At 42.4% G+C, this 288,358-nt stretch overlaps 2 protein-coding genes across 5 annotated transcripts; one reads left to right on the forward strand and one right to left on the reverse strand.

The window, feature by feature from the left end:
* Window positions 1-2,699: 2,699 nt before the first annotated feature.
* On the reverse strand, window positions 2,700-130,010 carry METTL25 (methyltransferase like 25). Of its 4 annotated transcripts, XM_030548616.1 has the most exons (12): window positions 129,622-130,010; window positions 96,033-96,197; window positions 87,780-87,880; window positions 82,709-83,350; window positions 79,901-80,045; window positions 33,500-33,594; window positions 30,370-30,399; window positions 27,897-27,970; window positions 23,457-23,550; window positions 6,092-6,166; window positions 5,418-5,489; window positions 2,701-3,246 (listed from the first exon to the last, which is right to left on the reverse strand). In XM_030548616.1, the coding sequence occupies exons 1-12, from the start codon at window positions 129,884-129,886 to the stop codon at window positions 3,160-3,162; spliced, it is 1,845 nt and encodes a 614-aa protein (XP_030404476.1). In that variant the 5' UTR covers window positions 129,887-130,010; the 3' UTR covers window positions 2,701-3,159. The 4 variants fall into 4 exon arrangements, with proteins under 4 accessions (XP_030404477.1, XP_030404476.1, XP_030404478.1 ...); XM_030548617.1 differs by lacking the exon at window positions 96,033-96,197 and having other exon boundaries at window positions 2,700-3,246; window positions 129,622-129,941; XM_030548618.1 differs by lacking the exons at window positions 2,701-3,246; window positions 5,418-5,489; window positions 6,092-6,166 and adding an exon at window positions 20,412-21,891 and having other exon boundaries at window positions 129,622-129,941.
* Window positions 130,011-130,027: 17 nt separating this feature from the next.
* Window positions 130,028-148,739, forward strand: CCDC59 (coiled-coil domain containing 59). The gene is made up of 4 exons (XM_030548620.1): window positions 130,028-130,215; window positions 132,331-132,553; window positions 141,050-141,149; window positions 147,309-148,739. Exons 1-4 carry the CDS (start codon window positions 130,086-130,088, stop codon window positions 147,468-147,470), a joined length of 615 nt encoding a protein of 204 aa, XP_030404480.1. The 5' UTR covers window positions 130,028-130,085; the 3' UTR covers window positions 147,471-148,739.
* Window positions 148,740-288,358: the final 139,619 nt, after the last annotated feature.

Raw genomic sequence — 288,358 nt, forward strand, 5'->3', positions numbered from 1 at the left:
CATTGACATGAGATTGTAACCAACAGGGTAAAACCCTGCTGGAAGCGTTTGAAGGATTGGAAAGCCATGTGGAAGATGGATGACATCTGGTAAATTTAGCATGCGTGCAGACTGTGTACTGTTTTGTGATATGTTTTCTCTGTAATGCTTTTGTCCTAAAAATAAATGTACTGTGCTCTGAAAGCTCGCTCGTCACCCTGTCTTTGTTCCCGAGACAACTCAAAACATACACAGGTGCTGGATTCAGGTCAGTGCTGCTGGGGTAAACACAATGAATTGCAGAACTGCAAGACTAACTTTCTAGTCTGGAGGAAGTGCGACGAGAGTTCTGCCTACACAGAGGCAGTGGTTGACACCTGAGACCTAAAGGCGTGCCCCTGAGTACACCAGAGAGGGGGCAGAGGTGCAGTTAACTCCAGAACTGCAACGCATTTATCATTACATTTATATAATACCCTTAATTCTGAAGGTTCCTAGAACATTTTGGCCTGTCTAGTATATTAAGGTGCAGCTGGTTCTGGGTTGGAATGTAGCAGCCATGTTGTATTAGCAACAATACAAAAGAGCATGCAGAAGAAATGGCCTTAATAGTATGCACTGTCCCAATGGCTCCAAAGCATCATTAATCTACAAATTACAAGAATGTATCACATGTTGCCCACTTAATAGCTTGTTTGACCTTTTTAAATATTTTATTGAAATTATGAATAGAAAGTAAAAACAACATTAAAATACTATATTAAACAGTGTAAAAATCTACAATTACCAAAGCAAAGTAAGGAAATTTTACCTTCAATTTTAGCATAGATTCATCTAATTGAAACTGATATTCCCTCCACACCCAACCATGAAATATTAGTCCCACAGAAGTCGATGGTAAAACTTCTGTTGGATTTACAAAAGCTTAGATTTCACTGACTGATATGAGTTAACAAGAGTTATCAAGACATAAAATGAGATTAAACTAGCTAAGCGAGACATAAAGGGTAAAAAGAAAACATTCTACAAATGCATTAAAAGCAAGAGGAACACCAAGGACAGGGTAGGCCCATTTCTCAATGTAGGGGGGGGAACAATAACAGAAAATGTGGAAATAGTAGAAGAACTAAATGGCAATTTTGTTTCAGTTTTCACCAAAAAGGTTAGTAGCAATTGGATGTCTAACATAGTAAATGCCAGTGAAAGTGAGGTAAGATCAGAGGCTAAAAGAGGGAAAGAACAAGTTAAAAATTACTAAGACAAGTTAGATGTTTCAAGTTACCAGGGTCTGATGAAATACATCCTAGAATACTCAAGGAGCTGGCTGAGGAGATATCTGAGCCATTAGCAATTATCTTTGAAAAGTCATGGAAAATGAGAGATTCCAGAGGATTGGAAAAGGACAAATATAGTGCCCATCTATAAAGAGGAAAATAAGGACAACCCAGGGAATGACAGACCAGTGAACTTAACTTCAGTACCTGGAAAGATAATGGAGCAAATTAAGCAATCAATTTGCAAAACCTAGAAGATAAATCAATAAGTAACAGTCAGCATGAATTTGTCAAGAACAAATCGTGTCAAACCAACCTAATAGCTTTCTTTGACAGGGTAACAAGCCTTGTGGATAGTGGAAGAGGAAGTGGTAGATGTGGTATCTTGACTTTGTAAGGCTTTTGGTATTGTCTCGTATGACCTCATAAGTAAACTAGGGAAATAAAACCTAGATGAAGCTACTATACGGTGGATACATGGCTGGTTGGAAAACTGTTCCCAGAGAGTAGTTATCAGTGGTTCACAGTCAAGCTGGAAGGGCATGTCAGGTGGGGTCCCACAGGGATCAGTTCTGGTCTGGTTCTGTTCAATATCTTCATCAATGATTTAGGTAATGGCACAGAGAGTTATAAAGTTTGTGGATGATACCAAGCTGGGAGGGGCTGCAAGTGCTTTGGAGGATAGTATTAAAATTCAAAATGATCCTGACAAACCAGAAAAATGGTCTGAAGTAAATAGGATGAAATTCAATAAGGATGACAAATACAAAGTACCCCTTTTACAAGGAACCAGTTGCACAACTACAAAATGGGAAATGACTGCCTAGGAAGGAGTACTGCAGAAAGGGATCTGGAGGTCACAGCGGATCACAAGCTAAATGAGCCAGTAGTGTAATACCATTGAAAAAAAAGTAAACATCATTCTGGGAAGTATTAGCAAGACTGTTGTAAGCAAGATACAAGAAGTGATTCTTCCACTGTACTCTGTGCTGATTAGGCCTCAACTGGAGTATTGTATCCAGTTTTGGGCTCCACATTTCAGGAAAGATGTGGACAAATTGGAGAGAGTCCAGAGAAGAGCAACAAAAATGATTAAAGGTCTAAAAAACATGACTTATGAGGGAAGATTGAAAAAACTGGGTTTGTTTAGTCTGAAGAAGAGAAGACTAAGAGGGGACATGTAACAGTCTTCAAGTACATAAAAGGCGTTTACAAGGAGGAGGGAGAAAAATTGTTCTCTTTAACCTCTGAGGATAGGACAGGAAGCAACGGGCTTAAATTGCAGTAAGGGTGATTTAGGTAGGACATTAGGAAAAACTTCCTGTCATGGTGGTTAAGCACTGGAATAAACTGACTACGGAGGTTGTGGAATCTCCATCACTGGAGATTTTTAAAAACAGGTTAGACAAGTACCTATCAGGGATGGTCTAGATAATACTTAGTCCTGCAATGAGTGCAGGGGACTGGACTAGAAGATCTATCGAGGTCCCTTCCAGTTCTATGATTATAAGAGAATGGGCATTTCCTCATAAGTCTGAACTATACTATTCCATCAGTTTTTAAGCTATTACCATCAATAGAGTTCTGCTTTAAAAATAATCACACAATATGGGCCTCTGATTTTTTCTGGGAAAATCAGATGATTAACATTACTTTAATAAATTAGACCAGGACATGTTGAAATATACAACGAGTTCAATTTTACTTCAGATATATTTCTCATGATTCACACTTATTAAATGCTTTATTTTTCAAGTAAAAGCAAGACGGTTACATAACATATAATTGGAGTACTTAGATAACAACTTAAAATAATAACAAAATAAACGTGGGTGTCAAAGGTAACAACAGTATCAGACATAGAGTTGTGAACTATCTAGCAATGTGCTTCAACTTGAACACACTTCTATTTCTTCAGAGCAACAACTGCATAACATCTGGGGGATTTCACAGGATCAAATAACTTCACCAGTCCAGACCAGGCAATATTGTCCTGTAAAATGATATATGATTAAAGCACATAAAAATGCATTTGACTTAAAAGCAAAGATATGGGAATGGGTCCATATTTTTAAATACAAAACTGCAAAAAAAGAAAACTCTAACTTTTATGCAACACATGAAACAGTTGTGAACTCACAAAATAATGCTTATGAAAAGTAAAACAGTCTGTGGTTTAAAGTCTTTAAATTATTTCTTACATATTGTCATGTGAGTCTACCACTCACTATACAGATCTCTTCTGTTATGAATTACGAGCAATGAAATTAAAGACAAAACCCTACTAACTTTACTCATTCAAATAGTCCCATTGAAGTTAATGAGATTTCTCACATGAGTAAATTGACTTGGATATGGCCCTGACACTTTGTACAGTTTCCATAATTTCTATTTCACCTTGTCTAAAAAAATACAATTTGTGAGTCAACCAGTTACTCCTGAGGGAATTCTGCACAAAAAAATTAAAAAGTATGCACCAAATATATATATATAAAATTCAGCAAATTTTATTCATCAATAAAGAAATGTGGAGGTTCCTGCATGGCAGTGGGGAGCACACGCCACTGGCTGCATGGAGGTAGGAGATCACCCTGTAGCTCCCCTGAGCCAGGTACTTGGTGGTGAGGTTGCACCCGACGCTGACCCTGAAACACCCTGGGGCCCTTCCCTCTGCAACAGGTGTACCAGGTGTGGGCAGGCAGGCTCAGCCCAGCAGGATCCAAGCATGGGGATTCAGGTGTCAGGAAGCCAAACAGCACACTCCCTCACTCAGTAGCTCTGTGCTCACAGAAATAGGGGGAGCAGTGGACCATGACTCCACAATGCCCCCCCAAACTATTCCCATGGGCATCCCCAGCCCCAGGGTGATTTACCTCTCCACTGGCTGCTCTGGGCACTGGAACTGACATGCTTGTACTGCTGGGGAGAAGTGCGTGACAGCTTTTGTATCTTCCCTTTGCTTCCCTAGCATTTTCTGTGGGGAAGCAAAGAAATCTACAGGGAACATGAATTCTGCACGCATGTAGTGGCGCACAATTCCTTCGGAAGTAACCAGTACAAAATTAAATCTATAGGTACATTAAATTTAAAGAAGGTAAATCAGTGCTATCTGCAGAAGGTCTGATCTCCCAGTTTTGCAAATATACAGATCTCTTCATGATTTATAGCTAGTTGGCATTTGGGAAAATACATCATTAGATATTTCAGAAACGCCTCTCTCTGTAAGTTAGAACAAAACCAAACATTTATTACAACTCATTTGCTCCAGGTGTACTGTAGAAGAGAATAAAACAAACTTTCCTTATGATAAAATGGAGCTATTAAAATGAAAATTTATAGTGGAAAAAAGAGCTGCTCACACAAATGGGCTTAGTATGAAAAGGTCACAAAACTTTATTTTGACTATAGCCCACAGTAGAAGCTTCAAAGACACCACCATAACCTTCTAACAAATTACCTTTGGATGGAAAATATGTTATTGGAACAGCATAAGTATGATCATTACTTCTGAGTTAATTAGGACAAGCTGAGACTTAGTGGTGTAATTCAATGGAAATCTGTGTAGTTCCACCAGGTCTATATTTGCCCAGTTCAGATGGGCTGTATGTTACTCAGGTGCAACTCAATTGATTAGATAACTGAAAAAAAACCACTTTCCCCCCTTCTACTACATATCTTAACTAAGTAAGTATAAAAATAATCCACGTGCATTTTGGACATGATCCAAAGCCCACTGAAGTCCACAGAAAAACTGCCATTGAGATCAGTGGGCAGCAGATCAGTCCTTACAGTATCATTAGTTGAAAGCTTTAGTATACACAGGACAATGTTTGTTTAGTACTTCCAGTGTTAATTTTAATGATTAATATACTAATACTTGATATGGAATAAGATTTGAAAGGGTTTTAAACATTTTTTTTACTGTCGTCTGACTAGTAATTACCATACAATTAAAAGAACATAAACTTTACTGTTGCAGCTTTGCTTAAAATAATAATAAAAAAACATCTGCTGGGCATATGTTTAGACAAAGATGGAATGAATACTTACATTTTTGCAACTATGATGAGAATAGCAAGTCTGCAACAGGGGCTCTTTGGTACTCAATAAATAATTTGGTTAAAATAAACAGACTTAAGGTAACAAAATATAAAGTAAACACACCTTCTCTTTGAGGTAGCAAAGACGATCCAGAAGTAATAAAACTTCTATACAGGGAGCCAAAACAACTTTCAACTGAAAGAAACGTTAGACACAATCATGGCTTTAGGAAAGGAAGCCAACATACTACTAAAAAGACAGCGCTGCCCCCCAGAAACACTTCTAGGAAGGTGAATCATTTTCTTGAGGAAAAACCTTTACAAGTGCCACCTTGCCAGTTCTTCCCTATCTGACATTTTCAGAAAAATCTACTAAAGATCAAAAGTCCATGGAATGTTATAAGCAGGGCAAGTATTATACTTGGCTGGCTCTGAGGCATAATCTAATATGCAAATCATACTATAAGTGGCAGAAAGCTTTTGAAGAGGGAAATAATTTTTAGAAGACTTATTTTTATGAAATAACTTCATGGAGACCAATCCGGTTTCAAAAGGAGTCTGACATTTCTTTCTTCACAGTCATAATCCCCCTTGAAAAACAACCTTCCATGTGTTCTCTTTATTATTTTACAGACACCTGATATAGCTGTGGAATCGGATATCCTCGAAGTGAAGTGTTTTTCTGTAGACAGTATATATCACAATATAAGCTGGTCCACCACCACATAAAATTTGACAGGGCTCTATTCTAGACTAGCACATATATACAAGGTAATGTTTTTAATCCTTTGATTTTACCATATTAAATGCTTCCAGCTCGTTCATTCTATGCTTGTATTTTTCATAGTAATCCATTATATCGCTGTCTGGGAGCTGCAAAAAGGGAAAAAAAATGGATGACAACAATTAAAGCCATTCCTATTACCTAGCCCAGAAAATTTCTGAAACATTATTCTTTCTAATTAAAAGTGATAATGTCAAATGAACTTTAGTTTTGTTTTTTATGAGTACTTTTCTAAGGCTTATAATGAGCCATTTTTCTGTTCTCAATTACCTGAATTCTTCAATTAACTTTTCACTAACGTGAAATATTCAGATATATTTATTACTCAGAAGCATGAAACCATTCTTAAATGAGCATTATACACTGAAGTGGCGGTAACATTCCTATTTCTTACAGTGAACATCTCACATCAATTTTTACCAAGAAGTACAAAAGGGCTCACTTATAGAGCTAAGGCGGGAGTACGATATGTCATAGTCAAAGGAGTAGGAGTTAGGACTCGAGGGTTTTATTCCTGGTTCTGCCACTTACTCGTTGTCAGGCCCTGGAGAAGTCACACACTTTCTCTGTGCTCCAGGTTAGCCCTCTGTGAAATAACTATAATACTTCCATATTACTTTTCCTCACTTCTCTGCAGTTTCCCTCTCCTTCACCAGACTGCCTGGTGTGGTATTGCCAATGCCTGTAATATTGCAGGTGCTGCAGTTTGGGGCTGGTTTTGCTAAGAAGACACAGGCAGCTATGAAATTTTGCCTGAGCCATATGCAGCTTTCCCCTTTGGCTATTAGAAGCCATTATGCTGCCTGTGTTACAGGCACAGGGCCGGCTCCAGGCACCAGCGAAGGAAGCAGGTGCTTGGGGACGCCAATACAAAGGGGTGTTACTCCATTCGTTACTGGGACGGCACATCTGGGTCTTTAGTGGCAATTCAGCGGTTGGTTCTTCAGTCCCCCTCTTTGTCTTCGGCGGCAGCTCAATCTTTTTTTTTTTTTTTAACTTTGCTGCTTGGCGCAGCAAAAAAGCTGGAGCCGGCCCTGTACAGGCAGCAGCCATAGGGAAGCTGTGGCACAACAGAGCTGGCCCCTACTCCAAGTTTGGCAGTACAGTAATGGCTTAATACCTCCCACGGTGCAGGAAGAGTGAGTTAATGAAGGGTAAGTCTTCACTACCCGCCGTATCGGTGGGTAGCAATCGATTGCTCGGGGACCGATATATCACATCTCATCTAGACGCGATATATCGATCCCTGAATGTGCTTACATCAATTCGTAACTCCACCAACCCGAATGGAGTTGCGGAATCAACAGGGAGAGCCGTGGACATCGATCTCGCGCCGTGACGACGGTAATTCGATCTTAGATACTTCGACTTCAGCTACGTTATTCACGTAGCTGAAGTTGCGTATCTAAGATTGATTTTCCCCCATAGTGTAGATCAGCCCGAAGATAAGAGCTCTGGGGAAGCCGTCTCACTGAAGACTGGAGATAAGGGGACAGCTGCTGAAGAATACCATGGGATTAGGAGAAGAAAAGCAGGTGGCTGCAGGATCCTGCAGAGGAGGAGTGGGACTGGGGGCTGCAGGATCCTACCTAGGGGATCCTCCCAGGATGGAGCAGGGCTGCCTGCCAGCTGGGACCAAGGAGAGCTCTGGGCAGTGAGAGGGGAGGAGTTTGGTCATCCTGGTCCAAATTCTCAAAGGATGCTCAACACAGCAGCCACAGTTAAACATGAGCAAGTTATCATGTGCATTTTTCACATGCAAAGTGTCTGATTTACATATGCACATCAAACGGTATTTCTAACTACTTGATTTATGCACACCACTGTATTTATTCTACACACAGTTATCAGAGTTGCAAGTGTAAAAATTTGTGTGCTCAAAATGTGAAAAATATTATATGAATGTATAGGCCATATTATTCTGTGAAAGTTGGACATTATGCTTTGAATGCAAATCACCAAAGGAAACAAAGGCCTTGTCTACATTTCAGGGGGAAATTTGATCTAAGCTGTGCAATTTGAGTTCCATGAATAGCGTAACTCAAATCAACGTAGCTTAGACCTACTTATCACACAAGATGCAATGTTGATGGGAGACGTTCTCCTGTCAACTCCCTCTACTCTTCTCAATCCGGTAGAGTACAGGAGTCGACAGGAGAGCGATCTGTGGAAGACCCGCTAAATCAACCGCTGATGCATAGATCGCCGCTCGTCAATCCCCTGGTTAGTGTAGACAAGCTCAAAGAGTATGCCTGCTGCACTTGCCAATTCTTCCTAAGGCCTCCAATTCTGCAGTGAAAGAAGTGGAGTGTGCTCTTAACATTCTCAGGCAATACAGAACTGTGGCCAGAGTCTCTTCCCTCCTCTCCCTCCACAAATTCACACATTTTAGTTGGTTTGGGATATATTCAAGTTACTTTAAGTTTTAATGCACTATTGGAAATAATGTGATTTTGTACATGGGGTTCTTGCACCCTTCCTCTGAAAAAAAGAAAGTCACAGATCATGATTTTTCCTTTAATTTCCCCTTAGACTGTCAACACCATTATGTCAAGTATCAGAGGGTAGCTGTGTTAGTCTGGATCTGTAAAAGCAGCAAAGAATCCTGTGGCACCTTATAGACTAACAGACGTTTTGGAGCATGAGCTTTCGTGGGTGAATACCCACTTCCTCAGATGCATGTGGCCATTATGTAATCCTCCATCATTTTCCTGGAACAGCTGTTGCCAAGGAGACACATCCAGTACTGCTCTGTGGTGGGAGAATGAGCAGGGGATTTTAGATAAACAGAGATGTGCTTTCTTATTTTACTGGCCAAAATACAAAGCCTTAATTCTCAAGTGAGAGAACTATCCACTGTGCACAAATAGCTGTACCAAAACCATGATCCCCTTTTCTTTTCCTCTTAAGATAGCATGACACAGTGTAACATCATGTGCCATTTATTACTACGAGATATTTTCTTATGTGAATACTGAGAAGCTCTAATAGGGACATGGCCCCACTGCACCAGCTACTGTACAAATGTCTATGAAGAAACAATCCTGATTCTGAAGATAAGTGACACAGAACAATGATACAATCCTACGTATATTCCATATATATATATATATGTATTTATTCCCAAATCTTATGGTTATAGGTGGCCAAATTGCCAATTAACCTCATCTTTATTCCACTCAGTCTAGCTATTGGATGATTTCTTATCAGCACTGTGGTCTTGAGGAGAGAGTTAAAGGAATGGGTATCAGCATTACAGATTAGCTCAAAGTGAGCGTTTCATATGTAAGGGACATTGTGGAAGGCAGTATGAAGATGTTTGTGTGAGAAAATGAAAAACAGGCTGATGACACTCATGTTGTTCGCAGAATGGAGGACATACATTAATAATAATCTCATACTCTCCAAATGTTTTTAAACCATGGACCACATTTTAATAGAAGTCATGAACCCTTCCTCTTACAGTGAGTGTGGTCCACCTTCCCTCCCATTCACAATCATGTAGCAACTACAGCCATTACTTACTCATAAATGTAGTAGTAGGAAAGTAGTTGTTATACGTTTAGATTCTTTTAATGCAATTTAGCAGCTGGAAACAAGGAGAACAGCTCTCCATGCACCACGAGCAAGTGCTCAGCAACCACCATTGGTCTAATCTGATTAACCCACTACTCTGCACTACATCTTCTTAAAGTGAAACAATCCAATATGAAAACAAATACCCTACAGCTAAATTCCAAGCCCAGTGATGCTTGTAAACCAATGCATGACAATTGACAACATTCTGGCATAAGTCAGTGGATAGCGAAGTCTGTTTTCGCTTTCTTTAAAAATGTAAGGCAGCGATCAATTTCCCAGACTCCATCATCACTAGAATCTAATTTGGGGAAACACAAACAAAGGACAGGGGCAGGTGCTGAAATGGTAGTAGTTTAAAGTGAGAGTGGGGAAGCAGAAAAGTAGTAGTAGTCAGGTTTTTAACAGCATCCAAAATCATCCAAAGCCCAAGATTTGGTGGTGATGGGGGACTTCAACTATCCAGATATATGTTGGGAAAATAACACCGCGGGGCACAGACTATCCAATAAGTTCCTGGACTGCATTGCAGACAACTTTTTATTTCAGAAAGTTGAAAAAGCTACTAGGGGGGAAGCTGTTCTAGACTTGATTTTAACAAATAGGGAGGAACTTGTTGAGAATTTGAAAGTAGAAGGAAGCTTGGGTGAAAGTGATCATGAAATCATAGAGTTTGCAATTCTAAGGAAGGGTAGAAGGGAGTACAGCAAAATAGAGACAATGGATTTCAGGAAGGCGGATTTTGGTAAGCTCAGAGAGCTGATAGGTAAGGTCCCATAGGAATCAAGACTGAGGGGAAAAACAACTGAGGAGAGTTGACAGTTTTTCAAAGGGATGCTATTAAGGGCCCAAAAGCTATTCCGATGGTTAGGAAAGATAGAAAATGTGGCAAAAGACCACCTTGGCTTAACCACGAGATCTTGTGTGACCTACAAAATAAAAAGGCGTCATATAAAAAATGAAAACTAGGTCAGATTACAAAGGACGAATATAGGCAAATAACACAGGAATGCAGAGGCAAGATTAGAAAGGCAAAGGCACAAAATGAGCTCAAACTAGCTATGGGAATAAAGGGAAACAAGAAGACTTTTTATCAATACATTCGAAGCAAGAGGAAGACCAAGGACAGGGTAGGTCCACTGCTCAGTAAGGAGGGGGAAACAGTAACGGGAGACTTGGAAATGGCAGAGATGCTTAATGACTTCTTTGTTTCGGTCTTCACTGAGAAGTCTGAAGGAATGTCTAATATAGTGAATGCTTACGGGAAGAGGGTAGGTTTAGAAGATAAAATAAAAAAAGAGCAAGTAAAAAATCACTTAGAAAAGTTAGATGCCTGCAAGTCACCAGGGCCTGATGAAATGCATCCTAGAATACTCAAGGAGTTAATAGAGGAGGTATCTGAGCCTCTAGCTATTAACTTTGGGAAATCATGGGAGATGGGGGAGATTCCAGAAGACTGGAAGGGGGCAAATATAGTGCCCATCTATAAAAAGGGAAATAAAAACAACCCAAGAAACCACAGACCAGTTAGTTTAACTTCTGTTCCAGGGAAGATAATGGAGCAGGTAATTAAAGAAATCATCTGCAAACACTTGGAAGGTGGTAAGGTGATAGGGAATAGCCAGCATGGATTTGTAAAGAACAAATCGTGTCAAACTAATCTGATAGCATTCTTTGATAGGATAACGAGCTTTGTGGATAAGGGAGAAGCGGTGCATGTGATATACCTAGACTTTAGTAAGGCATTTGATACGGTCTCGCATGATATTCTTATAGATAAACTAGGAAAGTACAGTTTAGATGGGGCTACTATAAGGTGGGTGCATAACTGGCTGGATAACCGTACTCAGAGAGTAGTTCTTAATGGCTCCCAATCCTGCTGGAAAGGTATAACAAGTGGGGTTCCGCAGGGGTCTGTTTTGGGACCGGCTCTGTTCAATATCTTCATCAACGATTTAGATGTTGGCATAGAAAGTATGCTTATTAAGTTTGCGGACGATACCAAACTGGGAGGGATTGCAACTGCTTTGGAGGATAGGGTCAAAATTCAAAATGATCTGGACAAATTGGAGAAATGGTCTGAGGTAAATGGGATGAAGTTCAATAAAGATAAATGCAAAGTGCTCCACTTAGGAAGGAACAATCAGTTTCACACATATAGAATGGGAAGAGACTATCTAGAAAGGAGTATGGCAGAAAGAGATCTAGGGGTCATAGTGGACCACAAGCTTAATATGAGTCAACAGTGTGATACTGTTGCAAAAAAAGCAAACGTGATTCTGGGATGCATTAACAGGTATGTTGTAAACAAGACACGAGAAGTCATTCTTCCGCTTTACTCTGCGCTGGTTAGGCCTCAACTGGAGTATTGTGTCCAGTTCTGGGCACCGCATTTCAAGAAAGATGTGGAGAAATTGGAGAGGGTCCAGAGAAGAGCAACAAGAATGATTAAAGGTCTTGAGAACATGACCTATGAAGGAAGGCTGAAGGAATTGGGTTTGTTTAGTTTGGAAAAGAGAAGACTGAGAGGGGACATGATAGCAGTTTTCAGGTATCTAAAAGGGTGTCATCAGGAGGAGGGAGAAAACTTGTTCACCTTAGCCTCCAATGATAGAACAAGAAACAATGGGCTTAAACTGCAGCAAGGGAGATTTAGGTTGGACATTAGGAAAAAGTTCATAACTGTCAGAGTAGTTAAACACTGGAATAGATTGCCTAGGGAAGTTGTGGAATCTCCATCTCTGGAGATATTTAAGAGTAGGTTAGATAAATGTCTATAGGGATGGTCTAGACAGTATTTGGTCCTGCCATGAGGGCAGGGGACTGGACTCGATGACCTCTCAAGGTCCCTTCCAGTCCTAGAGTCTATGAGTCTATGAGCATCTCAGGACACATAAGACTAGGTTAGATATAAGGTTGATGAACTTATGTTGCATTACGAAAAGAAAGTAACAGCATTAGAAAAGAAAATCACAAGATGTTACATATTTGTATTTCAAAGTACAAAAAAATCGTATGTTATACTACTTGAGAAATAATATGCAATCATGTAATTAAAGATTACCATATACTTATACACAAGGAGAGGGAGAGTAAAGTGTACAGTTGTTATTTTGGAATTTTCTCCCTTGACTGTTTAATTGCATAGGTCATAATGTTCTCAACATAGTTTTTGTCTGGAATTTCCTAGTTTGTTTTAACATTAAAAACAGCCACCCACAAAATTAAGGCATTTAAATTCCAGATTTTTGAAGCTATGTTGATTCTACAAAAAAATTGGTATCTAAATTACCTAATGAGGAACTTTTTGGACAGACACTATCAGAACACCCAATCCTAAGCATTTTAGGAGATCTATAGGACAGAATCTCTTTCCCATGAAACTTCGTGCAAATCATTCAGCAGCCCTTCACAACTCCTGGGTCCTGACAAGCTCCATAGAGCCTGAGGGTTTCTGCCTTTTCCCATGCACATCTTCAGTATGTATTTCACTGTGCAGCTAAGTTTGTCATCAATGCATGTGTAGCTCATCTTGCCTTAGCTACACTCTTTACAAGTTTAGTGAAAAATTGCATACAAAATATCTCACTGCCAGTGTGCAACATGCAATTTTGAAAGGGTCATATTTGAGTTAAATTAACAGTAAAGGTCATTTGAAACATTCAAACCATTGCTCTCCAGTGAGTGAAAAATCAGCAGAGAGGACCTTCCAATATGCTGATCTCCTCCTCCCCATGCAGAAGAGATAAGAGGTCAACTGCCTGTATAGCACCATCCCTCTCATTCTCCTGTTATGCTCTCCATAGGTCCAAAGAACCATGTATGGGAAAGGAGCAGGCCAGAAAGAAAGAGTGACAGATTGTTAGGGGGCAGGGGAGGGAGAGGAGTGTACACATTGTCACTCTGGGGCAACTAGTGGAAATGCCATATGGAAATTAATGTAGCCAATGACCTTAGAGATTAACATAAGAACATAAGAATGGCCATACCGGGTCAGACCAAAGGTCCATCTAGCCCAGTATCCTGTCTACCAACAGTGGCCAATGCCAGGTGCCCCAGAGGGAGTGAACCTAACAGGCAATGATCAAGTGATCTCTTTCCTGCCATCCATCTCCATCCTCTGACAAACAGGCTAGGGACACCATTCCTTACCCATCCTGGCTAATAGCCATTTATGGACTTAACCACCATGAATTTATTCAGTTCCCTTTTAAATGCTGTTATAGTCCTAGCCTTCACAACCTCCTCAGGTAAGGAGTTCCACAAGTTGACTGTGCACTGCGTGAAGAAGAACTTCCTTTTATTTGTTTTAAACCTGCTGCTATTAATTTCATTTGGTGACCCCAAGTTCTTGTATTATGGGAATAAGTAAATAACTTTTCCTCATCCACATTCTCCACATCACTCATGATTTTATATACCTCTATCATATCCCCCCTTAGTCTCCTCTTTTCCAAGCTGAAGAGTCCTAGCCTCTTTAATCTTTTCTCATATGGGCCCCTCTCCAAACCCCTAATCATTTTACTTGCCCTTTTATGAACCTTTTCAGAATGATTATTTAACATTAGATTAATATTGGTATATGGCTGGAGCACCTGCAAGACACAGCTCAGCATAGAATAATGGAGACAGAGGGCCTCCATCTGGATGCTCCCCACTGGACTCCAAGGTCCACAGGATGTCAAAGGATCTATTGGGTGTGTGTGCTGGACCCAGTTTCTTCTACAAGGGGACAAACCATGTATGAATTCAGAGGGAAGTCCACGAAGAGAACATCACATAGTTTCCCAGCCCCTATGCAGGCATTTCCACATAGAGACATTATCTGGCCTAGTAAATTTAAGGCTGGGATTTTTAAAAGAGCTTGATGGGATTTGGGCACCCAACTCCCTTAGGCTTCTTCAAAATTTCCAGCCTTAAATACTTGGTCTTACAATGGCCTTAACATGTAAATCTGTACTTAATACTATAGGAAATGGAATACACTAAAATGAAACTATTTCTTCCTTTTGACACTAATTTAGAAAGGAACATAATTTCCACAGAAACAAATGCATGAAACCACAGTATCAATTATTATAAACAGTATGCTAATAACTGATGCAGGACTGAAGCCAGTATCTTTTGAAATATAGACTTAGCTGACATGGATCATTGGCTCATGTTAATAAAGTATGAGACTGTTATATCTGGGGTGTAGGTGGCCAGGCCAGTAATGTCTGCTGGGTTGGAACTGAAGGCAGGATTTGAGACAAGTTACCAACCCAAGTCAGGAGATGGGTACTAGGGTCAAGCTGGGCCAGCGTCAAAGGCAGGAATCAGGACTAGATACCAAACTGAGTAAGAAGACAGGTACCAAAGTCAAGCTTGGCTGGAGTTTAAGACAGGAGTCAGGAGAAAGATGGAGCAAAAGATCTCGTCTGTAGCAGTAGGAAGTCAGAGTTTCTACTATTGCTCAGACAGTTCCCTGGGGCAACTTTCTGGTTTAAAGAGCTTGTGTGGACCAATCAGGTGATTGCAGGGCTCTATCACTCTGGCCTCTTCAGATGGTACGTCCTGCGGTGCCTGACAGTCCAGTAATTGTTGGACGCTGCATCATGTGGTGCTGTGGAGGGGTCCATTACTCAGGACTGCATAACCCTGGGTTCTAGACCCATAGATCCTTCTAGAGACAACAGCTATATACACTGCACCTTCAAAGAAGGCTGATAAGACTTTAATATCTGTAACTATTTCTTTTTGGTAGTCATACCTTTTGAAAAATTGTGATTAAGTATAATGAGAAAATTGTAATATGAAATAATGATCCGCATAGACTCATAGACTTTAAGGCCAGAAGGGACCATCATGATCGTCTACCCTCTGGCACATTGCAGGCCACAGAACATCACCCACTCACTCCTATAATAGACCCATAACCTCTGACTGAGTTAATGAAGTCCTCAAATCATGATGTAAACACTTCAAGTTACAGAGAATACACCATTTACACTAGTTTAAGCCTGCAAGTGACCTGTGCCTGATGTTGCAGAGGAAGACAAAAAATGCCCCAGGATCTTTGCCAAATTTATGGAGGACCCCGAGGAGCTGCTGGGACATCTGCCAGTTGACTGCCCGGAAGAGCTGCCGGGACTGCCACCAGTCGAGTATTCTGAGGAGCTGCTGGGACTGCTGCCAGTCGAATACCCTGAGGGGCTGGTGGGACTGCCAGCTGCTGAGTACTCAGAGGAGACTGAGGGTCCATGAGCAATGAGGTCCCACCAACAGGTACAGGTAGGAAGTAGCCCACGGAAAACCAGACTTTAGTTTGGTTGTGTTGCTAAAGTTGCAGTCAGCAATGGGACCACATGCCATTGGATGGGCCCTGGGCTGGGATCTGGTGGAGTAGGATGGGCTTGGGTCCCTCTATCTTTCCCCCTTCACTGCCAACCCCATAGCTGGAGATTGGCTGCATGCTCACTTTAGGCCCTCAGGCCTGTAGACTGTTTGCCCTAGCGAGGAGGTTGTGGCTATAGACTATTTGTTGCTCTTCCCCACTCTGAGGGCTAGAGACTATACACTGTTCATTATTGTCTGCCCCAGCCAAGAGACTATAGACTGTGTGTCGCTCTGGTGATGCTGGTACTAACAAGACACGTATCAATTGTTGAAAAATATGTTCAAGGAAATGACAAAAATTGCTTTGGATACATTTTTGTAAGGATAATGATAATGAATTTTAATTAACAGAATGATCTGCATATTCTCTACACGGTATCAGTCATAATCTAGTTAGTTTTACCACTGAAAAATGAAATATTCTGGAATTCTCAAAGGCACAATCTTAATGTAGCAAAATTGAAATAAACAGTATTTTTAATGAAGACTAAATAGCTTAAAAGTTCACTGCAAGACCAATGAACATCAAGTCCCCTTGAAAATACCCATATCCTGACTCAAATTAATGATCACAAAGGAAATGTACCAGGTAAATTATTACAGTATAAGCATTCTTTAAAAATGAATGGCATCCTATTCCTTCAAAGAATCTTAATAAAAACAATAAGCTTGTTTTATTGTACAGATTAAAACTACTACTGCTCTATATACTGCACAAATGAAGGGTTGTACCAATAAAAAGCATCTCATATCATAGGAATAATAAAAGACAGCAGTTTATGTGATGATAAACATTTCTCTTTATGTGCTGCATAAAAAAGCTACATCAGGAGATTAAAATATTTTTTCGTTCTGACTTCTAGATGCAAAATGACAAATATCAGAGCTGTTTAAATTATTTTTAAAGAGAAGAAAATGTCTCTGCTACAGGGTTATTGTTTTCATGTATGCAATTTAGTGCTGTGCCATTAATTTAAACACCACTAACATTATATTGCGTAAAACCGAAAATGAAAAATTTTAAGCACGGCCAACTTTTTGGATGCATCACTATGGGTTTAGAAAATCAATCAAATTTACAGCAACCTATACAAACGCACACACTCTTAAGGTAAACTGTGGAATTGCTAATGTATCTTTGTTGCGTGCCTGGATGCTCTGCAAGGACGAGGCCCACACACACACGGTGAATTAATTGGCTTTAATGAAGGTTAAGCGACACACCTGCAACGGGGACTCCAAGCATTGCTGTCATTGGGATGGGGAACCCAGCGCATGAAAAAGCTCGGCCTGGTACGGAGTCCAACTACGCAACCGATGGCCCGCAGCAATTATAACATCATGCTAATCCTATGCAAAGCAGCACATACATATGCAACTTGGGGCATTCCATCAGCAATGGCTGCCCCCCCTTGGCCTAGGGCCAGGGGCTTTCTGCAATTCCTCATAAACACCAGGGCTTCCCACACAAGGCAGTTCTAACCGGCTAGAAGCAGCATCTGCTGGCATACTATGTCCTATAATAACCTATCTGTGAGAAAGCGCAAAGCCCTAGCTAGGCTGTGACAAAGTCTTCTGGGGTCCCCTACAATCTCCATAGCACTTACTTAACTGGATGCTTCTGGAAGAGTTCTTAAATTGCATATGAAATATTTTGACTACAAGACAAAATAACCATCATTAGTGAAAAAGTAAGCTATAACTAATACAGTAGCTTGTATACTTGGATGTGATGACAAGATGGATTCAAGGTGATTATTTAATATCTTTTCTCTGTATGTGGAATATCAATTGACAAAGCTATCTCTACATAGAATTTATACTTGAATGAATTAACCCCTTCATGAGGTCAGGCTGCCCTTCAGATGCCCTGAAAAGTATAAAAAATAACAATGGTGCTAAGACATTGGGTGCAAAAAAGGTTGAAAAATGGATTTAAATAAAATTTAATTTCTTTGCATTAATTAGTGTTACTGTATTGAAATAAAACAATTAAAGAACATATATATTTTCCATTGTTTTCTATAAATAACATGGGAGGTAACTACCATTACATAATTACCGAGAGGTTCCAAATTTTCATATTTAGATGTCCATCTAGGATAGAAATATTAGAAACTGAGCTTGTTACTTTCTTTAAACATATAAACTGGGACAACTTAGTGGTAAACGTGGAGTATATATATCAGCACTGAACTTGGCCCATTATGTTTTAATAATATGATGGATATGACATATGCACATTAAAACATAGGCTATCATAAGGGAGCTTTAAAAATACTTGATACATAATGACAAATTCATAAAAACTAAATTATAAGAAGATCTTGAGAGTTCTGCCATAGCAAGTTTTATTATACTTGAAGCCATTTGCTGTATTCCTGTATATTGGGCTGGGGTGAATATGCTACCTATTTAGGGTGGGAATAGTTTAGATTAAATAGATTATGAATCATTAAAAGTAAAAGTAACAATTAAATGTAGTTGCAAAATACCTAATTTTTAATTTACCTGAGAATGTCTGAGTCCTGTTTCAGGTTTTCTGAGGCATGTACGAACACTTTACTCCTGAGGGAATTCTTTGTCACTGTGCGTGTGTAGAATCCATGTCCCTTACAGATTTGCTTCCCTGCTGAAAAATTACTTATGATGGGAAAGCAAAGGGAAGCTGCAAGAACTGTCATGTGCCCGTCCCCGGCAGCACAGGCAGGTTAGCTTGAGTGCCCGGAGCAGCTGGTAGAGACATAAATCAGGAGAGATGGGAGAGGGGCTGAGCAGTTGTGCAAGTGAGAAAGCGAAAGCGAGAAAGAGACTCTCTCCCTTGCTATTGCAGCATGCTCAGCACGGAGGAGCAGGGCTTCAAGGTGTTTCTGAGGAGGTAGGCATGGGGCAGGCTCTGTCCATTCTGGCAGAGCAGAATGTAGTAGTCTGCCTGCTTAGTGAATTGTTCCCATTGGCTTTGTGAGTTCCTTCAGGAGTATAAAACAGGTGTAAAAGTTTTAAGGCTCCTTCACATTGCCAGAGGGATGTTGTCAAGGTTTTTTCCTCCACTTTGAACTTTAGGGTACAAAAAGTGGGGACCTGCATGAACACTTTTAAGCTTAATTACTAGCTTAAATCTGGTACACTGGCACCAGCCAGAATTTAGTGTCTGGCACACTTTCTGTTACCCCAAAACCTTCCCTGGGGAACCCAAACCCAAACCTCTTGGGTCTTAAAACAAGGAGAAATTAACCATCCCCTTCCTTTCCCCCCCCAGACTTTCCCCTCCCTGGGTTGCCTTGCGAGGCTTCACACCGATCCAAACTCCTTGGATCTTAAAACAAGGAGGAATTAACCATTCCTCCTCCTTTCCCCCCCCCCATCAATCCCTGGTGAGTTCAGACTCAATCCCTTGGATTTTAAAACAAGGAAAAATCAATCAGGTTCTTAAAAAGAAAGCTTTTAATTAAAGAAAGAAAAGGTAAAAATTTCTCTGTAAAATCAGGATGGAAAATGCTTTACCAGGTACTCAGATTCATATAGACTAGAGGGACACCCCCACCCCAGTCTTAGATTCAAAGTTACAGCAAACAGAGGTAAAAATCCTTCCAGCAAAAAGACACATTTACAAGTTAAGAAAACAAACATAAGACTAATCCGCCTTGCCTGGCTATTACTTACAATTTTGAAACATGAAAGACTGATTCAGAAAGATAGGGAAAGCCTAGGTGTACGTCCAATCCCTCTTAGCCCCAAGAGCGAACAACGAACCAAAAAAAAGCACAAAGACTTCCCTCCACCAAGATTTGAAAGTATCTTGTCCCCCATTGGTCCTCTGGTCAGGTGTCAGCCAAGTTTACTGAGCTTCTTAACCCTTTACAGGTAAAAGAAACATTAACCCTTAACCATCTGTTTATGACAGATGTAAAGGACAATATGGCCTTATAAATGCTCATGGTGTTTTCATGATTAGAACTGGTCTAAATTTTTGGACTGAAAAAATTTCCTATCAAAATGTGCCCCATGAACTGTTTGCTACTGACCTTTCTGGAGATGGTCAGTAGCCATATAAATTGTGAGTTTGATTCCCCCACCCTCACTTGCTCTTCAGCTGTCTATGATGTAACATGGAGCATACGGCTGCATATATTTGTTGACTAATAACTAGAAATAAAGGGTCAAACCTAGCTACATTACTATTAGACAGAGGGGGCTTGGGGATTGCCTCCAATGTACCCCACTCCCATTGTCCATCCACAGTACTGTAGTGTAAATAAATTACCAAAATAATTAAAACCAGAGTGATTATATTGTGTTATTTTGACAAATAAAATATGCAGAATTTTGCAGAATTTTAAAATATTGTGCACAACATTTTTAATTTTGAGAGGTAACATTTTTAATTCTTTGGCACAGAATTCCCCCAGGAGTAACACTTGTATCTTTGACTGACCTACTGAGGTGGAAGGTCAGTTTGGTAGGCAAAAAATCCATATCCATGCATTCTCAGGAGTAGCAAAGCACCTGCGAATGAGCTGTATTCCTTCCCTTTTTCAAGTAGCCCTACTCCCTACCCTGCTTCCCGCTGAGGCTGCAGAGGGAACTGGAATATTTTCTACTAGACAGTGGTAGCAAAACTGGAAAGAGAGAAAAAGAGACACTCTTCTGGAGGAAGGAGTTGGTATGACCCCCTGCATCAATCACCCAAGGTATCTATGTTCTGCATAAATGTGAAAGTAAGAAGGGCTCCCTCATATGATCACAGGTGACAAAGGGTATTTGGTGAATTAGAAAGTAAGAAATCTTCTGCCAGATAAGGGCTTCCTCTCCTCTTTCTACCTGACTGCCGGTGCTTTCTTCTTACAAAATTGTGTGTACTTATGTGAATGTGAGTAGAACCAGTAAACGTGCAAGGGCAAAGAAAATATCTTTGAGAAAAATACCATCCTCACTCCTCCACACCCTCCCTCGCTCCACTACTGTCTTTTCCCCAGGTCCTATCCATCATTCTATCAGAACTGCACAAAAAGTTAAGCAAATGTAGTGCCTCCACTGGGGTTATTTTTTAGCCCCAGGGAAGTGGGAGGCTTGACTGTCCACCAAAGCATGAAATGGATCTGATGTAACAACATTCAAGGCACAAACAACCATTTAGAAACTTTACAGACCAATCTGGAGCACCTTTTTATCCTAAACTGTACATCACATAAAAGCAGGAATTTATAATGAATTTTTTTTAGCAGATTCCACACTATATAGCCATACAGATGACATTACTAATGTGAGAAAATGATAAAATATTCATGGTCCTCTTTTAGAAGTGACTTCTAGGGATTTGCCATTTTTGATCATCTTCTACTTGGACTCTAGCCACATATAAATCTCTCATATGTAGCTCTCTTCCTGCTTTGGAATGATAATGATTAATACGAAAATGTTCTCTCTTACTCCACATCTCTCACAGTAATTTCTTAGGACTGAGAATCAATCCAGAAGCATACTAGATTAGCTAAACACTTCACTTGTTTACACAGTTTTGAAGATTAACAGATGGTCCTTATAGAATCAGAAACATATATATATATATACTTGTTTTCCATGCACAGATTTGCTTAAATATAAGTTTGTAAATGTAATATAACATAGATTTAATCTAAAACTGTATACTTTGTGCGTTATTTAATATCCTCTTTAGATCTTTTTATTGTTTCCCTCCATTGTTCGAACTTTTTACACAAACATAATCTGGTTATATAATGAATTAAAGTACAGACAGAACTGGATCTACTCCTCTGGTCTTCTACAGCTGTGGAGAGCACAATATTGAGAGCAGTATGGTAGCACAATTCAGAGCAGAAGTTTAGGTCTATGTGGGAAGCTGAAAATGATAAGAGGTTAATTTATTAAGCAAAAGCCACTTATTCTGTTATCTCTGCTGCACTATTCAGCTTTTCTGATATACCTAGATTTAAATAATAAAGGTGAAATATCTCCATATTTGTGCAGAATAGTGGTTCATTTGGATCTATAATGAAGACACAGGAGACGTGCTTATCATACATGCAGATTAAATAAGAAAGTTATGACAGGCTGACCAGCATAGTTTCAGCACAGGAAAAAGAATCCACATCCTTGATCTGAAACTCAAGAATGTGGGAGGTGTGTTTATTTACTTTGGATGACAGTGTGTGTAAAATGGATATAATGTAAGGAGGCATCAAGTTACTATGGTCATGGAGGCCATACTGAGTATCTACATAGAAAGTGGGAAGCAAAGGCTTGATTTATACCAAGTCATCTAAGACCTTAGTCAACATGGCTACAGGGAAAGCAAGGGAATTACTCTGGTTTTCCTATTGACACTGCCATTCAACTTACTACCCATCTGGCACTGGTCACTGTCAGAAGACAGGATACTGGTCTTGATGGACCATTGGTCTTACCCAGTATGGCCATAATTATGTTCTTACCCACTGTTCTATATCCACCTCCTTCACAGAATCAGACTAATCCACCTATCTTCCCTGGATTACAAAGGCATCTAGATGCTTTAACCCTATCTCGGCCAAACCCTGTACTGAGTCTTTTCATGTTATCAGAGCATGGTAAGATTGGAAGGAAAACTGAATGAACCAGGAAGAGTTATATGCCCATATGAGCAGGGGCGGCTCCAGGCCCCAGCACGCCAAGCGCGTGCTTGGGGCGGCAAGCCGCGGGTGGCACTCTGCTGGTGCTGCGAGGGCGGCAGGCAGGCTGCCCTCCACGGCTTGCCTGTTGAGGGCCTGCTGGTGTTGCGGCTTCGGCGGACCTCCCGCAGGCAAGCCGCAGAAGGCAGCCTGCCTGCTGTGCTTGGGCAGCAAAATTCCTAGAGCCACCTCTGCATATGAGTAAAGGTCTCAGCTAAACCTTGTTCCTGGCTTTGATGCTTTATCTACAGTCTAGTACTCATTTTATGATTTTAGGCCACAAAGAGGATGCAAGAGTTATGTGGTGGGGTACCCATCTCCACCACACATGTCTTGGAGGACAAAGGAGAAAAAAAAGGATATTGTAAATGTATCTGGATAAATAGAGATGCTCATTAATTATAAACACTTAGGCTTCAGAGTGTATTTTCTGAGGGGTTTCAAAAACATTATTTAGACTATTAGTAATCATACAAAAATAAAAATAAAAAGGCATCTCACAAGTCATAAGTTCTAAAATGAAAGTATTTTAAAGAAAATAAAAGTGGAAGTTAATCCTCAAACTGAATATACAAACTGAAATAAGTTGTCTTGGATAAATATTGTTTAATTCACAAAGAGCTGAATATGTGGATGTATATTCTAGTAATAATAGCTGCTCACATAATATATACAAACAGCTCCATCGAAATGCTGGCCACTTCTTGGAGTTTACATTTTTATGCGAATTGTACGCAATATGAAATCAGCTGCTTACCTTTGACTCATCTAGTTCAAGCTTCTTCAGAGACTTTCTGACATAATCCACGAAAGAGGAAGACTTGGAGAAAATTTTACCAACATGCCGATCACTGCAAATGTAGTATTGAGGTTATTCTTTTAATTTCCTTACCACACGGAAGTTCCATATTATTGTTTCATAAATCTCAGATCCATTAAAAACATATACAATAGGATATTCTGTGAAGTTAGAATAATAATTTATTTCAATTTTACTTTTTCTTTTATCTAAAAATACATCAAAGCAAGCTAACCAATACCCAAAGACCTTTTTAGACAAAAAATATTATTACTTGCGAATACCTGAAATTATGAATGAGGTGAAGGCGATATTTTTTATTTCTATTCCTCTCCTAACACTGTTTTTATTGTATTGGATGTATCACACAGTGTCCATTTGCAGTGCCTCACGTGACAATATTAGCAAGAATTCAATGTTTATGAAAGCAGAACTTCTTCAATGCTAACTGTCAATCCAGGGATCACGTAGTAAGTTAAGTGATTCTGATCTTATTTATGCCTTGCAGATTTCTCTCCTAGATGCATGTGTAGCATGTGATTCTCATTTCAAATAGGCAATGTCTGAATTTTCCAGATTTACAATTTGGGGTGCCTCTTCAGAAACTTGCCCAATATTTGAACTGGTTGAGGCAAAGTGGTAAAGCAATGCACAAAAAGTACCAGAAGGCAAACAGAAGATGCACTCACATTAGCAAATTACATGTAATCTCTGTTTGAAATACCTTAGGAAAAAAATGTATAAATATGTTTTGTCAGCCCTCAGTCTGAATTAAGTTTCATAGCCATCACCTACACACACAGCTCCAGGTCTCACTGACCTTGGTAGTCTTCTACTGTAAGAATCATATTTCCAAAGACATTAGCTATTCACATTCTCTACAATGTATTATTTATGCACAAACAGATTTTCCATAAAATATTAGTTAGGTATTATAACACTAGCAAACCAGGTGCCAATTCATGCCAAGATCCCTATGCCTTACTTTCATACTACCAAACACATAGCTGGAAATAATCTGGCTCACCTGTGTGTCAGTACTGTTAAAATAAGTATTAGCATCATAAAAGTGTGCTTAGTATTTATACTTTATTGAATGCTTTTAAGTTGCTGTATGCATTAATCTCCCTTATAACATCTGTATCACATATCTTAAGATAGTATTTGAGTATTTGAATTGTATATCTCTGCAATTGTGTAAATCACCAGACAGGAAAGGGACCTGAATAAGGGCTTGTCTACACTGGCCCTTTACAGTGCTGCAACTTTCTCTCTCAGGGGTGTGAAAAAACACCCTCCTAAGCGCTGCAAGTTTCAGCGCTGTAATGTGCCAGCATAGACAGTGCACTGGTGCTGGGAGCCGCACTCCCAGAACTGGTAGCTATGCCCCTCTTGGAGACAGTTTTTTTTTTAGAGCTCTCCCAGGGCTGTGCCGTGACTACACAAGCCAGTGAAGAGTGCCCTTAGTGTGAAATGCTGGCTTCCAAAAGAAGGCGTTAGGTCCTGCCCAACACAGAAGACTGCTTGACATCAGATGAACTCTTGTGGAACATCAGAGGACAAAAGACTTGGTTAATTGCTCTCCCTGTCTCCCAATCCCTACCACGAAGAGGAGATGTGCAAACAAATTCCTCCCATCGGCTGAGCTGGCAGTTCAGAAGAGAAAGGTGAATAAAAATCCCTGATAAGGAGACACTGTATCTCTGTCCTGCTTGGACTCTCAAGGGCAAGGTTTTCTCAGCATAAGCAAGAGGTCCCCACTGTTTAGCCTGGGTTACCTCAAGGAACAAATAGAGCTTGTTTAGTATAGACGCTTCTATTATCTTTTGAAACTTAAGATTGTAACTTCTTTGTGTATGTATGTTTACCTGGTTTAACCTTGTAAATAACTCTATTTCCTTTTCCTAATTAACAAATCTTTAGATAGTTTATTATAGAGCTTATTACAGAGCATTGTCTTTGGTGTGAGATCTAAGGTGCAACTGAGTTCAGGTAGGTGACCGGTCCTTTGGGACAGGGAGCAACCTGAACATTATTGTGATTTTTGCTGTAGAGACCATCTATCACAAAAGCAAGCTTGCTTAGATGACAAGGTAGATTGGAGTGCCCAAGGGGACTGTCTGTGTCTCCCTGGTTAAACTAATACTTGCAGAGTTTGCCCTTGATGCTCAGTTGGTGAAATCTAAGTATAGAACATAAAACTAATTTGGGGTTTGTGCCCTGCCTCTTAACAGTCTGTCCTGAGGTTGGTACTCATGCTCGTGAGTCACTGTAGGACACCTTGACAGGTATATTGTCTTAAAAACTATTTTACTGGAAACTCATAGAAAGCCTATTCTTTTCAACTGTAGGCCTATTCAAAGCCTATTGAAGTTGACAGAAAGACCCTTGATATCACTGGGCTTTGGGTCAGGCTCCAAGTTCTTTGTGTCAGTCAACTTTCAATTTTATTTTATTTTATTTTTAGGGAAATAGGAAATTCCTGTGACTGTATTTTTTATTATTCTAATGCAGTAAAACCTTTGGGCCAATGCAGTCCGAAGACTACTTAATGGCTATGCATTTAAAAGATTCTTTGGAAAAAAATATGCATTTAGTGTATCTGTCCTACAAATCAGAAGCAGCATAGTTGTAACAAGAAAGATATATACTGAATAAATGAAGCTCTAAAAAGTCAGAATGGGCACTTAATGACTCAAGGCATCATAATTCATTCTTTTAATTGTCTTAAATTGCTTTTTAAGTGTTATTGGATAAGGAACCTGACATCTTAAAAACTGCTGAACTGGTCCCACAAGGCTTCACCGAGACAGAGAAAATTCCAGCTACTTCATCAAAACTGGAGACATCTAACATTAGCAAGCTTAAAACTGGGCCTAAAACTCTTTTAATTTCAAAACTGTAATCTTTATTACTTCCCTCATGTTACCTTTACTTTAATAGATAACATATACTGGTCTAGCCCATACTTTCAGTTTTTACAACCTAGTTCTCATGGTTTGTTCTGCTAAATCTTCTGTGTAGTTTTATTATACATAATGTCAAGCAAAGGAAGAAATTCTTCTGTTTGGATGTTGCCCATCGACAGAAAAAGCTATGCTCCCAACCCAAATGCCAAAGACAATTTGCCATTGGCCCTGTGTGTCCACACTGGCTCTTAGACTCCCTGCTGCTCAACTAAATATGCACTGACAGGCCTTAAATCAGTAGCTGACTATGAGATCTATGATGAAGAAGCACTCTCAGATGCTGTCTGTATAGCTCAAAGCTGTAGTGGTGTGCTCACCACATGGAAGAAGGCAAGAATACATGGTGAGGGTTTAACCAGGCCTCAACTTTACTAGTCAAATTATGTTCAAGGTTACCACTGAGATAAAGCCCAGTGCATTGTTCCTTTGCTAGTTCTTGGGGGTGCTCTCACCGCAAGGGGAGTCAATCGTCACACTAGGAGGTTTTCTGGGCACCTCCATCCACCCATAAGCATCCCTCTCACTTTGGGAGCTAAGGCAAGAGGCGATCTTAACGCCCACCCTGCTTCAAGATCCCCCCAGGGTAGCGTTCTAGCCCCTGGTTTGCATTTCTCCCCAAGGGATTAGACATGTTGCTTCCATCTCGTAAGGAGATGTTGTTGCGATGCTCATTATGTTACCATTGTTTTTTAAATATGGAGCCTAAATCAGCTAGTTCCTGCACTGGGGTACCTGTCAAAAGTTGCAACAACTAAATAACTCTCACATAGGTCCCAACTGTGCCCTCTGTGTGGGAGAACCCCAGCCCTCCGGTTGTACAAAAACCCTAACCCCTAGGTTTCACTGTCAGGAAGGTGAAAAACCTAACCAGCCTCAGTCAATCTGGTGGTTTGGGAAAAACTCCTTCCCAGCCCCAAAGCAGCAACCTACATAAGGGAGAGAGGGTGAGTCGACCGCTGGACAGATTGGAAAACAGGAAGTGACCCTGAGCACAGGGCTATTTTTATGGCTACAGATTTTATGTCAAATCCAGCAAGACCTCCAGCCCATCTTGGAAGTCCCATGGGGGGCCATAAATCTTGCAGGATCTGATCCACCCTGTCCTGTATGCTCCCTCCCATAATGGGAGCCACCAAACTCACCCCTCACTAGGCTTTTTAGTGAATTTGCCACAGTTGCCTACATGTCCAGTGCCAAGGACAGGGCTAATGCCTCTGCAACGCTGGAAGGGCAAGAGCTCTGCATGGATGATATCCTCTGCATATGGATTCAGAGCAAATGAAAGAGCCTTGTATTATTTATTGACTGCATTCATAGTACAAACAGATACAGACAGAATATAGGGCCTCATTCTGCAACTCTTATGCTAATAGTTACAACTTGCAGAGTAAGGGAGGCAGAATTAGGCCTTAGTCTCCGAATCTCATACCTTTTGATGACACCGTAACATTCCTCTATAATAACCTGTAGAACAGCTCGATAAAACAATGATTCTGTAGGCAGCTGGAAAAAAGAAAGCAAAGAACAGCAGGAATACAAAGTTGGCATCAAAATCAAGACCAGCGTAACTAGAATGGTGTTGGCTGCCTTACCTAATTGCTGGTTTGTATTCTTTCAAACCAGTCTTATTAACCTGGTTGAGAGGACAATTTACTAATTTTCCTGTTTGCAAGTTAAAATGACTCAGACAATATCATAACCATAATTGTGAGAAAAAACAAACACAGCAAACTGCAGAGTTTGATAGGAAGTGGGTGGAGGGATAGGGATTATAGAAAAAGAAAGGAAGATGGGCCAAATTCTGATCTTCCTTTGTAAACCCAGGGAACTCTATTGCAGTTAATGGAGTTATTCCAAAATTGCACAATCAAACTTCAGAGCAGAGTCTGGTTCAATGAATAAAATAAGAAGCAAAAGGAAAACATACTACCTGTGTCATAACATTTTCTTATTTATAGCTACTTTATCTTGGTTCCCTGAAACACTGATATCCATGCAGAAAGTACTGTGCTTATAAAAACAGTGCAATGCATTTAAAACTTCATGCCTTTAGGTATGAAAGATGTGTTTACTTAAGAAAAGTTAATGCTTGTCAGTTAAAAATGTAGTGCCAAATGCATCTCCTGTGTAAAACCACTGCAGTCAACGGGCTTACAATGGGGATAAGTTGGCCTGTAAATCTAGTCTATTAAATACTTGTACAGTTAGTGTGCATACACAAAAAAAATGATAAATTACACAATCATGATTTAAAGTACTCAGAGAACAGAATTTAGACAGGGATTTAAAAAACGAGACAAGTGCTATATTCCCGCCAGAAGCAAGCTGCTGCAATAAATCATACAGAAATTCTCATCACAGTACCTTTCTATCTCCTACAACAGTAGTACTAAGTGAAAAAGTTACTGGTCACTACCCTGCAAGATTAGGAAGACATCTGGGATTTGCCTTTTGTATTTGTGGTTACATGATGGTAGATTACTTATACTATAGTGAAAAATATTACATAGCTTCTGCTTTTACGTTATCCAATATCTGTCCATAAATTATAGCCAAATAAAAATGCAGTTACAAATAAATATTTTTCAGTGAAAAAACTACTAAAAATTCACACTCATCCTAGTCTTCACATTTCAATTTTCAAACAGCTTATGAGCATGCAATTTAAAGTAAAATATTATGTTAATTTGATCTCAGGCTTTTGGAGGTCTCAGGCTAGCAGTCTGATCCACACCAATCATGCTCCTGTGCTGACTTTGTATCTGCTTCTTGAGCAAATATGGACCCAATGGTGAATTCTGGGATGATAAGAGGTTTAGGAGTTTTGTCTGCAGTGTGCTGTACCAGATTTAGGAATACAACCAAGTACCAGGCTTCTGGTGGGGCAAAACACGGTTAAATGTCTCTAGTTACTAACCAAATTTTAACCATGGAATGTGATTCCAGAAAGCCAGGTATGTCAGTAACTGTTTGTTAACCTAATTAAAAGTTGTGTGTTCAAGGCCTTTTACATGTTTTTAGGAGCTTTCATAATTGACTTGCTATATAAATAATAAAACATTCTTAAAATACATGAGGCTATCTTCCACTGTCATTTTTGTTTCAATAACAGAAATTAGTTTACTACTGTTCAACTTGTTTTAAAAGTTAGATGTACCTGAAGTTCTGCTCTGCGTCCTTTATTAAAATAAAAACAACTTTTCTCACTGTTCCCATAGTATTTTATGAACAATATTTTTGCAGTTTCATATTATTTCCTTGTGGACATGTTTTTGCCTCAAAAACACCACAAGTGGCATTATTGTTGGAAATCTCTGCAGAAATTACCAAAATTTAATGTGTTGGGAAGAGCCTGAACTAACTCCTTACTCCTAGTGACCACGTTGCTAGACCCAAAAACATTGTGGTTCTTCAGAATAAAGGAGTCAGTCCATTCTCTAAAGATGATCTGCACTGGGCCCGGAGCCTCTGTTGGATCAGTCTGTGTAAGAAAGCACCCAGAGTTTGGAAAGGTAATTTTATACGTTAATTTGTTAAAGAAGCACTTTTGGATTAAGTGAAGAATATTAACCAGCATGATTAAGCATAAAATAGTTTACTATTAAAATAAGGTATTTTCAACTATATTAAAACTGTACTTTCTATAAAATATATGTTAGCTGACTTTTAATTGTCTGAAGAAAATAGATACTTTAGCATCACTATGTGCAGACAAGGCAATAAAAATGCAATTCTGTGGTGCTGAAACATGATATCACTTTGACTTTGATTTATATTCTGTTAATTGTAGTGTTTTAGAACCCACTAAGTCACAAGTTCAGGAGAAGGTCATGTATGAAAAGTATTCAGAAAGAGAAAACAGTTTTGTCATTAGAAGGGTTAAAATAAACAACATTACTTACCACTTGGCTGACCGCAACTCGTTCCAAAGCCTTTAAAAGTGAAGAAATTAAACTGCTATGTTTATTCTTTATTGGGGCATTTTATAATCACATTGTATAAAGCCTGGTGGAAATGACATTTTACAAGATTAATTATGTGATATAACATGAGCTTGTACACTTAAGAGTGTTAAAACCATTAGAGGTTGTTAATCAGTTCACTTCTGTTATTTAGGGTTTATTTATAGGACAAGCAATGATAACAGAATGAGTGTCTATATTTATATATCTCCTCTTCAATTTTTGAGAGCACTAAGGAAAAAAGAAATTTATTTTTTCTTAGCTATATTCCTATACAAGTATAAGCATAAAAACTCTCACTTTAGATATTATAATGTAAAGTTTAAATAATCCTTTAATTTAATGCACAAAACATTAAAATATCTTTTTAAGTCTCTAGTGACTACACAAATGTTCATTTTCCACTTCCAGTACTTAAACAAAATAAAAACTTTAGAGAGACTGCAGTTAAAAATGTCATGTAGATCCTTTAAAAAAGATTTTTCAGCCCATAAATCCTGATGATGTGAGAGTATTTGATTTTTATGATCTAAGGTGACAAAGAATTAAGAAAATATATGAAATGGATGGAAGATTTTTCTACAGTTGGAAAGATATAGTACTTATAGGAATTACAACCGAAGAGTAAAATGCTCTGTGCAACCAAAGATAAACATGCAGTGAACACCTTCTGTGGCACTGCCACAATATAATAAATAAATACCTCACAGAGTACTCCTCATACCATCCCTATACCCCAAATCCCCAGCATAGTTCCTCTCTCTATCACCCACTCCACTCCCTTGTCCCAGAGCTCACCTATCTGCCAACCTGCACCCAGGACTTCCCTTCAGCTGCACTCCAAGTAGCTGCAGTTCTCCCTTCCCCAGCTTTTATAGAGTAGCAGGTGCGATTTACACTACACAAAAGCTATTTCCCTTCTTTACTTCCAATGAATAATTGGCTATGGCAGGTATGCCTTGTGGTCACTGCTGACCTTTGCCCTACTTCTAGCTGCAGAGTAGTGACCCTCCACAACCCACAAGTCTCTGTGTCACCATCAGAGGTGAATGAGTAACCCAGCTAGAAAGGAGGGCAGTGTTACTACTATCCAAGCTGGAAATTTTCCTGCTGCTGCATGATTCCCCTGGTAAGATACTGTTGGCTACTCCTGTAATTCACTATTACTCACAGCATGCTAGTGAATACCAATGACTAACATCAGCCAGAGAGAGGCCGCTCTTCATGCAAATATGCCAATGGAGGCCACAACAGAATCAAGTGATGCTGAGGCACAGCTCAGTTAAAGCCAGCTGTTTAGCATGCTAGCACAGACCAATGAGTGCTCTGGATGTGGATATGAGTTCTCAGGCAGGACTCTAAACCAGTCCCTGTGGCGTCTTTGGTCTCCTGTAGTTCAACAAATGGGAACTGCTATGCAAGTATCAACAATGGGATAGTTAATAGTGCACTACAAGCTCCCAGGGAACCCTAGCTGGGTCACTCCCTACAGAGGGAATAGTGCTCTAACTGCACTGCTCTGCCTGCTTATTCCCTTGGCCTATGGGATGAAATGATAAGCCCTCACCACGCATGTTCTTGAGAGAATCTCTGGCACAGTAATAGCAGCTATGGGCAGAGGAGAACTTCCTGGTATTCACCTTTCCAATAATTTAAAGGAGAAAGTTTGGAAAAGGAAACATGCTGATCTTTTTTCTGGTAAGTTAAGTGCACTGGGTGCAAAAAATAAATTGCTCTGTGTGACCACAGGCATCTCCAGCTGCTTGTTTGCCTCTGAAATAGATTATTCTATCCTTGTCAAAAGGCAGCCTGAGCTTACTTCGTCTCTCACTAATAAGGCCTAATCTACACAAGAAAATTTAGGTATGTTTAACTACATCAGTCAGGGGTGTGAAAAATCCACATCCCCTGAGCGGAGTAAAGACAACCTAAGTCCCTGTGTAGACAATTCTACGTCAGCCTAGCTACTGCTTCTCAGGGAGGTTGATTACTTACACCAATGGGAGAATCCCTAAGAAAGAGTGGGAAATGGAAATTCTGTACGGAAAGGAATGGGCCAATATGACAATTGATCTAGGGTATAATGGATATATTACTGGGCCAACAGAAGATGGCAAAAACATTTTGGGTGGGCTTACTGAAGGGTTTTAGGGTAACATACTGAGGTTCTAGAATTTACATTTTGGTCCATATCTTTAAGCACTTGAAATGTTTCATGCAGTTTGTTGAGGATGTCACAGTTAGGGGTGAAAGCATCCTGTATAATTGTCCTGACATGTTTCAGTCTTAAGATCTCTAATGTTAGCTCTGATCTCTTTAACCTTGACATATGGGCCTGCGTTGATTTTTGGCAGGTATCTGTGTGAGTGAGCAGCTGAAATTGAGGCTAACAGCATCAGTTGTGGTGCATTCTGGGAAAAGGGATTAAAAATAAACAGAGACTAGAGATAAGAGTTTTCCTAATGCTGCAGTAGTTGAAGATTTAGGGTCATGCCCTTATCCTCAGATTAAGCATCAATCCATCATCCTGTGCTGATGTAAAATGAGCACATAGGAGCACTCTGTCTCTTGGTGCAATGTGAGATGATTTCCTGGTGTAAAGGCTTGTATAAGTGTGTAGGCCTACTCTAGTTTTGGGGTTAGAAAGGCCTGTTTATGGTCTTGTACAGTTAGGACATTGAGTGTTATGAACAATGAACCTTTTTGGGAGTCAGTGATGGTAGAAGTAATACTATCCCTTTTAAATCACTGCCATGACCTATTGCCCTGAAAGATTATTTTGTTTAAATTCAATTCAAAATTGTGGCCTTTTTGGTCATTTTAAAAATATTTTTTGTCTACCTTCATTGTTTCCTGCCCTCAGCAAATATAAAATGTATGAAGTTGGAAGGTTAATAAATTTTTTTTTTACCTATAATTTATCATGCATACAACATTAATGATGTTATTCTGTACAGTCTGGTATTTAAGTCATAGCTCTAGGATTACAAGCCAAAAACAATGAATTCTATAACATCTGGATAAAACTTCCAGTAGGGAAAAAAAGAATAAAAAGAAAAAAGAACCATACTAAGCACGCTGACATTCTGGCATTGCGACCACAGCACCAGCCCTCTTCCTTTAAATACCGGCACATGGGAAATCCCCACAATCCCAGAGAGCAATCTGCAGATGAGAGAAAAATAGTGTGTTACTTTATTAAATTGTTCTTCTCTTAAAGTAAATCATCTATTGAGAAAGACAAACAGTAGTTGGAGAATAAGAGCAGAGCTGTGTAACTGTTATTCCTATCCAATAACAGAAAGCATACTAGTGTTATGAAAAAAGGTATTTTCTCAACAACAGATGTTTTTGCTTTAGGCTCTATTTTTGAAATCTTCACATTTTCCAAAACTATTCTTCTAAGATCTACCCAAGTGAATAAGTAAATTCTCTGCAGTTTCTTTCTTTCTTTCTTTCTTTCTTTCTTTCTTTCTTTCTTTCTTTCTTTCTTTCTTTCTTTCTTTCTTCAGAGATGACAAAAGTGTTTGTAATTCATTCTGGCAACCCACACATTGACAATCATCCCAAGATGCTGAGTTAGGCAGCCCGTCAATGTAGCAGGACATATGTATCACTTACTGCTGGGCTTTTCTTCTACAGTAAACAATTTTAAACAATATTTTGGCAAGTCATTACAGAATGTGTGCTTGTTTACTAAAGTCCTGACGGCCTGTTTTATTGTTAGCCATTATGCTTGTTTTCCAGAAAGAACCAGCTGCAAATGCTTTTGCTGCTTCTTCAAAACACCAGAGCATTTACATCACTGACTGCGACTGAGTTTGGTTCAATCTTATTAATGTTTCAAGAGACAACAATGCTCCTAAATTAATGCTTAATCCTAATGCAACACGGGGACACCTAAACTGGCAACATTATGAATACTACCCGTGTGCATGAAAAATTCTGCTACGTTTTCTTTAAAAAACACTTTGATGTCAACTGACTGTTTAAATCATTCTGAATGTGATTTTAATACTTAAAAATGAAAACAAGTGGGATAGGATCTTGGCATTTCAACTTAGAAAGATGGCTTTGAAATATTTTAAGATTAATTAAGCAGAAGAGGTTAAAAAGAGGGCAGTGGAAATACAAAAGTCTTCAGATTTATTATAAAAAGTTACATGCATTCAAAGAATGGGTTACAAACTTTCATGCACAACTCTTTTCAAAGACCTAGCAGACAGAAAAAGGAGACCAAAATTGATAAAGGATAAAAAGATCCCAGACCAACAGACTAACAGTGGAAGCTCTAAGAATTAGAGAATGCAGCTAGTGAAGGGCAACCAGGGGATTAAAAAGAGGAGCTCCCTAAAATATTAAGATGATATTTGGAGAAAAAAGACCAACGGAAGCCTTTGCCTTACCAGGGTGTGTCTACATTGCATCTGGGAAGTATGATTCCCAGCATGGGGAGACAGACTTATGCCAGCCCTGCTGGAGCTAGCATGCTAAAAATAGCAGTGTAGACATTGTGGCACTGGTGGCAGCTCAGGCTAAGACGGGGTCTGCAACCTCTGCCACACAGCTCCCCAGGGTAAGCACCCCAGCAGGTTTGGCCGATTGCGGCTCCAACTGTCTGCACTTCGCCGTCCCAGGCCAATGGGGGTGGCAAGAAGCTGCGGCCAGCACATCACTCGCCCGCGCCACTTCCCGCCACCCCCATTGGCTTGGGATAGCAAACCGCAGCCAGTGGGAGCTGCAGTTGGCCAAACCTGCCAATTCGGCAGGTAAACAAACTGGCCCAGCCTGCCAGAGTGCTTACCCTGGCAAGCTGCATGCCAGAAGTTGCCAACCCCTGGGCTAAGATGTCAGGTGGGCTTGGACTCATGGCTAGCTTGAGCCCCCAGTGATGCTGCAATGTTCACAGTTATTTTTAGCATGCTAGCTCAAGCAGCGCTGGCACTAGTCTGTTTACTTGGGTTGGGAATCACACCTCGTAACTGGAGTGTTGATATACCCAATGGAGTCTTATGTACAGGGAGAGAATAGTAGGGCTATGTTTAAGATAATTTATCTGATCTCTAGTCATAATCTTTGTTTGCAGTCCCGGTCATAGTGCTCCTAATCTCAGAATAACAGCAAAGGTGTAATCTGTTGTGACATATATTTCCATATATTTTTGTCACTACTGAGCGCAGAATGTATCCTATCGTTCCTCACCCAAATTCTGCTTTTTGTGAATTACTTTAAGTGAAGGGGACTGTAAATGTGTGGTTTTATATGAAGGAAAAATTCAGATGTGATTTTATGAATGTATTAACTTTAAAATTAGTCACTATCTCCAATATCCTAATTAGCTTTACAGAAACATGGTCTAGCGATTAAAGTATCTAACTCTGAATCAGGAGATCAAGGCTCCACTCCCCGCTATGTCACGAAACAGACTGAACGGCAAACTTAACAAGATTTGAGGACTGTGGTGGATAATCAGCTGAACATGAGCTTCCAGTGTGATGTTGTGGCTGAAAGGGCTAATGCAATCTTTGGCTGCATAAACAGGGGAATCTCGAGGAGGAGTAGAGAGGTTATTTTATGTCTGTATTTGGCATGTGCAACCACTGCTGAAAGAGTGTCCAGGTCTGGCATCCACAATTCAAGAAAGATGTGGATAAACTGGAAACGGTTCAGAGGAGAGTCATCAGAATGATATGAGGATTAGAAAACCTGTCATATTGTAGATTCAAAGAGCTCAATCTATTTAGCATAACAAAAGAGAAAGTTAAGGGGTGATAGATTATAGTCTGTAAGTATTTTTATGGGGAACAAATATTTAATAATGGGCTCTTCAGTCTAGCAGAGAATGGTAGAACACAATCCAATAGCTGTAAATTAAAATTCAGATTGGAAATAAGGAGTATATTTTTTAACAGTGAGAGTAATTAACTATTGGAACAATTTATCATGAGCTGTGGTGGATTCTTCATCACTGACAATTTTAAAAACGGGTGGATGTTTTTCTGAAAGATCTGCTCTAAGAATTATTTTGGGGAAGTTCTATGACCGATGTTATACAGTTGGTCAGACTAGATTATCACAATAGTCCCTTCAGGCCTTGGAATATATGATTCTATAACACAGAAATAGGTTAATAATATTACTATCACACAAAAGTGCTCTGAGACTTAATTCATTAATGTGCATAACGTGCTTTGAAACTGTCTGATGGATTATGTCATAAAAATATGAAGAATGACTACCATAACATGAAAATCTATAAACACAGTGGTGGGTTTCTTAGATAGATATTTAGTTAGGCTCCAGAATAGAATGGATCTGCATGCTATTTATGTGGGTAAAATTGGGAATTATCCTGAAGTTCAGTACCCTGTGGAAAGGTTTGTTTGGTTACTGGACTAACTGAATTTACCATGACAAAATGAAGGTTCATGTCTGAGACTATGTCTTTAGGATCCCAGAAAGTATTCACAAAAACAGTTTCAAGATAATATTGTATATAAAATCATTCAGGTCAGTGTAATCACTGCTGTAACTATTGGCTGCATCAGAGAAAAAATTGGCAGATTATTTATGCTAAAGTGGTAGTTAAGATTCTGTCAAATACATTTTTGCAAAGAAAACAATAACTGTTACAGTTTTATTGTTTGGTATGCAATAATGAGACTCTCTATATGAATGTTTATAAATATTTCAAACAAAAATTGGCAAGCTCTGAAAAGAAATAGTGGGTTTTAATCACGGAATTTTCATTTTCTTGTCTACTCTGTGAGTGTCTTCTCATTATCCCACTCTGGGACACACATCACTCATACAAGTTAAAAATGATACAACCTGGCTAGTCTAACATTTATGTACTGCACCACTGATAAATTAATCTAAAACATTTTTATTTTCTGTGAACAAAATAATTAGTAAAAGTGCTGTCATCCACTCTTGATACTGAAATGAGCAGTGAGGAAAAATAATGCTCTAATACTGAACTTTCTTCTAGATCTCCCAATAAGATTTATTTTGCAAGTGTATTTAAAATGTAAGCTCCTTGGGGCAGGTTTTAAGTATCTTCTCCCGTCCTGTACACTCTCAAGCTTACTGTGGGTGTTTAAAACAATTCAGCAGATAGATAAGCCTGTATTAAGCATCTATTTATATGATCATTTTCAAAACCTGGACACCCTTTTTGTGCCTGCCATTATTTGTAGGCACTAGTAACATTACACAATGTCTAATTACCTGATTGTTCACAGGTGAGATCTCTAACCAGCATTATTTTTACCCTCAAAACTGCAGGAAGTAGAAGGGAGACTGAGTTGATTCAGATTTAAAAGTCATGTTTACAGTTATTTTAAAAGTTATATGAGGTTTCTTTTAAATGAGGGGTCGACAACCTTCAGAAGTGGTGTGCTGAGTCTTCATTTATTCACTCTAATTTAAGGTTTCGCGTGCCAGTAATACATTTTAACCTTTTTAGAAGGTCTCTTTCTATAAGTCTTTAATATATAACTAAACTACTGTTGTATATAAAGTAAATAAGGTTTTTAAAATGTTTAAGAAGCTTCATTTAAAATTAAATTAAAATGCAGATCCCCCCGGACTGATGGCCAGGACCCGGGCAGTGTGAGTGCCACTGAAAATCAGCTTGTGTACCGCCTTCGGCACCCATGCCATAGGTTGCCTACCCATTTTAAATTATTTTGCAGTGAAATGTCCTTTAAAAACAAGGATAATTATAGTTTGAATGAGCAGGTCTGGTCTCTAAGAAAAAGCAAGTTTGGATCTCAGAAACCACTCCAACAGAATCCTGAATTGGAAGTTCAATAAATATTGATATATAAATCCTGAAAACATTCAGGAATACTTTATGGATACATTATGAAAGATTGTATAGCAAATCATTGTACAGAATATAATTATAAAAGAGCCAGTCTATTGTATAGGAAGCAACTAACAAGACATCTTACAATTCATTAAAGGGATGTCGATCAGGCAGAACTCTTCTCTCTATACAACTTCACATAAAGTGAGTAATTCTAGGTAATGGGATGAAGCACTGAATAAAAGCTGAAGTGGAGTGTAACCCCATTCACTGTTAATGAAGCAGATATATCCTGACGTGTAGGCTAACAATTTACAAAGATCCCACAGCACATACGTAGCAGAGGGAATAGCCAGAAAGAGCATACCGAAAGGAGCTGCTGTCAAAAGAGCTAACGTTTCACATTCAGCTCAATTCTATTCTATTGAGGTTTATCGGCTCTTCATAGGCCACTGTGCATTTCTAATACCACTCAATATACAGAGGAAGGGCTCCTTGAGGTATAACAGAACTGAAGCATGCCATCCCACAACATGAGCACAAGGCCCCCAGTTCTGTAAGGTACCTGAGCACATGCTTTAAGTCCCACTGATTTTAATGGTCCCTACATATGTACCTAATACTGAATAGAACAATTTGGTAAATCATGACCTAAGCAAATAAAATTAAGGGATGTTCGACCGGTTCCAAGATGCATGTCACTATTCTCCATGTGTTACAGACTATGCATTGCGCAAAAGACACATATCAGATGTAAATTAGCGAACATCCAGATCAATGGTCCAACAACACAAATCAAGGCATTGATTATGCAAAAATGCACAATGTCAGGGCAGGTAAAGCATTCTGATGTACTGTGATGAAAACAACCCTTTCTTATTGCCAAAAAGCATAAGTCCTACTTCTAAATGCAGATAAAATGGAGGTAACATTGGTGTGTTTATGGAGTACTTTTTAAAAGCAATTATTGGAATTAGCTAATTCTCCATTCTGTTTATTTCTATGGGCTAGCTAGTAACCACCCACAAGGGGAAAAACTATTATTAACTGAACACGGAAAAAAGTCTTTAAGAGTTTTGTAAGAATGAATTTGTTCAAAGTACATTGAATTATGTCCTCCCATCTCTTCTGAGAAACCAACTAGTAGTTACGTACATTAATATTATTGCATCTGGATTATTTCATAATGCATTAATTTTCTCATGAAGGTTGTGTGTTTACTGTTATCTGATCTTGATTTTGTAATTCTGGTTTTATGGTCTTCTAGAGGCTGACAATCTGTTTTCAACTACTATTCTGTAAGCTTTTGCAGAGAGATTTTAACTCCAGCTACTCTGCCTACAGTTTTTGTAGCATTGCACCTACCTTAGCACTTACATTTGGAATGTCCATTTTATATTCTCTGTCAGCTTCATTTGTAGTTGATGGAATTCTTTTCCTTTACTTAACTGCTCCCAGTAGGGAAAAAGGAAGATGCAAGTGGATGTTGGACTTATATAAAATGTCACTGATGATTCGATTAAGCAAGAAGTATTATCCAGAAAAAATATATATTTTTGGATTTTTGTCAACTACCCCCACCCTCATAAGAAGTTTTAATTCTTTCAGCATGTTGTAATGGGGGAAAAGAGCTTAACACTCACCCTTGTCAAAACTCTCCATTCCACTGCATAGGTCCCTCATGCTGATTTGTTTGGTCAGCATTTCATGGCTAAACTAGAATTGTACAACTAACCAGAACAAATATGTGTGAATAGAAAATAGTGCAACTTATTTCACGTGGCCATGGTATGGAACACTAAACATACCCTATTTACTGCTTCTTTTGGTGCTTATGGAAAAAAAAATATTTGGCAATGCATGTAAGAGCAAAGGATTTTTTTAGTTTGGGAAGTCCTCAGTAGCCTTTTCTTGTATTTGTTATTCCATTCATATATGTGGAATAGGCCACAGAAAAACGTTTAAAGAGGATGGGTACTAATGTTGTCAATTTTACCCAGTTCAGTGTATTGTTTGGATCAATGTATAGGAAAACAGTGGGCCTCACTCTTCTGTGTTCTGTGCTATACCTTGTATAGAATTTTATACTGTGCAGAGTGAGTGTAAAATACCACCCTTCTAGTCTGGTAACATTTTAAATTAACTTTGCACACGCATAAATGACTCCGAAAACTGCAAAGCAGTGAAGGATCAAGGCCTCTATATTTTATTCCTTTAGCCGAGAAAGTTCCACAGTGTATTATAGTTTCTTGTTTATTTCCTGACCCTAGGGTGACCAGATAGCAAGTGCAAAATATCGGGATGGGAGTGGAGGGTAATAGGACTCTATATAAGAAAAAGCCCCAAATATCAGGACTGTCTCTATAAAATTGGGACATCTGGTCACCCTACCTGACCCAGTGTGTTTGAAGATTCATTTGCATTTATTAAAATGTTTTCTTTCTTTTTAGTTCCCAGTGATTCTCAAGTGTTATGCATAGAAACATATTCACAAGTTTTCCTTTGCAACTTCTGAAACAGAATGGTTTATTACTACGCAAATAGTCCCTAATGAAGTCAATTTTTTTTTACAAAACTTTTCTTACAGACTCATTCTAATTTGTTTAACACTAAATACTACTCACTATAGCAAACACAATTCATACTGGGTGGCAAGACAATGACTATCCAAATCACCAATGGTTTATTTTAAAGAGTACAAATCCGATTTTTGGTTTTACTGTTTTCAATAACATGCAGATAATTTATAAATTCTGGTTTGGAACACTATTCTTTTTCTTCATATCTCTGACAGATAGTCAACACAAATCAGTTATTACACTATGCAACGTACTATAAACATAGAGGATACTTGTTTCATTCAAATTGCTGATGGCCTTTTTCTTCTCATCCTATTTTTAAGGCATTAAGCTACTCCAATACATACATAACTAAAAATGGATGGAGGTGAACTGTGATTTATTTTCTAGTGACTGAGTCCATCAGTTTGTATATAGTATGTGACAAACAGAAGGCAGAAATAACCTTTTAATGTACAGACCGAACTGCCAACTCTACTCAGGATTGCATTTTGTTTCAGAAATTATACTCTCCAAAGGAAAACAACTGTCATTTATATCATTTTTAACCTTTACCTTGGCTGAGGCAATTTGTTACTGAAGTGTTGTGAAATATCAGTCTCTTAAAGTGTTTTGGCATGAGTACAACTTGAAGAGAAAGAAAGCTCATTCTAATTTAGCACTGACATAACTATAATATTACTAAACCCAGAGATTGTATAGTCTGGAAGCATTTTAAGTGACACTGACACTTTAAACTTGGCTATCTTACCAAGATTGCCATTGAAAATAATAAAATAAAAATCTGATTCCAAATTGGATTTATCTTTCTCCATTTTTGCCACTTGGTTTTATACTGGTCTTGCTATAAATAGAATTAGTGTTGTTGATTCCTCTTGGTACTATCTAGTTCACATGGACCAACACAGTGACCTCATCTAGTGTGTTCTATATGCTTATAGCACCTTTCCCCTTCCATTGCTTAAGAAACAGCATTTGGTGAAACTGATTGACTCCTGTAACTTTATAAATGTACAATGCAACAAATATTGACCAATGTGCAATGCTACTTCTATGTAATATTGTTTAACATATGTTGTGTGCATTGTTATTCCTGAAAGGTGGCATTTTTAAAAATATTTTGATGTTATATATACACATTACAAAACCCACACCTCATGCCCATTTTTTCTTTTGATATTCAAGCTCCAGAGCTCCTGTCCATTTCCTTCCAATGTCTCAGTTTTCACCAATTCCTTCCACCCCAAATTCTGCATTTGTGCTTCCCAATGTATTTATTGAGTCTAAATTCCCAACTTACTCTTCTTCTTCAGTCTAGGACACAGTGTAGAAACTGGAAACATAAAAACTCTTGGACCAGATTCTTTATGTTCATGGAAAAAACAGTTTCCCACCTTTTTGTAACAGTTGTTCTTTGAGATGCGTTGCTCATGTCCATTCCATTGTAGGTGAGGGTGTGCCCACGTGTATGGCCATCAGAGACTTTTGCCTTAGCAGTACCAGTAGGGCTGGCTGTGGCACCCTCTCAGTTCCTTCTTGCTGACAACTCCGACAGTGGAGCAGGAGGGTGGGTAATGCAATGGACATGAGCAACACATCTCGAAGAACAAGTTACAAAAAGGTCGGTAACCGTTTTTCTTCTTTGAGCGCTTGCTCATGTCTATTCCATTGTAGCTAACTCACAAGCAGAATCCACTCTCTATGTAGAAGGCAAGTGCCTGCCTGACGTCCATGGTATGCAGCCTGTGTTTCTCATCTGTAGTATGAGGCTTTGGGCAGAAGACCGGAAGATATATGTCCTGACCAGTATGGAACTGGGAAACGATCTTGGGCAGAAAGGCCAGGTGCAGACGCAGCTGTACCTTGTCTTAATAGAAGACCACATAAGGGGACCCTGATCTAGGAAACCCTGTGGGCCAAGGTTATAATGACCAAAAAAGAGAGAAGCAGGAGAGAAGCAGAAGGGAACAGGAAGCCAGGGTCTCAAAGGGTGGGCCACGTGAGCCTGGACTGCACAAGGTTCAGGTCCCAAGGAGGGACCGGGTCCTGGACATGTGGGTAAAGGTGCTTCAGACCTTTCAGGAACCATGCTGTCATGGAATGGGCGAAGATCGACCTGCCGTGAAATGAGATGGAAAGCCAAGATGGCCACCAGGTGTAATTTGACAGAGGACAGCAATGAGGCGAGATGAGAAGATGCTGCTGACGTGATCCACCAGGATGTTCTTGGCTCCGGGCAGGTGGGAGGCCACCAAATGAATGGCACGTCGCATACAAAAGTCCCAGAGGCTGAGAGCTTCCCAACAAAGAGCTGAAGACCTGGAGCTGCCCTGCCTGTTGATGTAGTACATTGCGGCAGTATTGTCCGTTGGGACCTGAACCACCTTGCCTTTCGGGGGGGGAAGAAAGCCTGGCATGCCCGGAAAACTACTCTGAGCTCCCTGACATTGATATGAAGGGCCAGGCCGTGTTGCAGCCAATGACCCTGGGTGTTGAGCTCGTTCAGATGGGCTCCCCAGCCCAGGTCTGATGTGTCCGAGACCAAGGTGAGCAAGGGCAAGGGAGTTGCGAAAGGGACTCCCTGAAGCACCAACCTGGTATCCTGCCACCAGTCTAGAGACGAGAGGACATGGCTCAGCACCGTGACCACTCGGTCCAAGGGGTGCCTGCTGGGAATGTAGACCGAAGTCAGTCGCACTTGTAGGGGCCTCAGAGAAAGCTGGGCATGGCTTACTATGTAGGTGCACAAGGGTATGTGGCCCAATAGTCGCAGGCACCTGTGGGTCATGATGAGTGGTTGGTTCTGTATGTGGCCGACCAAGTCCGACATGGCTTGAAAGCTTGCTTCTGGCAGGAAGGCCCTGGGTCTCATGGAGTCGAAAACTGCGCCAATGAACTCTATGCATTGAACCGGCGTTAACGTGGACTTTTCCATGTTTATTAGGAGACCCAGATTGCTGCAGGTGGACCGCACCAGACTGAGGCTCCTCTGGACCTGCTCCAGAGACTTGCCCTTGATGAGCCAATCATTGAGATATGGGAAGATCTGGACCCCCTCGAGATAAACCCCTACCGGCGCCATGCAGTTTGTGAATGCCCTGGGGGGTAGAGAACAGGCCAAAGGGCAGCGCTGTAAACTGAAAGTGGTTCTCTGCCATTATAAAGCGCAAGAAACGTCTTTGTCCCAGGAAGATAGAGACATGAAAGTAAGCGTCTTTTAAGTTGAGAGTGGTGTCCCAGTCCCCCAGATCCAGAGAAGGGCTGATGGAGGCCAATGATACCATGCAGAACTTCGACTTCATGAGAGACTTGTTGAGGCCCCGCAGGTCCAGGATAGGTCTGAGCATCACTTTTGCCTTTGGGATTAGGAAGGAGCAGGAGTAGAATCCTCTTCCTTGCATATCCCAAGGAACCTCCTTCATGGCCCCCAGACTGAGAAGGTTCTCAACTTCCTGAACAAGGAGCTGCTCGGGAAAAGGGTCCTTGAAGAGGGACAGGGAAAGGGGTGGGTGGGAAGGGGGCCTCAAAAATTGCAGGGTCTAGCCCTGAGCCACTATGTTCAGGACCCAATGCTCCAAGATAACCCGTGACCAGGCTGAGCGGTAAGGGAAAAAGCGGTCGAGGAAAGAGTGAGAGTGAGACTGGGCAGTTGGCTAGTTTGTTGCTCTGAACGCACCCTCAAAATGAGTGCTTCTGGCCTCCCTGATGTTTCACTGGGTCAGGCTGCGCAGGAGATCAGAACAACGAAGGGTGGTGGCGGTTGAACCCAGTGTCCCTTTTCCTCGTAGGCCCCTGTCAAGGCTGCCACTGCCTACGTGGCAGAAGAGACTGGAATGGCTGCCTGGATGACTGAGGTGTGTGTATCCCCAGGGAGTGGAGGGTCGCCCTAGTGTCCTTTTGGCCGTGCAGACACGCATCCATTTCATTGGAGAACGGGCCAACCCCATCAAATGGAATGTCCTGGATGGAGGCCTGTATCTCTTGGGCCGGCGGTTTGAAGCCAGAAACTGTGCCTCATGACCACTACCAAGTCGATCACTTGGGCAGCTGAATCAGCCGAGTCTCAAGCCATCTGGAGGGAGGACTGGGCCGCTGTGGTTCCTTCATCCACCATGGTCGTGGACTCCTGGGCCACCTTCTGGGACACAGAGTCCTTCAACTTGTGGCGAGAGTCCCAAAAGTAAAAATTGTAGCAGCCCAGAAGGGCCTGATGGTTCACCACCCGAAACTAGAGGCTGGATATAACATAAATCTTTCAGCTGAACAAATCCAGTTGCTTCACCTCTTTGTTCTTAGGGGTAGCAGTGGTGAGCCCGTCTGTCCCATTCATTGGCTGCCGACACAACCAATAATCCCAGTGGTGGATGAGTGGATAAGTACTCGAGCCCTTTCATGGGAATTAAGTATTTCTTTTCTGCCCTTTTTTAGGTGTGTGTGGGGGATTGGAGGACGGGGTTTGCCAGATGGTTTTGGCAATATTCAAGACTCCTTTGTGTACCAGGAGCATGACCCAAGTTAGCTGCCACCTTGCGGAGCAGTGCCTGATGCTCATGGAAATCGTCCGGTGGGCTAGCCCTAGAAGGCCCTTCCACTGCCTCGTCCAGGGAGGTGTAGGATGATTAGACGACTGAGGGAGGTCCGGAGGTGTCCTCACCTGCCAGGGATGGGTACCGGCTCCTCACCCAAGGCAGTCGCTAGGACATCCTGCACCAAGGCCAGTGCTGCACTACTGGGGGCACCGCCTGCGGTCTGTCTCATGCAGCAACCAAGGACTCGCGGGAGTGGGTTACCGACATGTTAGGAATGCCCCATGCATTTAAACATGGCCATTGGGTCAGCCACTGGCTCTGCTGCCAAGCCGGTGCTGATGCTGCTGACGTGCCCTTTGGAACCCAATCACGTTGTCTGGGCAAGGGGCTGAACTGTGCCTCCGAGCTCAAGAAGTCATCTCCCTCTGGCTATCGGGGTGGGGCTGTAGATTCTTGGCAACAGCGACTGACAGTGGGATGAAGACTGGTTCTGGGAGATCAATGATGCCTAAGTGAGCTTCAGGATCGGGAGCACGGTGCTGACAGCTTGTAACAACGGGCCAGAGACTTTGGTCGGCATGGAGACTAAGAACATGGTGACCTAGGGCTCTGGCTTGGCTCCAGAGACCATTGGTGCTCACCTATCTTGTGTGAGGCCTTGCCGGTGGGCTTGCCCTCATGGGGAGCCACAGTTGATTCCTTTGCCAAACGTGGTATTGGATGCAGAGGAGATGCTTTCAGTTCTTCTGGTGCTGGGCCCTCGGAGGAGGTCAGCTATACCATCGGCCAAAGCCCTTTACTGCTCCCTGGAGTTGGTGGTGCGTCTTTACGGGGAGAGAAACTCCCCATGCCCGAGCCCTTAAGCAGTTCCGGAGTGGGCATGAGGACCGAGCAGGGTCCTTTGCCCAGAGCCCCTTGGTTGGGCTTGGCCGGTGCCACCATCTTCTTAGTCTTTTTCTTCGACATCAGTGCTGGGGATCAGTGCTGGAAGGACCCTGATGCCAGAGATGTGTTACGCACCGAAGCTGAAGTGCTGGGTTCCGATTCGGGCCGCACTGCCTCCAAAGCTGGGTGCAACGCAGCCTTCATTGATTTAGTTGGGGATTGGTCCTGCTTTGAGCAGGGGGTTGGACTAGATGACCTCCTGAGGATCTTTCCCACCCTGACATTCTACAATTCTACGATCAGGAGGGCCTTGAGACATATGTTGCTCTCTCTTTGTGGAAAGTGAGGCATGCCCCACCGGGGGCAAAGTCCCCACTGGGACACTATCTAAACACTTAATGGGTACTTAACAACTATCTAACAATGATTAAGACTATTTACAGGTAGGTAAAGCACAAGGCTAAACTAGACGAGAAACCACCAACCACTTGCGAAGCAAGGGACAGAGGTGCTCCAATAGACCACCGTGGGCAGTAAGATGGAACTGAAGGTGCAGGACCAGCAGCGCCTGATATACTGTGCCATGAGAGCGGCACTCCAGAGGATGCCACAGCTAGCTCTACGAGTACCACTAAGGCAAAAGTCTCCGACAGCCACACACATGGGCGTGTGCACATCCACAATGGAATTGACATGAGCAAGCACTTGAAGAAGAACTATACAAACTGACATCAGCTGAGTTTCTAGCACCTTAGTAGTTATTTGTAACAATGTTGGGTATATGGTTTTCAGATAGAATGTGATTTTTTGGGGTTAACAATGTCCCTTTAAACAACAAGAATCCAAATAGAACTCTAATTATTAGCCAGTGTCTCCTCCACCATCCACATTAACACACACACAGTCTGTCTAAACCTCTGGCCTTATTTATATAGCTAAAAAGTCACAGTGAAATAATAAATTAAGTTATGGTATGAAATTCTGATCAAAATCACCATGTAGACCTGTGCTGCTTTATAAGTAAATACTAATAATCACAAATGCGCTGCAGATATTGACAAAGAAAATTGCTATTGAACTTGTTGACCAAACTATATGCTGGGTCTGGATAATAAAAGAGAAAGTCCTACCCAAAGATAATTAGGTATTGTTTTGCTTTTGTCAAAAGTCAGTGAAGACTGACTTAGAGTTGGAGTCATCTTGCAAGACAGAGCTCTCTACCATCATTTATATATTATTTTATTTGGGACAAATGGTGGTGGTGGTGGATTGGGAAGGAGGGGAGATATCTTTCAAGGGATTCCTTGAAACGGATGTTTTCATTTCCTCACGTTCAAAGTGTACAGAACCTTGAGATCAGTTACTTATTCATTTTGTTTACACTTCAATTACATTTTTCTACTACACAAATCCAATGTACATGAGCATTTACAATCTCTTTCTTTGGCCACAAAAATAATGAAGTGCAAATAAAACCAAAAAAAAAAAAAAGCAGCAGCAGCAGCAGCAGCAAGAATATTTTAAGACTCCATTTCTAACCACTTCTGGTCAGCTATAAAATACTCCAAGACAAAAATAAAATAAGTTGAAAGCCTGCAGAAAACACACAACTGACTGAAGATCAGATACAGCTGTCAATGTGAGGTAATTGTACAAGGACTGCCAAGCACGTCAAAAAAGCTCCGTATTAATCACGTACTTATTGGCAGGGATGGCTTTGGGATTCTGGCCAAAGTCACATACTGAAGAGTAACATGATATAGCACCTAACGCTTGTACACAGCTGAATCCACAAAGCTGGCACTAAGATCTGCTCATCAGCTATTTAATTACAAAGACCAATACCTGGGAGGTAACCACCATAAAAATCATTTTCAAGCTTGGGTGGTTCATGATATATTAGTGGTTAAGATAAAACCAGCCATAACAGAAGGGGTAAAAATAAACAAATCTATTCCCTGATTCCTATTTTAATTTTTAAAGTTGTTAGAAAAACAGCAAAAGTGTACAGCAAACGACCAATTTCATTTCTATCATATAACAAAACTGCATGATTTAAAGAGTCTTGAGAGTGTTTCCTTCTGTGTAACCTGAGGTTTGCTTTCTTTGAAGAAATATGGTGAGCATTCCTAGAAGTATAGATTAAAATACCCTACAGAAACAACAGCAGCATGAGTCATATGACAATTGTACATAGTATTCTTTTGTTTCCCTTTCTCCTCCCTCACTTTTTCTTTCCTTCTGTCTTGTTCTTGCTACTTATAGATAAAAACACTAAAGAAAGCGCTAAGTGAAGGTGTGCTAACACCAAATCATCAGTTTTTATTATATAGATGTTACAGTAAGGTCTACAGGCCCAATTAATATTGGGACCCTGTTGCCCTAGGCTCTGTACAAACACATTATGAAATATAGCCCCTGACTCAGGAGTTTACAATCCAAATATACAAGATAGAAAAGAGGTGGGAGGGGAAACAAAGCCAATGAAAGATGAAGTGACCTGCCCAGGGTCATACAGAGGTCAATGACACCTGGGGCGGGGGAAGGGGGGACAGGACAAAGGGGGTCTAGAAACCTGGTCTTCAGAGTTATGAGGTTTTGGTTCTAATCTTCTCTCTGCCACAGGCTTTATGTGTAATGTTAGGCAAGTTATAACTTTTCTCCATGGACACAGCATGATGTGCTGCGAGGTTAACTCATTACCATATGTAAATATTTTCAGAAGAAAATCACTAATTAAAAATATTTTTCAGAAACATTTTATTACACTGTAATGAGGTCATATAAAATATTATGTAGCATACTCAAACTTTTATATATTTTTAAGACAGTTTCTGGTTTTGTATTCTTTATTTCCAATTTATTTTGCAGTTAAGAAACGTACTCTGTTCCTTCTTTCTGAGAATGGGGATTTGGCACAATATGTAGTTGGTGTCCAGCTTTTTCTCTTTCTCTCTCTCTTTTTTTTTTAAAGTAGGGAAAATCTTTGTGTCATTGACTCTTGTTGAAGCTACTGAATTGTTTGTCTCTGACTATTCTCTCTTTACTTTTTACTGCCTGATTTGCAATTTCAGGTTTCAGAGTATAATGCTGTCTTTACTAGTGAATGTTTTTGCATTAAAGACATTTGTAAATAATCTAGCATTTAATACATCTTCATAAGAGTGAGGCTTTTTTAATACTTGGTATATTGTGGCTATGTCAGAACTAATAGTTGTAGGTGTTTCTAGTTAATGTTAAGAAAGAGTACAGTTGTTGGAGTTTTAACAGTGCACCAGGATTAGGAGGTGTTGGTATTAGGTAATAATTCCCTAAGATTAAGTCACAGTTCTAAAAGAATTTTTTTAATATAATTTTAGCAAAGATTTGAGTTCTCATCTTATTAATCTTTCTTATTATAAATATTTAATCCCTTTTCCTTTTGGTAACAACTCCCATATTTGTTCATTGGTTGATGACTTTGATTTATTACACTGCTTGGTTTGAAGATTAAAGCAATGAGTGAGTGTTGTCTCTGTTCACCTCTGCACCTGGAGAACTGGAATATGCAGTGTAGTAAAAATCATTCATTTCTACAGTGTTGCATATGCGAGACACAAATCAAATTTCTTCTCCAGTAATATTGCATGATAAATAGAGATTTAAGAATGCTTGTTGACTGATGCAATGCTTGCTGGTGAGGTAGCATGTTTCGTTGGTTAGGGCACTGGAATGGGAGTCAGAATCTATTTTTCTAAGGCCACGTCCACACTATAGAGTAAAATCGAAATTAATAAAATCGATTTTATAAAACAGGTTTTATAAAATCGATTTTACGCATCCACACTAGGGCACATTACTTCGGTGGTGTGCGTCCATGGTCCCAGGCGTCCATCGATTTCCGGAGCGTTGCACTGTGGGTACCTATCCCATAGTTCCTGCAGTGTTCCCTGACCCTTGGAATTATGGGTTACTACCCCAGTGCCTGATGGGGCAAAAATCACTGTCGTGGGTGGTTCTGGGTACAGCCTCACTCCCTCCCTTCCTGAAAGCAGCAGACAGCCATTTCGCGCGTTTTTTACTGGGTGAAGTGAGCAAACGCCATAGCACAGCAAGCATGGACCCTGCTCTGACCAGTACCGTGATCGTGGACGTTGTAAACAGTTCATGCATTCTCGTGCTGTCTATGCTGAACCATGAACTGCAAACGCAGGAGAGGAGGCGGCAGCTACTGCAGCGCGGCGACGAGAGTGATGAGGACCTGGAGACTGATTTCTCCGAAACCACGGGCCCTCGCGCTTTGGAGCTCCTGATGGTAATGGGGGAGGTTCTACCCATTGCTCGCCAATTTTGGGCCCAGGAAACAAGCACAGACTGGTGGGACCGCATAGTTTTGCAGGTGTGGGACGATTCGCAGTGGCTGCAGAACTTTCGCATGCGTAAGAGCACTTTCTTTGAACTTTCTGACTTGCTTTCCCCTGTCCTGAAACGCCATAATACCAGGATGAGAGCAGCCCTCACAGTGGAGAAGCGAGTGGCAATAGCCCTCTGGAAGCTTGCAACGCCAGACAGCTACCGGTCAGTCGGGAATCAATTTGGAGTGGGAAAATCTACTGTGGGGGCTGCTGTGTTGCAAGTAGCCAAAGCAATCATTACGCTGCTGCTACGAAAGGTTGTGACTCTGGGAAACGTGCAGGTCATAGTGGATGGCTTTGCTGCCATGGGATTCCCTAACTGTGGGGGGGCCATAGATGGAACCCATATCCCTATCTTGGCACCGGAGCACCAGGGCACCCAGTATATAAACCGCAAGGGGTACTTTTCAATGGTGCTGCAAGCACTGGTGGATCACAAGGGACGTTTCACCAACATCCACGTGGGATGGCCAGGAAGGGTTCATGACGCTCGTGTCTTCAGAAGCACTACTCTGTTTAAACGGCTGCAGCAAGGGACTTACTTCCCAGACCAGAAAATAACAGTTGGGGATGTTGAAATGCCTGTAGTTATCCTGGGGGACCCAGCCTACCCCTTGATGCCATGGCTCATGAAGCCATACACAGGCAGCCTGGACAGTGGTCAGGAGCTGTTTAACTACAGGCTGAGCAAGTGCACAATGGTGGTAGAATGTGCCTTTGGCCGTCTAAAAGGTCGCTGGAGAACTTTACTTACTTGCTCAGACCTCAGCCAAACCAATGTCCCCTTTGTTATTGCTGCTTGCTGTGTGCTCCACAATCTCTGTGAGAGTAAGGGGGAGACATTTATGGCGGGGTGGGAGGCTGAGGCAAATCACCTGGCCGCTGATTACGCGCAGCCAGACACCAGGGCGATTAGAAGATCACACCAGGAAGAGGTGCGCATCAGAGAAGCCTTGAAAACGAGTTTCATCATGGGCCAGGGTACGGTGTGACTGCTGTGTTTCTTTCCCCTTCATGAACCTCCCCCCCTGTATTGACTCCTGCTGCAAGCAATCTACCCTCCACCCTTCCATAACAGCTTGCTTATGGAAATCAAGTCATTCCCTGTAACCAACCCACCCTCCCACTTGCTTTGAATAGCATGTAATTATAAGAAGAGTAAGAGAAATAAAAAGGTACCCCGGGAGTGGTTTGGGAGGAGTATAGGAGGGAAGAAAAAGGCCATTAAGGACATTTCAATGGAATGACAGCCTTTTGGTTGGACTGTCCACGGGGATGGAGTGGGCAGGTGCAGAAAGCCTTCCCCCACGCGTTCTTACACGTCTGGGTGTGGAAGATATGGAACATAGTGAGTACTTAGGGAGGTTAAACATGGGCTGGACTGGCACTCTGTGACCCCGCAGCTCTTCCACCAGACTTCGGAGGATGTCAGTTTCATCGCGCAGCAGCTCCAGCGTTGCATCCCGCCACCGGTGATCTACCTGCCTACACCTCTGATCTTCCTGCCGCCACATCTCATCTCGAGCGTCCCTCTTGTCCTCACGTTGGTCCCTCCTGTCCTCACGTTCACTGGCATCTTTCCTGTACTTTGCTACCACGTCTTTCCACTCCCCCAGATGAGCTCTTTCATTGCGGGTTACTGCCATGATTTCTGTGAACATCTCATCCCGTGTCCTCTTCTTCCTCCTCATTATCTGAGCTAGCCTTCGGACTGGAGTAGGGAGGCTTGAAAAACGTGCAGCTGCATGAGTGGGGGAAAAGAGTGATAGAAGGATCATAAGAGATACATTTCACAGAACAATGGTTATACTCTTTCACAGTGAACTACACTATTCACCGTACGTAGCACATGTCACTTCACTACAAGGTCGCCTTTGGATTCTTTTAGTATTTAGTGCCTGCGGCTGTGGTGTAACAGATCAACACAGACGCAGGTCCGGGGATTACAATTAAGCTTGCAGGCGGACATGGTAAGGCCTACATCTAATGGCAGATCACCCTACAACCTCCCCCTTTCCCCCCACCCCGGCTATTAGCAGGTAAAATTCATGCTGGGCAGCCAAACTGCTAAAAAGCACATCTTTTGCTTTTTTTCTTATGCCATCAGAAAGGTTAAGCACTAGAGGAAATTGTGAATTGTTTCCCCCCCCACTCTGCATGTCTGCTGTAATGGCAGGTCACTGAAACCTTACCCCCTCCCCCTTTCCCCCCCTCCCTTGGCAATTAGCAGCGAAAATTCCTGCTGCTCAAATGCTAAAAAGCTCAGCGCCATTAGAGACACCTCCCCGTAGGAATGGGTAGCTTTTTCCCTTCCCCCTGCATGGCTAACTGCAAGGGAAGGATTTCTTTTAAGCCGCAGGAAAGCATCACCATAGGAATGGTCATCTCTGTCCCCTTAATAAAATACATTAATTTTTACCAGGTGACCATGAATGATATCACTCTCCTGAGGATTACAGAGAAAAAGAAATTATGCTTCTTGAATGCCAGCAATCCCCGGGACCATATGCAGCTAGGCTTTGTCATGCAATGATACCTGATTACGTGCTCCAGGCATGGCGTGGTAAAGTTTCGTACCATGGTGGACGGAATAAGGCTGCCCTGCCCAGAAACCTTCTGAAAAGGCTTTTGGGGTACCTTCAGGAGTGCTTCATAGAGATGTCCCTGGAGGATTTCCGCTCCATCCCCAGACATGTTAACAGACTTTTCCAGTAACTTTAATGCCAGCTAATGCATGCAAGCCCTCACGGCAAATCAATCATTAAAAAACGCTTGCTTTTAAACTATGTTTTATATTTACAAAGGTACACTCACCAGAGGTTGCTTCCATGGCTTCATTGTCTGGGCTAGTGGCTTGGGACGGCTGGGAGTTTAATTCTGTCTGGGTCACGAAAAGCTCCTGGCTGTTGGGGAGAATGGAATGCTGTGTGCTTTCAGCAAGGTCTTCTTCCTCTTCCTCCTCGTAATCTTCCCCCTCTGCTGAATCCTCAGCCATGGGTGAGATTACTACCCCCACCTCGGAATCCACATACAAGGGGGGGCTTGTTGTGGCGCAGCCCCCTAAAATTGCATGCAGCTCCGCGTAGAAGGGCATGTTTTTGGCCCAGATCCGGATCTGCCATTTGCTGCTTTGGTTTTTTGGTACGCTTGTCTGAGCTTCTTCACTTTAACTCTGCACTGCACTGAGTCCCTGGTATGGCCTCTCTGCCTCATGGCATTAGAAATTTTTTCAAAAGTTTTTTCATTTCGTCTACTGGAACGCAGTTCTGATAGCACAGAATCTTCTCCCCATACAGCGATCAGATCCAATAACTCCTGTGTGGTCCACGCTGGAGCTCTTTTCCTATTCTCAGGAGACTGCATTGTTACCTGTGCTGCTGAGAGCTCCACGCTGGCCAAACAGGAAATGCAATTCAAAAGTTCCCGGGGCTTTTCCTGTATACCTGGTTAGTGCAGTAGAGTTCATTTACCAGTCCAGAGCGGCCACTGGTGCACTGTGGGATACCTCCCGGAGGCCATTAACTTCGATTTCCGTCCACACTAACCCTAAATCGATTTAGTAATATCGATTTTAGGGTTACTCCTTTCGTTCAGCTGGAGTACAGAAATCGATTTTAAGACCCCTTAAAATCGATTTTAAGTGCCTTGTAGTGTGGACGAGTACAGCGTTAAATCGATTTAACGCTGTTTAAATCGATTTAACGCTGTAGTGTGGACCAGGCCTGAGCTATCTGTTGATATATCTATCAAGCCCCAGTAACTGAAGGTTTCTAGGTAACAGTCCTGTGCTTCAGCTGTAGACTAGCTCCATTACAACAATATTTTTTTTGATAAATCTCTACAACTGGTTAAAATGTAAAGTAATTTATTAAAACATTTAATTTCAATCCAAATATATATTTTTTAATCTGCAATATTATGATTTGAAGAAAACATTTACAATCAATCATTTGAATATACAGTTATCCAACAGGCAGAATACCATTTAACTCAACTATTTCCCCTTAATTTTAACAAAAGAGCATTGTCACATTACCTTGGCCTGTAGTTCAATTTCTGTAACAAGCCATTTGTTTTGTCTGTAAAGACAAGCTCAGCACTTTCAGCTAGATTTAGGATTCTTCTTCACTTACTTCCTAAGCACTTACATAATGCAGCTGTGTTGCCGTTACCCAGAGGTGCTTCCAAACCAGAGAAGGATGAATTTCAAGTTCAGAAGTGACTCCTGTACACTAGGACAAATCCTGCTGTTTTTATTGTGACAGAACTCCTACTGAAGATGACAGTTACTTTTTTTCTGGGCATGTAGAGTTGGGGGTGGGGGGTAATACGTTTCTGGGAGCGCTCACAATTGGCTGGGTGCTATACAAATAAAGAACGTATGGTCCCTGTCTGAAAAACATACACTGAAACAGACAAACATATGAAAGATAGGAGAAAGAGTTACAACACAAGTAGTGTTCAGTGTAATGAATGACCATATTTATAAAAACACTTTTTCTCATAAATAATATTAGATGTATATATTATCTCCAGTTTCTCATCAATTTTGCTATTATTAGTTGGTAAATTTCCCATCTCTATCATGGTAAAATAGATCTTCAGAAACAAATAGGAGATTTTTTTTAGATTTAGTGTTAATATGAAAGCTACAAATATTTTGTTTGTTTTTCCCTGGTCAAATATGACAACCTATTTATTTGGCTGGTTTGGGATAATAAGAATGTAAAATAATAGGGAGAAAAACTGAATTTAAGACATTCAGACAACTAAAATCTGTTTTAAAAACTGGAAGACAATAATTTGATTAAACATTTTTCTTATTTCCAAAATATAGTATATTAGCACTGACCTACTGTAAAAAATTCTATGTTGAGCATGTGCACTTAATCATTTTTATAATATTTAAGGTTTCCACGAAGATTCATGTTATAATTCTTTACTACTGCTAGAAAAACAGGCATTAGTTCAAAAATCATATACCCTGTGCTTTTGATAAACTCAACGGCTATCAGAGTGCACATGTTCTGTTTCTTAGGTAGGTCCAGTGAGGATTTACAAACACTTGTGTGTAATAAAAAGATATAGTGACAGTTTGTCTGAACAATATTTTGTAAAATACTACTCTCAAGACAGAAAAATGACCTTGATCCTAAAATGATCTCTGTAACCTTCTTGTCCCATATATATTTCACTACAACTGACCTCAAAACCAGCTGTTATTTTAATATATACGTTGAGTGTTTTTCTTCTGTGCTGTGTAATTTTTGTTTCTTCTGAATATTTTGACTACTAATTTAGAATCTTTTAAATTGTTTGCTTGATTTTCAGTCAGCATTCTCAGACTGAACAGTTATGACTCTTCCAATATCTGTTTCATTCCAGAGAATGGATTGTTAAAGAATTCTTTTGAGGTTCTTTCAGGAGAGCACAAACTGTTTGTCTGACATTGCTGGATGTGCTTAGCAGAGAACACTGGGTTGTGAACAGATAACGTTCTTAGGTTATTAGCTGAACCGGTGTAGAAGAATGGGGCATGATAGATGGTGATCCATTTTTATTTCTGTACATATCTAAGGCCTGGTCTATGCTACGCATTTAAACCGATTTTAGCAGCGTTAAATCAATTTAATGGCACACCTATCCATACTACGAGGCCCTTTATATCGATATAAAGGGCTCTTTAAACCGATTTCTGTACTCCTCCCCAACGAGAGGAGTAGCGCTAAAATCGGTATTACCATATCGGATTAGGGTTAATATGGCCGCAAATCAACGGTATTGGCCTCCGGGCGATATCCCACAGTGCACCACTGTGACAGCTCTGGACAGCAATCTGAACTCGGATGCAGTGGCCAGGTGAACAGAAAAAGCCCCGCGAACTTTTGAATTACATTTCCTGTTTGCCCAGCGTGGAGCTCTGATCAGCACAGGTGACAATGAAGTCCCAAATCCAAAAAGAGCTCCAGCATGGACCGTACGGGAGATACTGGATCTGATTGCTGTATGAGGAGACAAATCTGTTCTATCAGAGCTCCGTTACAGAAGACGAAATGCCAAAGCGTTTGAAAAAAATCTCCAGGCTACATAATGCTGCGTGACAAGCGTAACGGAAAGCCAAAGAATCAAATGGACGCTCATGGAGGAAGGGAGGGGGTACTGAGGACTCCAGCTATCCCACAGTCCACAGCAGTCTCCGAAAAGTATTTGCATTCTTGGCTGAGCTCTCAGTGCCTGTAGGTTCAAACACATTGTCCGGCGTGGTTCAGGGTATAGCTCGTCAATTTACTCCCTCCCCCCACCATGTGAAAGAAAAGGGAAAGAAATCGTTTCTTGACCTTTTTCAATGTCACCCTATGTCTACTGAATGCTGGTGGTAGACGCGATGCTGCAGCACTGAAGAGCAGTATCCACTCTTCTCCCCTCCTCGGTGGCAGACGGTACAATATGACTGCTATCCGTCGTCACCATCAGCCCATGAGTGCTCCTGGCTCCCCTCAGGTGAGGCCAGCCGGGGACACCTGGGTAAAAATAGGAATGATTCCTGGTCATTCCCAGTAGATGGGACAGAACGGCTGGTAACCATCCTCATCATAGCAACTGGGGGCTGAGCTCCATCAGCCCCCTCCCTTTCATGTGTAAAGAAAAGATTCTGTATTGCCTGGACTAGCATAGCAGCGGGATGCTGGGCTCCTCTCCCCCGCACAGCTTAATGTCCTGCCTGGACTGTCATAGCAGCGGGAGGCTGCCTCCCCCTCATTTAATCTCACTAACAAGTCACTGTTTCTTATTCCTGCATTCTTTATAACTTCATGACACAAATGGGGGGACACTGCCACCGTAGCCCAGGAAGGTTGGGGGAGGAGGGAAGCAACGGGTGGGGTTCTTGCAGGGGCACCCCCCCATGAATGGCATGCAGCTCATCATTTCTGCGGGGATCTGACACGGAGCAGCTGTGCTCTCTGATACACTGGTTCTCTAGTACACTTGCCTCATATTCTAGGCAGGACTGACTCTATTTTTAGAGTCATAAAAATAAAGGAGGGATTGACTCGGGGAGTCATTCCCAGTTTTGGCTTTGTGCCCCCGGCCGACCTCAGCCAGGGGCACCCATGATAGCAGCAGACAGTACAGAACGACAGATAACCGTCATCTTATTGCCAATTAACAATGGCAGCAGACAGTACAGAATGACTGATAACCGTCTCTGCTATCATGCAAAAGCAAATGAATGCTGCTGTGTAGTGCTGCAGTACGTCTCTGTCAGCGGCATCCAGTACACATACAGTGACAGCAAAAAAAAAGCTGAACGGGCTCCATGGTTGCCGTGCTATGGCGTCTGCCAGGGCAATCCAGGGAAAAAGGGCGCGAAATGATTGTTTGCCATTGTTTTCCCGGAGAAAGGAATGAGTGATGACATTTACCCAGGACCACCCGCAACAATGATTTTTGCCCTATCAGGCACTGGGATCTCAACCCAGAATTCCAAGGGGGCGGAGGAGACTGCGGGAACTATGGGATAGCTATGGAATAGCTACCCACAGTGCAACGCTCTGGAAATTGATGCTAGCCTCGGACCATGGACACACACCGCCAAATTAATATGCTTCGTGTGGTCGCGTGCACTTGACTTTATACAATCTGCTTTACAAAACCAGTTTATGTAAAATCAGACTAATCCCGTAGTGTAGACGTACCCTAAGTCTGTAACCTTTTTGGTCCTTCAGTATTTTTCTTTGGTAATGATCTGCACAGGTCTACATTTTTCTTTCAGTATGATCTGAAATCTTTTCTAACTCTTGTAGATGTGTGAGAATGCTGACCTATACATTATTTGTCTGAAATTTGGTTGATGTAGCATAGTTTCTCCGTGTGCTTTGTGTACATCCTTCACTAAATGTCCCTACCCTTGAGCACACTTACAGGTCATCTTGATATACAAATGACTTGATACTGATGAAGCATAAAAAGAGACTGGTGTACAAGTATACAAAAAATATACTTGAAACTGACTGAGGCAAAATAAAGAATGGTAGCAATACTTTACTGTACCTGTGAAGGAGATAAAGAAAGTTTTGAATGCAATGAAATTAGCTGTTTCAGGTAGTATAAAGCCCTGTGAATCCAGACTACCTTAATACAGAATTTTAGTCTAATGTATCTCAATGTGATTTATTATTATTACGTGTATCACCACAGTGTCTAGGAACTGCAATCATGGTCCATGTGTTTGCTTGGCATTATACAAACACAGAATGATGATCCCTTCTCCAAAGAGCTTACAATCTAGCTATAAGACAAGAGAAAACAGATGGATACAGACAGACAGATGGCGGGGGGAGGGGCAAATACAAGGAAACAATGAGACAATATAGGTCAGCACAAAAGGATGTGGTCTCAGCACACCAGCAGCCTAACTATCATCACATTTTTCATAGGCAATACAGCAAAGGAGAGTTTTGAGGGGGGATCTGAAGGAGGATAATGAGGCAGCTATGAGCAGGGCTGACAAGATACGGGGGAAGCTGGTACAAATTACCGGGGCCCAAAGGTCTGGAAGGGGGCTTCGTCGGCCCTGTTTAGCTGGTCTGCCCTTGCTAGGTGACTCGAAAATTTTTTTTCACCGGGGCCCGAATCCGCTCTCGGCGGCTCTAGCAGTGGGTGTTTATGGCAAGCCTTCCCAAGCATCAGGAGCAGCATGGGAGAAAGCAAAAAGGTATACGTTTGAAAATTTACTAAGTGGGCAGTGGAGGCTGGCATTGGAGCATACCTTTAGATACTAAATGAGAAATAATTGGTAAGGTGGGTATACATTATGACTGCCCTTGAAAGTGTTGGATGGGTACAGCTTGCTCAGGAAGGATAGACAGGGGAAAAAGGGAGGAGGTGTTGCCTTGTATATTAAAAATGTTCACACTTGGACTGAAGTGGAGATGGACATAGGAGATGGAAGTGTTGAGAGTTTCTGGGTTAGGCTAAAAGGGGTAAAAAGCAAGGGTGCTGTCATGCTGCGGGTCTACTACAGGCCACCTAACTAGGTGGAAGAGGTGGATGAGGCTTTTTTTAAACAATTAACAAAATCATCCAAAGTCTAAGTTCTGGTGGTGATAGGGGACTTCACCTATGTTTCCCTATGTTGGGAAAATAACACAGCGGGGCACAGACTATCCAATAAGTTCTTGGACTGCATTGCAGACAACTTTTTATTTCAGAAGGTTGAAAAAGCTACTGGGGGGAAGCGGTTCTAGATTTGATTTTAACAAATAGGGAGGAACTCGTCGAGAATTTGAAAGTGGAAGGTAGTTTGCGTGAAAGTGATCATGAAATCACAGAGTTTGCAATTCTAAGGAAGGGTAGAAGGGAGTACAGCAAAATAGAGACAATGGATTTCAAGAAGGCAGATTTTGGTAAGCTCAGAGAGCTAATAGGTAAGGTCCCATGGGAATCAAGACTGCGGGGAAAAACGACTGAGGAGAGTTGGCAGTTTTTCAAAGGGACACTATTAAGGGCCCAAAAGCAAGCTATTCCGCTGGGTAGGAAAGATAGAAAATGTGGCAAAAGACCACCTTGGCTTAACCACAAGATCTTTCATGATCTAAAAAATAAAAAGGAGTCATATAAAAAATGGAAATTAGGAGAAATTACAAAGGATGAATACAGGCAAACAGTACAGGAATGCAGGGGCAAGATTAGAAAGGAAAATGAGCTCAAACTAGCTATGGGAATAAAGGGAAACAAGACTTTTTATCAATACATTAGAAGCAAAAGGAAAACCAAAGACAGGGTAGGCCCACTGTTCAGTGAGGCGGGAGAAACAGTAACAGGAAACTTGGAAATGGAAGAGATGCTTAATAACGTCTTTGTTTTGGTCTTCACCAAAAAGTCTGAAGGAATGCCTAACATAGTGAATGCTAATGGGAAGGGGGTAGGTTTAGAAGAGAAAATTAAAAAAAGAACAAGTTAAAAATCTCTTAGAAAAGTTAGATGCCTGCAAGTCACCAGGGCCTGATGAAATGCATCCTAGAATACTCAAGGAGCTAACAGAGGAGGTATCTGAGCCTCTAGCTATTGTCTTTGGAAAATCATGGGAGACAGGATGAAGTTTAATAATGACAAATGCAAAGTGCTCCACTTAGGAAGGAACAATCAATTTCATACTTACAGAATGGGAAGAGACTGTCTAGTGAGGAGTATGGCAGAAAGAGATCTAGGGGTTATAGTGGACCACAAGCTAAATATGAGTCAACAGTGTGATGCTGTTGCAAAAAAAGCAAATGTGATTCTGTGATGCATTAACAGGTGTGTTGTGAGCAAGATACGAGAAGTCATTCTTCCGCTTTACTCTGCGCTGTTTAGGCCTCAGCTGGAGTATTGTGTCCAGTTCTGGGCACCACATTTCAAGAAAGATGTGGAGAAATTGGAGTGGGTCCAGAGAAGAGCAACAAGAATGATTAAAGTTTTAGAGAACATGACCTGTGAAGGAAGGCTGAAAGAATTGGGTTTGTTTAGTTTGGAAAAGAGAAGACTGAGAGGGGACATGATAGCAGTTTTCAGGTATCTAAAAGGGTGTCATCAGGAGGAGGGAGAAAACTTGTTCATCTTAGCCTCTAAGGACAGAACAAGAAGCAACAGGCTTAAACTGCAGCAAGGGAGGTTTAGGTTGGACAGTAGGAAAAAGTTCCTGTCAGAGTGATTAAACATTGGAATAAACTGCCTAGGGAGGTTGTGGAATCTCCATCTCTGGAGATATTTAAGAGTTGGTTAGATAAATGTCTATCAGGGATGGTCTAGACAGTATTTGGTCCTTCCATGAGGGCAGGGGACTGGATTTGATGACCTCTCGAGGTCTCTTCCATTCCTAGAGTCATGAATCTATGAAGATAAGTTGCTTGTAGAGGGATACAAAAACGGGTGTCATGGTCAAAGTGTTGGGCTGGGAAAATGAGCTTTGCAGCAGCACTCTGAATGGATCTGCATTTGTTAAGGCCAGAGAAAAGGATATTGCTTTCATTGAGACATGAGTTGAAAGACTAGACAAGGATTTTAGCTGTGTGGATGGATAGGAAAGGTTATATCTTAGAGAGGTTATGCAAAAAGAAATGGCAAGATTTACATATAGCCTGGATGTGAGGACCTGTTTTTTTATTTAGAGTTGAAGATGACACCAAGGTTCCAGGTCTGAGTGACAAGCAGGATACTGGTGTTGTCCACAGGAAGGAGATAGGAAAGAGGGCTTGGAAGATTAAGAGCTCTGTTTAGTTATGTCGATCTTGAGCTTATGGCTAGACATCCACCAGGAAATGTCAGAGAGACAGGTCAAGATTTTAGTTTCTACAGAAGTAGGCAGGTCTAGAGTAGTGAGGTATATATGTGAATCATCAGCATACAGGTAATAGTTGAATTTGAAGATGGTATAGAATGGCATTGGAGAGGAACTACAGACAGCAATTGTAAACACTACATTAAATGAGTTTACAGCTAAAAGGGAGAAGGGGCAGTAATTGAAGAGGCAAGAGGGGTCAAGGGTGGGGGTTTTAAAAAAGGGAGAGTCTAGAGTATGCTTGTATTGGGGGAAGAAGGGGGAGAAAGCCAGAGGACAGTAAGAGGTTAATGATAAAACTATGGGAAGGGTCAGAGTGGATGAGAGGGAGATCAGGAGTTGAGATGGCATGGGGTCACTGGGATATGTGGAGAGGTTTGAAGAGGAGAGCAGATGAGAAACTTCTGAGCTAAGGAGAGAGTTGGTTGTGGGGAGAGAAAAAGGAAAGGCCAGATGAGGAGAGGAGGAAGGTCATGTTGTATTTTGTCAGTTATATCTCCTTTGCTGATGAGATTAACCAGATTCATATTAGATTGACTGCTTTTTTGATAGCAGATCCATGTCAGAGTAGGCACAAATGCACCAACTTCTCTGGTAGCATTTTGGTCATTGTCACTCTCTGATGTTCTATACGTGTTGGGGGAGCTTTAGGTTGGTAAAATCTATTAGGGGATACATAGTCCATTATTGATGCAGATTATCAACTCATCTCTTTGGAAGGGGAAAGTACCACAATCTTTCAAATAACACAAGAAACCAACTCTTCACATTGAAGGTCTTGCCAATTTCTGCCCTGCCCCTCACACTGTATGCTGGGAAGACTATTGAGAAGGTTGTGGAAAGACAGATCTGCCATTATTTTAAATGCAAAGAAAGCAGCAAAAACTTTGTGGAGGATCTATTTTGGGAAGCATTGGTGTGAGTCTTGTTTATGCATCTGACACCTAGATACTGGGGTGAATTGCACTACATTGGAAACACAAGCAGACAGACAAGATAAGGAGCAAAAATTTCAAAAGTGCGCCACTGACTTAAGAGCCCCACTATGATCTCTGGGCACTGAAAAGTCTAAGTCCCATTGACTTCCAATGAGACTTAGACTCTCAAGAGAAAATGAAACTTAGGTTTCTAAGTCATTTGGGAACTTCTGAAAATTTTACCCAAGATGCTGACATGACAAATAATTTATATGACCACATTGTTTAGTTATGTCGTTGGAACTATGCTAGTCTTGTTGGTCAAAAATCACTTTTCTGTAATAAACCAAGCCAAGATATCCAAAGTAATTCTTTTAGAGCAAGCAGTTGCCTTTGAAACTATTCAGAAGTTGCTTTGTTTACATATCTGTAAATCCTGGGTGAAGCAGATGGAGCCGTGTTCAAGTGACTCAAGTCTTTCCTCTTGAAGAGGTCCCTAAGAATGATATTAGGCAGTTGTGTAATTGTCTGGTGATGATATGTACAAACATACATAGAACCCAAACTGGAATTTCTTATTCAGTCTGACATCCAGTAAGGTATAGTGCATTACAAAGTTTTTAGGTGTGCTTTAATTTTTAAGTATTAGTGAGATCTACAAACAAGCCAAGTTTAAAGAAAATTAGTGTAGCAGTTTTATTATGAATGTTTAAAGTTGAACAGTCTGGAGTATGAGATAGTTCCAAGTTTAAGATTAAAGCCAATAGTGCTACAATGATTTACACCAGCTGAGTATCTGTAACCATAGAAATAGTGAAATTAAGGTTGCTCCATCTTTTTCATCCATTTAAATAACTTTCACTAATATTAAATGAAATTACAGCAAACCTGTATCAAATAGAGTTAAAGGTGGATCAAAACCAAAAAGTAGTTAAATATTTATTTTCTTTAGCCCTGAAATCCTAGATATTACATATTATAAAGGGATACCAGAACTCTGTGTGCTGTTGGTCCTAAACAAAAAACAATGTACTACCATGCTTTTAAAATTGTATAATCTATCATATCAGAAGATCTGAATGCACAACTGTGCACAAGATCTGGTCGTGCAAAGTACTTCTTCATGTACATGCTTTTTCCCAGGCTAGGAAAATGAACTCCCAGAACAATTTTAAGTAAATGTAAAAACAGTTACCATATTTAAATGGCTACACAACACAACACTGCAATTGTTTCATAAATCATTTTATGGTGCTTCCTCACGGTTTGCAGCTAAACAAAGTATTAGTCTTTCATTTAATCTTTTTTTTTTTAATTCACTAAAGTGGTTCCAACAGAAAATATCTTACTTCATTCTTAGGTTGAAAGATGTTTGGGACAGTCTGTCTTTGTGTGTCTGCCTGTTTGTGCACACACGATGCCTGGTACATTCTGGAAACTACTGAGAGACAAATAACTAGACCTGGTTTTGCCTAATTTTCATGGCATCTGGCAACAGGCCAAATCCTAGTTCTAGGGCTCTGCAAAGAAGGGAAGAACCACTTAAACTGTCACTCTGCCTTGCAACAGATTTTAAAGTTCAAACAGGTTGAGTCTGTAGTGCATTCATCTTAAAAATCTTATAAACTATATGTATCCTTTTACTGAAAAAAGTTTATATGAATATAGATTCCCCCCACCCCAATGATTTAAACTGTCGGCATCTTCTTAATCATTTCCAATATTCAATAGAGGCACTCTCTAAGTCATCATTTATTGTGGAAACACTGGCTTTCACCAGATATACTCCCTTCCATACTTGACAGAAAGATTTACAAATGCAGATTAAACCCAAGATTTCAAATCCTTTTTGTTGTGTTGATTCATGAAAAAAAATAAAAAAATACTTTATTTTAAACTGGTCACTTCATGGGGGATTGTTGGAGAGTCACAATATTGTCTGTGAAATTTAAGAAGATAATGTTTTTTAAATGTTCCAAAATATTTCAGATATTTTGATTAAAAATATCTGTATTTTCTTTACAGTCATGTATTAGGTTTCTCACAAATGCCACGAAATATCGCAAACGTGCCTTGTGCAGCAATATCTAGAGCTGGTCTCGAAAGAAAATCAGGCTCTTTGATCTTTTGCTTGGAATAGTTTTCATGTGGTGCCATGGTCTCAATGATGGTTGTTTTAAGACAGTGACATTGTAATATTTTTGAAAATGCAAGCAGATATTTGCGATGTTTAAAAGGCAGCCAAGCAAAATACGAGGCTCCTGTCCTATAATACTTCTACAGCAATGATTAATCCTTCTACATTTCAACAGAATGCAATAGTAAGTAGCCATAATGTGTCTGTAGTGTGTTCATCGAAGGTGCCACTTGGTATTGGGGTCTTATTTGTTCCCTGCATTCAATTTATTTAACACCCTATTTAAATTACACAATGTGTTGAAAATCTTAAAATAAAGTGTGCCTTCTTTAGCATCCTTTTCATTTCCTTTAATTATGTTTACAAGCTTTTAAAAGATGTTAACAAGTGGAGCCAAAGTTTATATTTACCTGAATTAAGAGTCTCAAGGCTCTTGTTCGTTTGCAGAAAGTTTGTTGCATACATAATCAGTTAATATGTAGTCACTCAGCAATGGACTATGCCCATAATTATATGTGATCGGTGCCAAGGCTTTATCTACTCTTTTCTAAAGCCTCTCAAAATTATGAAAAAGTACTCTTCAAAACTTCTAGTAAGCCTTTAAAATTCATCAGTCTGGCACATACCCTTTTGTTACTAAACTACTATAGACAAATTACCTCATCTTGCAAACCCGTACTATCAGGACAGTTTTTACTAACTTGAGTAGTCACACTATTGTCAACAGAGGCTTTAATTCCCATTCAAATCAATGGGACTACTCATAATACTACACCCAAAAGTGAGCATTTTAGGACAAGCTCTCTGCAATCAAACTATGAAATAATTATGAATAATTGTCTCTTTAGCAATATACAGTGTAGTTGTAGCCATGTCGGTCCCAGGATATTAGAGAGACCAGGTAGATAATGGTCCCTTACAATATATATTAACTATTCATGCTAAATAATCTGTTCCACCTTGCATTTTGCTATGATGCTGGAAGTTCCTTTCCAAGACCTGAAAAAGAGCTCTGTCTGGCTCAAAAGCTTCTCTCTCTCACCAACAGAAGTTGGTCCAAAAATAGATATTATCTCATTCACCTTGTCTCTTTAGTGATGGCAGTTTTGGTGCATTTGCTCTCACAATAATGGACACTGTATCTGAGAACTCCAACTCTCTTTGTGATCAACCAGTAAAGTTTATATTTTTGACAGGTAGGCAAAGGGAAGTCAAAGGGGAGTCCCTTACATTTATATTTAATTCACATGTCCCTTCTTTTATTCATCTCTCTCAGGTCATAATCAAGTACCCATTGCCTGGCCCATTTACTTCAAGACACAAGGGAGTGAGGGGTAGGAAGGCTTCTCAAAAGCCTCGGAGCCAAAACTGATGCAAAACTGATCCAGGGAGGTTATTTCAGCCTAATGACCAACAGAAAACAGAAATTTTCCTGATAAATTTCCATAATGACTTATACATAATAAAAATCCTACTAAAGAGTAGTTACTGAATATTTTGAGAGTAACTGACTCAATTACATTCCAAATTTAATTTTGGAAACAGAAGCAGTATCTAAAAATACTAAAGCAATACATTTTGCCAGCAACTGCTGTGTGATGGTGTGAATCTAGAGCACACAGACTCTGTAACAGTGAAGGAAAACCCCAAGGGAATCAATTATTCTAATCACTAAGTAGATTTATCCAGAGAGAAATCTCTGTATAAATGACCAATTCTACTTAAATGAAGAAGCCAAAGTAAGATTATTTCAAGCGTTCTCAAAATATTCTTTATTAACTGAACCATATTAGTTGTTGCTACTTCTGATAACACCAGCAAGATTCACAGAGGGGTGTTAACTGAACAAGAGCTCAAGGTTATTCAATATTTTCCCCCTAGTAAATCACAGTGAAGGCTCTCATAGACCTATGGGCCCAAAACTCTGCCCAGAATAACTGGAGCTGTAGTTCCTTTCCCATAATTCTTGCCCAAACCTTTTTGCAGGGGGATCAAACACATTTATGGGGGACAGAAGAATAGTCCGTACATATACGGATCATAGGACACAAGAGCATGTCCAATTGTGCCATATACTTTAACTCCACCCACTCCTAAATCCTCAGTCAAAACATTGGGAAAGGGGTAATACAACTCTGCCAAGGTATGACAACACAATTACTAAGCTTCCAATTTATGAAAAATATATGCAATTACTGCTTGTCTTCAAGCACCCTCCACATGGGGAAAATAGAACTTGCAAAAATCATAGTGGTTCAGTAATCACTGCATAGTTACACATCCTGATGAATCCACTACCCAGGCCACTAAAAACTGCACATTGCATCATCAGAAAGAGAAACCCTCTTTCTATCCACAGCACAATCAATATGATGTGAAGGGACAATAATGTATTAGACTCAGGTATGACAACTTTTGGTATTAGATAGAAAACAAGTGCCAGGAGATAGACAAGCCTCTCAATCTGGACAGCTGTCCACCCATAGCATCTTTTATGAGGGCTGGCACATCTATTTCAACCAATATCTATCTGGCATTTCTGGGAGGGATGATAGGTAGGAAAATGTGTTGTAGTTGACAGAAGGAACAGACAGCTTTTATGCCCTTAAATCTGGTTGAGAGAGCTTATCCACAAAACCAGCCATTTTTAAATGTCAGTCCCAATTGGTTCTGCAGTGTGTGAAGCCTATATGGCATGGCAGGCAAACTCACACTGGACCCATTTTGTCAGAGCTATCAGATACAAGTTTCTCAAGAGCAGGCAATCTCTTTTGCTATATTATTTTTCCCCTCCCTTGAACTATCCTCCTGGGCTCTACAAGGGTACTTCTAGACTAGGGGAAAAGGTGAATTTTGAAATAGTAAGCCAAGTAACTGATTTGAAAAATACACATTTTTTTCTCTAGTCTAGTTTTACCCTCTGATGTATGATTGAAATATGATCATGAATATCATTGATATTGCCACTGTTAGGCAATTGTAACAAATCTTGAACAAAGTATAACATGTAAGGTGCCAATGAAAGAGTTACAATTTGCTGAACAAGATTACCCTGTTTAAATCCATGTATCATTGCTGTATCTGAAGTTATGAATATTAGCTATATGTCTGTATCCCAAATGTGTCTGTTCCTGGGGTAACACCCACCAGGTAAAATCCACAATGAAGCCAGACAACTGTGTGTTTATGGCCCATTAAAGACACTTAACTCTCAGACCTTGGCTACACTGGAGAGTTGCAGCGCTGTAAACCTACCACCAGCACTGCAACTTACTCACCGTCCACACTTGCAGGGCACATACAGCGCTGCATCTCCCTGATTACAGCGCTGGCTGTACTCCTGCTCTGCTTGGGGTATAAGGATTGCAGTGCTGCTCCGCAAGTGTGGCCACCAAAAGTGCTGTAATTGGCCTCCAGGGTATTAGGAGGTATTCCAGAATGCCTGTTCAGCCACTCTGCTCATCAGTTCGCACTCTAGTGCCCTGGGCTCAGGTGACCCACCCTTTAAATGCCCCGGGAATTTTAAAAATCCCCTTCCTGTTTGCTCAGCCAGGTGTGGAGTGCTATCAATCAGTGAATCTTTCCAGGTGACCATGCCTCCATGCGCCAAACGAGCCCCAGCATGGAGCAATGGCCAGTTGCTGGACCCCATCAGTGTTTTTGTTGAGGAAGCTGTGCACTCACAGCTGTGCTCCAGCCGTAGGAGTTATGGTATCTATGGGCAGATCTCAAGGGCCATGCTGGAAAGGGGCCATGACCGGGACGCGGTGCAGTGCAGGGTTAAAGTAAAGGAGCTGCGGAGAGCCTATTGCAAAGCCCACGAGGGAAACCGCCGCTCAGGTGCTGCCCCCACGACCTGCCGTTTTTACAAGGAGCTGGACGCGAAACTTGGGGGTGACCCCACTGCCAATTCGACGACCACGATGGACACTTCAGAGCGGGGGGGGGAGGGTGGGTTAGAAGGGGAAGGGGAGGGGGTTGAGGAAACCAAGAGTGAGGGTACTGGGATGGGGGGAGACACCCCGGAGTTCCAGGAGGCATGCAGCCAGGAGCTCTTCTCAAGCCAGGAGGAAGGTAGCCAGTCGCAGCAGCTGGAACTAGTTGGAGAAGGACAAGCAGAGGTGAGGGTTCCCGGTAAGCAGCTTTTAGTTTCAGGATGCAAATGTTTCGGGAGAGGAGGGGGGGTTTGGGCTGCATGCATGCCTAGATGTGGAATAGCCCAGCCCATTGATGTGGTCTATCACGTCGCAGTAATCGGCCTCGGTAATCTCTTCAAAAGTTTCTGCCAGAGCGCGGCCAATGCGCTTGCGCAAGTTTACAGGGAGAGCCACTGCGGTCCTTGTCCCAGTCAGGCTAACACATCCGCGCCACTGTGCCGTAAGGGGTGGGGGGACCATTGCTGCACACAGGCAAGCTGCATAGGGGCCAGGGTGGAATCCGCATTGCTATAGAAGACCCTCCTGCTCTTCTCAGGTTACCCACAGCAGCAAGATATCTTCCAGGATTAACTCCTGTGGAAAATGGTGGGAGAATGTTCAGTGTAGGTGCCCCCTGCAGCATTTTGCTCTCCCCTATGCACAGAAACCCCTACACATCCCAGAAGCAATCATTCCCCCTTCCCAGGTTACCCGCAGCAGCGAGATATCTTCCAGGATTAACTCCTGTGGAAAGTGTTGGGAGAGTGTTCAATGTAGGTGACCCCGCAGCATTCCGTTTTCCCCAACGCACAGAAACACCTGCACATCCCTGAAACAATCATTACTCACCATTTCCTGCCTCCTGTGGGTTAGGTGCGCTCTGTTTGGTATGGGAAAAGTATGCTAAAGTGAAGACTGTTAACTCCTTCACTGTGTGGGAATAACTGTCTGGGTGAGATTATAAACAATGCAGCCTGTGTCCTGTTTTAACTGTTCCCATTTTTGTCTTTCAACAGTGTCCTTGACTACTGGACTGCCGGTATCATCCACTGGGCAGAGGCTACAAAACCTCAGGAAAAAGCCGCGAAAAAGCAAAGAGGACATGCTTAAAGCAGTTATGGATCACTCTGCCAGAGACAGTAAAAAACTGCAGGACTGGAGACAAAGGGAAAGCATGCTCCGCCAGAGAAACGCAGTGGCTAAGAAGAAAAGCACAAAGCAGCTGATAAGCATCCTGGCTCACCAAACGGACTGGATCCAGTCACTCATAGCCATGCAGGCAGAGCACTACCGTGCCGGCCCCTCTCCATCCCAAAGCTCTTTCCTTTGTGCCCCAATGACAGCTCCAAACCCTCTTCCCCAGCATCCAGGTTCTTACCACCACCAGCTGCCCCCAACACCTGTACGTTTACCAACCAGCCCTGAGAACTACGACCCTTACCCTCTGCACTCAACCCCCATCACCATGCAGTATTTTCATCCTGAAGTGCAGCAGTCATTGCCCAGCACTCCAGACAGGACATATTCAAACCTGTGACTGTACAGTTCACCACTCTACCCCCCTGTCCTTTTAGGTTTCCAAAATGTTGTGTGTCTGTCAAGAAAGTTATTTTCTTTTCAATAAATGAATTCTTGGCTTTGAAAACAGTCTTTATTATTGCAGAAAGTGAAAGATACCATAGTCCAGGAAAGAAGCATGCACTGCAAATCATTTTAGGAAAAACAGATTCCTACTATTGTAACCACCGCACTTCACTCCCGTGCAAGGCATCAAACATTACTGTTGGTTTTCAGCCTCAAATTCCTCCCTCAAGGCATACCTAATCCTTGTAGCCCTGTGCTGGGCCTCTCTAGAAGCCCTGCTCTCTGGTTGTGCAAATTCTGCCTCCAGGCGTTGAAACTCAGAGGTCCATTCCTGACTGAATGTTTCACCTTTCCCTTCACAAATATTATGGAGGGTGCAGCACACGGATATAACCGCAGGGATGCTGCTTTCCCCCAAGTCTAGCTTCCCGTACAGAGATCACCAGCGCCCTTTTAAACGGCCAAAAGCACACTCCACAGTCATTCTGCACCGGCTCAGCCTGTAGTTGAACCGGTCCTTGCTCCTGTCAAGCTTCCCTGTATACGGTTTCATGAGCCAAGGCATTAATGGGTAAGCGGGGTCTCCAAGGATCACAATGGGCATTTCGATGTCCCCTACTGTGATCTTCCGGTCTGGGAAAAATGTCTCAGCCTGCATCTTCCTGAACAGGCCACTGTTCCAAAAGATGCGTGCATCATGCACCTTTCCAGGCCAGCCTGTGTTAATGTCAATGAAACGCCCACGGTGATCCACAAGCGCCTGGAAAACTGTAGAAAAATACCGCTTCTGATTAATGTACTTGGATGCCAGGTGGGGTGGTGACAGAATAGGAATATGCGTCCCATCTATCGCCCCTCCATAGTTAGGGAAACCCATTTGTGCAAAGCCATCCACAATGTCCTGCACGTTCCCCAGAGTCACGGTTCTTCTTAGCAGGATGTGATTAATGGCCCTGCAAACTTGCATCAACATGATTCCAACGGTCGACTTTCCCACTCCAAACTGGTTCGCCACCAATCGGTAGCTGTCTGGAGTTGCCAGCTTCCAGAATGCAATAGCCACCTGCTTCTCCACTGGCAGGGCAGCTCTCAATCTCATGTCCTTGCGCCGCAGGGCGGGGGCGAGCTCCTCACACAGTCCCATGAAAGTGGCTTTTCTCATCCGAAAGTTCTGCAGCCACTGCTCGTCATCCCAGACTTCCATGACGATGTGATCCCACCACTCAGTGCTTGTTTCCCGAGCCCAAAAGCGGTGTTCCACGGTGCTGAGCATTCCCGTGAATGCCACAAGCAATTTAGTGTCACATGTGTCAGGCGACTCGATATCATCGTCAGATTCCTCACTGTCACTTTGGAGTTGAAGGAATAGCTCAACTGCCAAATGTGATGTGCTGGTGACAGTCATCAGCAAAGTCTTCAGCAGCTTGGGCTCCATTTCCCACAGAAATCGGGCTGCACAGAGACTCGCAAGGGCACCAAACGTGGACGGAAAAACTGTGACTGCTGGGATGTGAAGCGATGCACCACAGGGCATTGGGACAGGAAGCGGAATGACCCGCACCTTTCCTTCCCCTGCCCACAACCCACGGCGCCAAAATGGGACGAGGTGCTCTGTGGGATAGCTGCCCACAATGCACCACTCCCAACAGCGCTCGAAATGCTGCAAATGTGGCCACACTGCAGTGCTGGTAGCTGTCAGTGTGGCCACAATGCAGCGCTTTTGCTACACAGCTGTATGAAGACAGCTGTAACTCCCAGCACTGTACAGCTGTAAGTGTAGCCATGGCCTCACAAAGGGCCATAGAAGAAAACTCATCCCACCCATCCAGTAAGGGCTAGTCTACACAGCCAAAGCTAAAACACTGCTGCAGCAGCGCTTTAACGTGCCTTGTATGGTCGTGGTGCAGCACTGGGAGAGAGCTCTGCCAGCACTCTAAAAAAATCCACCTCCACCAGGGGCGTAGCTCCCAGCACTGGGGCACTGTCTACACTGTCGCTTTACAGCATTGAAACTTGCTGCACTCAAGGAGGTGTTTTTTCACATCCCTGAGCGAGAAATTTGCAGCGCTGTAAATTGAGAGTGTAGACAAGCCCAAAGTCTTCCTATGGACATCTTGGCATGGATATGGCCAATGGCTGCCTTGTGAGAGTCAGCAAGGACATGTGATATGCTCATGTGACCGGGGACTCCATCCTGTGCCAGTAACGTTCCACAAACTGAGGCTGTGGCTTTGTTTGAAACAGAAAAAATTCTAGGTGCATGGAAAAGGGTATAAAAGACCCCTGGAATGACACCATTTTGCTTCTTTCCTGCTCCTATTCCTTGGACTTACAACTAAAAGGAACATATTCAAACTATGCATTGAGGACCTTCCAATCTTTTGGAAGTTACTGAAGACTTAACAAGCCAGCAGCTTATTCCACTGCTGCTACAAAGATTACTGCAATGATTGTATGTATACGATCTTAACCACTTTCACTCTCTTTTTCTTTTCTCTTATAAATAAACCTTTATATTTTATTTAAAGAATTGGCAGCAGTGTGATTATGGGTAAAATCTGAGTTAAATACTGACCTGACTATGTGGCTGATCTCTTGAGATCAGAAGGACCCTTTGTTTGATGAAACTGGTTTTCAATAGGGCTGTTGATTAATTGCAGTTAACTCACATGATTAACTCAAAAAAATTAATTGTGATTAAAAAAATTAATCACAATTAATCACAGTTTTAACTGCATTGTTAAATAATAGAATTCCAATGTAAATGTATTAAAATATTTGTTTTTTCTTCATTTTCATATATACTGTATTCTGTGTTGTAATTGAAATCAAAGTGTATATTATTTTTATACTAATACTTGCACTGTAAAAATGATAAATAAAAATTATTTTTCAGTTCACTTCATACAAGTATTGTAGTGCAATCTCTTTGTCGTGAAAGTGCAACATACAAGTGTAGATTTTTTTTCTTACATAACTGCACTCAGAAACAAAACAATGTAAAACTTCAGAGCCTACAAGTCCACTCAGTCCTACTTCTTGTTCAGCCAATCACTAAGACAAACAAGTTTGTTTACATTTACAGAAGATAATGCTGCCCTTTTCTTATTTACAATGTCACCAGAAGGTGAGAACAGGCATTTGCATGACATTTTTGTAGATGACACTGCAAGGTATTTGTGTGCCAGAAATGCTAAACATTCATATAGCCCTTCATGCTTCAGCCACCATTCCAGAGGACATGCTTCCATGCTGATGACACTCATAATGTGTTAATCTACCTTGTGTTGGTGGCATCTGACTCAGATGATGAAAATGAGCATGCATTAGTCCACTTTGCTTTGAATCTTTATCAAGCAGAACCTGCCATTAGCAGGGATGCATGTCTTCTGGAATGGTGGTTGACGCATAAAGGGACATATGAATCTTTAGCGCATCTGGCACACAAATATTTTTCGATGCTGGCTACAACAGTGCCATGCAAATGTCTGTTCTCACTTTCAGGTGACACTATCTCCTGCAAATTGTAACCAAACTTGTTTGTCTGAGTGATTGGCTGAAGTACGACTGAGAGGACTTGTAGGTTTCAAAGTTTTACATTGTTTTATTTTTCAATGCAATTATTTTTTGTACATAATTCTATATTTGTAAGTTCAGCTTTCATGATAAAGGGATTGCACTACAGTACTTGTATTACGTGAACTGAAATATACTATTTCTTTTGCTTTTTACAATGCAAATATTTGTAATAAAAATAAAGTGAGCACTGTACACTTTGTATTCTGTGTTATAATTGAAATAAATATATTTGAAAATGTAGAAAATATCCAAAAATATTTAAATAAATGGTATTATATTAACAGCATGCTTAAGCACGATTAATTTTTTTAATCGCACGACAGCCTTAATTATTTTATTTTTGAATGCAGTTTTTTTTGTACATAATGCTACCTTTGTAAGTTCAACTTTCATGATAAAGAGAGATTGCACTACAGTATTTGTAGTAGGTTAATTGAAATATACCATATATACTCATTCATAAGCTGATTTTTTTTAGTAAAAAGGAGAAGCATCAAAGAAGGGAGTCAGTTTATGAACAGGTATAGAGAGGGAGAGGTGGGACACAGCCCCTCATCCCCCCCAACAGAGGAGGAAAGGAGAGGCAGCACAGCTACCAGAGCCAGAAGGGAAGAGAAGGGGCCTGAGTCTCTCCTCTTCTGGCCACACTGCTGTCCCCGCAGTCTCCGAAACAGCTGCAGCTCCAGGGCTGGCAGGCTGTGGCCATGCCACCTGGCCCAGCCTGCCAGAGCACTCTGTGGCCGTGCCGCCTGGTCCAACCCGCTGGAGCAAGCTGTGGCTGCACTGCACGGCCTGGCCCGCTGGAGCACTCTGTGGCCGCACTGCCTGGCCTGGCCTGCTGTGGCCACGCTGCCTGGCCTGGCCCCCTGGAGCACACTGCGGCCACGCCACCCAGCCCAGCCCACGGGAGCATGCTGCGGCCACACTGCCCGGCCTGGCCCGCTGGTGCACTCTGTGGCCACGCTGCCTGGCCTGGCCCACAGGAGCAGGCTGCAGCTGTGCCACCCAGCCTGACAGAGCAGCTCTGGCCAGGCCAGAGACATCCTTCCCTGGCCCATCCCAGCTAAGGTGGGAAGGGATGGGGAGTGTGTCGGGGTCCCGGGCCAAGGGTGGTGGGTGGTCACAGGGGTTACTCTCCTGACCCCCAGCATCCCCCCCAAAAAAAATTTCCCCACCAGTTGCTGTCCTGGCCCATCAGGGTAAGCAACTGGCAGGCCAGGGCACTTTGTTTACTTAGGTTTACTTCCATGCCTGCGGATGCTTGAGGTAAACAAACCATCTTGGCCCACCAGCAGCTTATCCTGATGGCCCAGGAGTCAAAGTTTGCTGACCTGTGAATTACAGAGTTGGCTTATGAATGAAAATTTGCTGTTTTTACTTATCCATCTTGAGGGTGTCGGCTTATAAACAAACTGGCTTATGATCAAGTATATACAGTACTATTTCTTTTGTATTTTACAGTGCAAATGCTTGTAATAAAAATAAAGTGAGCATTGTATACTTTGTGTTCTGTGTTGTAATTGAAATGAATATATTTGAAAATGTAGAAAACATCCAAAAATATTTAAATGGTATTTTATACGATTAATTGCGATTAATTTTTTTAATTGCTTGACAGTTCTAGTTTTCAATAACCACGCATAAAATCTAGTGTCTAGGTGGTGACATAAGGGTTGGAATGCCTAAGGAGACTGAATTTTTGACTTTTTAACCAATATGGTGAGACAAAAGTTTACTTCTGTTACTGGCCTGGTACATCTAGTGATACAATAACCACCAGTTTGTGGTGAGGCTGCCCTATTTCTAAGCCATTTATCCGGAATCTGTATTCTCAGATGTGACCCACTGAGGCAATGTGACATATTCTGGATTTAATTTTTCTTTTTTTTAAATCTTGTTAATGGACTGCCATTCCCCTTTAGAAAAAAGCTTTTGGACAAATTATTTAAATTACAATTTGGCCTGCTTGAGAGGCAGTGCCAAACTGCATTAGCCCAGGGAGGGCTGTGGCAGGGATTACATTTTAGCCCTGGTGCAGAAGGGTAATGGCCTCTTGCAGGTACAGTCTGCATCGCCTTGGCACACCTGGCCAGTTTCAGAGGCCAGTCCAGAGGCCAGTCATAGGGGTAGGGAAGACCCATGATCCCATTTCCTCCACACACCCTTTGAGACAATTTACTTTATGGGGAGGCTCTGCATTCCCCAGAGAGCAAGGACTGCAACTGACCATAGCCCCTCCACTAGGCAAGAGAAAGTAACAACCTTACTTTTTTGTGGAAACCAGTTTTAGATGCTGTAATAAATATTTCTGCAGTAAAATTTTGAATTTGCTAATTTCCTGAGCATGCCTGGAATAGCTTCAGTGTGGTCTCCCAGGAAAAGAAAAATAGTGTTTTCCTTTTTCTTTTCATAAGGAGCTCTTCATTAGAGTAACTTACATCCTTCAAGCTGCAAGAAATAAAACTAGAAATTCTAATATATAATCTGGCTTCATTTCTACAACTAAAAAAAGAAAAGCTGCAAAAGAGCAACATCTCCTATCACTGTTCACCTGCATAACTTTATGTTTCAACTTACCGTAAATATCACACTTGTTCTTTTGATAGCAGTGATGGCTGTGTAGTATTAGGCCTGGTCTACACTGGGGCAAGGGATCGATCTAAGTTACGCAACTTCAGCTACATGAATAACATAACTGAAGTCGATGTACTTAGATCTACTTACTGCGGTGTCTTCACTGTGGTATGTCGACGGCTGACACTCTCCCGTTGACTCCGCCTGTGCCTCTCTCCCCGGTGGAGTATCGGAGTCGACGGGAGAGCGCATGGTGGTCGATTTATCGCGTCTAGACTAGACCGGATAAATTGACCCCCACTGGATCAATCACTGCCCTTGTCGATCCAGTGGGTAATGTAGACAAGGCCTTCGTTTCTTAACTGTTTAAGGGTTGCTCTGGAAAAAGAAGTACGCCTACAGAAAGGTCAGGACATTTTGCTCTCTTTGCAACGGGTATTTAACATTTGGGGAAGCAAAACTTGGTATCAAGGCTTGTAAAATTCACCTAATGCCTACTAGCCTGAGGGCCAAGCCTAATTACTAGAGTAAAAACTGCTGTGCATCCTTATTTCTGTTTAGTATATATCCAAAAATATGGACAGATTTTGTAATATTTTCTTTCCCTTCCTGGCTTCACTTCGCTTTTTTGTTCTTTTATTTCCTGTAAGCAGGACCTCATGTAGAATAAGATTAGGAAGGAACTTACATTGATGCATCATAGATTCTTTTTAAATTGTTGCATAATCACACTCATGAATCTAAACTTTCATTACAAAAGTAATTCTAGCCCTTGTGGTTGTAAATGGAGGAACTGATGTATGCCTTAGTCCTTGGCTACACTGGCGCTTTACAGTGCTGCAACTTTCTCGCTCAGGAGTGTGAAAAAAACACCCCCCTGAGTGCTGCAAGATAAAGCGCCAGTGTAAACAGTGCAGCAGTGCTGGGAGCGCGACTCCCAGCGCTGCAAGCTAATCCCCACGGGGAGGTGGAGTACATGCAGCACTGGCGCAGCAACCACACTCACACTTCAAAGCGCTGCCGCGGGAGCGCTCCCGCCGCAGCTCTTTCAAGTTTCGAGTGTAGCCAAACCCTCAGTCTGCAGAGAACCTGAAACAATAGCTGACAGAGATGTAAACTATTCCATTCATCTTATTTTAACATGGTGTTAACATTCAAGCTTGATGACAATTTAAGTGTTGGCATTAACTACTTATATGCTAACTGGATCAGCAGTGATCATTTTCAGATGTAGTAGGAAACTCTAGGGTGCAGTACAGCAGGGCAGCTACTCTAGTTCTTGTCCCAGATTATTGGACTGGGAAAAGAGGAATTCATCTCTTTTCTCACTTTCACAGAAAGCATGTATGTTGTATAACAAAGCTGCACTCCAAAGCTTTCCAGCTGCCTTATTTAAATGCAAAATCCAACAATTATTTGCTTACTGAGGCAAATACCCTTTTTTATTCATCAAAAAATTCGCACATACATTAATCTAATCCTTTGGCTAAATTGTTATCAATATTAGTTTTAGAGGCCTACACATTTATTTGTTATTATCCAGCACCATGTTATTTGCTGTGCTTTGTTGACTTTTTAAATTCACTTCAGTTTGTAATTGACTGTTTTATGTTTGACAGTAACAATGATTATACCACTACAAGAGTTGAATGGCAGACATTAAAAATAACCAGATTTTTTTGTAACAGTCCATCAGTTTCATGTACTACAGTATACACTGATAAAACTTGTGCAATTACAATCCTCAGCTTTTACTTCTTTGAAGGCTATACTTTACAACTAAAGATATCAACCTTTTCCCAGGAATGAAAAAAACTAATGCTTGAAGGAAAGTTTTTAATTTGGTGTGAAGACATCTTCAGACAACTTTCAGCTTTGTACTCCAGGAAAATCTGTTATACATGTACTGTTTTACAAACTATCCTGGCAATTGCCCAGAGTGCTACACTCTGATGCGCACTTTTTAAAGTGATTACTTAAACTCTGAGGGCCAAATTCTACTCTTAGTTATGCACGCACAACCAAAAGTAAATGGAAGTTGTGTGTGCACACAGCCCAAGGCAAAATCTGGCACAAAATATTTTAGAAGGATAAAAACATATTAACCAAAAGAATCCACATTTTATGAGTGAAGTAATGGAATAAAAACAGCTGTATTTTTAACCACATAAAAACCTTCTGCATTAATGTGCCTAATTTCAGGAAGAATATTGGAAATGCTGGCATAATGGAAAAGCTACAAGGCATACAGGAGTGAATGTCTCACAGAATGTAATTAAAAACAGTTCTAAATAAACCACTGAAAAAGAACAGACACAAGCTGTGGTGCAAGTAGGGTGGTACGGTCCAGTATGCTGTACCAGTAAAATATTTATAGCCAGTACGGTGTACCGGAAAGACACAGGAGGAGCAGAACATAGGACCTACCACTACCAGCTCTTCCATGCAGCTGCGTAGCTGCATCTCCTGTCCAGGATCTGTACAGCAAACCTGCCGGAGGATAGGGCTGGAGATGGGGTTGGGGCAATACAGCCGCTCTGGAGGAGCTGCCAGCGTGGAGCCGTCCTGTAGTCCCACGTTCTGCTCCTTTTGCCACTGCAGTTCCCAGGACAGCCCTGAACCACAGTGGTGAAAGGAGCAGAACCCCATGCCAGCAGCTCCTCCGGCATGGCTGTACTGCCCCAGGGCCCAGCCTCACCCTCTCACCCAGCCCTGTCCTCTGGTGGGGCTGCTGTACTGACCCTGGACAGGACTCAGATGTAGCTGCATGGAAGGGCTGGGGGCGAAGTTGGGAGCTGCTGGAATGGGGCTCAGTTGCCAGCATGTCTGGAAAAAAATATTCTCTGCTGTCAGAGGGAGCTGGTTTGAAACTCTTCTGCTGGCAATTCCCAAAGCAGGTGTGATTGTTAATTGGCTATTGTTCCAGAAGCAAGCCCTCCTCTTCTCTTAGCAGCCCACACAGTAGCTGTGCTGTGTCCACCCACTGAGAGTGCTCCCCTCCCAGGTAACATGGGATGGATCATGGAGAAGGGAGAGAGAGAGCGTGGGGCCCCAGGCTGGGTCACGTGAGAGGTCCCGTGCAGAGGTCCCATGCCCCTCCCCCCCCATCCCTTGAGCTGGTGCAACATACCGGTAAGAAATTAATTCTACTTGCACTACTGGACACAAGGTAGCTATTAGCTTAAAGGTAATTATAGTCTCATCTTGCAGACTGTCAACCTGAGTTCAGCAGAATTCCTGTACCTTTTTGGTTTTCAAACTCTTCTGTCAACAGATGGTAGCAGCAGCCCACACTGCAAACTGCCTTGATTTCAGGTTTAGCAGTAAAGATTCGCAGTGTATTCGGAGCAAGATCCCCACATGTATGTAGTCCCACCATTATACAGTCCTAAAAATAAACAGCAACAAACAGATTTCTTTTCAACTAAAGAAAAGAAAAGAACAGTAAAAACAGATAACTATAAATAGTTAATTTGCTGTGAGATTTAATTATACAAGCTCATGGAGACTCCCAGTGTCCTGTTCTGGAAATTTATTGAAGAACACCACAAGCATTTCAGTGTCAACAAAGTGTGAGAACCTTTCCTATAAACAAATGTAGGGGGGTGGAAGTGTTCTCTGTATCTTTGTTGGAACTGGGAGGATACTCTAATTTTTCCTTATTATCCACTCCTTTCCTTGGCAAGGAGAAAGCAGAAGCCCAGGACCATTAACTGAACATGAGCCACTTGTGTGGCAGTGCAGAGACCTACCAGCAAATGACCAGCCATTCTCTTTTGATCTTTTCTTCTTTTTTTTTAACTTCAAAATTTTCTACCTTAACTTCCATGACCAAATGTACCCACAACACTTCTGTTACTTTTCAATACTTCAACAGACATTGACAGTAGTTTCCACCTGTGACTGAAAATAAATGCTGCTTGCGACTCCTGTTTCTGCATCTGTTTGGTTTGCTCTGTCTCTACAGTATCTCTCCCTTCTAAAGAGCCCAAGCCAGAGTCCCTGAAGTCAACAGGAGTTTTGTCGATGACTTCAATGGAAGCATGATCAGAGCCTTAGTTATGGACAGTATACTCTTCCTGTATCTCTCCATTTCCTGTAATCATTTTCTTCACTCTTTCTCCTTTTGTTCCTTTCTTTTATTTCTCCATCCCAGTTATCCTTTGTCTCACTTCTCACCATGATACTTCTCTCATTCCTTCATCCACTATACTGTCCATCATTCCTTTTCTCCTCTCTTTCACCCTCACTTCTCTCCTGGCTATCCTTCTGCTCCATTCCAATTCTCTCTGGAATTTTCAGCCTTGTAAGAATTAAGTGCCATCTGTACAATCCTATTCTCTTAGCTGACCCTATAGTGAGGTCAGCACTCTGCAGTACTTCCTCCCTTAATAGTAAGGTGAAAGAGACTTAGAAGGGCTATGGGGCCTAGTAAGGGATAGAAATCCATGCCCCGGCAAGAACAGCACTAAATCTGCTGGCTGGAAAAGTTAAACAAATTCTTCCAAAAGAAAGGTGGTGGAAGATGGACACCAGATGTAAGAGACTTAAAAACCAAATTAAATATGAAGATTCTGTTAAAACAGTCCAAAAGCCAAATTTTGTTCTGAACTATACTGTTGTGATCTACCTACTTCAATTCCACTTTTGTAAACCCCATTATTGGTGTAACTGAAAGCAGATTCCAATCCCTTGACTTATACAGTGGATCTATCCAATAGAATTCATTAATTCAACATTAGCTCTGGGCTACACACAAATATATATTCAAACCCTGATACTGTTTCAGCGATTCAATTTAATTTTAAAGTTTTGCCAAATAAATCAATCAACACTGCAGTTTTTCTCCAAACATTCTCAGTGTTTAGGAATATAGGCAGTCCTCACACTTACAACACAACTGGTTCCTGAAAATTGTGTCTTAACTCGAAAATGTTGTAACTTGAATTTCCCATAGGAACAATGTCGGCTCAAGCATTGTAAAGTTGAAACTGATGTTGTATAGTCGAAACACGACGACAATTTATAAACACTGTAAGTGCCATTCGTCATAACTCGAACATCATAAAGTCGAAGACTGCTTGTACTGCAAAATCAGTTGATTGTTTTAAAACAAATGTGTTAACCATTTGTAATGAAGTTTTAAAAAGCTTTTAATGATACAATTTATCACATATCCTGCCAGGCAGTACTGTTTACTATTTGTAACAACCATAATATGACTTTGCTTCTAAAAACAGAAGTAGGGGCCTCATCTCTGTTCACCTCCATCTTTTGTATTCATTTACATAAGTGCAAAGAGAGCATCCAGTGGAAGTAAAACACAATCATTCTTACTTGGTAGCATTTTCTTTGTGCTCACTTTGTACCAGTGTAAATGATTTCATAAGGTACAGGGAAACTGAGATCAGGTCTCAGTTGTTTAGTCGATTATTAAACTGTCATTATCTTTAAGTCCAAAAATCCAAATTGTAAAAAATGATGCTTATAAATAAAATTATTTGGTAATTCCTTAAGAGGGGTTATTGTGGTGTACCATATAAAGTATTTCATATCTAAAGTTCAATTTCAGGTTACGTAAATTTTAATTACTAAATAACAATTTCACAAAAGTTGTTTTTAATGCAAAATATATTCTTCTGAATAACTTGTATGTATAAATCACTCTCCTTGTAATTAAATGTGTTATATCTAACTAGAATAGTTAGGTTACAGGATAGTTGATGAATATCACTGCAAAGTCGCTGTTAACTTTGTTTTAAGTGGTAATTTCAGCCACTTCTTAAGCTCTAAGAAGTGCTTAATTCACCTAGCCAAAAGTAGTCCAGCACATCTTCTAAAATAGGAAAAAATATGCATCAGTAAGAAACAGTTGTGCAAAGTGGGTGTGAAGTGTTACCGAGTCAGAATTCTCCAGTCACACCACTGGTAGCATTCTACACTCACTTTGCAATCACTTTGCACGGGTGAAAATATGTACACAAGGTGCAAAAGCAATGGAGAATCAGACACTGGTATTTCAAAAATAACAATGCTAATAAATGAAATAACCTCCAGATCTGTAATGATATCACGGAGTTCTGTTTCTGCAGTGATGTATGAGGTCAATGGCAAATAAATGTTTGAGTCATTTGACTTGCTTGCTTTGGCCTTGATGGAAGCCATTTTTCTTTGCTCTTTTTCCTCTTCACAGAGCTTCAAGTTATATTTAGATGAAGAAACAGCTTCTACAGCATCAGCAGGTAGAATGTTTAGAAGAGAAAAAGCATTTTCAGAAATTTTGTTCCCATCAGACTGTGTCTGAGCCACCAAATGAGTTTCAGTTTGTTTGCTGGTTTTCAACATAGCAGAGTCTATGAAAGCACCAGTAATTTCCAAAGGAACTGAATCTGAGCTAGCCATCTGGTCCTGACTTAAAAGACTGTTGTTAGTACTTAAAAGCTTTTCATTGATATTTGCTCTACATTTCATTTCATCTTGCACTGCCCTATCCTTTGGCTCTTCCAACACTTGGCCTCTGACATTTGCTTTTGCCCGACTTTGATAAGCTCTCCAATGTTTCTTCAATTTCCTGTTCCTTTCATTAGCTCCATAAGTGTTGGTGTTTGAGGAATCAATTCCATAAACCTTTAGATTATATTGCATGGATAAAAAGGAGCTTAGGTAGCCTTTTCCAGAGCCAAGGTCAATCACCTAGAGTAAAGATAACAGAATGAATTAAAAATAGCATGTACCATATTAATGAACAACAAATAAAACATGTTTCAAACACATGCTAATAATAAACATTTCCCTAAGAAAAGAAGTACAGGGTCCATAATTTACTTAACCCTTATTCTGCTCAGCTTCTGGGTTTAAAATACAAATATGTTAAAACTGGTTTAGTTCTACCACAGAAACACAGTCAGTGAAATAGTCATGAATTTCAGCCTCCTGACTTTTCTAAGTCTTTTAATGTACTTTTGTGCATAATTCATTTTGTTTTAAAAAACAGTAAAATAAAAAATTAATGGGCCATATTCTCAAGTGTAGCCACTTTGAGCCACTGCTGGCAGACGTGGGAAGCCAAATCTGTGTAACCAACTCAAGGAAGATCACTCCAAGATAAGGGTGATCGTGCATTGACATATTCCAGATGTCTTAGATAAGAGCTCACATGCCATACACCTTTCCTGATATCCGTTGATGAGAAGAGAGTGCATGGCTGGAACACCTAGGTTTTCAGCTTCTTGTGACTGTAAGATAGTTCCAACCCATGGGTGAGCTAACATAATGCAATGAAGCAGTGCACATAATAGCAGCAGGAACAGGACGGAAAGTAAGAACTTTATACCAACTTTGCACAATCCCATGTTTTGCACTATGTGAATTTTAATTGCACATGAGGACCCAGCCCAATGCTTGGTAAGATTTCGGAGTAAGTAACAGAGCGCCACTTCTCAAGAGAATGGAGACTGTCACAAAAATTTCCTCTGATCCAGTATCTGCTAAGAATTATATGGACAAAACCTTGTGTGTTAGGTATATGGTTCCTAAATAGCTTAATCCAAGGATTTTTGGACTCTAACATGTCTCATTTGAATATCTGCTCTGATTTTATGCCAAATCATGTGAATAGGCATAAAAGGTTTGATCCAGGCTTAAGATGAACTGCACATTCTTAGTTATCAGGCAGTACCTTTGAATTCAGCAAAGCTGGAATGAAAAGGAGAGAGTTATTTTTCTGAAGTCCTGAGGATGCTATAAATTTTATTCAAGCCAAGAAATCCGACAGAGAATTAGTAACCAAGGTATTTTTGGATAAAAGTCAAGAAAGGGACTACACAGAGCACAGAGTATTTATGATTGGGGTAAAAACTAATTATGGACTGAATTTATGACTCAGCAATATTATGCAAGGATTAAGAGTATGGTTTTTTCCCTCCTGTTGCTTTCTGTCAGGTTTTTTGTTTTGTTTTGTTTTCCAACTAAGGGCTTGGCTACACTGTGAACTCCAAAGCGCTGCCGCAGGAGCACTCCCGTGGCAGCGCTCTGAAGTGCGAGTGAGGTTGCTGCGCCAGCGCTGGGAGAAAGCTCTCCCAGTGCTGCAGGTACTCCACCTCCCCGTGGGGATTAGCTTACAGCCCTGGGAGCCGCGCTCCCAGCACTGGGGCACTGTTTACACTGGTGCTTTTCAGCACTGTAATTTGCTGCGCTCAGGGGGGTGTTTTTTCACACCCCTGAGTGAGAAAGTTGCAGCGCTGTAAAGCGCCAGTGTAACCAAGGCCTTAATCCTTACATTCTTTGGGTGACATCTGTATACACACACTTTCGGTGGAAGAGGGATGAGATAGACTTTGGCTGTAACTTTTGTAAAAACAGTTTACTTGCCACTCTCTCCACCATCACACCCGATGCCTCCCACAAAGATTTAAAAGAAAGACGAGAAAGGAACATGTGGAATGTTTTTGCAAGTTAGTTAAGAAATAGTGACAGGATGGGAATTCGAAGATAGAAAGATATTATTGTAATGTCGAATGTGTCATGATTCTATCCACACCCCAACCCTCACACAGCATTTGGATTACTATTCCTATGAAAGGAACTAAGTGGACATACATTCAGATTGTGAATTGTTCAGAAACCTATTATAATGACCTCTAGTGGCTGTAAAGATGTACAACTGTTTTGGCAAGATATTTTCATTTATTATCTAGTGAAAAAAACATATAGATAAACACCATGCACTTAACATTTGTGGTCTTTATAAAGTGAAAAGAAAATATAGGTTTCAAAATAGGCAGTGATTATATGCTGAAACAAACATACGGGACTAAATTAATCCCTGCTGTAATTCCATATAAGGAAAGATACTCAACATACTATGATATACACGCCAAGCATGAATGTTTATAATGAAATTTCTGTGACATAATAAACTACAAAAGCTCTGTCCATATTGGGCTGGGTACTATGTTTAAACATAGATCCTGGCCCAATACAGGCGTGGACATCATTTTCCAGAAGACTGTGAGCATTTCCCAGCAACAAGCCATGAATTAAATACATAATGAATGCAGAATTAAATCTTATTTGTTTCATACACTGAATGAATTTGTTGTGCATAATGAACCTTCCAAAGAAAATTTAACAAATATGTGTAAAAGAAAACAAGAATTACACTAGCTTATTTTCAGAATGAAACAAAGATCTTTTATATAAAGTTCCATTTGTATGACGTTTCACTAACAGTGTGTATTAGGAACAATACAAAAATGGGGTAGAAAACATTTTTTTAAAGTAACAAAACTTTAAAGTTTTTTTTAATGTTTTAACTCAAACAGTTAACTTGAAAGTGATTACAATAAGCATCACATTTCTGCCTTCATATCCATTTTACTATTTGTTATAATACACAATAAAGCACCACAAGAGAACAATATCCTCTACCACCCATTATACATCATAGGTACAGGAGGTGAAGCGAAGGGCACTTTTCAATCCTTCAGTGATCCATAATTTCTGAAAGAAACACCCTGAGGACAGCTGTGCTGTTGTAAAACATGTGTCGTGTTTTCATTGCTCTATGTTTTTAAATTAAATGTTATATATATTTTGTTCTGTCAGCAGGATTGAAAGAAATCAATAAGGAAAAAACTCTCCTAAAACTTTACAATTTATATTAAAGTTTAAAGGTAACTAAAACAAAAGAGGTTGCTTTTCAATAACTGAAAAGGAGAATTTTTTAAAAAAATGTAACTGGAAAGCTCTTTTCATATATTAGGGATTTGTAACTGAACAAATAAATTCTGTTACAGTATATGACTGAATGATGGAGTAAAGTTAACATAAAGCCATCTGCATTTCATATTTAGTGACATACTGTATAGCAGTGTTTTTCATTAAAATAAATGGCCATAAGTTATTTTTTTTCAAAACCACCACCAAAAGAATCAATTATTTGGCCAAAGATGCTTGAAACCAACAAATGTAAATACTCTCTGGTTAAAAATATGCATCTTTTATTGTCAGTTGTCAATCAGATAAAGACAGAGAGCTGGCTGATTGCACCAATTGCACCAGGAATCAGAGTTAGCACATTGAGGTGGTTCCAATCTTTTCTCTCAGGGTATGTCTATATTTCAAGCTGGACAAGACATACCCACGCTAGTACTGGTTGAGACAGTACACTAAAAATTGAATGTAGTAAAGGGGTAATGCAAGCAATGGGAAGGTTTAGCTGCCCAAGAAAGTTCCTAGCGTCTCACATGGGTATTACTTGGAGCAGCTAGCCTTCCCACCACAGCTTTATTTTTAGCATGTTAAGTCTCATCAAGGTAGCATGGGTATGTATCTTCAAGCTGGAATTTATACCTCCAGCTCAAAGAGTAGACATACCCACAGAATGTGTCCAGAAAGCTGTGGTGGGCAACTTCTCCTTTGCCTCACCTATTGAGTATCACAAGCACATACGCTGCAAACTATTTAACATCTACATGAAATTACTGAGTGTCCATTTGTACCCATGACCAGACTGATACCAGGGAGTAGAGGAGTGGCTGAAGTCACTTTGGCTTGCTACTTATGAGTCTGGAGCCAGGAACAACTGGACCAACACGGCTCATTCACCAGATAAGTGTTTTGTATCATGGTGGATGGCACTAAAGAGGAGAAAAATTCCAATTCTTTAATGCAAAAATAGAAATATTTACATTTAAAACTTGTCAGATACTGTATTCTGTTTTATTTGCTATTTTTATGAGCTTAATGGAACGCAGAGAATGAATTTCTGCTTCCCTATTAGTTACTGTTTTAGTCTTATCACTATTGTACAAGGAACACTAAATGCCTGGCAACATGCAGTGCAGCTTTTAACTGCTTAGCATATAAAATCATGACTGTTTTTCATGATTCACAATTGTAATAATGACTGGAGAGGTTATTTACCTGAAGCTAACAACGGTGTGGGGAAAGAGCCCCTCAGCTTTGCTCAAAGGTTTCCCTTTCAGTCACTATTACAAAAATGAAAAATAAAATCTGCATTAAGGATATATCAAAATCTAGGCTTTGAACAAGATAGAAAAGACGAGGCAAGTATTTGTAAATTATATGGTAATACACATTGAAATAAGTTCATTCTTACCTGCTTTATACCGCAAAAATTTGCAATGCTATCTATCAATTTTGACATCATCTCCACTTCATGAGATTTCTTATCATTCATAAACTTTTCTGTTTTGATTTCTGAGATATTAGAAAAACAGAAATATTAATACAATTCAGACTGTCTGGCCCTCATAGTCCTCAAATGAAATCAACATCTATTATGATTATATTACTGAATCAAAGATGAATTAGTGAAACTGAACAACATAACAGCAATACCAGTAATATTATAAGCAATACTAACAAAACACAGAATAAAATATCTAGTATGACAAAAAATTGCTACTATGAAATTTGATCTCTTATTCCTTCTTCCCCACAGGAATTTAGTTTAGCTCTTTTTCATGTACTTTACTACAACTACATTTACCTATACTCAGAGGACACATAAAGGCAGTGTTGGGAAACATTCTCACAGCACAGTTTGCTGATTCTGGCACTTTAAAATGATGATCACTCTATTAATTCTGCATGGTTGCTGATCATCTCACAATAGACACACTTCAAGCCATCATTAATTATACTGAGGAAATGGGAGGCAAGAGAAGCACATTTCATAGAACCATAGAATATCAGGGTTGGAAGGCACCTCAAGAGGTCATCTATTCCAACTCCTTGCTCAAAGCAGAACCAATCCCCAACTAAGTCATTCAGCAAGGGCTTTGTCAAGCTTGACCTTACAAATCTCTAAGGAAGGAGATTTCACCACCGCCCTAGGTAACCCATTCCAGGGCTTCACCGCCCTCCTATTTTTCCTAATATCCAACCTAAACCTCCCACACTGCAACTTGAGATCATTGCTCCTTGTTCTGTCATCTGGAACCACTGAGAACAGTCTAGATTCACTTTCTTTGGAACCCCCTTTCAGGTAGTTGAAAGCAGCTATCAAATCCCCTCATTCTTCTTTTCTGCAGACCAAACAATCCCAGTTCCCTCAGCCTCTCCTCGTAAGTCATGTGCTCCAGCCCCCTAATTATTTTTGTAGCCCTCTGCTGGCCTCTTTCCAATTTTTCCACATCCTCCTTGTAGTGTGAGGCCCACAACTGGACACAGTACTCCAGATGAGGCCTCACCAGTGCCGAATAGAGGAGAATGATCACGTCCCTCGATCTGCTGGCAATGCTCCTACTTATACAGCCCAAAATGCATTACCCTTCTTGGCAACAAGCGCACACTGTTGACTCATATCCAGCTTCTCGCCCACTGTAACCCCTAGGTCCTTTTCTGCAGAACTGCTGCCTAACCACTCGGCCCCTAGTCTGCAGCAGTACATGGGATTCTTCCATCCTAAGTGTAGGACTGTGCATTTGTCCTTATTGAACCTCATCAGATTTCTTTTGGCCCAATCCTCTAATTTGTCTAGGTCCCTCTGTATCCTATCCCTACCTTCCAGTGTAGCTACAACTCCTCCAAGTTTAGTGTCATCTGCAAACTTGCTGAGAGTGCAGTCCATGCCATACTCCAGATCATTAATGAAGATACTAAACAAAATCAGCCACAGGACTGACCCTTGAGGCATGCCGCTTGATACCAGCTGCCAACTAGACATAGATCCATTGATCACTATCTGTTGAGCCAGATAATCTAGCCAGCTTTCTATCCACCTTATAGTCCATTCATCCAGCCCATACTTCTTTAACTTGCTGGCAAGAATACTGTGGGAGACCGTATCAAAAGTTTTGCTAAAGTCAAGGAATAACCACTACTTTCCCCTCATCCACAGAGCCAGTTATCTCATCATAGAAGGCAATTAGGTTACCTTCATGAATCCATGCTGACTGTTCCTGATCACTTTCCTCTCCTCTAAGTGCTTCAAAATTGATTCCTTGAGGACTTGCTTCATGATTTTTCCAGGGACTAAGGTGAGCCTGACTGGCTTGTAGTTTCCCAGATCCTCCTCCTTCTCTTTTTTAAAGTTTTCCAGTTATCCGGGACCTCCCCTGATTGCCTTGATAATGGCCAATGGCTCTGCAATCACATCCGCCAACTCCTTTAGCACCCTCAGACGCAGCGCATCTGGCCCCATGGAGCTGTGCTCATCCAGCTTTTCTGAATAGTCCTGAACCACTTCTTTCTCCACAGAGGGCAGATCACCTCCTCCCCATACTGTGCTGTCCAGTGAAGCAGCCTGGGAGCTGACCTTGTTTGTGAAGGCAGATGCAAAAAAAAGCATTGAGTACATTAGCTTTTTCCACATCCTCTGTCACTAGTTTGCCTCTCTCATTCAGTAAGGGGCCAACACTTTCCCTGACCTTTTTCTTCTTGCTAACATACCTGCAGAAACCCTTCTTTTTACTCTGAACATCCCTTGCTAGCTGCAACTCCAAGTGTGATTTGGCCTTCCTGATTTCCTTCCTTTTTTACCTGCTCCCCATTTCACTCCAATTCTTTACCTGCTCCTCATTTATGGCAAGGGGTAGTAATCCACTACTGATCCTTACCAACAGAGTACTACTCTCACACTGGCTCAGCTGTCCTGAGTGGATGGAGTCAAGGCCCAATCCCTGACTATTTGCTTGGAGGATGGGATAAATAGCAGGCACACAGCATCTGCTTATCCCCGCTTGCCCAGACCCAAGGACTAAGAGACTCTTCAGGAGATAGCTGTGTGTATAGAGGGGAAGAAATGACATTTGCAGGCCCACCACCGGGGGTAGGGGGCGGGGGGGAAGCAAAGGGGGCAACTGTCCAGAGGCCGGGGGGGGCTGCAAGGCACCTAGGAGCGTGAGACCACTTCGGGCCCCGCGGGCCAGCGTGGGTGATCTTGGAAGTGATGGATTTGTTACTTCCGCCCTGGGCCCCTACGGATGGCCCTGGTGCCCTGAATTTCTGTTGGTGGGCCTGAATACTTGTCTGTGTGGAGTCACACAGACAGAGACATAAAATACTTGTGAACTAAGATATGCAGAATTGAACCCTGAGAGGACACTCACAGAACAGAAAACAGAACAGTTAAAAACACTTTTCTGCATAACTAGTCAGATTTATACACCTTCCTCTTTCCTGCATTTCCTGTATTACTCTCTTAATTTGTCCAGAAACTGATCATCAGACAATAACTACATTCATTCCTTAATCAGCATGCTGGAAACAATGCCGAAATCATTACTTATTTATAGAAGGTTGATCTGAGTTCATGAGAATCCTAGAGTTTTCCCCACTTCTCTCCAATATCCATAGGATCTCTGCACTTTTTAAACATCTGGTTCTTCATAACAAACTATTATGACAATACTTTGAATCTAATATAGAATCTATGAACAAACAAAAGAAAATCATAAACTTTAAAATTAACAAACAAAAGCATATGGGAGAAACCAATGTTTGTCATTTCATTTTTACTGTTTTATTGAGGACTTCTGAAGGTTCTTATTAAATGTAAAAATACTTGTTAAGGCCCAGATTCTCCTAAAAAACTAAAATTGTAACCATTTCAATTAAGTTGTTTAGGGTTCTTCTCCCGCACAAGGATGGTGCTGATTCAGTCTTATGCTGAGAGATGAGATCTCACAGCTTTTCTGTATCTTCAGACAGGTTAGGATTAAGGGTGGCAAGGGGGTGGGGGGGGAGGGACAGGGAGGGAGCAGAGGACCAAAGATACCAAAGTATTAGGGTCTTGATTTCTGTGATTTTTACAACTTTTTTCCCATTTCAAAGATAACTTTCCCAAAATAATATATATTCTATTTCCCAGTTCAGATAAAACCCTTCGTTGACAAAAATGTAAGTTTTGCCCAAATAAGGGAAATACTGGGCAAATCTTGGTCCAAAACCAGCAATATTGTTATGCAATATACACCTTATACTACTGCATGCACTTCAGCATAAATGTCAAAGCCCAGATGGGGGCATTTAAAATATTAAGTGAGCAAAGTCTTAGACCCCAATGCTTAAACTGAATAGAAGCACTTTTGAAAGCAAAGAGACAAATCCTGCATGTATGCTGATTTATACCAGCTGAGGTTCTGACTCAAAATTAGTGTCTCTTTCTACCTACACATTTACCTGCATATAAAAAGTGCTTAGCATCATAGTTACTAATGGTCCATAAATGTCTTTATGTTCATTCTTCCCACTTTTTCCAGTCTGGCCACTGTGCTTACTCATCAGCATATGACAGGGGGAAAAAAGAGAGAAAAGGTAAAATTATTAGTTTAAATATTATTGGGTTTTTGTAAGGATTTTTAGTGACTGAAGGACTTTTTCCACTTTTCAAACATGCTGTGATAATAACAGATATACTTCAGTCTAATGAAAAAGCTTACAGCTAGAGCCAGTGGAATACTGCAGGGGAAAACTGCAAAGTTTGAGGAAATCTGCAGGGAATTTTCCAGTTTAAAAAATAAAAATCTTTAAAACACTTTTGCAATGTTTTGAACTGTGCTGTTCCCTCAAGATCTTGCTCATAATTACTCACTTAATTTAAGTTGCTATGCTTTTAGCCTCTCTTTAAAATGTGAATAATAGCTGACTCAAGCAAAAATTAGTAATTTTAGAAATAAAGAACTCCCTTCCTGAAAAAAGCTAAGACTTATTTATTCTCTGAAACATTCTTCCTATAACATGCTAACAACAGGCTAAGTGTGATTTGTCTAATTTTGTACTCTGGGCTTTGACATTTATACCTCTAGACCAGAGGCGGGCAGACTTTTTGGCCTGAGGGCTGCATTGGGTTTTATAAATTGTATGGAGGGCTTGATAGGGGAGGAGGTCGTAACCCAACTCCCACCTCCTATCTGCCCCCCCCCGCCCCCCGAGACTCCTGCTCCGTCCAATCCCCCCTGTTCCCTGATGGTCCCTCTGGGATCCCTGCCCCATCCACACACCCCCGCTCCCTGTCCTCTGACCACCCCTCTACCCACACCACCCCATCCAACCCCTCCTCTCATTCCTGACCGGCCCCCCTGGGACTCCTGCCCCATCCAACCATCCCTTCTCCCTATCCCCTAGATTTTCAAAAGCACTTTAATGACCTGATGTGCTCCTTTTCAAACAACCCACCCTAAACGCTGTTACTATTATGTGCATCCATATTTTTTTTGCCCGTTATAAAATTTATTGATCTCTTATTCAGGGGCAGGGAGGAGAGGAGTGTTTCACAGGATAAAGTCTTAAGAAACTGGAGAGACAAAAACTAAAGCGTTTGTTGTCTGGTGGGGTATGGCTAAAGGGTGTCATAGTCAAATTCACAAACCGAGTTACAGAAGTTTACAAGCTTGAGGGAAAAAAAACCCCAACACACAATTTACTATAAGTTAAAAAAGACCTTGCATTTGCAACCCGCACAGCTTTCCCCTCTCTCTTCCCGCCCCACCTCTCTCTCATTATTTCACAGGTTAGAGAACTGTGGAGGTGTTTGTGTCTCTCAAACATCTTTTTCTTATGACAAGGTACATTACAAAAGACATTGGAACAATAAATGGAATTACGCTAAAGAATAATTTTGCATGATATAATGACATTCTTCCTTTGTCTGTAAAGCCCTCTTTAAAGATTCCAATTTGTTCCTGAATATTTCACATAGGATAGCAAATGTGCATCTTTTCTGAAATACAGGAATGAGTCCAGGAAGGTCTAAAAGAAGATTAAAGATCCCAGTTTTCACACGAAAAGTCCCATATTACAAATCTGAAGCTTGGTACTTTGCCTCATCCAGATGACTACCAGGCAATTCATTTAAATTAAGGCGTTTTCACTGACTTGTTGGCAACTTTATACAAAGGACTCAAATTATAGTAAAATAATAAAATACATGAAATATTTTTAATATTTCCTATAATGCAACAAAGCACAGGACTACAATTACAACATTACACAGAGCTCATTTACAGTATATAGAAAACAATTATTTGGTCTCTATCCTTTAATAATTATGAGGGAGGAACAGCTCAGTGGTTTGAGCATTAGCCTGCGAAACCCAGGGTTGTGAGCTCTAATCTTGAGGGGGCCACTTAGGAATCTGAGGCAAAAATCAGTACTTGGTCCTGCTAGTGAAGGCAGGGGGCTTGACTCAATGACCTTCCAAGGTCCCTTCCAGTTCTAGGAGATAGGCATATCTCCAATTTTTTTTTTCTGTACAGACATAAGGAAGAAAGACACTTGATGGGGGGGGGGGTAACTGATCCAAATGCTGGGGACAGCAGCAAAAAAAGGGTACAAAGTCAAGAGTGGGAGAAGCAGGGGGAAAAGACATAAATTAGAGAGAATTAAGCATAGTACAGGGCCTGAGAGAGCATGGAAAAGGAAAAAAGAGCCAAGATGCAAGCAAAATAAGAGGTGTACATATACAACCAGAAAGACAGGGACAATGGGCTTCAGCTGGATGCAAGAAGGAAGAGAAGCCAGTGAAGGTATTCAGGGAGGGGACTGACATGTTCATAATACCAGAAGAGGAAGATGATTTTAGCTGTAACGTTTTGGATAGTCTGGGGAGATGAAAGACAGGGAAGTCGGACAGAAGAGATCACAACAGTAAATGGAATAAATGACCAACCCTCATTATTAAGATGGTGAAGAAGACGGGACTTCAGAGTTTAAATACAATGTATAGAGTGATGCAGATTATAAAACAAAGGCAGGAGAGCACTGAGAGCCTGGATGTGAGCAGTTAATGAGAAATGTCAAAGACATGCGTCTGACGAAGTGGGTATTCATCCACGAAAGCTTATGCTCCAATATGTCTGTTAGTCTATAAGGTGCCACAGGACTCTTTGTTGCTTCATGCCAAAATTGTGAGCCTTAGGGAAGGAATGGATAGTGCACTTGAAAATGATTGCAGTGAAAGGCAAGTAAAGAAGAAAGGACAATTTATGATCTGTTAAAACAAGATCAATCCAGGGCAAACTCCAGTGCACCTTTCACGCCGCTTTAATTCAATATAAATAACTGCAGTTAATGGACAGACTCCAGACATATACCAGCGCACCTGAAATCAGACTCTAGCCCAAGTAAAGAAATGGGGAATATGGAAGATCAGTTCCTTTTGTGGTGTCAATCCTATCTTTAAGGCGTCAATCCTGTCTTTAAGGCTCCAATCCAGCAATACACTTAACCATGTGCTTAACTATGAGCACAAGAGTATTACCACATTTTCAAATTATGTTAAGCCCTGATACACTCAAGATGTGCTAAACCTTATGGGTGCAGTAGTAGTCACATGAAAACTAATCTGACTGCTCACATTCTTAACATTAAGCACATATTTTATTTGTAGATATAGACTGTTCTTATATGGCTGATGTTCCTGGGCAATCACAAAGTAGTTGTGCAGAATGCCTCAGAACATACATGCTCAAATGAAATTTTAAAGTAAACGCTTCTTTGCCACAGGAATATCTGGTTGAGTGTTCAGAATCGGCTCAGTTAATCAAGGGAGAAAGTTCAACAGGCACTTAACGTTCTCTCTCATGTAAATTGTCATAGTGGCCCCAGGTTTGTCAGGGAGAGCAAGGAGAATGTGCAATTTTCCCATACTATATATGAAGTTCCAAAATGAGCAAGACTATATTAAGGAGTGCTAAAAAGTCTTAGCAGATGTCTACTGGGCATGCTGTAAAGGGATCTTAAATCACTTAATTTTTATTTTTTTTAATTCCCAAATGGCCCTACTACGATAGGGGCTGTACAAACACTTAAGAAGACCCAGTTCCAACCCCCCCCCCCCAAATGATTCACATGCACCATTGTCTGCAACTTCTGGGTTTTCTGTAGAAGTCTCTTATTTGAATACAGACCTAGACTCCGATCAGTATCTGCTAAGGTGAATCCCAGTAACCATGTGGAATCCCATTAATTTGATAAAAATTCAAGGTCCGTGTCTGATTCTTCAGATAGGAGATGAGATAACAGCTTTAGGTGATATAGCTGAAAGGCATCCTAGTGAAGTCTTTAACAAGAGCAAAAATACCAATCAAAACTTACTCTCCTCAGGGAGAAACAACAAGGGAATAGAACTAGATGTCTACCTAAGTACTGAACCATGTCTAATTCCCTTCTGTCTGCCTTCCTAGTTAGCCTCTTCTAAGGCTGAGTCTTAAAAACATATACAGGCATGGGAGTGCAGGGATGCCTTTTATTCAAATTTCAGGGGGGAAAATCATATAAACCTGTGCACTGGAGTAAGTAGCTAATAATAAAAGTAAATTGAGCAGTAAAGCAAGAGACTCATCTAACCTTAGCCACCACAGCGCCTGCTGAGAATTTTTGTAAGATAAAATAAATTCCAATATACCACATCTCTCGTGTTGCTTTCCATTCAGTGCTCCAAGCATCTGATCTAATGGGGTACACACTTCAAGGCTTGGCAAGGAATGGTATTTAGCAGCGAGAGCAAAGAACTGCACGTTGACCAGCTTCTGAGAATTTTCACAGAACACATTGGAAAACTTGCAGTTATCTGTGTGGAAAGTGGAGGGAAAAGTTACATGTTAACAATAATTAACAATGAAATTGCTCTTCTATGCTTGACTGGAGAACAACAAACAAGAAGTACAAAAGATTATTAATATTTTACCCTTCAGAGCTGGACAACTCATTATATTTCTTCACATTTAATTTTTCCTTATAGAATTTAGGCCAAATTCTGCACTCAGTTACACTAATATAAAACTGGGGTAAATCCACTCACTTCAGCAGAGCTACTTCAAAGATGGCAGAATTTGGCTGAAGTGTCATCTCTTCTCTCTTGTTTAATCTCTTGCCTGCTGTGAATGCTCTCAATCTCTCTCTCTCTCTCTCTCTCTCTCTCTCCCCGCCCCCCCCCCAGCACTGTGTATTACTGGACTCTGAACCCTAATTAAATTTTTTCTTCCCAAGTCGATTCCCAGAGACATCAGTGAAGAAATATAATCATTAAATTTACAAACTGTACTGACTTACAATCATTAGATTTATAAACTTTCTCAGCTGCTCTATAACTCTGAATTTCCAGTAAGAAATACATTCACCCCAAACTCTAGGTATGATTCTAATTTAGGATCCCAATTGTCAATGTACCCGAACAAAGCATTCTGTTCGTTGGAAACATCTAACTCATTCAGAGGAGGGCTGAAAAGGTGACAAATTTTCAAATGATTTTAAAACACGACCTGGAGATAATAACTGACACTGAATTAGAAAATACTGTAGGCTTCAAATTAACCTTTAAAAAATAAGTTAAATTATATTTAAACAACAAACAGAATACAGGCAATCTCTCACTGTTTGTTCTGTGTTTGCACATCGCCCAGCACAATGAGATAGTGGTCCATGACCAGGGCTCCTAAGCGCCATGATAATACAAATAATTGTAATAATAACAAACTATAAAAGTTGCTTATAGTGATCAATGTCCAGAAACAGAACATCCTGCAAAGAAGACAGACAATAAGCTTCCTTCATGATATAAAAATCACTGCTCTGAATATCAGCCTGCAATGATCTGCCCTATGAGTTGTCCCTCTTTTACCTTAAAAAAACTTCACCTCAAGGACTCTATCAGTCAACATATTGAGAATCCAAATGCTGTTACACTCAGGTTTTCTGTGCAGTAAAAAACAACTCTTACATTAGGAAAAGTTATTTATGGCCATTAAAATTCTAATTTTTAAAATAAAAATACTCTGCTACTATTGTTCTAGGTCCTAAAGAATTTTACTATCATTAAAAATATAGCTACTAAAAGCTCTAGAGAGTCCTTTTCATACTGTTTTCTATATTTCCCAAGATAATTTATACAGAGAAACGCAGAAAAGAGAACAGGAAAGGGGGTCTCCACAGCTTGTAGTAGCTATTGTCTTTTATTTATTTTAACGGTAATAAAACTCTCTACTTAAATGAACAAACGTCAGATCATAGTCCAAATGTACTCCCTTTCCAGTAAAGGTGTATGTGAAGATTCCTTTTGGGCTCTGATCCAAGTCCTGTGATATCAGCAGTAGCCTTCTCATTGTAAGAGAAAGGCATTGAGTATGTAGGTGCTATGCAAATTTTTCTACTTACCTTTGCTAGCACACCTCATGCTGGATGTGCAAATACTGGATAATAAGCAGAGGTGCTAGCACCATATTAAGGTTGCATGACACTTCTCATTACAAGACTCTATTTCCAGTTCCTTATAATTTTGCCAAACTTAAACCGTTTCAGCTGAAATTTTCTGTGCCAGGTGAATATATTTTAATTTCAGCTGGAAAAAACTGCAGCAATTTCCAAGAACAGGGCTAGGGCAAAATGCATTTATATGCTCATATTAAAAAATTCTGGCAACCTTTTTCTTCAAATAAGCACCCATGCTTTGGATTATGGACTTCAAATTTTAGATAGCCTTTGTGTCAGCTATGTGCCTTTGGCTGTGCCAGTAAAAATTTGACCAAGTTACAAACCTATGAAAAAAACTGCAATGTGCACATGCTCAGTAGAGATTTCCTGCAGATTAACCGTTAAAATCTCCTAAAATTCCATGTATCAGAGGGGTAGCCGTGTTAGTCTGGATCTGTAAAAGCAGCAAAGAATCCTGTGGTACCTTATAGACTAACAGACGTTTTGGAGCATGAACTTTCATACCCACGAAAGCTCATGCTCCAAAACGTCTGTTAGTTTATAAGATGCCACAGGATTCTTTGCTGCTTTTACTAAAATTCTATTTACACTGTGCATGTTCCAGCCTCTGAAAGCTCTTAGTGATGATCTGATTGTGCATGTGCCATCCTCACAGAGCAACAGCATGCTCCGGTCTAGGGTTGTGGGGGCTCAGAAGGACTTCCTCTGTAAAGGCCTCTCTCAACTGCTCTGGGGTGAGGCAAGGCACTGGAACTGACAATAGAGAACCTCCCTCTCGTGCTCTCAATGACTTCCTTGCTGGCACCCAGGCAGTGTGGAGTAGGAATTCATTTGATTTGACTGTAGAGAGGACAAAATCTGGACCAAGGGGGAGAAAAATGAGTAGACTGGGATAGGGAGTCTGGAAAGACTGGGACTGGTGGGGAAGGGGATAACTGTGACAGGGAGTGGGAAGTAGGGAGATTGGAACTAGTTGAGCAAGGTGACTCAGTGCCTGTGGGCAGGGTGAGCGTGGGGAGAACTGGGACTAGGGCAAAGACCCTTAGAATGGAGAGACAGAACAGATAAGGGGAACTGGAACTGACTGGGCAAGGGGAATCAGTCTAGGTAGTTACAGACTGTGAAAAGGACGCAGGAGTGGGAAAGAGATAGGATTGGGAGCATGACAGATTGGTGGGGATGGAGCACAAGGGGTCAAGCTTGGTGGAAAACGGGCAGGAGTGTCTGTGCCCTCTAAGGAACACCCCCCTCCAGTGCATGGAGAGGAACACAAGATTCCTGAGCCTCAGAGTTTCTCTGCTGTTAACAGATATCTGTGAAAACCGATAGCAAATTGCATATCTCATCTCCCTCTAGTGCTGGTCCACACAGAGGACCATAACCTACTACTGCTACGAGTTATTCAATTAGCTCAAGTGGCAGAGGTCTGTGCTGTAGATCTAAAGGTTCCAACTTTGCTGACGAACCGTGTGGGTGTCAATATAATGCCACATGATGGAATTTCTGTTTCTTCAGTTTGCTTTATTAAAAGCAAGTAAATTACACACAAAGAACTGTTAAAAGGTTGCAAAGTTAAGCATTCAAAAGGTATGAAGTGCCAGAATTAAGGATGCCTGTGCACATATCCCACTGTGTGTATGCATTATGATACAGTCCTTAATTATGTGTACACATATTAATTTTCTCCAGGACTCAGCCTCATTCAGTGTACATGGTGCTTTGGGGGTGAATCAAGATTGTGTAATAAAGAAGAATGCTGTCCATAGAACCCCTGTCCCATTTGTGTCAGTATTTGGAAGAACAGCAGTACTCGTGGCACCTTAGAGACTAACAAATTTATTTCAGCATAAGCTTTCGTGGGCTACAGTTCACTTCTTCGGAACTGCAGCCCACGAAAGCTTATGCTGAAATAAATTTGTTAGTCTTTAAGGTGCCACAAGTACTCCTCTTCTTTTTGCAGATACAGACTAACACAGCTGCTACTCTGAAACTTGTCAGAATTTGGAAGGTGTGTAGTGAACAAGACTGAGAACTACAGGAAAGAAAGGAGAGCCTCATTGTTAAGACACTGAATACTGTACTAGAATTCCTGTGTCAGGTAAGTCACCTAATCTAAAATTTCACAGGTCACAAGTATATGTTCCTTATTTTCTGGGTCTCAGCTTGATACCCTGGGATCTGATTTGCACAACTGCTGAGCATTCATAATTGTTAATGGGAGCTGTGCTTTGAACATATAGAGTGCTATATTATGAAAAAATCAGGTCCTACGTGTCTCAAACTAGGCACCAAAACTGAGTCAAAATGTTGGAGTTTAATCTATGTTTCAAGTTCTCAGCTGTAAAACGGGGACTATGCCAACCCCCTCCTCACAGAGTCACTGCGAAGATAAATTGTTTGCGAAAAAATCATATATTAGATAGTGACGAGCATCAAAGAAAAGCCCACGAGGAAACTAATAATTCTGTCAAAGTAAAGTTTGAATGGTATAGAAAACAAGGCATAGTTCCACACGCTTAAGAAGAAGAAATAAAAAAATTGATGGCTGGTCATTCAATGAGCACCATACAGCCTGTGCGCTGAATGAGGTAAGGGTCCTGAGGAAAAAAATACATGTGATCATGAAATTAAGGACTGTATTATAAATTAAGGATATGATTTAGTCAAGGTCACGGATTCCGTGACTTTACTAGACCTCCATGACTTCTTTGGTTTCAGCTGTCAGTAGCTATAGCTGGGGCTGTGCCCCCCTCCACGCTCTGCTGTGGCCAGAGCTGTGTGCCCCCCCTACACAGTTGGGGCTGTTCCCCTCCGTTGCAGCTGTACTCAGGGCCGGATGCCCCCTGCCATGGCTGTGCGTGCCCCCTTGTGGATGCCACTGGGCCTGTGCCCACCACCTGTGGTGATGGGGCTCAGGCTGTCAGTCCACCCACCTCTCGCAGCAGGGCGCAAGCTCTCAGTCTCCTCAATGGAGCTCCAGGTGTCACTTCTCCCCTAACTCCTCCCCGCTTGGTTATTTTCAGTGAAAGCCACAGACAGTCATGGCTCTCAGGAATTTTTGTTTAGTGCCCACGACCGTTTACTAAAATAACTGTGACAAAATCTTAACCTTAACTATAAATTATACACACAAGAAGGTCAAACTAAGGTTTTGCAGGTTACCTTAATTTTGGCATTTTCTAACTTCTAAGTGCTTATCTTTGCAAATTTAAGAAACTTCCTTTAATGTAATGGGTTGTATGTGTAATTATATATAGATTCCAACAGTATTCCTCATGAGAAGTTAGTTACAAAGGGACATAAACAAAAGTGCTAAGCAGAAAAATGTACCTAACTTTCTTGATAGTTTCATGATGAACTGCTTATTTTCAAGATTTTATGCAAATATTTTCCCCATACCCATTATCAGTCATTAATTAACATTTGTACAGCACTTTGAAATTGTAACATGCTAAATAAATGTTAATTATAATTATAACTAAATGTTATATTATAAAAAATAAATCTATCATTTTAATAGAAGTTGCATAGTAAACAGCACAAGCACTACAATAAGGGTGAGCATACGTGCACAGTTTTGTGAACGTGCCTAGAAGTCTTTAGTCCGCTTTACAACATTAGCCGCAAAAAATAGAATTCTGAACAAATCTAATATAATCTATCAAATCTCGAGACAAAAGCTTTAAAGAAAAACTTCAATTATTTGTTATAATCCTTTTATTTTAGATTAGACAAATATCTTTTAATAAAAGGCCAGATTTTGCTACTCTTCTCTCACCCTGAACAGTACCTTAATCTTGACTCAAATGCCATAACCTTTGAGAAAAGGAAAACACATAGTTGTGCTGCCCCTGGAGTTTACTGGAAGGCAGACTGTGAATCTGAAATTCAAACTACCTTAGAGCTTCCCACTCAGTCTCATGGGTAATGCTGGCACCAGGTTTATACCTGGGCACAGCATTCTTCCCCTAGCACCCAGGGACAACCACCCTGACCTGCTCCACTCACCTGTACAAGGAGAGGACGTAGCATTCCTTCAGAGGCCATTCTCCTTACTGAACTGCTACTCACAATCTGTAAGCTCCCTTACTTCTTTGCATGACCGCACAAGTCATGCCACAATTTGATCCTCTGAAAGCAGTCCCATTGATTTCAATAGTTTTACTTGTGGAGCAAGGTACTTCCAAGACACGACTACAGGTGGCAATATGTGGCCCTAGTAGGAATAAATATTTTGACGGGCTATATACACAGACTATCCACTTTTAAATTGTTTCAATAGCTGTCCTTATAAATTTTATTCTTTATTTTTCTACTTCAAAATTGAAAAGTGTTTTTAGCATTACATAAATGACTTCACTCGTTTTGCATTATTGAGGTAAATCAGTGATCCAATCATTTGCAAATAAAAAAAAACTTTATGCAAGATGCTGTTATAGTCTGAAACAAGAAAACAGGAACATGAACATGTAGAAATACTGACACAATGTAAGGTAGAATGACAAAGGTTCATTTAAAAAAAATAAAAAGTAAATGCAAGTTGGTTTTTTTATTACAGGAAGAAGGGGAAATTAGATTTGTGCATTCTGAAATCACAGAGGGGAAATAAAGACCTTCAAATCAAACAAAAAACAGGACAATCTAATATCAGAAAGGTGAAGTAATCAAACACTTGTTTGCAATGTAATGGATGACTCCTTTACTTCAAAGCTTAGGGAATTATAAAAGGAGCTGGATACCTAAGCACAGACATTCTTCTGCTGAGATGATGTGCTGGGAGTTCTGACAAGGAGAAACAGTCACAGCTTGAGCAGTTGCAGAACTAATACATTTATGCTATGTAAAATCTGCAACTATTGTGTAATTAACTTTAGACCCAGCATGAAAATACTTTTGCACAGCAACAAGAGCAGCCATGTATTACCTAACAATCCTTTTGTTTGGTTCCTCTCTGTTTTGCAAAATGTCAGTAAATTCTTACTTTAATCTTAACTAAATTGGTTTTATTGTTAAAACTGGAGTAGTTACAGTAACTACTGGAACAAAATAGCAATCGGTACTCAAGGGATGCACAGAAAGATGAAAAGAAGATGGACAAGGGCATGAAGGAGGCTTGGATCTTCCTTTCTGAGCCAGGCGACAGAAGAATTAGTGGCACCAGAAGTTGGTTCAGATGGTTTATATGACCAGGAAGTATCAAACACTACACACAGAGATACTCTTAAAAGATCATTTTGATCATTTCTCCGTGATAAAAATGAAAACATTCATAAACATAGTGTTCAGTATACTAGAGATTCAGCTATAAATGAAAACGTATATCAGTGGGTTAGACTGAGAGTGCTACTACACAGTACATCATAAATCTACTAGTAGAGTATTTACTTTCACTGTGAAATTCCCCAATAACAGTTAATTCATATTTTATAAAATAAAAACACTTCTATATTTAAAAAAAATCAAATGTAATTTCTAGGGCCGTCAAGCAATTACAAAAATTAACTGCGATTAATTGCATGATTAAAACAAATTAATCACGGGATTAATCACGCTGTTAAACAATAACAGAATACCATTTATTTAAATATTTTTGGATGTTTTCTACATTTTCAAATATATTGATTTCAGTTACAATACAGAATACAAAATACACTTTAGATTCATTTTTTATTACAAATATTTGCACTGTAAAAAACAAAAGAAATAGTGAGAGGTTTCAGAGTAGCAGTCATGTTAATCTGTAATTCCCCCATTACAAATATGCAGTGCAATCTCTTTATCATTAAATTTGAACTTACAAATGTAGAATCATGTACAAAAAACCTGCATTAAAAAATAAAACAATGTAAAACTTTAGCGCCTACAAGTAAGTCCACTCAGTCCTACTTCACGTTCAGCCAATTGCTCAAACAAGTTTGTTTACATTTGAAGGAGATAATGCTACCAGCTTCTTGTTTCCAATGTCACCTGAAAGTGAGAACAGGCATTCGCATGGCTCCGGAATCGCAAGATATGTATGTGCCAGGTGTGCGAAAGATTCATACTGTCCTCCATGCTTCAACCACCATTCCAGAGGACATGCGTTCATGATGATGATATGTTCTTCTCGATAACAATCCAAAACAGTGCAGATCAATGCATGTTCATTTTCATCATCTGACTCAGATGCCACTAGCGGAAGACTGATTTTCTTTTTTGGTGGTTCAAGTTCTATAGTTTCCACATCGGAGTGTGCTCTTTTAAGATATCTGAAAGCATTCTCCACACCTCATCCCTCTCAGATTTTGGAAGACACTTCAGATTCTTAAAACCTTGGGTCAAGTGTTTAATCTATTTTTAGATATCTCACATTAGTACCTTCTTTGCATTTTGTCAAATTTGCAGTGAAGGCGTTTTTAAAATGAGCAACATGTGCTGGATCATCATCCGAGACTGCTATAACATGAAACATATGGCAAAATGTGCGTAAAACAGAGCAGGAGTGTCATAGTATAATTCCCAATACTGAACCTTAGCATCCAAAATATGGGTACTAGCATGAATTCCCCTAAGCTTAATTACCAGCTTAGATTTGATAAACTGCCATCAATCAGGAATTCCCGTGCCTGATACACTCTGGTCCCCCCAAAACCTTCCCTGGGGACCCCCAAGACCCAGATTCCTTGAGTCTCACAACAAAGGAGAATAAACCATTTTCCTTCCCCCTCCTCCCTTCCAAGTGTTCCCTCCCTGGGCTCCTGGAGAGATATACAGATTCAAGCTCCGTGAATCTAAACAAAGGGATTCCCCCTTCTCCCCTCCCTCCCTGTTAAGTACAGACTCAATTCCCTTGAGCCTCAACAAGGGGGAAAAAATCAGACAGGTCTTAAATGCAAAACTTTTAATAAAAAGAAAGAAAAAAAGGTAAAAGTTTATCTCTGCAATTTAGATGGTAAAAAGTTACAGGGTCTGTCAGCTTATAGAAACTAGAAAGAAACCTCCCCCCCAGCAAAATACAATTTAAAATACTTCCAGCAAAACTACACATTTGCAAATACAGAAACAATCAAAAGATTATAACCGCCTTTCTTACTAAATTACTCACTATAAAAGACTGTAGCAGGGAGACTGGCAAGAAACCTGGTTGCACATCCAGTCCCTTCCAGGACCCAGAGAGAACAAAGCAAAACCCAAAAAACACAAACAAAGGCTTCCCTCCACCAAGATTTGAAAGTATCTTGTCTCCTGATTGGTCATGTGTTTGGTTCCCTGTTTGTTAACCCTTTATAGATAAAAGAGCCATTAACCCTTAACTATCTGTTTATGACAAGGAGGCATACAATTCTCCTCACAAGGAGCTCAGTCACACATTTAATTAACAAATTTTTTTAATGAGCATCATCAGGATGGAAGCAGGTCCTCTGGAATGGCGGCCAAAGCATGAAGGGGTATTCGAATGTTTAGCATATCTGGCACATAAATACCTTGCAGTGCCAGCTACAAAAGTCCCATGCAAATTCCTGTTCTCACTTGCAGGTGACATTGTAAGTAAGAAGTGGGCAGCATTACTGCCTGTAAATGTATACAAACTTGTTTGTCTTAGCAGTTGACTGAACAAGAAGTAGGACTGAGTGGACTTGTAGGTGCTAAAGTTTTACATTATTATGTTTTTGAAAAAAAAAATCTACATTTGTAAGTTGCACTTTCACAACAAAGAGACAGCACTACAGTACTTGTATGAGGTGAATTGAAAAATACTGTTTCTTTTGTTTATCTTTTACAGTGCAAATATTTGTAATTGAAGTCAATATATTTTAAAATGTAGAAAAGAATCCAAAATATTTAATAAATTTCAACTGAAATGCCATTGTTTAACAGTGTAATTAATCACAATCCATTTTTTTATCACGATTAATTTTTTTTAGTTAATCGTGAGTAAACTACAATTAATTGACAGCCCTAGCAATTTCTCTCTACTTTCTCTCTACACTGCTGGCCAGAAAAAATCAGCTCTGGGTTTGTTTCAATGAGTGAAACTATACATGATTTTTTGTGTTTCCTCATCAACATTACTAAATTAAAAAAAAATGTATTTTTAAAATAAAGGTTTATTCATTTAACTTACTTTCAATTCCCTGGGACAGAATTCCATGAAATTCACGCAAATCCATAAAATAAGTATAGCCAAAAGCAATAAAAATTGCATAGAAATCCTTAGGTTTGATACAGTACAGACAACTCACTAATCTATCAAGCAAGAGACCCAGATTAAAGGTCGGGGGAGTCAACAACCAAGGCTACAGGCCAGTAATTGTTGGGAGTATGACAGAGATTGAGTATTAAATCTCAAACTGCAGAGGGATTTCTCTACTAGCCAGCTGTTCATCAGTGTTGCCAAGAGGAAAAAAACAACAACCTGATTTTCCTGTCGGGGAAGAGGTGTTCCAATTTTGTTTCACAGGCATTATGATGTTTTAAGTGGTACAGGATAGTTGTTACTACTTTTTATTGTAAAACCTGTGAAAATTTCAATCCAATCTAATATTATGTATATAAATTTATAGACAAATTTATATTTATTTAGCATAGAATTAAATTTCTTGCAGACTAACCAACATCCATCAAAATTTCCTTTCAGCATTTTTATAAACCTGGCATATACAATCATGAGTTATAAAGACAAGGATTACAAGAGTATAGTCTTTTTTAAAAATGACTACATTAAAAAAATGTTTTGGTTCAGGGCAATCATAAGAAACCCTTTTCCAACACAATTTATTTCTCCCATTCATTTGCATATAATCATCCAAAATTAACTAAGCAGTTTTTTTAAAATATAGCTTTTAAAGTCTTTCGGCCATATTTTAAAATACTTCTTTAGCATATGTAAAATGAATAAAAAACAGATATGAATGAACTTTCATTTCAGTAACTTTTATATATATATATGCTGAAAATATATTTTGGTTTCTGAGTGATTCCTTCCTCAACATCTGGCTAGATAGAGGTATTCCTGAGAGGTTCTTATCTTTTAAATATACTGGTTTCTAACATCAATAAATAAAATTAAAACTTGGGGAAAATATGTCCTTTGTCATTACAATGGTAATGTTACTCTTTCCTCCCCTCAAACAGAAATAATAGCATAGTTTTCGAAAATATTTCACTATAATGAATCTATGAAAACAAGAAACTTGTTAACTACAGATGTATGCATTTCTTTAACAATGTGATGGGAAAGATTACACATACTAAAACACATCTGTATTACTATCTTAAATGTGACTGAAACATTTTTGTTCTTTCTATTAAGGGAAATTCAGCTGTTGATGAAGATTAGATGAAATATTTGCATTTAACCTGGGGAAGTGAAAACAACTGCAAGTTATCTATAAACAAATAAAGTAAATATATATTGCCCACTTATGCTCAGTGACCTATTTTGCAAAGGTTAGTTTGGCTTATTTCATAGTAATATGTGAAAGCTGTAAATAAATAACTCCAATGTATTGGAAATGCATGCAATGAGCTCATTAAAGGATTATCTGTAAAATGGTCATGTCCTTATTGTGCCAACGTTAACCTCAAATAGAACTTCTTAAATTGTTAAATGGATCCAACTATCCATTTCTGCATAATTCTTACTTAATTAGGTAAAACTATTTGCAAAAAAAAGGCTTTTCCACGAATATAGGAATACCAAAATACTGCACTCTTTCTGATATCTGCTTTTGCATTGTTAAAAGGTATGTTTATAAGTTTTCACTGAAATAAAAGGAATTAAGAGACTGTAATATTACTTAACTTCATTGAATTCTATTATATCACTAAATAATATGTTGCAGGACAGCACACATAAATATTTATATCATCATGTAATATTAGCATGCTACCATCTGTATACATAATCCTAACAATTTAAATGGTTATTTAGCTAGCAGCTAAAAAAACCAAAACCCAATTATATCAAAGGCAGCTAAATTGTTTCCTCAAAGTACAGAATTGTAGTGCATGTTGTTTGGAAATGTCACAAAGGCAGGAATTTCTCAAGGCATTTTAACTTTAAGACTGCCCACATGAAATCTAGTATGTCCATTAACCAGTCAGCTCATGCACCTGTAACTAGGTCTTCAGGCAAACAATAAGTGTGCCAGAAAGTTAAAATTATACCATGAATATTTGAGCAATTTACAGCATAAAAATTCAAAATAAATGGTTACAGACTTTTTAGAAAATCTGTCTTTAACTTTACAGTCATCTAAATCAGTAGTTCCCAACCAGGGGTCCAAGTAAGTTTCAGGGCAGCCTCCAAGCAGGGCCAGCATTAGACTTGCTGGGGCCCAAGGCAGAAAGCCGAAGTCTCACTGTATGAGGCTGAAGCCCAGGTCCCTGAGCCCCACCACCCCGGCTTGCAGCTGAAGTCTGAGCAATGTAGCTTCATGGGGGTCCCTGTGGCATGAGGCCCCAAGCAATTGTCCTGCTTGCTACCCAATGCCACTCTGACTTTTATATGCAGAAAACCAGTTATTGCAGCAAAGGTGGGCTGTGGAGTTTTTATAGAATGTTGGGAGAGGGAGGGGCTCAGAAGGAAAAAGGTTGAGAACCCCTCATCTAAATCATGGCTAGATAAATGAGATGTAACTTAGTAAATGCCAGATCTTAGGTGCATGAAAAATTGAGTAGGAATTCTCTCTGTCTAAAACTGGATCTGAATTTATGTAAGCCACATGAAATGAGGGCTATAATCTTTATACACTCCTTATTTGAAAATCTGATCTATATGGAAATTACATGGGAATGTTCTTGGAATCAATCAATAGAAGAAATCACCCTCCTGTATTAAGCAATATTAAGCACTTGGCATCTATATGACAATTCAAAATATTGCACAAAATAATTGTTTTGTCCCAGTTTTCAAAAAAGCAACCTTTTACTTTGTAGAAATATTTGAATTGTTATTAGCAGTCTTTACTTGGTGTAGAGAATCCATTTTGCTTAATCCACTCTCAGTGTTGCCTTTACATTTCACTTAGTGTCCCCTTATTATAAGACAACTTAAATAAAAACAGTGATTGCCTGAATGGTTTTCTACATGCCATTCATCTTACACAATTTCAGGATTCTGTATATATAATCAGACCGGAACTTCTCATTAACTCTTAGGAGGTGAAGGTCTTGCCATATGTAATGAGAAACCTAATTTTATCCAGATTTGCAGTAATGCATTTTGGATATATAACCTCAATGTCACATTCCTTTGCGCACTGAAAGCATATCCGTTCCCTGAACCAGTACCTCTATAAGTTACAGTATTTTATACATGATAACTTCACAGTCTTTTTTTCCCAAACTAAATAAGCATAGTCTTTTAAATTTCTCATAATACTGAACAGCTACTATACATACCTTCAATCATTTTCATTTCTCTTCTCCATTTGCTTTTTCTATTTATCTTGGGTTTTGAAATAATATGACCAATACTTAACACATTATCCAAATTGAAATGAACCATCTATTTAAATAAATGCATTAGCATATTTTCTGTTTTCTTCTCCATACAACCTTTTATTCCCTTTTTAAAAAAAAACCCAGATACACATTTCACAGATAGCGTCACTGAGAAATCCACAATGATGCCTGTATCTTGTACAGTAACTCCATGCTTAATGTTGTAGTTATGTTCCTGAAAAATGCAACTTTAAGCAAAACGATGTCAAGCTAATCCAATTTCCCCATAAGAATTCATGTAAATAGGGGTAGTTACGTTCCAGGGATATTTTTTTCACTGGACAAAAGACTATTATATACATATACATCCAGTATAAGTTTTAAACAAACAATTTAATACTGTACACAGCAATGATGATTGTGAAGCTTGGCTGAGATGATAAAGTCAGAGGGTGGTATATTTCTCAGGGAATGCCTTACTGCTAAATGATGAACAAGCACTCAGCTCAGCTCTCAAGGGTTAACACATTGTTGTTAATGTAGCCTCACACTCTACAAGGCCGCACAAATGGAGGGAGGGGAGAAAGCATGGCAGACAGAGACAGAGACACACACCCTGTGTGTGTGTGAGAGGAAGAGATGTGCATTGTCCCTTTAAGTACGCTGACCCCACTCTTAAATACATTTCCTTTTTAAGTAGATCAGCAAGTTGAGACAGCAGCTGCTACTAGCAAGCTCCTTCCGTCCTGAGCCCTGTCGTGTTCCCTCTCGCTCTATGGAGGTTGGGTAAAGGGGCGGGAAGGAGCATGGGGGAGGGGGACACCCTGACATTAGCCCCCCTACTAAACAGCAAGCAGAAGGCTCCCAGGAGCAGCACATGGTAGTGGGGGGAGGAACAACTGAACTGCTGGCAACTGATAGCCTGCTGGGCAGCTGCTGCACAGGGAACTTAGGGGAGCAGGGAGCTAATAAGGGGGCTGCTGGTCCACCCTGGCTCCAAGCCCTCAACAGTTAGCTCCAACGGGCTGTTCCTTCTGCAAGCAGTGGACAAAGCAGGCAGCTGCCAAACAACGTTATAAGGGAGCACTGCGCAAATTTAAACAAGCATGTTCTCTAACTGATTAGCAATGTAACAACGAAACAACATTAAGTGAGGCTTTATTGTACTTGAGAACTTGGCACTGGGCATGCCTATTTTAAATTGTTCCTTTCAATGCATAATTATCTACAACTTAATCAACTACTTTTTTAGACTCAAATGGAGTTCCTCATAGTCCTCCCTAACCTTAAATAATTTTGAATCCTCGGCATATATGACCACATAGCTATTACTTCATTTTCCTGATTGCTGATATGTTGAACAGCAGCACTGGTCTCAATATTGATGACCAAGCTGCTCTTCTCCCTGCTACAATTCCATCTCCTCCATTTGGCTTTTCCATCTCTCTCTGAGATGCCATTATTTATTGTTTTCTGGTTCCTTCTCAGTTTCTCATCTTGAATGTCTGGCTCTCATTCTAATGTCTTCTCACCCTTACATTTTTATTATAATGACTAATTAGATCTCACTGCTTCTTGCATCTTTTCATTAACCTGCTTGTTTGATTCCTCTCTTTGAACTGATTCCCCCACGCACTCTCTTGACCAGATCATTACCAAACATTTTCTGCTCATTTCTTAGCATTCAAGAGTTTTAAAAGAATTCCAGCAGGAGCACTCAGAACTATTAAAGTTAACATTTAACAATCTTGGAATACTTGGGAAGTCTCAGGGGGCTGGAAATAAAAGGTAATGCACCAATATTTAGAAAGGATAAATGGGATGATCCAGGTAACTACATGCCAGTTAGATTGACACTGATTCCAGAGAAAATCATGGAAAGGATGATACAGGATGTAATCAGTAAAGAATTAAATGATAAAATAATTTCAGTCAACAATGGTTTTACAGAAAATAGGTGTTGTCAACTAAACTTTTTTTTTTATGAGAGCGCCAGTAGTTTAAAAAGGTAACTGTGTTGACATTATTTATTTAGATTTGTATACGGCTTGTTACTTAATACTGCACACCATTATGATAAAAATTTATAATCATTATAGCCTATTAATGGATTAAAAACTGACTTACTGATAGATCTCAAACAGTAATTGCAAATGGGGAATCATCATACAAATGAGGCATTTTTTGTGAGATCCCGCTAGGATCTGCTCCTGACTCAATCTGTTCCTAGTCTACTATCTTTATCAGCAAGCTGGAAGAAAACATAAAATCACTGGTGAAGTTTTTCAGAGGACACAAAAATTGGTAGATGGTACATAATTATAAGGATGGGTAATAGTTATACAGAGCAACCCAGATCACATTGTAAACTGGGCTAATTTGAACAACGTGTTTTAACATAGCTAATGCAACATCATACATGTAGGAGTTAAAAATACAGGACACACTATAATATGGGAAACTATATTGGAAAGCAGTGATGATAGGGATTAGTGTGAGCTAACAGAGTGAATACTATCCTTGAATGTATAAGCAGAGGAATACTAAGCAGATGTAAGAATATGTTATTACCATTGTATAGGGCTTTAGTGAGACTACTTTAGGAATACTATATCCCGTTCTGGTTCACACTCTGAAGTGTCCACACTTTGAAAAGGATGTTGACGAATTAGAAAGGGTTCAGAAAAAGCTACAAAAATGGTTCTAGGTCTGGAAAACCTGTCTTGCAGTGAGAGAGTAAAGAAGCACAGTCGATTTAGTTTAACAAACAGAAGGAAAATCAAGAGATGACGATCACAGTTTAAGAACACAGTTTATATGGGGAAAGATTGCTGGCAATAAAAGGCTCTTTAATCAAGCAAAGAAAAGCGCAACAAAATTTAGTGGGCGGGAAGAAGAAGTAGAAAAAAAAAAGGACAATTTTATTTATTACACACTGAGGGTAATTAATAATTGGAACAATTTAGTAAGAACAGTGGTAGATTCTCCATCACTTCAAGTCTTTGAAACAAGATGATATGTCTTTCAAAAAGATATGCTGTAACTCAATTAGAATTTCTGGTCTTTATGAAGAAATTACCAAGTGAAATTCTGTGGCCTATATTACGGTGTGATGGGGCATTTGACCCACAGTGGATAATAAAGGATTAATGGAGTCCTAGAGAGGTTGCAGCCAACAGGAGAGGGGCTGTGAGGAGGGGCAAATCAGGGCCCAGCACGCCCATATATAAAGAGCTTCAGGGCAGAGCATCAGTAGCTGCCTGGAGCTCAAAGAGGGATGATGGTGTCTGGAGTAGGCTGCAACACTGTAGCACCATGGACAGCTTAGTACAGGCAGGAACCCACGGAGAAGAGAAGGAGCTCCGGACAGGCTGCTAAGACTGAGGGGGATGCTGTGGCCATGGGGAAATGGCCAAGGGAAAGGCAGCAATAGTAAAGGTGTAGCAGGAGGCTGCGATCCACAGGGACTGTAGGTTGGGATCTGGAGTCGTAGGTGGCCCTGTGTCCCCCCACCCAATATGAATGGCAGGACAACTGACGGCAGTCACCACTGGGAAAGTGACAATACCACTGACTGCAGTTGCCACTAGGAAAGTGGCTGGACAGCCACTGATGAAATGCAAATGCATTGGGGGTGTTAATATGCCAAGTTTATGATTTGAAGACCAACATTACTCTACATTGGTGGACTTTTTTCAAGAAGCAGACAAATGGAGAAAAATTGCCACTGACAACGAGTGCATTTTTGCCTGCTATCAGGAGGGCAAATCATCAAGCAATGGAATGGTTCAGGGATAATCAAGCACATCCAAAACTACTCTTCTATCGGACATGTATGGGTCCTGAAGGACGGACTGATCACACCAGTTATCTGTGAAATACCACATACTCCCGAATGAATCCTTCAGTTAATCAAACGGTCGTGTGCAAAGACCAGATGCTCATCACCCTGCAAACATATGGCCAGCAGCCTGTCTCATACAGAATTGTGCAAGTGTGGCCTGGACAACGATTAACGTGACAGTGTGTCTAGGAGTGGTGCCAGAGATGGAGACAACAATGATTACTTTGTTGAATAAATGTTTCCAGTCCTACATGTCACGACTAACTTCCCAAGGATTATGAAAGATCAGTGCCTTTTTTTTTTATGTAAGCAATGCATCGTTTCAAAGTATAATTTACAAAAAGACATGATTTTTAAACGTTTTCTCTAATATAGATCTACACAACTGTTTTAGGTTTGTTGCGTTTAGTACCATTGTGTTTGTGGGGAAAAAGGACTTTTGAATGATACCCAACTCAGCCCATTTCCAATGAAACTGTATTATCAAAATTTCCACCAACTAAAGGACCTGGAGCTGGAGGGGAAGGTAGGCCTGGGCAGTGAGTCCCCATGCCATGCTCCAGAGGATGATGCCATTGAAATTATGAGTCTGAAGGTTTTTATGAATCAAATGACATCTCCCTGACCCTGCTGCCACTAACTTGCCCATAGAATGAGACTTTACAACATTATGCTCCCAGACGATGTACTGCTGCTGCTCTTAACTTTGCCAAGTATAAACAGAAAGAAGTTACCAACACTGCTGAGTTTCACTATTCAAAAGATTCACTATTCAAAAGATTGTGGGATGCATTATGTGAACTTCACAAAGCTGCTGTTTGAGAAAGCTACAAGCAGCAGCAGAAACAGGCTCACTGGGTAGGACAACCCGAAAATGAAGAGTGATGGGGAGTATTTGCAAAGATCATGAGGGGATGAGTAGAATAATAGACAAGACCCTCCCCCAATGACTATAAGACTTTACAGAGAGAAGAGAGAAAAATAAAAAGGTAATTCAACTTTCCAGAAGCCAGAAAAAAGGGGCAAGACTTCAAGTTTATCAGATAACTACTGTACAAAGGCTGATACCAATGATGTCACCACAAGCAGGATCTAGGGTCAGTCCCCTGGAATCCCAGCTCCTGGGTACAGCTGAGAGACTGGGTTTCCCACCAATATCTCATTTGTAGCCCCTCCCAGTCTCTTATAGTTTGGGCTGGAGTTGCAGTATCTTGAAAGCAATGAAAAGAAGTTTACACTTGTGTGACAAAGTTCCTCCTCTACCTTGGTGGGTCCTGCGCTTATTGGCAGATTTGCTCACCTCAGTGATCTCCCCCACAATCTGGATCAACTCCTCCTGTGTCTGATCAGGAGTTGGGAGGTTTGGGGGGAACCCGGGCCCGCCCTCTACTCCGGGTTCCAGCCCAGGGCCTTATGGATTTTGCAGCTGTCTATAGTGCTTCTTGTAACAGCTGTGTGACAGCTATACCTGCCTGGGCTACTTCCCCAAGGCCTCCTCCAAACACCTTCTTTATCCTCATCACAGGACCTTCCTCCTAGTGTCTGATAACGCTTGTACTCCTTAGTCCTCCAGCAGCACACCCTCTCACTCTCAGCTCCTTGTGTCTCTTGCTCCCAGCTCCTCACATGCACTTCTTCACCTCTGGCTCCTCCCCGTCTGACTGGAAAGAGCTCCTTTTAAAACCCAGGTGCCCTGATTAGCCTGCCTTGATTGGCTGCACGTGTTCTAACCAGCCTGTCTGCCTTAATTGGTTCCAGCAAGTTCCTGACTACTCTAGTGCAGACCCTGCTCTGGTCACTCAGGGAACAGAACACTACTCATCCAGTGACCAGTATATTTGCCCTTTACCAGACTACTGCACCCCACTGGCCTGGGTCTGTAACATATCCCTCCCTCCTGCTCAACACCAAGGGGTTGGGCAGCTTGGGAAGCCAGACAGTGCACATGTGACAAGCCATCGGCATTGCCGTGACGGCTCCCTGCTCTGTGTTGCACATGGAACTGGAAAGGTTGGAGGGATAAGAACCACATGGTCACCCTTGTGTTCTTCTCCTTGTTCCGCTGCATCCATTGGAGAGGGGCATGCTCGGTCACGAGGACAAATCTGCACCCGAGCAAGTAGTAGCGCAATGCTTCCATGGCCCATTTTACGGCAAGGCACTCCCTCTCCACCACTGCATATTTTTGTTCCCTCGGAAGGAGTTTCCTACTGAGGTAGAGAAGTGTGTGTTCCACCTCCCCGACCATCTGTGATAGAATGGCCCCCAACCCTACTTCCGATGCATCCGTCTGCAGGATAAATTTCTTGGTGAAATTAGGGGCTATTAGGACAGGGTTACTGCAGAGGGCAGTCCTTAGGTCTGTGGATGCTTCCTCTGCTGCATCAGACCACCTCACCAGATCAGGTCCACGGGCTTTTACTAGGTCAGTCAGGGGGCTTGCCTTTGTGACAAAGTGGGCGATAAATCGCCGGTAATACCTCACTATACCTAGGAATGCCCGGACTTGTTTCTTGCGAGGTGGTCGCTGCCAATTTTGGATGGCCTCCAACTTGTTCACTTGGGGTTTTACCAGACCATTTCCCACAATGTAGCCAAGATATTTGGCCTCCGTAAACCCTACAGCGCACTTGGCAGGGTTTGCTGTAAGGCCAGCTCGCCTGAAGGTATCAAGGACTGCCTCCACCTTCTATAGGTGACTTTCCCAGTCTGGGGTATGAATGACCACATTGTCCAAGTAGGCAGCAGCATAACTGTTATGCGGGCGTAATAGCTTATCCATGAGGTGCTGGAAAGTAGCTGGGGCCCCATGTAGTCCAAAAGGGAAGACAATATATTGAAAAAGACCCTCTGGTGTAGAGAACGCTGTCTTTTCCTCTGCGTCTTCCGCAAGGGGAATCTGCCAGTACCCCTTTGTCAAGTCTAGAGTAGTCAAGTACCGGGCATTACCCAGACGGTCCACTAGCTCATCGATGCAAGGTATGGGATAAGCGTCGAACTGGGATACTTCGTTTAGTAGCCGGAAGTCGTTGCTAAACCTTTTGGTGTCATCAGGTTTGGGCACCAGCACGATTGGGCTGGACCACTGACTGTGGGATTCTTCGATGATCCCCAACTCCAGCATTTTTTTTACTTCTGCTTTTATTTCCTCCCTTTTGGCCGCTGACACCTGATAGGGCCTCATTGTTATACTGGCCCCAGGGTTCGTGACGATGTGGTGATACATCGCGGTTGTTCGACCTGGTTTTGTCGAGAACACATCTTGGTTCCGGAAGATCATCTCAGACCCTCATTCTTCTAGTCTGGTGTTAAATCAGGAGACACTCTCATCTGTTTGGAAGGCTTGTTTTCCTGGGTTAGGTCTTTTTGGAAACTTATGCACGCCTCTTGTGCATGCCAGGGTTTCAGAAGGTTGATGTGATAAATCGATTCTTGTTTTCGGCGTCCTGGCTGCCGCACCTCGCAGGTTACTTCTCCCATGGGTTCAACCACCTCATACGGCCCCTGCCATTGGGCCAGAAGCTTGCTTTCTGCCGTGGGTACCAACACCATCACCCGATCCCCTGGTTGAAACTGTTGGACTTTTGCCTGGCGATTGTAATAGGTCTCCTGGGCCTTTTTAAAAATGTTCCCGTACAATAGGGGTGATAGGGGCTATCCAGTCTCGCATCTGTATTACATGTTCTATTATATTTCTCCCCTCATTGGGTTCCTCTTCCCAGATCTCTTTGGCGATATCTAGTATGCCATGGGGGTAACGCCCATATAATAACTCTAAGGGGGAAAACCCAGCTGAGGCCTGAGGTACCTCTCGGATAGCAAACATAAGGTAGAGTAGTAGGGCATCCCAATCCTTCCCATCCTGACTTACCACCTTCCTTATTATAGCCTTGAGGGTTCAGTTAAACCTTTCTACTAATCCATCAGTCTGCGGATGGTGGACTGAAGTTCTCAGGGTATGTATATGGAGCAGCATACAGAGGTCCTTCATTAGTTTTGACATAAATGAGGTTCCTTTGTCTGTTAATATCTCCTTTGGTAGCCCCACTCAGGCAAAGATCCCCACCAGCTCTTTGGCTATCGTTTTAGAGGCTGTGTTCCACAGGGGGACGGCTTCTGGGTAGTGAGTAGCATAGTCCAAAACAACAAGTATATATTGGTGGCCCCGAGCCATCTTCTCCGGGGTCCCACTAGGTCCATGGCTATTCGCTCAAAGGGGACCTCTATGATGGGAAGGGGTACTAAAGGTGCCCTCAGGTGGAGATGGGGACTGTTCAGCTGACACTCTGGGCAGGACGCACAGTACCTCCGTACTTCTTCATGTACTCCGGGCCAGAAGAACCGTCGTAGGACTCGTGCCAGAGTCTTCTCTACACCCAAATGCCCCCCAAAAAGGTGACTATGAGCAAGACTTAATACAGCGTTCTGGTGTTTGTGAGGTACTAGGATCTGCTGTATCTTCTGACCTCTGTACTAGTGCAACCCGGTATAAGAGATTCTTCTTCAATATGAAGTAGGGTCCTGGTCCCTGGGTTTTCCCCTGCCACAGGGACCCCATCTATTTCAGTCACCTCCTTCCTAATGTTGTCGTACTTTGGGTCTTCGGCCTAGTCTCATCCAAAATTTCCTCTTCCGGGACTAATCTGCCCAAGATCTAGGGGCCCAGTCTCTGCTGCCTCTACTGGTTCAGAAACGCTAGAGTGGGGGTCAGACTCGGGTGCTTCTCCCTCCGGGGTGGCCTCCTTTTCAGCTGCTCGGGTCTGCCTGCCTACGAGAGTGATCCTCTGGCTTTGAGTCAGTATTCGGGTTCCCAAGGCCTTAGCTGCCCTCCTTTCCCTTTTCGACTTTCTACCCTGTCTGGGAATGGAAAATAAATCTGGGGATATTTCAGAGTAAACCGGGGGTTGACAGTCTACTATGGAGGCTTCTCTAACTTCAGGGTTCCCCTTTTCCTCCAATTCTCCTAATGGGAGTAAGTTTCCAAACCCTGGGAAGTCCCTCCCTATGAGCACTGGGTATGGGAGTTTAGGGACTACACTTGCTGCTACCTCAGTAGTGTTCCCCTGAATTTCGAGTTTTACTGGGATGGTGGGGTAATAACCAACTGTCCCATGGATGCATGTTATCCCCGTATGCTTAGCCTGCAGCAACTGATTACACTTCACAAGTTTCCCCGAGACAAGCGTGATAGCACTCCCCGAATCAACCAGTGCTGTGGTCTCTACCCCATTTAGCTTTACTGTCTGGTATACATATGTGGGGTTAGTGAGACCCCCACAAGGTGGATTAGGGAGCGTGGGTCTGCCCAGTTCCCCAAGTTACACTGCTCCGGGTCCTCAGCATTGGGACATTGTGCAGCTATATGTCCCCATTCCCCGCAGGCATAACATCTATATGGAGCCCTAGGCATTCACCGGTCTCTTGGTTTGGGCAGTCCAACCTCATGATCCTCTTCTCTCTCAGTTCTCTGACTCTTTGTGGCTTCTGGTGAGCCTTCAGCCCCTTTCTTTTTCGACCTCGGCTCCCCTGGTGGCCTCATCACTCGAGCTCTAGGGCTTAGTGCTGCTAGTTTAATCCGGGTGCTTCTTTCTTAACTGGTCGGGTCAGCTCCCTCGCTGTCCTTCGCCTCTCTACCAGTGCAACAACCTCATCATAGGTGGAGGGTTCGTTCTGGCTTACCCAAGCACAAAGGTCTGGCGGTAGTCCCCCCATGTATCGGTCGATGACCAGAACCTCTAGTATCTCTTCTGGACTCCGGGACTCCATTCGCAACCACTTTCGTGCGAGATGGATGAGGTCATACAATTCAGACCGCGGGGTTTTAATTTCCTGGTACCTCCACTTGTGATACCACTGGGCCCGCACTGCAGTCGTTATCCCAGATCTGGCCAGGATCTCTGCTTTCAGTTGGGGGTAGTCTGCTGCAGCCTCTTCAGGCAGATCATACTAAGCCTTCTGGGCCTCTCCACACAGGAATGGGGCAAGGATGCCAGACCACTGATCTTGAGGCCAGGCCTCCCGTAGGGCTGTCCTCTCAAAGACCAGAAGGTATACCTCTACATCATCCTCCCATTTTCTGCAGCCAATGGCTGGCCCGTATGAACTGCATCCTATCATGGCCGTGGTTCAGCTCTGTAAGGGTGTTTACCTGGTTTACCAGTTCTCGCAACATAGCTGAGTCTTGAGAAGCCTGGTCCAACAGTAGGCGATTAGTCTCTTGCTGCAGCCGCACTACCTCCTGTTGGCAGCTGCCTGGACACGGGTAGCCTCCTGCTGGGCCACCGTAGCTTGTATCAATGCCCGCACTAAGTCTTCCATTGTGGTGAAAAAAAATAAACCCTCTACTTTTTTCTTTTTTTTTTTAAATCCCCCTCCTTCTGCCACGCTGTGCACACCAAGATCTCACCCCTGACACCAGTTGTGACAAAGTTCCTCCTCTACTTTGGTGGGTCCTGCGCTTATTGGCAGATTTGCTCACCTCAGTGATCTCCCCCGCAGTCTGGATCAACTCCTGATCAGGAGTTGGGAGGTTTGAGGGGAACCCGGGCCCGCCCTCTACTCCGGGTTCCAGCCCAGGGCCTTATGGATTTTGCAGCTGTCTGTAGTGCTTCTTGTAACAGCTGTGTGACAGCTACACCTCCCTGGGCTACTTCCCCAAGGCCTCCTCCAAACACCTTCTTCAATCTCACCACAGGACCTTCCTCCTAGTGTCTGATAACGCTTGTACTCCTTAGTCCTCCAGCAGCATACCCTCTCACTCTCAGCTCGTGTCTCTTGCTCCCAGCTCCTCACATGCACTTCCTCACCTCTGGCTCCTCCCCATCTGACTGGAAAGAGCTCCTTTTAAAACCCAGGTGCCCTGATTAGCCTGCCTTGATTGGCTGCAGGTGTTCTAACCAGCCTGTCTGCCTTAATTGGTTCTAGCAAGTTCCTGACTACTCTAGTGCAGCCCCTGCTCTGGTCACTCAGAGAACAGAAGCCTGCTTCTCCTGTGGCCAGAAATCTCTCTTCCACTGCTCTGCTGTAGAGGAAGGAAGGAGGGAAAGGGCTGCTGCTGCTGCTGCTGCTGTTGTTCCTGCTGGGCGCTGGGCCCTCGCTGCTGCTGTTCCTGCTCCTGCTCCTGCTGCTTCCCTGGCTGGGCTAGACACCACCACCTACCCCTCTCTCTGCTGTCTGTTTGCTGGCTGGCTGGTGGTTCCCCCCCCACCTCAGTTACTGCTGTTATTCCACCTACAGCCCCTTGGGGGGGGCTGCTGGCCTGCTTCCCAGAGAAGAGGGGAGTAAGGGACCCCAGCTCTTGTTGCTGAGGACACCACCCTCTGAGCGGGGTCCTTCCTGCCTGGACGCCAGACCACCACCACCTGGAGCTGCTGGGCCTACTGTGGCTGTTGCTGGGGAGCTGTTGGTGCCCGGAGGAGGAGAGGAAGGAGAAGAGGACCACCTGCTGCTGGAGACAGTAGGCAGACCACTGTGGAGGGGGCTTTTCTGGACTGAGTCTTTTTCAAACTGTGCTCTTGTGGTGGGGGTTTGGACTGTGTCCGCTGGGGCACCGGGGGTGTGGCGTGGAGCCTGTCCCCAGTCCATCCGTGTCCCCCTTCGCCCCCACCACCATCGTTGCCCCCTCCACCACCCCGCTGGCTGTTTTCCTTCTGCTTTGGACTCCTGCCTCTGGGACTGAGCTCCTCGCCTGGCTCACCACGCCCACTTCCACCATTTGGGCCTGCAGCAGCAGCAGCCAACCATTGACTTTTTGGCACAAGTGCCTGTGGGTGCCCCACCTCCCCCCTCATACTGGACTGACCCCCTCCCCTTTGCCACATTTGTCCACCCCACCTATTTCCCTCTGCTGCCTGATAGTTCTGCCCCGGCCCTGTAGCTGTCCCCGTGGTCCCTCTACCCCGATCTCAGCTCGCCCTTTCCCCCCACCCCGTGCTCCCCCATCCCTGATCGGTTCCCCCCCATGCGCCCACGTCCCCTCTCAAGCGCTTGTGCCTTTCCCCATTTGGTTTCCCCTTGTTCACTGCACTCCCCCCTCTGCCGTTGCCCCCCCCGCTCCCCTAGTGCAACTGGAGGAGCCGGAACCCCCCTCTGCGTTGGTGCCCTGCAACAATCCCACCCTTAGTCCTTGGTTGCTCCCTACGCCCCTTTAGCCTTCCCCTTCTGGCACCCTCCTCTCCTGCCTGCAGCCTAGCGGGGAAGGGTGGCCGCCTCCTCTCCTTCCCCTCCCCTCGCTGTTTGTCCCCCTCCCCGCTCTCGTTATGGCGGGGGATGCGGCGGGGGAGACCCCTCGCGTTGCTCCCACTACCCCTCCTCCACCTGCCCCCGTGTCCACTGCCCAAGCCTCTACCTCGACCGCCGCTGCCGATTCACTTACCACCGCCCCTGCTGGGGCACCGGCGGCGGCGAGTACTGGGGAGACCTCCATTGCTGCCATTTCTCTCGCCCCTTCTGATTCGGGGGGAGCCCCCCCAGCCGGTGGGAAGGGTCGGGGTGGGAAGAAGGGTAAGGGCCCCGCTAGAAAGGCCAGGCCCTCCATGGCAGAGACTACCCCGGCTGCCGCAGCCCCGCTACCGGCTGCGGCATCCCTCCCCGCTATTCCCTCCACCAGCTCTGCAGGTGTCCCTCCCCCGGCCCCCAGGGCGTACGCCCAGGTGGCGGCGGCCCCCCCGCCTGCTGCTGCTGCTCCGACCGCTGCTTCCGCCAACATCTACAGCGGCCGGGGCCCCTTTCCCACTTTGACCAGGAAGCACGGTGTCCGTTGCCTCCTGGTGCCCGCCTCGCCCCACGTGGAGACCTACGTGCGGGCGCTGGCCAGGGTAGTGGGGCCCACGGCCATCGTGGCGGCCTCCAAAATGTACGGGAAGGTGGTCTTCTTCCTGGCATCGGAGGCTGCCGCCCAGGAGGCGGTAGAGACGGGCCTGGCGGTGGGGGGCGTGTTCGTCCCCCTGGAGCCGTTGGAAGACCTGGGGGTCCGCTTGATCTTGACCTCCGTCCCTCCCTTCCTGCCCAATGCCGCCCTGCTGCCCGCCCTTTCTGCCCTGGGACGCCCCGTCTCTGTCATCAGCCCTCTCCCCTTGGGCTGCAAGGACCCCGCCCTCCGTCATGTTCTCTCGTTCCGCCGGCAAGTGCAGCTTCAACTGCCGCCGGCGGCACGTGGCGGAGAGGCGCTCGAGGGGTCCTTTCTGGTCCCTTACCAGGGAGCCCACTACCGGGTGCATTATTCAACGGGGGAGGCCCGGTGCTACCTCTGCCGGGCGATGGGGCACGTCCGGAGGGACTGTCCCTTGGCCCAGCACGGAGGAGCATTCGGGACCCCTGAGTCCCGGCAGGGCGCCGGCCCTGTCATCGCCGGTCCCCCTAGCTGCCCGGCACCCGAAGCTGCCCCTCCTCCTCCTTCTCGGTCCCCCTCTGTGGAGGAGGGTGTGGCGGGGCTACCGCCAGCCGTGGGAGAGGGCTCGTCCCAGGGGGAGTCCTCCCCGGTTTCTTCTGTCCCACCACTGCCTCCTCGAGTCCCTGAGCCATTGCCCTTGCCCCCCGAGCCGACCCCTGTTAGCCAGCCCCCGGATGATGCCATGGAGGGCTGGTCCTTAGTGCAGGGGAAGCGGGGCAAGCGGAAGGCTCGAGTTTCTTTACATACTTCGGATTCGGAGGCCCCTCGGAAGAGCAGGAAGGGGGGCGCCGATGTCGAGTCTTCCGCCTTGCCCCCTGATGACTCCCAGTTTGTGGTGCCGGCTGGGGATGCCGTGGCAGCAACGGAGGGTGACACCGCCCCTCCTCCGGGGTCCCTTCCCGTGGATGCCCCCGAGGGAGCCTCTCTCGCCCCCTTCCCACTTGGCGCCTCTGAGAGTGCCGCGGTGGGTATCGCCTCGGGTGCTGGCGGGGAGGGCCCTGGGGTGGTGGACTGTGATCTCCCTCCCATCTACGCAGAAATCGAGGCCTTGGGTTTGACCCCGGTCACGCAGGGGGAGGACGACCCTCTGCCGGCGGGCCTCGATCTGGGCGACCTCACTACATCCCCCCTGTCCCTGGGTTCCCTTCCCCTACCCGCTGTTTCTGCTCCCACCTCTGAGGGTCCCCTGGAATCTTCCCTCGACTCGGCTGTGAGTGGCACTCTGTTGGCAGCTGCCGAGCCCCTTGGGGCGACGGCCAGTGCCCCGCTGCCGAGACCCGCTTCCCAGGGGGTGTCCCTCTTGGGTGTGGAGGACCCGCCCTCCTTCCTCAGCGGGGACCCCATTGACCACCATCTCTCTCTGGGTGCCGAGGCTGCCGCACGTGCCACAGTGGCTGAGCCCGGCATCGTTAGGGGTCCCCTGCCCACTTCCCAGATCCTTGAGCCTGGCCAGGAGGAGCCACCTTCCGGCGTCTCACCTATGGAGGCTCCGGATCCTGCTTCTACCTCCTTCCCGGATTCTCTCCCTGATCCACGCCCTACTCCTGTTGGCCCTGTCCTTACCCCCACCACTTCCTGTGATGTCAGTGCCGCCCCTGGCAATCCCTCCCAGGGAGCGGGTTCACTAGTTCTTTCCTGTCCCGACCCCCCAGGGGCTGCTGTTCCCCTTCCACCGCCCCTTCTTGATTCTGGGAGCGGGGCGGGTCGTGTGGCGTCGGTCCATCTGCTGCCACGTTGGGGATCTGCCCCCTGCCTACCCGCCTCAGTGGGCCACGGGACTGTGACAGGGGCCCCACTGGGGGCCAGTCATCGCTCAGTGACCCCACCCCCCCATGCGCTGAGAGAGGAGCTGCGGGAGTTCCTCGAGGACGTCCGTGGCTCCCGGAACAAAGTCCATCTTGCGCTCCAGCGGTGGGGGGATTTCCATCAGGTCCTCCGGGCCGCGAGGGCCCTCATGGGGGAGGGTAGGAGGACCGGGAAGCAGACCGCCGCGGCCTACCGGCGGGTCCGTGTCTTCCGTGACTCCTTACTCACCTTCGGGGTTGGTCACGGATTGCTGCGCGGCCTGCCGGAGGCCGTGGGCGTGTCTGCCAGCGAGGATCACCCCCAGCCCTCCTCATGGCGCCGATCATCCTTGCCACCTTAAACACCCGAGGCTGTAGGATGGGTCTCCGCAGGAGCCAGGTGCTCTCCTTTCTCCGGGAGGGGGGGTACTCTGTGGTTTTCCTGCAGGAGACCCATACGGATCCTGCCACTGAAGCTAGCTGGCGGCTGGAGTGGGGGGACGGGGCCTACTTTAGCCACTTCTCTGTCTGCGCGGCTGGAGTGGCGACCCTGTTCTCCCCCGACCTACGGCCCGAGGTGCTAGGGGTCGCCGAGGCTGTGCCGGGTCGCCTGCTGCACCTCCGGATCCGTGTGGAGGGGCTTGTGGTTAATCTCGTCAACGTTTACGCCCCGACATCGGCCCCGGAGAGGCTACATTTTTATCAGCAGGCGTCCGCCTTCCTTGGCTCCCTGGATCCTCGTGAGTGCCTGGTCCTCGGAGGGGATTTTAACACCACCCTCGAGGAACGGGACCGCTCGGGGACCGAGCAGTGCCCGGCAGCTGCGGATGTCCTCCGGGAGATTGTCGACCGCCACTCCCTGGTGGACGTCTGGCGCGACCACCACCCAGACGACGTCTCGACGTTCACCTTCGTCCGGGTGGAGGCCCATCGGTCGTGCCACTCCCGGCTGGACCGTATTTACCTGTCACGTTTCCACCTTTCACGGGCCCACTCCTCCAGCGTTCGGCCGGCCCCCTTTTCGGATCACCACCTTGCCACCGTGACGGCCTCTCTCTGCACGGAGAGGCCGGGGCCGGCCTATTGGCACTTTAATAATAGTTTGCTGGAGGACGCGGGCTTTGTGGCGTCCTTCCGGGAGTTCTGGCTGGCCTGGCGAGGGCAGAGGCGCGCCTTTTCCTCGGCGCGGCGGTGGTGGGATCTGGGGAAGGTGCGCGCCCGGCTCTTCTGCCGTGACTACACTCGGGGTGCCAGCCGACGGAGGGATGCGGCGATAGGGCAGTTGGAGCGGGAGGTCTTGGAGCTGGAGAGGCGTCTGGCCGTCAACCCCGAGGATCCATCCCTCTGCGGAGCGTGCCGGGAGAAGCGGGAGGAGCTCCGAGCCCTCGAAGACCATCGGGCCCGGGGTGCTTTTGTTCGATCCCGCATCCACCTCCTTCGGGAGATGGATCGCGGCTCCCGCTTCTTCTACGCCCTGGAGAAAAGGAGGGGGGCCAAGAAGCACGTCACCTGCCTCCTGGCGGAGGACGGCACCCCCCTCACGGATCCGGCGGAGATGTGCCAGAGGGCCAGGGCCTTCTACGCCACTCTTTTCTCCCCGGATCCGACCGATCCTAACGCTTGCAGAGTGCTCTGGGACGGGCTCCCGACGGTCAGCACGGGTGACCGGGACCGGCTAGAGCTGCCTCTCACTCTGGCCGAGTTCTCGGAGGCCCTCCGTCACATGCCCACCAATAAATCTCCGGGCTTGGACGGGCTGACCGTGGAGTTCTACCGCGTGTTCTGGGACGTCCTCGGCCCAGACTTGGTCACCGTCTGGGCCGAGGCTTTGCAGAGCGGGGTCCTCCCTCTCTCGTGCAGGCGAGCCGTGCTGGCCTTATTGCCGAAGAGGGGGGACCTCCGCGACTTACGGAATTGGCGTCCCGTCTCGCTCCTCAGCACGGACTACAAAATTGTTGCGAAGGCCATCTCGATGCGGCTAGGGTCCGTGCTGGCGGACGTGGTCCATCCAGACCAGACCTACACCGTCCCGGGCCGCACCATCTTTGATAACTTGTATCTGGTCCGGGACCTTCTGGAATTGGGGTGTAGGGATGGTCTGTCGTTCGCCCTCTTGTCCCTGGATCAGGAGAAGGCGTTCGACCGGATGGATCACGGGTATCTCCTGGGCACTCTGCGAGCGTTCGGCTTCGGACCCCTGTTTGTGGGTTTTCTCCAGGTGCTGTACGCTTCTGCGGAGTGTCTGGTCAGGCTCAACTGGACCCTGACCGAGCCGGTCAGCTTCGGGCGGGGAGTGCGGCAGGGGTGCCCCCTCTCGGGCCAGCTGTACACTCTGGCGATCGAGCCCTTCCTCTGTCTCCTCCGCAAGAGGTTGACGGGGTTGGTGCTTCGGGAGCTGGGGCTGCGGCTGGTCCTGTCGGCATACGCCGACGATGTGCTCCTCGTGGTCCAGGACCCGGGCGACTTGGCGCGGGTGGAGGCTTGCCAGGCTGTGTACTCGGCGGCCTCCTCCGCCCGGGTCAACTGGGTCAAGAGCTCTGGCCTGGTGGTCGGGGACGGGTGGCAGGCGAGCTCCCTCCCACCTGCGCTTCAGGCCATCAGGTGGAGCGCGGGTCCGCTGCTCTATCTCGGCGTTTACCTTTCTGCCACGCATCCGTCTCCGCCGGAGAACTGGCAGGATTTGCAGGGCAGGGTGACGGAGCGGCTCCGGAAATGGACAGGACTACTCCGGTGCCTCTCCCTTCGGGGGAGGGCACTGGTGCTTAATCAACTGGTCCTGTCCATGCTCTGGTACCGACTCAACACCCTGGTCCCGGCCCCGGGTTTCCTGGCCAACCTCCGGACTGTGATTCTGGAGTTCTTTTGGCCAGGGACGCACTGGGTCTCTGCAGGGGTCCTCCACCTGCCCCTGGAGGAGGGGGGGCAGGGCCTGAAGTGCTTACGCGCTCAGGTCCATGTCTTCCGCCTCCAGGCCCTGCAGAGGCTCCTGTTTGGTGCGGGTAGTCCGGCGTGGAGCGTATTGGCGCACGCCTTCCTCCGCCGCTTTCGAGGGCTCCGATACGACCGGCAGCTCTTTTACCTCCATCCGAGAGGTCTTCCGCGAGACCTCTCCGGGCTGCCGGTCTTCTACCAAGACCTCCTCCGGACCTGGAAGCTCTTTTCAACGACCAGGTCCGTGGCGGCCACCGTGGGGGTTGACCTCCTCGCGGAGCCCCTGCTACACAATCCCCAGCTTCGTGTGCAGGTGGCGGAGTCCCCCACGGTGTGCCAGAGGTTGGTCTCGGCGGGAGTCACCAGGGTCGGAGACCTCCTGGACTACGACCGGGGAGACTGGCTGGATCCCCTGACGCTCGCTCAGCGCATGGGGCTCTCCAGACCTCGTACTCCCCAGCGCGTACTTCAAGAGGTGAAGGCCGCTTTACTGCCCGCTGCTCGGGCTTACCTCGACCGGGTCCTGCGAGAGGGCACGCCCCGCCCACCCTCCACCCCAGGCCCCGTGGACATTTTTATCGGGCCCCTGCCCCGTGGACCCAATCGGCCCCCTCACCCTTTCACTGCCAGCCGGCTGCATGATCTGCAGCCGGTTTTGTTCCAGACCGCGCCACGGAAACATCTGTACTCGCTCGTGCTCCATACCCTTCATTACCTCACCCTCGCATCCCGCCCCGATACCAAATGGCGGGACCTCCTGCCGCCTCTCGAGGGTGAGGAGCCCCGGTGGGCCAGCTTGTACTCTGCCCTGGTCCCGAGGCCCGCCGGGGATATCAGTTGGAGGCTCCTTCACGGAGCCGTGAGCACGGGCGTGTACTTGGCGCGGTTCACATCTGTCCCTAGCACCTGCCCTTTCTGTGGGGAGAAGGAGACCTTGGCGCACATTTATTTGGAGTGCGCCAGGTTGCAGCCCCTGTTCCGGCTCCTCCTGGATATTTTCCTGCGTTTTTGGTTGCACTTTTCCCCTCACCTTTTTATCTACACGCTCCCCATCCGTGGCCCCACGAAGTCGCGGGATCTCCTTCTCAACCTCCTCTTGGCCCTGGCCAAACTGGCCATCTACAACACCAGGGAGAGGAGGTTGGCCGACGGGATTTCCTGCGACTGTAGGGCCTATTTCCGTTCCTCCGTCTGCTCACGCATCCGGGCAGAGTTCCTCTGGGCGGTGTCCACTGGCTCCCTTGACGCCTTCGAGGAGCAGTGGGCGTTGTTCGGGGTTCTCTGCTCGGTGTCCCCATCGGGTTCCCTTCGTTTAGCCCTATGACCTCACTCCCGATCCTGTTTTTTTCATTAGTTGTCCCCCGTAATTATTTGGTGTCCCAGACCTGTGGGTCCTCCCCTTAGGCTGGGGGAGGCCCTTTAGAAGTGGGCGGGCTTCGCCCGCCCACCCCCGCTGGCTGCCAATAGGACCAGTATATTTGCCCTCTACCAGACTCCTGCACCCCACTGGCCTGAGTCTGTCACACTTGATACAGAAACAGACCAAGAGCCATTAACTGAATTGGAGAAGGATGACTAGATCTGAGGCACAAGAAAAGAAGGTTACAGTAGTCCAAGTACAAGACAACAGATGTGAATCATCATTTTACCAACTTCAACATATATAATATCTCATTAATCCAAAACTTCTGTTTGGGCATGAGCCTCATTGATGAAGTCAGCATAACTCTGAGAATAGTGTCTGCAAGTTAACTGCTGCTGCACAACCAGCATGAAAACTTGTTAAACTTAATTATAATACTTTTAAGGGACTTATTTATCAACTGCTGCAACAGCGATATGGGGACAAAGAGGTACTGCTATATTCCTGTTCAGCAGCCTAGGTGGCCCTTGGTGCATTATCACTAGAATCTCCTGTAGGAATACAAATGTTATCTCTAGAGCAGGGGTTGGCAACCTCTGGCACGTAGCTCGCCTGGAGCGGTAAACCGCGGCCAGTGAAAGCTGTGATCGGCCAAGCCTGTGGATGTGGATGTGGCAGGTAAACAAACTGGCCCATCCTGCCAGGGCGCTTACCCTGGCAAGCCGCGTGCAATATGTTGCAGACCCGTGCTCTAGAGTCTGTGCCTGCACATCCCATGGTATTCACAAGAGTTTCCTGATTTAATTTCTTTTGAAACAGCAGCAATCCTGAAAGTACCTGCTGCTTTTGGGACTGCAGGGAAGGTAGATATTTATGGACCTCAGGATTCCTTGGAATGGGCCTCCAAACGCTATCAACTTGTGATGCTACATAGCAAGGCAATGAAGTTTTGAACACACTAGTATAACATGGCACCAAATAACTGTCCAATCATCCCAGAATACACTGAGATGGTCCCTCTTGCTGTGGCAGGTGGAGCAGTGACGTCCCTGCAGCATGACAACGTAGCATGGGATGTCCATTCCACAGTCTCATGCTTTGCAGAGTCTCTCCTCTGATGCCATGGAGGGAGCACTGCCAACCACAACCAAGCAAAACTTATGAGCTTGGCTTAAAAATCATGCTCCTTTAAACAATAAAAGTGGGGATCCTCTAAACTTTGTCATCTGGTGTCTGATCTTTTAGTACATGCAAGTGCTGTGGTCAAACTTTTCTCCCAATCGGGAAGGCTACCAGCATTTCTTTTCAAGAGAAACTGAGTGTCTATGGAATCACCTGACTCCAGGTGCTGGGGCTTGAAGAAAAACACCCAGCAGGATGCCAGGGTGGCAACACCATGCCGTCTGCCAGGAGTGACGGCCACCTATCATGCCCTCGTCACGCAGCCACGAGGGGCAGAGTCAGCCAGGGAGCGACCCCAGCGCCCAGCATGGGACCAGCAGCGTCGGGACATTACGCGCCCCGAACGGGGGTTCTGGCACTTACCCCATAGCCCGGGCCTGGCGGTGCTGGCGGCCTCCTCCAGGGGGCGCTGCTGCTGCCGCAGGAGTCCGGCCCCGCTCAACGCCTCCAGCACCGTCTCGGGGGAGAGAGCCACCAGCTGCTCCCACAGCCCCCGCGTGTAAAACTCCACCGTGTGGGCCTGGCACAGAGGCAGCGCCCGCCTGAGAAACTGCGCCACGGCCCGCAGCCGGGAGGCCACAGTCTCCGCTGCCGGTTCGGGCGGGAGGGAGCCGAGGGAACGCGACATGGCGGCGGCGGGCACTTTTGTTCGGCGCTCGATTTGTGATGCCTGGCGGCCGGGTGGCTCGGGCTCCACCCTGCCCCAAGTGGTCAGGCTGGCGAATCGAACACCGAGCAGAGGTCGCCATCCGTCCGCTAGGAGGCGGGCGCTGTTTGGTGACGTGTCCAGAGCGCGACGACCAGTCTGAGGCACCGGCGGAAGGCTGATGGCACCGGCGGGGACGAACAGGAGCCGGGCTGCCCCGAAAAAAAACACCGCGGCGGCCCAGGGTCCCCGCCGAAAGCGGCAATGGAGGCCGGACCCGCGGCGGAGCTTTCTGGGGAACGTTCGGGAGGGTGAGTGGGGCGAGAGCCGGGCCCGGCCGCTTCTGCGGCTGGGAGAGGAGGGAGCGCCGCCGCCGGGGCCTCGCGCGGGCTCCCGCGTTCAGGGGCAGCGCGCGGGGGAAAAGGGGATCTCGCGCTTTCCCCCCCCCAACGGCCTCCCCCGCCCCGGTCTCTGGTTCCCATAGCTCGCGCAGCCCGAAGCCACTCGGGGCCTGTTGCCGTCGTTGCGCGTAGTGTCATAAGCCCCGGATTGCGTTGTGCTCACGGGCTGAGGCCAAGCCTGGCGCGTCTCTGACCATTGCAGTGGTGAGAAGTGGTGCTGCCTGTGCCCCATGCCTCACCCCCGCCCGGTTTGTGGAAGCAGGATTCCCCCGTGGGATGGTATGAGGGGACTCCGGCTCAATTGGGTCTTTTCCCCTCCCTAGCATTTGTCAGGGAGCAGGGTCGAAGCTAACTCGAGACCTGTAAACAAACAAGGCTGGTCGTAATCTAACAGGGCCCACCTTGCAGTCGGGAGTTGCTAGATTTCAATAACTCTGTCCTGGGTTAGGGGTGTTATAAAATTGGATGGGTGGGGTTCTGTGGCCTGCCTTGTGCAGGAGGTCAGACTAGATGATCAGATTGGTCCCTTCTGACCTATGAGTCTATGAGTTGTAACTAGTTGGCTCTTGAGGTCCGAGAATGCAGAAGGTCCCAAGCTTTCTTTGCTTTGGCTTCAGGCCAGCTCTGTGCTTAATTGGATGTAAAGAAATACATGTGTTGCAAATGCATTCTCATTTTTTCATTCGTAGTATGGTTCATCAGGTATGTCTAACTGTCTGTGATAAAGTGTTTCAGAGAGAACACTGAAGGGTAAGCCAAGCAACTCTCAATTTTTGGCCACTGAGCAGGAATGATTCAACTAAAAGCTTGTATGGAAACCATGTGTGCTGTTATCCAAGTTCCAGAATGGGTTTAATCCTTTTGGATGGAAAAGAAGGCTCCAATTTATGCTTCTAACTGGTTAAATGGCTATACAAAGTGGAACAACTACTTGCTTTTTCTTTGAGTGACTTGAGTGGATGTTCATAATTGTCATGTATGTGTTGAGTGTGGCATATATTTCTAGGCTTGAGAGAGAGCTCTTCCCTGAACAGTTATAAAAAGCAAGTAAATGAAGAAAGAGAGATAAGATAATATTTTCTTTTAAAATGGTTTAAAGCATTGTACCTCTATAAGTGAGCCAGTTTTGTTCCAGTTGTAGTTGCGTATTTCTTGGGCATCCAAGATTATTTTTAGCAACTTTTGTTTGAGACCATCTTTATGAATTCCTTTTGATCTCATACATAGGGCTGAAAGCAAGAGATTGTGATAAGTAAAAACTGTTCAAAAATGGATTTGTAAAAGCAGTAAGGAGACCTTAATCATCTGGTGTATTCATCCAAGTATTTTTAAATGATTATCATTAGCAAGGCTGCGCCGACACTGCCATGTTTTGCAACTGTTTTCCTACAATGGTGCAGCTGCCCCAGAGCTAGCAGCCTAAGTGCTAATGTAGGGATCAGTTGTTTTCACCTTCATGTTATGAAGCTTTTCTCAGTTTTCTTGATGCAGCATAAAACAATGGACCCCTGTCTATAGCAATGATTCTCTGCCAGGGGATCAGGGCCGCCAAGCAGGGCCAGCATTGGATTTGCTGGGGCCCAGGATAGAAAGCTGAAGCCCTGCCACATGGGGCTGAAGCCCAGGGTTCTGCGCCCTGTCACCCAGGGCTGAAGCTGAAGCTTGAGCAATGTAGCTTCGCAGGAGCCCCTATGGCATGAGGCCCCAGGCAACTGCCCTATAACACTGGCCCTGGCTTTTATATGCAGAAAATCAGTTATTGTGGCACAGGTGGGTCATGGAGTTTTTATAGCATGTTGTGGGGATGATGGGGGCTGGGGGGGGGGGGGAAGGTTGAGAACCCTGGTCTATAGTAGCAGTTAAGATGCTAGTTCTGGTTCATGTTTGGAAAAATGCATTAGCAGAGTAAAAGCTTATTATTATTATTATTATTATTATTATTATTATTATTATTATTATTTATTATTTATTATTAAGTTACCTTCTTAAATAGTTTGTCTAACTCACTCTTTCTAATGGTTTCAGGACAAGGATTTGCATTTTGGAGAAAGCAAAAGATCCAACGAGAATACAAGAAATTACTAAAAAAGGAAGGAAAGGCACATCCTCAATGTAAAGTTCAATATACAAATTCTTACCCAGAGCACTTGAAGCATCTCTATTTAGCTGAAGAGGAAATGCTTCAAAAACAATCAAAATCTAAAAGAACTGAAGTTTTGTTAGAACAAAAATGCAGCACAACAGTAACGTAAGTATCATTTTAAAAACAATTTTTCCCTTTCATTATTAAGGCACCTGATGCCACAGCTTAGGTCCTATGCTTGCTTTGTTATCTTAAGTAAAAGAATAGATATAAAATCCTAATGAATAGACATGTTTTCTTGACATTAAATCTTATTCTGAATTGTTAGAAACCTGAAAACAACAGCTTTGTGCTGATTTTATCAGAACCAGAAAGCAAAACTGACAATTATTAGGGCTTGAGTCCTGTGTTCCCTGTAAACTATGCACTTGGCGGCTGCACAGGAGATTTAAATGCCGGCAGCATGTGTTCAGGTGTGCCTCCCCCCACTTTGCTCCGTCCTGCAGCTTCTCCTGGGACCCTCCTGCTGGCTGTGTAGAGTGCGGCGGGGGAGGGAGGAGGGAGCTGATGTCAGGGTGTCCCCAGGCCCCCACCCCTGTAACACATCTCCGCAGAGCAGGGGACAGCCTGGCTCAGGTGGACTCGGAGCTGCTCTGATCTGAATGGTGAGTGTCTACATTAAAGGGAAAAGTCAATCTAAGCTACGCAGTTTGTTACGTGATTAGTAACTCAAACTGACGTAGCTCAGATCTACTTACTGCAGGGTCTGCGCTATGTGATGTCGACGTGAGAAACTCTCCTGTTGACGCCCCTTACTCTTCTCAATCCAGTGGAGTGCAAGAGTTGATGGGAGAGTGATATGTGGTCAATTTAGCGCTAAATCAACCGCCGATGCATCGATGACCGTGCATGAATCCCCCAGTAAGTGTGGACAATCCCTCGGATTCTGAGTGCCTTTCTTAAAGAGACAGTGCATTGTCTCTGAGATTTCCCCAGCAGCCAGGTCACACTGTCTGTCTCCTTTCCTCCCACTGCCCATGTACCCCATCTCCGCAGAGCAGGGGAGGGAAGACAACAGGGCTCAACACAGAGCAGGAGAGCTTTCAGTAAGTGTCTTAAAGAAACAGCATACAGCTTTCCCCAGCAGCCAACACACAGTGTCTTTCATGCTTACCTTCCAACACATACTTGTATTATTGTTATTTCTTGGTACTTCCTTCAATGCACATATATTCGCTGTAAATTTTACTCTTTCAAAGTGTTGTTTTAGTGTTTTGACTGGTCTATGCATTTCATAATTTTTATTTCTCTTACACTTAAATTTAATTCTTTGACTAGTGAGTTCTAAAATGCCTAACCTGTCCTAGCTGGACTAATTATCCCTATGGTAACTTTCTAAAAATATATATTATATCTACATTTTTTTTTCTATTGGTGGCGCACATAGGCACATAGCTCAGTGCACATAACAATTTATTCTGCACATGGATGGAAAAAATTAGTGGAAACATTGCTTGAGTCCTCTGAAATAATGAGAATTTTTCCATGGGACTTCAGTGGAAGAATGAAATAATGATGCTGGGCGAAATAATTTACTAATTTCATCCCCAAATCTTACTAACTGAGATGCCTGCACAGATCCTGTAGCAATAAAGGAATTTAAATTAAATTAAATTAAAACTACACTGGTTGGAAGAGAATGGTGATTAAATTTCAGTTTATATTTTATATTGAGTGTGAATGCGAAAGGCATTTTTCTGTCCTAATTTCACTACTTTCATGTTAACAGGAAAATGATAGTCTCTATGGAATAAATAGCTTTGAACTTTTATTTGGAAAAACGAACAACTGGTTTTTAATAGTGTATTTAATGTTAAAATTGTTATTTAAAAATCCTTATTTTCTTCCCTTTAAAGGTAAAATGATTGATTGCTAAATCTAATCTTTGTTGTGCTACAGGTAATTTACTCGGTGGTGATGTTCTCAGCCAGTGCCATAGTGTGATGGGGGGGATAATGTGCTTCTGGAGATTGTCAGGGTCTTTGTTTTTTGGACTGCAAAGCAAATCTGTTATAGATTTTGTGCTGCTTGTCAAAGTGGCCCTGATCTCATTCTAGTTGAAGTCAATGAATAGATTCCACTGACTTCTGTCTGAGCTGGATTGTACTTCAGAGTATTCTTGGTCAAATTAGTGGTGTCCTGGCTTAACTCCAATTTGGGTGACTCCTTTTAAACAGCTTTTTGGTTGCATCTTGAATTAAATAAGTTATTCCTTGTTTCTTTTCTAAAGTCTTGAAAGGTGTTTAAATACACACATTATGTATGTTTTATCTTCCAAATGTGTCTGCACTTCCATGATGAGTATAATATCTTTTTATATTAAAAAAAACAAAAACAAGGGACTATTAGTAGAGCAGTTTGAGGCAAAATGTGTTATAAATGGGGCCCTTTTCCATATTATCTCATTGTGCTTCCTCGCTCTATATACATTTCCATAATCAACTTACTGAACATGCCTGAATCTGCTATACCCGAGTCCTGTCACCTTACTTTAAAATAAACTTAATTTTGACCCAGCACCTTTTAACTACAGCTCAATATTCAGATTAACTGTTCATCTCACAATGGAGAAGTTCATCATCTTTCATCTTGTCAAACAATTCATCGCTCACAGTGTTCATGATCCAATTCTAGAACTGTGAAAATAGAAAATAGTTTACACACATTTACACAGCTTAATTCAAATGTTTACATTTTCTTAAGCCTTTTTGTGTCTGTCGCCATTCAGGTGATCCAATTTATTTGTGTAAATGTTCACAGAAAGTGAATTTCCGTGTTTCCAATCCCAGCTAAGCAGTAGACCTTAAATTTAGAATATTTGTAGGCAACTCATAATAACAATTTGGAAAAAAAATGTATTATCTTTCAATTACTTACATAGGCCAAAGCTGTATGGTAGGTTTCTACCCACTACATATAATCAAATGCACCCATTGGATAAGTCAGTTTTTAGACCATGATTCTTACATACTATATAATTTTGGCCATTGTAACGTTTGACCCTACACTTGCCTATTCAATTGTTAACAGATGCAACTTGGACACCATATTCCTGTATGCAGTCTCCAGAGGCTGTTATTTTATCCCACTTGTCTACATCTCTTCACTTGAGCATATCATTTTAAGGCAGTGGTTCTCAAACTTTTGTATTGGTTACTCTTTTCACATAGTGCTATTCCTGTCATAGCTTAGTCCCAGATTTGGACCTTAGCGTCCAAAATATGGGGGTTAGCATGAAAACCTCCAAGCTTAGTTACCAGCTTGGACCTGGTACTGCTGCCACCACCCAAAAAATTAGAGTGTTTTGGGGCACTCTGGTCCCCCCAAAACCCGTCCCTTGGGACCTGAAGACCCAAATCCCTTGAGTCTCACAACAAAGGGAAATAAACCTTTTCCCTTCTCCCCCCCTCCAGGTGTTCCTGGAGAGATACACAGAAGCAAACTCCGTGAGTCTAAACAGAGGGACTCCACCCTCCCCGTTCCCAGTCCTGGAAAACAGAATTACTTTCCTCTTCACCCCAAGGGTATGCAAAGTCAGGCTAGTACATCTAACACACACAGATGTCCCCCTGATTTCTTCCTCCCACCAATTCCCTGGTGAGTACAGACTCAATTTCCCTGGAATCCCCCACTAAAGAAAAACTCCAACAGGTCTTAAAAGAAAGCTTTATATTAAAAAAAAAAAAAAAGAAAGAAAAATACATACAAATGATCTCTTTATATTAAGGTGACAAATACAGGGTCAATTGCTTAAAAGAAATATGAATAAACAGCCTTATTCAAAAAGAATACAAATCAAAGCACTCCAGCAACTATAGACATGTAAATACAAAAGAAAAACAATAACCCTTATTGTTTTTATGATCTCTGTACTCACAACTTGGAAACAGAAGATTAGAAAGCAGGAAACGGAAATCACTTCTCAAAGCTGAGAGAGAGGCAGGCAGACAGACAAAGAACTCAGACACAAACTTTCCTCCACCCAGAGTTGAAAAAGTCTTGTTTCCTGATTGGTCCTCTGATCAGGTGCTTCAGGTTACTTTTTTTTCAGGTGAAAGAGACATTAACCCTTAGCTATCTGTTTATGACAATTCCACTTATAAATTAAAACATATTTTATATATTTAACACTATTATAAGTGCTGGAGGCGAAGCAGGGATTGGGGATGGAGGCAGACAACTCACAAACCCCACATAGTAACCTTGCAACCCCCTAAGGAGTCACAACCCCAAGTCTGAGAACCCCTGTCTTAAGATGTTCACATATTCAAGGCACCTCAGTTAGTGGGTAAGGAAAGGAAACTTTCAAATCAGAACAAACTTTCCCATTTTTAACATCCAATTAAACCTTAATCTGATAACATCCATTCTTTCTTTAAATCTTTTAGGGACCCCACTCACATCTCTTCTGCATTTGTCTCAAATATACTAATACTGTGTGAATGTAAATCCATGGTATGCCCACATCTTGAATACTGCATGCAGATATGGTCGCCCCATCTCAAAAAGAATATACATTGGAATTGGAAAAGCTTCAGAAAAGGGCAATAAAAATTATTAGGCTGCCATATCAGGAAAGATTAATAAGACTGGGACTTTTCAACTTGGAAAAGAGATGACTAAGGGGGGGATATGATAGAAGTCTATACAATCATGACTGGTGTGGAGAAAGTCGGTAAGGAAGTGTTATTTATTCCTTTTTGTAACACAGGAACTAGAGGTCACCAAATTAATTTAATAGGCAGCAAGTTTAAAACAAACAAAAGAAAATGTTTTTTCACCCAAAGCACAGTCAACCTGTGGAACTCCTTGCCATAGGATGTTGTGAAGGCTAAGACTATAACAGAGTTAAAAGAACTAGATAAGTTCATGGAGGATAGGTCATCAATGGCTATTAGCCAGGATGGGCAGGGATGGTGTTCCCAGCCTCTGTCTGCAAGAAGCTGGGAATGGGTAATGGGGTGGATTACTTGGTGTTCTGTTCATTCCCTCTGGGGCACCTGGCATTGGCCACTGTCTGAAGTCTCCTGGGCTAGATGGACTTTTGGTCTTACCCAGTATAGCTGTTCTTTTATGACAATCTCAGCTCTAATGAATTGGGCTTCTCACAATAATATACACTTTCTGTCATAAACAGATAAGTAAGAGTTAATAGAACAGAAGTACTTCATATCTCTTTGCCTGTAAAGGGTTAACAAGTTCAGTGAGCCTGGCTGTCACCTGACCAGAGGACCAATCAGGGGACAGGATACTTTCAAATCTTGAGGGAGGGAAGTTTTTGTGTGTGCTGTTACTGTTTGGTTGTTGTTCACTCTGGGGGCTCAGAGGGACCAGACGTGCAACCAGGTTTCTCTCCGATACAGGCTCTTATAAGTTCAGGATAGTGAGTACTAGGTAGATAAGGCGAGTTAGGTTATGTTTGTTTTCTTTATTTGCAAATGTGTATTTGGCTGGAAAGAGTTCAAATGTGTATTTTGCTGAAAAGATTTTAATTTGTACTTGTATACTTAGGCTGGGAGGGTATTCCCAGTGTCTATAGCTGAAAGACCCTGTACCTATTCCATTTTAAATTTACAAAGATAATTTTTACTGTTTTTCTCTCTTCAATTAAAAGTTTCTTGTTTAAGAACCTGATTTTTTTTTATTCTGGTGAGAGACCCCAGGAGACGGGGTCTGGATTCACCAAGGAATTGGTGGGGAGAAAGGAGCGAAGGGGGAGAGGGAATCTAGTTTCTCTCTGTGTTAGGATGACTGTCTCTCTCAAGGAGAGTCTGGGAAGGGGAGAGAGAAGGAGGGGGGGGAAGGTGGATTTTCCTCTCTGTTTAGGATTCAAGGAGTTTGAATCACAGTGATCTTACTGGGTAACCCAGGGAGGGGAAGCCTGGGAGAGGCAACGGTGGGGGAAAGGGTTTACTTTCCTTGTGGTAAGATCCAGAGGATCTGGGTCTTGGGGTTCCCCGGGCAAGGTTTGGGGGGGACCAGAGTGTACCAGGCACTGGAATTCCTGGTTGGTGGCAGCACTACAGGTTCTAAGCTGGTAAATAAGCTTAGAAGAATTCATGCTGGTACCCCATCTTTTGGACGCTAAGGTTCAGAGTGGGGAATTATACCATGACACCTTCTCACTTGGCGAGAGATATATATTCAGCTGTATCTCGAGTTTATCCATCTCTTTTTCCTCAACCTTTTTGGGGTTGGATTGAGATATGATATGTCATTATAGTATGGTGGTATTATACTAGATGATGATACTCTGTGATGGATTATATCACTGATGTGTCTCCAATTGTCCCCTTGTTATGTATCATCATTTACAGGTGGGATGCTGAGACTTAAAAATTTGATCTTAGTATTTCATATATTGAAGAGAGAATTTCACTGAGGTGTTCTAGTGATAATGTTCACTTCTGGGGATTTTGCTGTCATTGGAACTTTGACCAGAGCACATTACAAATCTTGTTGCATCTTATTTGTTTTAAGGAAATAAATCCATCACTTATCTTTAAAAATACTTAGTGCATTATAGTGCAACAGTTAAATTATTATACTAATGAATATGGTTGTACAAATAGATAGTTTTCAGTCACTGTATTAATGTGTTACAGTTGCTTGAAATTCAGTCTGCAGAAATGCTTGCTCTTATTGATTGCATGAATGCTGCTGTATTACATGTGCTATGTGCATTTGATGTATGACAGTTAGTATTAGGGCTGTCAATCACAGTTAATGCAAGCAATTAATGCAAAACAAATTAACTAGATTAAAATAAATAGTTGTGATTAATCACACTGTTAAACAATAATAAAATACCAATTTCAATTTATTATAAATATTTTTGGATATTTTTCTACGTTTTCAAATGTTACCTGGAAGTGAGAACAGGCATTCACATGACATTATAAATAAGAAGCAGGCAGCATTATTTCCTGTAAATATAAACAAACTTGTTTAGTCTTAGCGATTGGCTGAACAAGTAGGACGGAATGGACTTGTAGGCTCTAAAGTTTTACGTTATTCTGCTTTTGAGTGCAGTTATGTTTAAAAAAAAAAAGATAATTCTACATTTGTAAGTTGCACTTTCAAAATCACTACAGTACTTGTATGAGGTGATTTGAAAAATACTATTTCTTTTTATGGTTACAATGCAAATATTTGTAATAAACAAAAAAATAAAATGAACACTAAACACTATTCTGTGTTGTAATTGAAATCAATATACTTGAAAATGTAGAGAAAATTCAAAAATATTTATAATTTAAATTGGTATTCTATTATTGTTCAACAGTGTGATTAAAATTGATTAATTTGTGATTAATTGTGATTTTTTTTTTAACCATTTGAATCTTAGTTAATATTGTTTGGGATTATTTGCCACTTTACCATGTTCTGTATGAAGGTGTTGGGGATATCAAATAGAATCTTGTGTATCGTGTTTCTATTCTATTGTATTTTTGGCATTTGTCTTTGTATACTGCATTATTATTTAAAATAGTTGCCCATTTTCAAAATGGTGTGCTCTCAATTTTAGATGTTAGTATACAGTCTTGCTACATGATGGAGCTGAAAATAAACTGACTACTGCAGAAAATAAATGTGATACTTTTGAATGGCAGCATGAGTTCTAAGACATAGTATCTGAACTTTCCTTTTTTTGACTGAGTCTATATCATGTTTGCTAGATAGCACTGGTTAGCTGTCGTCTCTGAAATCTAAACTATAGAGCATGAAGGAATTTGTCCACCTTTTAGTCTGTCTCCCAGAAGTATTTTCAGAGGTAACAGGTTTAAATTTTGGTAATGGCTTGAGCCCTTATTTACCTACGATGCTATTTAAATAATGTAAAAACTGGGAATCTGAACAAAATCATGAAGGTCGATAACTCTATTACACAGAAAAATCCCACAAGGGAGGAGTGTAGTGGCAGGAAATTTCTACCCATGCGAAACTGCATTGCCTCCTGCTACATTACTACATGGAATTATCTGCATTCTGAAGAAGGTGGTGATGGGGGGACCAGAAATATCCCTAATGCAACCCCTCAGTTCTGTGGGACATATACGAAGGGCACAAGAGGCACTATAGTACTTAGAACAACTCCCTGCCTTTCCTCTTTGTGCACCCAGCTCCATGTAGTTCAGCCTCTGGTATATTAAGAATTTCCTGAGAAACTTGATATATTGGATTGCCATCCTTGATTCCCATCATGATTGTGATAAATAGATAAGCCACATAAGGTTTGGATCAGGTAAGCATCATAGAATCCTATGACTGGAAAGGACCTTGAGAGATCAGCTAGTCCAGTCCCCTGCACTCGTGGCACGACTAAGCGTGCTTTTGGTATAGAAATTTAGTGAGATTTCTAGTATTTGTGTAATCAAGAACATATTGCAGTCCGAGCAGACATGAAAATGAAGAGACAAATATCTTTTTTTGTTGTGAAAAAAGAGAGTATTTTGTTTTTGTTTTTTGTTTAAAGATTCATGGTTTCTTCTTAGAGCCACTTATTTCCTAAATAGTCTATACTAGATCAATGCTGCTTTGTGCTACAGTTATGATTGTGGTAATATAAATACCCATGAGCTAATTACATGGTCATTACAGGTCAGATGCGACTCAAAGGAAGTTTAAAAAGAAAACTTCAAATCAAAAAGCAAAAGAAGAATATGAGAAAATAAAGGCTGAACGTGCCAGGAAGAAAGAGGTGAACAAATCTTAAATTGAGATCTTTGGGGTAGGATTGTGTCCAGAGGTTAAAGTCGGGGAGCGGGGGAGGAATAAATGATATTCTTTGTCTCCAAAATCCAATTAAACACCACTCACAGAGTTAAAATATGATTGTTCATGCCCTCCTGTTGTGCACTGCACTGGGTATCCTTAGTTTTGTTCCCTCTGTTTGTGGGTTTTAATATACTTTGTGCTTATCTGGCTAAACTCAAGCTTCACAGAACTTGATGCGCCCTGTGGTCTTTGATCTCGCTCCCTTCAGGGAGGTTTGGCTGCCTGCTTGGACTTCTTGGACTTGATTTTTTTGATTGGGAAAAAATAAGTTGTGACATCTCCCCATGCCATCCATTTGTGATGCTAACTGAGATGTCACTCACTCTGGAAACTGTAAATCATCATAATGAAACAGTATAATGCAGTTGCGCCAAAAAAAAAAAGCTAATATAATTCTGGAGTGTATTAACAGGAGTATCATATGGAAAACATGAGAGTTAATTGTCACACTATATTCTGCACTGATGAGACTTCAGCTGGAGTACTCTGTCCATGTCTGGTTGCCACACTTCAGGAAAGATGTGGATAAATTGGAGAAAGTCCCAGAGGAGAGCAACAAAAATGATGATAAAAGGATTAGAAAACCTGACCTATGAGGAAAGGTCCAAAAAAACCCCAAACTGGGCATGTTTAGTCTTGATCTGATAAGTCTTCAAATAGTTAAGGCCTGTCATAAAGAGGACTGGGATCTATTGTTCTCCATGTTCAGTTAGAACCAGAAGTAAAGAGCTTTGGCAGCAAGGGGAATTTAGGTTAGGTATTATGAAGAACGTTCTAACTCTGAGGGTAGTTAATCTCTGCAGTAGGCTTCCAAGGGAAGTTGTGGAATCCCCATCATTGAAGGTTTTTAAGAACAGGTTGGACAACACCTGTCGGAGATGATGTAGGTTTAAGTGCTTTGTTACTTCTGGAAATCCTAGCCCTCAGATATCACAATTGTGGGTTTCTGTTAACAAATGATGAGATGCATAGAGTTGTTGAAACCTGTTGGAGCTCTTGCTCCAAGCTATCTGCAATTCAGACAGAGTCACTGCCAATCTACGCTCAATTCATGTACTGAAAGTTTTCTTTGCACTATCAAGGTTAAGACTCTTTAATGAAAGCTAAATTTTCACACAAAATGGCATGTGAAGTCAGGATGCAGGACTTGTGTGGTTGGCTGGCTAAAGCAAATTGGAGTTTAGTAACTAATTTATAAATCTTGCTGTCATTTACAGTTTCGCTAATTCATCTGTGTGCCAAGTAAATTTGCCACTCGAACGTTTAGATCAAGATTTTTAAAAAGTGACTGTTAATGTTTGGGTGGCTAACTTGAGCCACATTAAAAGCTTGGTTTTTAAAAAGTGCTGGTACTCGGCAAGTTCTGAAAAAAATCAGGCCAAAATTACTAGTCGCTTTTTAAAATCTTGGTTTGATTAAAGATGTGTAGGCAGCCCAGTAGGAAACTGTAAAATACTGGAATATGCAAACAGACCTTCACATGGGATTCTGATACAGTGGAGAAAAAATATCATTTGTGTAAAAAAAAATTTTCCTTTAAGGAAAAATGACAGAACAATTTACTCACTCATGCTGGGTTCAAAATTAACTCTGGAAAAGTTCTATTCATGTAGAGCTCATTTAAGATGACTTGTTCATATGCCATGGTCAAAAAGATAGGATTAAATAGGGGTCAGAAGTATGTAAACTGTAATACAATTATATACATCAGTAGAACTTCCTCACTTTGGTTACTGCATTTGTTTTTGGTCATCTCTTCTTAAAATAGGTAAAACAACCACTAATACCAGTGGAAATTATTGTAAAGGCATTGGAGATATGGGACTTTCATAAGGGGAGAGACTATTATGTCATGGGGGTGCGCATGTAATGTGAATTTGATATTATTTATTCCCCTTATATAAAAAAAAAAAGAGACACTTTCTAAAGAATGCTTTCAACAGTCACACTAACTAGAATAAAACTTAATCAGAACATATGCTAATTGCTGGTTGATACTAAAATAGTTATATCTCTTTCTACTCTCCACTTTACTGCTCACCTCTCCAGATCTATTGAGTCATGACGTTTCCCCAGATGGAAATATTTGGGTTGCACTTTCTTGCTGTAAACACTAGAGGCAATTCAAGCTTCTTTACAGGGCTTTATTATGTCTTTTCTTCATTCACCATAGAAGTGAACATGCTAAGCTAGGGGTCAGCAACCTTTCAGAAGTGGTGTTCCAAGTCTTCATTTATTCACTCTAATTTAAGGTTTTGCGTGCCAGTAATACATTTTAACCTTTTTTAGAAGATCTCTTTCTATAAGTCTATAATATACAACTAAACTATTGTTGTATGTAAAGTAAATAAGGTTTTTAAAATGTTTAAGAAGCTTCATTTAAAATTAAATTAAAATGCAGAGCCCACCGAACCGGTGGCCAGAACGCAGGCAGTGTGAGTGCCACTGAAAATCAGCTCGTGTACCACCTTCAGTACTGTGCCATAGGTTGCCTATCCCTGTGCTAAGTTGTCAGCTGATGGACAAGTTGGAATGGACCCTGAACACAGCAGACCAATTTATATGCAGTGATCCAGTGCCCTCCCTCCTCACTCCCTGAGGAATATATTTTCAAGCAGTTAAATCATAAAGGTGTGAGAGTCTTCACCAAGGAAACTTACCAGAAATCTCTGAGAATGGAGGCTCTGGTTCACAGATAGCTGAATCATCTTTTCTTTGCTTCTCCCTTTTGTCACTAGTAAAAGTGATTCAGAAGATGAAGGGAGAGGCAAGTCATCTTCACCCCCACTGATCAAAAACGCTTTGGTACTCAGACCTAGTAATGGTCTTCACTCCCATCTATTGCGCAGGCAGGATTTCCATGCCTATGTCCTAGCTATGCCTGACAGCAGGGCTGTTGAACTACAGGCTCTAAAGAGCTGGGATGCTCCTCCAAAGAGAGGACTCTTAACTTCTCTGAGGTGTTCCACTTATTCAGAACATGCAAAATCCTCCCAATGATGCCAAAGTAAAATGACCCCAGAAAACCAGGGTTTTTTCAAGATGGCATAACACCTTCCATTGTTTCTGCTTGCATCTACAGTAACTCGTCACTTAACGTCATAGTTATGTTCCTGAAAAATGCAACTTTAAGTGAGACGATGTTAAACGAATCCAGTTTTCCCATAAGATTTGATGTAAATACGGGGGGTTAGGTTCCAAGGAAATTTTTGGGGGGCAGACAAAAGGCATTAATACTGTACAGTACTTTACTGACTGTGGTGGGGAGGTGCCCCTGGCTTACCCCACACAGGCACAGCCTGCTGCAGACAATGAGGCAGGCAAGGATGCTAGGAAGCACCTTGCGCAGCAGCAGCTTCCGCCCCAGAAGAACAGGTGCTGACTTTGCCTGGGGATGCTCCAGGTCGGCCTCTTCCTGTCCCTGCTCCACTCCAGGCCCGCCTCTTCCCATCCCCACTTCACCACCTCCCCAGAGCACGCCTCGTCCCTGCTGCTCCCCCTTACTCCCAGCTCTTCCCTGGCACCAAACTGCTGTTTGGCAGCACTTAGGACTTTCTGAAAGGGAGGGGGAGGAGCAGAGATGTGGCGCTTCCCCGCTCCTCCCTCTCCCACCAGTGTTGGATTTAGAGTTAGTGGGACCCTGTGCTCAATTTCATTTTGGGGGGTTCCCCATGGTGGAAGCATTCTCTATCTCCTCCCATCCCTATTTTTCATTCTTTTTTTCCTCCATTTTCTTCCTGGGGCTCAGGGCTGTGGGTGCAGGGTGAGGGTGTGGGGTCTGGGAGGGAGTTAGGGTGCGGGAGGGTGCTCAGGGTAGGGGTGCGGGAGGGGGCGCAGAGCACTTATCTGGGACAGCTCCTGTTTGGTGCAAGGGGTGCACAGGTGGCTTTGTGCTGGTCACAATTCTGGGATCTAACAGGCAGGGCCACCCAGAATGCAGGGGCTTTAGGGGCTGCAGGGCTTGGGCTAAGGGGGCCCCGGGGCCTTGGCCTGCAGCTCTAAAGCCCCTTTCGGAATGCGGCCCTGCGAGCACGGGCCAGAGGACTCAGGAGGAGCAGGGGAAAGCTCCACTTCTGTCTGGCTGCGCGGCTGCCCCTGCTCCTCCTGAGTCCTCTGGCCCGTGCTCGCAGGGCCACATTCCGAAAGGGGCTTTAGAGCTGCAGGCAAGGGCCCTTGGTCCCCCTTAGCCCAGGGCTCTGCATCCCCGAAAGCTCCTGCGTTCTGGGTGGCCCTGACTGCCAGAGGTGGGGCAGCTTCCCTGCTCGCTCCCTCCCAGAAAGTCGTAAGCGCTGTTTGGCGGTGAGGGAAGCGCTGGGTGGGAGGGAGGAAAGGAGGGAGGGGGAGAAGGCAGAAAAGAAGAAGTTGTGCAATGCTCCCTTGTAAAGTCAGCTAAACAATGTTATAAGGAAGCATTGCACAACTTTAAACGAGTATTTTCCCTAATGTAGCAGCGACGTAACTTCGAAATAACGTTGAGCGGGAGGACATTAAGTGAGGAGTTACTGTATGTGCTAAATAGTGTTATGAATCTTGACACATCAAGTTTCTAATAGATCGCACAATGATATTAATTATTCTTAAGACAGCATATCTATCCAAACCACAAGTCAGGTTTATTTCCTTTCCTTAGAAACGTGTTTTCTTGTAGTTGTGTCAGCAAGAAGAGCATCCAAAATCTATACCAATAGATGCAAGCCATCCTGCATATTCCACATGGACAGGGTCATTCTTCCTGCTCCAGAATAATTTGTTTCAAGCCCAATGTCAGCAATGATCTAAAGTAACTTTTCTCTGATGGATCTTTGTCTGGCCTGCATGAAAGGTTTGCTTTTTTTTTTGTTCAGTGCCACACATTTTAGTATTTTTCCAGTAATATTCATTAATAAAATACTCATTTATGGACACTTTGTGAATATGAAGGGACGTAGTATTTGCCATTATTTAGATTTTTCAGCTGCTTTGGGATGCCTATTTAGAAATCTTTGCTTGGGTTATTTAGATTTAAATCACTTCATATTTTCATAGAACATAAAGTACTATTCCTGCTGAATTATGAAATATTTCTGTTGCATAAAATTGTTTTTCATGTTTTTCATTTCTGCAAAACACTCTGAAGCCTGTTTATGCAATGAAAAGAATATAATATGCATTTGATAAACTAGCATCTCTTAACATGCACACTGCTGATAAAACATCTGTCTTTGTGGCCTTTACAGTGTTGCGTTTCAAAGAATAAAATCCCATCAGAGCAGCCATCCAAACAAACTGAAGCATGCCTTTAGTCTGATTAGTGACAGCTTCGCTTATTTTGATCGGACATGATTTCAGTGTATCGAACTAGTTAGCATACTCATTAAAAATATAATTTGCTTTAGTAATTTATTCAATGTAAAACAAAATATTGATAGTAGCACTTAAACTTGTCCTAAATGCTGAATAAAATTATATAAAGAGTTTTATACCATGCTCGTCACTGGTAGTATCTGAGTGCCTTCCAGTAGTGTATTACGTGATGCGACTAACATCTGTTACATGTTCGTTTTTGTTTTTTCTCATTCTTTCCCCAGTGGGAAAAGTGTGTGCAGTGGAGTGTCTTGTGTTAGTGGGGAGGCTTTTATTTCTTGTTTTCGTTTGTTTTTTCAATATTTATGTTGCAGTGTATTTGTTACGGAAAGCAGGTAAAAAAAAAAGTGTCTTGCCCTTGGAGCAGAAGGCGGTGAGGTTTGTGATGGTCCTTAGTTCCTGTGGGATTTCATTCTACAGCCTCAGCCAGCCCTTTAGAAAGGTCTGTGTGCAAGACAAAAGAGCTTTAGCTTTATTGTAGAGAGTACAATTGTGCCACAGATGTGAAGTTGCCATCGCAGTCTTCATTCTAATGTAACATTTGTTTCAGTTATAATAATATCTGACTCTTCTTCAGTTCTCAGATTTCTTATAAAAGTGATGGTGGCCATAAAACCAATATGGTACCCAACTTCCAGTATTTTCACAAGGATGCTTGTGTTGTTTAAAAATCACGTCTACGGTTTGTACTGATTCTGATTTACTCATGTCACTTATATTTTTGCTGCTTTTATTTCAGGAAGCCGAGAAAAGGAAACGAGAAAGAGAAGAAGCTCAAAGGCTCTACAAGCAAAAGAAAATGGAAGCGTATAAAATATTAAGTAAAAGGACCGCAAAGGGACAGCCAAATCTAAATTTACAAATAGAATTTCTCCTTCAGAAAATACAACAAAAACCATAGACCAGATTATCTTCTCTTTTCAGTGAATTAAATCAATCCACTAAATACATGCATTGCCTGGTACTTTGTATTATAGGTGATATATTTTTACGAGAAAATATGGCTACTATTTTTGTTTGTTCTAATTATTGGTCCAGGATTGTGCTGGAAAAAGTCATTGGTCCTGAAAAAATTTGTTCTGGTCTGAAAATAATATTTCTAGCTCAAGCAGATTATGGGACATTGAACTTTTACAATAAATATTCTAATTAGCACCTTGCTTTATTCTCCACTTCAGTTCTATACTTGATTTTTACTAGCTAGTATCCCAAATTGCTAGTTTGAGACTTTTTACCGTTTTGAGAGCTGGGATTCCATGATGCTTTTCAGATGGCATAAAGCATTTGTTTTTAGCTCTAGCAGGTCTTGTGTTATTGGCTGCTGAAATCATGTCTGTTGAATAGGGAGAAACAGGTTGGTAAACTATGTGAACTATGTGAACGTGAACTGCCAGGGCTAGGAACTGCATTTCTTATGCCATTTGAAAGCTCAGAATATGGAAACCCAGAATCTAAATTATATTGTGAGGCTTTTATTATACCGTTCCTCCCTCTTGCTCTCCCTCGCCCCCACACCCCTCCTAAAAAAATGAGGAGTGGATAAAACTTGCCCAAGTCTAAGACCTTCTAATCAGTTCTGGTCTAGTGCTATAGAGTAATCATTTCAAGGTCTAATATGTCGTGAACCATCATGGATAGAAAAGTGTACTTTTATAGATAGGCAAAGTGACTTACTCACAGTCTCCCAGCAAGCACAGTCAGGATAGAACCAGTTGTCCTAAATCGCAATCTAGTGCTCTATGTGCTTCAGTTTCCTCTTCTGTAAGATGGGGATAATAATACTGATCTACTTTGCCAAGCAGTATGGGATCTGCTGATGGAAATGTGGTGGGTAAGAGCTAGGTATTATATTCATTATGTTCAATTCCGTGTCCTATTCTAAGATACCAGTGGATTTTTAAGTAAATCTCTGACCTCTTCAATGGAAATAAGACATTTTGACTACTCCTTGAGAAGTGAAGACAGTCTCATTTGCATTACTGCTTTAGAACATTTCCATTGCACTTATTAGAATAAGATTTTCCAGAGATTAGTGTGCTCTATCTAGGTTTTTTCAGTTGCACAGAGAATGTGTTTTGGTAATTCACGTGTTAGCTAAATATCTTTGCATATCTTGTTTATGCCTCTTCTTGAAACAGATCTTCCGATAAATAAATTTGAATTCCATATACATCTGTTTAACATTTTCCATGCTATTGCTTTAAATCTAATTGTAATGATTCCGTCTACTGAGAATTTTTTCCTCTTTGAAAACATTCAGCCAAACCTTGTAAACATAGGCTTATTTTTAAGTTGGGCTGTGGCGATGTTTATTAATGCCAATGATATTTATCTCTGGATGTAGCTATAAAAAATGTTAATTTTTGTACACTTGCCTGCAGCCATGGCAGCAGTTAATTTTTTTTTCAGAACATTGTTTCCATCTTCCATAGTGTTCAGAAAATCATTTTTAAGATTATAATTTTAAATAGCCACAAACATAGTAGTATGGTCAATATTATGTGGTGCAGTACAGAAATGAACCTCACTTCATAAAGGTTTATTCCAAAAGTGGTAAATATTTATGAAACTTATTCCTCCATATATTAAAATGCCGTGTTTTGAAGTTTGAACAAAAAGGGGCATTTGAGGTATAGTGGGTCCCCTTTGAGCACTGTGAGGCATTAATTCATATCAAGTTGAAAAAATTTCATCTCATAGTTTAATTTGCAATATCTCCCCCTGCTTTGACAGCCCATAAATCATGTCAGATGAATCTCAACATCTGATAAAGATTATTCAGACACAAAGGGGAAAAGAGTCTGTTCCAGACACGTGGATGAGTTTTCAGATTTGATCAGTTATCAAGCGAAAGGCTGCAAAAATAACTAAGCTGTAGACTCTCTAGGGTGTCCTCTTCTGCACATCCATATACATAATTAGCAGTGAGGAAACTTGGAATTTCTTATTGATAGCATTCCATATAAGGAGGAATTAAATGTGATGGAAAGACTTCTTCAGGCCGTACGCTGTAAGAAGGACCGTCAGAGCTGCAGATCAGTATTCTAGAGAAATATTTATGCTGTTCACAATGTATTTTTATGAGATATTTAGTATCTTCTGAAATAAAAAAATCCTTGCTGTCTGTTTTTATTTGAAATACTCATGTAGTAAACAAACTATAAAATCTGATTGACTGATTTTAAGCTCCCTCAAGAGGGAAGTAGTTTAAAATTGGGGATAGACAGTTCTCATTTCTCAGAGCCCTAAGGATTTGCCTCCCGCTGCCTCTTCACACAGCTTGCCTTCTTGGTTCTGCATTATTACTGTAATCTCATTCAAGCAGTATTCTGTAGAGCTTGGCAACAGAATAAGTGAGCTTTTCTCCTAAGAGTCCTTTTTAGCAGATGAATGCACTACCTGCAGGAGAGAAAGTAAAGGCTATTGTATATCTGAATAGTCATCTTATAGAGTCAGCACATCACACTCACCATCACTAATTTTAACAATATTTCCATTCTACTCCCTTATTTTCAGTTACTTCTAACTGTAACCTTCCATGCTGAAATTTTCCAAGTTTAGTCTCTCAAAATCTTTATTCATAGAAAGCTGCACTGTGGCAGGGAAATGGTCTTTATTGAGAAGTGCCTTTCACCATTTTTGCTTCAAGTTGGTTTTTCTGGGATGGTTTTGTTGGCTGGAAAACATTCATACCATTTCTGGGGTATGATTTTTAGCATTTCAACTTTCTCCTTCAAGCACAGTCTGTATGGATCGCCATAGTCGGGATAAATGCACCAGACCAGTGTTCTCCAGAGCAGCGTGCATTTGGAGGTACTCTCCTGTTTCCACCCTTTCTTCTTGTGCCGAGTTGTGAGGATATAAATGAAGAGTACCTTCGACTACATTTCAGTTCCTTTTACTTCTGAAAGTGCAGTGGGCTTTGAATTTGTACTTGGTGTTCTCTACACTTCCCACATCTACTTTTTCTGCCCTTCAACTTTTTTTTTTTTGCATATGGTTAATTAACCCATGAGTTTTTTTCCATTTAAAAAAAATGAATATGATGTAACTTATTATGTGCAATTAATTCAAGTATCCTGGTTATTTTTGCATCTGTACTCTGTCAAACAAACTTTTAAACTTAATTTAAATTAGTGTAGATGAAATTGAAGAAAGTGGGCTTATGAGCATACAGTAAACTACATAGGATTCCATACAGTTACGAATGTATATGAATGAAGTACTAACAAAACTGCAATATTGCTCTTGCACATCTGTCATTAAATAGGTGGCAGACATTTTCCTGACAGATATGTATCTAGTTAATGTTTGGAGGGGGTTATTCAGAATTCTGCCTTCAGTCACTTACAAATTTTCTTTTCAAGATTTGTAATTCAAGTTTTTTCTGTATGGTTCATTGTATAATGGGCCCATAAACTATAAATCATTAGTCCTTCATTCATCAATCAGTATTCCTGACTTCTGAATGTTTTTGGAATGAGTTTATTAAGAATGTCATCCTATTCCTTCCTACCACTGAGGAGTCTTGAGTGCTGGCTAGGGGGCCAGAACGTTAATTGCTTTCCTTCCAGCTGAATGTTCCTGTGGGCTTTTTGCTGCTTGCCTTGTCTCTTCTGTGTTAATTTTAAAGAACTAGAATTGGGGAGATGATTGCATCATAGTACTTTCAGGTTTCTTTTCTCCACATTCAGAGTACAGATCAGCTCTGTGGCATTGTGTTCCTCACAATTTTGTTTCAGCAAGCCACAGCCTCTTACTGCCCTTTCACTGTTTTTCCACTCGTTTCTCCAATGATGAAAATGGACTGTTGAAATAACTCTTTAAGTAGTGCTTTCTGTAACGGCGTGTGTTACGGTTTCAGGATAACTGCACCTGTATTTCCCCCTGCTGTGGTCTGCTCCAGGAGTTCCCTTCCCAAGCAGATGTCCTACCGTCACCTGTCTTTGGGTAGGGACCCTTGTCTTACTCCCTTCTTATGGGGAGGTTTTAAGGCTTCACAACTCCATGCACTGCGACTGTGTAACTCCTTTACACTGATCTCCCCAGCCAACCAGTCTGCCTAAAGGCCAGTACCTGTGCTTTGCTTTCTCTCTTGGAGCTAGGAACAGTATATTACCAGCAGTTACAAGTTACCACACAGGTTTTTGTTTCCCTAATAAACACCATTATTCTTAAAACAATTATAGAGAAAACATTTTAAAATAATAAAGGTTCATACAGGCATGCTAAAAGTTTAATTGAGGCCATCCATGAGTCTTATGGGGCCCTAGTAGGCCAAAGTCTTTCCAACCCTTTCTCAAGGATTGGGGTCCCCCTTTGGACAGAAGGTCCTCTCCATTTGCTGGATCAGAAAGAAAGCCCTGCTTAAACCTTGCTTTTTGCTTTCTGGAAAAGCTGGTTTGAGCCAATATATGCAAACCACCCAGGAAGGCTTTCTGAAGAAGTTTATAACCGAAGTGGTTCACCTTAATCACCATCTACTGTTTGTAGCCCCTGACGGTGTCTGACTCCTCCCCCAACTTGGAGTCACATACAATTATTCATACACAACACAAAGTGGTCCCCACAGATACTGTGTCGTTGCAGTGTCCGTCACAGGTTGGCATGTGAATCTTTAACAGTACTATTGTGTTTAGGAGTAACAAACTGTGCTAGGTAACCACCACACTGAAGGCTGGGTGCGGAGAATATTTCATCCCAGGCCACTACTCCATCACAACCTTGTTAACCACAACAGCATTAGTGTTTCTGGTGGGCAGGAAGGAAAAAGAATTTTCATCAATTCCCCCTTCTCGCAGTAGGATTTCTTGTTTATGCCACATTGCCTTTTCTCAGCTCTTTGACTTTACGGAGATGTGGGTATAAGGAGGAAATGAGCCATTATTAAGACCTGTCCTCTTTTCCTCAAGAGAATCATGAGATCTTGTTGTTTCTCCCACACAGCTTAGTTCACTGCTTCAGCAGCAACAGCACTTCAACTGTGTGTGAAGGAGAGAATGGAACTTTTCTTACTCTTCCTGTATGACCACACAGGATACGTCTGCACAGCCAGTGGCAGTGAGACTCCGATCCCAGCTTCACAGACTCAAGCTTCCACTATGATGCCAAAAGAGGTAGCTATGTAGACAGTGCTATGAAATTGCTGCTTGGGCTCTGAAGCGCTAGGCTCCAACCCAAGCTGCAATGGCTGCACAGCTATTTTTAGTGCCATAGTGCAAGCCCCATGAGCTCTGTGGACCTGGGCTAAGAAACTCCTTGCCACAGGCTGTGGAGACCAACCTTAAGAGTCTTGTTGGATATCCTGAGCTGCTGCTTAATTGTAGTTCAGCACCTCATTGCAGCAGCAATGCTTTCTACTGCTCCTGGTGGTCCCAGCTCTCCAGTCCATAGCATCAGCAGTTCCTGAAGGGTGGGGAGCAGCACCACCACCTCTTGACTTGGCAGTTCATAGCCCTGACACCCTTGGGCTTGCTGGGCCAGTTATGAAAGTAAAAATATCTGTTGAGCCATGGCACCTTTTTTCATTACAAATTAAGTACTGGTAGGGAGCAGGCTATTTGGGAGGGGTGGTGGGGGAAAGACCTTTCCAATGAATTCTCCACATGCTTCCTGCAGAACTCCATGCTATTTTGGGAGGAACAGACAGCAAGTGGGAAAAATCAGGACGGGACAGAGAGTAATAGGGGTCTATATAAGAAAAAGACCCAAAAATCAGGATTGTCCCTATAAAATCAGGACATCTGGTCACCCTAGAAGAACAGGAAAGGGTGGAGTTATATTTAGTTTTCTTTTTAAGATGCATCTTGTGAAAGAAACTGCTTGTTAAAAGATGTGAATTTGTAGGTGAAGCATAGGTTAGGCTGAGGATGGCAGGGTGCTGTAATGTGGCAATATCTAGAGTCTGAGTGGTACCACTGTGGTTTTACCTAGCTTCAAGTCCTGAGTCAGCAACTGAGCTTCTGTGGTGGGGGTATTCAGTAATACACCCACTCATTCCAGTAATTTCTGCCTGTCTTCAGTACTTTATGGACTCCATCACTGCAGGATCTTACACTTTTTAACCTATTCATATCCTTACACCTCTTAATGAATTTATTCTCACAACGTCCCTGTGAGGTAGGGAAGTGCTACAATTCCCATTTTACAAATGTGGAGCTGAGGCAGAGAGAGCCTGTTACCTTATGTGAATAACAAGGTAGTGAAAATTTGGGACAATCAGATCTTCTCTCCCTCAGGTTTTTGGTAAATTATGCCAACACCACAAGTTATAAAGTGAATATATAGTTTTGAAAACTGATTTAATCACTGTAGCATGCTCTTAGGTTTAGGAGGTAATGTGTCTGTCTTTCTGCTTTCAGAAAGGCATTTTTAATCTTTTGATCAGAGCTATTAGAAACAGCTCCAAGTGGATTGATGGACAAAGGTGTTTAGAAAAGATAGTGAGGGAAAGACTGAAAGCCTATTTCCTCACCGAATAATTTTTGTTAGTGTATGGTTTTTAGAACTTTTTTGCTGACCTGATGGTTCATAACATAATGAGAACCATTGCTATGTGAAGGCCTGCTGAAGTCTCTAAATAGAAATTTCAGATCTCCAAATAACATCTCTTTAAGGGAGTGTGAGAAAAAGTATGAAAGATGTGGCTAATGTAAAGGAAGACTTTTATGTGGGCTTTGGGAGCAGACATGCCAAATCTGTGAAAAAAACGCAGCACTTGGGCTTGTTTGTGGCTTAATTGGCTTATGAGTTGCTTGTTGGCTAGTTTTTGGCTTGTTTGGCTTGTAGCTTGTTGCTTCTTTTTTTTTTTGATTGGCTCCTGACAAGCAGGGATACGGGGAAGAAAGAAGGGGCAAGCAGGGGTAAGGGGAGGAGAGAGTCAGGTGCACAGTGGGCCCACCACAGTCTCAGACTGCATGCTGTGGGGATCGAGTCACATAGAGTGTTGGGAATCTTAGGGATTGGCTTGTTTTGACCTTGTTTTTAAATGGAATTAGTCTGATTTTTGGTTTACTGTGAAAGTTGGCAACTGTTTTGGAGGAGGTGGGAATGTGGAATCATCTTAGCCTCTTCAACTGGAGCTTACTCCCCCTCTCCCCAGTTGCTAGCAATATACAGAGCTGGAGTTTGAGTTTCTCGTTTTTGCAATAGAAAACAAGAGACTCACTCTCATTCTATTTATGTAGCTATTTGTATGGCCCCGTCACTAGTCTCTGAGTACCTCCAACAAATCCTGTAACCTCAAAGAAAATGTTTTGCTTTTCCTTTTCCTTTTCTCAAGTGATTGCTATAACAGCTTTCCGCTCTAGGGATTAGGGCTTACTAATCGAGAAGACGGTTCTTGCCAGTTCAGAGGGCCATTCTGAAAGATTTCTTTCTTCCTTGCATGCTTCCCCATCCCTTTTCCCCAAATGCCAAGAGAAAAATAGATAGCTCTTAATCATTGTTTACTTATCTAGTTAAAAAAAACCTATGTGATAGTCCTGGTCTCTTAACAAAAAAGACCTGAGGATTGTCTGCCTCTTTTTAAAACAATTTTCTGAACAGATCCAGCACACTGTGCATTATAGAGTAGACAGCAACAGGTTGAAGCTTTTGTTGTACAGTGAATGGAAGTTCTAAATTTTAGCAGAAAACAAAATACTTCTGCCCCCACTCCACTTCCTTATATTTACCTTATTTTTGTTTCCACTGTGAGTGTGGGAAGAGATAGGGCTTATATTTTGTCAGTACAAAATAACTCAGTATTTTTATAATTTTATATAATAATTCCATAAATTAAATCAAATTAATTAAATTAAAATTTATATTAAAACCATTTCATAAAAAATGTTGTTAAACCCAGAGTAGTCCAAGCCGAGGGCTCTCCTGCTAGTGCTAGGATTAATTAATGTATTGAGGACTAATTCGTTCGTTCATTCATTCATTCAGGGATATTTCTAGCATCTTTGGACTTTCAAGATGTTCATTTACATCTCTTTTGCACAACCTCAACACCAACATCACTATCACTTTTCTAACAATCACTAGAAGTTCAGATAACAATCAGTACCAGTTCAGATTACTATTTTCTTATTTGCTCTCATCTTCCTGCATATTTTCCAAAGACAGGATTATCCCCAGAATCTGAATTAGTCAGTTAACAAGTCAGTTTCAACCAAGATGAGAAATGCTATGAGTCTGTTAAGGACTGGAATTTCAAGAACCCATTTTGCAGGTAAATCCAATTTGTTTTTAAAGACAGTGGAAATAATTTCATATTTTAAACCTTGTATTTCTACTATTTGTTTTTAGTTTCAGATCCTGCATCAAATAACAATATTGTAACATTAGAATTAGTGTATAAAATGTCTAAATTGCTAGTGTATAAAATGCTAATTTGGTCATTCTGGTTTTATTGTGTAATTTTATTAAAGCCTTTTTATTAAAGCAGTTAGTCCCACAAGGACAGTTTGCATTCAAATCACAGAATATGGTTTTTAAAGATACATAAAGAAGAGATGTTCTATGATTTGTGTTCACAGCCTGAGCTGCATGTATACCAAAAGCTGAGACTGTGCGTCCAGAATAGTTACGGCTGTGTCTCACTTAACTCTGTTTATAGTGGTGCGACAGAAGGTGGAGCTCCCCATTGAAATATTTTCCTATTATGCATCAGGAGCCCTTTTCCCTTTGAACTGAGGGGTAAACAAACACCTGTATTTCCAACCACTGACAATGCTGATAGTCGGGTGGCTAACAGAGCCTGCTGCTACATTTCATGCTTCCTGCCTGCAAGTTAAGAATCTGTCACTTCTTTGTCTAAATTAACTTGCCTTGATCATTGGCACAGTAGTCTCTTATTTAAATATGCATGTTCCAAATCGCAGTGCAGTACACTGACATCTTACCACCAGGCCAATACTGAAAACAGAAAGTGCTGTCTGTGTAACGATGCCTAGGGTGACCAGACAGCAAATGTGAAAAATTGGGACGGAGGTGGGGGGTAATAGGAGCCTATATAAGAAAAAGACCCAAAAATTGGGACTATCCCTATGAAGTTGGGACATCTGGTCACCCTAATGATGCCAGACACACATTTTAACTATTTGATCCATTTTTCTTCCTCACCTAAAAATCACTTAGCTCAGTTTTCACCACTATTACTGGAAACGAGGGTTCTGAAACTGCAGAGCAAAATGTTGCTGGTTGGTCCCTTAACATACTGTATTGGTGACAATATTCAGTTTTCATCAATTTTTATTTTGTTAAAAGATGACTTGTGGGATTAATAATGGGATCTAGCCTTTCACTTTAGGTCATTGGTTCAAATCCAATAACGCCAATTGTGACTGAAGCCTTCAGCTGTTCAACAGCCATTGGAAGATGAGTTGTCTCAGAAAAGTTCCTAATGAACAAGTGTCCATACCACAAAAATCCCCCCAGTTGGTGGAGAGCCCAAGGACCAGAAGTGCATGGAGACTGAGTCATCCTGTCACCCCTAGAAGTGGTGCTTTGAGGTCAGGATTCAGGCAGATTGGTAGAGCAGGACAGAGAAGATAAGAAATGAATGGTGGTTCCAGGATGTCTAGAGGACCTCACTTGCTAGGATTGTCAGTCTAGTAACTCAGAGGAGCAATGAAGAAATGAAATTATTGTGGAAATAGATGCAAATGTTCTGAAGGTCAGAGCCTAATCCAGGGGTGAACAAACTACAGCCCGTGGGCTGGATCTGGCCAATCAGGGTTTTGGATCCGGCCTGTGGGATTGCCACCCCAGTGGTGCCATGGGCCCTGCACCACTCAGGGAAGCGGCCGGCACCACGTCCTTGCAGCCCCTGGTAGGGGGAAGGCAGAGGTCTCCGCGTGCTGCCCTTGCCTGCAGGCACTGCCCCACACAGCTCACATTGGCCAGGAATGGGGAACCACGGCCAATGGGAGCTTGTGGGGAGGTTCCCACAGGTGAAGGCAGCACGTGGAGCCCTCTGTGCTGCCCCCACCCCACAAGGGGCTGCAGGGATGTGGTGCTGGAGTGGCGTGGCAGTGCACGCCACTGCTACCCCAGAGCTGCTCCAGGTAAGTGGCTACGGGCCAAAGACCACACTCCGAATCCCTCCTGCATGCCACACCCCAACCCCCTTCCCTGAGCCCCCTCCAGCACCCCGCACCTTTCCTGCATTCCAACTCCTTGCCCTGAGCTCCCTCCTGCACACTGCACCCCTCCCCCACCCTGCACTCCCTCCTGCACCCCAACCCCCTGCTCTGAGCCCCTACACCCCTACCCTGATCCCCCTTCCGCACACCACACCCCCTCCTGCACCCCAATCCCTTGCCCTGAGCCCCCTTGTACACCCCACACCTCTGCCCCAACCCCTTGCCCTAAACCCCTTCCTGCACACTTCACCCCCTGCACCCCCTCCCGCACTCCAACCCCCTGCCCCAGCTCTTTATTCATGGCCCTGCATACAATTTCCTCACCTATATGTGGCCCTCAGGCCAAAAAGTATGCCCATCCCTTCCCTAATCCCTCAGCACCTTACACGAACATGCAAGATCAAAATGCAGTCTCTGCTATCTCATCTACAGGAGAGTGCCTGCACTCTAGCTCCCACAATAAATGTACTGTAGCCCAAGCTCCACAGCAGCTCTTAAAGCAAGAGCATAGGTGATTTGGAGCAGGCCAGGGTATGTCCAGACACAATGAAAATCCACTGCTTCAAAAATACCTGCTCTTGCTACTCAGACACATAATCTACAAAAGCTGTTATGCAGTATAGGGGTTGTCTGAGTTACATTTATTATTAATATTAGGGTTCTCCAACAATTAAAAAAATTGCAATTTAAAAAATGGTGATTAATTGTACTGTTTTCTACATTTTCAAATATATTGATTTCAATTACAACAGAATACAAAGTGTATAGTGCTCGCTTACAATTATTTGCACTAAAAAACAAAAGAAATAGTATTTTTCAGTTCACCTCATACAAGTACTGTAGTGCAATCTCTTTATCATGAAAGTTGAACTTACAAATGTAGAATTATGTACAAAAATAACTACATTGAAAAATAAAAGAATGTAAAACTTTAAAGCATACAGGTCCTATCCATCCTACTTCAGCCAATTGCTCAGAAAAAGAAACGTGGTTACAATTTGCAGGAGATAATGCTTCTGCTTCTTGTCTACAATATCACCTGAAAGTGAGAACAGTCATTTGCATGGCACTGTTGTAGCCGGCGTTGCAAGATATTTAGGTGCCAGATGCACTAAAGATTCATGTGTCCCTTCATGGTTAAACCACCATTCCAGATGACATGCCTCCATGCTGATGATGGGTTCTCTCTGATAACAATCCAAAGCAGAGTGGACTGATGCATGTTTATTTTCATCATCTGAATCAGATGCCACCAGCAGAAGGTTGATTTTCTTTTTTGGTGGTTAGGGTTCTGTAGTTTCTGCATTGGAGCATTGCTCTTTAAGACTACTGAAAGCATGCTCCACACCTCGTCCTGCTCAGATTTTGGAAGGCACTTCTGATTCTTAAACCTTAGGTCAAGTGCTGTAGCTATTTTTAGAAATCACACATTGGTTCCTTCTTTGCATTTTGTCAAATCTGCCGTGAAAGTGTTCTTAAAACATACATGTGCTGGGTCATCATCTAAGACTGCTATAACATGGAATATATGGAAGATTGCGGGTAAAGCAGAGCTGAAGACATATAGTTCTCCCCCAAGGAGTTCAGACACAAATTTTATTAATGCATTATTTTTATATCCTCTGGAATGGTGGCCGAAGCATGAAAGGGCATATGAATGTTTAGCATATCTTGCACATAAGTACCTTGCAATGCCGGCTACAAAAGTTTCATGCAAATTCCTGTTCTCACTTTCAGGTGACATTGTAAATAAGAAGCAGGCAGCATTATCTCTTGTAAATGTAAACAAACTTGTTTGTCTTAGTGATTGGCTGAACAAGTAGTAGGACTGAGTGGACTTGTAGGCTCTAAAGTTTTACATTATTTTGTTTTTGAGAGCAGTTATTTAACAAAAAAAAAATCTAAATTTGTAATTTTCACTTTCATGATAAAGAGATTACACTACAGTACTTGTATGTGGTGAATTGAAAAATACTATTTATTTCAGGGGTTCTCAAACTAGGGGTCGGAACCCCTCAGATTAAGACACGGGGTGTTGTGAGTTGTCAATCTCCACCCCAAACACTGCTTTGCCTTCAGCATTTATAATGGTGTTAAATATAAAGAAAAGTGTTTTTAATTTATAAGAGGGCTTGCACTCAGAGACTTCCTATGTGAAAACAGTCACCAGTAAAAAAGTTTGAGCCATTGATTTATTTGGTTTATCATTTTTACAATGCAAATATTTGTAATAAAAATAATATAAAGTGAGCACTGTACACTTTGCATTCTGTGTTGTAATAGAAATCAATATATTTGAAAATGTAGAAAAACATCTGAAAATATTTAATACATTTCAATTGGTATTCTATTGTTTAACAGTGCGATTAATCGTGATTAATTTTTTTTTAGTTAATCGTGATTTAACTGTAACTTTGGGGTGAGAAGAACATTTTGTATATTTGAGCAGAGTTTAAGTAACTTCTCATTGTACTGGACCTACGTTGCTGATTGGGAGCCAGAGAACTGGAATGCAATAAAGGGGCTGTGCGATTTCTTTTTTTAGGCTCTCAGTAACCAGTATGGGGGCTCAGGAGCACAGTTTGTAAGTGGTTGGTTAGTCTAACTTCAGTATTAACCACCAGTTTTGGAAGAATCGGCTCTCTTTTTTGCAGTCTGCCCTGACTTTGGCATTTCAGTGAGGGCTGCCCTAGGCACACCAAGTCACAGGTGGAAACTACATACTCTACGATTACTGACACACATATATTGTGTTCATCTAAAAGTAAAAGGAACTCTAATTGAAGCTGAGGTTCAGTCTCCTCCTCTCTAGCAATGAGAGGACTACAAATTATGCTGTAATTTGCAGTGGGTTTAGATCCAAGGACTATAAATACCCAGCCTGTATCATGTTTCAAATATGGCATGGGCCCTCTTAAGGAGACCCAGATGGTAATCCTTTATATTAATAGAATAATGTTAGATTACAGTGAAAACCTTCACATTTTATCTTCAATCATTGCTAATATTTATGATTAGTTTCCTTCCTCTGCCAGTTAAAGATTAGTTCAAATATGCAATAAAAATAGGTAAATATATCTTTTGCAAGATAATACCCTATATTGAGTTAAGCCTTTTAGTTTATTTTTACAGTTTTAAACACTGATTCAGTTTCTTTTGTGCAAGGAGTGTAGAAATAAATAAGGCATAGTCAACTTGGCCCTATTTAATGATCCTTCATGAAATTCTACATACACAAGCACTGCACGTGTGATTAAAGCAGTCTGCTGTCATATACATCAGTCACTTATACTGACTGCCTTCATGCTTCGAAATGATGAATTAGTGCCGGGTATATTTTTGCTAGCCATGACCCTTTTTTGGCTCAGCCTTATCTTTTTTGGAGCTTGCACCCAGGCTCATCATGGCTACCAGGGGAACTACTGCTTTCCTATTTTGCCCAAGAGTAAAAACACCTCAGAAACATATCATGGATATTTGCTAATTGTAAGGTTTTACATCCACTTTACACAAACTTACACATGCAGAGCTGCATACTTATGAAGCAATGCAGTAGAGCATCGAATGCTATATTTTATTGTCCATGCTAAGCAATGTGCTTTATTTTATCATACAGGATGTAAATGCACCTTAATATAATTTCTGTCTTTTAAGTCAGCACATGACTTTCATTCTGTTTAAGAAACTATTAATTAAATGCATACAATGAAAAAGGAAAGGCCTTTCTATGCTAGTTGTGGCATAAGTACTTTTTTGGTTTACCGTCTGTAAAAATGTTAAGCTGTAATATAGAAACAAGATGGGTGAGGTAATTTCTTTTATTGGCCCAACTTCTGTTCGTGAGAGAAACAAGATCTTGATCTTGAGCTACACAGAGCTCTTCTTCAGGGCTGCTAAATGTACTACTCTGTGTCACAGCTAAATACAAGGCGGACCAGATTGTTTAGCATAAGTAGTTAACGTGTATTTCAAAAGGAACCATTCAATGTGAAGGGTTCAGTTGACACCTCTCCAATCAGAGGGGGAAAGAGTAGGGTAGGGAGAAAAACTGAAGGGAGGCAGTTAGATTAGGGTTATAGGTAGTTGTAATAAGCCATAAATCCAGTGTCTCTGTTCAGTCCATGATTTTTAAAGCTTGTTTATACTTAAAATACTACAATAGCATAGCTGTGCTTCTGCAGCGCTTCAGATACAACCTAGGCTAACAGTAGGGGCTCTCCCATCGTTGTAGGCTATCCATTGCCCCAAAAGAGGCAGTAGCTAGGTTGACAGAAGAATTTTTCTGTTGACCTAGCACTGTCTACATGGGGACTTAGATCAGCTTTAATACCATCACTCAGAAGTGTGGATTCCCCCCCCCCCAACATAGTTAAACTGACCCAATTTTCTAGCATCGACCAGGTCTTAGTGTCTAACAAAGTTAGGAATTTAAGCTCCCAGGCTCATCTTTTAAAGGTTCTGTGCAAGTTTCCTTTGAGGCTGAGGACTGTAACGTCAGATTCTATGACTTAAAGTGATCGCTTTGCGAAAAGTGTTCACCCACAGGTAATACGATGTTTTTGTCTTATTTTTCAGTGTGAGTTTATTCAAGAGTACAGTGATTATCTCATTTCACCCTCATAGTTGTTATTGGAGCATTTAATGCACTGGATGAAGTATACCACACGTTGTCATAGGCATGTGTAGGATTCATTGATCTTAAAAAATGTGTTGTGGGGAGTGTTGATCATTGTAGCAGGGGAAATCTGTCTACAGGTTTTGCATCTGTTGTTCTAGCAGAGTCTGGCACCACTCAAAGTTGGTGTGTCGTGGTCTGGGGGGAGCTTGCTTCTAATGATGAGCTTGAAGAGGTTGGGGATTGTTTGAAGGCCAGAAGTGGGGGTTCAGGAAAGATCTATTTCAGGATGTGGTACTCATCAAGTATGGGTTGTAATTGTTTAATGATAGCTAAGGTTAGAATTTTGTCATGATTATTTTTAGTGAAAGTCACAGACAGGTCATGGACAATAAACAAAAATTCATAGAAACTCTCAACCTTTCCCTGACTTTTAGTAAAAATAACAAGGGTGGGGTGAGGCTGACCACAGGGAGGATTTAAGCCTGAGCCTTATGGGAGGTGAGGGGTGGCTGGTAGTTCCAGCTGCTGTGGTGGAGACTGAAACCAAAGAAGTCACAGAATTTCACTAAAGTCACAGAATCCGTGACCTCCATGACTAAATCGTGTCTTTACTGATAGCTCATATGAATTCCAAGGTGGAGTGGTAGTTGACAACTAGGGCTTTGTAGTTGAAGAGGGTTTTATTTCTGTATTGGAGCACGCTCTTTCAGGATAGTTGAATGGCTTGTTCCATGATGCAATCAACTTTTCTGGTCTGGGGAACATTCTTGTTTGGTGAATGCAATTTTAATTTGTATTAAGCTGTATATCCCAGACTTTCTCCTCAGAACATATTCTGTGGTATCTGAGTGCCTGGCTGTAGATAACAGATTTATTGGTTTGTTTGGGATGGTTACTTGATCTGTAAAGGTAGGCATGGTAATACGTGGGTTTCTTGTATATCGTTGTCTATAGGGTTCTATTGTTGAAGCTTATTGTGGTGTCCAGAAAGTGGATGCATGTGTGAGAACTCAGTGGAGTGGTGGTGGTGGTTGACGTCGTCGTGGAATTCTATGAGAGAGTTTAGATCAATTGTCCAGAGGATGATAATATCGTTGCTGTATCTCAGGTATATCATTAGTGGTGTGGTGCATTTGTCCAGAAATTCTTTTTGAAGGTAGCCCATGAAGAGGTTGGCATACTGGGGAACCATCTTAGTATCCATTTGTGACCCTCTGTATCTCGGGGGAACACCCTGCACCACCATGTTCATACTTTTAATATGATTGTGTGGTATCCCATGCAAAGTTTGTCATGTTGGGTTTATTCAGAAGGCTCATGATGCACTGAGCATTGTTGTTATAGTAATATTATAGGTTGTAATTTGATGTATATAGTTATGAGATTGAAAATATATTCTTGTGGCTTAAAACAAGCCTAGGCAAAATTCTTTAGGAACAGAGGGGCAGTTCACACCTCATCAGGGCATGTATGGGACAGGCCCAGCCCAGCCTCACAGGAGCAAAGGACACTGGCCTAGGCAGCAACAAAGGACCTGTTGGACTCAAGTGAGTCGCCTCCCTTCCCTTGGTCAGTCAGGGACTATGATGAGGTAATGCTCACCCGACCCTGAAGGGGGGGGGGGCAAAGCCAAGAAGGAAGAAAGAACATGATAAAAGGGAGAGGCGTTTGCAATGCTCTTCCTCGTTCTTCCACCACCATCTACAGATACCACTACCACCACGTGACTGAAGTGCTGATCAAAGGGCTGAAGGACAACCAGACAGCTTGTAGTTAGAAACATCTAAATTTGTAAGGGCACTGAAAGTGTTAAGAGCAGCTTAGAATGCGTTTTGCTTTTATTTCATTTGACCTAATCTGACTTCTTGTGCTTTGACTTATAATCACTTAAAATATATCTTTTGTAGTTAATAAATTCATTTATTCTACCTGAAGCAGTGCGTTTGGTTTGAAGCATGTCAGAGACTCCCATTGGGATAACGAGCCTGGTACATATCAATTTCTTTGTTAAAATGACAAATTCATATAAGCTTGCAGTGTCCAGTGAGTCTAACTGTACACTGCAAGATGGAGGTTCCTAGGGTTGTGTCTGGGACTGGCGATATTGGCTAGTGTTATTTGGTTGCACAATCCAAGCAGCTTACATACCAGAGGCTGTGCATGAACAGCCCAGGAGTGGGGGTTCTCACAGAAGAGCAGAGTAAGGCTGGCTCCCAGAGTCAAGGATTGGAGTGACCTAGCAGATCACTGGTCCAGATAACACCAGGGGAACATCATACCCTGGCTGTTTCCAGGGTTTGAACAAAGTGTTTGTTATGAACATAAAATTGTTATAGTTAAATGTATAACTTTGCTAGATACTAAAAATCATGGACTGAATAGACACTGGATTTATGGCTTATTAAAACAATCTATAGCCCAGTAGCCCTCCTCGCATCCCACCCCATGACTGGAGAGATGTTAACTGGCTACTTCACCTTGAAATGTGTTATAACTAGGGCTCTGTGTCTGTCACAGTGGTCTCAGAAGTCACAGATTCCATGACTTTCCTTAACCTTTGTGACTTCTGCAGCGGCTGGTGGGGCTGAGTGGAGGGCTGGGCAGGTGAGGCAAGGCAAGCCCCCGCACCCGAACCCTGCTCCCTGGCAGGAATAACAGATGGAGTGGGGCAAGCCCCTGCACTCCAACCATGCTCCCCGGCAGGGGTGATGGGTGAGTGCAGCGGGGAAAGCCCCCACACCCAAACTCCGCACTCTGGGCGGGCAGAGAGGGCAAGCTACCCGCCAAGAGCGTCAGACAGACAGAGTAGGTCGGGACATGGGGGTGTTCATTTTTCCAGGGTCCCCCACAGGCCCCCTCAGTTGGCCAGGGCCCCTTAGCATGCGCCCTGTTGGCCCAGTGGCTAATCCACCACTGCAGGAGAGCAGATATGTGGTAGTGTGCAGACACCCTGGGAATTCAGCAGCCACAGATCAACAGTGGATTATGCACTGAATGTTTTCTGGAGTATCAGATTTCTTGACTGCATGGGCAGTGAGAGTGAGACTGGAGCTTACGGGTGGTATGGAGAAATCACTATATTTTCTCAGTTATCCTCAGTACAGGGGAATGCTGAGTGGAAGCAGAGGGTGGTTGGGGCACAGGGAATGAGTGAGAAATTTTTTAAATGTTGAGGTTTGAGTATCCTTTATACTTGCTCAATCCTAAGGTTGTTGGAGTATGTACGTACATGCCTGCTACTCTGGAACTGCTGAGAGCAGGGCGAGGGTAAAGAGTTAATTGTTCTCAACTTGCAAGATGTTGGAAGGCAGTAGCGTTTTTATGTTCTCAGAGTAGCATCCTAGTTTGCGAACTTCATTCTTTCTAAGGTCTCCAGGGCTGTGTTGTAAACTCCCTCAGGTTGTTGCCTTCCCTCTAATCCAGAGTTTGTGAATTTCCAGACAAAAAACAACATTGAGGTGAAATTAAATTTAAGGGTGCTAACACCACTACCTGGCTTGTTCCCCCTTCCCACACACACGCTCCCCCACCTATGCCCACCATTGTAAAGCCAAGAAATTCAGAGTTAAGGTTAAATTTGGAAAAAAAAACCCAAACAGAAAAGCATAAAAATTCACATTTTAATTACCAGTCCCTTACCTGTTCTGCACAGAGATGCCAGCCTTTTATCTTACTTTCTTTGCAGGTAAAGTATTGTAAATGTGCTTCTCAGTGAACAAGAACAGACTTACCAGAACCACAGCATGCCTAAGAGTGACATTGTTAACATGAAACTGCAATGAAGGGATATGGTAGTCTGACATTTTTATTTTCTCAGAACATCATTATGGGGGCGGAGATAAGGTAATTTGCATACGCTCACTAGGAGTTTCCATACAGTTTTGAATTTCTTTGCTTTTAATGATTTCCTTGGTGCCTTTTGGTAACTACAGTGTTCTTGTAAGGATTTTTGCTATGCACTCTGAACCATCACTACAACTTCATGCCTGGTCTGTGAATACGACTACATTTTAGCAACTCCCTCTTGGGTGGAATCTTTCCACTTTGCCAAATTGATCAATGTAATGGTAGTGTAAGCAGAGTCAGGATGAGCTCTACCCTGATATCTGGTGGAAAGAATTTCAGAGAGTGTTTTTGCATAGGCACACCTACCCCATCCCAGGCTGCCGAGCTGTGGGACTGCTTTGTGACAGAAATGACTCAACCTCAGTTGGGTGGTACTTGCTAGATAAGGGACATGGGTTCCAAAACCCAGTGAATTGAGAGAGGCTGGGGCAGGTATCTGTGCCTGGCGGTGCAGTCTCCTTGTGGAGCCAGAAGCACCAGTTCCACCCCCTCCTCTCTCCACTGTGGAATGTCAGAGTTGATTTTTTTTATTCCCTCAAGAATCTAGATACAGGTCACTGAGTTGAACTCACTTTGGGCTAATGGTGCACTAGCACTGGGGCTCCCCTACTAAGAGCTGAGATCACTAAGAGTTGAAATCACTAAAGAGCTGAAATTACTGAGCTGAGAGCATCGAGTACTGTGCTAACTAGTGGGGGAGCCTGAAGCTATACTGTGGAACAGAGCAGCTGGCGGAGTAGAGCAGTTTGTGGGGATGGCTGGAGCGGATCACGGGCCAGCTGGTGGAGCAGATCGGCTGGCAGAGCGGAGTAGCTGTGGGACAGGTGAAGCAGCCCACAGAGCGAGCAGAGCAGAGCAGTTTGCAGGGAGAACTGAAGCAGCTCATGAAGCAGAGCAGCTGGTGGAGCAGAGCAGTTTGTGAGGATGGCTGGAGGAGCAGAGTGGAGCAACTGGTAAAGCGGAGCAGTACGTGGAGAAGGCGAAAGCAGAACCCACGGAGAGGCAGGGCAGTTGGCTCTGGACCATGTAAGGTGCCCCTTTCTACCCAGGCTGGGGGGAGGGACCTCTACAGATAAACTCTCAAACTCTGGGGTGGCATTAACCAGAGACTTTTGGGTTGTTGGGCTTTGAGGTGATTGGACTTAAAACCCTAAGGGGAAAAAGGACATTGCCAAACGTACTTGGAGGTGGGTTTTGTTTATGGTTTGTATTATAACCCTGTTTGTGGTGTTTCTCCAATGGGATGCTGCATTGATTCCTCCCTTTATTAAAAAGATTTTGCTACACTCAGACTCCATGCTTGCGAGAGGGGAAGTAATGCCTCCTAGAGGCGCCCAGGGGGGTGTGGTATGTAAGTGTCCCAGGTCACTGGGTGGGGGCTCGAGCTGGTTATGCATTGTGTTACTGAAACGGAACCCCTGGATACTGAACCCGGCCCTTGTTGCTGCCAACTCAGAGGGGCAGAAGGGTTACAGTAGAATTAGTGCTGGAGAGCCCTTCAATTTTCAGGTAGTTATATCTGTGAAAATAATGCAGCACATTCAGTTAACAACCAGTTCCATCAGAAAAATATTGTAAAATAAATTGTAAGTCTCTAAGGGCAAGAAACGGAAGAAGAATGCTTAGTGGAAGTGGAGGAGGTAAGCAGAGGCGAGAAATTAGAATGAAAGATTAGTTCCATTTTGTAAGGGCCTCAAGAAGATTTCCTGCAGTGTAAACAGAAGCAGCTTCACTGATGACATGGAGCTGCACTCACTTACAACCAGTAAATTTGTATCACTGGGTTTGATATAGTGACCAGAGCCCCAAAGAATTGTATTCATATTTCTTCCTGTGGCAAGGCAGACTTCTCCTACCTTCTTTCTAGACCCACAAACAGCTCAGAGACCTTCTTCAGGTAAAGCACCTTGTGTGCTTTCTTTACACTGTTTTTTTCTACCACCTTTACAGACCATGCTACCTCATACTAACAGTAACTTGGAGCCCTCTGCTCCTGAGACTAGGAGGAGAGAGATCTCCAGTGGCTGGCTAATGTGCTCTCTGTTTCCGATGTTGTCATTGTCGTCTTTCTTTCTTCCGTCTCCTTTTGTGTCATCTGAGCTAATGAGTTAATTAACCTTTTAATTCCCTCCAGACTATCCCAGTCTATCAACTGAGAACACATCTCTTAGTCAGGTGTGGTCTGGGACAAATAATTGAAGTTGCAGTGATCAGAGTTCTGGCTCAGCTGCCGTTGCCCCACTCTCTGTAATACTTCCCTACACCACACAAGATTAATACAGAGCAGTAGTTTTCAACCTTTTTTCATTTGTGGACCCCTAACAAATTTTGAATGGAGGTGTGGAAATCTTAAATTTAGTCTGAGGACCCCCAAGGGGCCACGCACCACAGGTTGAAAACCACTGGTATAGTGAATCACTTCAAGCCTGATCCAAAGCCCCTTGAAGTCAGTGGGAGTTTTTCTACTGAGTTTTGGATTGGGCCCTTAGAGACAAGCAAGGGGCTGCCAGAGAAGATTGACCCCATGGTGGGATTCTCAAATGAAGTGTCAGTACTATCATCATAAACACGTGGAAAGAGCAATTCTATTCAGAATCCCTATTTTTCACTCACTCAATTTTTGCAGATGTTTTCCTCTTGGGCTGAAACTCTCATACTAAGGTTTCAGCTCAAAGGTGATTTTAAGATTGCAAGTTAAACAAAGTAAAAACCCTCAGTTGTTTGGTGTTATGAGAATTCCCTAATTACCTTGCATCTGGAAGACAATTCAACAGTTCAGCAGTGCTATGACAGTCAGCATTCCAGGCTGGGAATTATAATATGACTGTGTTTATGTTGTGTAAAATTATGTTATGCTTCACTAAATAGGAATTAGAAAAATGGTAGGTACAGAAATAAAACACAGAAAAACATACGTATGTAGTGATTTCTTCAGAAGACACATAGAAATGAGCTCAGATTAAAAACCCAGATTTGATCCTTGAATGCAAGTTTACACATGAATTTGCAGCTCAAAACCCCATCTGTGGAGGTGTATGCACACCCCGTCCCCTGCTGGGGTGGATAGTGAGTGTGTGGACATTGCAGTTATGTCTACCCAACTGTCTCGGACCTCACCACACTGAGGTCCAAGTGAAAGCAGCAGCCCTTGTGTTCAGGGCAGCGTGGTCTAGCGGCCAGGGTCAATACAAAAACGAGGGGTCCTTGTAGCACCTTAGAGACTAACAAATTTATTTGGCCATAAGCTTTCATGGAGTGGAAAATACAACAGGCAGGTATAAATATACAGCACATGAAAAGATGGGAGTTGCCTTACCATGTGGGAGGTCAGTGCTAACAAGGCCAATTCATTTAGGGTGGATGTGGCCCATTCACAACAGCTGACAAGAAGGTGTGAGTATCAACAGAGGGGAAATTACTTTTTGTAGTGACCCAGACACTCCCAGTCTTTTTTCAGGCCTAATTTGATGGTGTCAAGTTTGCAAATTAATTCCAGTTCTATAGTTTCTAGTTGAAGTCTGTTTTTGAAGTTTTTTTGTTGAAGAGTGGCCACTTTTAATTCTCTTATTGAGTGTGCAGGGAGATTGAAGTGTTCTCCTACTGTTTTTTGAATGTTACAATTCTTGATGTCTGATTTGTGTCCATTTATTCTTTTGCGTAAAGACTGTCCGTTTTCTTTTTTGGTGGTTCAGGTTCTATAGTTTCCGCATCAGAGTGTTGATCTTTTAAGACTACTGAAAGCATGCTCCACACCTCGTCCTGCTCAGATTTTGGAGGGCACTTCAGATTCTTAAACCTTGGGTCGAGTGCTGTAGTTATTTTTAGAAATCTCACATTGGTACCTTCTCTGCGTTTTGTCAAATCTGCTGTGAAAGTGTTCTTAAAATGAACATGTGCTGGGTCATCATCCGAGACTGCTATAACATGAAATATGTGTCGAATGCAGGTAAAACAGCTGAATACATACAGTTCAATCACACATTTAATTAACACAATATTTTTTAACAAGCATCATCAGCATGGAAGCATATCCTCTGGAATGGTGGCCGAAGCATGAAGAGGCATACAAACGTTTAGCATATCTGGCATGTAAATACTTTGCAACACTGGCTACAAAAGTGCCATGTGAATGTCTGTTCTCACTTTCAGGTGACATTGTAAATAAGAAGCAAGCAGCAGCATCTCCTGTAAATGTAAACAAATTTGTTTGTCTTAGTGATTGGCTGAACAAGAAGTAGAACTGAGTGGACTTGTGGGCTCTAAAGTTTTACATTATTTTGTTTTTGAGAGCAGTTATGTAACACAAAAAATTGCATTTGTCAGTTACGCTTTCAGATTAAAGAGATTGCACTACAGTACTTGTACGAGGTAAATTGAAAATACTATTTATTTTATCATTTTTACAGTGAAAATATTTGTAATAAAAATAATATAAAGTGAGCACTGTACACTTTGTATTCTGTGTTTTAGCAGAAATCAATATATTTGAAAATGTAGAAAAATATCCAAAAATATTGAATTAAATTGGTATTCTATTGTTCTAACAGCGTGATTAATCACAATTAATATTTTTGAGTTAATTGTGTGAGTTAACTGGAATTAATATACAACCCTAGTTTGCACTTTTCTATAAGAGTACATTTTAGTATAATTGCCTTTCTTTTTACAGTAAGTCTTTGTATCTATGAACCAGTATTTCTTTTTAATTTATCCATATTTCAAGGGGAAAAAATCAAGTTTTGGCTGAAACATATGATTGAAAAATGTCAGCAGGGCAGTGTGTCACTTAAATTGTCCCTGCCCATAGATTAGTTATGGTAGCCACTAGCAGAGGACTACTATAAATCCAGTACATTTCAGCACAACATTCAAATGTTTCTAAGTTTGCTGTTGATTATGCCTTTAAAAAACTTTAATGACGACCCTGATCTGCTTTCCTTGACTGACTTTTCACTTCAGCTTATGGTTGGGTCAACTGATTTCCCAGGTTTTCAGTTAGTTCTATCCTTACAGGCATCAATTTTCACAGTCATCTGGTCAAATTTATTATCTATAAAGTGACTGGACTGTGTCTGTATTTGTGTCCAAGCCTATTTTCCAATTTATTTTCCTCATTAGGGCCTAGAGTTGAATTTGTATTTGTTGCTGAGTTTGGCCTTGAATCCGTGTCATCTCCTACTGAACCACCAGTGGATTTTGTTGATAGTTTCTTAATTACAAAGAATTCTGCTGTACAGTGTTCTATATGTACTTTAGGCATTTCTCCAGTGTCTACATTTCCACTTAAATAGGTTTTCAGGTTCAAACCAGCTTGGACTACATATAAAATGAAACTGAAATTCCAATTTTTTCTTCACAGAGCTCTGACAAATTGCCTATGTCTCAGCAGTGTCATCCCCTCCCTCCTTCTGCCTGACCTCTTCTGCTAAATGGCCCTGTGAAGAAAAGTTTCTGTACAGTGTTATGCTTTTTAAACTCATCAGAAAATATTGTATATGACACTGTTTCATTTTGCTATGGGCTTTAAAGCATGAGGGAAATCTGGAATGTAAGGCCTTGCTACTGCAAGCACTTATGCATGGGCTTAACTTTACTACCTCGAGTATTCTCATTGAAATAAAATGTAGTAAAGTTAAGTCCATGCATGCGTGTTTGCAGGATCAGTGCTTAAGATAGTAGAAGTAATCTATGTTGCCTTTTAGTCCCCTGCTTTCATGGGAGGTGTTTGAGATTATCCAAAAGAACTCAGCCAGAAAAATGACAACTTTACCATTTTTCTTAAAATTAATCAATCAATCAATCAAGGAAGACCCATCTCATGCTTTGAATGATAGTCTGTTTATAGTAAATAAACAAACTAGTATATAGTGGAGTCATTGGTGCAGCTTCTTTGGAACTGTCAGTGAAGTTCAGAAGGGTCCATCACAGATTCTAATGAACACCCCTTCCTGGCCATCTGCTAAGGCTCCTGGGAAGGGAATCCAGGCCTCTGTGCTTGATCTTTTGGGCTGACTTCTAGAGACTCCGTAGGCTGCAGCACTGCTTCCTCCCTTGGTCTCTCTGACACATTTCCCAGGCACTGAGTCTGTCTGCTGTTCCATCTCAGAAAAAGAGCTCCTAAGCCAAACAACCCTAAGCCCCCAGGATCAGTGCTGACCCCTAAGGTACCCCATTTACTTGAACACAACCCCTTCCGAGATCTCCACCCCGAAGATGGGAGGCTTCTGATTTTAACTCTCCCAGTGGCATGCAGCTATTGCTGAACAGTCAACACCCCCCTCCACACACACTGTACTACTGTCCAATATCTTTATGATCTTTTATACTTAATCACGTACAGCCCAGAAGAGTACAGATCATACAAAACACTAGAGACATGTCCCTTGCTTTTTATCTCACCCAACCCTTGTGAGCTGTTGGGGAAACTTCCTGGATCTAGTAATGCAAGCAGGCGGGGTGTCCCCTCTTCATTCAGATTGTTGCATGCAACCTGGTCTTTCTCCCTCATGAAACCCCTTACCATCTTCTGTGACCTTGCTCTCTCTTGCCCCATGCTCTCTCTTCCTGTCTGGGCCCTGTTCTTGTGTGTTTAATGTAAACCACTCCTTGTCACCTGCCCTCTTTTGTTCTTCTCCTAGAACTTTCCGCTGCTCCCTCTTCTCCAACCCCTCCCTCCTTCAGAGGAATCAATTAAACTGTGATGTCTAAGGATGCAGCTTACTCATTGTCCAAGATGTCTGCACTTGAATAGTGTCTGTAAGTGGCAAATACCTTCTGCTGAATTTGTGTGGTGCATATGTAACCCACACATCTTGTGGGTGTGGAGTTCTGTCTGATCTAGTGGCACCAAGACCACTTAGAGAGAGATATAAAATGAGTCTGCTCTATACCCCTAGCTAATGGCCAGTTGGCTTTTAGCTTGTGCAGTAGAGGCTCATGAACTCATCTCCACAGGTCCCTGGTTCAATCCCAGCAACCAATGACCGGGGTCTGTTGGCATGACACATACATGCTACAGGACCTGTTAGCAATGGTGGCTCCACATACATGTAGGCACTCATGACATCGCAGATAATACAACTTCACAAGATCAGTCAGAATTCATAAGTTGTACAAGGTCAATTTATTTGAGATCCTAGTTTGGTTTTGTTCTTTAACCCAGTTTTCCTAGTTTGCTTCACTGAGGTATAAGGATGCCAAGCATAATTTGCTAAAGATCAAACAATGAGTCAGTGTTTCTCAGCACAACTATGAATCCTCTGAGCTTCCAACTGAGGATTAAAACCCTCTGATCCATGCAGTCTCCCGTGTTAGATACAAACATTTTTAGATGGTTATCTGTGGTAGGATTCCTAGGTAGAGGGAATGTAACTGGAATTGGGCAAATTCTCAGCAAATAAACATAATATATTATGATTTTTCACAGGGAAACAATGTAAAGGAGCCCCTGGTTTGTTTCTAAAGTGAGTGGTAATGTGCTAAACTACTCAGGAATAGTTCATTAGCTAGTGGTAATATGGGATACATGCCAGTTCTTTTGCCTTGAGGTTATTGTTTTGTATCCACAGCAGCTGGTAAAAACATTTAAAAATTGCCTTTTAAATTCGTTAAATATTAACGAATAAGACATGCATTGCATAAGTCTACCTTGTCACCTTAACATTCCTGAATATATGCATCAGGTTTTGTCAGCATTATTAATAAATACACACTGGAATTAGCATAAAAACCCACCAAGGTAATTGAGATAAGCCATTGTCTTCATATGCTTTAACAAAACCAATGCAAACTCTAGATGTAAACTTCTTGAACTTCAATTTGTGCATGGCCATCCTTAGACAGTAAAATCAGAGAAAGTTCTTTCACTTTAAAATTAACTAACCAATGTTCTAACAAACAAGTGAGCCTTATTACACCTATTTGAGCACCAGCGTATCAATTTTATGAATCATTAGTAGCTATAAGCATAAATGAAATCTACGCCTCTCTTAAAAATTTGGTTTCATCACATTAAGACTGAGATTCCTCTTGATAGGTTTGTCTGGTTGCTCACCAATATGAATGACCAACACTGGGCTAGCAGTGTTGAAAGAATTTATAGTAAATGATTATCTCTTTTATTTGTGCGGTAATTCCTTTCTATCGCTCCAGCATAACACAGACACCAATCTTTTTTTTTTTCTGTATTATCTTAGCCACCGCTTCGACCTTGGATCTATTGGTAGAAAATCATACTGCTAATCTAACAATGTACTGAAGTTTGAGGAATTTAGCTCATCACATATATCTTATAATAAATATTTCTGGGTCACCAGTTTCACTCTGACCTATAACTGATAGTTATTTCAGCAAGTCAACACAGCTTTGATTGCACAAAAAAGTTTTCAGGAAAATTTGTCAACACTAACAAAAGCCTTTGAAATTCAGAAATTTTTCCTAGCGCCTGTTTGGCTTTTGGACTCCTCATGATTTACTGTATGCACAGCAACAGCAAATAAATCACAAAGGCCAGTATTAATTGATCAGCTCACATATTTGCATTTCTGGTGAATAAATTTAGCAAAATTCTATAATTCAGAAGGTCCATTACACAGACAATGGGAGGAAATAAGCTGATGCAGCTACATTTGTCCTGTTTATACCTGTTGTAGAACTGCTTTTCAGCGGCTTTGGCTTTTCTTTCTTTACCAAGGAAACCCCACTGGGTGGAGGCATGGAGCTGAATTTCCCCAGTGAAAATCAGTAGTAACAAAGCAGCAGTTAGAAAAAGATGCAACATTTCAAGAGACTCAATACTATTTAAGGTCTAAATTCTATTTAAGAAGTTTGCAGTTCTAGCAAAATAAATAAAATTATAAACAACATTATAAAAAGAGCCTAGAAAAATGTTAAATTAGCAAGTTTTTAACTATATTTGTTTATGAAGTTTGACCCTTTAATCTTGTAAATTTATGATGACTAAAGCTGGCCAAGAATTTTACAAGAAGAAAAAATGACTTGTGTGCTATTTATGCAGTCTTTCCCTGATTTTTCTCCCTCTAAGCAAAATAGAGAGAATTTATATATAACTTGTGGCATCTTACAAGTTTACTTTGTCTCATGAGCCTTATGGGCAAATAGCATATTTCCAAGTGAAGTTTTTACCAGGAACTTGGTTACATAATTTGACTGACAAATAGCTCAATGCAGTTATTTACGTACAATGAAAATATTGCTGAGGAAAAAAGGTAATTGAAGGGATGGTTCAGTTTCATTGGAGTATGGGGAACTAAAAATGGTCTAATGGCAACAAGCTCTTTACACCAGGAAATCATTTAGGTAACATGAAGCATCTGTAGAATGTCTCAGTTAGTTCCAGATAGTCTTTAGGCTTGTTTTTTTTTTAAATGAAATTCTAGTAGATTATAGAATATGAACTTCTGGGTACCACAATGTTTTAGTACCCATGTTTGGTTGGTTGGGTATAACCTGTAGGCAAGAGCTACACTTAAGAAAAATAAATTAATGAGAGAGCGATACAGGCAAAGCAGACATTACTGAAAATATGCGCTGCATCTAGAAACAACTGCATCACAGGTGACAATGGGCTAGATTCACAGAGACTTAGGTGCCCTGCCACCCCTTGGAATTCACAGCCCTGAGTTAGGCACATATGCCCCTATACAACTCATGGGAAGAGTTAGGAGACTAAGGAAGGGATTTGCAGAAACCAGCAAATCGAGCAGGGAGCTGCCTAAGCTAGCCAATAGGAAATGCTGAGGAGAGGGGTGGAGTTTAGGCCTTTAGGTGCCTAATACCATGCTGGAGGGAGGTGCCTCCCTGTGCTCAGAATTCTTAGTTGTGAACTTTCTCCTGAAGTTTGGCATCTAAGCCAGGTCAGCTCTTCCTTGCAAACAAACAAACATACCAAGAAAGAGACCTCCACTACTGTATAGCCAATTGCACAATGGTTAGGGCACTCACCTATGATCTGGGAGGCCTGTCTCCAAATCCCCGCTCTGCCGGATTTGGAGCAGCAATTGGAACTCTGGTCTCCCTTATTCCAGTTGCCTTAACCCCGGGGCTACTGGGACACAAGCACACTGGCCAGCCACAAACGTGCCTGATCTGCTCATCCCCAGATGCTTTTTGGGTGGGTTAGACATGCTCTGAGCATAACTACTGGATTAAGACCTGCAGGCTAGTTTGTAAATCCCACCTGGTTAAGGCAAAGGGTAGGAACCAAGTGGCTTGGTACTGTCAGGACTTAGGTATTTTGCACATGCCCACTGGCAGAAACATAGGCATCATGGGGACTTTACCAGCAGCAACTTAGGTGTCTACAGGGTTAGGCAGCAGCTGAGCAGGGTGTTGTAGGACCTCAGTGGTGTCCAAATGTTGGACTGGGTGTCGAGAAAGTGGCTATTTGGCACCTACATCCCTTTGTTGATCTAGCCCAGTATACATTTTCCCTAGTCCTAATTCCTTTATATTCAGATACACAGATTTATAACACTATCTTATGGATTCTGTATTTTGGGATTTATTAATTTCATTTTTTAGGGTTTATTTTCAGTATTTACTGAGTTGTATGTAGATGTTAAAAGTTAGGGTTTTTAGAATTTTCTCTTTGTATGTGCTCTAATGAGTAATATATATTATGTACATTACTCATTACAGTAGCATATGCTGTCATGCGTGATCTAACGTTCCCTAGTTTTAAACAGCACTACATAAAAGCACACTAGCGAACCTTTAGTGTGCACCAGAAGGATCTGCAAAGACTCTATTAATGTGCAACACATTAGTACGTTTTAGAAATCGCAGACCCATAGCCAGCATTACTGCTTCTTGTAGGCAAGCCGTTTGATATATGTTAAAATTTCTGATGTTTATTAAACAACATTAATTTCTTTTTGTATCAGGAGTGTTTATTAGTTAAAAAAAATGAAAAATCAAAAGCCCTACACTATCTGTAATAGCATCCTCTGAATCTGAATAATGCTACAGGATCCAGACTGGAGATGGTCAAATTATTAGTTGTGAGTAATATGTATTTTGCATTTAGCCTTCTTTTTCTCTTGTTCATGAATCATTTGCAGACTGACCATATCATCCATCTTTTTTGTACAGACCCCCCGCAAGGTTACACAAACCTGACTTACACAAATCCGCACTTATGGAAAAAACTTCCGTAAGCTAGAAATAGGAGGGTTTTGTTTTTTGCATAATGGTCAGGTGTAAGTTTCTGACTTACGCAAAATTCGAATTACGCAAGGCATTCTGGAATGGAACGCTTGCGTAAAATGGAGAGCGGGTGTCCTCCTGGTTCCTCCTTCTCTCAAATAGAAGCTCCTTGTATTCACTTTTGTAATTACCACCCTACCCGTCATCATTCATCCACTATCAAAATGACTCCCACTTCCAGTTAGCCTATGTTATCAACCTCTACAACCCACCTTTAAACTTCCAAATAAGCACCTTCATGCTTGGGAGGAGCTCCCTGTGAATAACAGCAAAGCTACCAAATTATCCTCCTTCAAATCTCTCCTTAAGCTCTCCTTTGCCATGATGTCTACAAAAACCTTGACAATGGTTAGGCTACTAGTGTGCTGATATCACTGTCTATTGTACTGACCAGTGATGTTTCCTTGTACTCCCCTGTCAGTTAGCACCTACAGGAAAAAAAAATAGTGGATGCTTAGCACCCACTGATCAGCTGTTTGGCAGACCCTGCTGATCAGCTGTTCAGTGGTGTTATACCAATTATATTAGACCAGTAAAAACCAGCAGGATCTTATTAAAGGGGACAAGACAAAGATGCCACATTTATTATGATAATTTGATTTATGACTAATAACTAATATCTTAATTCTTATACACACACACATTATACCTAATACCTATACACACACACACACACACACACATTCACACACATCCATCAGATGTTCTGCAGCTGCTGCATAGTTACCAGTCCTGAAGATAGCTTAAGTTCATAGCTTGATTTTGTAGCTTGGGTTCGTAGCTTGTGGCGGCTAACTGGCCAGGAAAGCCAGGCACAAGGACAAGCTGGATCTCTGCTGGGCAGGCACTGATGTCCTTCCATGTTGGCAGCAGAATGTTACCCAGAGTCTCTCATCTCACCCTTCTTTTTTATAGGCTTTTAGTTTGGATTCAAAGTCTATAGGTCTTGCTGTGTCACGCTGCCTCTGGGTTTAGATTGATCACCCATCAATTGCAGGCATGACTTTCAGCCTTGAACCTGGCTTTGATCTTCCTTCTGTTGTTTTGTTGTCCTTTTCTTTTTAGGGTGGATGCTTCTTACTTTGTTTAGGGCTGTTGTCTAGGTCTTCAGCTGTTGGTATTTGAACTTTATCTCATCAGGACAGGCTGGGGCTGGAGGTTGATTCCGTCATTCATACATACCTCATTCACACATCCAAACTAAACTAATAAGATTACAGCAGGGTTTGCAAAAATGAAGGTTGGAGGAAGCTTTTACAAAATGGAGTGAGTGTTTTAAAATGGGGTTTGAATTACAATATGGAACAGAAGTTACAGTGTAGGCAAGTGTAGTGAATGGTGAACAGAAGTTACATTAATAAAGTGAACAATTAAAAACAATTTCATTTATCAGTTCTTCATTGTCCCCCCCCCCCTTTTGACCCTTCAATCCAGGGGCATTGAATGGGTCACACTTTATGTAATTGTTTTAAGGCAGAATCAACATAACAGTTAGGATTACTAATAGGACAATGAGGGGATGAAAAATTATAATTAGAACTGCTGACCAGGTGGGCTGCTTCTACAACACTTTGCCCCTTGAGTTATGACCGTTACAGTAGTTGTTGACATTGTAGGGCAAGGTGATCTGTTGCAAACAAACCAAATAATTATAACTAGGTGTATATAACTAAACCTATTACAATTGACTAAACAGCAGATATAACCTACACATAAATGAAAACAATTATAGTTATAATAATTGGGAATACAATAAAGCCATTACAATCATTGGGTACATTGACAAATAAAATGAGGACCAAGTTTGATGCAGCAATAGCCATCAAACAATAAAAGTTACTGAAGTCAGGACCTTTTTAAGCACACACAGCAAATAAGATTTTGTAGGAGGACACAGTTGTCATGCAAGGTTAAGCTGATTTGGACTTAAACTAACATTTTGTTGCTAAAATGTTGCAGAATCTCCTATTTTTAACAGTTGTTTTCAAGAGGTTTCTGGGGACCTGAAAGATGGGGCCTTACAATTATGGGCCAAGGTTTTACAAGTTATGAGGGCCCAAGAACTACCCTTTAGGGCTTGGGGAGTAGAACCAGAGTGCATAGAGGAAAGTGTGAAATTAACAATATAAGCAAATGTAACTAACAATACAAATGTATCAACAACAAACATTAACAACAAAATGACTATTAGATAACCTAACAAAAAATAAACCTGATGCACTGGGGACCAAAGTTTTTTTTGTTTTTTTTTTCCTGGACCCAATGCTAGCACAGGACACCACTAGAGACAGACACAGAACACGCAACACAGAACATGCAACACAGACTTTGTCGCGACACTATAACCATGGTATTTTATAACTCTTCAGCTGGTACCAGCTCTCCTGATGTTCTGGTTCAGAGCCTGAAAAATAGAAGCTTAGAAACAGATTCGCACAGTGCTCCCACATGGCAGACCCTGCTCAGTTGTTGCCACAGTGTGTTTGGTACTTGGGGCTGCACAAATGCTAATTAGGTGGTTCATTTCTTTGTGACTTTAGATTTTTTTTTTTTCATTTTAAAATTCCCACCCACTTTGCCATGGCCTGGAGGTCTGAGGCAGAAACAGGGACTGTTGTTACTGTTGCAATGGCATTTTGGCCCTGGGAGGAGGAATCTACCCAAATATTCCCCTTTCCACTCTCCAGAGGGGTCCCAAAAATTTGCCCCTTCTGAGGTCTTAAATGTTCCTTTTTCTGACATTACTGCTGCTGTAAGATGTGAAAGTGCTGTTTTAACTCTCTGTACTCAACTTTAAGGGCATCTAACTAGGTTTGAGTACGACATACATTTTTATTTCTCTGCTTTTGCAGCAGGGGTTTGTAAATTTTGGTGCAGTTTTTCATTTTTACAGGCTGTTAGGTGGAGGTAACTGTCATTACAAGCCTTCCACAGCAGCCAGATCCCTGCAGTGTCTCTTTTTGTTGCATTTGGGAGTTTACATATGAGGATATATTGGGACAACCTATCCTCTAGGTCCGAAATGGTGCAGATATCTGCAAGGGCTTGTTTAGTCTAAGGACTGTGCCCATATCTCTGAAGGATTTGTTTAGAAAGCATTGTCTCTTTAATAAAAGGTGAGGTAGAAGCTACTTTTGACTTCATTTCTCCCTTTGAGACTGTTTTCCCTTGCCTTTTCTTAAACATTTTTAATTTTGTTCAGCAAGCAGCACTGCTGACCCCTGGGACCCTCTGGCTGCCCCTGATTTTTCTTTCTTTTCCTGCTACCTATCCGGAGGCCAGCAGGTTTTGGTAACAATTTTAAGTTTTCTACTACCTCTTCGGAGGCCAGCAGGTTTTGGTTAACCAAGAATAGAACCGTGCTTTGTAAAGCCGCTTGTGTGCACACAGATTGGTTTACAATAAGTGAGGCAAAAATACCAATAATCCCCCTTTCGCTATTCTCCATCAAAATGTTATACCAATTATATTAGACCAGTAAAAACCAGCAGGATCTTATTAAAGGGGACAAGACAAAGATGCCACATTTATTATGATAACAATTTGATTTATGACTAATAACTAATATCTTAATTCTTATACACACACATTATACCTAATACCTATACACACATACATATACACATTCACACACATCCATCAGATGTTCTGCAGCTGCTGCATAGTTACCAGTCCTGAAGATAGCTTAAGTTCATAGCTTGATTTTGTAGCTTGGGTTCGTAGCTTGTGGCGGCTAACTGGCCAGGAAAGCCAGGCACAAGGACAAGCTGGATCTCTGCTGGGCAGGCACTGATGTCCTTCCATGTTGGCAGCAGAATGTTACCCAGAGTCTCTCATCTCACCCTTCTTTTTTATAGGCTTTTAGTTTGGATTCAAAGTCTATAGGTCTTGCTGTGTCACGCTGCCTCTGGGTTTAGATTGATCACCCATCAATTGCAGGCATGACTTTCAGCCTTGAACCTGGCTTTGATCTTCCTTCTGTTGTTCTGTTGTCCTTTTCTTTTTAGGGTGGATGCTTCTTACCTTGTTTAGGGCTGTTGTCTAGGTCTTCAGCTGTTGGTATTTGAACTTTATCTCATCAGGACAGGCTGGGGCTGGAGGTTGATTCCGTCATTCATACATACCTCATTCACACATCTAAACTAAATTAATAAGATTACAGCAGGGTTTGCAAAAATGAAGGTTGGAGGAAGCTTTTACAAAATGGAGTGAGTGTTTTAAAATGGGGTTTGAATTACAATATGGAACAGAAGTTACAGTGTAGGCAAGTGTAGTGAATGGTGAACAGAAGTTACATTAATAAAGTGAACAATTAAAAACAATTTCATTTATCAGTTCTACATTGGTAGGCGCTTGGAAGAGGGGCAGAGTGAGTGTGGGAAGAAGTAGAGCAAGGATAGGGCTTTGGAGGGAGGGCAGAGTGGGAATGGGGCCTCATAGTGGGGTGGGGATGGAACATCCACCAGGAAAAATTAAAGTCAGCGCCTGTGCCTAGCATAATAGGGTCCTAGGTCATGACTGTGGCTCTTACTTCACATAGTAATACAAATAATGAACCTGATTTTTACTAATGTATTAACTATTCATCAATAGTCACCAAAGAGTTTGTGCAGATAAATGTCAGCCTATGGATTGTTCATAAACTGTTCATTTCTTCTATTTCTGGTGTATGATGGTAATGAAATCACATGGCATATATTTGCCTCTTGATTAGTGTGACACCCTGACACTCCAACATTCACCACTATCATAATTAGGATATGTTTTGTACAAAGTATGCCTTGTGAGCTATCATTCTAAAAGTCTTGATCTCCTAGAGATTAATATCTCATTGGATTGTATGTGTTATCATCATATGTAAAGTTATGAAGTTTGTATGTATGTGTTACTGAAACATGTTGTGAGGTTGAAAACAACCACAAGCAGCCTTTCAGGTACAACATTAAAAAGGCCAAACAATGTTGATGGCTCATTTAGGAAATGCACGCAAGCACAAGGATCACCCCAGTAACTGTGTGCAGTAGAAACTTCTCAAAGATAACACCAACGGTGCTGGAACAATTTGTATAGTGGGGCTGCTGAGAGCCATTGAACCAAACTCTAAACCCTGTATATATTGGAAACCACTTGAAGCCAAGGGGTGCTGCAGAACCCCCAGCATCCCTAGTTCCAGCATCTATGAATAACAACACTACACAATGGCAACGGTTTGACCTAGGTCACAGCAAAAGAGCTTTCCAAGTGGGAGACAATGGGGATAAAATGGGGACAATGACATCATTGGGGACAGGGCCGGCTCCAGGCACCAGCATTCCAAGCTGGTGCTTGGGGCAGCATTCTGCAAGGGGCAGCAGTCCCTGTTGTTTTGCCCCCAAGCAGCACGCTGAATTGCCGCTGCGGGAGGTGGGGGCAGTCCGTGTGCCATTAGGGTGGCAGGCACGTTTCCGCAGCAGCGGCAATTTAGGCGGCAGCTTCTATGTTTAGCTGAAGCAGCCACAGACAGCTAAACATAGAAGCTGCCACCATCGTGGAAACGTGCCTGCCCCCCTAAGGGCACACGGACTGCCCCAGCTGTCCACGGAGGCAATTCGGCGCACTACTTGGGGCGGCGAAAACTGTAGAACCAGCCCAGATTGGGGACCTCACTCTCCCTGCAACAACACACCTGGAAAACCCTGAGGGGCAGGGACTGAAGTGTGGGAACAGATGGTCCCAAGCTTGTTGAATCTTTAGCCTGTATATTAAAACCTGGAAAAGTCAAGGCAACTTGTGCCTTAAGAATCTGCCAGCCTGTTTATCAATCAGGGTGAGAATTTGCTAATTTATATGCTACTTATCTAGTGTGTTAAACTCAGTTTGTGTTTTTTGTTTATTTATTATGATCTGTTTGCTATCACTTAAAATCTATCTTTGGTAGTTAATAAACTTGTTTTGTTTTCTCTAAACCAGTTTGTGCAATTCATAACCGGGGGGCAAAAAGCTGTGCATATTGTTCTCCACGGTGAGGGAGGGGGTGATTTTCATGAGATTACGCTGTACAGTTCTCTGTGCAGTGCAAGACAATACAATTTTGGGTTTGCACCCCGGGGGGGGGTGGAGTGTACACTTGAGTGCTGGACAATTCCTTAGCTGATTTTTCCCACTCAGACCTGATTTAAGTGTCTGTGTCTTTCTGCAGCTAGGCATGTCCCTATCTGGGTGTGTGCTAGAGGAAGGTTGAGAGTCTGGCACAGCACGACAGGGTGAGGGAGCCCAGGCTGGTGAAACAGGAAGGCTAAGTGGGACCATAGCACTTCAGGTAGCTTGCCGGCAGGGGGGAGGTGGTGTTCTTAACCCATCACAATTGGATTAATGAAATATTTTAAATAGCAGAATGATTGATGAATAGCAACTAGTAATGACTAATGCATTTCTGGTATACATTTTTGGGTTAATAAAATTTATTCTAGAATAAAACATCTTAAAAACAGAACCATTAATGCTGTTAGGGGAGGGGAATATGATTGTGTGCACATGCCATTTTAAACCTAAATGCATGATTTAGTTGCCAAATGTCATGTTTCATTACCCAACTTTGCCTTGGGTCCATAATCTTGTTAATTGGGCCTAACAATTATCAGTTGTAGAGTGGGTATAGTTATTTGTGTAGAGGGGGAAAAAGTTTTAAAAACAGGAAAGTTGTGAAACTTACTTTACCTTTCAGTCAGCACAACTGAGATATTTTACCTTTTCACTGGCTATTTATTTTTAAGAGTGATATTAATTCTATTGTACTTGGAGAGGAAAGTTCATTTAAAAATGCAATATTTCAATGTTTCATTACTCTCCCTTTTTGCTTGAAAGTGTTGTGAGCTATATGGTTTCAGAACCTGAAAGTTAGAGGCAAGCTTGTATGGGCTGGTGATGTGACAGTGTAGCGTGGCACCAGAAAAACTTGACATACAACTTTCACTGTAGAACTGCTCCACTCTGACCATCATGTGCAGAATAAGGCCTAGCATTTTCTTAGCACGTTCTCTAGGGAGAGGCAACTGCCAAACAGAGACCAACTTGCTTCAGCCAAAAGGAACATGAAGAGAAATGAACAATCTTAGCTTGATGTCTCGTCTCTGCTAAGTAGCTTAGTTCTCGTGAGTGAATAAAATAGACTATCCAGTTCTTTGTGCCTTGTGGTCTGGGAGTCACATGGTCGTGCTGCCTCCCAGGAAACAAGAGAAAAAGCACACCCATTCCCCCTCAGAGACATCTAAATCCTTCTTATTCATATTCCTGTCCCAATAAACCAAAGTGTAGATCCTTCCTTTCCAGTCCGCAGGATAAACAGTTAGGACAGACGCCCTGATTAGTTCCTTTTTCAGTCAGTCAGACCCAGTTTGCTGACTTCAATGTGTGTTACGTGACTAGTAGCTTAATAAATATTGGCTAAGGGGTGAAGTTGTAGTACAGAAGAGAGCTTAATTAAAAGTCTACTTAAAAGTTTCAGATTGGTAACTTACTGGTATGCAGCCTCCTCCCTGCAGACACTGACTACCACTCATCACTGTCAGTTATTTCACAGGCTCTAGTTCCCCACCATTGGATCCACCAGAACAGATCTTTGTGCTTATGTGGAGACCTAAGGGACTTTAGGTCAGCATTCCATTTTCTACAGTCATAGGGGTCATCAGGAGCAGATGTCAATGCAGGACTGGGGCTGTTGACTTTAATGGGTGGACTGAGCATTACATCCAGCAGTAAATGATTGCAGGATTGGGCCCTTATTTAAAGTTGTTGTATGTTTATAGAGAATCATCATTTTAATGTTTCACAAAGAGAGATGTGAAATCAAATGAGCTAATTGTCTGTCCTGTTTTAGTGTACAGTGTCCATTTAAAAAGTTATCGCCATGTTTTCAAAGCCATTGGAGTCATTCAAAAAATGAAGCCCGCAGAAGGAAGGGATTTATTAGTTTGATTTTTTTTAATAAAGAAAATCACAGAGTTCATTAGCCGTAGAAAAATTATATGGTACTTTACTATCTTAAAATGGAGACCCAATTTGGGCCTGGCAACAACACTTAGTGGTAGTACAATGCACTGGCATATATGCACTGGCATATACGCTAGCTGAGTTCTTGGGGTAAAATCCTGCCCCACTGAAGTGAATGGGAATTTTGCCTTTGACTTCAGTTGGGACAGGATCTCATCTCAGTTCCAGTCTCTCACTTGTTGGTTAGGCAGGGTGTCTAAAAGGTCTTGGGAGGCAGAGCTCTGAATCCTATGGGCCAAGGAATGAGTTTCAAGATATTACAGTCAGAGTTCTAGCAAGCTAGCTTTTATCTTTTCTCTTCCTTCAAAAAAGGAAGGATGGCAGTCCTGACACAAGAAATCAGGGCTTCAGACCTTATAGTGGAGAAAACAGGCTCATAGACTCATAGACTCTAGGACTGGAAGGGACCTCGAGAGGTCATCGAGTCCAGTCCCCTGCCCTCATGGCAGGACCAAATACTGTCTAGACCATCCCTGATAGACATTTATCTAACCTACTCTTAAATATCTCCAGCGATGGAGATTCCACAACTTCCCTAGGCAATCTATTCCAGTGTTTAACTACCCTGACAGTTAGGACTCAGGACTCAGTCAGGCAAGGAGAAACTAGAATTAATTCATGTTTTAGCAATGGATTTGTCATTTTCTTTTCTTCAGATAACTGCAACTGCTATATTCTTCCTCTGATTGGGAATGCCAGGAATCTGTGTACACAAAAAGAGCATCACGTAATGAGCAGCAGTCACCTTCCCTCTAGTTCTGGAGAACAAGTGCATCACCTCTGCCATGCACACCCAGGGCCATGTCTTTGACAGGTAAATCTATTCGGTGGAGTGACAGTGGTGCAGGAGGGCATATTGTAGAGTTTACTGTGGGGTTACACTAATGCCCTTTCATAGAGCATATAAAGTACATCCCAGGGCACTTTAGGATGAATGCAAAAATCTAACTGTAGCACTTAGTTTTGGTGCTTTAAACTCAATTTAGAGACAAAGTAGTGAAACATTCCTGGGTACACCAGCACGACAAAATGAAATAACGTAAAACACTCATTGAATATAATTATCTCAGATTTTATTTGCAGGGCCAAAAACAATATCTGACTTTCCTGAGAAAGCAGAAGTGTTGTTTCAAAGCAAAGTTAATGGATTTGTAGCCTGAGTAAATGTGAATGTCTTTGCATTCAATCACTAGGTCAATAATGCATTTACCAGACTGTTATTGCAAGCAGATTTGAAATTTCTTCTGGAAGTAAGTTTAATGCTTATCTAATTACTAGTTATGCTGTTTTCTGGTCTGTAAATTTATTGGCAAATTTAATACTTTTATAAAAGAAAGTGTCTTACAAGTACTCTCAGTCAAGTGCAAAGAAGAAATTTTCAGACAGTCCTATTTATTTAGCTCATTTAAGCATCATTATTTGTGAATTTCAAAACCATGAGGATGGGGCATTGTACTGGGTGCTGTACAAATAAGTAAAAAAGACAGTCCCTGCTGCAAAGAGCTTGCAAGCTTGGGCTCCACTTCTACAAAGATTTATGCATGTGCAGAACAGTGTGAGCAGTCCCATTTAAATCAATGGGATTATTTACACTATGTAAAGTTAAGCAAAGGCATAAGTCTTTGCAGGATCAGGGCTCTGTTAAGCCTGGGAGGTGGTATGATATATTCAGAGGATTTTTCCTTGCATTTCTTGTTACTACTAGCAAACATTAAACTCCTCCTTTGGAAGTAGCTCATGCAGAACTGGGAGAGTTTATTTTTGATTTTTTTTTTTAAATGGAGCTATATATTATCAACATTGTGCCAGATGCTCAGGCCTGACTCAGTCCAGTGCCTTGGCAATGCAAAATCGACCACATTAAGGAGGGGAATTCTCAGCTATCTGGCAGAGGAGAACCCTTAGCAGTTGTTGGCTGTATTCCCCCTGCTTCCCTCCCTATCTCTTTCCACAGAATGGGTGTGCCAAGAGCAAGAGGAAGCAAGTGGAGAGCACAGCACTCTACTAGATCCTTGGCTGAGGACAACCCTGTTAGAGCAACCTAAATTAAGCTATGTGCTGTGGTTCTATATGGATTGCTGTGTTAGCCAAAGATCAGAAAGAGTACTGTCAATTCTACTCTGCCCCGCCACCTGCTGTCCTTAGTATTCCCTCCATAAGTCCCTATATCAGGGGTTCCTAACACAGTGCCCATGGGCACGCCCGCGTCCTGGCCGGTGGTCGAGCATCTGCCGAAATGCTTCTGAAATTCGGCGGCATTTTGGCGGTGACACCTCTCGATGATGCCGCTTGCCGCTGACAAGAGGTGTCATTGAGAGGCGTCGCCGCCGAAATGTCGCTGAAATTTGGCAGCATTTTGGCAGATGCTCGACTGCCGCCACAGTCCTTCGTCTGGCGCCCACCAGATGAAAAGGTTGGGGACCACTGCCCTATATGATAGAGCCTACTGTGGTGCTATTCACCACCAAAGAATCACTCTGTCTAGGTGGAATCTTTGGCTGCTTTGTGTTGCTGAGTCATCCAGCTCAAAAGTGTCAGGGCCAAAAATCTGGCCCTATATCTAGAATCACAAAGGTGCAGAGGGGGTGGGATGGCGGGCCTGAGCTCAGGGATTTAATAGGCATTTCTCATCACTAACTATTTGTGGTCCTACATTAGGAACTTGGCAATGCAGTTCTTATGTTGCAAGCAATCCGTTTGCTGCAAAGGAGCATTGTTGTGCTTGCTGCTCTCGTGAAAAATGTCAAAATAATGTCTTCCTGTCAGAACAAAGACTGTTCAGTACGGCTATACCAAAAATGCTAAAGAAACAATAGTGCCATACAAAGATCTAATTCAATCAGGAGGTCCATTTTTGCTGTGACCTCTTAGGACCCCAGAATGAAGCGCAAGTTGTTTTTTCACCAGAATGCTAACATGGAATTTCTTTGTATTATAATACTGCAGTTTTAAAAAATTTGCCTGTTGCCTGTTTACTTTTCATGATCCAAACATTCAGTTTGCACCGACAGGTTATCTCCCTTAGACGCTTTTTATATTGTCAACTGTTACACGTATTATTTCAAGATCTAAGGAATTATTTCATAGAAGAGGAGCTCTGTTTTCCAAGGCAATAGTACTCTTTCCAAGAGGATAAATAATGGCGCTAAAGACCATGTCATTTTTTTTCCGAGTGAAGGAACCAGATCCCTGGGAAGGAAAAACCTTCTTTAGTTCCTACCATGTAATAAGACTGACTATGGCCTACATTGTGTAAAGACTTATGTGTGTGCTTACGTTTTATGCATGCTGAACATGGGTAGTGGGTGAACTCCTCCATTGGGGAGGCTAGCCCCCCTGGTCCCATCCCTTCCACCTGAGCGCCCCACCCTCCTGCCTGCCAGAACCCTGCACCTGCAGCCAGAGGACCCCCCTGGGCCAGCTTGGGCCAGCCCACCGCCTCGATCCACCCCTAGCCGCCCCAGCCTCAGGCCATCAGCTGTAGCTGAGCCCCTACTGGTTTCAGGGGAGGAGGGGGCGAGGACAGGGCCTTGGGGTGAAGAATGGGCAGGGCCATGGCCTGGATTAGGGGAGGCTGAGCCTCCCCTAGCCTTCAATACCTGATGCCCATGAAGTTGAAAGTCCAATGAAGGCAATGGGATGTCTCAGGTGCATAAAGCTAAGCAACTGCATAAATCTTTGCAGGATCGGTGCCTTGATTAGTCAAAAGAAAGCCATTCTTTTTCAGCTAGTGTTGTTCCCTTGTACTAAGTATATCCAGCTGTTGTGAAGGATTCATACTAGTAGTGTAATGAGGGAGTGCGCTGAATCAGTCACTGCTGCTGCAGAGACTACTTATACAGATTTCGTGTTTCAGACACAAAGTAGGGTAAAGTTTCTCTCACTTTGTAATTTTTTTTCAAATGAGATCTCAAATTATGGCAGGTTTTGTTGTCACAGGGAATCAGCAGAAGGAATTTTAATAATTCAAATCCACTGAGTTTGGGTGGGGGTGCAGCAGTGGAAAAAGAACTAATAACGTATGGCTCAGTAGGCGTTCTTCGTAAAAGATGCACTGTTTCCATTGGGTGTAGGGGTCTGTGTGCTCATTTTAATTATTTCTGCTTCAGATTTCGATCCATTGCATTCTGAATTTCTTCCAGGAAACTAAAAAATACTGTCTGATTTCTCAAGAGGAAACTGCAAACTGACTAAAATAATGAGCTCTTGGATTTATGAAATCGCCTCTTTTGTTGTCATGGAAACTAAAGTTATAAAAAATGAAATGAGGATGATGATAACTCCCATATTTTTCTTATACATTTTTGTACTGTTAATGATCCTTAACATAGCTTTTTAAATACTTCTGGGCAAAGGTTGGAACAATACAGTTATGTATAAGTATGGCAGCAGAGTTCCCTGCATAACTGGGGAACACTAACCCTTTTAAATCAATATGCTATTAGTTACAGCCAAATCCTATTCCCAATGAAGTCAATGGAAGTTTTACCATGGCCATTAATAGGAAGAGGATTTGGCCTGAATAGAGATACATTACTGTTCCGTAAATCCCTGGAATTTCCTACTAATGGGGATTAAGTTCTTCCTAAAGATTAACTGTCAGTTTTTCTACGACTACTACATCCTTCAATTGTTATCTCTGTTGGTTAGTGTCCAGAACTCTTTTCCAAAATAAGGCTCTCTCCTGTATCTCCCTGCATGAATCAACAGAGCAACCAAGCATCTGTTTTGTGTGAAAGAGCTGTCTTCTGGCATTAGCCCAACAGAGATCCTTTGGGTGAATAGTGCTAGCCACTTTGTAGCTCTGGTCTTAATTATAGCTATAACCAGTCTCCAAAAACTTGAGGGTACTTTCGCTATATGAGAATGTGTGATTCTTCCCCTACACCAAGCATCTAGATTAATTCTGCTGTAAAATGGGATATCTGTATGTCCATGGGAGTACCAAATTAGCAGTCACTTGGGCCTGGTCTACACTACACAGTTTTGTTGACAAAAGTCAGCTTTTGGTGACAAAAGAGTGGACATGTACACACTGCAATGCCACATTTGATGACAAAACTCTTCAGCTTTGGTAACAAAATAAAACCACCTTGATGAGAAGGGCTTTTGCACAAATGTTTTGTCACCAAAGTGCCAGTGCAGACACTGTGCTTGATTTTATCACTTTAATTGGCCTCCAGAAGGTGTCCTACAATGCCCATCCTGATCACTCTGGTCAGCAGTTCCAACTCCACTGCCCTGCAGCCAGGTAAACAACCAACCATTCGTCGCTTCCCCTTTAAAGCCCCAGGAATTTTTGAAATTCCACTTCTCGCTCGCTTGTCATGGAGAGGTCTCATTGCATCTTCCCAGCTGACAGTGGCAGCTTAACGCAGCAGACACTCTTCCACTTGGACCACTGCAGAGCTGCTGAATCTCCTCCTGTACTTGGGGAGAGGAGGCTGTGCAGTTTCAGCCGCACCCCAGCAATAGGAATTTTGATATCTACGGGCAGATTTCTTGAGGCTTGTGTGAAATGAGTTATGATCAGGACACAGTGCAGTGTGGAACAAAGATCAAGGAGCTGGGGCAGGTGTACCAGAATGCAAGGGAGGCAAACCATCCCTCAGTGCTGCGCCGAAGACCTGCTGTTTTTATAAGGAGTTGGACACTATTCTCAGCAGCAACCACACCTCTACCACCAAGAACCCTATGGATACTTTGTCAGGGCTAGAGCTGACAGAAAGTGGCCCTAGCCCAGAGGATGAAGTCATTGATGAAGAGATGGAGTTAGATGACGTGGAGCCCACAGCAGGGTTGCCCAGTGGTGCGTCCAGCCAGGAACTGTTCTCCACTCTGGAGGTGTCTAGCTAGTCTCGGCAGTTGCACTCTGGTGAGCAAGAAACAGGAGGGGAAACCCCTGGTAAGTGGTTTTGCTTTGTGAAGTGTGGAGGTGGGATGAGGGCATAGAAATGTACAAGATGGGCTGTGTTTCTGTGTGCTGGACATTATCTGTGCAGCTAAATTGGCAGAACAAGGTGTTGATGTACACTGAGATTTTACAGGAATTCTCCAGAGAGATCTCTAAGAAACTTTCTAGGAGGTACTTGGACATCCTCTGCCAAAGGTTCTATGGCAGAGCTGCTTTGTTCCTTCCCCCATTGAAGGAAACAGTCCCATGCCATTCAGCAACCACTTGTGCAGCACACAGGCGAGCAGCATATGGACAGTGTCAGAAGCTGCAAGTGTGTAGTAGATGCACCCTTGCTTACTCTCAGGAATGAGATATCTGCTACAATGACCCCCACCTGTGGAAAAGGGTGGGAAATTTTAGAATATTGTCCCTCAACAACTGCACTGTGACCCTTTCATATTGCTTTTCTCCCCATCTACAACGCCAGGGTAAACTCACCAGGCTTGGGGTGTTCACTGGAATGTGCGCTTGTCAGGGATCAGTGTGAAAGGATTGGTATGCACTAGAGGTGTATTTTACCGAAATGTTTCAATGTTGTGTATTCACTTAATCATGCTTCTGGGTATTGTTCCTTGTGCTTCTACAGATTTGGCTTTCAGACGCACTCCCTACACACCGGTGGAGTGCCCCTGCCCGATAAGAAAACACCCATGATTAAACAAGGAGGACATGTTCCAGGAGGTTCTGCAATACTCAAATACAGAAAAGAGGGAACACATGGAGTGTAGGGAAATCAAAAGGCAGGACAAAAAAGAAAATGCCTTCATTAAGGACACTACTGAGACGATAATTAAAGTTATGGAAGAGCAAACTGATATGTTGAAGTCCGTCATCGTTTTCCAGACTGAGCAGAAGCATTCCCGTGTTTCCCTTCAGAACATTCAGAACTCTTTCCCAATGTCCTCCCCAAACTCCACCCCATGCATTCTTTTCCGCTTTCTGGAACTTCTCACGTTCCTGTTCACGCCACCACCCCCACCAGACACCTTTTCAAAATGATAGATGGAGTTATGCACAACTCTAGAAGTCAGCCCTCCCCTGGTGCCTCCTCTCCCACCAAGCATGTGAGGCATGGGGGGGCATTGTTTTCTGTGCAATAAAAGCAAAGTTTTTGAATGATAAATAATCCTTGTTTCCAGCAAATTGTGATAGCAGGTGTCAGCAACACATACACAAGTAGATTGATCATTTCCTTACATGGAATAGGCCATAGAAATCACAAGTACTTCCTTACAAAATTTGATTTCATTAAGCATTGCAGTCCCGAGCATAGTAATATATATTACTTGCTCTCATTTTCAAAGTGTAGCCTCAAAGCCTCCCTTATTTGAATCCCCCTCCCCCCGATTGTTCCCCTCCAATAGCCCTGACATCTGGCTGTTCAAAATCAGTGGCAAGGTGGTCTCCCTCAGCAGTCCACCCCTGAGCCAACTTTTCACCCTTACCTTCACAAAATATTGTACAACAGTAGCAGCTATGACCATGTCAATATTATCCTCACTGAGGTCTAACTGTCCATAAAGGCATTGCCAGGGTGCTTTTAATCTGCCAAATGTACATTCCACAGTCATCCTGCACCTACTCACCCTGTTGTTGAACCGCTTCTTACTGCTATCCAGGTTTCCTGTGCAAGGCTCCATGAGCCATGGCGTTAAGGGGTATGTAGGATCTTCTAGGATCACCATGGGCATTTCAACATCCTCCACCCTAATCTTCTGGTCTGGAAAGAAAGTCCCTGCTTGAAGCTTTCTGTAAAAGCCGGTGTTCCTGAAGATATGTGCTTCATGCACCTTTCCAGATCACTCTGCACTGAGGTCAGTGAAACGCCTGAGGTGACCCATAAGCACCTGCAACACCATGGAGAAATTGTCATAAACAGATAAGAAAGAGTTAATAGAACAGAAGTGCTTCATATCTCTTTGCCTGGAAAGGATTAACAAGAACAGTGAGCCTGGCTGTCACCTTACCCAAGGACCAATCAGAGGACAGGATTCTTTCAAATCTTGAGGGAGGGAAGTTTTTGTGCTGTGCTGTTATTTTTGGTTGTTGTTCACTCTGGGGGCTCAGAGGGACCAGACGTGCAACCAGGTTTTTCTCCAATCTCCTTGATACAGGTTCTTATAGATTCCAAATAGTGAGTACTAGATAGATAAAGTGAGTTAGGCTTATGTTTGTTTTCTTTATTTGCAAATGTGTTTTTGGCTGGAAGGAGTTTTAATTGGTATTTTGCTGAAAAGATTCTAATTTGTACTTGTATACTTAGACTGGGAGGGTATTCCCAGTGTCTATAGCTGAAAGACCCTGTACCTATTCCATTTTAAATTTACAAAGCTAATTTTTACTTTTTTTCTCTCTTTAATTAAAAACTTTTCTTGTTTAAGAACCTGATTTTTTTTTTTATTCCGGTGAGACCCCAGGGGACGGGGTCTGGATTCACCAAGGAATTGGTGGGGAGAAAGGAGGGAAGAGGGAGAGAGAGGCTGATTTCTCTCTGTGCCAGGATTACTTTCTCTCAGGGAGAATCTGGGAGGGGAAGAGAGAAGGAGGGGGGAAGGTGCATTTTCCTCTCTGTTTCAGGATTCAAGGAGTTTGAATCACAGTGATCTTCCAGGGTAACCCAGGGAGGGGAAGGCTGGGAGAGGCAACGGTGAAGGAAAGGGTTTACTTTCCTTGTGTTAAGATCCAGAGGGACTGGGTCTTGGGGGTCCCTGGGCAAGGTTTTGGGGGGACCAGAATGTACCAGGCACTGGAATTCCTGATTGGTGGCGGCGCTACGGGTACTAAGCTGGTAATTGAGCTTAGAGGAATTCATGCTGGTACCCCATCTCTTGGACGCTAAGGTTCAGAGTGGGGAATTGTACCATGACAGAAATACCCCTTCCTATTGATGTACTCCGTCACAAGGTGGTCCGGTGACAGAAGTGGAATATGCATGCCATCTATCGCCCCTCTGCAGTTAGGTAAAACCATTTCATGCACATTGCCAAGAGTGACAGTCCTTCGCAGCAGGATGTGATTAATGGCCCTGCACACTTACATTAATGCAGCCCTAACAGTCGACTTCCCGACTCCAAACTGATTCACAACCAACCGGCAGCAGTCTGGAGTTGCCAGTGTCCACACTGTGATTGTCACGCATTTCTCCACCAAGAGGGCAGTTCTCATTTGGGTCTCCTTGTGCCACAGGGCTGGGGCAAGCTGTGCACACAGTAGCAGGAAGGTAGTTTTCCTCTTCTGAAAATTCTGTAGCCACTGCTTATCATCCCAGACCTGCATGATGATGCAATCCAACCACTCAGTGCTAGTTTCCTGAGACCCAAAACAACAGTCCACCATGTGCAGCTGTTCCATGAATGCCAAAAGTAATCTAATGTTGCTCCTACCCATGTCAGACAGCACGTCAAGCAACTGAATCCTGTTGAGCTGGAAACTTCACGATTAACTGCACTGCCATTCACGATGTTTTACAGACAGCTAGCAGATCAGTGCAGAATTCACCCTTTCACACATAGATGGTGGGGTGAACAGCAAACAAGGACAGTTGAAAAATGCTGCAAAACAAAAATGGAAGCACATGGAATGCTGGGACAGAAAGCAATGCATCATGGGATGTTGAACCAGGACCCATGATGAGCTGTGATCCACTCCAGCTTCCCACAAGACCTAGCAGCAGAAGGTTTCGAGTGGAACTGTGGGATAGCTACCCACAATGCACTGCTGTCACTGTTAATGCCAGTGCCCCAATGTGGGCATGTTCTGCCGACAGAGGGAGCATAATATGAACGTGCAATGCCAATTATCTTTTACTACCTTTTGATTGTCCACAAAACTTTTGCCAACAAAAAAAACTCTGCAGTGTAGGCAAGGCCTTGTACCTGAAACAGTCTGATATTGGTTGGGCATCTAGCCAAATCCTATTCCTCTAACTGAGCTCTTAACTCCTGCTTTGTTTATTTCCCCTATTAATTTGCCAACTGGGTGTTCTCTTGATTAGATCCCGGTATAATTTGGAGACAAATTTATAGCTAGTGGATTTTGCAGCTATTATTTATTCAACCTAGAGCAAAGATCTGATTAAAGCACCTCCAGGATTATAAGCAAAATATTTAACTGTAATTTATGAAAAGTCAAGCTGTTGGTCCAGGTTCTATCTAGTCTTTTTTTTTTTTTAAACATACTAAGCTCTTATTTTTATAGCCCTGAAACATGAATAAAAACATTAAGCCCCATTAAGGTCAGTGGCAAAACTCTCATTGACTTCAATAGGGTTAGGATTTCACACAGGTGTCCACTGAAGCTGGAAACTTCATGTGTAATAGAGAAAAAAAAAATTAAGTAGAAAACAAAAAGAGAGGAGGTTTATTTTGCACCATGTGTCAGTTGTTCTTAGTTCAGTAATCTCTCTTCCCTGACCTCTCCATCCCCATCCCACCCCCACAAAAAAAACCTTTCACATATCTCCAATATAACTTTATAAAAGTTAATTGTGTAAACTCCTTCATATATTAATAATTTGTATATCTGTATTCCTTGTATATTTAAAGTCTGTGTACAAACTTCCAGGACATACTTGTTTGTTTCTTGTTCAAGGCTCATTAAAATTTATATAATGGGAATTTTTCCATTGACTTTTGTTGAGTCTGGCTCAGATAGCCCTTAGTTTGCAGAATCCAGGCCTGCACAAAAATTAATTAATCCAAAAATGTTAGGATCAAAAATTTAGGCAGTTTCTCTTTTAGCCTCACAATCATAGGAAATCAGACATTTTATTAATAATCATAGAATAAGTGAGTTATCATTTCCTATTTAAAACGGAATAAAATACATACAAGACAATATACAGCTGTAAACATAAAGAGAAGAATGGTCTAGTTGTGGGGACAGTAGCCTGGGAGTCGAGACCCAGGTTCAATCTGCTCTGCCACAGATTTTCTGAGAGACCTTGGGCAAGTCACTTAGTCTTTCTGTGCCTCAGTTCCTAATCCATAAAATGGGGTAAAACAATACTCCCCTACCTCAGAGGAATTTGAAGATAAAATATATTAAAGATTGTGAAGTGCTCAGATATCACAGTAGTGGGGGCTCTCAAAGTGCAATAGATAAAAATACAATACAACGTTTCACTTGACTTTGAGTCTTCAACAATCCCAAATCTTTAAAACTCCAGATAAGTCATTAAAATGTTTCAAAAATAATTTAAAAAAGGTATAGTCTTTGTCCAAGAGCCACAGAGAGGGGAATATACAAAGGAAGAAAAGGGGAGATGAGTTGTTGGAGGAAAAGATAAGGGGCTATGGGGATGGCAAGAAGATAGTTTATGCTTTTATATTTCTGTAAGAGATTTAAGTGACCAACCACACCCTGGAATTGCGAGTAGTGAAAATGCATAGTTATTGAGTAACCCATAGTCTGACTTTTTTTGCCTAAATTATCCACTGAACACCTATATGTAACAAATCCGTTGTAGTAATTGGGATTGGCTCTCAACCAGGTGAAATTTTCAGTCAGCTGTAGATCAGATACTTTACATACGTCAGCCACAAATACACTTGAGGTGTTATTAGATGGCAAGTCTGATAAACTGGGCATTGCCTTTGCATCAAATGCTATTGATTGCTGAGCTCTGAGAGCTACTGTCTGTGGGAAATGTGGAGTTCTTGAGCTCTTGGCAGTTTCTTGTTGCTGAGCAACAGCATTTGTCCCCTCCAGTTGTGTGTGTGGCATACACATATGGATTAAAAATAAGAGCATGAAAACTACCCTACACAGTGTCCTTAACTGTTTAATGACCATGTCAAATATCATGTATGATTAAAAATTAATCAGACCTGGCAGGCAGTGTATTTTCTGGCTGTTGTTACATAACCAGACATAAAGCACAGGCTATGGAGGACTAAGTAACCTCAACCAACTGATAAGAGCAAAAATCCTCTACAAATACCCTGCCTGCTGTATCTTATTGCTTTTATCACATTGCATTTATAAATACAAATAAAGATCCCATAACAGGTATTTACTGGACATTATTCCTGAAGATATAGAATAAGTCAGGGTCAAAAAGCCCTATGTTAATTTTTTACATCGCAGTGTATTTCTTTATATAGTGCTAGAGCTAGTTTGAAAATAAAAAGGAGGGGGGGAAATCACAGCATTTTCATTATCACCCCTTTTGTTCACCAAAATTTGAAATTTTCAACATTTCATTGAAATATTTCAACCAACTCTGCAGATGGTTGAAAACTGGGATTCGATTTTCATGACAATTTTTAAAGAATTTATATACCCTTTTCATTGAACTTACAAAACCTTTCAACTACTTGTCTATTAGGGTCTGTGGATTCATTAAGCACCTGTATTTGTGTCTGGGATTGTCAAGTCATTCAGTAATACGTTAAAGAGACAGTCTATCAACTGATCAATTACTAGATGCTACATAATTTTTTAATGCAAATAGAGGTGGAGAAACCCAAAGGCATTCAGGTTCATATGGTTCAGTACAAAACTAAATTCCAAACCAAACAGTAACCCCTCCTAGTGCTCTCAAGCTAGGGCACTTAATCACACAATTCTTGTGACCCAGTGGCACAATGATGATGATCAACAGCAATCATCATAAATCATGTTGTGACAATATCAGAGTATTTGGGTTTCACTGGGCAGACCTAAATGTAAATATTTTGGGCAGGGTGGAGTTTTCACCTGTACTATTCAGCTCTAATTGGAACCTTACCACTGTCAAATGTATAGCTTCTCCCTTCCTCCAAGTTTATTTTGGAAATAGGATGAATGGAGACTTTCCTAGTTTATCTTTTATCCAATCACAGATAACGATTTGGATGACATCTTAAACTCTTGAGCCCTGTCTGCATGTCATAGCTATTAAAGATTCTGTGGCACTTTAAGTAAAAGTTGAGGTTGGCGGTGATGTGCTTAGCCAGAATTTCCCTCTGTTATGCAATGTTCTGTGCACTAATATCCGAGTGACTGCTGCCATCCACTTCAGAAGTGGTATTGTATGTATTTAAGTCCTGAACCTTCAAACCTGGGATTCTTATACCACTATGAGCTGCTACTCACTCTAGTGGCAAGCTGTAAGGGTTTCTGTGTAAAACACACCTTTGGTGGATCAAGGCAATAGTTTTTAAATGTACTTGGGGTCTTTAGAGATGAAAGGCAGCAGTTAATAAATAAATAAATAAATATGCTATTATTTGTTTATCTCATGAAGATTGCTAGCCTTTCATTTTCACACACATTCATACCACTCAAATGAAAGGAGAAAAGGGATTTCAGAACTTCATGATGTGCATACATGAATATAGAGGTGATTGCTATGAGCAAAATTGCAGTCAGGTGATAAGTGATTTCAGCATGCACATTTGATTGCCTTTCTGCTCTCTGCCTATTAATCCATCTTCCTGTGACTTATTCTAACACCCTAAGGCTTTGAACTGATTCAGACATTCCTCATAAATTTCAAAGCATGTTTCCTGAGAGCTAGTTCCTCTTTTCCCCTTAAATGTGGATTTTCCTGTCTCAGCACCAAGAACAGATTCAGCCCTGAACCAGTGACAGCTTTTCTATGCAGAACAACAAAGGCAATCTTAAAATCGGATGTCTTTTGGCCCCAGAGGAGTTGATAATCTTGGAAGAGAATATTCCCAACTTCCCAAAAGCACCAACCTCTTACTTCAAACTCTGGAAGATTCTGAGATAATGGCCTTCAAAATAGTGCCGTTTTATGCAGAGAAAGCCATTGCAGGCTATTCTAGAGGGTTGTATTGTTCCCTTTGAGCCCTCTATTGTTCGACTCATGGCATCCAAGAGAAAGTGATTCAAAATGTTTTAAGGGAGTGTCATAACTATGAAGGGAAGGGAACAGCCGTCCTGTGTACAATACTATAAAATCCCTCATGGCCAGAGATACCAAAATCCTTTTACCTGTAAAGGGTTAAGAAGATCTGGAAACCTGGCTGACACCTGACCCAAAGGACCAATAAGGGGACAAGATACTTTCAAATCTGGGTGGGGGGATGGCTTTTGTTTGTGCTCTTTGTTTTGGGGGTTGTTCGCTCTTGGGATTAAGAGGGTCCAGACATCAATCCAGGCTCTCCAAATCTTTCTGAACCAGTCTCTCATATTTCAAACTTGTAAGTTACAGCCAGGCAAGGCGTGTTAGTTTTATTTTTGTTTTTTCAACTTGTAAATGTTCCTTTTTGCTGAGAGGATTTTACCTCTGTTTGCTGTAACTTTGAACCTAAGGCTAGAGGGGGTTTCTCTGGGCTCTATGAATCTGATTACCCTGTAAAGTATTTTCCATCCTGATTTTACAGAGATGATTTTTACCTTTCTTTCTTTAAATTAAAAAAGCCTTCTTTTTAAGATCCTGATTGATTTTTCCTTGTTTTAAGATCCAAGGGGATTGGCTCTGGATTCACCAGGAACTGGTGGGGGAAAGGAGGGGGGATAGTTAAATTCTCCTTGTGTTAAGATCCAAGGGGTTGGATCGGTGTTCACTAGGAACTTGGTGAAGAAGTCTCTCAAGGCTGCCCAGGGAGGGGAAGATTTTGGGAGGAAAGAAAGAGAGTGTTCCAGGTACTCAGAAATCTGGATGGTGACAACGAGACCAGATCTAAGCTGATAGTTAAGCTTAGAGGTGTTTATGCAGGTCCCCACATCTGTACCCTAAAGTTCAGAGTGGAATAGGAACCTTGACAGAGAGTTATTTGTTTGTAACACTCTAAACATCCCTCAAATAGTGTTTTCTGTAACATGTGGCATATACAGAATAAAATGGTGCTGTAGCATGATGGTTCGATTAACACCCATTTTGGAATAATTCACTCATGGTTTGTGGTGTTACAGTTGGCAGGAGCTATGGAGCACCATTTAAAGAGAGAGAGCATAGCTTGGACCACTCTCCCCCTGCCCCAGTCACCGCCCCCCCTCCACCCATCAGCCTGGCCCATAAGCCAGGCCCATAAGCCAATACATCATTCCCTCCCTCTTCCAAATTTGAGGGAGTGGCATTGGTACCTGGCATGGAGTGTCACAGCCCTGCTCAGGTTTGGCCTGGCCAAAAACTCCACAGTCTAGGTTAAGTGTGAGCGCAGAAATAGAGGGCATGTGCTGCCAAGTGGTGTATCTTCACTTGCTTTTGTGTCAAGTGTGTTGTGTGTGTAGCAAATCACATGCTTCACAATGTTGTGTGTGTATTTATATGCATATATATGAAAGAGAAATGATTCACTTATGCATTATAGACAATTGTTTTATACTGTTTGGCCATAATGCTCTAAGGTAATTGTTCTTAGTCTAGTCATAGTCATCCCCTGTTGATATAAATCATTAATAAATCTGAGTCATCAGCAATCAGTCTGCACAAATATAGGATAAAAAAAGTCTGGAGAACAAAATGATGGAACACATTAGGGAGTAAACTCTGGAGGCGAGAGGTTGCATCTCATAACAACAATGAAACAGTGCTTCTTCTAGAATGTTGTCAGTGAAACATCAAAAATGCTACTTGTTAAAAATAAAATAATGGACAGAAGGATGATCCTAGAAGATGCAGACAGATATTAAGGCAGAGAGACTTTTGAAAGGCATAGCCATGGGTACTGAATTAATAACAGCGTCTTTTATGATTTTGTGTGCAGTTTCATGTATAATAATGTAAGCCTTACTTAAACAAGCAAATTAAAAATTTACACAGGTGGGGGAAGGCTCAGACAATAGTTTTACAGAGAAACCAGGTATGGGCATACAGAGATAAATCACAAGGTCATACCTGAAATCACCACAAATCCTCATTAAATGATAGCACCATCAGCAACTGTTGGCATAGCAGCAGCAGCTGTTGGCATAGCAGAAAGCCAACAACTAAACTCTGTCTTGAGACTCTACGGGGGCATTGCTGACAATCTCTAAAAAGAGGGCACCAGACTCCTGTGGTCATAACAGGTGAAAAGGGTTAGCTACATTATTTCAATAGAATTGGAATTCGGTCTCACAGGCATTAAGTTCTTGAGGTCATTCTTTGAGCCAGCTAACTCAAACTTGTTTGCTTCAACTGCTTCCCAAAATGTGCACAAAACATATGTTGCTTATGCAGACCTGTCATGGTATAATTCCCCATTCTGAACCTTAGCATCCAAAAGATGGGCTACCAGCATGAATTCCTCTCAGCTTGATTACCAGCTTAGAACCTGTAGCACTGCCACCAACCAGGAATTCCAGTGCCTGGTACATTCTGGTCCTCCCAAGACCTTGCCTGGGGAACCCCAAGGCCCAGACCCTCTGGATCTTACCACAAGGAAAGTAATCCCTTTCCCTCACCGTTGCCTCTCCCAGGCTTCCCCTCACTGGGTTACCCTGGAAGATCACTGTGATTCAAACTCCTTGAATCCTAAACAGAGAGGAAAATACACCTTCCCCCCTCCTTCTCTCTCCCCCTCCCAGACTCACCCTGAGACAGAAAGTAATCCTGATACAGAAAGAAACTAGCCTCTCTCTCCCCCTTCCCTCCTTTCTCCTCACCAATTCCCTGGTGAATCCAGACCCAGTCCCCTGGGGTCTCACCAGAATAAAAACACAGTCAGGTTCTTAAACAAGAAAAGCTTCTAATTAAGGAAAGAAAAACAGTAAAAATTATCTTTGTAAATTTAAAATGGAATATGTACAGGGTCTTTCAGCTATAGACACTGGGAATACCCTCCCAGCCTAAGTATACAAGTACAAATTAAAATCCTTTTAGCAAAATACAAATTTGAACTCCTTCCAGCCAAATACACATTTGCAAATAAAGAAAACAAACATAAGCCTAACTCGCTTTATCTACCTAGTACTTACTATTCTGGACATATAAGAGACTGTATCAGAGAGATTGGAGAGAAACCTGGTTGCATGTCTGGTCACTCTCAGAACCCAGAGAGAACAACCACCAAACACTTACAGCACACACAAAAACTTCCCTCCCTCAAGATTTGAAAGTATCCTGTCCCCTGATTGGTCCTCTGGTCAGGTGACAGCCTGGCTCACTGATCTTGTTAACCCTTTACAGGCAAAAGAGATATGACGTACTTCTGTTCCATTAACTCTTAACTATCCGTTTATGACAAGATCCCAGGCTTCAATTCAGGAAAATGATTTTATATATGCAAAATGACTCTGTGGGTGTACAAAACAGATAAGTATATGGCTAAGAACGCAGTTTGCTCATGCAAATGTTGTGTGCATGCATGGATGGAGGTACAAGGGATGCATGCATAAACTTTTGGAGCAGTATAGGCATTCGTTTTTGAACAGGGTTATATTTTCAAAACAATTTCATTTATGACCAGTGTTGTCAAATGGCTCACCAGAACTCAACCAAACATGCCTGACACATGAGCCTCAGAAAGTTAGCCTGCTCTTTGTCTGCCTGAATTACAATATGGATGTAACTGCCAAAGTATTCAGACCAAATAAAACAAAAACAAAAACAAACAAGCCAAAAACATTCTCCTGGGTGCAGCTCATTTTATCTGTCCTCAGCTACAACACCAATAATTCAGGAACACTCCTGATTTTCTACAAAGCCATCTGAGGCTTCTGACCTGATAGCTAGTCAAGAAAAATGAAAATTAGTCCATTATAGCTACCTGATATGGAAAAAAAGTGCTCTGAAAAGTCATGGGAAACCCACTGAGGATAGCAGTGCTGCCTATGAGAATCATAGGTAAATCTCAGACTGTTTTTTTTTTCTCATGCTGTTAAAAATCCACCGGCAACAACTCAGAAATCCCTCTCAGGAACTACAGATGTCCTGGCCTAAATTCAAATTCAGGTACTTACACTCTGCCAAGTTAAAAATTTCCTCTGTCATTAAATTTGAAAAAAAAACAACACAAAAAAATGTTATTCTTCCATTACTGTTTTTTAAAATATGTTATGCTGTTAGACTGGTTTCTTATCAACAGTCTGGCTGCTTATCAACAGTGGATGAAGTAAGCTCTGCATATAGTGCTAGAGCCTGGGGCCTAGCTGAATTCTGCATAGTGCAAATTAGTGTAAGATGTAAGGTGGATCTTGGAATCTACTCCTCTAATTCTTACACAGAGTTGTATTGATTCTGTCTCTATGACCCTAGAGGCCTGGGCAGGATTTGCCCCATACATTTCTGCCATTGTTTTGTTAGGTAAAGAAGTTAAACTTACAGGGAGGTAATTACCAGGATCATTCCTCCTTTTTTATTTTTTTAAAGGAACTACATTTTTCTTTTATTCTGTATTTTTACCACATATAGGGCTTGATTCAGTAAAACAGTTAAACGTGCTTAAACTGATTTCATTGGGGCTACTTACATTCTTAAGTGCTTTACTGAATCAGGACTATAGTTTTCAGTAGTGCAATAAGTTTATTATCTAACTTTCTCTATTTTAGGGTATAGATCAGCTGTTCTGTGCCTGTTAATATTTTCAAGATCAACTTTCAACTACCTGTTAATTCTCAACAATTATTGTTGCCAGGTTTTCCTCATTTCCTAATTATTCCTATTTCTTTACTTTACTTGTCAAAGGCTGATTTAAATTGGAGTTCAGTATCTAAGCAATTTGAGTCATTAATTTCATTTGTTAGTGGACCTATTTTCTCTCTATTATTATTAATAGGGCAGTAGATTAATCACAGTTAACTCACGCAATTAACTAAAAAAAATTAATCTTGATTACAAAAATTTGTCGTGATTAATTGCAGTTTTAATCGCACTGTTAAACAATAGAATACTAATTGAAATTAAATATTTTGAATGTGTTTCTACATTTTCATATATATTCTGTTCTGTGAAATTGAAATCAAAGTTTACATTTTTATTACAAATATTTGCTCTATAAAATGATAAGAAATATTTTTCAATTCACCTCATACAAGTACTGCAGTACAATCTGTTTGTTGTGAAAGTACAATTTACAAATGTAGATTTTTGTTACATAACTGCACTCAAGCAAAACAATGTAAAACTTCAGAGGCTACAAGTCCACTCAGTCCTACTTCTTTTTCAGCCAATCGCTAAGACAAACAAGTTTGTTTACATTTACAGGACATAATGCTGCCCTCTTCTTATTTACATCACCAGAAAGTGAGAACAGGCATTTATATGGTACTTTTGTAGCCAGCATTGCAAGGTATTTACATGCCAGATATGCTAAACAGTCATATGCCTCTTCATGCTTTGGCCACCATTCTAGAGGACATGCTTCCAGGCTGAGGACAGTCCTTTAAAAAAAAAATGCGTTAATTAAATTTGCCTGAACTCCTTGGGGGGGAATTGTATGTCCCCTGCTCTGTTTTACTTGCATTCTGCCATATATTTCATGTTATAGCAGTCTCAGATGATGACCCAGCACATGTTGTTCATTTTAAGAATACTTTAACTGCAGATTTCACAAAAAACGCAAAGAAGGTACTAATGTGAGATTTCTAAAGATAGCTACAGCAGTCGACCCAAGGTTTAAGAATCTGAAATGCCTTCCAAAATCTGAAAGGGACAAGGTGTAGAGCATGCTTTCAGATGTCTTAAAAGAGCAACACTTGGATGCAGAAACTACAGAACCTGAACCACCAAAAAACAAAACATCCAACCTTGTGCTAGTGACATCTGACTTAGATAATGAAAATGAACATGTGTCAGTCTGCACTGCTTTGTATTATCGCCTGCAAATGTAAACAAACTTGTTTGTCTGAGTGATTGGCTTAACAAGAAGTAGGACTGAGTGGATTTGCACGCTCTGAAATTTTACATTGTTTTGTTTTTGAGTGCAGTTTTTTGTACATAATTCTACATTTGTAAGTTCAACTTTCATGATATTGAGTTTGCACTACAGTACTTGTATTAGGTGAATTGAAAAATACTATTTTTTTACAGTGCAAATACTTGTAATAAAAATAAATATAAAGTGAACACTGTACAATTTGTATTGTGTTGTAATTTAAATCAACATATTTGAAAATGTAGAAAACATCCAAAAAGATTTAAATAAATGGTTTTCTATTATTAACAATGTGAATAATTTTTTTTAAATTGCTTGACAGCCCTAATTATTATGTAACAATGCCTACAAGAAGATAGGAAACCTGGACAGGCTATTTAAAAAGGCAGTTTTTAATATGCATAATTATTATGAGCTGGAGTAAAACCTTACTGAGATTGATGGATGTGAACTCACCCTTCAATTTACATAACTTAATCTTAAGCCCCTACCCAAGATTAAAAAAGGTTATGTGAACTCACCCAGGAGTTTTGGGCTGTGTGGGTAGAGGGGGTTTTCTGAGAGATTGTGAGTGAGTGAACAGAGAACACACAGAAGCTGAGAAGAAAAGGGAGAGAGGCAGAAGCAAAAAGAACAAGAAAGCCAAACATTGGCCTGTGAGCACAGTGTGACCTTGAAATAGCTAGAGAGAGCTCTGGGGGCTGGAGTTGGCTAAAGAAGCTTGGGGCTATAAACTAAGGGCTTGGCTACACTTGCAGATGTAAAGCACTGGGAGTTGAACCAGGCAGCAGGGAAAACGCTGCCGTGTGTTTACACTGTCATCTGCATGCGCAGTGGTGTGGCCACATTGGCAGCTCTTGCAATGCCCCAGAGAGCAATGCATTGTGGTAGCTATCTCAGTGTGCAAGTGGCTGTAGCGTGCTTTTCAAATTGGGGGTGGGCGAGGGGGGGAGTGTGACAGGGAGTGTGTTCTGTGTATGTGGGGGGAGACAGTGTGTTTTAGGTGGCAGAGTGTGTCAGCATGCTGTCTTGTAAGTTCAGCTAGCAGCAGACCCCCTCCCCTATACCTACAAATGCTTGCCTTTGCAGCAGCAGTATTCCCCAGTAATTGTTTGCTTTGTGTCCCAGAACAGATAAGCATGCCCGATGTCAGAAACACAGCTTTGAAAGAGGATAGCCGCATGCCTGCAGCCGAGTTCAAAACAATGACCAGAGTGGCCACTTGACGTCAGGCGATTATGGGATGTTTCCAGAGGCCAGTCACAGCACAGTGCAACACGTCATCTACACTGACACCTGGGCATTTCAGCCAGGGCACAGCAAGCTTTGTGCTTCTCGTGGAGGTGGATTACCAGGAGCACTCCAGTTGCAGAGTCCAGGTGCTCTATGTGCCTTGCCAGTGTGGACACTTCAGGAGTTAGGGCACACAGGGATGATTTAATGAGTTCTAACTTGTAAGTGTAGCCAAGCCCTAAGTCTTTGCTCCTTTCGTTCTTGGTTTCTCCTGTGCCCAGTGAAGCAGGACTTCCATTATTTACAAGATATTTACAAAGACTGCTTCAAAGAAATACTTGACTATCACCAATTTCTTCTCCTAACTGGAACTTTGACTAGCTGCTCGGTCAAAAAGAGGCAACAATATAATAAAGGAACAAACGCGATGTGCGCTAATTGTCACCTTGATAACTTTGCTGAAATCCCTATGTTTTACCCCCATCTTTTATCTGGTTTTTGGTTTGGATTGGGTTTTGTCTTTTAGAGTGCAGGCTCTCCACACCAGGGACTGTGTCTTCCTGTACGTTGACATAGCACCTAGCATACATTGGCCCCAGGTCAGCAAATCATTTACACCCATACTTAAGTTTATCCTCTATTCAGCAAAGCACTGAAGTATGCTTAACTCTAAGTCAGGGGGAGTTAAGCACACAATTAAAATTAAGCATGAGCTGTAATGTTCTCTTAAATAAGGAAGGACTGTTTAATTGGGGACTTTAGCCCCTACCATAATGTATCTTATATAAAAGTATTAAATTTAGCATCACATTAACACCATGATGGGCTCTTTATAAATAAGGCCCCCACCACAAAGAACTAGAATTCCGATCTTGCATTGGGATCTGCTAAACTTGGACCTCCCCCCCCCATATGGATTTCCACTGGATTCAACAGGATTTTGCAGAAGCAAAAGGGTCCACTCATGGCTCCCGATGCTAGATTTGATGCAAGTGCTCTTTGCCTCTGATATATTTGTAAAAGGTCTTATTTAATGTATGGGAATTTACCACTTTCAAAGAAATTTGCATTCACTGAATGGCAAACTTTGGCTTTGGATCAAATACGTTAATATTTTATGGAGACATCCATATTTGCAGGTGATTACTCTTAAAGTAAAAATCAGTCATTTTTAAAACAATCTATTCCAGTACTGATCCAGCAATAGACACCTGGAAAATACTCAAAACTGGAGTTTTATCTGCCTCAAAAGCTTTCCTGCCCCTCACTAAGACTCAGTATTTTTCCTCCCCTCAAGACTGGAAAATAAAATAGCATCAGTGTCTATCACAGAACTGTAAAGATGTGACTAACCTATCCAGGGAGCACCACTAATATGTGTGTTCCAGTGTAAAAGGCAGTTTCATAAAGGCAGTTGCTACTTCAGGGGGAGGTGAGAGGACATTTCCATCAGAATCTTCAAAGCAGTGACAATGAATGCCCTGATCTAAGCACCACAGAAAAGCGAGAGTTGACAGATGCATTAAAAAAATGCATTAAATGTAAGAGCTGAGGTGAACTATTTGTGTGCCAGCATGAGCGAGAGGCAATTCAAAATGACTCTTAACACGACACTGTTCACAATGCCACCACAGTCAATATCCTGTCTTTAGCATTTCTCCATGCATGACTGGGTTTCCACATGTCATATTACGTCTTATTGTCATCTGGCACAATGAAATAGAGGGGAAGTTGTGTCCTTAATCAGCAAAAGGAGGTCACTGCTGGGACACTGGGAGCCATTTTCCCTGGTCTTCTGTCTCCATGGGATGAAAACAGTCTATGTAGTTTCCCCAAACCCTGTCATCCTCTAGAGTGAGAGATAATCTGATTTGTATTACATTTACAAAAGATACATAAAGATAAATTAGCCATTGGCATACATTTTTTCCTGGGGTGTTTGTATTTTGACTGATTTCTGAGAAATATCAATGTCTCAAAAATGTAGATTTTGTGTTATGATTTATACCCTCTGACCTAGATTGTTAATAATACATATATTATGAAACTTCTAAATTGCATGATTAGCCAGGGTGAGGCAATGGTGGGCAGGTGCTACACTACTGTAGGAACACCTGGAACAAAAAAAACTGGCTGTAATCAGAATTTTGATCTGTATCACCTAAAAAAAAACAAAACAAAACACACACCCCCCAATACGTGTGGTGATAAAAGTATGAATTAACCCACTGATCAGCAAAATTTTCACACATTTAATTAGCAGGATTTTGGTACATGGTATGTTACATACTAACAACTGCAATTTATGATAACCTTTAATACTGGCATTTCAGAAGCATAGCAGAAAGCTCTTGATTACTCCATTTTTAGCAGCGTAACCACATTATGCAGAGAGGATTAGACGGCAGTGAAATGCAAAAGAATTAGCTAGTCAAACGGAACCATTATCCTGCTTTCATTTTTGTAGCTTCTTCCCCCCCACCCCAAGATCTTCTCAGGCACAATTATCATTGATGTGCACATCTGGCACAGGATTTGTTCCATGCCAGCACACGTTGGGACACCAGCTATCCCAAAAGGGATGCTGAGGCCATGCCCCATCCTCTCTGGAAAGGGGCATGCTGTACTCTACAAGGGCGTTCATAGGATTTATGGGAGAAATTGTGCCTTCCTGGAGCTTCTTTGAGGTGGAGTGGCTCTCCATTTCCTTCGGTGTGGGCCAGTGCTTGTTGGGCACAAGGATAAAGGGCTATATTCTCCAGTGCTGCACCTCCTGCAGAATTTGCCCATCAAGATGGGTTAACCAGCCTTAAAAAAGACCCTCTTTCATTGCAAGGGGGAAGTTCTCAGTGGCCTTGAGCCAGCATAGAAGCTCATACACCCACTCCTCCCTTCTGCTGGGATAGCAGGGGAAAGGAGGCATGGCTGGAACAAGGTGGAGTATGGCTAGAATGTTCCTATGTAATAGCAATCTGGGATGAAGTTTTGTTCAGCCTTGAAACAGTTTGCAGCCAGTGGTGGCCCAGCCCTACACACAGGATCAGAGGAAGGCAAAAGTGAGCTTTATGCCACCTTTGCATTACCATCCTCCTGACATGCACTGTGTACATTTCAGTTGGACTCCAGAACCTGGTCCACAGCATAGATAAAATTTCATCAGTTTCTCATTTCAGTAACTAGGCAACAATTCTTATACATAGTTGTTCTAACAGAGATTGTTTTTCCTTTTAAATGGGGAAGGCAGGTAGAAGGGTTTGTGGATATTGTGAATTACCTTCTTCTTATGATGGCTGAAAGAAGAAAGCTTTGTAGCATTTCCTTAAAAATGGTCAGACTCTGGAGTCACCTAAGTTTCCTCCGGAAGATTTTTCCATAGCTGGATCCTCTCAGTCATGATAGCTATATCCCCCACTCTCATGCACAAGGTCCTGGGCTTTGTGATCTGTTCAGTATATGTAGGGCCCTATCAAATTCACGGCCATGAAAAACATGTCACAGACCATGAAATCTGGTCTTGCGTGCTTTTACCCTATACTACATAGATTTCATGGGAGAGACCAGAATTTCTCAAACTGGGGGTCCTGACCCAAAAAGAGGTTGGGGGGGGTGTCATGGTATTGCCACCCTTACTTCTGGGCTGCCTTCAGAGCTGGGTGGCCTGAGAGTGGCAGCTGGTGGCAAAGAGCCCAGCTCTGAAGGCAGAGCTGCTGCATGGTAGAGTATTGCCACCCTTACTTCTGCACTGCTGCTGGTAGGTGCTGCCTTCAGAGCTGGGCATCTGGCCAACAGCCACCACAGCGCAGAAGTAATGGTAGCAGTATCACAACCCCCTACAATAACCTTGTGATTCCCCCCCATCCCACTCAGCTCCTTTTTGGGTCAGAACCCCTACAATTTCAACACTGTGAAATTTCAGGTTTAAATTTCATGATTTCAGATATTTATGATTTTTAAAAATCGTATAATCATGAAATTGACCAAAATGGACTGTGAATTTGATAGGGCCCTAAGCAAGCTAGTAGAGGCTTTTGTTTGAAGTAGGAAGCAGTTACAGACAGACTGGTTATCTAATAAGGTTCATGCTGAGAGCTTATTCTCCTCTTTCTCTTACTTTTGATTTTTACTGGTGTAACTTCACTGAGGTCCCTACAGTAACACCAAATCTACACAGGTGTAAGTGAGAAAAGGATTGGGTCCTGAGGGCTAATCCCCTAGACAAGCAAGGAGATGCAATATATACCATTCCGCAGGCCGATTTCATGTAAATGAGCAGGGGGTGGCTTTCTTCAAGTTCATTATTATTTTTATTATGGGTTACACAGAGCGTGTGCTCAGTGCTGTACAATATGCAGAAGATAAGGGACCAGATCTTCAGCTCATGAATATCATCATAGCTCCATTGAAAAACAGAGCTATGTCAAGTTGAGGATCTGGTCCACCATCCCAGCCCTCAAACATATATAAACTAGAGGCCAAATTTTGCAAGGCACTGAGCTCTTCTTTTAAGGTGCTTAGCAACCTGAACTCTCAGTTCAACACTCTGCTGGACTGGAGCTGTGATGGAGTCAACTCTAAATTAGTTCTTGATTATTTGGCTGCTGTAAGTAGCAGTGAACTAGGGTTTAGTACTGCATCAGCTATAGTCATTTTACACTCAAAAGCATGTTCCTAATCACCTTTGTACACAATGTCGGTTGCCTGTTTATAACATTACCACCATATTTTCAAGCCTTTCTATTTAACTGTGATCATTAAGATGTTGGATGCATTTCCCGCAAGTGGATGAAGTCATCCCAGGGGAAGGAGAGTAGGGGAGGGAGTATGAAGCTAGCTTTGCAACATGCTCATTAGATGTTGCTATGTGATAAGCATTGTCCCACAGGGAAAGCCACAGAAAATTGCACGTGCATTTAGACTGCCTTGTGAGAGTCCAGGAGAACTCCTACTGAGCTAGAGATCCAATCCAAGCTGCATATCCTTGGTAAAGAATGCTGCTGCTTACAGATAAATACATCATTACTGAGGAATGCAGAGTTCTACTGGTGGCTTAACTTGGTATGATATTGTTGTAGAAATCACAAATCAACATAATTTAAAAAATCTATTTGTATTCAAAGCGTTGATTCCATTATTTCTAAGTGTACATTCTCAGAAAGTATTTGATGTAGTAATGATTAAATGTAAGATCTGCTTTAAAAACCTCACACCATGTGAATCAGCTAGTTACTAAATATGAGCAGGTTGGTTCTTAATAAATTATACAGTGAGCGTCACAAAGTAAGAAGCCGATTAATCACTGAAAATACAAGGCAGTTATAACTTAAGCATGCATGTAACTTGAGATCTTGAGAACTGAACAAAAATGTGTTTTTCAGAGGGAATGGAAGGGCTTGACTTGATTTTTATATAAGACATTTTGGTTTACATTGATGTGTGTGTAATTAAATATATATATTATATATAAAATTAGGGCTGTCAAACAATTAAAAAATTAATTGTGATTAATCTCACTGTTAAATAATAATATTTAAATATTTTTGATGTTTTCTACATTTTAAAATATATGGTTTTCAATTAATACACAGAATACAAAGTGTACAGTGCTCACTTTAATTTATTTTTGATTACAAGTATTTACACTGTAAAAAAACCAAATAGCGTTTTTCAATTCACCTCATACAAGTGATGTAGTGCAATCTCTTTATCATGAAAGTTGAACTTACAAATGTAGAATTATGTACAAAAATAACTGCACTCAAAAACAAAACAAAGTCCACTCAGTCCTACTTCTTGTTCAGCCAATCAGCAAGAAAAACAAGTTTATTTACATTTGCAGGAGATAATACTGCCCGCTTTTTCTTTACGCTATCACCTGAAAGTGAGAAAAGGCATTCTCATGGCACTGTTGCAGACGGCGTCACTAGATATATATCTTTTGTGCATCTCGCACGTAACTATGTCCCTTCATGCTTCAATCACCATTCCAGGGGACATGCGTCCATGCTGATGACGGGTTCTGCTCAATAACAATCTGATGGACTGCAGACTGACGCATGGTCATTATCTGAGTCAGATGCCACCAGAAGAATGTTGATTTTCTTTTTTGGTGGTTTGGGTTCTGTAGTTTCCACGTCAGAGTGTTGCTCTTTTAAGACTTCGGAAAACATGCTCCACACCTCGTCCCTCTCAGATTTTGGAAGGCACTTCAGAATCTTAAATCTTGGGTCAAGTGCTGTAGCTGTCTTTAGAAATCTCACATTACTACTTTCTTTGCGTTTTGTGAAATCTACAGTGAAAAATGTTCTTAAAATGAGCATGTGCTGGGTAATCATCCAAGACTGCTGTAACATGAAATATGTGGCAGAACAGAGCAGGAGCAGGAGTTCAGTCACAAACGTAATTAACGCATTATTTTTTTAAACGAGCGTCTTCAGCATGGAAGCATTTCCTCTGAAGTGGTGGCCAAAGAATAAAATGATGTACAAATGTTTAGCATATCTGGCATGTAAATACCTTGCAACGACAGCTACAAAAGTGCCATGCAAATGCCTGTTCTCACTTTCAGGTGACATTGTAAATAAGAAGAGGCCAACATTATCTCCTGTAAATGTAAACAAACTTGTTTGTCTTAGCTGCTGGCTGAACAAGAAGTAAGACTGAGTGGACTTGTATGCTCTGAAGTTTTACATTGTTTTGTTTTTGAGTGCAGTTGTATAAGAAAAAAAAAATCTACATTTGTAACTTGCACTTTCACAAGAAAGATTGCAATATAGTACTTGTATGAGGTGAAATGAAAAATACTATTTCTTTTGTTTATTGTTTTACAGAGCAAATATTTGTAATAAAAATACACTTTGATTTCAGTTACTACTCAGAATACAATCTATGAAAATGTAGAAACATCCAAAATATTTAATAAATTTCAATTGGTATTCTATTAAAAGTGCAATTAAAACTGCAATTAATTGCTATTCATTTTTAATAGAGATTAATTTGAGTTAATCACATGAGTTAACTGCAATTGACAGCCCTAATATATTTATTATATATTCACAAGCTTGTTAGTCTGTAGCATAGCTCAAAAGCTGTTCCAAATACTTCAATCAATAACAAACAAATGATCTCCTTAGAACAAAGGTGCTGAATTTGGTCTAAAAGGCTTTGTATGGGTTGGGTTATGGCTCTGTCTTTCTCACAGGATCTGCCACAGCTTGAATATTTGAGATAACATATCCTACATTTATGTGTGAAAGGGTGTAGTATTCTCAGGGGGATATTTGACTCTTCAGTACTTTCTCCTGTAGGTGGTCTGATAGTTAATGAATCTGCTAGCTTTCAGGGCATCATGCAAGACCTAACTATTTTCTAAAGGCATTGGCTTGAGGAAAAGAATAGGCTTGATTATCTGATAAGCCTTGTCTTTTGCCTCTGAAAAGTGGTAGATTTATACATAGCATTAAGCATATTAAGTCTAATATAAGCCAGGTGGGAAAAGTTACCCTTTTTATAAATCTAAAGAAATTTTTTTTTTAAAAAAAAAGAAGATCTACACTGCCAGTTTGAGATAGTTTAAACACAATCAGTTCACTGTAATATTTTAAATATAACCAAAAATTACTCCTAAATAAGTCATACTGTGTTTAATGGACTCTCCCCAAACAAAATTTCCCTTTATTATAGCTGTAAAATGTTTAGCTGTTTGTATCTTATCTGCAGCTAATGGGCAGTCCTGCTGTTTCCTTACTGATGAGTCTAGGTCAGCTGGTGTCCTGGGATTTAATGTCTGATTTGCCCCAAGGTACCTGAGTTGTTGTGGAAACAAAGAGTTTATATCTGGTTCACTTGGGAGCATTCGGTCAGCTGAAACATTCTGGTGACAACACAGAATGCTTTGTTCCCTTTAAGTATCAAGCTGACCCTTGCCAGCATCCCAGACAGGTTTACAACAGAGCATATTTCCATGGACATGTACGCAACTCCAATATTTAAAGATAGATTTTTCACAACAGCCTCTTCTCATTCCTTTCATTTGCCTATATTTTGGAGTTGAGTTTTCATTAGGGGAGCAATTTCACTGTTCAGACACTTAATACTATTAATTAAGCAATAATGCATATAACTCTGATCAAAATCAGATGAATGTCTCCTACCATTTTCATTATCTAAAAAGACATGCTAAAGAAAGAACAGTTTATTTTAAAGCCAGGAGATTGAACACTTGTCTATTGGCCATACACAGGCTTTGTATTGTTCCTAACAATACCAAATGACAGTTAGCAACATGCTGTTGTCAAGATCAAACATGCAAAGTGAGACTTTTTAGACTAAACATATGAAGTTGCTCTCTCATTTATTATGTTTCAGTCCATCAGCTGCTATGTCATGGCTCTTAATAAGCAGTAAGCTCGGTTATTCTTGAGTAGCTGGTTTTAGAATGATCTAGTCAGAGCTAAGGAAGAAAGAGGCAGACAACCACCCATCACCTAGCCAAGGAACAAGGTGCACACTAATTGCTAAAACCACTCTGCATTGCTTCCTTGGCTGTGGCTGAGCATGGGCCTATAATGTGTTGCTAGGCCTAGGAAAAGTTGGTACAGTTTAACTAGGGTTTCTCTTAAGATAGTTATTTTGCTGTAGAGGAGAAAAGGATGTATATCACCACAGGCCTTATTTCACCTATGACTCAGTAGCATAGATGGCAGGTTTTAGGATTCTGGAAAGGAACTGGACACATGGCTCTTATGCTGATTAACCCTACTGTCATGTGCTGGAACCCTGCTTAAAGGAGCAAAGGTATTTCTGCTGACTCTTGCTTGGCAGGCCAGAAGGGGGAAGGGCTATTAGTTCCAACTCAAGATCCAAGAGAGTTAGGAGGTGGAAGGGTGTTGTTATTTCTCTCTCTCTCTCTCTCTCTCTCTGCTGGCTGGGGCATGGGAAAAGTGTGAAGATCAGTCAGGGAAAAGCTTAAAACTAGGCTTATGTTTTGCTGATACTTATGTCACTAGTAGCAGTAAAATCCAGGAAGAGGGTACATTTGGACCACATCCAGTGTGAGCTTGATTCTTCACTGCCTTGCATCTTATGTGGTCATTTATACCTGTGCAATGTGAGTGCAAAATAGCTATCAAACACTATCATTCTGGTCTGGTAGCATTTTACACCCATGTCACAGGCTGGCTGGCACTTTAAGGGGACTTGGGCTCAGCCTGATTAGGGTCCAGGTAGCACAATTCAATTATCATACCTAGCTGCAGGGCGGGCGCAAGGATGTTTTGTGCCCTGAGCAAAACTTCCACCTTGCACCCCCACCCCTTCCCCGAGTCCTGCGGCAGCTCCCCGCCCCCCCACAGCAGCTCCCACCCTCCACCCTGAGGCGCCCCCTGCGGCAGCTCCGCCCGGCGCAGTCTGGGAGGGAGAGAAGCAGAGCAGGGCGGTGTGCTCGGGGAGGAGGCAGAGCAGAGGTGAGCTGGGGCGAGGAGTTCCCCTGAATACCACCCCCCCTTACTTGCTGCAGGCAGCCCTCCCCACACCCCTCTGTCCCAGCTCCCTCCACCTAAATGCCACCGATGACCGGGGCGGCCAAAGATGCGGTCACCACCGAAGGACCCCAAATGTTGCCCCCCAAATGCTAGCGCCCTAGGCGACTGCCTAGGTCGCCTAATGGGTTGCACTGGCCCTGCCTAACTGGGGAAGAGTTGGGTGATAACTGGGCCTAGGAGAGCTCAACTGGCAGGTTGCCTTCTGTTACTGTCCTTGAAAAGACAGTGATAGGAGAGAAGGAGGTTTCTGTGGCAGGCCTGGGAAAAGACTAACCTCAAGCAGATAGGGAATAAGAAAACTAGACTAGGGGAAGGGTTCTAGAAAGAAGCGCTGAGGGTCATTAGCTTGGATAGGAGCCAGATCTCTAGGAAGGAAGTCCTTTGTCATTGAGTTAATGAAACAGAATGCTAGCTAAGGAAAAGTGAAAGGTTCTCCCTGCCATCCCCCCCACAGGGGTAGCTTCCTAAATGTGTGTGTGCGCTCAGAAGAGGCACAGGTGCCAGAACTGTGACCCTGCCCCCTGTGCTGTCCCTGCCCCCGAAGCCCCACCCTCATGCCATCCCTTCCCCCAAGACCCTGCTTGCTCTTCTCTGCTCCTCCTCCCACTGTCACTCATCCTTATGGCTGGAAAAAAGTAGGAGGGCCATGGCTCCCATGGCTCCCTGGTCCCCCCTGCTGCCCCTTTTTTGTTTTGTTTTCTTTGAAGTAGAGACTATTAATTGGTGGAGGCTCCCTGAAAGAAGGTAGGCATGTTTCTGAAGGGACTAGGAGGGACACAGAGGCTGATCCACTGTTGCATTGTGCCATAGTGGGCTTGTCACATTTTGGGATGCAACCCAGACCAGTGAGGTTATATCATCAATTGTGGTGTAATCTTGAGTATCATAAAATGCTCTACTGCAGCAGTTCCCTGTCTGGATGCTCCCAGCCAGCATACAAGCATGCACGGAGTGTCTGCGTGTGAAGCAGCCCTGGTTCAGCTGTTCTGACTCCAGCAGCCTGCTTGTTACTCCATAGCCACACTTCAGTCTCCATAAGCCTTAGTTACCACTAAACCATCTCTCCTGAAATGTCTAGCCCTTTCTTGCAACATTTAGAGAAGCAGTAAGGTCCATTGCTCCTTTAAAGGAATAAAACCATAGCAGTTTGTTGCTTCAACTTCCATTCAAACATAGCAGTGAATTGTTTTACTTTTAATAAATCAATCTTATTAACAAAAAGAGAGAATTTTAAGTGAGTTCAAGTGTGAGGATAAAGTCAGAAAGAGTTACAAGCAAACAAGTGAAAAATGCTTTCTAGTGACTGAGGCTTAACAAAATTACAGGCTTGGGTCAAGGTAAGATTCTTACCACACCTCCTTCCAGCAAGATGGCTGTATCCTCTTGGTCACGATCTCCCACAAAGTCCAAAGTGCTTGGTTCCTCTGTCACTTTAGGTGAAAGATAACATGGGTTCTTTATCTCCCCCCCCCCCCTTTTTCTTGTCCAGGGAACTTTTGAAATGTATCCTCTCAAAGTTCTGCACCCCTGCTATGACAAGAAATGCTATGGAATCTGAAAGAGAGGGTTCCATGCTGGTTTCTTCCCTGCTGGTGCTTTCTACAATGCAAAGTGATCTGTCCCTGCAGCCTCTGATATGCTAATGAATGGCCACTTGACTGTGATTACCAGTTGTCTGTGATTGCACCTGGACTGAAGCATCAGCCTTTCCTTTGTCTGGAAAAAACCTGTTTACCCACTCCCCAGACCTGTCTGGTTCAAACACATTTTATTCCTATATTTTCTTCACAGTTGTGCAGTCTTTTGGGCATTTACAGTGCGTACAACATGCAAAAATATTAATGATCAGTGTGTAATTGGCTTTCCAGTGATACCTCACATGAGACCTATTAGGTACAGATTATGACATAAGTGAATGGGGGGTACACTGACCTGATCAGGCCAGCTGAAACTCACTACCTGTTAGCAGTAAGCTCCCTGCCCTCTGGCATTGGGATACTTTTAGGGTCACAGGGCCTCAAGGGGTTCCAAGGAGCATATGCTGCAACATCCCACTTTGTACAGATAGAAGAACTGGTACTCTGTGTATATGCTACTAGGACCTTGTCTATAGGAAAAAGTAGCATTAGTTTAACTAAAGATATGACTTCTAAAAAACAATTTACTTAAATTGGTTTAAAGACCTGTATGAACACTCTTTATTTGATTTAAACTAGTTTTTTTTGTTTATTTTACATTGATTAGGATTAGTTTAGACTAAACTGAATAAACCACTCTCAAACTGAAATGTGTCCACACCTATTAGTCTGCCACCGGTTTAACTAAATTGGTTTAAAATAACACCTTTTGTTAAATCCCTGCAAGTTGTGTGTATGTGTAGATACTGTCTGTGCGTATAATGGGAACACCACCTATTTATACTAATCTTTTAAGGGCGCTGTCAAATGTTTTCAAAATAGAATAGCCAAAAGTAATCTGAACTAATTGAAACTATGCTAAATTAAAAAAATAAAAATAAAAATGCTTGGAGCAAATTAATTAACCTGAGTTTTTATGTTAAAATGAATTGGAACTGACTTAAAGGATTATGTTATTTGAAGGTATGGTCTTACTGCCATATTTTAAACCCACTGTAAACTAATGCTGTAAAGTAAGTACAGTACTACCTAAAATAAAACCTTATGAAGATATCTTGACCTTATTGTATAGTGAAGATCTTGATGGGATGTCTAGCCAAAATGCAGATCCAGTGTGTAAGAGAATCCTTAATAGGATTTCACTAGGATTGTTAAGTGTTGAAGCTTTGCCTGCAAAATGGTTCAGACTTCCGTATTCCCTCGTGCTTTACATGCCTGTTCATAGTACTTTATACTGTGCATAGTGTTACTTAAGGGAGTGACTAAATATAGGTCATGTTTGCTTTCCGTAAAGCACTATGGGCTTTATTATGCTTCCTTTGCAAGTCAATTGGAGCTTTACCATAACTTGCATGGAAACAGCCTGATACAAGAGAGGAGGAATACGGAAATGTATGGGTTCCAGAAAAATATCAAACAGGAATCTAAGTTTTTGTTGTACATTTTCCAGCTGCAGTATTTTATCTTCTCAAACTGACTTTTTCACTATTTAGCATGTTGGCCCCAATCCTTCAATGAGCTCCGTTAGGGACACACCCCTGCACCCCCACATGGCCATGTTGGGACTCTATGAAGGTGCAGGGCACTGCAGCTGATTGGAGGTGTCAAGGTTTTCTCTCCCACTTTGAATTTTAGGGTACAAATGTGGGGGACCTGCATGGACACTTCTAAGCCTAATTACTAGCTTAGATCTGGTAACACTGCCACCACCCAGAATTTCAATGTCTGGGGCACTTTCTGTCTCCCCAAAACTTTCCCCTCCCTGGGTTGCCTTGAGGGACTTCATCAATTCCCTGGTGAACACAGATCCAAACCTCTTGGTTCTTCTTCGAGTGATTGCTCACATCCATTCCAGTTAGGTGTGCGCGCCGCGCGTGCACGTTCGTCGGAAACTTTTTACCCTAGCAACTCCAGTGGGCCGGCAGGTCGCCCCCTGGAGTGGCGCCGCCATGGCGCCCAATATATATCCCTGCCGGCCCGCCCGCTCCTCAGTTCCTTCTTACCGCCGTGTCGGTCGTTGGAACTGTGGAGCGCGGCATAGCTGTCCTCCACGTCCCTAGCTCTCCTAGTTTCTATCGCTTGTTTATCGCTTATCTCTAGTTCTATAGATAGTTGTTAATTAGTATTGTTAAGTAGATAGTTTAGTAAATAGCTGTTAAGTAGTTCCTGGCCGGGGGGCTTAGCCCTTCCCGGCACCGGGCGCCAGGCTCATGCCTGTTTCGCCAGGCTTCAAGCAGTGTGCGGCCTGCAAGAAGCCCATGCCTACCAGCGATCCCCACGAAGCGTGCCTGAAGTGCCTCGGGGAATCGCACAGATCTGACAAGTGCCGCATCTGTAAGGCTTTTAAGCCGAGGACAAAAAAGGAGAGGGATCAGAGGCTCCGAACTCTCCTAATGGAGGCGGCACTTGACCCGTCGACTTCGCAGACCGTGGTTTCGGCACCGGCACCGGATCGCTCCGGCACCGAGAAGACTCCTCGGCACCGACCTTCTCCGGCACCGGAATCAGAGCCTAGGCCGTCGAAGTCTAATACTCCGGCCAGGCAGACCCGGCTTGAACGCCCGGCCTCGACATCGGCCGCGGCGCCGCCGGCACCGTCAGCACCGTTGACTCCGGGCCCGGCGGGTCTGTTGAGTCCGGTGCCGCCGAGCTCCCCCATGAGATCTGGGGTTGAGATAATGGTCCCATCCACACCGGAGACCTTCGCCTCGGCTCGGGACCTTATTGCCCTGACGGAGCCTACTCGGCTGCCACCCCCGGTTCCTCCGGTGCGGGTCACGTCCAGAGGCAAGCCCATGATGTCGGCACCGCCCACGGACAGTCGTTCGCCATCCAGGCCCCGACGTCTTGGGCGCTCCAGATCCCGACGCCGCTCGCAGTCCCGGCACCGCTCCCCTCAGCGGTACCGGTCGCACTCGCGGCACCGGTCGGCATCGAGACGGTCGCGGTCAGGCTCCAGTCGACACCGGCACCGCGACTCCAGGAGCAGGTCCCGACGCTACTCGCCGCACCGGTCGACCTCCCGGCACCAAGCTGGTGGCAGGTCCCGGTCCCGATCTCGCTCGACCTCCCGGCACCGAGCTGGTGGCAGGTCCCGGTCCCGGTCGATCTCCCGGCACCGAGCTGGTAGTAGGTCCCGGCACCGAAGCGGCGCCCGGCACCGTGACAGATCCCGGTCCCGAAGCGGCGCCCGGCACCGTGACAGATCCCGGTCCCGAAGCAGCGCCCGGCACCGTGACAGATCCCGGTCCCGGTCCCGGCACCGTTATGACTCCCGGCACCGGTCCCCGGCACCGAGACGATCCTCCGTGCCGGCCCGCGCAGACCCGTACCATCCAGGGTCGGCCCCGCCGTGGCCCTCCAGGCAGCCGTCCGTGTCCTCCCAGACGGACAGCGGCTATGCGCTGGGCACCGACCGGCAGGCGGCGCTGTTTGCTGATCCGCCGCTGCAGGACCAAGGCCCCCCACAGTGGGGATTCTGGACACCCTGGGCGTACCATCAGGCCCAGGGCCCCCAGCAGCTCCCTGCTAGGCCGGCGACTGCGGAGCGTAGGGCCCCTGAAGCCTCTTTGTCTCGCCCCCCTCCCTCCCCGGAAGGGGACGAAGGGTCCAAACAGCAGGACTCCGCTGCGGCTCCGGAGACAGAGGCGAGGGCGGAGGAAGACCCTCAGTTGGACACTATTGTGCCTGGGGTCTCATCATCCTCCTCCCCGGATGAGGCGGTGGCGGGTACCTCCTCCAACAGTCCCCCCCCGCTGGATCTCAGGGCCCACCAGGACCTCCTCAGGCGATTGGCTCAAAACCTGAGTCTGCAGGCAGAGGAGGTCTCGGAGATAGAGGACCCAATTGTTACCATCCTCTCTTCCGATGCTCCCACCAGGGTCGCCCTGCCGTTTATACGGACCATTCAGGCCAATGCCAATACTATCTGGCAGTCCCCGGCCTCCATCCCTCCGACAGCGAAAGGAGTCGAGAGGAAGTACATGGCCCCTTCTAAGGGGTACGAATATTTACATGTTCACCCGACTCCCGGTTCGCTGGTAGTGCAATCGGTGAACGATAGGGAGCGTCACGGCCAGGAGGCTCCGGCCCCCAAATCCAGAGAAGCCAGGCGGATGGACCTCCTTGGCCGTAAGGTGTATTCGGCTGGGGCGCTGCAGCTCAGGGTCTCTAACCAACAGGCCCTGCTGAGCAGATACGCCTTTAACTCCTGGGTGGCAGTGGACAAATTTAAGGAGCTGCTGCCACAGGATGCTCGCCAAGAGTTCACGGCCATCTTGGACGAAGGCAAGAAGGTCGCGCGCACGGCCTTGCAAGCCTCCTTGGACGCTGCGGACTCGGCTGCCCGTACCCTCGCGTCAGGAGTTACGATGCGTCGCATCTCCTGGCTGCAGGTTTCCGGCCTTCCGCCAGAGCTCCAGCACAAGATTTTCCTCCCGGTTTTTTTCCCAAAACCTCACTCCTCAGGCAGGGAGCAGCGGCTCCACTCGCTGGATGTCCGTAGAGCTCTCGCGTTCTACATAGAGAGGACCAAACCCTTCCGCAAATCCCCCCAGCTTTTCGTGGCGGTAGCGGACCGTATGAAAGGGCTTCCTATCTCCTCCCAGAGGTTATCCTCGTGGGTTACGTCCTGTATCAGGACCTGTTATGACTTGGCCCATGTCCCTACGGGCCGTGTGACTGCGCATTCTACCAGGGCGCAGGCGTCGTCGCTGGCTTTCCTGGCCCGTGTGCCCATCCAGGAAATCTGTCGGGCAGCGACCTGGTCATCGGTCCACACCTTTGCTTCCCACTACGCCCTGGTACAGCAGTCGAGAGAGGATGCGGCCTTCGGAACTGCAGTGCTCCGTGCCGCGACTTCTCACTCCGACCCCACCGCCTAGGTATGGCTTGGGAGTCACCTAACTGGAATGGATGTGAGCAATCACTCGAAGAAGAAAAGACGGTTACTCACCTTTGTAACTGTTGTTCTTCGAGATGTGTTGCTCACATCCATTCCACACCCGCCCTCCTTCCCCACTGTCGGAGTCGCCGGCAAGAAGGAACTGAGGAGCGGGCGGGCCGGCAGGGATATATATTGGGCGCCATGGCGGCGCCACTCCAGGGGGCGACCTGCCGGCCCACTGGAGTTGCTAGGGTAAAAAGTTTCCGACGAACGTGCACGCGCGGCGCGCACACCTAACTGGAATGGATGTGAGCAACACATCTCGAAGAACAACAGTTACAAAGGTGAGTAACCGTCTTATCTTAAAAGAAGGAGAAATTTACCACCCCCCCTTTTTTTCCCCCACCAATCCCTGGTGAGTCCAGATCCAATCCCCTCGGATCTTAAAACAAGGAAAAATCAATCAGGTTCTTAAAAAGAAAGCTTTTAATTAAAGAAAGAAAAGGTAAAAATTATCTCTGTAAAATCAGGATGGAAAATACTTTACAGGGTCATCAGATTCCTATAGACCAGAGGGTCCCTGTCCACCCCCCCCCCCCCGCCTTAGGTTCAAAGTTACAGCAAACAGAGGTAAAATCCTTCCAGCAAAAAGAAACATTTATAAGTTGAGAAAACAAACATAAGACTAACATGCCTTGCCTGGTTAATTACTTACAAGTTTGAAACATGAGAGACTGATTCAGAAAGATTTGGAGAGCCTGGATTGATGTCCCATCCCTCTCAGTCCCGAGAGCAAACAACAACAACAAAAAAACCCCAAAGAGCACAAACAAAAGACTTCCCTCTACCAAGATTTGAAAGTATCCTGTCCCCCTATTGGTCCTCTGGTCATGTGTCAGCCAGGTTTACTGAGCTTCTTAACCCTTTACAGGTAAAAGAGACATTAACCCTTAACTGTCTGTTTATGACAGGAGGATTGGGACATTTTACCTACTTCAGAAACATGTTTTGTTGGCTGATTTACTAATTTGAAAAGGCAAAATGGTAATTTATTTTGACAATGGACTGTAGTGATTCAGCCTGTGGAGAAAAATCAGTCACTGCCAGGATCTCTCTCTCTCTCTCTCTCTCTCTCTGTTGAGCAGATTAGATGCACTACCCACTAAATCTAATTCAACTGGCAGTTGCCTTGAGATTAAGCCATCTGATCTGAAGGATTTTGTGCCTTTTCCAGGTATGTAGCACAATTTATTGTATGTAAATGAGATGCTTGAATATTTTTTAGCACAATCAGAAGTTATGGGATTGATGTGGGAATCAGCTGGTGAAATTCTATGGCCTGTCTATGCAGGAGGTCAGACTAATGATCAGAATGATCACTTCTGGCCTTAAAATCTATGAACCTACACAAACAGTTTATTAGGCCTACAACAGACTGACAATATCCTGGACAAACCTCATGGAATTAAAGAACTCTGTTGAATTAAGTTAAATCTTATTGAATTAGGTTTAATACCTTTGAGGTCCATTGTATTAAAAATTCAGTTGTGTATGTATTATTGTGGAATAGTATATAATTTCTCTAGGAGTGGGTGATGCTAATATAATTCCTCCAGTTATCAGATCTTTGAAGCCATCCCCTGGAGCTACCTATACTAGTTCAAACTAGATTCTCCAGGGATCAATAGACCAAGAGAGGATTTTTGATAAATAGCCCTGTGTTAAACTGGCTCATGAGGTTCTTCCTGATATAGAAGCCAATGGACAGCACCTCTGGTCAGAGGTGAAAGTAAGCCGGTATGCCCCGTACAGTGTACCAGCAAGAGCTAGTGTGCCTTACCAGGGCAGCCTGGCTTCCCCAGGTGGCAATTTAAAGGGCCTAGGACTCCCAGCAGTGGCTGGAGCCCCAAACCCTTTAAATTGTCACCAGAGCCCCGCTGCTGGAGCCCTGGGGTAGCGGCAGCAGGGATCTGGGGGTTATTTAAAGGGCCGGGTGTCCCACTGCCTCTACTGCCCTGGGTCCTTTAAATAGCTACCAGACCCCTGCCACCACTACCCCAGGGCTCCGGGGGCTATTTAAAGGGCCCGGGGCTCCTACTGCCTCTACAGCCCCAGCCCTTTAAATGGCCCTGGAGCCCTGCTGCCGGAGCCCTGGGGTAGCAGCGGCAGCAGGGTGCTCCGGCAGTGGTTTAAAGGGCCCAAGGCAGTAGCGGCGGCCAAGCCCTGGGCCCTTTAAACTGCTGTGGGAGCCTCCAGCTGTCACTACTACCCCAGCTAGAGAGGGGGAGGGCACTTACCGCTACAGGGTGGGGTGGGGCTGGCTTTGACCCCCTCCCCCCGTCCCTTCTGCCTGAGGCCCCGCCCCTTCCGGAGGCCAGAGCCGGTCCCAACCCAGCCCCGTATCAGTAAGTCCCTATTTCTACTTTCGCCCCTTCCTCTGGTCCACAGTCCCTAGTGAAGGGTTTGAAGAATTTGGTCTACTGAGAGCCCATAAGACTGTGCTTGTTCTGAGCTGAAGCTGTGATGGACTTGAAACCACAAGGAAACCCCTTGGGTGATCTACTCCTGCCAGAGTCCATGTTAGGGTTGGGGTGATCTCTGGTAAGCTTATTAGCATGTTTGTAGGGTCTTTTATTATTTGTAATATGTTTTCTCTGTAATGTTTTTCCTTCAGAATAAACTAGGCTTGCGTAGGAAGTGCTGTGTAGCAACGTATAACAGTGGGCAGTGACACTATTAACTCTCTGAAGAAAAAGTAAGCAGATCTGCTTAGGCAGAATCTCTTTTTGGGATATCACAGTGAAGGCAGGGAACTGTTCAGCCTAGAGATAGCCAGGTCAGAAGGGAGGAAAAAAACCCTAATACACTAAGAGAAGAATTTGTCCCTAATTGTGAAAATCTGATCAAACACATGTCTCTTAGCTGACCAAAATAGACCTTTTCTTGTTCAAAGGCATGTCCTTGCTTGTTGACAAAATAGATCCAAGAAATATCAGAATGCAATACGTGATATTTACCACTGCTGTGTGCACAACATATAAGCAGTGCTGGATAACTTGGTTTGGCAGACTTTACAAATTCATAACTGCCATATAGGTCAATGGTAGTCTTTGTCATACAAACAATCATGTTCTCAGCTGGTAGGAACTGGTAGAAGAACAGCTCTTCTAAAGTCAATGGAGTTGTATTGATTTACACCTGCTGAGAATCTGGCCCAAAGACAGCAGGATTAGGAACTGCAGGATTAGCCCCCATAAAACTTTTGAAAGAATGAGAACTCTTAGCTTGAAATAGCTACCAAAATAGAGACCAAACAGTAGCTTGGCATGAGATGAAACAAAGTAGGAATGAAAATAACTAAAAATGCCTGGATATAATTAGACTGCACTGAAAAGTAGAGAGAGGATGACATAGTCACAAATACTGTACTAGAGTAGAATGTAAAACAAAGATAAATTCAAGTTTAATAAAAAAAATTTACCATATTATATTGTACAACAGCTAACCAGCTCAGATGGTGGGGATTAAATGCTCTTAAAGGGAAGTAAACTGCCTCTTCCTTTCTGCCTCAGTCCTCTCACATTCTCCAAATAGATTGCACTAAATGTAGCTGACCTTGCCAACAGATTTCCAATTATGCATAATGCACTTTGGTGCAACTGTTATTAAATATTAATCACTTTAGAATAATTCATATTATGCTTGCATACTTGTGCTATGAAGCAAGCTTTCCTTTTTATTTTTGGTTACATAATAGTTCAGATTATTGAAACTCCAATCTTAGTCTATTGTTACCATGAGGCGATCCAAGTTAAGTAAAAGAGACATTGAATTAAGTTCCAACTGAGTTAACAAAAGTGATATTTCAGGTTTAACAGTACAGAAACTGCTAATAACTAAGAGTCTCTCTTTTGAGTGTGTGTATGTGAGACTTTTCCTAAGCATATATAGCTTGAAAAAATGTTCAAAAACAGGATGGCATGAAATATATCATACAGTCCCAACTAACCAGGGTGCCTGGTAGCATGATCCAAGCATCTGCATGGAACCTCATTGAATTCATAAAGAGAAAAGGCCTTTCATTTCACAGCATTTTTAGGCTCTAATCATACCAGGTGCACTTTGTGGGTTGATATCTGTGCCACTGCTGAACCCCAGTGAAGTGTTCCATCCACCTGGCATTCCTTGTGGGATCAGTGCCTTAAACTGGTGCTACAACACTAAGGGCTTGTCTACACTGGCAAGTTCTGCGCAGTAAAGCAACTTTTTGCACTCAAACTGCAGACGTGTACACACTGCCCAGCCACTCTGTGCCCAGAAACTCCTCAGTTGCAGCGCTTCTAAAATACCACCTCACCGAGAGTCATAAGGCTATTTGCGAAGAGGCTCCCGTACTCTATTGCCAGTGTGAATACTTGATTGCTTTCTGTGCTCTAATTGGCTTCCAGAGCTGTCCCATAATGCCTCTGCGCATTGTTTTGAACTTGGCTGCCCTGGAGACATGCACCCCTCTCCTTTCAAAGCACCATTTCAGATAGCCCTTGAGTGCTGTGCTGATCTGCTCCAGGACACAAAGCAAACCATTAATGTGGAATGCTCGTGCTGTTGAACACAGAGGCAGAGGGTGTGTGTGTGTGTGTGTTTGTGTGTGTGTGCAGGAGCGGCGCCAGGGTTTCTGATGCCCTAGGCGGACAGCCCTTTCGCCGCGGCCCCGGTGGACCTACCGCAGTCATGCCGGTGGATGGTCCGCTGCTGGAAAGGCTCCGGTGGAGCTGCCGCAGTGATGCCGGCAGGCGGTCCGCTGATCTAAAGGCTCCGGTGGACCTGCCGCAGTCCACCGGAGCCTTTAGACCAGCGCACCGTCCACCGAAATGACTGCGGCAGCTCCACCGGAGCCTTTCCAGCAGCGGACCATCCACCGGCATGACTGCGGTAGGTCCACCGGGGCCGCGTGCCGCCCCCCCGCCGGCAAAATAGCACCCCCTGAAAATTCTGGTGCTCTAGGCCATTGCCTAGGTCGCCTAAATGGTAGCGCCGGCCGTGTGTGTGTGTGTGTGTGTGAGAGAGAGAGAGAGAGAGAGAGAGAGAGAGAGAGAGAGATGGCTGTGCAGAGAGCCCAGGGAGAGAGGCGGGGGCTGATGTCACAGTTTTCCCCTCCCCCTGCCTCAGGACTGGTTGCTTCCTGCCGCTGTCTGAACTTACAAGACAGTATGCTGACATACTCTCTGTCCCCCAAAATACACTATCTCTCTCCTCCCTCCAGACACACACATACTCCCTACTCCTGCCACTTCAGTTGAAAAGCAGCTGGCAATGTAGTAGGATGCCCATGGAACAATGAGATTGGGAAACCTGCATCATGTGATGCTGTGCCTGCCCCATGAGGCATTGCAAACCCTTCCCAAAGCACCCTGTTATAACCTTAGTCCCAGATTTGGACCTTAGCGTCCAAAATATGGGGGTTAGCATGAAAACCTCCAAGCTTAGTTACCAGCTTGGACCTGGTACCTGCTGCCACCACCCAAAAAATTAGAGTGTTTTGGGGCACTCTGGTCCCCCTGAAAAACCTTCCCTGGGGACCCCAAGACCCAAATCCCTTGAGTCTCACAACAAAGGGAAATAATCCTGATTCCCTTCCCCCCTCCAGGTGCTCCTGGAGCGATACACAGACACAAGCTCTGTGAAACTACGCAGAGTGATTCCCCCTCTCCGTTCCCAATCCTGGAACAAAAGCACTTTCCTCTTCACCCAGAGGAAATGCAAAATCAGGCTAGCAATCCACCACACAGCTCTCCCCTTGATTTCTTCCTCCCACCAATTCCCTGGTGAGTACAGACTTAATTTCCCTGAAGTAAAGAAAAACTCCAACAGGTCTTAAAAGAAAGCTTTATATAAAAAAGAAAGCTTTATATAAAAAAGAAAGAAAAAATACAAATGGTCTCTCTGTATTAAGATGATACAATACAGGGCTAATTTCTTAAAAGAATATTGAATAAACAGCCTTATTCAAAAAGAATACAAATCAAAGCACTCCAGCACTTATATTCATGCAAATACCAAAGAAAAGAAACCATATAACTTACTATCTGATCTCTTGGTCCTTACACTTAGAAACAAAAGATTAGAAAATAGAACTACTTCTCCAAAGCTCAGAGGAAGCAGGCAGACAGACAAAAGACTCAGACACACAATTCCCTCCACCCAAAGTTGAAAAAAAATCCGGTTTCCTGATTGGTTCTCTGGTCAGGTGTTTCAGGTGAAAGAGACATTAACCCTTAGCTATCTGTTTATGACACACCCTGCAGCCAGTTGCACAGTGGGATAGCTACCACAATGCACTGCTGTCTTTGCTGTTGCAAGAGCTGCTAATGTGGATGTACTTCAGCATCACAAGGAGCACAGTGTGGACACGCAACAGTGGTTTAATTCCAGCATTTTAATAAAAGTGATATAACTTGTGGTGCAGAAACTTGCCAGTGTAGACATACCCCCAACTTCAGTGGATTTACTCTGAATTCACACCACTGTAACTGACAGTAGAGTTGTCCCAAGGTGTTCTAAAATTCAGTAAAGATAACTACTTCTAAGTAGCCACATGCAACCACAGTTAAATACCACTAATGTTAGAAGAATCTCTTTTTTTGCTAGGCAGAGACAAAGCAAATGAAACTATTTTAGGCATGTACATAGATATGGCTATAACCAGGATCCTGTCTCCTTTTTCCAGAGATCTCATTCACTTGTGTCTGAGATCATACTAAATCCCTAATCCAGCAAACATGTATGCATGTGCTTAATTTTAAGCACCCCAGTTATCCCATTAGCTTCTTTCTGCTTGCAGGAGTGGAGCCTAAACATGAGCAATATACACTCACTGCTTTCTGCATTTTTATGCAGGTGACAGCTGCATAGGGAATATGTTCTCTAAGGGCTTCTGTACATGAGAAAGTTGAAATGGTTAAATTTAAGATGTGCTTTTAAGCCAGTTGAATTAAAAACTGATGCAAAGACTGTGTGGACACCTATTGTGATTTAAACCAGGCTTAATTTAGTTGCAGTTTCATTGATTGGAATTGGATTAAGCTAAACTGCAATAAATCACTCTTAAATCAAAATAAGAGGGCCCACACAGTTTAGAGGACCCTTGCATCAGTTTAATTAAATTGGTTTTAAATCACACCTTAAATTAAACTCTTGTGTAACTTTCCCATTTAGACCAGGCCTTAGTCTACACTTAGCATTTAGACTGACGTAGCTACAGCACTTAGGGGATGTGAAAAAAACCTGAGCGCCATAGCTATGCTGACCTAAACCCCAGTATAGATGTAGCTAGCTCAACGGAAGAATGCTTCTGCTGACCTAGGTACTATCACTTTGGGAGGTGGTGTTCCTGCAGTGACTGAAAAAAATGCTTCCATCCCCATAGGCTGTATACTATAGGATTATGCCAACATAGGTACAACACTATACATATGCCACCATAGTCCCCATAGTATAGAGATGGCTTAAGATGTTACATTTTAGGGAATCAGAGGTATGGTACTTATGTATACTTCCGAACACATGACAAGAAAACACATTTTTTTCATGATGATGATGAAAATGTTAGCAGACATGTCATAGTTTATTATAAACTCAGTAAACACTAACTTATGTAATTAGTAGAGCTGGTCATAAGTTTTCAAACATACATTTTCGGTTAAAAATGGCATTTTTCCCTAAATGAATGTTTTGCAAGAATTATTTTGCTCTGAATTTTTTCAGAGCCCTAAGGCTACGTGGTGCGGAGCTACTGGGCATGTCTGCAGTATTTCAGCATGGCAGCACAGAAGTAATGGCTGTTTTGATGTCTTTCCAAGTGTAAACAGCCCTCACAGAGCAGTGTTATTGTGTAATAATTGGAAATACATCCAAGGGTCACCCCGTCCCAAACCCACCAATCAAGATTTAGCAATGGTCCATCACAGTGGTGGTATAATTGATCCAGCTGATGAGAGTGAGTGTAGCCTAGGTGGAGCTCTGAGGGGAGTGGGGTGTATAGGTATCTGCAGTGCATGGGGAGAGGGAGGTTTGGGAGGTCTTAGACACTGATTTCAGAGTCTGAGGTGGTTGCATGGAAGTGACTCATATCTCAAGGAATGGCATCAGACAAGAGGTCTGAACTCAGGATTGTGACCTAAGGCCTCAGAACCACAAACAGTGACTGGAGTCTCCTCAGACTCAGTAGGCTTGAAACCATGTGAGCCCCAGCAGTTGGGTCACTCTCAACAGACTGGTGACGGTACAGTGGACACCGAGCCAGGCTATTACAAATTAATCCTCTTCAGTCCTATGGAAGAGTTCAGACAGCCACATGCCCTTTTATATTCTTATCCAGTTCTATGCTCCAGCAGGGAAAGATCAGGAAGGAGTATCTCAAAATATGAACCTATGAACCCTAACAGAAAAAATATGATGATCATCAATTATACTTAAGGAGAAGAGGCTGTAGTATGAAAGGAAGTCTGATTTAATTGAATATTGCAAAGATCCACTGCTGGCACCAGCTAATGGAGTTATTTAGGAAACTTTGGGTTCTACTCCCAGAAGTAACTTCTCATAATTAATTTATTGTGCTGTATTGTTTCTGTAACTCATTAAGGAAGAATGTTACGGAATAGAAAACTGGATTGTTGGCTATTGAATGGTGCCAAAAATGTTACTCCAAACCACAAAGGAATTTGTAAATGATATGAGATGGGGATCAGGGATGGATTTTGAAATGATATAGTAAAGACAATCTTTCATACAAAAATAGAAAGATGCAGTAATACCTCTGGAAGAAATATCCTGCCCCTTCTTTAAGTATAATCTTGTGTGCGTATTAACCCTTACTTTACAACTTTCCCTGCCTTATCTGTAATTGTATTTAATATGTTGTATTACAGCAGATGTGTATTAAACCAAACATTACGACTGAAGCGATTCATGCCAATACTGGTTTTCGGCTGGATATTGTCCAACTTTTTATTTTTGATTTTTAAAATTTATTTTTCATCACTTTGTTTCCAGTGTTCTGGGACAGGTTCTGCAAATTCTAATAAAAAGAAAACCTTTCCAGTCAGTGGCACTGGCAGAACCATTCCTTTAAACATCTCAGAACCCATGAGACAGCTTTTCAAGACCCATACCTGAAGTTTCAATATAGGTTCATTTATATGTTGGTGAATTTTGTGAATTAAGAGTTTTGAAGGAAATCCCAAAAATAACTTTCTGAAGTGAGGGCTTGTGAAAGGTAGTGAGGATGTTTTTAGGATGAATGTGGAACAGAAATATGTACAGGAAATCACAGTTTTCACAACAACTGGGTTAAACAGCAGTTAGCATATCACTGTGACACCTGCACAATTATCTGGAACAGAAATAATTGCCAAACAAACTTCTGTGTGAAACTAGCCCCTCTGGCCAGGACCCTTCACAGAACTCAGTGTTCTCTTCTTTTGTCTTCTCAGGGGAAGGATAACTCAGGGGCTCTCTTTCCCTCTCTTCATAGTCTAGTAAACCTTTGTAATGTATTCTCCTAAAACGCAGCCCCAGATAAAGTTCCTTCTCCCTGCTGAGTGTGGATGACATGCTGTCTTCTCTCCCGCTGGTGAGTTTTATAATGGGAATGATCTCTTCCAATAACCTCCAGTATAAATGAATAGCCCATTCTCTTTGGCCACATTTGGTTTTAGGTGTTGGCCTCTGTCTGTAAAATACCTGTTTATCAACTCCCCTTGCCGTGCCTGGTTTAAACATCTTTTAGGCTATATCTATGCTACCACTTTTGTCAGCAAAATGTATGTCAGTAAGCAGGTGTGAAAAAACACCTCTCTGAGCAACATAAATTTTGCCAGCATAAGTGGTAGGGTCCGCAGCACTATGTCATTGGGGGCAGTTTAATTATTTAATTCATAGCAGAGCTCTCTCCCATTGACATAGAGAAGCTACCCAGGAGATCTTCCAGAGGCAGCTCTGCATCAATACAGCTGTGCTGCTGTAAGGTCTCTACTGTAGACAAGAACTTAGTCACCTATTTCCAGCCCATCTGTAAAAGTCTCTGTGGGTTGGCAGTCCATACATCATACAAAAATATTAATGATCAGTGAGTTATTAGTTTTCCAGTGAGATATTACTTGTCACATTTTGAGTAGATATCATGCCAACAGTGTTACATCTGGCCTTGGGGTATTCTTAGGGTCACAATGCTAAAGAATTTTAGTTTTAGTTTACTTAAATCATGTGTTAGCAAAAGATTATTAGATGCCAAAAGGAGGGAATTGCGATCTTTCTCCAGAAAAACACATATTTGTTATGGTAAATGGATTTCCGCTAGAACAACTGAGCTTTCAGCATAACTATTTATATAGAGATACTGAATATTTCATATTAATGTTCAAATGATTGAGGCCTTGTCTGTACACAAGATGGCAGTATAACTAATTTTCAGTTAGGGGTATGATTTCTTCCTGGTGAAGTAAGGGTACATCTACACAGCAGGCAGGATCCCGTGGCAGCGAGTCTCAGAGCTCAGCTGTGCAGACTGGGGATCATGCTATGGTGCTACAAATAACTGTAGAAGTTTGGGCTCCAGCCGGAGCTCAGGCTCTGAAGCCCAGGGCGTGGGGAGGGCTCCAATGCAGCTACACGGCTATTTTTAGCACTGTAGTACGAGCCTGAGTGTGTAGACATGGGGCTCTGAGACTCACAAACACAGCATCCTCTTCACTGTGTAAAGGTACCCATAGAGTGATACAAGCCCCACTGTGGGTGGAGATATACCAGTAGGAATGTGCTTCTGTAACTTACAGAGAGAGAATGTATGTTTTGTTGTTTTGTTTGTTTACAGGTATGCCTCCCTGCTGATCTACAGAGTACAGGGGCATAGTAAAGCCAGGGCTCTTAGCTCAAGCTGTAGCAGCTCAGGCTTTCAATTTAGGAGGTCTCTAGTTCAATTCCAGTTCATGTACCAAGATGACAGCCCCACTGTAGTTTATTCTCAAACAGGAAGGGGAATCAGGTATCCTTATAGTAGCATAAATGCATCTGCACAAGGGCTTATACTATTTCATAATGGTAAGAAATCCTGCCCCTAATGGAACTAGTTATCCTCATACAAAAACTGTGTGTAAAGCACTTTAGTCTCTTTAAATGAATTGCTGATTCCTGTGTAATAATTAGATTTGTCATCTCTGATATTTTAAAATCTGTTCTTAATAATTTGTGTGTATGTGTATCTTTGTTGCATTATTATGCAGCACAGAATATTCTGATTGTTTTGTCTCAGTTTAGGGTGTGATTAGGGTTGCTGCCACCCATCCTGGTTTTACCCAGACAGTCCGGTTTTTGGCTTCTGTTTCCAGGTTCCTTTTAGGGTTGCCAGGTGCTCCATTTTCAACCTGAAAGTCTGGTCGAAAAGAGGATCAGGCAGTGTCTGGTCAGATGTACTGACTGAAACCCAAAATCTGGCTACCATGGGGAGGAGGGAGGAGTCAGGTGATTAACCTGCACCAGCCCCTGCTCAGTTGGGGCTGCCTCCTACTTGCAGGCAGGCTCCTTGTCAGGCTGCAGCAGCTGCCATTCCAGCCCTGGAGCAGAGAGAGCCCCTAGCATGGCAGGGATGTGGAGACGATCCAGTGGGTGATGCGGGGTAGGGGGAAAGAGGAGCAAGTGACAGGGAAGAGGAAGAGGTGGAGAAGTGGGAAAGATCTGGGGAAGAGGTAAAGAAGAGGCAGGGCCTTGGGGAAAGGGGCAGGGCTTCAGTGGTCTAGTTAGCAGCAATTAGAAAGGTGGCAATACTAGATGTGGCTTCTTTTAGTTCTTACTGTGTGTTTCCTTAGCATACATTTTATGCTGTGGCTTATTTCTCTATCCCTGTTCCCCTTGTCCACACTACAGGCCAGATCATGCCATCTTCTTTTATGGACTAAGGACAGCTGATCATGTGTTAGAATGGCCCAGATTTTACTGACACAAGGAAGGTTGAGTCTGAGCATCATAGTTCCCTTTTTTTGCTTCATGCGATCCTCCCCATGTATTTGTGGCTTGTTGATAAAAAAGTGGCACATCTCAGTAAGTGTCTGGGAAGGAACCAGGACCCGAGGAGAGCTGCTTTCTGTGGAATCTTTCCCTATCCATACCTGCCAGGGATTTTACTGCATAAGTTCATGGTAATTAAGGGTCAGACTTACAGTATGTTCCATGCTCTCCACTAGAGCTGGGTGAAATTTTTCAGGCAAATAATTTTTGCTAAAAAATGCAGTTTTAGTCAACCTGGAATTATTTGTGAATTTGACATGAATTCACTCAACAGTTTTGGCCAAAACCTTTTTTCAGGGTAGATTTATGAGAGGACTTTGCTACCCTTCACAAAGCATCTGGAGGAGGTAGCGGTGGTGCCCCTACCCTACAAGTTTTAGTCCAATAGTAAGGCACTCACTTGGGATGTGAGAGACCCAGTTTCTAATCCCAGAACCTTATTTATATGCAGTAGAACAGCTTCAATAGGGAAGACTGAGACATACTCACCCCAAAATAGCCCAACGTCCAGTAGTGAGGGCACTTGCCCTGACTTTAGATCCCTGTTCCACAGGTGTCATTTGAACTTGCATTGTCCACAACCTATGCAAGTGCTTTAAGCGCAGGGTTAAAGGCTATTGGGGGCCATCCTCTAGCTGATGTGTGAAGCTAGCCCTTGAAAAATGCCTGGAAACAAAACACTATGGGTTGGTTGAACTATATGTTTGATTCAGTACAACTGATTTTTTTTTTATTCACTGAAAAAATTCAGATTTCAGTTGGACCCCTTTAATCTATCTAATCTACCTAGCTATCTATTGACTAACCAATGACCAGAACAACATATTATTAGCTCAGATCTTCTCTCAACTCCTTTCTCCTCTCATGTTTTTGGGTCAAATATGCTCAGAGAACAACCACATGGTACTTCCAACCCCACATTTTCTGAAATCATGAGCTAGGTGCAATATATATATAAATTTAAAAAGTGAACAAAGCATTTGGGGTTCATTTGATTTGTTTTCTGGTTTTTGAGCCTTTAATGTGAAGTTGGGTATGAATTTCAAACTCTTCTCTGCAGCACTGACAGCTAGAAACTGTTTTTTAAATAAAAGCTGCAATTCTCACATTCACATGATTCCGGGATTAGGCTTTGAGAAAACCACCAAATACAATGAGACAAATCATTATTGGCAAAACAGCCATGGCTCCTGAGACAGAAGGGACACAGAGATGTGTCATGGGGCACAGAATACCCTGGAATAGCACAGAGATGCTGTGTAGATATTAAAGCTGCAGGATTTCCCCATAGCTTGTGGGATATATATTGATTTATGAGGGACAAACTATCTGCCTGGGTTGTGGGAGTGGAATGGTACTGAGCTGAGACACAGGCAATTCCAAAGTCTGAAGGCAGTGGTGTTTTCAATTGAACAGATTGCTTTTACAAGTGATCATGCGATTTGGCTCTATTTTCTGAGGTCAACATATGAAGTAATGTCAAACTGACTAGCTTCTATTCCCATTGCTGATTAAGTTCAAATACTGCTGGGTTTCCAGACTTAATTTTTATCCTAGTGAAAAGATACTATTGATTACAGTACTTGAACTGTTTTCCTTAAACATAAACAAAATGCATCTGTTCCATCCAATGCCAGTCACAATGACTTAGTAAGCCAGTCACCAAACCTCTCCAAAGGTATCCCCATTGGAAAGCGGAGTGGGCAAAATAGCAATTTTTAAAAAAGAGCTTTACTTCAAAGATAGTTCCTCCCCCAATGATTTTTTAATAGTGGAGAGGGTTAAATGCTAGTGCCATGGTTCTGAAAAGAATAAGTATATGGGTTCTGTCTAACATCCACTGATGTCAATGGAAAGGCTCCCGCTGACTTAAATGAGACTTGGATTGACTCCATGCTAGCTGAGCAGAACTCTAATGTAGCCATCAAACTCAAGATGTACCAGGAGACAATAGAAAAGAAGCCCGATCCAAAGCCAGCCAATGGGAAGGATCTGACTCTGAGTTTTAGAAACTAAGGTTAATTTTTTTAAAGGGTTCTTGAGTCACTTAGAAGCTGAAGTTTAAAATTTAGATTCTCAACCCTCCCTCAGCTGCTGTCTAACCCTGTTTGTGCCTAAACTCCCTAAGCTTCTAAATTTGCAGGGGTAAAATCCACACAGCACCTACATTTCTGCCATAGCAGTTTCCATTCTGACACCACTGAGCAACTCAACACCTACCTCAGGCCTAAGCCCCACAGGGATCCTCACACTAGGCATTGCCTCAACTACCTTACCTATGAGGTCCAATCTGGTAGGTGTGCTCAGAGGCTGTCCACCAGCTTGGGCCTTGAACAGAACACAACTGCTAGTGTTACTGCTGCTCTACCTTAGCCTTTAGCTCGGTGGTTGGAGCACTCCCCCAGGATATAGGACACCAGGGTTCAGTTCCCCCACTCTATCTGATGTGGAGCAGGGATTTGAACCCACATCTCCAACTACTCAGGTAGGTGCCAGCCACCATGCTATGAATAGTCAGATGTGGGGGGCTACTTCAATCTCTCCTATTGAAGCTGTTCCACTTTGTATAAATAATTAGTCTTTGGAAAATGGATTGGACTGTGGGTCTCCCACATTCCCGGGAGTGCCTTAACCACTTGGTTATACAATCATTCTCAGATGGCTCAAATTACTATTTATTTCAGACAAAGTGAAACAGCTTCAACAGGAGAGACTGAGTGATCCCCCCTCCAGAATACAATATATTCCTGTGGCAGTGGAGGTGAGAGACTTAGGTTCAAATCCCTACTCCACATCAGGCAGAGGGGGAATTTGAACCTGGGTTTTCTACCACCTGGATGAGTGCTCTAACCCCTGGACTAAAGATTAAAAGGAGGAGGGGGCACAAGCAGCACCACCATCAGTTTTTTATGAAAAGGAGCTTAGGTGCCTAATCCAGGAGAGGGTTCATGGGTGTGAATCTCAAGCAAAGGAAGGCACCTCGCTCTATTTTATATAGGCTTTTATAGTATACTAATCACTGTAGTATCTGAATGCCTTCCAGCAGTGCATTAAGCAATGTGACTACACATCTGTCATGTTCTGTTTGTTCTCTCCTCTTCTCCCCAGAGGGAGAAGCATGCGCAGTGGAGTGTCTTGTTGGGATAGTGCCTTTTTTTTTTTTAAACATAAATACTTGTTGCTCATGTTTATGTTAGAAAACTCAAGGTCAAATAAATGTGTCTGCTGCCTTGTGAAAGAGAGTCAGGAACAACTGGTGCCACTTGTGACTGAAACAGACAATGCCTGATTAAGGCCTGGGCTACCCTAGAGAGTTAGATTGACATAAGCTGCCTTATGTTGACCTAATTATGTTAGTGTACACACTACAGTCTTGCTCCCGCTCTTGTAAGTGCTCGACTACACCTCCACGAGAGGCATAGGGCTTATGTTGACATCATTAAGAGTGAAGCAGTGTCCCTGCAGATGCTGCAGGTTACTTACGTGGGCTGTTGGCTGTCATTATTGTCAATTTCATGGCACCATGCTGGAGCTGGGAAATTGACAAGACAGTCTGGCTCACAGCTCAGGCTGTCACGCCAGGGTGCTTGGTGGGGCTCCACTTAGAGCCCAGCTGCCCATGTTCCCCACTCCAAGTTGGACTGCTGTCTGGGCTCCCCGTTCCCTGCAGGAAGTCAGGCTGCAACCAGGCTCCTGGCTCCATGCTTGGAGCCTAGGTGGCTGCTGTGTTCCCAGCAGGGAATCTGAGAGTCCAGGGAACCAAGAGTGGGGATGGGGGGAAGGCAGCCGTGCTCCTGGGGGGAGTGGAAACTTCAGGGGGCAGCCAGGCTCCTGGCCAGGAGCTGTGTTAGGTGCTGAGAGCACAGGCTTTTAGTTAGGTGGAAGCGCTCCTGGTGAGGACACGCATGACTGACAGACGGTGGGGTAATGTGTACATGACCTCCACAGTAATTACTGCTGTTTGTACTGTAGACATGCCCGCAGAGAAGGAATCTTCCCACCCACCTCTGGCCCACCCACCTCTGGCTACATCTAATTCCCTTTGAGGGGTAGGACTTACATCACACCCCTTTCCTCAGTGTTTCCAGTTCCCTGTTCAGTTGGTTGACTTTTACTCATCCCAGCCTTAGGCACTTAACTCCCCCAACATTGTACAGGGAGTTTGGGCACTGAACTCAGTGTTGTGGATTCTACTAGGTGGTAACAAGCCTAAACGTGAGGCACTGCAATGCTGGGTCCAATGTAATTAATGAGGCTGCTCAGTACTGGTGCCAATGGTGTGCCAGCTGTGACACCACTTAAAGCAGGGGTGAGCACACTTTTTGGCCCCAGGGCTACATCAGGGTTGGGCAAGGAACTTCCCTATAAAAGTAGGGATGGCAAAAATCTGTCTCAAGTTTGAGGAGATTGTAAAAGTTTGTGTAGCATCTGTTAAAGTTTAGCTCTATGTAATAGAAACTCTGTAGTAGAAGAACTAAAATACATCAAATTCACCTAAATTCAGAACAGGGTGTGTACAGAGATGTTTATGAAAGATTGTTATTTGGAGATGCTCCATCATAAGAGACAGTGTTGTGAGTGTGGGAATTTGGAGATGTGCCCTGGAGGCAGGGGTTGGGAACACCACATGGTTGGATGTAGTGGCTCACTACAGAAGCTCTCCAGTTTGTTTTATTAAAGTTTTATTCCTTTCTCTTTCCTTGGTTTGTTATTTAATGAACCCCAGGATCCTTACATGGTGTCAGAAGTGCTAAATGAGAAGAAAACTGCAGTTTGCAACTGAAAGCAGAGATAAAGGGAGGCACCAGAGAAGCACGTGGGGTGGGGATGGGGGGATGAGCACAATAGTAGCTTGACTAGCTTATGAAGGGGGGGGAAGTAAAAAATGGATGTGTTGCAACCTCCACCCAGTCTGCAATTATCAGGCAATGTTGCAGAGAAGTGGAAAAAAAATCAGACTGAGATTTGAATTGTATTTAGCAGCCATAGCGGCAGAGGAGAAAAATGATAAATTGAAATCATCAATCTTTGTCATGTTATTGGAGAGGAAGCATTGGATATATATAACAGCTCTAAGTTTGAAGAAGGTGAAACCATGAAGTTAAGTAAAGTACTGACTAAATTTGAGGAACATTTCATGCCAAAGAGGAATGAAACCTTTGAGAGACAAATTTTTAACATTCATAATGACACAATAGAACAATAGGTCACCGAATTAAGGAAACTCAGTAAAACCTGCGACTTTGGGGAGCTAAGAGAGTCTCTGGTCAGAGATAAAATCATTTGTGGCATTAAAGACAATGTGTTGAGAGAGAGACTGCTCTGCCGAGGAGACAACTTTTTAAAAAAGCTCTCCAAATATGCAGGGCAGCAGAAACTGAAAGCACAAGCCACAGGGCTGAATTCACCAGAAGAGATTATCCATGTACTAAGTACAAAAGAATATAGCCAGAATGGTTCCGCTTTTTCATTTGACCTACTCACTATGTAAACCACTGGTAGGGGGAAGATTCGGTACAGATGGGCATGTGGAAGGTGTGGATCACAGCATGGTCCCAAACAGTGTGTTGTCTTTTGGAAACTCTGTCATAAATGTGGGGAAAGTAAACATTTTGCAGAATTGTGCAGATCCCATTTGCAGAAAAGTCAAGTGTATTCAGTTAAAGACAATCTGGTTGAGCAGTGTGCCATAGACGTACTGGGATCTAGCAAGCCTGATGAGCAATACCGGGTTTACAATGGTGCTATCTATGCGGAGGGTTAGGTCAGCATAGCTATGTCTCTCAAAGGTGTGGATTTTTCACACCTCTAAGAAAGGAAGCTGTGCTGATGTAAGAGATTGCATGGATCCCATGTTGCAAACTGTGGTTTGTCTGTTGGGTCAAAAAGTTAAGCATTTGAAAGGAGTTTAATTAGTATCCCTACCAGACCTCCTCACATGTCTTTAGACAATTGGAGAATCTAAGCTACACAGGCATCTACTTGAAGGTAGAGTGGAACAGTCAACTCAGTACTGCATACAACACTGAATTAATCTTGGAAACACCACCTTCGTGACAGGTGTGGGGCTGTCTGAAATTAAATCAAAACAGCTAAAAAAAATTAAAAAGAGAACTGGTATAATCACAAAATCTAAAATACTACAAATTGTTGCTTTCTTGCTAGTATTATTAACTTTGAGTTAGGATTTGTGGGATTTGCCCCATACGTTCATCTACATTAGACAACAGAACAGAGTAGACAGTCATAAAATCACTGCCAAATATATGTGTGTATATATTGGGGGAGGGGGAGGAACTAGGAGGAATCTCTTATTTGTCTTTCAGGAAAAGTCTTCATTTATTTTGTGAACTTCTCTAACACTCAATAGATCACAGTTGATTGATTCAGTAAATTCTTATTGATGACATCTGGCTAGATGCTGTAATTCAGCAAGGAAATAAAAATTCAGCTAGTCCTTTCTAACATCTCCGATGTTACAATGATAATAGCAGCAGTGCTAGCCATTTATTTTTATTCCCCTTGATTAAAAAGAAGCCCATAAACTGTGACAAAAACTAAATCTATAAATAGCAGCCTCTGAGATTATTTCATTTTAATACAGTCTGATTCCCATTCATGACTAAATTGCTTCACTTGCCTGCAGGAACAGCTGAAGGGACCATTCCAACCAAGTTAAAATGAATATTGATGAACTTTCAAATGCCAAAGTGATTTACATATAAGTTCAATATTCTATGTAATTTACAAGTAAAGGATTTAGCTTTAATTAAAATTGGTGAAATATTCATGACATGTCAGAGGAGTATTATCTGGAAGGGTACAGTAGTTATCTGGAAGTCATGAACAGATAATGCCCCATTATAATTAACTGGTACCAGTCATTCTTTCTTTATATTAGCCTAACAATGTTATAGTTACTAATGAAGTATTTGACAGAGCTGTTTCAGTCTCTATTACTGGGACAATCTCAGATATATTATTTTACTGAATTTGTAAAGAATTATAGTTCAATATTCTTACATATATTTTTGTGTGCATATGCACACAGTTCTTATATTACATGTATTTAGATAGTTACAATATATGCACTGTTTACTTTCTCACACTATGTAAACAAGGTTTTCTTTGTAATAATAAAGGAAATATACATTGAGAGAAGAGAACCGCTACAGAAGTGCAAAGGCAACTGTTTAAATATTTATTTAGGTTTACCTGATTTTTTTTTAAGTGATTTAGGAGAGACTTTGGTAAAATAAAATGTATCATTTGGGATAATTTATTAAATGTCCTCTTTTTGTCCATGTAATCTTGGTTTTGTCACAGAGAATTATGTTATGTCACCTTTTGTTATACTGCATCACAGCATGAGCCAGTGAATTTCCCTGTGGTAAAATGTATCCAAAATACAAATCTATTTAAAACTTTGCTTTACATGAACTAAGTGAAATGTATATTTAACTAGATGAAATTTAACTTTTAGGTGTCATGGTGGATCTAATTCAAGTCTTGGAAAACATATGAAATATCATGTACACTATGGTACATAGTGCATGTTTGGTATTGAGAAAAGGCCGAGGGGGGACCTAATAACAGTTTTCAGATATGTTAAGGCTTGTTATAGAGGACAGTGATGAATTGGTCTCCAGGTTCATGGAAGGCAGGACAAGAAGTAATGTGCTTAATCTGCAGCAAGGGAGATTTAGGTGAGATATTAGGGAAAACTTTCTATCTATGAGGGTAGTTAAGCTCTGCAATAGGCTTCCAAGGGAGTTTGTGGAATCCCAGTCACTGGATGTTTTTAAGAACAGGTTGGACAAACACCTGTCAGGGATGGTCTAAGTATACTTGATCTTGCTGCAGCACAGGGGACTAGACTTGATGACCTCTCAAGAGCCCTTCCAGCCTGACATTTCTATGATTCTGTGATAGAACACACTTACTACTGAAACGCATAGATTATACATTCAATTGTACATACTGATGTGCAAAGAAACCCTAATGAAAGGTTTAGACTGAGATTTTAATCACAAATCTAGAAGCCACATTTACTACTGCTGGTGCAAGGAGTTACAAAGTGCTCTTCTCTTCACCATCCTAAGAGAGATTCACACTTAGGGAAGGTAGTGTTCTATCTACCTTCAATTGTTATTCAGTGTCTTTCAGTGTGACAATGGGACTGTCATGGGGCACAGGGTCTATGTGTGACTATTAGATGGAAGGGGAGTGGGGAGAGAGAGCTGTTTTGTTGTACGCTATGCAAGGGGCAACGGAATCTTGGATCAGGAATATTATCTTTTGTAATCCTCACCCATACCATATGACTGAAACCAGAAAGTAAGGATGCCTCTGTGTCACAATTTTCTTACAATGCCCTGCAGGGAGTTGGACTAGATGACCTCCTGAGGTCCCTTCCAACCCTGGTGTTCTATGATTAGCTCCCATCCATGCTGGCTCTTTCTAACAATCAGAGTCCAGATATCCCAAGGGGAGGAGAGAAGGTTGAAACCTCCAAAATAAGCAGTTAAATCAACTGATTGCATACAGTGTTAATGTACAATAAAATATAGTGACTAAAGTGTTTTATGAAAGCTTGTAAAGCTTGATAGTTATTATGAGATATGTATACAGACTGTGGTTATGAATCTACGCATTTGTGTCTATAAAATACAGTACTGTGACCATGATCTATGCTGCAACTTCAGCTGCACCTCGCAGCAGGGTGGTGAGCAGTTAAGTGGGGTCAGGCACCTCCCAAGCTAATCGTTTACATGAAACATCAAGTAACTGTCCATTGGCCAGCTCAGTAAAAGACAATGATGGAACATTAGAGTTAATGGAAAGACACGGAGACAGCTCAAAATTGAAAAGAACATCCCAGCTCTCAAGTCAAGGGGGAATTTCCTCATTCTGAATATGCAAAAAGAACAGGAGTACTTGTGGCACCTTAGAGACTAACAAATTTATTTCAGCATAAGCTTTCGTGAGCTACAGCTCACTTCTTCGGATGCATAGAATGGAACACACAGACAGGAGATATTTATACATACAGAGAACATGATTAGACTCTTCCTGTTGGTATGCATACTTCCACCTTTTCATGTTTTCTGTATGTATAAATATCTCCTGTCTGTGTGTTCCATTCTATGCATCCAAAGAAGTGAGCTGTAGCTCACGAAAGCTCATGCTGAAATAAATTTGTTAGTCTCTAAGGTGCTACAAGTACTCCTGTTCTTTTTGCGGATACAGACTAACACGGCTGCTACTCTGAAACCTGTCATTCTGAATATGGTTATTCAGTCACCATGTTACAATATGTCAGGATTGTTTAGTAAAATTTTAGTATAATGATTGGTTAAGGTACAGCTAAGCAGGACTCAAGTTTCACTATATAACCTGGGGTCCAAAAGGCAGTTCCTTGGGAACCAACTCCAGGACACAGCCCCAGAGATCAGAGCTGCCAGACCTCAACACTCTGCCAATGATACCATGCAGTAACTAGAGTCCCCCAGATGGACCTGATTCTGACTGGCCATTGTGACTGGAGTCCCAGGGGAGCCAACTGAGATCACTCAATTAGAGTGAGTTGCAAAGAATGGGGCAGGCAATCCCCCAAACTGGTGGATATTTCAGTACTTAGATTTACCAAGCCAGCACAAACAGCTTTGTGTGTGAGTCAGACCTCAGGCTTTCAAGCCTATATTAGGGACCAGTCTGTATTTCAAGAGTGCTGAGCAGCCAACAGTTCCCCTTGAGGTCAAAAGGAGTAAGGGTAGTAGAATATGATCTTTGTTATTCCCATTAAACATGCTGAGAGAAATTCAGGGTCTATATGTGGTGGAATACATATTTCCTGGTCTACCCGACTGCATAGCTAAGGACAAATCAGATTTCTCAGCCAGTCTAACATTTTTTTTTATTTCATTTTCTCTTTCAGAGTGTGGTTCATGTGATATTATGACTTTGGAAGTCCCCTAGGCTGCTGATTATTATTTCTTTCTTAAGGCTGATGTTTTTAGCTGTGTGACACATCATGTTCAGTTATGTCAGTGGACAATCTGAGTGATGTGACCAGGCAGAAGTATCATAGCAATGACTAGTCAGACTGGGAATTTAGAAAACCTGAAAAACCACAGTTTCCTGCAAACCTAAAAGAGAAGACTCCTTCATATGGGTTTTATGAGGCTGAAATTAGTTTCTCCCTTATATACAAAATCTATTGCTTTAATCAAAGTTTCTGTTCTTTAAATGGGAAGAAAACAACTTGTATTGAATTGCCTTAAACAGGCATTGATTATCTTCCTAAAGTGATAAATCATTGCCTTCTTCCCAGGTTTGTAATATTTTTTTTAAAGTTTCATAGCCCTAATCTTACAAAATCTACATCTTTTAAAAGGTAAACTGTATTAAATGCATTCAAGTCAAGGTATAGTGACTTACATAACTAATGCTTCCATTAAGGGTATCCCTACCTGTATGCTGAATATGTATCTCCACACCTCTGTGAGTGCTAACAACAATGCTACCTCAAACACTGCAGCAAAATAGAAATCAGAGTGGGTAGCCTTCTGAATATTTTTTCCTATGGGAAATATATTATCTTCATTTCAGGTTAAATCTCACTCAGATAGCCTCCCTGTGCCTCATGAATCTTAGTTTTACACAAGGCCCACCCATCCCTCTAGCTGAATAGAGCATTTGGAGAAACAAATAACAAAGCTTTGGGGTAACATTTTTTAAAGTATCTCAAGTAATTTATGAACATAAAAACTGGGTCAGACCAATGTTCCATCCAACCATAGGTACGGATTCTGTGGTGCTGTGGGGCTGGAGCACCCATGAGGAAAAAAATAGTGGGTACTCAATACCCACTGGCAGCCTCCCAGATCAGCTGCTCTCCCTCCCAACATCTCCTGCCTACTGTGATTAGCTGTTCAGTCACATGCAGGAGGCACCGGGCGGGGGGGGGGGGGGGGGGGGAAATGGGGAAGGGGGGGGGGGGGGGCTTGGGGAAAGGGGGGGGGGGGGGGCAGGGCCTGGGGCAGGACAGGGTGGGGGGCAAGCACCCCCCAGGAATTCAGTGCCTCTGCATCCAGTCCAGTATCCTGTCTTCCAACAGAGGCCAGTGCCAGGTGCTTCAGAGGGAATGAACAGAACAGGTAATAATCAAGTGATCCATCCCCGTCACCCATTCCCAGCTGCTTGTAAAATTTAGTCACCTCGGTGCTTTTGAAAATCATACTAGCAGCTAGATCCACAACAGCACCTGAGTGTGATGAATCTGCTAAACAGGGGACTACAGCTCCTCTCAGCTCCTTCCTCAGCGCACAGCCATTTCCCTTGGCCAGGTAAGGGGAAAGGTCCTGAACCAAGAAGAGTCTGGGCTCTTTTAGGAATTGGGGAAGCAGTGATCACATTTTATCCTGGGATCTGCAGAGAAGTTGGATGTAGAGTGGAATCCCCAGAAACTGAATGCAGAGCTGCATGTGGAAAAGGCTGTGACTGCTGGACACGACAGCTGGGTGCAACTCTGTGTGGGGCTTATGAAAGAGTAGCAGCAGCCAGTGCAGATAGGCCCTAATGAGTGACACTAATTGAACCTGGCCTGGAAATCCACAAAGCACCTGTTTGCGGGAATAGAGACTCTGGAGTGGAGAGAATTCCTCCAGCACTGGGCCTGAAGCCCTCATTCTCAACTGGACTTCCCCAGGGACCCAAACAAGAAATTCTATTGTTCACTCAAACTGTAACCATTTAAACCTCTGTATTTAGGTATTTGTTACCCTTCCCTTTCCTGCCAGCCCTACTAAAATACCCAGTCACTGAGTCATGGGTCTGACATCTGAGTGGTTATTAGGATTCTCCCATGCCTAGCACCTACAAAATTAGCTGCTGGAGTCCCTACAGTACTTGCCTCTAAGTCAGACTTGGGCAAACTATGGCCCATGGGCCACATCAGGCCCGTGGGACCGTCCTGCCCAGCCCCTGAGCTCCCGGCCTGGAAGCCTAGTCCCCAGCCCCTCCCCTGCTGTCTACCCCTCTCCCTCTCCCACAGCCACACTGGCCGGCTCTGGCTCACCACTCTCGCTGGGCAGCATGGGGAGTGCAACTGGCTCTGGCCGGGCATGAGCTCCTGCTGCTGGTAAGGGGGTGGGGAGTGGGGCGGTTGGGTAGGGGAGTGGGGGGTCCTGGGGGGCAGTCAGGGAGGAGGGAGCAGTTGGATGAGCGGAGGTTCTGGGGGCGGTCAGGGGATAGGGACCAGGGAGGCTTGGGAGTGGGAGTCCCAGGGGGCCTGTCAGGGGTGGGGATGTGGATAGGGGTTGGTAGGACAGTCAGGGGACAGGGAGCGGGGGGTGGCTGGATAAGGGGATGGGATCCCAGGGGGAAGTTAGGAGTGGAGAGTCTTGGGAGGGGGTGGTCAGGGGACGAGGAGCAGAGGGCGGTTGGATAGGGGGTGGGAGTCCTGGGGGGGCTTTCAGGTGGTAGGGTTGTGATTAGGGGTCAGAGCAGTTGGGGGACATGGAACAGGGGGGTTGGATAGGGAGAGGGGATCTGGGGAGGGGGCAGTCAGGGGACAAGGAGCAGGGGGGGTTGGATAGGTTGGGGGTTCTGAGGGGGCAGATAAGGGGTGGGGGTCAGGCTGTTTGGGGAGGCACAGCCTTCGCTACCCAGCATGGATGGAAGGACAACTATGTTACAGTGTAATGTGTTCCTGGTCATGTTTCAGAATGGTTGGAGGGGAAATGTGATAGGGTCAGTGAAAGAAATCACAGACAGGGTTTCTGTTCCAAAATACCAACAGTTTTATCTTTGAGACAAAGGTCCTTTGACCCCTGTCCAATATATATACTTCATCTCCAAGAAATAGTGAGGTGCCAGAGCTTGTAATGTTTCGATGACATATGGTACACATTTTCTGGTCATTCATGAACCCTCCATTTTCCTAATTAATGTTCTTCCAATACTTAGTAATAGTCTTCATATCATCACTGTAGCAATTATTCAGATGCTCAACAAATCAGAAAAAAAATATCACAGCTCTTGGACACATGTCTCTGATGCAGCTGAGATCTGCTTTCATGCATTGTGTGAGGGGTACACCAGAAATAAGGCCCTGTTCATTTCTGCCTGAGTGAATCCTCACAACATCCACAGGATCAGGAAGTTTTTGGAGAGTGCTGGGGACAACTTCCTTGGTGCAAGTGCTGGAGGAACCAATGCTTTTTTTGCCTCAGTCTTCACAGGCTGCTGCACTTGGCAGCATGGTATGGGGAGGAAGTGAGCAGCCCTCAGTGGTGAAAGAACATGTTAAAGACTATTTAGAAAAGCTGGACATGCACAAGTCCAAGGGACTGAATGCAATGCATCCGAGGGTGTTTAGGGAGTTGGCTGATGTGATTGCAGAGCCATTGGCCATTATCTCTGAAAAACTGTGGTGATCGGGGGAGGTCCAAGCTGATTGAAAAAAGGCAAATATAGTGCCCATCTTTAAAAAAGGGAAGAAGGAGAATCCGGGGAACTACAGACCTCACCTCAGATCCTGGAAAAATCATGGAGCAAGTCTTCAAGGAATCCATTTTGAAGCACTTTGAGGAGAAGAAGGTGATCAGAAACAGTTAATATGGATTCACCAAGGGCAAGTCATACCTGACCAACCTGATTGCCTTCTATGATGACATAACTGGCTCTGTGGACATGGGGAAAGTGTGGATGTGATATACCTTGACTTTAGCAAAGATTTTGATATGGTCTTCCACAGTATTCTTTCCGGCAAATTAAAGAAGTATGAATTGGATTAATGGACTATAAGGTGGATAGAAAGCTGGCTAGATCGTCAGGCTCAAAAGGTAGTGATCAACAGCTCAATGTCTAGTTGGCAGACGGTATCAAGCGGAGTGCCCCAGGAGTCAGTTCTGGGGTCGGTTTTGTTCAACATCTTAATTAATGATCTGGATGATGGGATGGATTGCACCCTCAGCAAGTTTGCGGATGACACTAAGCTTGGGGGGAGAGGTAGATACACTGGAGCGCAAGGATAGGGTCCACAGTGACCTAAACAAATTGGAGGATTGGGCCAAAAGAAACCTGATGAGGTTTAACAAGGACAAGTTCAGAGTCCTGCACTTAGGACGGAAGAATCCCATGCACTGCTACAGGCTGGGGACCAACTAGCTAAGTGGCAGTTCTGCAGAAAAGGACATGGGGTTCACAGTGGGTGAGAAGCTCGATATGAGTCAAGAGTGTGCCGTTGTTGCCAAGAAGGCTAACGGCATATTCAGCTGCATTAGTAGGGGCATTGCCAACAGATCGAGGGAAGTGATTATTCCCCTCTAGTTGGCACTGATGAGGCCACATCTGGAGTATTGCATCCAGTTTTGGGCCTCCCACTACAAAAAGGATGTGGACAAATTGGAGACAGTCCAGCAGAGGGCAATGAAAATGATTAGGGGGCTGGGGCACATGACTTATGAAGAGAAGCTGAGGGAACTGGGCTTATTTAGTCTGCAGAAGAGAAGAGTGAGGGGGGATTTGATAGTAGCCAACTACCTGAAGGGAGGTTCCAAAGAGGATGGATCTAGACTGTTCTCAGTGGTACCTGATGACAGAACAAGAAGCAATGGTCTCAAGTTGCAGTGCGGAAGGTCTAGGTTGGATATTAGGAAAAACTATTTAACCAGGAGAGTGGTGAAGCACTGGAATGGATTACCTAGGAAGATGGTGGAATCTCCATCCTTAGAGGTTTTTAAGGCCCGGCTTGACAGGCCGTGACAGGGATGGTTTAGTTGGGATTAGTCCTGCTCTGAGGTCTCTTCCAACCCTAATCTTCTATGATTCTATGACCATAACCTTGTACGTTACTAGTTAGTCACTGCAGAGTGGGCACAACATGATGCCAATGCAGGCCATCTCACTCCATGGAGTTCACCAATCTCCATGTCATGGTGTATTCCTTGCTCTCCTGCAAACTCATGATCCAGGAATCGCACAGAATCCACATTGGCAACCCTGACAGTGCTTTGTCTTCTCTTCTTCAGTGATCAATGTACCTGCACTGTCAGTTCCAAATCTCAGTGCTGCATGTCTTTGGCAATACCACATTAATCTACCCCAAGATCAGGAAGCAGACACTCTCATCCCCCGTCCCATCTCCACCCCTGGGGCTAGTAAAATACAAATTTTCTCAAACAACCATTCCAACCCTCATTTTTCAACCCCTCTGCAGCTGCAAGCCCTCTCCTTGTCCCTGTTCCCTCAGTTTTCCCCCAAAATATTCTGGCACCTGATCCTCCCCAACTGCTTTAACAAAAATTGTGGTAAGACTGGCTGCTGACTGTTCTTATAGCAAGCAACAGGAGTTATTAAATCTTTGTTGTGCACGTATGCAAAGGTTCAAAATAGAAATATCAATGATGGAGTGCTCACCAAGGACACTGGTGTCAGAACATTCTCTTGAACTACCAAGATAAGCATAAAGTGGTTGCATAGAAACCCTGTTTTTTTCTTTATTGGTGCATATTCACTGTAATCCTTTCAGACTGCACATGCATGTAGGTGAAGACATGAACATGTTCTTCAATACTGTTCTCAGTTTGGGTCCCCGAAAATTTAGTGGGCGCCAGGCATTACCTTGAGTAAAACTCAACAAATTGAGACCTTTTTGACACACATCAATAGTTTCATCTCTAGCTCTGCGCAAAACAAACACAAAATGAAAAATAAAACAAAAACCTAGAAACTTTTTGGAAAAAAGGTTATTTTTTCCATGGCTTATTTCTCCACAATCCCTAGTTCAATGGCACCAAATTTGGGTCACTAACCCTAACCTGCATCCTTCTGAGGCAAATGAAATTTCAAAAGAATCTGACCAAGCATATCAATTTTAGAGGACTTAGAAAGGTCAACCTTGAAACAGAAGTCATGATGCAATTCTTAACTATAGTGGTGTTGCTGCAGACCTATAATAGTTATACTGGTATAACTGCCTCCTTGGTTCAACACTGGCTTTTTTTTCACAGTTTAGCTTAGGAAGGAGTTTAAGATAAATTGAAAAAAGACATTCTTATGGTGGAATAAGAGAGTTCACCTGGGGGATTTTATAGATATAACTTTGCTACAAACTGGTTGGCCATTTAAGGAGAGTTGGGCTCAGCCTCACATGTGATGGATCAGCTTGCTCCCCACTACCTGATTTTGATGGGCTAGGGGTCAGATATCGTGAGTCAATTATTAGCCTCAGCTGGGAAGGTGGTAGTGATTTCCTACAAAGCTGGGACAGTTCGGGAGGCGTGGTGGAGGTGAGTCTGAAATGAAAGGGTGGCAGGAGAGAAGGAGAAGATAAACCCTAGAGAGGATCAACCCCCAGGCAGATGGCTAGGAGATAGACTAAGAATGAGGATCCAGACTAGGTGGAAGGGTAGCACAGGAAGGATGGAAGACCCTTTTGTTTTATGTCTCCTTTGAGTTTAACTTTACGTTTGTTGTCAATGGCTTGCCCATGGGTGCTGAAAGCGATGGTTAAGTGTGAAGAGCATGGGTGGGCAACCTGTGGTCCATCAGGGTAATCTGCTGGCGAGCCGCAAGACTGTTTACATTGACTGTCCACAGGCATGGCCACCCGCAGCTCTCAGTGGCTGCGGTTCGCTGTACCTGGCCAATGGGAGCTGCGGGAAGTGGCACAGGCTTCAGGGATGTGCTCCCCGCCACTTTTTGCAGCTCCCATTGGCCGGAAACGGCAAACTGTGGCCACTGGGAGCTGCAGGCGGCCATCCCTGCGGATGTTCCATGTAAACAAACTGTCTCATGACCCGCCAGCGGATTACCCTGATAGGCTGTGTGCAGCCTGTGGGCTGTAGGTTGCCCACCACTGGTCAAGAGCCTCTCTGAAGGGAAGATAGGCCTGAGGCAGAAAGTCTCAAGACAAGGCTGATTAAAGAGAGACCTGGAAAGTCCAGGTGCAAGAGGATTAAAGATCCCAGGGGAAAGTGAGAAAGAGTGAGTGGTGCCATGGTTGGCTCCTACTGAGGGAGAGCAGTGGAGGTGGATCCTACCACAAACTACAAAAACTTTCCTGTGTAAACAAAGTCATTGTCTTGATTCTCTCAAGCAAATACTGTAAAATTTGCTGGATGTGGAAAATTGATGGTTTTAAACTTATTTTGCTGATCATCTGGGACACATGTTGAGCAGTCTCTGGAGGGAAAATTAGGTACAAAAAATAAGTGCAAGATCTAAATCTAATAAAACACTCTAGTGAAATGTGTTGTCTGTGTTTTCTAAGGCTATTTCATTTATACAGTACTGAAATGCCAGTAATTCTATACCCTTCCAGCAACAGTTATATTACATTTATTCAGTGCTGTCTAAATCAAGGAGTCTGCCCTTTGTAATGTAGAAATGAAATAGTAATGCTTTTCTAAAAAGACAGAATCTGCTTTCAGGAGACAATGCTTCCAGAAATGTCACTCATAGAGCTGGTTGAAAAATGGAAAAACACATCAAGTGTTGAAGGTGTTTCCATTTCATAGGGTTTGTGAAACACATTTTAATTTTTTGTAATGTTTTCATCAAAATAGCAATTAATGTTTTGTATCTCAAAACCCAGAGAAAATGAGAAATTTTCACTAGCTTCAATTTAAAAAAAAATCACATGAAAAATGTTTAAAAGGTCAGTAGTTGTGTTTTTGATAAAGGCCATTTGTCAATGAAAATACTTTCCACTCAAAACCTCTCACTTAGCCTGATTTGTGGGCTGGTACTTGGGTATTAAGAAGCATCCAGTAAGGGCTACATTATGGCAGTTACTGCACACACTGGTGCAGGGAGCTGCATGGAATCACTGCATCCTACAAGGAGCACTGGAAAGATTGTGCCAAGAACATTCTCTCCCTGCACTGTTTCTTGTGCATAGATAGTAAGCAATCTACTCCATCAATATCTCTTGCCAAATGTACTCCCTGTCACAGGGTAAGATATGCTACCTTCTGCCTTGTGGTGATGTGTGTATGTTAGTTCATAATACTGTCTAGAAGACCATTGCACTGCTTTTTGTTCAAGGACTTATTTCTCCCATCTATGCATATGAATTACTTCTTTTAATAGTAAAGTTAAGTTGTTCTTCTAAAGAAGCCTCTGAACATTATTTCCCTCTGGAATAACGTAGCTGTTTATTTTCTGGTGCAGTTGCTTTCCATTGCATTCTCTTGGTTAGTAATATGTGACTTTTTTTTTTATGTCGTATGGCAATAAAATTACATAATGAGAGAGAACAAGCTGCAGGGAATTCCAGCATGGGTTTGCCAATAAACCACACAGCTAAAATCCACCATAAATACATTATTTCCTACTTCCCAGCACACACACAGATGAATCACTTCCCAGGGATTGGAATTACATTTAAAACAGTAATATGTAGATTATATATTTTCTAAAACAAGATAGAATATGATCAAAAAGACTTCAAAAGGAAAAACTCTGCCATTCAATGATTATCTGCCCAGTGAACTACAATTTACAAAATCCTTTGCAGAATATTCACGCTTGGTCAAGCCAAAACTAATTATAGCTAATCCTCCAGTAGAATGAGAAATGGAGAAATTGATGCCAATGTAGTGAAGATGCTCAACAAACAAAAAGTACAAACAACTGTAGCTGAACCTGGATTGTATTGGTTCAGCGCTATGTGGAATTCATTTTTTTTAATTCATCAGGAATACTAACCGCCCAGTTTGTTTACTGCATACATTTGCAGCTGGGTGTGGGATCCAACAATTGAGAAGCAGAGAATGACTGAATCCAAATGTAAAACACTGTGAAACATGCTGTTCATGTATTTTATACAGAAAGAGAAGAACTGGTTCAAATCAAATAAGAGCTAACTCTGTCCAAAATTCTGTCCAAACCCAACAGAACCCTTTTTTGAGTTTTAAAATAAGTTCAGTTAATTTTTTAGGTGCTTTTCATTTCACATGCCGCTGCATTTTCTGCTTGTTCCGGGGAACACCACTGCCAAAAAACGTTGTACTTAATTTTTTCAAAGTAAATTGATTGTCTATTTACTTCTGGCCGTCAACACCATAGTGTCTGAGCACCTCACCATTAATGGATTTTTATCCTCATGACATTCCTGTTGGATGAAGAATCCCTAATTTTGAATATTTGATATAATGGCACAGGGTAGACCAAGGATCACACAGAAAACTTGTGGCTGAGGCAGGAGTTAAGACCAGGAGTCACAGTTCAGTGCCAATCACTAGACCATTATTCTTTGGTTTTCAGCCCTCTAATATCCTCCAACTAGCCACAGAACAGGTACAACAGAGGCAGAAAGAGTGCCTATTCTCCAGGCCACAACCCTAGTATAGGGCTTAGAAGATAGTTAAGTTCCAATTACTCTTCAGACTTTCCTTTTCTGTTGGGACTGCTGAAAATATTAATGACATGGCATGGGACAGCTGTCCATGAGAAGCTGGTTAGAGACTATTTCAATACAGTACTAGCACTAACCTGCTCACCAAAAACAGTTAACTGTTACTCATTGTCAATCCAAAAACCAAACTATAAAACGCATAGGCCAAGAATATCTGCAGGGAATCTAATATGCTTCTTGAACACGATACTGGACTTGAAAAATACACAGCGTACTTGCAAAAGGACTTGACCCTGTATTCCAAAAATGCCCGCTGAGTTACATCTTCTTCAATCAAGACTTAGTTGATCCCACTCAGTCTCCTTGCCTCAAATAAGCCAAGGAGCTGTTGTTGACTTAATGTTGGAAGGTCTGGTATATTAGAAGTGTCTGTGCCCCAGTATTGTGATATCCCTTATCTGAAGTTAAGCTTTTGAATCTATGCCATGCTATGAAAAGAAAAAACTATAAATACTGGCAAAGGAGTGAAAAGCCATTTTTTAAAATAACATTTATTGACACTGTTTTCAGTAGAATTTTACTTTGGCTGTGTTGCTTTTAACTTTTACTTTCTGGCAAATAGTGCCTCTTTTGCTCTTTATACAACATACATAATAGGAAAGAAGGCACAATAAGAACCAAATACCATGTTTACTAACCATATGTGGCAAGAAGGCCTACCTACCCTTACACACTGATGCTCTAGAAGGGTTCTGGTGGCGTCACTTGCTTCTGACACACAAAAGAAAAGCCATGCCAACAGAGGGCTCACAGACTATTTAAAGGGATACTACCCACTTTCTATATACTACAGTAAGAGACTAAAATAATTAGTATTTGGGGTCTCTTGTTTTCTTATCGGCAGTCATTTGACTCCTGGTGACTTAGTGTGCATAGTGTTAGGGATATCATAAAAACATCCCAAGTTCTGTTTTTGATTAATTGAATCGCTGAAAAGGACAGAGTGATTTCTCATTAATATATTTTCTCACCAGACTCCAAGGTTGCTTTCTGCTTAGATGTGCATCATTTGCATAACTAGCTACAAGTAAAGCAGAGCTTTGGTTACTTGTACAGGACAGTTCAGAGGAACTCAAAACACCAGTGCTTCACACTAAAGATCATGACAACAAATGTACTACAACACTTGTTTGTTCAGACGCTGACATTTAAATGGATTTGACTAATATGAACAAAGGTACATGCCCACTTCAAAGGCACTTTTCTTTACCAATTTCATCTGGGAGTAATCCAGTTATAAAATGAAGCGGAGCAGAGGAAACCTTTGCTAAGACAAAGCCAAGAGTAATGTTAAATTTTTATCAGCCCCCAGAGATCCTGTTTAGTTTATTTTTTTCATTCAAAAAAGGCCAATGTGAGTTAAAAGATTTGTAAGCAGAGAGAAAGATGTTGTTATTTTTAATAGAAAAAGTTGAATCTCTATCTTAAAGTAATAACATCTCATCTTGAAACATTCTCATCAGAAAACCTGGAATTGAACCAATTTACTCCAAAAAAAGACTTACAAATGAAGCTGATTCAACTGAAGACAGGTAAGAAGGATGCAGATGCAGTTCAAGTAGTCAGAAAATTAAAGGCCTGCTCTTGCCTTTGTGCTGCTTCGTGTTTGACAGGTTTCCTGAAAATGGCAAAACAGACATTGTGGTACATTCAGGAGTACACAGTCTGAAATGGAACTTACACTAAATTTAGCATCTTCCAGATAAAAACCGAAAGAACAACATTGGCAAAAACTCACACAGATTTCTTTTAAAACTCTCATCAGCAATTTTGTGAAAGGAATTCATCTTCATCATTGTAGGTACCAATGACATAAGGAATGGTAGGACAGATGTCCTAAAGGCCAAATTTAAGTTGCTAGGTAAGAGATTGAAGTCCAGGGCCTCTATGGTAGCATTCTCTGAAATGCTTCCAGTTCCACATGCAGGGCCAGCTAGACAGGCAGAACTGCAGGGTCTCAATGCATGGATGAGACAATGGTGTAGGGAGGAGGGGTTTAGATTTATTAGGAGCAGAGAAGACTTTTGGGAAAGGGGAGCCTATGCAGGACAGATGGACTCCACCTAAACCAAAATGGGAACCAGATTGCTGGCACTTAAAATTAAAAAGGTCGTAGAGCAGCTTTTAAACTAAGGGCTGGAGGAAAGCCGACAAGTGTGGAGAAGCACGTGGTTCTGACAGAGACATGCTTTAGAGGAGGATCTATTAATGGAGATTATCTATGACCTAGTAAGGAGAGGCTGGAAGAAGATAAAATGCAGGTAGGAAATGATGAGAAACAGTCAAATGAAAAAAAGGCCAATTCAATTACATCATGTAATAGCAGACAGCTGAAAAGTGACAAGTTTTTAAAGTGCTTATATAACAATGCTAGAAGTCCGAATAATAAGAACTAGAATGCCTCATATTACATGAGGATATTGATATGAAGGCATCGCAGAAACTTGCTGGAATGAGGACAATCAATGGGACACAGTAATACCAGGGTACAAAATATACTGAAAGGACAGAACAGGTCATGCTGGTTGGGGAGTGGCACTATATGTGAAAGAAAGTGTAGAATCAAATGAAGTAAAAATCTTAAATGAACCAAACTGTACCATAGAATCTCTGTGGATAGTAATTCCATGCTGTAATAACAAGAATATAGCAATAGGAATATATTACCGACCACCTGACCAAGATGGCGATAGTGACTATGAAATGCTCAGGGAGATTAGAGAGGCTATTAAAATAAAAAATTCAACAATAATGTGGTATTTCAGCTATCCCCATAGTGACTGGGTACATGTCACCTCTGGATGGGATGCAGAGACAAAGTTTCTTCACACCTTAAATGACTGCTTTCTTGGAGCAGCTGGTCTTGGAACCTACAAAAGGAGAGGCAATTCTTGGTTTAGTCCTAAGTGGAGCACAGGATCTGGTACAAGAGGTGAATATAGCTGGATCAGTTGGTAATAGTGACCATAATATAATAAAATTTAATATCCCTGTGGAGGGGTAAACACCACAGCAGCCCAACATTGCAGCAGGGGGACTACACAAAAATGAGGAAGTTAGTTAAACAGAAATTAAAAGGTACAATGCCAAAAGTGAAATCCCTGCAAGTTGCATGGAAACTTTCTAAAGACACCATAATAGAGGCTCAACTTAAATGTATACCCCAAATTAAAAAACATAGTAAAAGAAGCAAAAACTTGCCACCGTGGCTAAAGTACAACTTAAAAGAATCAGTGAGAGGCAAAAAAGCATCCTTTAAAAAGTAGAAGTTAAATCCTAGTGAGGAAAATAGAAAGGAGCATAAACTCTGGCAAAGGAATTATAAAAATATAATTAGGAAGGCCAAAAAGGAATTTGAAGGACAGCTAGCCAAAGACTCAAAAAGAAATAGTAAAAACATTTTTAAGTACATCAGAAGGAGGAAGCCTGCTAAACAACTAGTGCCATTGGAAGATAAAGACACTAAAGAAGCACTCAAGGACTATAAGGCCATTGTGGAGAGACTAAATGAATTCTTTGCATCGGTCTTCATGGCTGAGGGTGTGAGGGAGATTCCCAAACTTGAGCCATTCCTTTTAGGTGACAAATCTGAGGAACTGTCCCAGACTAAGGTGTCATTAGTGTAGGTTTTGGAACAAATTGATAAACTAAATAGCAATAAGTCACCAGGACCAGATGGTATTTACCCAAGAGTTCTGAAGGAACTCAAATGTGAAATTGCAGAACTATTAACTGTAGTTTGTAACCTATCATTTAAATTAGCTTCTGTACCAAATAACTGGAGAATAGCTAATGTGACACCAATTTTTAAAATGGGCTCCAGAGGTGATCCCGGCAATTACAGGCCAGTAAGAGCCTGACTTCAGTACCAGGCAAACTGATTGAAATTATAATAAAGAACAAAATTGTCAGACATATAGAGGAACATAATTTTTGGGGGAAGAGTCAACATGGTTGACCAGAATTCTTTGAGGGGGTCAACAAGCATGTGGACAAGGGGGATCCAGTGGATACAGTGTACTTAGATTTTCAGAATTCCTTTGACAAGGTCCCTCACCAGCAAGGTAAACTGTCATGGGATAACAGGGAAGGTCCTCTTATGGATTGGTAACTGGTTACAAGATAGGAGACAAAGGGTAGGAATAAATGGTTAGTTTTCAGAATGGAGATTAGTAAATAATGGTGTCCCCCAGGGGTCTGTACTGGGTCCAGTCCTATTCAACATATTCATAAATGATGTGGAAAAAGGGATAAACAGTGAGGTGGCAAAATTTGCAGATGATACAAAACTACTCAAGATAGTTAAGTCCCAGGCAGACTGTAAAGATCTACAAAAGGATGTCTTAAAACTGGGTGACTGGGCAACAAAATGGCAGATGAAATTCAATGTTGATAAATGCAAAGTAATGCACATTGGAAAACATAATCCCAACTATACATATAAAATTATGGGGTCTAAATTAGCTGTTACCACTCAAGAAAGAGATCTTGGGGTCATTGTGGATAGTTCTCTGAAAACATCCACTCAAAGTGCAGCAGCAGTCAAAAAAGAGAACAGAATGTTGGGAATCATTAAGAAAGGGACAGATAATAAGACAGAAAAGATCATATTGCCTCTATATACATTCATGGTAGGCCCACATTTTGAACACTGTGTGCAGATGTGGTCGCTCCATGTCAAAAATATATTGGAATTGGAAAAGGTTCAGAAAAGGGCACCAAAAATGATTAGGGATATGGAATGGCTGCCATATGAGAAGAAATTAATAAGACTGGGACTTTTCAACTTGGAAAAGAGACTACTAAGGGGGGATATGATAGAGATTTATAAAATTATGACTGGTGTGGAGAAGGTAAATAAGGAAGTGTTATTTACTCCTTCTCATACACAAGAAGTAGGGGTCACCAAATGAAATTAATAGGCAGCAGATTTAAAGCAAAGAAAAGGAAGTATTTCACACAACGCACAGTCAACCTGTGGAACCCTGTGCCAGAGGATGTTATGAAGGCCAAGACTATAACAGGGTTCAAAAAAGAACTAGATAAGTTCATGGAGGATAGGTCCATCCATGGCTATTAGCCAGGATGGGCAGGGATGGTGTCCTTAGCCTCTGTTTACCAGAAGCTGGGAATGGACAACAGAGGATGGATCACTTGATGATTACCTGTTTTGTTCATTCCCTTTGGGGCACTTGGCATTGGTCACTGTTGGAAGACAGGATACTGGGCTAGAGGAACCTTTAGTCTCACCCAGAATGGCCGTTCTTATGAATCTGAATCAACAATGTGATGCAGCTGCTAAAAAACCTAATATCATTCTAGAGTGTATTAACAGGAGTGTTGTATGTAAGACACGGGAGGTAACTGTCCTGCCCTACTGCCTCAGCTACAGTACTATGCCCAATTCAGGATGCCACAATTTAAGAAACATGTAGACAAGCTGGAGATAGTCCAGAGGAGAGCAACAAAAAATGAAGTTTAGAAAATCTGACCTATGAGGAAAGGTTAAAAAAATTGGGCGTGTTAAATCTTGAGAAAAGAAAACTGAGGGGAGACCTGATAACAGTATTCAAATATGTTACCAGCTGTTCTAAAGAGTGCTGGGATCAATTGTTCTATATGGCCACTGAAGGTAGGACAAGAAGTAATGGGTATAATCTGCAGCAAAAGAGATTTAGGTTAGATATTAAGAAAAACTTTCTAACTATAGTAGTTAAACTCTGGAATAGGCTTCAAAGGGAGGTTGTGGAATTGCCATCATTGGAAGTTTTTAAAAACATGTTGAACAAACTCCTAACAAGGATGGTTTAGGTTTACTAGGTCCTGCCACAGCCCTAGGCAGGGCCGGCTTTAGGCCTATTCCACCAATTCCTCCGAATCAGGCCCCGCGCCTAAGAGGGCCCTGAGCCCAGTGAGAATCCTTTCCCTGGCTAGAGGCGCCTTTTTAAGTTTTATTCAGCTGGCAGCGCTTCTGGTCTTCAGTGGCACTTCAGAAGCAGGTCCTTCGCTTGTTCTGGGTTTTTAGTGGCACTTTGATGGTGGGTCCTTCAGTGCCGCTGAAGACCTGGAGCGAGTGAAGGACCCACTGCCAAAGTGCCGCCGAAGACTTGAAGCATTGCCCGGTGAATACAAGCCCCACGTGTTTTTTTACATGTGTTTTTTTTTTCCAGTCATCCCTGCCAGGGCCCCGTTGAAACTGTTCGAATTGGGCCTCGCACTTCCTAAAGCCGGCCCTGGCCCTAGGGGCTGGACTTGTTGACCTTTTGAGGTCCCTTCCAGCCCACCTTTCTATGATTTCTGTTAAGCAAGGTTTTATTTAGAGTACAGCACACTTTTCTAGTGGCAGTGTTATATATGACAGTCATATACACATACACTTATACATTTTGGAATGTCTCTGAAATGTGCCTGCGTATCCATTTTAAAAGACACATCTTGATGTGTCACTGCATTACTGTTCTCCAAATGGGTAAAGACTCTTAGTTTTAACTGTATGACATAACCCCAAGTATCAGTTTTCCCATTGTATTTATCACATTTGTCCAGGCAATTTGTGGCTTGTGTTCTCAACCATGCCCAGGGGATAGGAATATTAGTTTATTATAGCACATTTTTGGTTGCTACCGGATTTTGGTTCCTTTTGCTTTTCATTTTGTTTTTTTGAAAAAATGCCACAAGGGCCAGTGGCTCATTCTGTAGTGGATTTCTTAGAGCCTGAATCGTTATGTTTCCAGTTTCACTGGCTCAACAAATGTCTATGATTCATTAAAGTTAAATTAGCTGAAGCAGCCTGTACCTTGCTCAATTGCTTTGTATTTCACATACTCTGTTGTAAAAGTCTGTCTTTTAATAGTCACAGAGTTTCCCAAATTCACATGTTTTAGCTTTAAGGTCTTAGCTGATATACACATGCATCAATTGGTTCATATGTCTGTAATTATGAATATGAAAAAAAAGTCTCTTGTAAGCAGCACTTTTCTGTGATTACAAGACACATTCAGCAATGATTTGGCTGCACATTAATAAAAGTGAGGCCCTGCCTGGGGTCCTGGATGTTGATTCTAAGTCTACTGCTGCTGCCTGGCTTACTATTTATGGATCATCATTATGAGTCTGACTGTCTCTGTGTGCCGGTCATAATAATCAGTAATGCTTTGAGCACACTGTGGGATTATGGTTGGGAACGGGCAGACCTATCTACTGTTGAAGATAGTTTCTGTGTGCAATTGCACATCCTCATCTTACCTCTGCTTATTCTAGTAGAGACCAGAGAGAGTCTGATGCTCCCTCAGTTAATCCAGCCCTGCCGTTATGCTATAAAGGCAGGCAGTTGTGGCCCTTTTGTAGAGAAGCAGATTAACCCTTTGATCAGTTCTCCAGGGTTGGAGGGTACACATGCCATCACAGAGCTGAAGAAGCTGTTTCTGAAAATCATAGGATTTTTCTTATCCTCTGCCAAACCAAGGGTGATACATGCTCACTTTCTGAGGCAACACAGGCACTCCGGGAGCTGACCAGAGAGGCCTAGAAGCTGAATTTACCATTTACTTACCATATCTTGCTCTGCAGAACTTGACTTCTAAAGCATTTTGTGTGGACTCTCAGAAGGCATTTAAATATTTACTCAGCTTCAATAAAATGATATTTTCCTCAAAGATTTGTCCACATCTCTGATATACCATAATAACTGAGAGTATGTCTACACTGGCAGGTTTCTCCATCACAAGTTATACCACTTTTATTAAAACGTTGGAATTAAATCACTGTTGCATGTCCACACTGTGCTCCTTGTGATGCTGGAGTGCATCCACATTAGCAGGTCTTGCAATGGCAAAGACAGCAGTGTATTGTGGTAGCTATCCCACTGTGCAACTGGCTGCAGGGTGCTTTGGGAAGGGTTTGAAATGCCACAAGGGGCAAGCACAGAGACACATGATGCAGGTTTCCCAATCCCATTGTTCCATGGACATTCCTACTACATTGCCAGCTGCTTTTCAACTGAAGTGGTGGGGGGAGAGTATGTGACAGGGAGTGTGTGTGTATGGGAGGGAGAGAGAGACAGTATGTTTAGGGGGACAGAGGGTGTCAGCATGCTGTCTTGTAAGTTCAGACAGTGACAGGAAGCAACCAGTCCTGAGGCAAGGCATTCCACATTAATGGTTTGCTTTGTGTCCTGGAGCAGATCAGCACAGCACGCAAAAGCTGTCAGAAATGGTGCGTTGAAAGGGGAGGGGCGCATGCCTCCAGGACTTCAAAACAATCAGCAGAGCAGTCACTTGAGGCATTATGGGACAGCTCCGGAAGCCAATTAGAGTACAGAAAGCAATTAAGTGTTCACACTGGCAATAGAGTGCAGGGGCCTCTGCACAAATAGTCTTGCAACTCTCTTCGAGGTGTTTTTTTTTTGCAGCGCTGCAACTGAGGAGTCTCTGGGCACAGAGTGTCTAGGCAGTGTGTACACATCTGCAGTTTGAGTGCAAAAAGCTGCTTTACTGCACAGAAACTTGCCAGTGTAGACAAGCCCTGAGTAACCTAGGTTTCAGGAGAAAGTGTAGCATAGTGCTTCGGGAAGGGGTCTGTAGGTCAGTATCTTGGGGTGAGATCTTTGGCCTCTGTTTACCAGGTGAAAGGGCCAGAATGACATAAGGGGGCCCTAAAAGCCCTTCATCTAATGAGGAAAAAATTCTGCTGGCTCAGTCACTGAGGAGCACAGCCATGAGGCTACCTCTCAAGGACCTCCCTCACAAACCCAGCACTTCACATAGAAGCTTAATTATTACTAATTTTTGCTTGTGTCTAGGCGTCAATTTGCACCTTATCAAAGTTTCTGGATCTTTCCATACACCACTTTTTTTTTTTAAAGAAGTGGTGCACTTAAAGATTTGTACGTCAGGGGAATTGAAGCATTTTTTTGAAGACTTTTCTGGACCAAAGTCTATTGGTATAGCTCCTTTGTGAATTTTAGCTGTAGGTATTTTCATAACTGGTAATAAATTGTGTACAATTTTTTGCCGTTTGCAAGATACCTACCCTTGGAGAATTGCTGATAAGCTTTTAGAGTTGCTTATAAAGCTTTGGGCCATTTGTTTTCCGGCTCAAAGCTTTCCTAGAAAAAGCATTCCACCATATTAATTTAAATGATTTATATATGTATGTCAGAGATGTTCAGTCCATGTAGTGTTGTGCCTTAAAATAGCAATTACTGGAGGAAAAATTCTGCAGGATCCCTTAGTCGCTAGAAGCCTGGAATACCTCTGGCATAGATATGACAGATGTTAGGTACAGAATACACTTATTTGTTCTACATTTTGAGATGATTAAACAGAATTTATTGTATTTATTTTGGATTTACAGATACTGGATGAAATTCTGACCCCTTTGGAATCAATGGGAATTTTACCCTTAGTTCAGTGCGGCCAGGATTTTACCCACTGCATTTCATTTGCACTCTTTAATTTTTGCTCATCATTGTCTATAGCATTATATAGATATTGTGCATTTTTTTGTGTTTGTTCACATATTAAGCATATTTATTTGCCTGTGTTCATGCCTTTTTTGAATTTGCTTTCTGAAAACATTCTAACATTATTGCTAGGAATGTTTTTTAAAGCCACCATGTAGAATATTCACAGAAAATAAGTTCTAATTTGAAATGGCATTTACATCAACCTGATTTGCACAGCCATGCGGTCACATCTAGTCACCACAGACTTGTTCCCTGACTACTATAGGCTTTATCACTACATGGGAGCATAGTGAAGGTCCTGTCTATATTGTAGAAAGTAAATGATTCAGTGGACAACTATTACTATTATTGTTATTTATTATCAGCACAGGGCAGAAAAGGTTCAGACAAAACTATAGAAAGTTCTCTGAATGTCCCAAAATAGGGGGAAGGGCGGTACCATCTGAGCTACATTTTACCCACACACCCCAGTGTAGCAGTCCCTGCTTTGGCTGCTCCTGCTGCTTTTGGCTAGAGTCAACTGGGTAGTAACTGGGACTTAAGACACAGTTCTGTTTGACACTGTTCGGTTAGACAGACCTTTTGTGTCACCACAGTCTGTATTGTAGTTACGTAAGTCTCCTTGTGGTGTTTTCAGGAATGTGCAAAATGTGTATTTATAGACCCTACTTCCTGACAACAACCACTTAATTATTTGTGTAAATGTGTAATGAAGACTCTAAGGCCTGGGTTACACTGTGGGGGTAGGGAAGGTGTTCAATCTAAGATACGCAATTTCAGCTACGCTATTCGTGTAGCTGAAGTCGAAGTATCTTAGTTCAACTTACCTGGCCGTCCTCACAGCAGCAAGTCGACCTCCGTGGCTCCCTCGTCAACTCCGCTTACTCCTCCTGCCAAGGTGGAGTACAGGCGTCAACTCAGGGATCAATTTATCGTGTCTAGACGAGACAGGATAAATCGAGCCCCAATCCATTGAACACTACCCGCCAATCCAGCAGATAGTATAGGTGTAACCTAAAAGCCTTATACCTATGTGAAATTCATGACACTTTTAGAAGTCACACTTTATATTAAGAGAACACATTAATCCTTTATAAACTATTTATAAATAATTAATAGCTGTTATAAGTATGTTACAGACATGAATAGTATGTTATAGATAGCTGTAAGCACATCAGAAGAAGGCGATACAGAAGGTTATAAGCCGCAGTTGTAAGTAACCTGTTTAACTTTGTAATAATCTGTAGCACTTATTAAAACATCAGGTAATCATTTATTAACCCATTATAAGCTATCTATACCATTAATATACAGTAGGGGTTCTCAACCTTTCCAGACTACTGTACCCCTTTCAGGAGTCTGAAGCTTGACCTCTGCCACCTGGGGCTGAATCATGTAACTTAGCTTTGTGGGGTGGCAAATTCCCTGCTTGCCACTTCCTAACAGCAGCCTTGCACTTGCAAACCCCCAAATCTGTCCCATGTCCCCCACACCCCGGGGCTCACGACTCCCAGGTTGAGAAACACTAATCTAGATGAACTGATTTACCCCCTGGAAGATCTCTGCACACCGCAATGGGTACCCACACCCCTGGTTGAGAACCACTGATATACAGTATAATCTTTTGGGAGGAGTACTGCATATGTAAAATATATTTTGTTTTTGTAAATCCAAATATTAAAAGCTGTATTTTAACATATATCTAACAAGGTTTTGCTTGTGTGAATATTCACTTTCAGTTAACACAGCTTTGAGAATTGTAGTGATGCTTTTTATTCTACCATATTAATGAGTTGGTGGGTTTTTTCTAATATCTTGTTTTGTAAAGGGAGAAACCACTAGCAAGATGGTTGCAAACATGTTTAAATATTTAAGATGAGATGTTTCTGTATGATTAATATATCCTCTATAGTTGTAGATTAGTTTTTTCTCTTTCTTACAATGGTAGCGGGGTACAAAAGATTATGGTGACATATTTTATAATTACATTTTCATAGGAAACATTTGCTTTTTAATGATTGGGGGAAAACAGAACAGAAATGAAGTCAAAGTATATTTTGAAAAAAATATGATTTGCTTCAATCTTCAATGTGCTTCAAGCTGTATTTGTAATTTGCTTTCAATTCACTATCAGATGTAAACTAATAAGTTTACACAATTGAAACATGCTGTTATATAGATTTGCATTATGGGAACAGAGGTATCTTACAAGACAGTTTTGGGGAGAATAGCTGTAGACTCTGTCCTTGGAGGTAGAGGGACATGGTTGTTATCTCAAAAACAGATTTAAGGTGCCACCAGAATAGCCTACCTATTTTCACCTCCCAGGTTTATCAAAGGTTCTTTTAAAACAGTCCATCTCATTCTGTTCTCATCAAGTATGGGTCTCCAGGATGGCCAACAAATATGTTGGGCTTGCCAGGGATTCCCTGTTTCAGAAACTCCACAGCACAGCTCAGACCTGTGACCCCTAGGAGAGACGGATACAGCCTTTCAATAAGTGATTGACACAAGCGGTGTTCCAGAACAAGGCAGTCTTTTAATGGTGCAAACAACAATTCCTGACACAATAATTATCTAAAACACAAATCCCTTATAACAAGTTAAAGAGCACTCCAAACCTATTGCCTTATGGTTGAAACAATGTGAAATGGTGCACCCTGCTTCAGATGACCAGTCTTCCACAATTTGCTGACAGCAGTTCTTAAGGTCTTACATATATACATTCCTCTGACAATCAACATACATAATCATCTTTATTAACCCCTCAACACACATACACATATACACATTAACACTATACTATAGCAGTGGCTATAGCTATAGCTATAACTTTGCCTAACAGACTTATTCTGATGACTCTGCTTATTCAAAATGGAGGTCAATAATACACAGTGGAGTCTGGGGACTTCAAAACGGGTTTTCTCTGTATCAGTGGTGACTGACGACTTTGATCTACCTTTGGTTGTTTAGTTGACTGTTTGTTCTTTGTGTACGGGCTGCATAGCTGAGCTACGCTACCAGGGACCCTTTGGTATAAAAGCCAGGTGAACTTGAGAGCTGCTAACAGAGGCAGCTAACGAGAGTTTTGGAGGGAGTTTAGAGACTGAGTGAGTGGATTTCCTTCCAGGTTCAGCACTACATGTGATATCATGGTGGTCAGCAATGGAAGAGTCGTGGTGGCCTGCAACAGATGTGCCACATTCTTTCCTGGATGAAGCCAGAAGGTATTTCATGTGCATGACATGTAAGTTGGTGGCTATGCTGGAGGAAAAGATTTTTCAGTTGCATGTGCAAGTTGAAATGAAACTGAGAATCAGAGAAGCTGAAGAGTTCCTAGACAGCGAGGTTCAGAAAACACCAGTTCCCCAGGTTTAAGGAAGCCTGGAGCTGGTCACCAAGGAACTTGAGAGAGAGGAAGTCAGATAAGACTCACCAGAGGCAAGAGGTCAAGGTGGCCTTCTATACAGCTGAAGCCAGATGAGGATGTGCAGCAGTGGCGTAGCCAGGTTCTAACATCAAGGGGCGTGAACAGATAAAAAAGGCACCACCCGACATATCAAATGACTAATTACATACTTTTAAATTTATTATACATATTTATTTGTACTTAAAATAAAAGCACAAGAATGATCCAGCCACGGAAGGGTTTGCACAGCCGGCATTTCACAGAAGAACTTTAGATTATACTTAGATATACTTTAGATTCTAGAAAATAAATCACAGAATACAGTAGTTTGTAATTGTCACCCCTCACTCCCAGAGCAGAGTGGCAGCTCGGCTGAGGCAGAGTCATTCCCCAGGCTGCCACTGCTCATGGAGAAAAGATGCTGCTGAAGAGAGACCGTGAGAAAAAAACATTCCCCCTCCCCACCTTTTCCTACCTTCTCCACCTCCTCTGCCAGAACCAGCTGGGTTTCAGAGCCACCAGGAGCTCTGCCCACCAGATTGTGACTTTTGTGCTGTTCTGTCAAGGTCTCCTTGGATGTCTTGATGTGAGAAAACTGAAAGCTTGAAAGCCGTGTTAACTACCAAGTGACAGGTGCCTACTGTAGTGCTGCATACTTGGTTTCCAGTCAATGGTTCCCTTATTTCTTGGTGGCATATTAATTATTATTAATAACAAGTCCAATAGAGTCTAGAAGCCTCACGTGAAATCAGGGCCCCGCTGTGCTAGATGTTGTACATAGAGAGTACAAAGAGTTTACAGAGGGTGGATGAAAGGAAGTGTCTCCATGATTTGGGGTATGTTTACACTGGAAAAGGGAGGTGTAATTTCCAGCTTGTGTAGACATACCCGTGCTAGCGCTGATCAAGGTAGTGTGCTAAAAATAGAAACAGATCCACAGTGGTGCAAGGGGCTAGCCACCCTGAGTGTGATCCCACCTGAGATCCTTGATAAGCACTCAGGTGACTAGCCCCTCCTGGTGCTCATGCCGTTATACATCTATTTTTAGCACTCTAGTTTGATCCGAGCTAGCACCAGTATGTCTCCTCCAGCTGGGCATGATGCTTCCAGCTCCAATGTAGATGTACCTACAGATGGAGAAGAGAGGCACAGTCAGACTAAATGACTTGTTCAAAGTCACTCAGGGAGTCACTGGCAGAGCTGGGAATTGAATGCATGTCTCCTGCTTCCATACAGTTGGATTGCCACTTCACCTGGAGGTCTCAGGACAGTGTTAGGCTGATTAGGCCTCAGCTGGAGTATTATGTCCAGTTCTGGGCACTACATTTCAGGAAAGATGTAGGCAAATTGGAGAAAGTCCAGAAAAGAGCAACAAAAATGATTCAAAATCTAGAAAGCATAACCTACAAGGGAAGATTGAAAAAATTGGCTTTGTTTAGTCTGGAAAAGAGAAGACTGAGAGGGGACATGATAACATTTTTCAAGTACATAAATGGTTGTTACAAGGAGGTGAGAGAAAAATTATTCTTCTTAACCTCTGAGGATAGGACAAGCAGCAATGGGCTTACATTGCAGCAAGGGAGGTTTAGGTTGGATAATAGGAAAAAATTCCTAACTGTCAGGGTGGTTAAGCACTGGAATAAATTGCCTAGGGAGATTGTGGAATCACCGTCACTGGAGATTTTTAATAAAGGTTAGACAAACACCTGTCAGGGATGGTCTAGATAATACTTAGTCCTGCCACAAGTGCAGGGGACTGGACTAGAAGACCTCCTGCGGTCCCTTCCAGTCCTATGATTCTACTGTTGTAAATGTCCTGTGTCCCATGAGCATGAACCATTAAATCTGCATGTTAATGTAGTGCATTGTGATGGTGTCACATAATGACTGTGCCCCAGGACATACAATAGTGTCCTGCAGTGAGGCATCATCACAACTAAAGATGCAAACAATGCAACACAGTATCATGGTGCCCTGGCTATATGCCAGCAGGATACCAGTACTTGCCATTGATGCACTTCATGCATTGTGCTTTATAGAATACATCCGTACAGACAGAGAGACCATTCATCCCAGACTGAAATGCAGCTGCTTCTGGGGTGGAACTTGGCAGCCAATTTGCACCACAATGGTGTGACAGAGGCAACAAAGTGAAAAAAAGTCTTCTCCTGTCACAACTGCAGGGGCAAGATGTTGTTGCTCTTTTTTGTCAGAACTTTCAGACCTTTTCAAACTAGTGGTGGGAAAAGAATAATGGACTCCTAGGGGGCAGTTAGAACCAGCTCAGACCACTAGGTTCATGCCACTGAGCCTACTAAAAGGGCTGCATGCCTAAGCAGCAGCCAGGTATCACACTGATTTGCGTGGACATCAAGGATCTCCTCAATGACTCCGTACCCACACCATCGGCCTAGCAGACATCACTTACCATGACTCATGAAATATAACACCTACCTGTGTCCTGATTTCAGTGACGTCTTTATCTTCAGTCCTGGTTCCAGTATATCTTCGCTGATGGTCCTATGCTCCTCCTTCCCGTAGCCCTGGTTTGAGGTCCAGGATTCGGATCCCAAGCTCTCAAGCAACAACGAGATACACCACTATCAGCTATTTTGTCTTATCTGAAGTTGTCTCCTCTGACTTAGTACAGTATTGGGGTCGTTTGTGATTTCCTTTTGTTTAGTTTAAATATAGCCAAGGTTAAGGATTGTATGGATCACCTGGCTTCACATCCAATTGGGGGCAGCCACACTTGCATTTGTATCAGGTTGTTTATTCTAGTTATCATTCCCCTATCCCTGCTATTGTCAATTTCCTTAATAAATATTTGATAACTGTTTTTGAAGCATACACATCTCTCTGTCTCTTTTCTGTCATACAAGAGAGGATGGTGGGTGGACAGACAGACTGCTTCCAAAGGTGTTCAGATACTGTATGCCAGCCCAAAGTTACTGACCCTGTTAGCTAGGTTGAACGTTAACAATACGTCAAGGTAATGTTGAATCGGGAGAAGAATGGGGTCTCCCAAAGCTGTCATTGGTTTATGGCCTTAGCCCTACACAGATACTCCAGATTCTAAAAATCAGTAAATACTTGGACCAGATGCTGGGTCCCTTCCAAAAAGTGTCACCATTCTTCAAAGTCAGTCTTGATTGCCAAAAGCTCTTTGTCTAAGGTTTCATAAGTAAGTTTCTTCAAGTAGTAGGTGATATGGATGCAGTACTTGCTTGGGTCCATGCCTCTGGGAAAGGACTGTCCCAATCGCTGTGCTAGAGGCATCGGCCTCCACAATGAAAACTTGCATCATGCCTGGGTGGAACAGTGCTGGAACAGTTGTGAAGGCACACTTTAGCTGTTCAAATGAGTGCTCAGCCTTTGGCAACCAGTAGAATTAGATGTTCTTCTAGAGCAGGGCAGCGGATAGCTCAGTTTGTTTTGAAAACTTTCAGATGAACCTCTAGTAAAAATGTGCAAAGTCTAGAAAAAGTAGATTGTGCACATTGTCGGGGGCTGACCAGTAACAGACAGCCTACACCTTGCACAGGTCCATCTTGATTCCTCCCAGCGACAGGATGAAACTCAAGAACTCAGTCTAGGTCTGATAAAATGCTCACTTTGTGAGTTTTGTGTAGAGAACATGTTGTCAAAGTCTCTCCAGGACTGTGCAGTTGTGAGTGGTATGTTGGTCCAGATCGTTCAAGAAGATCAATATATCATATAAATATACTACTAAAACTGGTCCAGCATGTCATGTAGCATGTTGTTAATGAAGTGCTGGAATGCTGCTGGGATATTAGTCAAACTGAAAGGCATGACTAAATATTCAAAGTGGCCATAGCGAATTCAAAAGGCAGTCTTCCGCTCTTCCCTCTCTCAGATACGGATAAGACTGTAAACTTCCTGGAGGTCTAGTTTAGAGAATATGCAGGCAGCCCCACACAGTCCAACAGCTTGGGGATTAGTAATGGTTCTGGGTTATTACTTGATTTAGGGCTCAGTAATCACTGCAGAGCTGGAGGCTGCCATCTTTCTTTTTTTACGAAAAGAACTGGGGCACTGGTTGGTGAGATTGTCCTGTGGATGAACACTCAGGCCAGGTTCTCTTAGAGGTATTCCTGCAGTGCTGCCAGCTCAGGTTTGAGGTACAAGGTCCAGAGCAGAGTGGATTGCAGTTGTTCAGACAGCTTCCTGTACCTGTAGGCCAATCGGCTGCTGTGGGCTCCACCAATGGCACATCAGGAGCAGAGCCTCAAACTGGGACTGGATTCATGGGTCCTGGGACAGCAGTTGTCAGCAGACTGCCAAGTGAAGGGTTGAAGCATGGCTGCTCCTGTAAACCCTTTGGATCTGGGTTTGAGGCCTGTGGGTCATGATGACATCATGGAAATATTTAAATCAATGGTTATATTCTATTGAGGAAGGATCAAGTAGGCAAAAAGGGAGGAGGAATAACACTCTATGTCAAAAATAGCGTTACCTGTTTCCAAGTTTCTGATAATTTGGAAGAAAATGATCCTGAATGCTTATCGATCAATGTGCTAACTGATAAATCACAAAATGGGTTACTAACCGGTGTCTGTTACAGACCATCAGCTCCCACTAGGGAACAGGATGACTAGCTCCTTAGGTACCTATATATAACGTGTAGGGAAAAAAAGCTGTGTGATCATAGGAGACTTCAACTGAGTGAAATATGCTAGAGGTCTCATGCTGCCAGTACTAAAACATACTTGGAATTTCTGACGCAGAAAGTGTTTTAGCCAATATCAGTAAATTCTTTATTAGACCTTGTCTAAACCAATAAAGAGGAATGGATCACAGAACTGAAAACTAGTGGTAGCTTAGATACCAGTGATCATGACTTGATCACATTCATAATGTGCAGGGCCCCTAATATATATATACTTAGTGCTTTAGCGGGGCCAGTTGCACAAAGCTGAAAACTATGAGCCAAATCAACCAGGAGGAAGAATTTAATCAGAAAAATACAAATGATTATTGGGACTCATTTAAGAACACTGTACTAGATGCCCAAAAAGCCACAATCACACAATCGAGGAAGAAGGGTGGTACCGGTGTAAAAAAAATGGCTTAGACAGGAAGTACAGGCAGCTGTAAATATATATATTTGGAAAAAAGGGGAGTTAATAGCAATGACTATAAATCAGAAGTTAAAAATTGTAGCAAGCAAAGGGACACAAGGAGAAATCTATTTCCAACAGAGTTAAGGACAATAAGAAGGCATTTTTAAAGTATATTAGGAACAGGGTGGCTTGCCACAAGTGCTGGAGAGTCCAGGGCTAAGCCAACCTGAGTACAGAATGGGTCCCACCTGAGAGGAATCAGATGATTGCTAGGTAAAAGGTGTCAGGCTTAATTAGTGATAAAGCCCAGCTGGGGAAAGAGCTGGAAGGAGGTTCTTATATAGGCTTGATGCCTTGGAGCAGGAAGTGGCAGTGAAGGGGGCAGGGGGCTAGCCCAGGAAACTTCCAATATATCCATAGAGATTTCAGGGAACAAGAAGGCTCCTGCAAGGCCTTTAATTTGCAGGAGAAAAGTTCTCCAGGCAGGGAGACCTGAGGAGAGACCCTGACTAAAGCAAGGAAGAAACTGTAATAATTCTCCAAGCAGGAAGGCCTCACAGGCACCCTTCTCAAACAGCAAAGAGGGTAGAAATGCAGAGAGGGTAGAAGGTTTTGTTGCTGTTGTTGTTGCATTAAGATATTTTGGGATGTTAGTTAGGACAGCTATGACCCCAGATGAGGTGGACTAATGACCATGACTATACTATTTAACGTTTTTTATCAATATCCTGGAAGAAAATATAAAATCATCACTGATAAAGTTTGAAGATTACCCAAAAATCACAAGAGTGGTAAATAATGAAGAGGGTAGGTCACTGATGCAGAGAAATCTGGATGACTTTGTAAACTGGGTACAAGCGAACAATAAGTGTTTTAATATGACTAAATGTAAATATATACATATAGGAACAGAATGGGGAACTCTATCCTGAGTAGTAGTGCCTCTGAAAAAGATTTGAGAGTCCTAGTGTATAATCAGCTCAACATGAACTCCCAGTGTGATGCTGTGTCCAAAAGAGCTAGTATAATCCTGACAGGTATAAACAGAGGTGTCTTGAGTAGGAGTAGAAAGGTTATTTTACCTCTATATTTGGCACTGGTGTGACCAAAGCTGGAATACAGTGTTCAGTTGTTGATAAATTGGAGAGAGAGGAGAGATGAGCCATGAGAATGGTTAAAGGATTAGAAAACATGCCTTATAGTGATCTATTCAGCTTAACAAACTTAAGGGACGACTTGATTACAGTCTGTCTGCTTTGATACTTGGAAAGATACTGGAACAAATTATTAAACAATCAGTTTGTAAGCACCAAAAGCATGATACGGTTATAAGGAATAGTCAGCATGGATTTGTCAAGAACAAATCATGCCAAACCAACTTAATTTTCTTCTTTGACAGGCTTACTGGCCAAGTAGATACAGAGGAAGAAGTAAGTGTGATGTATCTTGATTTTTAGTAAGGTTTTTGATACAGTCCTACATGATTCTCGTAAGCAAATTAGGGAAATGTGATCTAGAAGAAATTTCTATCAGGTGGGTGAACAGCAAGTGGAGGACCATACTCAGAGCGGTTGTCAATGATTCACTGTCATGGCGGGGGAGTGTGTCTAGTGTGGTCCCAGAAGAATCTGGTACTGTTCAGTGTTTTCACTGATGACTTGGATAATGGAGTGCAGATGGTGTCATTTGCAAATTATCAAGTTGGGAGGGGTTCCAAGCACTTTGGCGGACAGGATTAGAATTAAAAACAACCTTGACAAATTGGAGAATTGGTCTGAAATCAATAAAATGAAATTCAATAAAGATAAGTGCAAAGTACTGCACACAAGGAAGAAAAATCAACTCTACAGCTATAAAATGAGGAATAACTGGCTTGATGGTAGTACTGCAGGAAAGGATCTGGGGTTAAGGTAGATCACAAATTGGATGAGTCAACAATGTGATGCTGCTGCAAAACAGGCTAATATCATTCTGGTGTGTATTAACTGGAGTGTCGTATGTAAGACACAGAAGGTAATTGTCCCAATTCATTCAACATTGGTGAGGCTTTAGCTGGAGTACTGTGTCCAGTTATGGGTATCTCACTTTAGGAAAATGTGGACAAATTGAGGAAAGTCCAGAGAAGAGCAACAAAAATTATAGAAGTTTACAAAATCTGACTTACAAGGAAAAGCTAAAAAAAAAAAAATTGGCATGTTTAGTCTTGAGAAAAGAAGACAGAGAGGAAACCTGATAAGAGTCATATTAAGGGCTGTTCTAAAGAGGACTGATATTGATTGTTGTCCACTTCCACTGAAGGTAACACAAGAAGTAATAGGATTAATCTGCAGCAAGGAGATTTAGGTTAGATATTGGGAAAAACTTTCCAACTATCAAGGTAGGCTTCCAAGGAATGTTGTGGATTCCCCCTTCACTGTAGGTTTTTAAGAACAGGTTAGACAAACACCTATCAGGGATTTTCGAGGTTTACTTGGCTTTGCCACAGCACAGAGCGTTGAACTTCATAACCTCTTGAGGGCCCTTCCAGCCCTACATGTCTATGAATCTATAGGTACCTACACTGGGAACAAATATTTAAAGTGGGCTCTTCAATCCTGCAGAGAAAGGTATAACATGATCCAATGGCTGGAATTTGAAGATGGACAAATTCAGACTGAAAATAAGGTGTACATTTTTAACTGTGAGAGTGGTTAGCCACTGGAACAATTTACCAAGGGTCATGGTGATTCTTCACCACTGATAAATTTTAAATGAAGATTGGATGTTTTTCTAAATGATATGGCCTAGGAATTATCTTGGGGAAAGTTCTGTGGCCTGTGTTGTACCAGAGGTCAGACTAGGTGATCATGGTTGTCCCTTCTGGCTTTGGAATCTATGAATCTATGTGAATGACCTTGATGTTTATTTCCATTTTATATGCATAATCTGTACCTAAGATGATTTAAATATGCATTTTAATTACATTTCAACTTAATTTAATGACTTTACCATTTGGTGGCATTTCTCTCTTGTGCCTGTGTGCACGCTCTCTCTCTCTCTGCTGGTTGGTTGGGGAAAAAAAGTAAAAACAAATTGCAATTTTTGGGGGGACTTTTTTTTTGAGGTTTTGACAAATCAGACTCCAGGGCATTAAGCTAGGCACCCAGAAGATGAGGAACACACATAGTGATCACCTGTGAAAAGTTTGGTGTAAGAGACGTGCTCACTATCACATAGGAAATCAGTCAGTTCCAATCTCCCACTTCAGCTCCCAGTCTGTCGGTATGCCAAACCAGTTCCAATTTCTCCCCATGCTCCAAGTCCAGTTTCTCTCTTCCCTCACTCCTACCCTCCAGTCCCAGTATTCTACCCCTTCTTCTCCTCTCCTGACAATTCTGGTCCAGTTCCCATCCCCTCTTCCGTTAAGTTAGGCTCCTTTCTCTTCTGTGCTTCCTGGGTACCAGAAAGGTGGGGAGAGTGTCACTGAGAGCACAGGAAAGATAGGTTCCCTGGCCTGAGCAGCCGTACCTGCAGTTGCAGGAAAAATCCTGCTGAGGCTTTGTAGCCTTGGGCTGGAGCGTGTTAAGTTTCTGTGGGGATGGTGCATGTGCGCTGTGGTCACATCTTCGAGCATGCTCAGTGCATACACAATCATCAGGGAACTTGGCAGCTAAAACTCTAAGAAGTCTCTTCTGATGGTATGCAAAATTAGAGTTTTCAAAGGCTTATAACTGGGCCAAATTTTCATGGGGACAGCAAAAGGCACATCCCGGATAAAAAAAGGAATCGCTATCAAATTTCAAGTGCCTCCCCTCAAAGAATGGGGACACTAGAACTTCTCAATAAAACTGTTTATAAGACTTTTTTTAACATGGCAACACTCATATTTGTTTCCCAAGCTCATTCTTGGAAATGGTTGAAGCTTTTTGACTGAAACTTTCCAAAATAGCTTTCCAAAATAGTTTTGCCTGGGGTCAAACATCTGGCATGGAAAATTTCAGCCCAGGTAGTTAAAGTCTGGCAAAGTTTTAAGCAACAGAAAACAGCATCTTATGATGGAAAGCATCCGGCAACTTTAACAGACAGAGTTGCGAACTCAAACTATAATACCGCGGGGCCAGTCCTGTTCCCACTGAAGCTAATGGGAGATTCATATTGCTTTTATTAGGAGTAGAAACAGACGACATGTGAGCTGCAATGCTGCCTGACGTGCTAATTAGCATTAATAAACTGAATCAAAGTCCTGAACTTTGGAGACACTCTGGACCCTATTTTGAAGCTTGGACCCAGCTTAACAAAAATGACATTGTGGGAACATCCTTGTATTTTTAAAGTTCTTGATTTTGTCTTTGTTTTAATATTCTGCATGTGTTTGTAAGTAAATATATTAATTAAATCTGTTCTGAATGAATATTTCTAAAGAATATAGATACTTTTCCTGTCATTAATGGACTCTTGAAGCGGACTCTCTCCATGTATATTCATCTTACAATGGAATAAAGCCAGTTAAGAACATATTTTATATATATCTAAAATATTTGAGTATTCATCTTTTAAATACTTTTTTTCAAAAAAAAAATTAATTCATGAGAGGGGAGGGAAGGGGAAGACATTTGAATACTTTATTTCCCCAAATATGTCTTAGTAAAAGGCTGCACTTAAGAGTGCCTATATTTATTTCTCAAAGTGGTTTCATAATTCTCTCCCAAGATTAATTAATTACAATTATGTATGCTGAAGTACCTGTAGGGCTAACCTAAAATCAGGCAATCTTTGGAGTAATGCCTCAAATAGCTGCAAATTAGTCATTTCAGCTTCTCAAGTGTGAGAAACCCTTTTTCCAAATTAGGCTTCTATATATGTTGAAATATATAGACAATGGTTAATTTTTAAATAAATGAGGATATATTGATCTCAGAACAGAACAGTATTAACTTTAGATAATGCTTTCTTTTGCTCCATGACTTTTACTCATCACTAACACTTTATTTACCTATTTTCTTAAATGTGTTTACACATTTCTTATATTTTAATACCATGAGAAAGCTCCACTGATTTTTAACCTTTTTAAAAGCCTCTGTGTATCCATCATTATCTTTAGCTTTTTTACCCTTTAACTGTAAAAAGAAAACTGCAGTGTAATGTATATCTTGGAAAGCAGTGACTCTGTAAAGGAATTAGGAGAAAATGGGCTCTCAGTGCAATGATGTGGCAAAAAGAGCTAATGTAATCCTACTTACTGCTCCCTTGTTCATGTATTCAAGGAGTAGGGAGGTGATTCTACCTCTTTATAGGGCAGTGGTTTTTGAACTTTTTGAGCTGAGTTACAATTTATGGCCATCTTCCTCCCAACCGAAACAAAAACAGACAAGTGCAAAAGTATGTTTGACAGCCTACTTATAAACCTAACAGACTGACCTTAACAGAACTTTAAAAATAAATGATCTATACCTGTAAGTTTCAAATACACAGATACTTAATGTGAAGGGTGTGACTGTTTCTCTGCAGGTAGTTTATCAATTTGTGTTGAGATTTTTGAAACAGTCACTCTGAGGTTGTCTTCCACTTCCAGTCTCAAATGGTACTTTGTCTTTAGCACAGCCAGCGAAGAGAATCCAATCTCACACAAATAAAATGAATGAAATGGTGAAAGAGCTTTGATCGACATTTTGACAAAGCTGGATATTCTGAGCCAACTTTCAACCAAAAATCCCCCAAACACAGTTTTTTACATTTAATTTCCAGTGTCCTATCACTCTGAAGTTCAGGCGCTTCTCCTGAATGTCATTTGAGAGATGGGACAAGATCACTGCCTCTGCTACAAAAGGTCGGATAATCCAGTCATTCAGGGGTGCATTTCCTTTGGGAAAATATTTATCCAAACTGGCTCTGAGAGAACTCAAGTGATTCTTGATTGGCTCCATGACACTCAGTAGTTCAGATTCTGTTTCATTGGTAACATCAGTTAACAATGGGAATGGAACGCTTAAACCAGTTTCAATCTTTGTTTTCCAGAGCTCTAGCTTTCTCTTGAATGCAGATATCTTCTTGTGCCTGTCAAAAATAGTATTTTCCTCTCCTTGCAATGAGACATTTAGAGAATTCAGTTTGTCAGAAATATCAGAAGGTAAGCCAAAAGCACAAGCTCGTGGGGATCACAAAGTGTGTCTGTGTTGTTGAAATTCAAATCCACTAAAAAAAGTTGAACTTCATTTCTTAGTTCATAAACGCATTGCAGCACTTTTCCCCTGGATAGCCACCTGACTTTAGTGTGAAACAACAAAGCAGCATGCTCCACCTCCATTTCTGCGCAAAGTATTGCAAAGAGATGTGCCTTTGAAGGATGCATCTTGATAAAATTCACAATTTTAAAAGAACTCAGAACATCAGTAAGTTCCCAATCCATGTTTTGAGTTGCAAAGGCTTTGCGGTGTATCATATGATGAATCCATGATATAAGTGGAGTAATTTCAGACACTTCGGCTTTCAAACCTGCCCTACCTCCAGATATAGAGGGGGCTCCATCTGTGCAGATTCTGATGCAGGCTTCCCACTTCAACTCGTGAGAAGTTAGGAAGTCATCAAAAACATTAAACTGTTCAAATCCAGTTGCTCGCATCTTAATTGGCTTGCACAACAAAAAAATCTTCCAATATTGATATTTCATGATAGTATCAAATGTAAGCAGTTAAATTAGCTTCTTTTGATATATCCATTGTTTCATCCTACTGGATTGCAAATAATTGGATTGCAATCAACAGATCAGCTATGCCTTTTTATTTTCTGACATGTCAGATATTTGGCAGCTGACTGTGTTGTCTGACAGCAGGATCATTTTTAACTTCTCTGCTGCACTGTCACCAAGCATCATCTTGCAAATGTCAATTGTAGTTGGGAGAATCAGCTTTTTCCCAGTTGTGTAAAGCTTTTTTTTCTTGGCAGCTTGTGGTTCGCAACTTGATATGATTATTTTAAAGCACTTGCAGGGGTGGATACCACATTTTTCACTATGTTTTTTTGTTTATTAAGTTCTTGTAGCTTTCCTTTGAAAAAAATCTGTTCTCTCCTACAAGCTCACCATGGTTTGTTTCAAAATGGCATCTTAATTTTGTTGGCTTCAGTCTATCGTTTGCTAAAGTTACTGCACATACTACACATTGAAGCCCACTTTCTCCATTAACTGCAATGGAAGTGAAACCAAAATCCAAATATGCTTCATCATATGTTCTTGTTTTTGCAGATTTTTTTTCTGTATCAACTTTAGCCATTTCAGCTTCTGGCTTTCATTTTGGAACACACCCACCCTTTGGCAATAAGTACAGATCAATGTTCCCTCTAATTTTTTATATCCATGTGCAGAATGAATTTTATTATGTGCACCAATATAGAGGTGATATGTGTCAGGGGTCAGGCCAAGGGGTTCGGAGTGTGGGAGGGGGCTCAAGTCTGGGGCAGAGGTTTGGGGTCTGGGACTGTTAGGGCTCTGGCTGGGATGTGTGGGTTCTTGGCTGGGGATTAGTGGTTCAGGGTGTAGGAAGGGGTTTAAGGGCTGTGACAGAGTGCTGGGGTGCGGGCGGGGTGATGACTTCAGCTGGGGGTGGGGCCAGGGATGAGGAGTTTGGGATGCAAGCTGCCCTGGAGCTGGGACCAGAGAACTGCCCCCAACCCTCTCCTTGCTGGCAGCAGTGAGCTCTGGGGGAGGGGCAGAGGCCAGTGGCAGCCCTGCATGCCCCAACTTGCTCCCCTCCCCAGTTCCCGCCCACCCCTACCTCTCTCCTCTCCAGTCCCCTGTGGCTGTGTGGCCCTTTATAGTCTGTGGCTGAACGCCTTAGAGGAAACTTAGGTACCAATCCATTTTTCATCACAAAATCATATGAAAAAATATGGAAGTCACCAGCAGAGTAAGCACTGCACAACTGCTTATTGTAAGGACCGCATAGGATAGTGAACTGGTAGGCACGGGGGTGGATTAGGGTTTTGTGGGGCCCTGGGCCAGAAAAGGTGGGGACCCCTACCCATCCCTTCTGCCTAAAGTCCCCTGTGCCTCCTTTCGGTGCTCCTGCCAGGGAGCAGGGTTGGGGCATGGGGGCTTGCTCCACTCACCCAGTGCTCCAGCTGTGGAGTGGGGTCAGGGGCTTGTCCCACTACACCTGTCTGACAATCCTGCCACTTCCCAGCCGGATGAGCCATGCAAGGCAAGCCCCGTGCCCCGATCCCATTCCCCGGCAGGAGAGCTGGATGAGCAAAGTGAGGGTGGGGGCACCTATTTTTCCGGGGCCTCCAATAGGATGGGGCCTGTTGGTCCAGTGGCTAATCCACACTGAGAAAGCAGGAAAGGTAGTTGCTACATAAATAATGGGCTGGTGGCAGGCGCTCCTACACTCCCTGGAATGTTCCTTCATGCCCCCAAGGGGGGCGCACCTCATAGTTTGAAAACCTCTGGTCTATGGCATACGTGAGACTGATACTAGAATACTGTGTACAGTTTTGATGTCCACATTTAAAAAAAAAAGTCAGAAAACTGGAGAGCATACAGAAAAGAATCACAACAACAGTTCCAGGGCTGAAGAAATGGCTTACAGTGGGAGATTCAGAGTTCAATCGGTTTAGTTTATCAAAAAAAAGAATGAGAGGTGACTTGATTACAGCGCATAAGTGTACTCTCATTCATGGGCAGAAAATACTGAGTGCTAAATGGCTCTTAAAGCTAGCAGAAAAAGGCACAAGAACTAATGGGTTGGAAGCTGTAGCCAGACAAATTCAAATAAGAAATTAGGCAAACATTTTTTATATTCTGGGTGATTAACCATTGGAACAAATTATCGAGGGAAGTGATGGATTCTCTGTCTCTTGAAGTCTTCAGATCAAGACTGGATGCCTTTCTGGATGATAAGCCTTAGCTGCCCAAACACAAGTTATTGGACTCAGTACAGGGGTAAATGAATGAAATTTAATGGCCTGTGATATACAGGAAGTCAGATGAGATGATTTAATGGCTCCTTCTGGACTTAAACTCTGTGAATCTTGAACTCTATAAAGTTTTTCTAATTGCTACATCTATTACATGGCATCATTCTTGCACTGCCACTTGTGGCTATTCTGCCACTCTTATACTCTGCAGAGAGAAGGTTTCTGTACACTGATCCCTAACAGAGAAGCACCAAGTAAATCACCCCAGCCCTGTACCAGCATCTTTATGGATGGATCAGAACATATAGGAATTGCTGGATGGGATCAGATCAGTGGTCCATCTTGTCCAGTATCCTGCCTCTGTCAGTGTCCAGGAACTTCAGCCTCAGGGGAAAAAAAATATGTTCACTGAAGTAGGTCAATGCCAAAAAAATCTTCAAGTTCATCACTGCCTGAGGTAAAGTTTCCTTCTAACTTCCATAAATGAGAGATTTGTTTATGCCCTGAATCATGAGGACTCTTCAGACTCATGGTTCATCTTCAGACTTAAGGCACCAGAAAAGACTTGGAGAGAAGGGATGAAAGAGAATGATTAAGGAAGAGGGAGGGCAAATGACAATATTGTAGAGTTAGAGAGTAGGGAAATAGGTTGAAGGGAAAAGAGAATGGGTCCAGAAGATGACTGAGCCAAGGGAAACCCAATAACCGTAATAGGTGAAAGGCACAGATCATTTGGGGGCCAAAGGGTCATACTTGGAGCTGAGGTGGGGTTGGGGAGAGGAGAGTCAAAGCAGAGTAAAAGGGCTATGTGGGGAACAAAGAGCCAGAAGACAAGAAATAAAAGGGAACAAGGAAATAAATGCACAGAAAGGGGAGAGAGAATGAACAGGGCTGAAAAGTGGGAGATAGAAGCAGAGAGAAGATTTTTAAAGAATGGGAAGGAAGAGAAAAGAGAATACACACAAAACCATTAACTTCTAAAAAAGTTAGTAAATTCTCAACATTTATTTTTATGAGCAATGCATTTTAGGGCATGTAGGACCTTGAAAACAAATTTGAATTTTGAAACATGGCACAATGAAAAGCTAGTGAAGTATGTGAAAGTAGAATGAATTATATTGTGAAAATAGAAAGGATTAAAAAAATGCTGTCTGTACCTTTAAGCAAAACTGTTGGAATGCTGCAATCCAGGTGTCAGGAATACAGACATTCATATAGAATAATTGCACTGTTTAAGGGCAATTGGTGAAGTATTAGCCTTAAATTGATAAGAGTTAGTAAGGAAGTAGGATATGCATGCTGTGTGCCAGATGAATTTTACTATTTTGCTTTCTTTGTCCCTTTGTCTAATTCCCGCTCTTTTATCTGTATAAATAAGACTGTTTGGGTCTTGCATGGCCACTCACATTATCTGGGTGTTATTGGCAGAGCACTGCACTAATAAAACAGAGTGGTCTGAAAAATTGTGAGTCCTGATTCTAACTTTGACAATTGCCTTAAAAAAGGAGGGATGACAAGGTCAAACCAATGGGTGGTGAATAATTTTGACAGCAATATTTTGATTGGACTTGGTGAGTCAAGGGTAGCATTTAAAAACCCAGGAAGACGATTTGAAGTAGTCAAGGTCCAAATGACCAAGGAGTGGATTCAGTCATTGGAATGAAGAAAGAGACCTGAATTTTAGAGATGTAAAGTAGCAGTAAGACTGTCATTGTATGGAGGTAGTGAGGAGAAGAAGCAAGAGCAGTTAAAGATGATCCCTTTTTCGGCATGGGTCACAGGGTGGTATTGTCCACAGCAGAAAAGTTGTCCATACCATACCACTTGTATGAAGAAAGCAGAAAAGTTTAGGGAGAAATAATCAGAAGTTCAATTTAGAGCATGCTGAGTTTGAGATTATAGACATCCATCCAATAGTGCAAAGGATAGTCAAACAGTGGTGGCTGCTCTCCCACCCCACTCCCCAAACTATGTCTGCTGAGAAGGGGGGAATGCTGTTAAATGCAGTAGCATGAAAATTCCCAGGATCGAACTCTTGGCGTGCTTTAAATGCTTTTATAGCTCTCTGCAGCTGATCAGATTTTTCACCAATGTGCATATCCCAGTACTAGAAAATCTGTGAAATCATCACTGCATATAAAACAGAATGCACTGCTGGTTCTAGTCAGCAGCCAAATGGACTCGAGGGCTTTATTTAATATTCTTTGTGCATATTCTTAAAACGTCAGTGCGTATTTTAGACACTTCACTGCACTTCTGTGCGTCACTTCATGTTCTTAGTTTTTGTTCTGAAGTGCAAATACATGAGACACCACTGAAAAAACCTGTGGTTGCCACTGAACTGGTTCTCTAGCTTCTTTTGATTCATCATAATAGCTCATCATGGCAATTGTTTCTCTTTATGCATATGCATTCACTTTGTGGTGAAGGTTGCTGAGCGAGGCTCATCTTCCCTCCAGGAGAGAGCCACTTTTCTTTTCATCTCCACCCTCACTGAAAGTGTGTGTAAACAGCCTTTGTACCCTAACATAAGCTCCTACATGTTGTGGCAAACTCAGGACAATTAGCTACCAGGAGGGGGGTAGTAATTAGTCCCAGAGGGGTTAAAAGGCCTCTCCCTATCCATTGAGGGGAGATAGCCATGGAGAAATAAGGTTCAGCTGGAACAGGGGTTACTAGGGAACTAAGTAGCTTCAGCTGGCCCCAATTGCTGGGGACCTTTTTAAACTCTCCCTGGCAGGGAAGCAGAGGGGGAGTGAGAGAAGTAGAGTAGCTATCAGTGAGTAGGTGCAGCAGGACTCTGAGACTTCCTGCAATGAAGATTGCACTCTCCCCAGAAGGAGAGAAAAACAGAGCAAGGGACTGACTGAGAAAGGATCAGCCAGATCCTGTGCTACTGGGAAGGACTTTTGCTTTGCCCAAGCCTGTGGCTCCAAGGCAACAAGGGACTGAGCCAGCAGAGGGGAAGCAGGTACTTTGCCACAATGTAGGACAAACTGTATAGATTGAGTACAGTTCAAAAGGTTTGCATACTTGGTCTCATTTTATGTCAGTATACATTTAGAACTTGAAAGGCATGAAACCATTAACTATGGGAGATGCCGGTACAGTGTTTTACCATCTTAGTTAACAACAGCAACTTGTTCCATTTCAAAGCTACTTTAGAACAACCCCTAGTGGAACTTGTTACAAAACAAGGACACACCTTCTAACTCTGACAATCTTTAAAACGCATACATAAGCAGGTATGCTTCCTTACATAGGTACTCAGTTTCAGAAACTGGTCAATTGACTGATCTGGGTCATCACCCAAGAGGAAGTCTGTAGGTTACTTATCACCAAATTTTTTCTCAGAAATCAGCTTTCTGCTCAATTTGCACTGACAGAAGGAGTTGACCCTGCAAATGTAACCCCAGTGTCTAATAGGAAGATATCTCTTTAAAAGACCTATTTGGGAGGTGATGGGTAGGAGTGAGTTGTGTCTGGGTCATTGCTGCTAGGCAGATGCATCACCTGAACCCATTCTTTTTTCCCTTAGCACTCCACATCCTGGAAGTTTCTGCAACTGGGTGTGGTAATTTTGGGTATGCTCAATAGGTTCCCTGTAGTTGGACTCAGACTCCATGAGGATAAGCAGTTAGGGCAGCTGAAACATTTTGCAGCAGCTTAGTGATATTGTTAACCCTCTAACAGGGAAGCCCTGGCAGCCTTCATTATAGAAAGGGGAAATTGGGAGGGAAAAATAATTTCTTTTAATTGTATACTTTGAATGTTTGATTTTGCCAGATGGTTTTAATTAAATTGCCTCAACTAGTATGATTCACTGACTGTTCTATACATCTGCATTTGCTCCAATCCCTCAGACAGAGACAAACATCTACAGGATCTCTACCAAGAGTTCTTAAAACTACAATACCCACCTAGTGAAGTGAAGAAACAGATTGACAGAGCCAGAAGGGTACCCAGAAGTCACCTACTACAGGACAGGCCCAACAAAGAAAGTAACAGAATGCCACTAGCCGTCACCTACAGCCCCCAACCAAAACCTCTCCAGCGCTCATCAAAGATCTACAACTTATCCTGAAGGATGATCCCTCACTCTCACAGACCTTGGGAAACAGGCCAGTCCTTGCTTACAGACAGCCCCACAACCTGAAGCAAATACTCACCAGCAACTACACACCACCTAACAAAAACCCAATCCGTGCAACAAACTCCGTTGCCAACTCTGCCCGCATATCTATTCAAGGGACACTATCATAGGACCTAACCACATCAGCCACACCATCAGGGGCTCGTTCACCTGCACATCTATCAATGTGACATATGTCATCATGTGCCAGCAATGCCCTGCTGCCATGTACATTGGCCAAACAGGACAGTCTCTATGCATAAGAATAAATGGACACATCAGACATCGAGAACTGGAACATTTAAAAACCAGCAGAAGAGCACTTCAGTCTCCCTGGACACTCAAGAACAGACTTAAAAGTGGTAATTCTTCAACAAAAAAATTTCAAAAACAGACTTCAGTGAGAAACTGCAGAACCGGAATTTAATTGGGCATAAGCTTTCATAGGTAAAAAACCCACTTCTTCAGATGCAACTGAAGAAGTGGGTTTTTTACCCACGAAAGCTTATGCCCAAATAAATCTGTTAGTCTTTAAGGTGCCACCAGACTCCTTGTTACTTGTAAACAGTTACTCTCAGGAGCAGTCCAATTGACATTAATGAATCTTCTTGGGTATGTCTATCAGTGTGTGTAAAATATTTACAATCTGGAACTCCAACAACTTGCTACTCAGGGAATGGAGCCATCCCAATGCACGGGACTTGAACAGATTAAATGTTAAAGTTTGGGACACTTTCTTGATTTGGGGGTGGGGGAGGGGAAGAAGGGAAATAATACAGTCCAGGAGAAACTCATCAAATATATGCATACTTGCCTATCATTATCTTGTATGTTGAAAAATCCAGTAGGGCTTGAACTCTGAAGCCTTGTTAATTTGACATGCCACTTGATCATTTTTGTAAGAACTTACTATACAGAGCATTACTTCAAATCATTTGTACTCTTATACTGCTCCCCATCTTTCACAATGTCTCTTGAACATATTCATCTGTTTTTGTTAACCTTTGCATCTGCAATAAAGACATGATTTAAAAATAAATCAGCAAAAGGTCTATATATTCATCTATTGTGAATTCCTGTGAAACGTCATTCTTAATTAAAATAAGAATGGAGTTTCACAGGAATTCACAATAGATGAATATAATCATACATATTGGAGATGGAAAAAACTTTATTAGATGACATAGTCTCTGATCCTACAGAGCTGAAGTCAGTGGGAGTTTTGTCACTGAATTGAACCCTTTTGAACAATAGTGAGTACATATTCACATAGTGCTCCCATTGGGACTACTGATGTGAGTGCTCACTAGTGTGAGAAAGGGTTGCACGATCTAGTCCACGGGTTCTCAGACTCTTCTACTGGTGACTCCTTTCACAGACCAAGTTTCTGAGTGCAACTCCCTTCTACATTAAAAACACTTTTTTATATATTTAACACCATTATAAATGCTGGAGGCAAAGCAGGGTTTGAGGTGGAGGCTGATAGCTCGTGACCTCCCGTGTAATAATTTCGTGACCCCCTGAGGGGTCCCGACTCCCAGTTTGAAAACCCCTGATCTAGTCCAATGTGAACAAGATCAAGGCTCCTATCCAGGTCTCTGCTGATACAAGTTTGTTTTGTATTGTACATTTAGTTCATGCTGAAGAATTTTTTTTAAAGGCACCACAAGAAAATTAGAATGGAATGTTGCTAATACACTAGAGGGTGAAATTCACCCCTGTGCAGAAGGCTATCGTGAAGTCATAATGGCATTTATGTGGTTCATAGGCTTTGTGCCACACCTCTGCATAGGGTTGAAATTCACCATCTAGTGACAAGGTGATGCATTTTAAATGACTGAAGTTTGTGACTTAGAAGACTATGACAGCATGTTGTCAACTGGCAGGTGAGTCATCTGATCACTTGGGCACTAGTCAGTTCTCTTGGAGAAGGCTGACTGGGGATATGCCCCTAATTAGCTGATCAGACTCGGAGGGCTGATGAATCAATTGGTCATCAGCTGAAGGCTATAAAAGAAGACACAGGAAGGAAATCTAAAGGAGGATTTAGGTAAAGTGATCTTAGTATGCATTGAGTGTGCAAGGAGGGGAAACTGCTGTTTCTCCCTAGCCCTGTGGGAAAGGGCTAAAAGGCCAGAAACACTATAAATACTTTTCTGCACAAGATTGTATTGATGCTGGTAATGGGACTATAAATAACTCATATGAAGTTACCACTTACTGGACAGAGTCTGAATGGTTTCTGGGGCATCAGAGCATGGGGATGGAGTGTACCCTGTTACACAAATAAACCAACCTAAGGACAACACAGTACCATCTGCACTGCAATCATTACTCTAGTAAGTGAAGTTTAGTGTCCATTGTAATAATTTGAAGCATATTAGTAAATACCTGAAATATTAATTTTAAATTAGTGAAGACTTGGTAATAGGAGTCTTGTAGCCTTTTGATTTGGTCTTGGTGCAAAATGCAGGAGTCATTAATCACAGGTTCTCTACTCATGTGGCTATGTGAAATGTGTAATAAGAAATTAAATTGGTGAGTCACATGTAGAGATGTGAAGACTCCATTCAGTACCTAAATACATGCAAGCATAATAGCCTGGAGAAAAAACAGTATGTTGAGCAAAAAGATCCCCACTGTATTGTGTATACCCAAACCTGATGGAGACCTTGAGCCTACTAGGGGAGGACATGAGATGACAGGAACAGTAAAGGGAGAAGCACCATAAGTGATGCTCAAGATTCCACCATCTGGTCATCCCAGTACACCCAACTAGGGATTGGTTTGACAATCTTTTATAACCATTTTTCCTTTGGTCCCCATGTGTCTGGGATCATATCTTTTTTGGTCATGTTTGTCATTCTGGGGGACTATAATTAGGGTTCTGACTTATCTTACACTGTTTGCATCAATGCATTTCCCAGTGGTTTGATATGTAAATTGTGGTTTTGTTCCTTGGTTACATGTACCAAAAGCCCCTAAAATGTTCCTAATTTAAACTTGTTTTGTAGCTTATGGGTTTATCACAGATGCATATTATGAAATCTTATAACACTAGATCAAGCATTTAGGTTAAGTATTTAGGCCTCATGCTAACTGATTAGACCTTTATATATTTTGTAAAACTACTTCAACTAACTTTATATTTGTTTCCCCTATTTACATTAGTCTTAATTATATCTACTATCCAGGGACGGCTCCAGGCCCCAGCACGCCAAGTGCGTGCCTGGGGCAGCAAGCCACAGGGGGCGCTCTGCCTGCTCCGTGAGGGCGGCAGGCAGGCTGACCTTGGCGGCTTGCCTGCGGAGGTTCCGCTGGTCCTGCGGCTTCGGAGGACCTCCCACAGGCATGCGGGACCAGCGGACCCTCTGCAGGCAAACCACCGGAGGCAGCCTGCCTGCCGTGCTTGGAGCGGCAAAATCCCTAGAGCGGCCCCTGCTACTCTCAGCATGTTAGCTTTTCCTATCACATA

This window comes from Gopherus evgoodei, chromosome 1 (genome assembly GCF_007399415.2).
Source record: "Gopherus evgoodei ecotype Sinaloan lineage chromosome 1, rGopEvg1_v1.p, whole genome shotgun sequence".
NCBI classification, from domain to species: domain Eukaryota; kingdom Metazoa; phylum Chordata; order Testudines; family Testudinidae; genus Gopherus; species Gopherus evgoodei.

Coding starts and splice junctions, on each gene's coding strand:
- METTL25 (XM_030548616.1), bottom strand. CDS start 129,886: ATGTCGCGTTCCCTCGGCTCCCTCCCGCCCGAACCGGCAGCGGAGACT. Junction 33,595..79,900: donor AGAGTTTGAAAACCAAAAAG/GTACAGGAATTC, acceptor TCTCATCTGCAG/ATTGCTCTCTGGGATTGTGG. Junction 23,551..27,896: donor TGTTACGGTGTCATCAAAAG/GTATGAGATTCG, acceptor CTACATTTGCAG/TGATCGGCATGTTGGTAAAA.
- CCDC59 (XM_030548620.1), top strand. CDS start 130,086: ATGGCACCGGCGGGGACGAACAGGAGCCGGGCTGCCCCGAAAAAAAAC. Junction 132,554..141,049: donor AAATGCAGCACAACAGTAAC/GTAAGTATCATT, acceptor TGGTCATTACAG/GTCAGATGCGACTCAAAGGA. Junction 141,150..147,308: donor AACGTGCCAGGAAGAAAGAG/GTGAACAAATCT, acceptor CTTTTATTTCAG/GAAGCCGAGAAAAGGAAACG.